Genomic DNA, 265,833 nt, shown 5'->3' on the forward strand with positions numbered 1-265,833 from the left:
GGGGTGCCGATTAACACTGGGACGACCTCTGACCTTCTCTTGTTCTTTTTCAGCGACCCTGTTGACAATGATGGCCACTTTCTTGTCTTCCTTCACTGTGATGTCTGGTGTATTATGTGCCAATACTTTGTCCATTTGGATTCAATAGTCCCACAGGATCTTGACCTTCTCATTTCCCGTGACTTTCTCTGGACAAAGTTCCCACCAGTTTTTAGCAGATCTTATGTTGTAATTCTTGCATAAATTCCAGTGGATCATCTTGGCCACTGAGTTGTGCTTCTGTTTGTACTCAGTCTCTGATTATTATTATTTTTTTTTGCAGCAGCAGCGAAGTACATGATCTACAGTTTCATCGGCTTCTTTGCCCAATCTGTACTTTGCATCATCCGAGGATTTTTCAATTCGGTCCGTTTATCATTTTTGTCCTAATTGCCAGCTCTTGAGCCCTTAAAATCAGGGATTCCGTTTCCTTTTTCAGAGTTCCAGTTGCCAACCACAGCCAGGTCTTTTCAATGTCCACCTTGTTCTTGATCTTCTCCAGAAATTGGCCCTGCGACGCTTTGTTGTGCCAGCTTTCAGCCCTCATTTTAATCACATTTTTTTCCTATACTTCTGCTTGGTTCTCTGGACTTTCAGTAAATTTCTGTCCTTCACTTCAATCAATGCCTTCCTTGACTTTCTTCCACATATATGGTCAGTGCATGTTTCTCCTCCTCCACTGTTGCTTTACTTGCAGTAAGCCTCTGCCACCAGATCTCCGGGGAAGGTACAGTCTATCAGTATCGTAAGGCATGCTACACTGTCATAAGTTTCTGAGTGTCCAGTTGATGATTCTTGCAGTGTACCAGATGACCGGTATGCCCCAGGTGTTGATGGCCTTGATGGTATTCCCACCATTTAATTTGGATTTCACTATTTTCAATAATTTGGATTTCAATATTTCCCTGATCCTCTGGGTGTATTCTCTGCTGACCACAGCCCTCACCTGCCTGTGCTTGTTATCCAGCTGAAAAATGCCCAGGTATTTATAGCCTTCCATTTGGTTGCACTTGATGAGTTGGCCCATCATTCCCGGTGATCTCGTCCCTCTTTATTGCCACAGTGGCACACTTTTCAGCCCAAACTCCATCGAAATGCCTGTTCTGAATATTCGGACTGTGTTCACTAGTGGCTGGATTTCTGTGTCTGATTTCCCACAGAGCTTCAAAGCATCCATGTACAGCAAATGTGAGATTTTTTCCCCCGAGTCTTTCATCATTTGATATCCCAACTTCGTTTCCTTCAAAATCACTGTTAAGGGGGTCATGGTGATGATAAACAATAAGGGTGACCAACCTTGGAAAATTCCTTGCTTGATGTTGACTATTCCATAGTTTTCATTTATGATTGTTAGCCAATATGCATCTAAAATTCTCATAAAATCCGAAAATATCCTATGTATTCAAATAAATATAGGAGTGTATCAATAAATACGGGAGTGTCAATTCTTGGAGACTCCTAGTTCCGCATGTCAGTTCTTCTGCCTCCAAAGGTACCCCTGGCTTGTGTCCAAGCATTGTCACTTACCCAGAGAACCCAAGCCAAATGTTTCAACTCCAGCCCAGTCCGAAATTCGCCTTTAGAAAGGGCACGCCACTCCTTCCCCAATTGTCTAAAAGAACTCTCTGGGTGCAGGGGAAGGAAAGCATCGTTCTCTTTGGGAGGGTGTTAGAAAACGAGGCTCATTTTCTGCAGGAGGCATTGGCCGTGCGTTGGTTGGCTTTTCATTCACCACCGTTCGCTCTACTTTTATATAATGCAGGTCCGTTTCTTTCCCCTATATATAAATCCATCAGGAAAAGCATGGAAACAGCCTCTCTATCGCCTGTTGACGATTACAGGGGGCTCTGGGAAACCCTGACACGCGAGGAAAGCGATGAGCAGTTACCTACACAGAGTGGGCTCATTGACATGAAAACGTGATTTTAATGATTCTTAAAACAAAGCCCCCTTAACCTGCCGTCCGATTGAGGATCTGAAGCGAACGGGGGCGGAGGGACCCTGCTGGGTTTAAGAAGCGTGGAGTGGAAGGAGGGGGTGATATTTTGCTGGCATGTTTTTGCTGAACACAGTTGAAAGGTGCATATTGAAAAAATGGATGATTCATTCTGGATTTTGCTCGCGGTGGGGAAATGGGGTTTTCAGAGCATCTTCCCAGCGCTGCTTTGATTGACAGGTGCCCGACGCGATCCAGCGTGGGCAAGGCGACACCTCGCGGCGGCGCTGAGAATTGCGCAGGGCTCGTTTATTGACCCAAACTAGGTTCATTATTTTAATTGTTATTCATTTGTTTGTTTATTTATTTTATTTATTCTTTACACTTCTATCCTGACAAATCTCCCACAGGACTCAGGGCGGCTCACAATAAAAGCATACAAAACCATCCATACCACAAATATAATAAATAGTATAAAAATAAACAATTAAAACATTATACATAACATAAGCTTAAAAACATAAGCTACACACACAAACAAAATACAAAACCCACAATGCAATATTGTCTCACGTGATGAACTGACTAAATTCAGATGCCACCACCGATCAGTTATGAAAGGGGCTTGGTCCTTTCTCATGGAGGCAGTAGCTGAAGAATGGGCAAATGAATAAATATCTGAGGGTGAAGATTGCTGCTGGAGGAAGAGTGCCTTTCTGGCAATTGAAGATAAAGTCAAGGCATGTCACTCTTTTAACAGGAAGCCCCCACTTCCCTTCACTATGCTGGGTGTGCTGAGCTTGCTGGCTGTTGCAGGCAACACAACCGACTTTCTTTGAGCAAGGGTGGAAAACCCGTTGCAAAAATGACAACTGCTTTTAAAGCACAGCAGTGTGCACAGTTCGAGCCGTTTCATTTTCCTTCCAGACAGTGCTACAATGGGGGGGGGGGGAATGCATTTTTATATTAGACAAGGGAAAGGGAGGATGCTAGAAACAAATCCCAAGATTCTTTCCAGTTTCTTCCAAGAAATCCTTTTGACCCCTCCCCTTTGCCTAGGTTTCCAGAAAGGGCTTTGCGAATTGTAAAAGAGGGGGAAGAGGGAACCGAATTCAAATCTGCCCCAGGATCCCCAAGAGGCAAACTTCCCTTCAGTTCGAATTACTGCTGCACCATTTACATTGGAGAAGAATGGGCTTCCGTTTGAGCAAGGGTGCAAATTGAGGGAAAAGACCCCAAACTCTTGGGGGCTTAATAGTAAACCCACTCCTGAGTGCTCAACATTAACCTCAAACCCCTGGGTGCTTAACAATGGGCTCAGACTGCAGTAACTCTGTTCTGGATTGCTTTGTAAATGGCATCCTATTCTTAAATCCTTTTATTTCCCACTTAAGAAATCCTTGGCTGGGCTAGCTGAAGAAGCTCAGAAGTGGCCCTGCCGTCCTAAACAGGTTTCTCTGAAAGCAATTCTTATGAAATTTAAGGGGACTTGCTTTTGAGCAAACATTCGCAGAACCCAGGCAAGTTATTTCCTGGTACTTAATTAAAAATAACAACCTATTATGTTGAAGTACTCTTTCCTTTAAAATCATCCAACTTCTCCTAGGAACTGAGCGGACATTTCAGACGAACAGCTGCCCCCCCTCTCTGGCTAGCAATGTATAGGGAGATTGTCTCCCCTGAGGACTTCTACAGAATTATTTCACACAGGAGTGCAACCCAAATCCTTTTGTCTGCCTGATTCGGAGCTTGCAGGGGCCTTGGGTAAGGGACACGGTTTACAGAAGGTTCCTTTCCAAGCTCCTTGCTTCCAAGGAGGTCCACTGACATCTACAGAACTGTCTTAAAATTCCATGCACTCTTCTGGACCCTGGGTATTTAGGAGTCTCCTTTCTGTGATGCAGAACTTTTGGTCAAAGGGGTATCTGAAGAAGCTACTAGAACTAGAAGAAGAAAACAGTCTTGCTCCCTGTTGCAGTGGGGGAGTAGTAGCCACACCTTTGGGGGGAAACTGATCCACCATTACTGAGGCCCCTTCTGCAGATGCAGAATAATGCACTTTCAATGCACTTTCACAATTGTTTGCAAGTGGATTTTGCTATTCCGCACAATAAAATCCAGCTGCATTGAAAGTGGATTGAAAGTGCCTTATTCTACATGTGCGAAAATGTGAATTGTAAGAACTTTCAGGTAGCTTAATGGCTTCCCCAAAATTGAGGCCTGGGTAACACACACCCTGATTCCCCCCCCCCCCCACACACACATTTTTCCCAATTAAAAAGTTAAGGGACTACTAAAAAAAACCCCTCTATTTTTCACCTGGAATATTGTGTTCAGTTCTGGGCACCGCAATTCAAGAAGGATATTGACAAGCTGGAACAGGTCCAGAGGAGGGCAACCAAAATGGAAAAAGGTCTGGAATCCATGCCCTAAAAGGAGAGACTTAGGGAGCTTGGGATGTTTAGTTTGGTGAAGAGAAGGTGAAGAGGTGACATGATAGCCATGTTTAGATATTTGAAGGGTTGTCCTGTTGGTGAAGGAGCAAGCTTGTTTTCTGCTGCTCCAGAGACAAGGACCAGGAGTCATGGGTTCAAGGTGAAGGAAAAGAGATTCCGTCTAAACATCAGGAAAAACTTCCTGACAGTAAGGACTGCTCAACAGTAGAATGCACTACCTCAGGGTGTGGTGGAGTCTCTTCCAACTATGATTCTATGATTCTCCCATTAGTAAAATGCTTCTTGCCATAAGGTGAGAAAATCTTACAGCAAGTTTTTTCACTGTCAAAATGAAAATGTCTTGAGGCATGAAAATGTCTTGAGGATTTCTTCAGTATTTGCAGTGGGAACAATACATTTTCCATAGATTTTTGTTTAAATAACTTCAGCCCCAGTTAATATGCTGTATCTATTTGTTATCGTATGGCTTGCTTCTTACATGTGGAGGTTTAAAAAGCATCTATGCAATAAATCTTCAAGCCAGTTCCCCAAAAACCACTGCATGACATTATTCAGAAAGATTTCATCAAATAAAATAATTAAAACCATTACACAGACAACATTGCTGGGACATAATAAATAAAATAGGAAAGAGAACGATAAATTTTAGTCTCACATCTAGATTAATTATCCATTCAATTGGTACATTTAATAGTTCTGGACTTCGCCCTTATAAGGACAAAGAGGGCATTCTCTGTGCTATAATGTAATACACTATAATGTGTTAATAAAGGACCATTAAAGAGTTCAATGCTTTCAGTGTTATTAAGCTTAGCTTACTATCCAGACATGCTGGGATGGGTTTAGAGTATGGGAACTAAAATGGTCAAAGGTCTGGAATCCGTGCCCTACGAAGAGAGGCTTAGGGTACGGTTAGTTTGGTGAAGAAAAGATTAAGAGGTGACATGATAGCCATGTTTAAATAGTTGAAGGGATGTCCTATTGGTGAGGGAGCAAACTCGTTTTCTGCTGCTCCAGAGACTAGGGCCAGGAGTCATGGGTTCAAGGTGAAGAAAAAGAGATTCCACCTATACATCAGGAAAAAAACTTTTTAACAGTAAGGGCTGCTCAACAGTGAAACACACTACCTCAGTGTGGTGGAGTCTCCTTCTGTGGAGGTGTTTAAACAGAGGCTGGATGGTCATCTGTCAGGAGTGCTTTGATTGTGTGCTCCTGCATTGCAGGGGGTTGGACTTGATGGCCCTTGGGGTCTCTTTCAACTCTATGATCCTGTGCTTGGTACTGTAATACCAGGAGCTAATGTCCAACTAAAGAAGTTGTTTTCTGCTTTCAACTTCTTACCTCTCGGATAGTGAAGAATTAAAGATTGCTTCCGTGGTGTTAACATTTCCAGATTTTTTTACATCTTTATGGCAAATGCAGTTTGAAAGCCACCCTAGATGGTCAGAAAGTAGAGATAAATATACACCTCTAAGATGCAGCAATACTGCCATCTGGAGGCCAATAGGGTAATACTTCATGATGGTATAAGATCTGCAATTCCTACTCCATTGTGTGTGTGTGTGTGCCCCCCCCCCCCCCAGCACTATTCTGTTTTCCATTTATCAGTCAGTGGTGGGATTCAGCAGGTTCACAACACTTCGGCAGAACCGGTTGTTAAAATCTGCCTAAAATGTTTATTTTTCCCAGAATAGTTATTGCCCAGTAAACTTTAAAAAGGACCAAACAATACTATGCATATTTATTTAGATCAATAACTTGTTTTAAAGACGGTCTACTTTAAAGGTAGTTTCTCAAATTAAACAGCCAGGATGGAGGAGGAGTCACTCAAATGACTAGGGTGTAATATGCAATTGAAACTCCAAAGTGATAAAATTGATAACCAGCACGAGTAAGAAGTCAGCCACTCGTTGGGGGGGGGGGGAGCAGGAGAGGGGGCAGAGCCAGAATGGTGCTGTGGTTAAGAGCAGGTAGATTCTAATCTGGATAACCAGGTTTGATTCTTCACTCCTCCACCTGAGTGGCAGAGGCTTATCTGGTGAACCAGATGTGTTTCCACACTCCTACATTCCTGCTGGGTGACCTTGGGCTAGACCCAGTTCTTTGGCACTCTCTCAACAGCACCTACCTCATAAGGTGTCTGTTGTGGGGAGAGGAAGGGAAAGGAGCTTTTAAGCCACCTTGAATCTCGTTACAGGAGAGAAAGGTGGGATATAAATCTGTCTTTTAGCATTTCTTAAATATTGTGCAAATGCATGTAAGCATAATAATGTCCATTTCCTTATGTACTTTTTTTTAAAAAAAGAAGCATTCAGTCATCAGACTTCCTCTTTCTTCACACTCAAAGGCAACTTCTCAGCAAAACCTGATCCACAACACACCTGTACTGACTCCACCCTACACACTTTTATATAGAGACTCCCCATGCAAAGAGGAGGAATGTCTACAGGAAAGCCCAAATGGCAATCCCATTTCAGTAGGATTATTCTTTTGGTGGGTAGGGTGTGGCTTAATTTAGGCCCCTTCTGCACATGCAGAATAATGCACTTTCAATCCACTTTCACAATTGTTTGCAAGTGGATTTTGCTTTTCCGCACAGCTGCAAAGTGCATTGAAAGTGGATTGAAAGTGCATTATTCCGGATGTGCGGAAGGGGCCTGAGTGGGGAGACAAAAATGAATGCCTGGATTGCCCACTGGAACCAAGGGAGGAATCTTGAAGCCAGGAGTGCCTATTGACTTGCATGGGCTCTGTTGAAATACATTACAGAATGCAAAAAGTTGCAAAGAAAACAAGGAACGGATTTTCAATTAAAGTCTCTGGGCCCAGATAAATGACTTTGGGGGAGGAATGGCACCTCCCTCCACCCCAATCCCTAGGAACTGACTTAGTCCTCTGGGACTGGAATGACAGGGCACAGAGTGGAATGACTGGGAATAGCGGAAGCATTTGGGAACTGCCACGACAGCTCCCAGTTTGGAATGACGATCCTTGGGTATCGAACCAGTGCTTTGGGGCTGGAGTAACAACCCCCATAGTAGAATGAAGGTCCCTGGGAATAGATTCAGTGTTCAGGGACTGCAAAGGTAATGCTGAACTCACCCAGGGTAACTCTACCACGTCCTGATGTTTCCACGTCCTGATGATTGTGAGTGACCTCTCTCCTGAAGCACAATCCAGCTGAACATCCGGCAACTGGGATCATTCTAACTTGTGATATTTTACTGAAGGGATATCATTTATACAGAGACTTGTAGTCCGTTGTGTATGTTGTGGGATCCCTTTGTATTTTTCTTTATTGTTGGTAATTGGGTTATTTGATACAGACATTAATTATTTCTATCAGATGTATAGTTTTAACGCTGTTCTTTGAGCCAGACAGAGGCATTCTTTTTGCAGCATCCATGTGCTGTTTCTGGCTCATCTTGTGTACTGACTGCAAAGATATCCCCCAGACTGGAATGATGGGCCCTAGGAACAGAATCGGAGTCCTGGCATTGGCACGATAGGAGGCAGAGTGGAATTAGGGCCTCTGGGAGTAGCATGAGTGTTCTGGGACTGGAAAGACAACCACCAGGTTGGAAAGACGGCCCCCAGGAACAGAACCCTTGCTCTGGGACTGGAACGGCAGGTTGCAGAGTGGAATGACGGGAATGACAGGGCGCAGAGTGGAATGACAGTCGTCGGGGATAGAACCAGTGCTTTGGGGCTGGGGCGACAGGGTGCAGAGTGGAATAGCAGGAATAGCAGAAGTGTTCTGAGAACGCCACCCCAGCCCCACATGATGGTCCCGAGAAATAGACTCAGCACTCTGGGTCTGGAATGGCAGGTTGCACAGAGGAATGATAGTCCTCTGGAAGGAAATCACGGCTGTATTTGGGGAAATGGCTGTTGGCTAAAAAAAATAGGGTCGCCCGGCTCTGGATGGGGGATGGCGATCTTCCAGAGTCGCACCTTCTCTGTCTGGCGTCTGCCTGAATCACTCCTTTTTTAAATCAGTGACTTCTTGAAAACACTTATTCCATTTCACCAGCAGAAAATGACCAGCCTGGCACTGTCCCATCTGAGCACCCTCCCCTCCATGAATTCCACCCGCCAGGCTCCACTCTCCAATCTCCAGGAACTTCTGAAGCCAGAGTTGGCAACCTGAACTAAAAGTCCTATTTTAACTGCTTAAAATAGCAGCCTGAGTTTCCACACTGGGTTTCTTTACCAAAGAGATAAGAGTGGCAGGGCCACAACCTCAACTTATGGTCTCACGCCGAAGGCGCTGCCTCCTCTTAGTGGTGTCCTGCCGGGCATCTGGCATCCACTCTCCACCCAGAGGGGAAATGAGGTCCTTGGAAACAGGAGATGTCATGATGTGTTCTTCTGGAGTCTCTCCCCTTATCTCTATACTCTTAACCTGGTTCTCTTTTTCCATTTTGGGTGGGGAGGGAGAGTAGAAGGTGACCCAGATGTGCTCTGTTTTGGAGGCATCGTCCTTTCCTATAGTCTGAATGCGGTTTCCAGGGATAAGATGCTTTTATATATCAGAGCCAGCTTTAGAAATGGCAAAATCATCACTTTATGCAGGGGTAAAGCAAGTTGCTATGAATGCATGGCTAGAGCTTCTAGTTGACAGGGAATACGGTTTATGATTCTTAATGGGGTGCAAACTGGAATGGGCATCAAACAAAAACAATACTGCAAAAAACAGTGGCCTGTGTTAAAGACACTCCAGAACAAAATTTTAGAAATCCAAATGCAGAAAGAGCCTGCATTTATTAGCTCTTTCCAGGTCAAAATGCCTCTGGAACCCCTGAAATGGGCATTGGATGAATGACAGTACCACAAAAAGTGGTTCTATAGAGGATCCTACCTTAGAGGATCATATCATTCCTGCCAGCATGGCTGCATGCTGGCAGGGGCTGATGGGAATTGTAGTCCATAACATCTGGAGTGCCAAAGGTTCGCCACCATGGTTCTAGAGGCATTTTGGCCCAGAAAGCATTAATGAATGTATGCTCTTTTTGCATTTGGATTACTAAAATGTTGCTCTGGAACTTATTTAACATATGTCTCTGTTTTTGTGGTACTATGATTTGTTTAATTTCCATTCTGGGCCACCCTGGCGTTTACCACCACCACCACCACCCCCGTCCCGTTCTTCACCTGCTTCTTCCTGCAGTTTGTTTAGATGGATGGCCCAGACAATCTGTAGTGTTCAGATCAAATGGGGAGTTTGGCAGCACCTGAAAAGCTTCCCTGTTGTATTGCAGTCCAAGGTTTTGTGTGTCCCAGCTCACTTTGCCAGACTCATGAAGACTCCCCGGCCGGAGAGCTGGTCAAGGCCAACAGTCTGAGGGCGGGCGCAGAACGTGGAAGGAGAATTTGGATTTGTATCTCACATTTCTCTCCTGTAAGGAGACTTAAGGTGGCCTACAAGCTCCTTTTCCTTCCTCTCCTCACAATAGACACCTTGTGAGGTAGGTGGGGCTGAGAGAGTTCAGAGAGAACTGTGACTAGCCCAAGGTCAACCAGCAGGAATGTAGGAGTGTGGAAACACATCTGGTTCACCAGAGAAGCCTCTGCCACTCAGGTGGAGGAGTGGGGAATCAAACCCAGTGCTCCAGATTAGAATCCACCTGCTCTTAACCACTACACAGAGACTCTTGGGTTATTATCAGGATCAGTACTGTCTATTCAGATTGGCCAGGTCTCTCCATAGTCTCGGGTGGGTCTTTTACATCACCCATTACCACTGGAGATGCCATGGTTCGAAACTGGTACATTGTGAGTGCCAAGAGGATTGCTGGTGAGTTCCCTCTTGCAGACAGTCTTCAAGCAGAGACTGGACAAACACTTATCACGATTAAACAAACCAGTTCACCTGGAGAAAATGGCCGCTTTGGAAGGTGGATTGTATGGCATGATATCGCACTGAAGTCACTCTTCTCTCCAAACCCCGCCCTTCTCAGACTCCGCCCCCTAAATCTCCAGGTATTTCCCAAATGCAGCTGGCAACCCAGGCCATCCAAGCAGTGGTGGGATCCAAAAAATTTAGTTCCCATGATGGTGGGATTCAAACAGTGGAGTAGCACCAATGGGGCTGGGCGGGGCACGGCGGGGGCGTGACTGGGCATTCTGGGGTGGGGCATTGCTGGGCGGGGCTGTGGCAAGGACGCAGCTGCTGCGCCGGTCCTTGGGTGGGAAACGAATGCACGCAGGCGCAGGCTGCCACGCACGCCAGTGCACCTCCTGCTAGACTGCTTCAAGTTCTGCGCGCTACTGCTGAGAGGAGGGGTGTAACTGAGACAAAAATCAGGTGGCAAAATCACCCATTAGTAACCCCCTCTCAGCACACACAAATAATTAGTAACCTACTCTCAGGAACCCGTGAGAACCTGCTGGATCCCACCTCTGCATCCAAGTCAGGACACCTCAAAGAAAACCCCCCCAAAAGGAGCCATTTTAAACAGTGGCCAGCAGATGGCGGTGTTGCCACGCACTATCAAACTCTGTCCCTTGGCAGGTTTCTCCAGGATTTAATAAACCTCTGCCTTTCTCCTCTTTCTTTGCTGATTCACAAGTTACGTCGCCTGGGTCGAAAGGAAGCACAAGAGTGTCAGTTGCTGCATTTAGATGCACTCGTGTTTGCACAGATCCTGGCCGTGTGAAAGAGGAGTTTGAAACTCAGAATAAATGAACGTACTTCTGCTGGGCTCCATGTCTGGGTTATGAGGAAAGGCACGCTGTAGGAACTGGCTCTATTTAGCGGGTTGTAGGAAAACATCTCAGGGGCTTTCAAGCACCCCGAATCATGACTTCATTTGCAACTTGCCGATTTGCTGGTGGGTTAAGTGTTAATGTTCTGAAGAGCGTAGATTTAAATTTCAGAGAAATCTAACATAGAATCATAGAGTTGGAAGAGACCCCAAGGGCCATCAAGTCCAACCCCCTGCAATGCAGGAACATATAATCAAAGCACGCCTACAGATGGCCATCCAGTCTCTCTCCATCACACTCTGAGGAAGTGCATTCCACTGTCAAACAGCCCTTACTGTCAGGAAGTTTTTCCTGATGTTTAGGTGGAATCTCTTTTCCTGCACCTTTACTCCTGGTCCTAGTCTCTGGAGCAGCAGAAAACAAGCTTGCTCCCTCACCAACATGACATCCCTTCAAATATCCAACCATGGCTATCATGTCACCTCTTAACGTTCTCTTCACCAAACTGAACATCCCCAGCTCCCTAAGTCTCTCCTCATAGGGCATGGATTCCAGACCTTTTACCATTTTGGTCGCCCTCCTCTGGACCCGTTGCAGGTTGTCAATGTCCTTCTTGAATTGCTGTGCCCAGAAACAGGCTTGTTTAGGATTCCCCCTCCCGTAATGCTCAGCTGGGTTTCGGAGAGAGTGAAATGAGAAGGTGTCCCATTATTGAGTTTGCTGGGGTTGGAATTTGTTTCTGAAGAAACCTCTTAATATAAGGCAAGCTGGGCCAGTTTACTGGTAACGCCTCAGGAGACGGGATAAACCATCAGCATATCTCAAGGGCTTTAGCCCTAATGGAGGAAACAGGTGGACTCCCAAGGACTGAAGAGTGATCGCTACATTTTGTGTACCTGTGAGGGATTCTGCAGCAAGAACGTAATATGGGTGGACCAGCGAGGGCTCTTGCCCTGGATGCCAGCCGTCTCGAGGGTGAACTGGCTACAACCCCTGCTGCAGTTAAAAGATTGCTGCATTAAACAGCTGGTGCCTTTAACTTTGTACCTGATGAGTGGCTGGGAAGGGACCAGGCACTGTGACAATGTCAGGGGAGGGGCGCTCCCACTCTTATCCTAGACCAGCCACTCTCCTTGTGGCATGAAGTTAAACGTAATTACTCTGAAAGGAAATGCTTGTGGCTTTTTATTCTGTGGTGGCAGATGTGGGGGTGGGGGGCGGTGAGAGGAGAGAAATGCAGGCAATTCCTCTTCCCTACACAACCTGGGGGGCACAATCTTTAGGGGGGGACAATTTTGGTGCTTGGTCCGGGCGTGATTTTCTTTAGATACGCACACCCCTGTTCTGTAGTGCCCTGACATAACTTTCGAGGCAGTGCTGTGGACCAGATTGGCCAAGCTCCGGTGAGTTCAGCATAAAACCTCCAGGGAGAAATGGCAGTAGCAAGAATATAAATATCCCCCTGGGGCTCCTTGGCCCCAGCCGTCTTGCCTCTTCACCAGTGCCAAACTCAGATCAAATGTATAGGTGGGGATTATTGGCAGAAGCCTCAAATACATGCAGCCAAACCTATTACAACATTAATTCTTGCCCCGCAGCTTCACGCTGAGCCTCTCGGCTTCCTAAGGAATCCCCAGCAGGCGTTCTTTTGTGCCGGGAGGTCAGCCGTTACAATCTCCTCTGGCCAGCGTGTGCAATAGAGTCTTCCAAGCCTGAAGATGTGTTAATAGAAAGAGACCTTTGGCTGTGCTCCACAGTATTTTCCTGCTGTTTAGAGCCTCTCTGGGAGGCTGACTCGGTCACTACCTCGGCTGCCTTCGAGAATGGGAAGGCTCGCGGTGGGGAAACACAGCTCAGCTCAGAGGAGAAGCAGAGCTGATAAATTGACCCGTGGAGTCAGTCAGCACCCCATTTCCATTTGGGATCTGTTTTGACTGTGGCCCTTGATACATGGAGTTTTAAGCTTGGCAGTTAAGGATTTTAAGATCAGACGTGTTCAGTTTGTATATTTACTCATTTATTTCATAGAACAGTGATGGCGAACCTATGGCACGGGTGCCAGAGGTGGCACTCGGAGCTCTTTCTTTAAGAATTAATAAACAGAGTTCATCATGGGGAAATCGCCCCCCCCAACACATCTAGGCTGGCCTGGGCCGCTGGGCTCGATTATTAGCATTAAACCTAAGACCTAGTTTTGGGGAAGCAGTGTAGGTAACCCTGTTAAGCGCTGTTAAACCCCACTGATTTTCATGCAAAGAACTAAAGTGCGATCCTTTATCTGGGAGTGAGCTCGGTTGCTGGCAATGGGGCTTGCTTCTGAGTAAACCCTCCTAGGGTCGTGATTCACCCGTTCGAACAGTTGCATGGTTGCTTCAAAGCATAGCCAATAACTATCAATTGCTTACTCCTCGAGTAACACACACCCTAGAGCTAACCTTTTTTTTTTTCTAAACTAAAACCTCAGTATTCAGGTTAAATTGCCATGTTGGCGCTTTGCAATAAATAAGTGGGTTTTGGGTTGCAGTTTGGGCACTTGGTCTCAAAAAGGTTCGCCATCACTGGTCTAGATAGATTCTGCATTGGTTAGACCTCACCTGGAATATTGTGTAAAGTTCTGGGCATCGCAATTCAAGAAGGATATTGACAAGCTGGAACGGGTCTAGAGGAGGGCAACCAAAATAGTGAACGGTCTAGAACGGCCTTACGAGGAGAGACTTAGGAAACTAGGTATATTTAGTTTAGCGAAGAGGAGGTGAAGAGGTGACATGATAGCCATGTTTAGATATCTGAAGGGATGTCGTGTTGGTGTGGGAGCAAGCTTGTTTTCTGCGGTTCCAGAGACTAGGACCAGGAGTCATGGGTTCAAGGTGTAGGAAAAGAGAGTCCACCTAATCATCAAGAAAAACTTCCTGACAGTCAGAGCTGTTCAACAGTGGAATGCACTATCCCTGAGAGTGGTGGAGCCTCTTTCTTTGGAGGTTTTTAAAGAGAGGCTGGATGGCCATCTGTCAGGAGTGCTTTGATTGTGTGTTCCTGCATTGCAGGGGGTTGGACTTGATGGCCCTTGGGGTCTCTTCCAACTCCATGATTCTATGACAGTGATGGCGAACCTTTTTGAGACCAAGTGCCCAAACTGCAACCCAAAACCCACTTATTTATCGCAAAGCGCCAACATGGCAATTTAACCTGAATACTGAGGTTTTAGTTTAGAAAAAAAAGTTGGCTCTGAGGCGTGTGTTACTCGGGAGTAAACTTGGTGGTAGTTATTGGCTATGCTTTGAAGCAACCATGCAACTGTTCGAACGGGTGAATCACGACCCTAGGAGGGTTTACTCAGAAGCAAGCCCCATTGCCAGCAACCGAGCTCACTCCCAGGTAAAGGATCGCACTTTAGTTCTTTGCATGAAAATCAGTGGGGTTTAACAGCGCTTAACAGGGTTACCTACACTGCTTCCCCAAAACTAGGTCTTAGGTTTAATGCTAATAATCGAGCCCAGCGGCCCAGGCCAGCCTAGATGTGTTGGGGGGGGCGATTCCCCCCCCATGATGAACTCTGTTTGTGCGTGCCCACAGAGAGGGCTCCGAGTGCCACCTCTGGCACCCGTGCCATAGGTTCGCCATCACTGATCTAGACACTATACTTCTATTGATACAGCCCAGAATTGCATTGGCTTTCTTGGCCGCTGCATCACACTGCTGACTCATGTCCAGTTTGTGGTCTTCTTGGACTTCTAATCTGCTCTCCCCTGTCATGACAGGCTCAGAGCAGCTAACATCAACATGATCAGTTCCAATAAAATAAAAAGAAATCGGCCTAACAATAAAAAACTGATGCCTTGAAAGGCAGTATCCTGTGAAGGAGGAACAGCTAACATTACAGCGTTCTCCCCACACTCTACATTAAACAGTGATCAGTAACAATAAAGCAGAAGCAGGAGAGTGCCCAGTTAAATCAGGAAAAACCATTTCTGCTCTCAATCATTGGCCTGGTGGAACAGCTCTGTTTTACTGGCCCTGTGAAACTGCGAAAAATCCTGAAGGTTCCACCAGAGCCTAGACTACTGCAAAAAGCGTAAGCGTCATTCTGTTGAATCGGTCGATCCTAGCGTTGCTGATCTCTCCCCCCTCCTCTGTAATCCAGTTTTACATCAGAACCATTGTGCTTTTCTCCCTTCCACCTGCTCTCCCAATGTCCTGCTGAAAGGCCAGGCTTTTCCATTTGCAGTCTCACCGACCACAGGTAGCAATCTGAGACGTCGGTTCCATCGCTTAGTGGGGGACTTTTTCCAAAGCATTTTCAGAAAAGAAATAGGTCGGGAACAGGATGCAAATAAATCATTTTAAGGCAGGAAATAAAATGTTTTGGGATAAAACTAAGCAGAACTCTCAAGAGGAAATGTTTTACTTGCTGCCTCAAGGCATTTTATTTTGGTTGTGTGGAAATGGCTCGCGAGCGCATTTCAAACCATGAATCTCAAGTACGAGGAAACTCTGGCCACGTGGGTGGCAAGTTCCCTCTCACCCATCCAAGTGGGCCTTTCCTTCTCCCGGTTTTGTGCTCAGGGAAACCTGCCCCTTGTGCTTATGGGTTTTTTTGTATCCGAATACCTTTAATGGCATATAAATAGTTCAACATCACAATGTCACGGCAGCCATTAGTTACAACTTCAGACAATAACACCATTAAAAAATTTGGCCACCGCTTCCAACAACTCGTAGCAGTAGTTATTTAAAAGATAGATGGCCTTCTGGTTATCCATATTACCTTCACTTCCACGCAGGAAGCGGGTTATGAACGTCTTCCTAGCTATCTCATAAAAGGGACAATTCAACATCATATGAGATACTGTTTCCACAGAGCCCAGGCCACACGGGCATTTCCTATCTTTTTGTGGAATTCCAAGGTGGCGACCAAGGCTAAGGGAAGAAGGCAGGGTGTTACACCTGGCTAGGGCGATTGCTCTACGCCACTGGACCTCAACCAGGAGATAAAGGAACCGGACTGCAGTTAACCTGTCCAAGGGTATTCCCAGGGAGATCGGGGAACAGGATTTATTAGCTTCCTCTAGCATCTGTTGGAACTCTCTATCAAAAAGTCTCTTCTTGGTAACCCCATAGACCTCCTGCTCTGTTAACATTAGCAGTCCTCCAAGGGGTTACCCAACTCATTAAGTCTGGCTTAGATTTGAACCCACCACTTAGTTGTGTGGAGGATGGTGAGTCCCTGGGATGTATAGTCCAGTTCCTCCCAATTAAATCAAATCCTGGCCTAAAACTTGAATGTGCAGCACCAGGCCAGAGTTTCCAGCCAATGCTGGCCTGTTTCCAAGCACAGGGCCGCATAGGTGGACTCACGATTTGAAATGCGCTTGTGAGCCATTTCCACACAACCAAAATAAAACGCCTTGAGGCAGGAAGTAAACCATTTCCTCTTAAGAGTTCTGCCTAGTTTTAGCCCAAAACGTTTTATCTCCAGTCTTAAAATGATCTATTTGCATCCTGTTCCCTAGCTATTCCTTTTCTGAAAATGCTTTGAAGAAGTTTTCACTTGCTGCATGTAAGTCTTTAAGATGTTTCCCATGCCTTCTGGGCTTTCTTGTTAATGCCGTTTTTTGAGCTCGTGTTGGCCCTAAATTTTCACCAGTTTTTTTTTAATTTGAAGGGGAAGTTGTGTCTCCACATCTCCAAAGACACAGCCCTTACAGAATTACAGCACGAAGCTTTGAAACTTCTTAGAATCAGATTCAAAGCTCTTAAAAAAAAAAAAACAGAATGACACAAAATGGCAACCAGGAATCATTTCAAAAGAGTGAGTGCGAACAAATGGCGTGGGGAGGATCAAAAACGTTGCGCAAACATTTGCAAAATGTTTTCAATGACTTGTGTGGAAAGGGAGTGGAAACTCAGTTTATAGTAAGGATGCGTAATGAGGAACTCGGACAAAGAGGCTGAGATCAGAGTTTGCATTTATGTGTCTGACTCCTGATTTCAAAACTGCAGTTCATAAGAAGGCGGAGCCATGTCCGCATTGGACTTCTGAGATCCAGTCCTGTGTGTGAGATGGGACCAGTTGCTTTTCAACCACAGATCAATTCACTCAATCCAAGCCATGATTGGGTCTCCAGCTCTGGGTTGGGAAATTACTGAAGATTTAGGGGTGGAGTCTTTGGAGGGTGGGGCTTAGGGAAGGGAGGGATCATTTTCACAGAGGCCACGCCCCAAAGCAAAACTTTTCTCCATGGGTGCTGATCTCTGTAACCTGGAAATCTTCAGGCCTCACCTGGAGATTGGCAACACTATGGCACCACGAGAGAACAGGTACTTTCCCCCCAGAAGCATAAGCCACACACGGCAGAGCTAAAAAGCCAGCCTGGTTAAAATCATTATGGAAAAATACATTTATTATTATCATTATTAATAAACATATTGAACCTTTTAAAATCTCCAGAACGGAATGATCTTTTTAATTTACAACTGGTTCAGTTATGCTTTGACTGGATATCTTGTGACATATTTCAGCCAGCACCAAAAGGAGAAAAAAACAAACAGAAATAATTACCAAGGCTACAATTCATATGTAAATTAACTATGAGGGAAAAATATGTACACGTTTCACTCTGTACTGAAAACATACACAGTATTATTGCCCTGTATTAGAATAAAACATGGATATTTGACTGCAGTGGAGCATTTTAGTTTCACCACCTAGGAAAGGGGGGGAAGATAGCACCATTTGATAGTGAGAATCGACACCCTGCATACAAAACATTGTGCAATCACAAATGTACAGTACTTTTAAAAACAGTACGCAGAACGTGGGTTTACACAACGGGAATGCTGCTGTCCGAACCTGCCAGTCTTCCAGGGAACAAGCAAAAGGCAGGACCATGTGCAATAAGTTGTTGATACAGCGTTGTTTTCGAACTGTGCTCTGGGGAACCCCAGGAACAAGTTGTCTGGTAGTGGTCCCCTAACTGAAAGGCCAGAAATTGGAAGTGGCCCCTCCCGGAAAGACAGTTTGCACCTCTTCAATTATCTAGGGCTTGAGGTTGTAGGGTATGGTCGTAAGTTGAACTCTAGATCCATAGTGAGGCTCAGCATGACTTCTGATGCCCCCACAGTATCAACAGAATGGGTGCAGTCAGTGGGACATACCAAGAAGAAGAAGAGTTTGGATTTATATCCCCCCTTTCTCTCCTGTAGGACTCAAAGGGGCTGACAATCTCCTTTCCCTTCCCCCCTCACAACAAACACCCTGTGAGGTAGGTGGGGCTGAGAGAGCTCCAAAGAACTGTGACCAGCCCAAGGTCAGCCAGCTGGCGTGTGTGGGAGTGTACAGGCTAATCTGAATTCCCCAGCTAAGCCTCCACAGCTCAAGCGGCAGAGCAACAAACCCGGTTCCTCCAGATTAGAATGCACCTGCTCTTAACCACTACGCCACTGCTAACTCTCATTGGCATCGTGTGCCCAGGTGACCATCCGAAGAACAACGGCCACAAGTAAGTCACAGTCACAGGTGAGTTGTCCCCCTCCCCCCCGCAGATGCTGATGTGGAAAAGGTTCCCTGAAGACCAAAGGCTTGATACCCACCGGGTCATAGCAATGGATTGTCATGAGTGTGAAAGCTGATACAAAACAGGTGCATTGAGAGGGATTTGGGGGACTGCTTTAGCAAAGGGACTGGCAGAGGAGACAGACGACATCACTTACGATTGCTGCAAGAAGCCGCATTTCCAAAGACCTTCGTTAGTGCAATTCTAAGCAGAGTCATACCTTTCTAAGTCTATAAGGCCAAACTAGATGAGATGAGGGACTCCGGTCGTGTTGAAAAGTGGGAGTCCCCTGACATACCTGCAGTCATTCCTAACACCAAAAAACGAAAGTTCTTAAAAGTGTCATCCAGTCCGGCCCTTAGAAGGCTGTAATTCTACAAAGGAAGGCATTGTAACTATGGCCCCTTCCGCACATGCAGAATAATGCACATTCAATCCACTTTCACAATTGTTTGAAAGTGGTTGTTGCTATTCCACACAGTAAAATTCAGCTTCAAAGTAGACTGAGAGAGCATTATTCTGCATGTGCCCAAGGGGTTTATGCTGAACTAAAGAAGAAGAGTTTGGATTTATACCCCCTCTTTCTCGCCTCTAAGGAGACTTAAAGGGGCTTACAATCTCCTTTCCCTCTCTCCCCCAACAACAAACACCCTGTGAGGTGGTTGGGGCTGAGAGAGCTCCAAAGAACTGTAACTAGCCCAAGGTCACTCAGCTGGCGTGTGTTGGAGTGCACAAGCTAATCTGGTTCCCCAGACAAACCTCCACAGATCAAGTGGCAGAGTGGGGAATCAAACCCGGTTCTCCAGATTAGAGTGCACCTGCTCTTAACAGCTACACCATGCAGAAAAAGGCATGTGCTGGACAGAAGACACTCATCTGGTCAGATTTTTTTCTCATTTGTTTCTCTGAACAGTAAACCCACTAATAGTTTTAGTAACTCCAGTCAGTTCCAACAGATATTTGTTTACAGTATGGTCAGTAACACCCAGTAAGAGGAGGTGAGGGAAAGTCTGATTTAAAACATAGTTCCAGATGCATTTTGAAATCCTCAGGGGAAATCTGCACAGATGTGCAATATTCAGTGAACTATTGGGGGGTAATGCTGTGGAAACCTAAAAAACAACATGTTATGCTAAAATGCATTTTTGGAAAAGGAGCAAACAACTCTGAACTTTAATGGAAATGATCATCATTTTTTAAAACAATGTGCGGGTTGACACTGTGCCTGCAGAAAAGCCAACATTCTTAGTGTAAAGGATTCAGTGGTGTTGATGGTGTTGATGGTGAAGTAACCTTGAGTGCATTCCACAGCCCGGGCGATGGGCCAGCTTCATCGGCGGAGACTTTATCTTTGCGCGGGAGATGAGGACTCCGTTCCCATGGGAAACAGGAAGGGGGATGGGGTGGATAGAGTTATAACCTGTGCTTCTGGCGGGAAGTGTCATTCCTGCCACTGCGTGTACTTGAGCTTTCTAAGATGTCTTAATAAACGGTCTTTTCACCAAAGAGCCTTTTATTTCTGCTTCTATGGAATTCCTTACATTGTGGCAGGAATGACACTTCCCACACTCACGTAAGTAGAGATGTCGCTGAATTGCATCTTTCTAAGTTCAAGACCACCAATTTCAAGAGAAATTGTTTGAAGTTTCCAGTTCTATCCTAAGCAGAGTTATACCTTTTGAAACTCTGTAGGTGTTGAATAGTTTCTCTAAAATTCCCCCAAACATCGGCCCAAAGTATATAACCCAAAAAAACTCGATCATAGGACAGCTTGTTTCTGGTGCGTTCAGATTCTGTTGCCTTCCCTCAAGTTTTGTGTCTGTGGGTGTTTTGAGAAACAATTCCGTATCTTCTCAACGAACAATAATTGCTGGAAATTATTTGGCCGCTATCAAAACAAAGGGCAAATTTGATACAATCATCTCTAAAAATCTACCCCAACATAATTTTTTCCTGTCCCAAAGTGAGAATGCATCATTCGGAGAAAACTGGGGCTGGCCCCAGGTCACCCAGCAGGAATGCAGGAGTGCGGAAACACATCTGGTTCACCAGATAAGCTTCTGCCACTCAGGTAAAGCAGTGGGGAACCAAGCCCAGTTTTCCAGATTAGAGTGCACCTGCTCTTAACCACTACGCCACTGCTTAAAAACAAACAAACCATCTTTTGCCCGAGAGGAAGAGGAAAGTTAGTCCTTGATCATTTTTTCCCTTTGTCTTCTTCTTTTAAAATTATTCTCAGTGGGACATCGACTGCAGCTATCCAGACCTTTCTACAAAGATTTCAGACACGCCTCCCCACTGCCGTTGCTTCGCATTTGCTTTTGCAGCACGGTCCCCCTCCCTCTTTTTAAACCAAGCATTTCGTTCGTGGTTCCCGCTTTCAAGCTGTCAGCCCTCCACGCACAGTTAGGGGCTGAGGAAAGAAAAGATGAAAGACGGCAAGGCCGAAGGATTAAGCAACGTCTCTATCTACGCTGAGTTGTTTGCCAGAGGCTTACCCTACTGAGGTACACGTAACTTTTTGTCATTTTTAATTGCTTTCCAAATCTTTTCCTTGAAAAAGAAAAATGGTAGTAAGCCATCCAGTGGCTGGAAATCATCTATATATTTACCGGGGGGGAAATGCTGCCAAAATATGACTCAGTTCTATATGATTGGCTTCAAGATGGTTTCCCCCTGTCGACGGTGGTTTGCTTTGGACCATCCATACTGGGGAATGCAGTTTCAAGTCTGGTAAAAGTAAAGCGCCGAAATCCACCAGGTTCAAGCAGTCCATTGAGGTGATGTAGACTTTGAAGTCTGCAGCTTATAAACAACGTAGAATTTGCCTTGTTGGATCAGGCCCAGTTTCCTCTAACCAAACATTCTGTTCTATTTTGTTTTTTTAAAAATGGTGGCCAGCCAGGCATACAGTGTTGGCAGCTACCCTTGGCCACTGGCACCAGGCATTTAGACCTATACTGCCTCCGAAAATGGCAGTTCCATTCAACTATCATTGTCAAAATCACAGATAAGTCTATCCCCCCATAACCCCTTTTTGTTCTTTAATTTTTTCCTTTTTATAAAAAAAAATCCCATTGCTACAAGCTCGTAGCGGTGAGGTCCATAAGTTAATTAGGCATTTTTTGTGTGGAAATACATATGAGCGGCAACGTCCTCTGAGGGAACAAAGCTCAGCTTCATTAACTCTCCTGTTACATCTTGTTCGCATAGAAGTCTCTGCAGGTCTGGCAACAGCGTTGGTACCACCTCATATCCTGACAAAGGTTCTTCTCGCGGATGACTCGACAGTAAACTATCCACTGATCTCCTGCGCACTTATAGGTCAGGGCGGCTTTTTAGAAAGCATTAAAAATTAAAAGAAAAAGGGAAGAGGTTAGAAAATGGATTTCCAGTGCTATCTTCCTGTGCTATCCAGTGCCTGTTAAAACTTTCCTCTCAAGTTTTCTTTAGAAGAAGAAGAGTTTGGATTTATACTCTCCTGTCTCTCCAGTAAGGAGACTCAAGGTGGCCTACAAGCCCCTGTCCCTTCCTCTCCCCACAACAGACACCTAGTGAGGCAGGTGGGACTGAGAGAGTCCTGAGAGAACTGTGACTAGCCCAAGGTCACCCAGCAGAAATGCAGGAGTGCGGAAACACATCTTTTTCACTAGATAAGCCTCTGCCACCCAGGTGGGGAATCAAACCTAGTTCTCCAGATTAGAATCCACCTGCTCTTAACCACTATACCATGCTGGCTCTCCATGGGATTACCATGGGATCCCTAGACACTAAGAATTCGCATGACGCAGATCTGCAGGTAGATGAACTTTTAGCCCCAACATGCAGATGCTATATGCGCAATTTAGAAGAAGAAGAAGAAGAAGAAGAAGAAGAAGAATTTGGATTGATATCCCCCCTTTCTCTCCTGTAGGAGACTCAAAGGGGCTTACAATCTCCTTGCCCTTCCCCCCTCACAACAAACACCCTGTGAGGTAGGTGGGGCTGAGAGAGCTCCGAGAAGCTGTGACTAGCCCAAGGTCACCCAGCTGGCATGTGTGGGAGTGTACAGGCTAACCTGAATTCCCCAGATAAGCCTCCACAGCTCAGGCGGCAGAGCGGAGAATCAAACCCGGTTCCTCCAGATTAGATATATGAGCTCTTAACCTCCTACGCCACTGCTGCTATGGCTTTGCTGGTCTTAAAGGAAAGGTCTTCTCCACCAGCATGGCATTTAAATATGTGTCTTCATCCACTCAGTGGGAGCTCTTGGTCTGCAGGGTTATTTTTCCAGGGTTTCCACACACCTGGCTTCTTGCTGCATGGCTTTCAAAACCTGTATGATCTCTCTAAGAACACAGTACTCAGTGGGTTTTGGATACATGTGGGTGGGAAGGTGTGGATGTCCACACTTCTCCGTCCACATCTGACACCATTTCTAACTAGGGTGAGCCCCCGTCCCCGGGTCCTGTCATTTGCTGCCACAGCAGAAGAAAAAATACAGCTGAACGAGGGTAGATCTAGGAAGTGTTCGAAACTCTATGGCTTTACCATGTGATTTTTCCATAGCGTTTCCAGCAATTCCTAGAGCAACACATAGGCCCCTTCCGCACAGGCAGAATAATGTGCTTTCAATCCACTTTCACAATTGTTTGTAAGTGGATGTTGCTACTCCACACAGGACAATCTAGCTGCAAAGTGCATTGAAAGTGGATTGAAAGTGTGTCATTCTGCCGGTGCGTAAGGGACCTCTGTCACTCAAAAAAAATGTAGGTAAGTACACGAGGCTGTGTTTTTTTTTTTAATTCTCCTGTGATGCTTCACAATCCTCTCACTGGTTGCAACCCAATTTCCACCCTCCCATGTCACCGGCTGTCTTTTTGCAGTTTTTTTTTCAAATTAGCAACTATTACCAATAAATAAATATATAAAAGTATTGGAGAGGAAGTGGCAGGTGTGAGCAGAAAGCCCTGCGTGGCTCTTAAGACATTTGCAAGAGCAGTGAAAGAACAATGGGGAATTGTCCCCGTGGAAATGCTAAGTGCCTCCCTCCCACAGAAGAGGAAGTGATTCAAGGCAAACAGCTGGAACCAGAGACCACAGCCACTAAGGGCAGCGTTTGTTTCTTCAGGGTGTGGGAGTGAGCAAGAGAAAATAAGAAGTCCCGAAGGCTCAGACTCCAACAAATCCATGCTTACCAAGCCTCGGAGAGGTAATAGTGTTGACGTTTATCTTCTCGTTGCAGGCCTCCTGGTGACACTGTCTGTAGGCAGCCGGCTTGGAGAGGGTGGGACACTCGTTCCCATGTCGGCCCGTGACCTTGTGCATGCACTGCACCACTCGTGACTGAAGGCCTTTCCCGCAAGTTGAGGAACACTGCAAAAGAGAAGTCGCTATTCATGAACAGGCTAGAGGAAGGGATGTGTAAAAGGTACCAGGAAAAGCAATTCTCTTAAGTCACAGTGACTCAGTGCAGGGCCGGAGCGAGGGGGAACGGCGCCCGGGGCACGCGTGTGGCCTGCGTCCCTGTCCATCCCCACCACACCCTTGAACCGGAGCACGCCCGGTGCATCGCGCACCCCCGCCCCTTGGCGCTACACCACTGACTCAGTGTCAGGATGTACTTGCGTCTCCTAAATGCTGGCACTGCGGTGATCAAGAGGCATATTATAGTCATATGTGGACGGAATGCATAGAAGTGAAAATTTTTTGGACAACTGTAATGTTATATATCGAGAAACTGGTGAAGATTAATATTGGGATAAATAATGACTTAATGTTCATGGGTGTAATGGAGGATAGGAGGGTAGATAAAAATATAGCTATATGTATAAAATAATGATCAAAGCAGCACATGCAACAATAGCTTTAGGCTGGAAAGAAAAGAAAAAATGGACAATCCAGAAATGGTTGGAATATATCTGGGAACAAGTGACACTGGACATTTTCGAAATAATAACAAAGAATAAACTGTGGCAAGATAAACAGAGCGAAATCTTGAAGATATGGACCATATACATGGACTGGATGAAAGAAGCTGGAGTCAATGAGGAGAAATGGGAGAAGAGATTACAAAGAATGAACTTACTGCTGTTTGTTTGATAAAACTATGAAAAAAATATAGGGGGGAGGGGAAAAGGGGGAAATGTATTGTTTGAAAACAAATGAAGAAAAGCATTTATATAAAATGTAATATTCAAATGAAACAATAAAAAATTATTTTAAAAAGGATGTACTTGCGTCTTTCATCAAACGAATGCCTTTGGGAGAGGGTTTTCACACCTGCTTCAGAAAAGGGGATAATGTTTGCTCCCCTCCCCTATGTTAATGGACCTTTCTCTTCCTTTCATTTCCTTTGATGCCTGCAACTACTGATAACTAGGAATGACCTTGGCGCCAACTCTAAAGGGGTGGCATCAAGTGGCTGGTCTATTGCTTCTTTGGCCTTGGGATGCTCACCTCCCTAATGGCTCTTTCTTTCCTCCCTCTGTCTTTCTCACATTCCCATGGAAAAGAGGGGGATTTATGGTTGCTGCGTGGGGATAAAGGTGGTGGTCATTACAAGTGTGGTCAGAACTGGCTGTTGCAAAGCCAGGTACATGCTGTTGTTATCAACAAAGACTTCTGATCAAGAATCCAGAGTCCCTTATTGACTTCAGTCGTAGAACCTGACATTAAGTCAGTTCTGACCACACTTGTAATGACCACCGCCTTTATCCCCACTTAGGGATAAATCCCTTCCCCTGACACTCAGAAATGAATAGCCCACGCGGGCAGCCATTTTGCCGCAGACATGCTCCTGTTGGGTGGGGAAAACGGCCTCTTCACTTGATAGGAAATCGTAGCTCACATGTAGGAAGAATTCACCTTGAGACAATCCAGTCCTCATTTGGGGCTCTAATGGAGGTAATGCAGCCACCTCAGAGGCTGATCATACACTGGTGCTCTGCCTGCGCTGAAGGGAGATTTTCTTCAAGGCAGAGCTTCTGTTACAGGCACTTTTACCCACCCCCTCTGCATGGCAAATCCCATCATCGCTGCTGTTTGTGACAGAGGGCGAAGAGTGAGCTTTTCTCCTGCTTTTCAGGGAAAATGAAAGAAATGGGCCTGCTTTATTCTTTGCTTTGGGTTTTCTGGCTCCACCCCACCTCCCCTGCTCCATTTCCACCCTCCCTGATAATACAGAGAAGTAGAATTAAAACTTTATTTCAACTTCAAGCATTTGTACCCTATTAGATCTACTGGAATAATGATAGGTCTAATACAGGAATATGAAAATAGCATGCCTATTTCTTCTTCTGCTTCTTGCTTGCCTTGAACACCCCTCGCTAGGTCACCGTAAAGGGAGACTACCAAGGAAGGCTCTGCAGAGGAAGGCCATGGCAAACCACCTCTGCTTTTCACGAACCTTGAAATCACTGTAAGTCAGCTGCAAGAACAGCTCTTTACACACACACCTCTCCTTTTCTTATCCAGCCAGCATTTTTTGCTCCACCTTGGCAATTTCCCCTTCCTTATTACAGACTTTGTCCCATCCGGCTCTTGAGCAAGGAGGGTCCGTGACCCCACCCACAGCTGCTTTAGTGGTCCTCCCTTTTCACCCGTAGAAAAGCTGGCTGTCTCCGACCTTCTGTTACGTGCTCCTACTTGCTTGTTTCTTCAAACATCCCCTCCTGTCCTGGACAGAGCTGGTTTCCCCGCTGTTTTGCTTTCAACCTAATACCAGCAGGCGCCCTGCTGTTGCTGTTTTCGATCTCTCCGCATTCTGAACACCATTCCTTAATCTGCAGCTTGGAAGCCCAGCATTGCTAAATGTAACCATATCCTCACACCTGAGGGGAGATCCAGATAGCTACAAGTGGGTGGTCTTTTCAACACACAAGCAGAGAAGCGCCGCACTCAACAAAGCTCAACCCCCGGCTGCTGTAGCAATGTCCACTTCTAAAACAGAAGAAGAAGAAGAAGAAGAAAGAGGAGGAGGAGGAGGAGGAGGAGGAGGAGTTTGGATTTATACCCCACCTTTCTCTGCTGTGAGGAGACTCAAGGTGGCTTACAAGCGCCTTTCCTTTCCTCTTCCCACAACAGACACCTTGGGAGGTAGGTGGGGCTAAGAGAGTTCTGAGAGAACTGTGGCTAGCCCAAAATCGTCCAGCAGGAATGTAGGAGTGCGGAAACACATCCGGTCCACCAGATAAGCCTCTGCCACTCAGGTGGAGGAGTGGGGAATCAAACCCAGTTCTCCACATTAGAATCCACCTGCTCTTAACCACTACACCATACTGGCTCACCCAGCTAGCCTCCTCCCTCCAGTAAATTACACAGAATATGGCTCCCTGTGACCCGTTCAGAATCCCAAACGTGCCCAAAGTCAGAAAAACAAGTCTAATATAGGATACAAGCTTGATTCTTTGGCTTTGCCACATTGCAAAATGTTACCACGCTTGTGGAGCACTGCGTCACAGCAAAAGGGGATATCCTTATGATGTCAGTAAACAGACAAGTAGTAATTGGAATTGCAAAAGTTACCTGCTGGTGAGCCTTATCCGAATAGCCCTGGCTAGCCTGATCTTGTCAGGTATCAGAAGCTAAGAGGGGTTAGCCCTAGCGTGGTGGTTAAGAATGGGGGACTCTAATCTGGAGAACTGGGATGGTTTCCCCGCTCTTCCATGTGCGGCCTGCTGGGTGACCTTGCGCTACTCAGTTTTCTCCAAACTCTCTCAGCCCCACCTACTGCACAAGGTATCTGAGGGGAAGGGAAGGAAAGCCAAGTGGAAGCAGCTTTGAGACTCTTTAAAGGTAGGAGAAACCAGGTTTATAAAAGTCAACTCTTCTTCTGTTTTCTTCCCTTCTTGCACTTGGCTGTCCAGGGTTGCTTTGAAGATACAGGCAATCACAACCACCTCTGTTTGCCTCTTGCCTTGATAACCCTATGAGGTTCGCCATAAATTGACTGCGACTTGATGCAACTTCCCACACGCTCGGGTCTTTGCATCTCTTATCCCATCGACGGGGGAAAACATCGTCTTTTCCCCACCCCCACCGCCAACTCGCCTTCTTAGCATGTCAAGAATCACCAAGTAGGCCTCCCCACCCCCACCCTCCAGCTCTGAGTGTAATTTGATTGCTTCTCCTGGGAAACCAAGAGCCACACTTAGGCTATGCAACCGGTCTTTTCAAGGCCAGGAAGGCAGACTTCACCATCTATCTTCAACTGCCTCGGCTTGGCAGCTAAAGGGACATCTGGCTTATTTTAGAGAGAGTGTTTCAGCTCTCCAGCAAGATAGACACAGAACAGTGTAAAGAAGAAAGTAGATCCAGGGCTGTTGTAGGAACCAGAGGGAATTGAGGTGGGTGGGGGTTATCCAACTTGGATTATGTGCAATCCTAAACCCATTTGCTGGGTTCAAAGGAAAGAGGGTTTCCAGTTTCTTAACGCAAAGTGAAATTGACCCTGGACTGCACCACTGCACACTGCAGGAGAGATACGAGAGATCCTCCTCCGGTTGAAGCTCAAAACCAGCTTGCCTGTCACAAGCAGGGATCACTGACTTCCCATGCTGACAGCTGTACACCATCCAGGGCCCTTGATGCCCAAGTCTGTTTGCTCTGTAGTGATGTTTTCTCCTGTTTTCCCATTTACACAGTACACCTCCCAATCTGAGCAGTCCTTTTGCCCAAGAACTACCAGAAGGAATTTGGCTTTGGGCTAGCATGGTGTAGTGGTTAAGAGCAGGTGCACTCTAATCTGGAGAACTGGGTTTGATTCCCTGCTCTGCCACTTCAGCTGGGGAGGCTTATCTGGTAAACCAGATTAGCTTGTGCACTCCAACACATGCCAGCTGTGTGACCTGTGGGGGAAGGGAAAGGAGATTGTAAGTCTCTTTGAGTCTCCTTACAGGAGAAAAAGGGGGGATATAAATCTAAACTCTACTTCTTCTTCACAGTGATAAAAATCGAAGTAGCCCATAGCAAACTGTAAATCACTTTTCATGGCTTAAAAAGGTAAAGAAGGGATTCACCAAAGCTACTGAGGGCAAATCCAGTCTTGCTAAGAAGTCATCTTTCATGCAAAGTCAGTGTGTCAAGTAGATGATTTGTCTAGTTCCAGTTGAGGAAAAAAATTGCATAAAAGCTTTCTGATTTCAGGAGTCTGACTCAACGTTAGGAAGAATAATAAATTATACTGGAGGAAAGGTTCTTTTTTGGCTTTTAGCGTCATAGAATATTTGCAGAGGGGCACCTAACCCAGATTTTCAAGTTGCCTTCAAGCTATACCCCAAGGCTGGAGAGTATTGGGAACAAGATGGGACCAGAATTTATTTCTGTGCATAATTAAAAATGACTTCATTTTCAAGGAGCTCGAGTTCAACATGACAAGCGTATAAAACAGAGAGCTTCCTGGAAATACTGTAATGCCAAAACTGGAAGAGAAAAGAGGAGGAAGAAAAGATTCAGTCAGGAGTGAGTATTGATAGAGTTTTCCTTTTTATCGACTTGAATGCCCTGTTTGGAAAGCTAAGAGAGAAGGGTCTGAAAATTCACATTTTACAGAAAAGAGTCGCTGTCTCAAATTCGCAGTGAGGTCTCGTGTTTTCATTGCAAGATGAATAAGTCTTTTTTGTAATGATGGAAGAGCATCCATAACTCAATGAGGTCCAACTGATATTTGGGAGCATTTGAGCCACCATTAAAGTTCATAACATTCTGTTGGCTTCAATTGAAGAAGAGTAGTAGTAGTAGTAGTAGTAGTTTGGATTTTGGATCCCAGTAGTGGGATCCAAAAATTTTAATAACAGGTTCCGATGATGGTGGGATTCAAACAGTGGCACCGCCACACACACGCACCTCCAATCCCTATTGGGGGGAGGTTGCTTTAGTAACCCCTTCTCAGCACTCAGAAAAAATTTGTAACCACTTCTAGAGAAGTGGTGAGAACTGGTTGGATCCCACTCTCTCCTGTAAGAAGACTCAAAGGGGCTTACAATCTCCTTTCCTTTCTCTTCCCACCCCACCCCACAACAAACACCCTGTGAGGTGGATGGGACTGAGAGAGCTCCAAAGAGCTGTGACTAGTCCAAGGTCACCCAGTTGGCATGTGTCGGAGTGCGCAAGCTAATCTCGATCACCAGATAAGCCTCCACAGCTCAAGTGACAGAGTGGGGAATCAAACCCAGTTCTCCAGATTAAAGTGCTCCTGCTCTTAACCACTATGCCATTGCTGCTCCTTAAGGGCCTTAATTTTCTCAGTGGAGCGTACAAAAATCCTACATCATGACAAAGGGTTGCCAATATCCAGCAGGTAGATGGATATATTCCGCTGTTACAACTGATCTCCAGGCAGCGGACCGTGGCTGCTTTGGACCCTTTGGCTTTATCCCCCACTGAAGTCCCTCCCCTCCACAAGCTCCGCCCTCCTCAGGCTACAGCCAGTGGCATAGCAGGGGGGAATGGGGTAGAGCCTTGGGTGCTGCTTCTTGAGGTCATTGTGGGAGATGCAACACATGGTCACCCCACCCCCTGCAGCTGCACCCTGAACTCCCTGTGGAGTTTGGGGCAGGGGCACAGTTGAACACCTGTCAGTTGGGTTTGCTCTGCCCCCAAACTCCATGGGGAACTCAGGAATGGTGCTGGGTAAGCCCAGCTGACTCTGCCGGCTGGCGTGCAACTGCACCCCTCACCCTGAACTCTATGTGAAGTTGGGGGGTGGGGCGCGGCACCCAGGGTAAGCCCTGGGCACTATTAAACACAGCTGTACCCCTGGCTACACCCTAAAAATCTCCAGGTATTTGCTACCCCATACCTGGCAAACCTGTGACCCAGGTATTCTGGAACACTTCAGAACGCTGAAGATGACTTGCAATGAAAATATGCCCTGCGAGGAGAGACTTAGGGAGCTGGAGATGTCTAGTCTGGAGAAGTGAAGGTTAAGAGGTGACATGATAGCCATGTTTAGATATCTGAAGGGATGTCATGTTGGTGTGGGAGCAAGCTTGTTTTCTGCTGCTCCAGAGACTAGGACCAGGAGTCATGGGTTCAAGGTGGAGGAAAAGAGATCCCACCTAAACATCAGGAAAAACCTCCTGACAGTCAGGGCTGTTGGACAGTAGAATTCACTGCCTTGGAGAGTTGTGGAGTCTCCTTCTTTGGAGGTTTTTAAAGAGAGGCTGGATGGCCACCTGCCAGGAGTGCTTTGATTGTGTGTTCCTGCATTGCAGGGGGTTGGACTTGATGACCCTTGGGGCCTCTTCCAACTCTATGACTCTATGAGGACTCCTCTCTTTGGTAATATACAACGGGACAGATGGGAATGCATGAACCAGGAAACGCAAGATCTTTATTTTCATCACGCACACCTGAAGCGACACCAAATAGAGATTCTAGCACCGTGAACCTGTGATCACATCTAACCCACAGATACTCAGTACTCCCCTAAGGTGTCCTAACAAACCTACTACCTTTGTTCCTTCCCCAGGCAATCATAAATCCTGAAAACAGCTGCAGGAAGGAATGCAAACTCAAAATGTTGCATCACCAGATGTTTCTGCAGGAGACATCTGTACGTGCAACTCTGTTCATGAAGCAGTACAGACGGTGAGGATTCTATCTGCATAATCCCTCTGACATAAGCCAAGGAATCGAATGCTCTAAGTGTCTGGCACTGCATCCCGTACTGAAATCCTCCTGAAACTCTCTGCAACCCCCCCCCCCCCCCCACCTTTAAGGTTTGTCCAAAAACAGAAATACTGGGTCAGAAAGAGTGAAGGGGAAGGATTCATAGCTTCAAAATCACCTGTATTCTATTGATGCAGCAATAGAAGAAATATTTTGCTAAACAAGTAATAGAAGAAATAGAAGAAATAGCAATAAAAGAAATAGAAGAAATAGAAGAAATAGAAGAAATATTTTGCCCTCTGGACCAGAGCTCGTACGTTACCCCAAAGTGGGGGACAAAACACTGTTCTAATTTCATGGGTGGTTTGCAACTGAAGGTTTCACTCAGGGATCCCTTACCTTTTTGAGCCAGTGGGCACCTTTGGAATTCCAGCCCAGTCTGGAGGGCAATGAAACAAAATGAGACCCAGTGTAGCATAGTGGTTAAGAGGTGGACTCTAATCTGGAGAACATAGTTTGATTCCCCCAGTCCTCCTCAGGAACAGCAGACTCTTATCTGGTGAACAGGATTTCTTTCCCCGCTCCTCCAACTGAAGCCTACTGGGTGAGCCAGCGTGATGTAGTGGTTAAGAGCAGGTGCATTCTAATCTGGAGAACTGGGTTTGATTCCCCACTCTGCCACTTGAGCTGGGGAGGCTTATCTGGTGAACCAGAGTAGCTTGTGTACTCCAGCACATGCCAGCTGTGTGACCTTGGGCTAGTCATAGTTCTTCGGAGTCTCTCAGCCCCACCCACCTCACGGGGTGTTTGTTTGGGGGGGGGGGGAAGAGAAAGGAGATTGTAAGTCCCTTTGAGTCTCCTTACAGGAGAGAAAGGGGGGGATATAAATTCAAATTCAGGTGCTGCAACTCTTCTTCTTCTTGGGCCAGTCACAGTTCTCTCCAAACTCTCTCAGCCCCACCTGCCTCACAAGGTGTCTGTTAGGAGGAGAGGAAAGGAAATGAGTTTGCAAGCCCCTTTGAGTCTCCTTACGACACAGAAAGGCGGGATATAAATCCAAACTCTTCTCCTCTTCTTATTCTAACAGGAAATTAGATTCCCCCCTCCCCTCCAAGCCAATGAATCCCACTCAGCCTGCAGCCAGGATCTTGTAAGCAGAGACAAGCACACAGAGGCCATTGGCAGCTTTTCACGCCAAAGGTGGGGCGGGGACAGGTGTCTGGAGGCAGGATTTCAAGAGCACTTCATCACCAATGGCAAGCTTTGGCAGCAGCGAGAGCCTTCTGGACACTAGGCCAAGTCCTTGCTGATGTTTCCAGATTTGTTCCAGGCAGGGATGGGACCCTAGAGACCCCTGGAGAGGGGTACTGCCAATCAGGTATTTGACATGGAAAATAAGACACATTTCCCAGCGAGTGGCAGGCAGGGGTGTCACAGAATGCAGGCACAGTGCCGGATTCCAACAACCTCCATTCACAAAGGGGAAAGGGGGAAGAGAGAGAGAGAGAGAGAGAGCCAGCGTGATGTGCTGGTTAAGAGCAGGCGCAGTCTAATCTGGAGAACTGGGTTTGATTCCCGCTCTGCCACATGAGCTTATCTGGTGAACCAGGTTAGCCTGTGCACTCCAACACATGCCAGTTGGGTGACCTTGGGCTAGCCACAGTTCTTCTGAGCTCTCTCAGCCCCACCCACCTCACAGGGTGTTTGTTGTGGGGGTGTGGAAAGGAAAGGAGATTGTAAGCCCATTTGAGTCTCCTTATAGGAGAGAAAGGAGGGATATAACTCCAAACTCCTCCTCCTTTTTCTCCTTCCTCCTCCTCTTCCTTTTCTTCTACTGTACGCCAGCTTGAAAGCTGTGGTTGTTTAATCTCCTACTTGGAAGCCCCCACCCGAATTAAATTTACACCGTGAAGCTGATTTCACCAGCCGGTTTCTGCTCCTTAGCTCAGAATGTCTTCAGATGGCAGCTACCCAGAATCAACATTGTGCTGGGCTAGAACCAGGAGGCTTCAGCAGGGCTGCCAACCTCCAGGTGAGGGCTGGAGCGCTGCCAGAATTATGACTTTTTTCCAGGCAACCGAGATCAATTCTCTTGCAGAAAATGGCTGCTTTGGAAGGTAAACTCTCATCCTCATCCTATTCATCATGCTAAGTAGCATATCAGGCGACAAGTGCAGTATTGATCACTTCCGGTCCTTTGCCAACCACAGAGACAGTGACTTCAAGGGGCAGAGTGACCAAAAAACCTGCACATTATCAAGACTGATACACATAGTTAGTAATAGATACCTAATATGGGACAGAATAATCCCCAGGTGCTATTGAGGTGTATAATAGTCTACTCATCACCTCAGATTAAGAAATAACCTGCATTTATGTATAGTGATTATTTACACTGATATTTGGATAACACTGTAATTTATGATATAGTCAAAAAGGGGGAAAGCGGTGATGGTATGCCTTTAAGAGTTTGAGTTGATGGGTGGAGTTAAGAGACCTGGGAAAAGCAATTGGAACTGAGACTTGGGAGAATTGAGACTGAGAACTTCTGTTAGCTGTTCTAACAGTTCACATTGTTAGCTGTAAACAAACCTATTTAAAACCACTTTGGTTGTCCCCCTATCCATTACGACACCCTCTTTGACAAACAGAGCCTACGGTCAATTCATAATCTGAAGTGGAAAGAGAGAGAGCGAGAGAGAGAGCGAGAGAGAGAGCGAGAGAGCGAGAGAGCGAGAGAGAGAGAGAGAGAGAGAGAGAGTCTAAAAATGTTATTCCACCTGTGAATGTACAGAGGCTGTTGACATTGGCTGGTCTCCTATTTCCATGTTCCAGGTTATGAATAATGTAACGTTCAATAGGCCAAACATTTGGTGGTAGAAATTCTTGGCCTGACCGAAATATAGGCTTATTTGAGGACAGACAGTAGAGGAGGGTTCCACCCTGATTTGAGCATTGCGTACATTCACTACTTAAAAGAATGTGTTTGCAAACACTTTTACGCAGAATAAAAAATCTGACCCTGATATTGAGTCTCAGGGTTTTTTTTTTAAAAAAAATATTGGTAACAAAAACTCAGCTCTGATTCTTGGAAAGCGACATGAACCAGAGTTTTTGTGCTTTTAATTTTTTTTTAAAGCTCACATTCTACGCATTCCTACAGCAAAAACAGTTGCTCTGGTTAAAGACTGTTGCACTCGTGAAGATATGATAAAACCAATCTGGAACATAACATTCCTGGGAAGTTTCATTTCCTTCTGCAAGAGGCTCCTGCTAGCAACAGGAAAGAGATTTAAAATACAATCCATCAGTCGGCCTGTCCACACTACTGATTTAAATTGTAGTACTGATGGTGGGGGGGGGGGGGGGGGACTGGGGATCTCTGACGCCTCAACATCTCACTAGCATATACAAAACAGAGAAAAATCTAGAGGACTTCTATTAATTAATTCTGTTCCTACTTTATCCCTCATGTTGCGCTTTTACCTGGCTGGCCAGACCTGAAATGTTGGCGACCAGGTAAAGACCAAAGGATATGCCTGCTCTCCAGGTGTCTTTGGAAGAAGAAGAAGGGTTTGGATTTATGCCCCACTTTTCTCTCATGAAAGGAGACTCAAGTTGACTTACAAGCTCCTTTCCCTTCCTCTCCCCACAACAGACCCCTTGTGAGGTAGGTGGGGCTGAGAGAGTGCTGAGAGAACTGAGACTAGCCCAAGGTCACCCAGCAGGAATTTAGGAGAGCGGAAACACACCTGGTTCACCAGATAAACCTCTGCCACTCAGGTGGAGGAGTGGGGAATCAAACCTGGTTCTCCAGATTAGAATCCACCTGTTCTTAGCCACTATACCACGCTGGCTCTCCAAAAGCATTGAGCATAGCTGGACTGCTTAGCCATAAGCTGCCAAGTGTACAAATTCTTCATCTCGTACAGGTGAGCCATGTCGTAAAGATCTGGTCATCTGACAAGACTGGATTTAGGGTGGTCAACCTCCAGGTAGTGACTGGAGGTGTCCTGGGATTACAACGGATCTCTGGGTGACAGAGACCACTTCCTAAGGAGAAAATGGCCACTTTGCAAGCTGGCATTATACCTCACTGAAGCCCCTCCCCTTTCCAAACCCAGCCCTTGCCAGGCCCCCCCTCAGATTCTTCAGGTATTTCCCAACCCAGAGCTGACAACCAATAGTCCCTCTGGATTGCCAAAGGCTTCATATCTTCAGATCCTCTGAAGATGCCAGCCACAGATGCAGGCAAAACGTCAGGAGAGAATGCTGCTAGAACACGGCCATACAGCCCGGAAACCACACAGCACCCCAATAGTCCCTCTAATCATTCCCTACCTCTGCATGAAGATTCCCTACCTCTGTGTGGAATGGAGCCACCTGTGACTTGGGTTCTGCCTCGCGATGAGCTTACCTTTCTTTCCCCATAGACTTTCCTTTATGCATTTTTTTTGCCCTTTCTGAAACCAGAGCAGGGCCAAGCAGAGAAGCCATGTGGTTTTCAAATGCTGGCCAAACACGACCGTTCCTATTGCTTCGCTTTTCCCCACCAAGTAAAACAGCTAAACAGGGAGCATAATTCTTTATTAGGGTTTTGTTGTTCCTTCCTGCCTTCCCCAGCTCAACCAATAGCAATTTTTCCTGCTCTTCTAGCCACCATTCAAAACGATCAGAAGGACTTTGGGGGGGGGGGGGGGTTTTTTTAAAAAAGAAAACACAGCAGGTTCAATATTGGAGTAAGGAACTCTGAGTGAAATTGACATAGTCCATTGAGCTATCAAGAGACCAAAGACACCAAGGGAAGAAACAGGGAGAAGGCAACCTCCCCAAATGAAGTTTGCAGGTGAACAATATGGCTTGCAGTGTGTAAACCTTTTCCTCTGTTGGATGAGCAAGAGTATTTTAGATGAGAAGAAAAGGACCCTTTCAAAATGCAAAGATAGGCAAAAGGACTCTGCTACGGTGGTACGTTTATTGTGTATATATGTGTATAATATGGAACAGTCTGCTCCTCCCCTGTTCTCTGTGTGGTTTAGTTTGGTCCTACTGGCTGGAGCCTTTGGTTTCAGGTTCTTGTTAGCTGATGCTTATGGTTATACGAGGTGCCTTCCTTGCAAAGAAAAGTTCTTTTGGACCAGCTTGACTCTACTGAAAGGACTTCAGAACAAGTGTCTGTGAATCCTCCAGCCTAATTTCTGTGTAAACAGAAAACTGCGGAAAACTCCACTGCAAGGCAAACATCCTCCAGGCTAAGAAAGAAGTGCACAAAAGCCCAAAGGCTTCATACTCACTCCTGCGCAGGGCTGGAGCATGAGGGAATTGCTCCTGGGGCACGTGTGCACCCTGCGCCCCTGCCATACCCCCACCCGCCCCCGCCTTATAATGCCCCGAAATGCCTCCGCCACGCCACCACACTGGCGCGCACCTGGTGAATCACACATCCCCCTGTCCCCTTGGCACTACGCCACTGCTTCTGTGATTTAGTGTGAATTTCCCTTGGCTCACACAACAGGAAATTCTACCAGTTTAAAATGATTTACATGACAAAGCAAAAGCTTTCTGCTCTCGATAGCAATTGTCATGCCTATTTAATGCAGGTGCTAGCAATGTCTAGAGATGTCATATGCATCCACTGGAAAACCTATCCGCTTAGTTCCCCTCTGCAGAATACACATGGTCCAGAGTATTGCCATACCTTTGACCAGTCCCCTGTCTTCCACTCGTAGCAGCCCGTGTGATCTTCACAATCTTCCTCATCCCTCGGCCTGGTGGCAGCATCGCACTTCCCTTGCGAATTGGTGCACGTGATCATTCTTTTCTGTATCCCGCGTCCACAGTCCGACGAACACTGTAAAGTGACAGAAGACACCAGTGGTTGCTGTTCATGGCTGGACAGAAGCATCTCTCTCCACCGGCATCCAAGGTTTCTGAAGCACTTTTTGATTTGTACAGGAACATGTGAAACTGTCTTATTCTGAGCCAGAACACTAGTCCTAGAACAGTGATGGCGAACCTTTTTGAGACCGAGTGCCCAAATTACAACCCAAAACCCACTTATTTATACAAAGTGCCAACACGGCAATTTAACCTGAATACTGAGGTTTTAATTTAGAAAAAACGGTTGGCTCTGAGGCGTGTGTTACTCAGGAGTAAGCTTGGTGGTAGTCGGTGGCTTTGCTTTGAAGCAACCGTGCAACTCTTCCTACAGGTAAATCACGACCCTAGGAGGGTTTGCTCAGAAGCAAGTCCCATTGCCAGCAACCGAGCTTACTCCCAGGTAAAGGATTGTGCTTTAGTTCTTCGCATGAAAATCAGTGGGGGCTTAACAGGGTTACCTACACTGCTTCCCCAAAACTAGGTCTTAGGTTTAATGCTAATAATTGAGCCCAGTGGCCCAGGCCAGCCTAGATGTGTGGGGGGGGGCAACTCTGTGCGTGCCCACAGAGAGGGCTCTGAGTGCCACCTCTGGCACCCGTGCCATAGGTTCGCCATCACTGTCCTAGAATAATACTATCCACTCAACCAGCTGCTTTCTAGCATCTCAGGCCAAGCAGGTTATTTTTCAGGACTTCTGACAGGAGATATTTTAACTGGAGATACCAATCATGAAATATCTGGGACCGTCTGCTGTACGAGCAACTGTCCTTTAACAGGGCTCCATTTTTCTATCTTTCTCAGATTTATGAGAAAATGGAAAAGTGCACAGCTTTTTGGCTAAGATCAAGTGTAGCAAAGCGCATTGATGTATGATATAAACTGGATTTGTTACTGTCATATAATACTGCTGGGTGTCAAATAGAATGGTACGGTATTTCATAGAATCAGAGTTGGGAGAGACCACAAGGGGCATTGAGTCCAACCCCCTGCCATGCAGGAACACACATTTATTTGCTTCATTTATACTCTGGCTTTCTCCTCAATAGCAATATAAATATGGCTTACATAGTTGTCCTCTTCCCCATGTTGTCCGCAAAACAATTTTGCAAGGTAAGCGAGGCTAAGAGTGCATGATTGGTCCATGGGTTACCCACGGCAGAGTGGGGATTAGGCTTGGTCAATACCCTAGAAATTTGGTAAAATTCAGGTTTGGATATATTTGGGCACAAAATTATCTGTATGCCCAAATAATACAAATAACATATTTGGATATACCTGAATATTTGGGTATTCCTGAAAAATTTGGGTCCATCTGATTTTTTTGGTATTTTGGGGGGCGGGGTTGCGCCTGCAGGGGGCACATTTTTAAAGCTAGCAGCACAAACATTTCAGGATATCATCCAGAGACTCTTCTGATGATACCAACCAAGTTTGGTGAAGTTTGGTTTAGGGAGTCCAAAGTTATGGACCCTCAAAGAGGACCCCATCTCCTGTTAGCTCCCATTGGAAACCATGGGGGATGGAGCACAAAACTTTGGACCCCCTGGACCAAAATTTACCAAACTTGGGTGAAATCATTAGGACAGTCTCCGGATGAGACCCTGAAATTGTGGTTTAGCTAGCTTTGAAAATGCGCCCCTGAAGGCCAAAACGCAAAAACCACCAAAAATACCACAAAAAGCATTCGGACTCGTTCATATTCGGGCAGGACATATTTGGACCAATTTTGGCCCGAATATGCCCAAATGCACCCAGATTTGGGCTGAATTGGGATTCAGGGCACCCGAATCTCCAAGCCTAGTGGGGATTCAGATTTGGGCCAACTTGGTTTAGCTTCTGATATCTGAGAAGATCAAGCTGGCCTCAGCCTCCCAGGTCAGGGTAATAATTAAATACCATAGAATCACAGCTGACTTATGGCCACCTATAGGTTTTTCAAGAGGGGCGGGTTTGCCTTTGCCTGTCTCTAAACTTCCTTGGTGGTCTCCTGTCCAAGTATTTATCTAGGCTGATCTGGCTCAGCTTCTGAGACTGGACAAGACAGAGCAAGTGGAGGTTATCCAGCCCCCTTCCAGCTAGCAAAAACTGTCCTGAGATCTTCAACTTTTCCACCCATCGAGGGATCACTGCAGACGAGGGAGGTGACTGGAAGCTGAATAAATAAGATGAGACACTCTGTGAAAACCTCTAAAAATTCTCCAAAGAAACCTGCCTATTTAGGGGGTGTCCAGAATGGAAACAAGCCCGGGCTTGATCCGAGTTACAACCGACAGGCGGATCACAGCATGCCTGTCAAACTGTCATTACAGAAGAAGAAGAAGAAAAAATTTCAGCCTCAGCAGTCATGGCCTCCTGACCCCGTTAAGGACATGAATGACAAGTGTTTATGAGCTGGCGGGGAACGGACGTGCCTTGAAATGCTTCATGGCAACTCCAAAGCGGCTTCTTTACACACATAAAGAATCCAGGAAGACGTCCACCCAATTTGCTGTTCCTGATCATGTGATTATCCCCCTTCAGGAAAGTAGAGGCTTTATCATGAAAGCGGGAATGATTTTCTGCAGGTTATGGGTAGGGAGTCCCTTCAAGCTGCAGGGAAGGTGGGATTCCACAGTTGTTTTCAAGACCGGGAAGTGGTTGCGCCTCTTCTCAAAAGGAGAGAGAAGATGGGAATACCATACAGTGTTAAAGCCCAAGGGGTGGGGTAACCATGTGGCTGGGAAAGTCTCTCAGGCTTTGCCTGTTATTTCAGCTCTCCCTTCTAAAACAGGACTGGAGATGCTCAATAAAGACGCCAGTAGCTAAGGGGAGAGCTAAAAAGACTGGTGGTGGTGGTGGTGGTGAAAAGCAGTGGACTAATGTGAAGAACATAGAGTCTGCTCTTCCAAGTAAAGGTTACTGGTCACCATAAGTCAGCCATGATTTGATGGCATTTCCCCCACCCCCAGGAAGGGTGGAGCAGGATACAGCTGAATGTCCCTTCAAGACACAGATCATGCTTCAAACTAGTAAAGTTAATGGATGATCAACATATCTAACTTGATACAACTAATTATTTATCTCTATCACTTGGCAACCAACCGTTAGAAGGGCACCATGCTTTGTGCCAGGGGGCCATTAGATTCCATTATTCCAAATACTGTATCAAAGGCTTTTAAAAATGTATTTATTTGATTTTATTTATACCCCACCTTTCTTTCCAATGGGGAAGCAAAGCAGCTGACTCTATTCCCATCTCCTCCTTCAAACACTGTGGCCAAAATTTTGTATTCACTGGATGGTATTATTTAAATTTATACCCCACTGATTTCTAGCAGAGGCTGGGCTCAGGGCAGCTCACAATAGGATTAAAACCATATATGTGCGTACAACATAAAACAGATTTAATTTTTAAAATCTAATATTTCAGAGGGTGCACTAAAATCTAGCCTAGGCCCTTTCCACACATGCAGAATAATGCACTTTCAATCCACTTTCACAATTGTCTGCAAGTGGATTTTGCTATTCCGCACAGCAAAATCCAGCTGCAAAGTGCATTGAAAGTGGATTGAATGTGCATTATTCTGCATGTGCAGAAGGGACCATAGAAAACAATTTCCTCCCCCCCAGCTTAACACAAGTCAAATTCTATTTGATGGTGAGGGGAGGGAAGGGGGTCACAAAGTTGGCCATGCGCCAAGTAAGGGAGGTTGGCTTATAGATATTTCAACAACTTGTAGGCGACCTCAACCAAAGACCCAGTGAAACATCTATCTCTTGCAAGCCGTGCAAAATTTACTAAGATTCCACAGGGCACTGGTGTCAGCTGACCAGGTTTAATTCCTCACTCCTCCACCTGAATGGGGGAGGCTTATTTGGTGAACCAGATGTGTTTCTGCACTCCTACATTCCTGCTGGGTGACCTTAGGCTAGTTTCAGTTCTTCAGAACTCTCTCAGCCCCACCTACCTCACAAGGTGTGTGTTATGGGGAGAGGAAGGGAAAGGAGCTTGTAAGCCACCTTGAGTCTCCTTACAGGAGAGAAAGGTGGAGTTTAAATCCAAACTCCTCTTCTTCTTTTCCATATCCTTTATCTCTGGGATCAGATTTTAGCAATCCATCCCTGGATCATACAAAGACATCTAATTCTCAGTAATCTACCGTAATTCTCACTAATTCCTGGCAAACAGATTAATCAGATATCGAGGTTATTTCTGCATCTATAATTACACCCATTTGTGGTAATTATTGTGCTGTTTCTGGCACATACAGATTTCTCTTCTCCTTCCCCTGAGCCTGCCCACCTTTGACCATTCTGATGCTTCCCAGATGGAAAGGCAATCGCGGCCTTCGCAGCCTTGTAGAGGCGCTGGCTTGGGACCGAGGCAGTAGAGGTCTCTTGTGCCCATGTAAGTGCCGTTCTGCAGTTGATAGACGCAAGTGACTTCTCGGATCTGGAGGCCTTGTGAGCAGGTGGCAGAGCAAGGGCTCCACTGGCCGGCCACCCACCTGTTAAGAGAAGATTCAACAAGTTTCATTTGGTGAGCCAGTCCTAGAGTTTGCAGGGACTGTACCCAAGCCAGGCACAAATGGCTTTACGTCACCCACCACCTTCCTGCTGATTGACAGGACTAAGGTTTAGCCATAATTGCAATTCTTGGCTGTGGCCAGAGAAGTGTAGCTTCTACATACGGCAAATAATAACCTGGAAGTCCCAAAATTTTGAATGTGGCTTCTGGGTCCACCTGAATGGCATTGCTCAGGGCACTTCTGCACATGCAGAAAAATGCACTTTCAATCCACTTTCACAATTGTTTGCAAGTGGATTTGCTATTCCACACAGTAAAATTCAGCTGCAAAGTGCATTGAAAGTGGATTGGAAGTGCATTATTCTGCATGTGTGGAAGTGCCCTCAGTGGTTAGAGGGTCAGACCAGGATCTGAGATAGTCTGGTTCAAAAAACCCCTTCATCAAGAAAGCTTGCCGAGTGACCTCAGGTAGTCACACGCTCCCAGGCTAGCATACCTCGCAGGCCTGTTGTGAGGGTAAAATGGAAGACATTGTAAGCTTTTTCTAGTACCCCTTGGAGCGAAAACGCAAGTTGCAAATCTCCAAATAAGAAACAAAGGTCGTTACTTGTTTGGTGAGCATCGAGGAGCAAAGGTGGAACGAGTAATCCTTGGCTGGGGACTGCGGGATGAAAACAGATGAATGCCTTTGAGACACACTGATCGCCTGTCTCTGCAAAGTACTTCCTACGAGCTGTCACAAAGGAAGATCCCCTCTATAATTACAGGAATTCCTGGTCAGAGTGCAGCCGCTGGAACAATACTCCTGTGTGAGCGCACCAAAGGGCTCAAGGAGACGGCAGCGATTGACTCGGCCTTTCAGGAAGCTGGAATTCCACCCTGTCATTTTAGACACGTCAACTTGATGAGCCTCCCAAACCAAACAAGCCTTCGCTTTTGCAACTCGATGCTGCGGAAACCGAGCAGGGCAGTAGCTAAAAGAGATGAAAGACGGCCACCGGAAAGAAGGCCTTTCTAAAAGTCTGTTCAATTTATAAGAAAAAGAAAGAATCTTTTTCTGTTGTTGTTTAAACAGAGGGACAACAATGACTTCTTATCCAAGTTATCATTTACTCAAAGTTTAGATCGGATGGGTGATGGCTGGGGTGTGTGTGTGTGTGTTCTGTATCCACAGTTTACTGTCAGAATCCCAGAGGTAAAAATAGTTCAGTGTCCAGAAACGGCTGAATCAAATCTAGCAACGGTATTGTAATCGCGCCATGATCTATAGCTTTTGGCAATGAAAGGAGAGAAAAGGACCCAGAGCAAAAAGGAGAACAGCGGAGATGAAAGGAGTGGAAATCTTGTGAGAATCCACCCTGGTGGTTTGCTTTCAAGATGGACAGCTTGGACCCCACGCCATTCTTCCCTGAGAAAAACCAGGTTGTGACCTCAGTTGATAAAGGGAAAGAATTGTCAGCCCCGACCCCTGTCTAAGATTCTGCCCTTCTTGAATGGAGGATCCCATGAGGCAGCAGGGAAAAGACAGCCTCCTGCTTTCTTTTCCAGATCACTGGTCTGTGAGCAAAGGAAAGGAATGGCCAGGAATTCTGGATGATTGACAAGGGTGGGCAAATGGATAGTCCGGAGCCCCGCTCTCATCCACCTCCAAGAGAGGAGTCTTTTCATGCTCTGGAGGCAAATTGCCAACAACTGCAAGGGGTGGGGAAAAAAGCACAACCCCTAACTTCAGTTCTGGCGTGGGAAGGCCAAATTTATAGGAGCGTCACGGATGTTAGCGGGGAAGTTTCTCAAGCAACGCTTGGTTGACAGAATGTGTTGGTGGGCCGCTGATTAAAACATCTTTATTACACTGATTTTCAACAGGGCCGGGGAGGATGAGAGCAGAAGTCATTGACTACAACTACTGGTGATTTCCAGGTGGGTTGTTGCGTTGGTCTGCAGTAGCCGAGCAAGATTTAAGCCTAGCAGCCCCTTTACAGACTCTTAAGGAGTTTAGGGTTTGGGCCTTCTACAGGCAAAGCCCCCTTCATCAGACACAAGTAGGAATGAAGATCTCTGAGTCTTTATCCCAGTCGGAAGACCCACCCACTTCTGACTGGGATATAAAGGCTCAGGGATTGCCACTCATACTTGGGGGATACATCTTCCAAAAGGTTCACAGCCCTCTGTTGATAAGAAAAGTAGGTATACTGGTTGTGGTGGGTTTTCCGGGCTGTATGGCCATGGTCTGGTGGATCTTGTTCCTAACGTTTCACCTGCATCTCTGGCTAGCATCTTCAGAGGTGGATCAGAGAGAGGAGTCAAACTTCTCTCTGTGATACACCTCTGAAGATGCCAGCCACAGATGTAGGCGAAACGTTAGGAACAAGATCCACCAGACCACGGCCACACAGCCCGGAAAACCCACCAGAACCAGTTGAATCTGGTTATGAAAGACTTCGACAATACAAAGTAGGTATACTTCCTAGTTTCAGGCACTTCTGTATCCGTATTGAATCCTAGAAAAAATGTCCCCTTCTTCAGTTCTCCATAAGGCAAGGCAGAGCGATCGCTAAATTTTACAGGCACAGGAAGAAGAAATGCAGAAGAAATGGCCCGCAGGGGAGCTGAACCCAGGTCTTTTGAAGCCTCAGTCCCTTGGCTGCCTCACTGACAGATGTCAACAAACGTTATGTATTCAGTAGTCCAAGAATTACCTTTGTGACTCTGGTGGAGCTAGCAGCCGACTTTTAAACAGGAAGTTCTTTATTAAACAGTCCGATATCCAGGCAGCCTTGGACAAAACAAGTCTTACAAATACCACCCTCTATCTCCATCCTTGCAGAGAAGCCGCTGTTGCCAGGAATTTAGGCACAGCCAAATACCAGGATCAGTATCAGCTAGCATGCAAGACACAGAAACAAGGGGAAACTTGGAGATTAGTGCCGGCTGCACCCGCAGATCTTTCAGAAGGGCGGTCAACACGCAAAGGAAATAGGGGATGAAATTTCAATTGCCCCAGACCCAGATGCACAGAATCCATCCAAGCAGGATAACTCCTTGAAATCTACCCACCAAAACAGAAGAGGTGAAAAGCATTTAGCTTGGCCAAAAGGGGCGTGACGCCGAAATGCAGCACATAGCTGTCCAAAGCCTCCAGTGCGCTGTCTGGGGATAGTCTAGCAGCCTGTAAGTCAACAGGAGAGTAAGAATGAAAAGGAACTGACGGGAAGTGTAAAAGGGTAGCCTCCGGTCCAGTCTCTCAAAATCACATACGACCAGAGGCTGAGCTTGACGTGGGGAAACGGGAGACGATACTGTAACGCTGCTACAATAGTTCTACTTGAACTCCAAAGGCGAGCCCAGAATTTATATATAAAAAAATAATAAACCATAGTCACGGTGAAAGAGAACGGTCTCTTTCAGATGTTCTCGGCCAGAGGCGGTGCCAAGCATGCCTTTCTAATATCTGGGTGGGCAAACAGAAGTGGAAATTTAAATTCTACGGAGACGCAGGGAATGTGCTTTGGGAAACGTTTCCAGTTGGCAACGTCTGAAGTGTGAATGTGTGGTCGACCCGGAGAGAGCAGAGGAACGTGGAGGGGAAAGAGAGGCGTGGATGTCTCGGAGGCAAAACGTTTTGGGGCTGCCGGTTGCTATGGCAGCCAAATGAACCAATGAGCGTCCCGTTCTCTGCTTGTCCAGTGGAGGAGAATGGTCCTTTATTGTGACTATAACTTTTTCTTGGAAATTCCACACCAGAAGCAGCAGTATGGAAAAGCCGCACAAAGGGAAAAGACTTTGGGCTATGCAGCTAGGCAATTTGGACTGTCTGCTGCTCGACAGAACCGGGTTGGGTCAGGACTGCCCTTCGGCTTACACTAGGAAATGGCTTGCAAGCTTTCTCAAAGCACAGCGCAAGAGGGGCTGGGAATGTGTGTGGAGAAACGGGACAGGCAGTTTCCCAAAATATTGAAATGTCCTGTTTGCAAGGGGCCTCAACTCCGCACAGCTGAAAAACAAGGTAGCTGTGCCAATCTGGGCGGAAACCAAAAGAAGACGAGCTATTAAAAATCCTATGCTTGTTTTCAGAAAATGGCCTGGTATGTTTCAAGGGAAGAACTTTCTTGGACCTGACTCCACCTTTTCCCAACTCTTTCCAAAAGACCAAGCTCTCTCATCTTCTGCCAGAGATCCTTTTGGGATACTTTGCCTCTCTCATTTGTGCATTGCACTCCACGCAGGCATGATGAGGTTTCCCAATTGCTCAGCTTCAATCTTGTGCCCTCGAGAAATTGAGGAGCAGGATGGGAGGTGAAACAGTCTTTATAGAGAAGATCTGGGAATGTCCTCTAGTCTCTATGGTCTTTACCAGAGAGCTCAGGGGAAATTCTCAGAGCGTTACTCAGAAGCGACATTACATCCTCCCCAAATTCCACACTCAAGCACACACACACAACCCACACCCATTTCACAGCATTTGCTTAGGCCAGGGGTAGGGAACCTGCGGCTCTCCAGATGTTCAGGAACTACAATTCCCATCAGCCTCTGTCAGCATGGCCAATTGGCCATGCTGGTAGGGGCTGATGGGAATTGTAGTTCCTGAACATCTGGAGAGCCGCAGGTTCCCTACCCCTGGCTTAGGCAATACTGATCCTCTGAAGGTGCCAGCCACAAATGCAGGTGAAACGTCAGGAGAAAATACTACTAGAACAAGGCCACACAGCAGAACACCCCAATTCTGAAAGCCCTGGTCATGACAGACTGGTGAAGAGCTTGGAGGAAGGCAGGCGAGGTGAAGAGCACAACCAACCTCTCCACACCAACCAAGCAGCTAAAATAAAACACAGCCAAGTTGTTTCACGCTGCTGTTAGACTGTGGCTGAGCTTTTAATGATTTTCACGGTTTTAATGCTTTTCACGTTTGATGATTTGATCATACTTTGTCTTGCACAGGTTCTCTGGAGAGGTGGCACCCATATTTTCCAAACCAACCAACACATAAACGAACAAACTGAAAGACCAAAGCCGATCCAAATGTAACTGCCCTTTGCCAGCACCAGCTAAATCAACTCCGTTAAACTGAGCCTCAGACCTATCTGAAAAATACCTGGAATTTAGTGAGTCTTCATGGGATTGGGGATGCATTTAAAAAGCACTCTGGACTGGATAGCCTCGGCTAGCCCAATCTGGTCAGATTTCAGAAACTAAACAGGGTCCGCCCTGGTTAGTATTTGGATGGGAGACCTCAAAGGAATACCAGGGTTGCCATGCAGAAACAGGCAAATCACCTCTGTTCATTTCTTGCTTTGAAAACTCTACAAGGTCATCAAAAGTCAGCTGCAAATGCCTCTCTCCTGCTTTCTCTTCCACGGGCACATATTTGTGTAAATGTACAGCAGTGGCGTAGTGGTTAAGAAGAGGTGAACTCTAAACTGGAGGAACCGGGTTTGATTCCCTGCTCTGTTGCCTGAGCTATGGAGGCAAATCTGGGGAATTCAGATTAGCCTGGGCACTCCAACACACGCCACCTGGGTGACCTTGGGCTAGTCACAGTTCTTCAGAGCTCTCTCAGCCCTACCTATCTCACAGGATGTTTGTTGTGAGGGGGGAAGGGAAAGGAGTTTGTAAGCCCCTTTGAGTCTCCTATAGGAGAGAAAGGGGGATATAAATCCTCCTCCTCCTCCTCCTCCTCCTCCTCCTCCTCCTCCTCCTTCATACCACATGAAAGATTCTAGGGTAATTCAAGATTACAAAAGGACAAAAAAATTTATGAAAGGCCGTAGCTAGGCCTGTACCTTGATTGGCAGGGATGGATGTTACATCTTCTAACCTGAGGATCCGGCCGGGTAACCCGCTGACAGGCGCTATCATTTACCAATGTCATGGTCTTGTTCACAATCCGTGTACAGGACACAATGGTCTTGCGTTCCCCTGAAAGCAAAACAAAGATGTATCCTTGCACTTGTCTATTAGTTAAATACTCTATGGCACTGTTATTTAAGCAAATTCAAAATCATTTAAGGCATCAATCTCTGTGGAGCTGTGAGAGTCAGCATGGTGTAGTGGTTAAGAGCAGGTGGATTCTAATCTGGAGAACTAGGTTTGATTCCCCACTCCTCCACCTGAGTGACAGAGGCTTATCTGGTGAACCAGATGTGTTTCCACACTTCTACATTCCTGCTGGGTAACCTTGGGCTAGTCACAGTTCTTTCCCAACTCTCTCAGCTCCCCCTACCTCACAAGGTGTCTGTTGTAGAGAGAGGAAGGGAAAGGAGCTTATAAGACATCTTGAGTCTCTTTACAGTTTACAGTTGCAAACTCTCAGCCCTGACCCTGCGGAGATGGGAGACCTCCAAGGAATACCAGGGGTGAGACGCAGAAGAAAGCAATGGCAAACCACCTCTGGAGTTTTCTTACCTTGAAAACCCCAGCAGGGGTTGCCGTCAGTCAGCTGTGACTTGATGGCAAAAAAGAGAGTGGGATATTTAATGTCTGCTAAATCCCAACGGGCTTCAGCAGATCCTTCTTTTGCAAATAGTGAAATTAGTGACATTCACAAGAAGGCAGATTCTGAGCACAAATGAGACACAGCTTTTTTAGAGAGTCAGGTTGAGGCATTATTTGTCCCAGTAAGGGGATGCACGCTGAATACCGTTTGCATACGAGTGGACCCCTGGGCTGTTTTGGCTGAGGAAAACTACAGGGGGAGGTTAAAGCGCCCCCACAAGTGCCACAATCCCCAGCTTGAAAAGAAAGCTCCCCAGAGTCAAGTCACATTGTGATACCCTGAGAGATAAATAAGGTGTATTTCCATTTCTTGTATGTGGGAGTAGCAAGCACAACCATCACCGGGCACTCCCTATACTACTTTAGAACCTCCATCAGCCATTAACAGAGAATGGGATTTGGATAAAGGTGCAGATTTTGTCACTCCCCGCTTCTCCCAGGATGGGTGGGTCTCAATGAGATGAAAGGCCTCCCTCTCTCTCCCTACTCTTCTCCCCACCTCCCATAACAGTCATGTTGGGTTTGGCTCCACCTCCCGAGGCAGCCATTTTGGGTTTGGCTCCACCTCCAAAGACAGCCATTTTGGCGTGGTGCTCCCCACCCCCTTTCAAAACTCCAAGATATGCCCACAGCCTCATAAAGATCAGGTATTATCGCCTGCCACCATCCTTATCTTCTCCCAAACCTTGACTGCCCGGTTCTCTTGAAAACTGTCACTCTGGCTCTTTTCACCTCCACCACACTGGACGCTACATCCTTCCCATCCGCTGTGTGTCCAGATGTACAAAGAGTCCTGCAGGTTTTCTGGTTCACTTCTGTTTTCAGCCGAGTAGTTCACAGGGATGGTATATTCATAGTGTATCCCATAGTTTTGGTCATGGAACAGAAGCACCTGACAAAGAGAGAGTGAGAGACAGGCCCGTTACTGGGGAGTGGAGAGGAGGGAAAATATCAAAAACAGTCTTGCAGAATCACCAAGACAACGACCAACCACAAGATTCAGGTTGAGTTTCGAGAGAACGCTAAACCAACTGCAATCTGTTTCTCATTCCCATCCTCACAGATTGATTCGGAGGGCTCTTCCCTGACACCCGAGAGGCAGCACTATTCAGCAGTTAGAATGATGGGTTAAGATCTGAGAAATCCGGGTTCAAATCCTCAGTCTGCCACCGAAGCTCAGCGGGGGCTTGAGCCAGTCACATGCGACGTGGTGTAGTCTCTAATCTGGAGAACCATGCTGTGAGAACCATCCTTAATATGAGTCTTAATACTGCATTTTGTGGTTCCTATGTAGACCTTTCCATAGCTGCAGGGTATGCAATAGCCCCGTGGTGGCGAACCTTTGGCACTCCAGATGTTATGGACTACAATTCCCATCAGCCCCTGCCAGCATGGTCAATTGGCCATGCTGGTAGGGGCTGATGGGAATTGTAGTCCATAACATCTGGAGTGCCAAAGGTTCGCCACCACTGCGATAGCCTCTCAGAAGTGAGGGGGTCTCTCTTGTCCTTTGCTGAGCATAGCATCTGCTGTATTTTCCTGGTAGGTTTGAAGATGGACATAACATTTTATTTGAAAACACTGAAATTCTGGACAATTCAGATGGTTACGATGTCAGACTGCACAGGGAGGCCATTGAAATTCACAAACATCAAGACAACTTCAACAAGAAAGAAGAGACTGAAAATTAACACATCTCGGCTATCAGTACTTAAAAAATGGACTGATAATCCCACCCGCAATACAATGCACTCAACCACACCTTTGCATCGCAAGTTCCATCCAAACACTTACTGATTGGTTCCCCACCCTGGGACATGGACAATATATACCCCACTAAACTTTCCCTTCTCACTAGACACAGTGTGAAACAGACTTTTCTCTCTGATACACCTCTGAAGATGCCAGCCACAGATGCAGGCGAAACGTTAGGAACAAGATCTACCAGACCACGGCCTCACAGGCCGGAAAACCCACCACAACCAACGCTTTCGACTGTTACGTCTTCTTCAGCCACTTCAGGCACAATCATTAAATATAAATATAAGGAACCAGAATAATCTGACTTACACATACAAAAAAATTATCTAGCTCTAAGGCAAGACATCGCCTACATGCATACAAGCATGTATTTATGTGTGAGCCAGAGCCTTGCTTTTTGCCTGGAACACCCAGGGGACGCAATTATTACTATCATCACCACTGAAAACTGCGACTTCTAAGGTCCCTTCCACACATGCAAAATAATGCACTTCCAATCCACTTTCAAAGCACTTTGCAGCTGTGCGGAATAGCAAAATCCACGTGCAAACAATTGTGAAAGTGGATTGAAAGTGCATTATTCTGCAGGTGTGGAAGGGGCCTCAATGTCTAAAAACAATGAAACAAAGAATGTACCTTTAGTACAAAACTTCAGGTCTCAGCCGTTTTCCCACCCATCTGTTTGCTTCTGGCTACTCAACCCAAAGTAATTACGGCTGCCGGAAGTGTGAAGCCAACCACTGCTTGCTCTCCCAGTAACTCATAAACTTTCTTGAATTTGTTGAATTAAGATGCTGTCGATTGTGCATGTTTAAATCTGTCTTGGGGGATTCAGGTGTGCTGGAAGGTATACCTGGCAGAGGCCGGGGTAGAAACGGGGAGGTGGGGTGTGGAAGCAGAAGGCGATACTGTATCTCATTGCGGCGAGAAGGTACATGAGCTTACTGAATTAGCCGGAGGTGTTCGGAGGCCTGCTGGCAAATTGAACCATAAACAAACCCCGTAATGGGTTGTCTGGGGTGGGGCAGGGAACAAAGCCAAGGAGAAATTGATCTGATCCTCTGATAGCCTCGGTCATCTCTCTGTGCTTCACAGAATGTGATGAAATAGATAAAAGTCCCCAGACAAGACTAAAGATGAAGAAGGAGAAGAAAAGGAGCTGGGATTTATACCCGTCTTTCTCTCCTGTCAAGCATCTCAAAGCAGCTTACAAACTCCTTTCCCTTCCTCTCCACACAACAGACACCTTGTGAGGTAGGTGGGGTCATTTTCACCTTGGGTAGATCCAGTCTCCATTGGGATAGTCGCCCAGATAACCCTTGAGACCCTTCTAGTCCTTTAACTCTATGAAAGAAGGCACTCTTTACTACGGTTGTTTTTTTCTTTTGGCTGATCAGTATGAAAACAGACAAATATCTTTTCCAAGGTGGGGAGGGGGGGGGAAATCAAAGACACATCTGTAGCTACACAGACAGCTTTATGGGTCTGTGTCGGAGGCCAGCGCTAAGACAGACCAGACAATCGGTTATAGTTTTTAAAGGTTTTCACAGGATCCAAAACGCTCGGTGTTCGCCAGGCCAAGAAGGGAGAGCCCCACCCTGCCCTTATTTAAGCAAACAAGATGGTAACAACTTCGCTATACTTTGCTCGAGGAAGCAGTCACATTGGGACGGATCTTGGGGGCTGGAATTGCCTTCGGTTGCCAAATGGAGGCCCGAATCAGACCTTAGCTACACAAACACTCATTTATCCAAGAAACATACTTACAGTAACACATTTGGAGAAATGCCTTGGATTTTTTTTTAAAGGCCAAACTACTTTTTAAAAAAAAGAGAGAGAGAGAGAGATCCTTATTATCTCAATCTGGGAACAAGGCTGGAGAAATCTTAAGTGCTCATATGAAATCAATTTCAAGCAATTGTGCAGCCACATATTGTAGGTATATATGCATGCAAGTACGTGTGTGCGTAATTGGTTTCAAATGGAGGCTGTGCTCCTTTCATCCAGGTGGGTTTGCACTCTGTCCGGCTGGGCTCTGCCATAGTTTAGACAAGTAGGTTTTACACGGAATCCTGGGAAATCCCAAGGAGTTCTTGGAAATGGATCAGATTCCTCAATCAGAAGGAGAGAAAGGATGAGTGAGCTACCCAACAAAGTCAGGTTGTTATTTTTTGCACTCCGAATCTTCCTCTGCAACGAGAATCTGCTGGATTGTCCAAGGTCCACCCTTGCCAGATGGTGATGAGGACAAGTCCTTGCTTGAATGGAAAACCCTTTTCGAAGTAGGAATAAAAATTGTCAGATCCAGGGTACACGTTTGAAGAAGAAGAGTCTGGATTTATACCCCACCTTTCTCTCCTTCCCCATCATCTCCCCACAACAGACACCTTGTGAGGTAGGTGTGGCTGAGAGAGTTGGGAGAGAACTGTGACTGGCCCAAGGTCACCCAGGCAATGAATCCAATAAAGCAGGGGTCGGCAACCTTTACCACCCAAAGAGCCATTTGGACCCGTTTTCCATGGCCCCAAAGATCTACCGAGCCGGAGAGGTGGCTCCATATGGAACCGGCTCCGGTTCGGCCCCTCCACTCACATTTCCATCCAGCGCTGGGAGGCGGAGGCACCTGGCAGGGAAACCCCTCCAGGGAAACCCCTAGCCGCCTGCTCCATGGGGCAGAGGGGGATGGCGGCCGTGGCCTGCCCGGTGCTGCAGGGATGGCAGAGGGGGAATGGTGGCTGCTCTGGGGGGACAGAGGGGGTTGCAGAGGGACAGAGGCGCTGTGGGGGGATGGCGGCCGCTGCGGGAGGCAGTGGTGCTGGGCAGGGAAACCCCCTCTGCTTGACAGAGCAGGCAGCTGCCTGCTCCGTGGGGCAGAGGAGGGATGGCAGCTGCAGGGATGGCAGCTGCTCTGGAGGGACACGCCCATGCTACCGTCTGACCTCCAGGGGTCAGAGGACAGCATGGGCATGTCCCTCCAACCCTCCAGAGCAGCGGCACCCTCATGCATGCAGCCGCCTCCGGTTCGGCCCCTCCACTCAACCTTTCCTTCCAGTGCTGCGCTGGAGGGACATGCCCATGCTACCCTCTGACCTCCAGGCCATACGAAGCCACAGTATAAGGCTGAAAGAGCCGCATGCGGCTTCAGAGCCACAGGTTGCAGACCCCTGCAATAAAGGGTATTAGAGTTCAGTTTCAGATCCACATCTGTATCTGCCCATATCCCAAGAGAGTTTGTGACATTTGATCATAATGTTTTCAGGGCCAGAGGATCTGAAATCAGGTGCTCCTAGTCCAAGGTCAATATTAAGTTGGTACGAAAGTTCAGCAATTGGGTCTCAAAAGCCAATCATGACAGGAACTAGATAAGGAAGTACACTGTTACTCTGGAATTCAGCAAAATCACCATAGAAACATGGTCAAAGCATCTCAAAATTTACCATCAAGTGGAGAGGTATTTTAGTAGGTCCTTTGGCTGAGATTTTCTCCCACAAGCCTCTTCGCACGTACCGGACAGTCGTTCCTGCGATCTGAAACTCCCCTGGAAGTTCTATTTTCCAGTCACTATTGATGGATTTTTTACTGGAATCTTTCAAAGCTGAAAAAAATCAACACAGCATAGAAAACAAATCCATCAAGGAAGACAGATCACTGTTTTTTAGTCATGAAGGTTGACAAATGTCCTTTTCTTGGGAGTCTACACCATGTTCTGTCCCCCCACCCACCCCATTTCATTCATTTATTTCATTTACTACCCTGCCATTCTCTCTAATGGATCCTTTCAAAGGGCCGCTATTAGTGAACTCCTTCAAATCAAAGATTCTGTGACTGTCAAATGAATGTACTCGATTAATTTGTGCATGCATCTTTTTGACTGTCTTAAATATGAAGCAGAAAGGAAAAAGTTCCTAACTAAATGGATAGTTAAATTTGCCCCTTTTCCTGATTCTATGAATTTACTATTATTTCCTTATAGTCTAAGTGAAAATTGTGTAGTAGTCGTGGCAAAAATTCTGTTTTGCAGTTTGTTGTCAAAGGTTTTAAAAAACGACAATGAGATGTATGGCCTAAACCGAAGTGAACAATAAAGTATGGATTTTAAATAATTTAAAATAGGCACACTTCACTGAAATCAATCCCAAGATTTTGCAAACAGTTTCAGAGAGGAGTTGTGTTGGTCAGCAGAAGAAAAATTAGATTTGAGTCCAGTGGCACCTTAAGAGACCAACAGGAATTCCAGGATATAAGTTTTCCAGAGTCCCTACTCATGTTTGGGAGCTTTGACTCTCAAAAGCTTATATCTTGAAACTCTTCTTGAACTCTAAGGTCCCTTCCGCACATGCAGAATAATGCACTTTCAATCCACTTTCAATCCACTTTGCAGCTGGCCCTAGATTCAAATCCAGTAGCACCGTCAGTTTCCAGGCAATCAGCTTTTGAGAGGCAAAGCTTTGACTTTCCAAAGCTTATATGCCAAAAAACCCTTGTTGGTCTCTGGGTGTTGCGGGGCTCTGATTCAGCTGTTTTAGATCTCTGGAGCTAGTACAAGGCAGCAAAACTGAAATCGACCCCAGGAATGGAGCCAAGGTCTCCTCAAATTAATTTTGCAATGAATATTGCATCATTCAACAGATTTGAAATAAAAGGGAGCGCGCTGCATAAGGCAAGCACACCAAGCCAATTTAGGTTATGCATGGTGCCCTCCCCTACGGAAGGAAAGCCTTTCACTCTTCCAAACATGTCTCAAGCCACAGTTTTTTTTAAAATACCACTTGCTCTCTTTAAACTCAGTTCTTTCCAGTTCACTTCCCAGCTCGTGAATATCGGCATTTCCCTGTTCAAGCCCGTTTACAATCAAACTAGGCAGTGTGGGATAAATGAAGGCGGAGGGGAACCGTTTGCAATAAGTGGAGCGTCCATTTCTTGGTAAGTTGGTTCTCTTCCAAAGCGCCCAACCCGGCCCACCGAGAAACCAAGACTTGCCTGGTTTAAATTCTGAAAGTGGCCGTAAGCTCCACTCATCTCTCCAAGGTTAAACACGGCTGTGTTTATCTAGACCTCAGGACTTATTAAAGTTACAGTGGCAGGAAATTGTAGCTCTTTGATTCCCCAATTATCCTGCTTACCTTCCTGGATCTTTGCCCATGTTTTGCTTGCAGGGCTTGTGTAACAAAGCCATTGATCTTTGAGCGGAGGAGCAGTGGGAATGTTTTTTGGGGGAAAGAGGGGCAGGACCCCACATGCATGAATTGCTCACCGGGCGAACAAAACTCTCCTCGTGTTTTATATTTAGAACCTAGGCTGGAATGGCCCAAGCTAGCTGGATCACATCAGATGCCGTGGGCTCAGAATCAGTCAGCCAGAATGACCCCACTGTGCGGGAACCCCAGTCGACTGAACCTCAAGCACAGCCAGAAGCCTCACAGGTTGCAGACAGAGCTGGCCGAAGTCAGGAACTGAAAGCCAAAGTGTTTGCAGAAGCACCTCAGCCACTGAGGGCCAGCCTAGCTAGCGCACGGTCACCCAACATGGTTCCGGTATAGGAGGAGCAGGGAAACTACTCCAGTTTACCAGATCAACCACTCATGTGGAGGAGTGGGGAATCAAACCTGGTTCTACAGATTAAGTCTACCGCTCTTAACCACTACACCACATGGGAGCAGGAAAGACAAAGTCTGTTCTTTTTTCACGCTACATTCCTGGTCCAAATGGGACACTTGAAAACATGGAAATTGATTTCCGGGCACAGCTTTGTAACATATGTGTGATTTTGTGGACCAGGGGAAAGAACAGAAGGTGTAGCTAGCTCCTTCTTCACATAAAGGGGTAAAGACAGGGGCAACTGTGTCGCAGCTGCTGCAGAGTTCTCCTCCCACTGTTCAGCCTAAATTCCTTTTCCTCTCTCCTTTTCAGCTGTGGAAAGAAATAGTTCTGCTGGGTTGAAATGTGTCAATTTGGCAGGTGCCCTGTTCTGCTACCAAACTCCCTAATCCCCAAACACATTTTTAAAAAAGTTTCCTATAAAAGCAGTTAATGGGGCGATGAATTAACAGATAAATCCACGAATATTTATGCTATATCCATAAATATAATGATAAAATAAGTGCACTAATATTCATGCTAAATCCATGAATATAAGGATAAAGTAAAAGTACTACTATTTATGCTATATCCATAAATATAATAATGGTAAAATAAATGCGCTAATATTCATGCTATATCCATAAATATAATAATGATAACGATGATGATGATAATAATAATGATAAATGGACTAATATTCATGCTATATCCTTAACTACAATAATGCTAAAGCAAATGGTCTCATATGCTTTATCCATAGATATACTACTACTACTACTACTACGACTACAACTACTACGACGACGACGACGACGACTACTACTACTACTACTAATAATAATAATGCGCTAGTATTCATGCTGTATCTCTCTATTTCAAAGGTAAACCATTGGAGTAGGGCAAAAGATTCCATGCTGAGTCAACGCCTGATTCACAGGAATGCTATTTCTGTCATTTCAAATCTGAGAGGTAGCCGGATTCAGAGCAAGACGAGGGAGAATGCTCTTTTTATATCACGTCTGTCTTCACCCTAAGTGACGTCTGATGAATCTCAACTGGCAAGCAAGCACCCAGCTCCGACCAAGGCAAACAAGACCGCTGGCTCCTAAACGGCACACAGCCCTCACAGTGCTCCGAGCACACTGGCACTCTTTGTTCTCCCAGAGTTGTGCTATGTCAAAGTCTTCTGTGGAGGCGTTAACTTTGCTCCCTCCACACACACACACCCCAACAGAACAAAACCCTCACAGCCCTGCCAGTTGAGAAGACAGCAGAAGCAGGCAAGAGATCAGAAGAGCAGCACGTTGTGATCTTGGATGCTTTTCGGCCTTTGGGAGGGACAAGTTCTGCAAAAATGTTGCCTGGGGCATAGAACACAACTTCCTGAACATCTGAAAATGCGTTTAACAAAAACCAGGCAAGTTCCTAGCCCTTACGCAGGTGAAGAGAGGCCTGAAAATGTGTGGGCCCAGTGACCCACAATGTTCCCTCCGGCTTAAATCCTCCACCCCGGACTATCATCTTTCCTCCTAAGCAAGTTCTCCACCTGTCCGAAGAGCTGAGCTCATACTGCAACGGTTATATTTTAAGGTGCCACTGGACATTTTTGTTTTCATGTTGGATACTGCAGAAGCCATTCCCAGGCAAGAGAACGTTAGCATAGCACCTGGCTACCGATGTGCTTCCTAGAACCCACCTCTTCCTCGAGTCATGTGCATGAAATCCAAAGGGTCTTAAATAGAAAAGAAATGTAAACACAGGAAACTTGCAGTTGCTACTGACCCTCTGACTGTCTAGCAAACTGCTAAGCTCATCCCAGGCTGGCGTGCCTCCTTGGTCCCTTCCGCACATGCAGAATAATGCAGTTTCAATCCACTTCCAATGCACTTTGCAGCTGGATTTGACTGTGCAGAATAGCAAAATCCACTAGCAAACCATTGTGAAAGTGGGCTGAAAGTGCATTATTCTGCATGTGCGGAAGGGGCCCTGGTGTTCAGAGGCAGACTGATTGGTTCCATTAGTTATCATGGCTAGCAGCCATGGCTCAATCTCTCTTACAGGAATGGCCCTTCCCTCACAACACAAATAAAACATTTTCAGGCAAGGAATGTTTCATCCATGAGTTCCGCACGGTTTTTAGCCCAAAACGTTTTATTTCTAGACTGAAAAGGTTTCATTTTGCATGCTGTTCCCTAATGATTCTTTTTGTAAAACATCTTGAAAACATTTCTGCTTGCTTGCAATGTCTTTAAAACGTTTCCCACGCCTCTCCGTAGTCCCCAGGCTTGGAAGGATATGGATTCCAAAGGAGTGGGATCGCCCAGAGGTGGGATCGAGCCGGTTCTCACAGGTTCCCGAGAGTAGGTTACTAATTATTTGTGTGTGCCGAGAGGGGGTTACTAATTGGTGATTTTGCCACGTGATTTTTGCCTTAGTTACACCCCTCCTCCGCTCCTCAGCAGTAGCACGCAGAACTTGAAGCAGTCTAGCAGGAGGTACACCAGCATGCGTGGCAGCCTGCGCCTGTGTGCATTTGTTTCCTGCCCAAGGACCGGCACAGCGGCTGCGTCCTTGCCACAACCCCGCCCAGCAATGCCCCGCCCCGGAATGCCCAGCCACGCCCCCGTCGTGCCCCGCCCAGCCCCATTGGCGCTACGCCACAGTTTGAATCCCACCACCACGGGAACCTGTTACTAAAATTTTTGGATCCCACTACTGGGATCGCCCATTCAATATAATTTCTTTCTCTAAGATTTTACTTTGCAGTAAAATGCAATCCTACCAAGACATAAACATTTAAGCATTCGTCTCTCCCTCTCCTTCTGATTTTTACCGAGAAAGCTGTGAGCAGGTTTGTCTTCCATGACACGGATTCGTCGCGCTCCAGCCGGGATCACGGTTGCTTCGATATAACCTGGGTAAATACAGCAAATGCGTGAATGGAATAATTTTTCAAGGTGTAGGAAACAGAGAATGACCCCTAGTAGTATATCAAAGGAACAGCACAATTAAAAGGTGGGGGAAAAAGCCAACTCCAATTGAGATTATGCATAGGAAATGAAGTCCCATTTCCACAGCTATGAGTCTGAAGAGCAAAGAAGAAAATGTCTCCGCGTGTGCATTTTATAAAACCTGAGGTGCCAAATTACGCCAGATTAACCTTCTGTTATGGTGTTCTGGGTTTGTTTACATGGAGCCTATAACTCTCTCCTGAAGCAACACCTACAGGCAAGGAATTGTGGCTTGTTTCAGTCACATATCCTTGCTCTGATAATTCAGTGTTCCTTTGTGTTTACACATAACGTTTCCTTCCTCACACCTTCACACCGATACAAGGGACTTCGCCTGAGGCAGAGCTAGGCCCCTTCCACACATGCAGAATAATGCACTTTCGATCCACTTTCACAATTGTTTGCAAGTGGATTTTGCTATTCCACACAGTCAAATCCAGCTGCAAAGTGAATTTAAAGTGGATTGGAAGTGCGTCATTCTGCATGTGCGGAAGGGACTTTTGTCTTGCGACCCCACTGCTTTTGACTTGGCATCAACTTTTGAAGGCAGGATTTACAAATCGTGTTCTACTTGTGTGAAAGGACGCACTTTTTAAAATTCAGAGAACACCGAGCAAGGGGGCACCGCCCTAAAAATGGCAGCCATGAGGTGTGGGGGCCAAGCATCATATGTTTGGGAGGTTCCAAGCCAAGCAGCTTAGCAGTCTCCTGCAGACTGAAAGGTGTGATGTTCTCCTGAGCCCTGCAGAAACATCAGTGAGGTGGAAGAAAGATACGACTGGCTCCTGGCTGTGGGGAAGGAGGAAATTGGGGCTGGGAAACATTTGTAGAAGAAGAAGAAGAGTTTGGGTTTATACCTCACCTTTCTCTCCTGTAAGGAGACTCAAGGTGCCTTACAAGCTCCTTTCCCTTCTTCTCCCCACAACAGACACCTTGTGAGACAGATGGGGCTGAGAGAGTTCAGGGAGAGAACTGTGACTAGTCCAAGGGCATCCAGCAGGAATGCAAGAGTGCGGAAACACATTTGGTTCACCAAATAAGTGGAGGAGTGTGGAATCAAACCCGGTTCTCCAGATTAGAATCCACCTGCTCTTAACCACTACACCACACTACCTTCTACTGAATCAGCCCATTGGTCCATCAGTGTCAGCAATGTCCACTCAGTCAAGCAGTGGCTCGGCAGGGTTTTTTTCCCCAGAAATCTTTCACATCATCTCTGACCCCCTCTTTTTGCCTGGATCCCTGGGAAATTGAACCTGGGACCTTCTGCATGACAAAGCAATGATCTGCCCCAGAGCCACAGTCCCTCTCTAACACCTTTCCCCTTGCAGCTGATTCTGGTCGATTTAGAAATATGATCCAAAATCAGCTGCCTCTAAAACAAACTGAGGGATGCAAATATACTGGCCAATTATGCACTGGTTCTCTGCCCTGCAGTGAGGGTGCATTTCCCTTAGGGCAGAGTTTTCACCGCAGATTTGCTCACACTCACAGCGCTGCAGATCCTGGAAGCCCCGTGATTCTCAAGAACAGGCGAAACCTGATGTTTTCCCTGGCTTCGAGGGTTTTGACTCCTTCTGGTATCTCTTTCCCCCCAAAACAAAAACTAACAACAAGCCATTGCAATAGCGATGTGAAGAATATCGCTATCATGGAAAATATAAATATAAAATTTAAAGGTGTTTTTTTAAAGCCGGCCATCTTGTGATTGATGGGGAATGACCTGGAAGTATAAAGTCTAAGCTTCTAAGGGGAGAGTGGTTTACACATTTAATAAACAAACAAATAATGGGCCACTTTCAAATGTGTAGCCCTGCTGGTCTGTAGCTGAATACCTAGATGCCAGTCCAGAAGCCAAAACAAGATTTTCAGGATATGAGCTTTCAAGAGTCAAATCCCCCTTCATTGCCACTGCTGATCTTTACAGTAATCCCGGGCATACCTCTGCTGTTCAGGCATCCCTAGCTCAGGTCTGCAGAGCTATTGCTACAAACCAGAGGTTTAAAACTACAACATCTCCAGCAACGGAGCCTGGGCAACCAGGCCATTGAAGAAGAAGAGTAGAAGAAGAGTTGGATTTATATACCCCCTTTCTCTCCTATAGGAGACTCAAAGGGGCTTACGAACTCCTTTCCCTTCCCCCCTCACAACAAACACCCTGTGAGGTAGGTGGGGCTGAGAGAGCTCCGTAGAACTGTGACAAGCCCAAGGTCACCCAGCTGGTATGTGTTGGAGAGTACAAACTAATCCGAATTCCCCAGATAAGCCTCCACAGCTCAAGCAGCAGAGTGGGGGATCAAACCCGGTTCCTCCAGATTAGCGTACACCTGCTCTTAACCACTACGCCACTGCTACTCTTAACCACTGCTGCTCTTATGATGCCATCTTTGCTTCCACCTTTCCACAACTCTTGTTCCTCCGCAGTTCAGCAAGAGTCAGCGTGTTGGAAGAGGATAGGACCCCAAGGGATAGGACCCCTTTGATGTGCATTATTATTTTTCCCTTTTGTTCTCCTCATCCCAATTTGCATTTCCATGTCATGGGATCTCCCCACCTGACCATCAATCCTTTTCATTTTCTTCTCTGCTCCTCAGATTACCGAAGAAACAACTCAACATACCAGGAGGGCAGAGGGTTGAGGCAGCAGGAATGAGAATCCAGACTCCTGTTGAGCGCAGTCTGACAGATTTGGCAATTCACTGATTAGAAAGTGTGTTGCAACCGAGTTTTACCTTCAGTAATGGAATCCGTAAGCATTAAAGCAAACACAAGTCTGACAGATAACTTGATGTTGGGGATTTTTCCCCCACCTGGACGTCCAAGTCGAGATACTAAATTACGTTCCGATCGGCATATTCTAACAAGGCAAGAATCTGCCGTCAAAACTTGCGGCACCCAACTGACAGGAACCACCAGACAGGAAAGGAGCGATTAACGAGAAGAAAAAGCAAAATAAACCAACACCTTGTAATCACACCCAGTCACCATTGTTAGGAAGTCACCTTGAAACGTGCCCAAAACCTACTGTGTGTTATATTAATTTATAATTTTTTTAAAGGGCAAGCATGTAATTAATGCTAGTCATGTCGTACCAGGACCGTTCTAAGTTTCCACAATGCAAAAAGCTCACTTTTTCAAGGATATTAAATCTAAAGATGGCGCCAGTGTGATGCAGGAGAAAGAAGAAGAGTTTGGATTTCTACCCAGCCTCTCTTTCCTGTGAGGAGACTCAAGGTGGCTTACAAACTCCTTTCCCTTCCTCTCCCCACAACCAATGCCTTGTGAGATAGGCAGCACTGAGAGAGTTCTGAGAGAACTGTGAATAGCCCAAGAAGGTCACCCAGCAAGAATGTAGGAGTGCAGAAACAAATCCAGTTCAGCAGATAAGAGTCTGCCACTCATGCGGAGGAGTGGGGAATCAAACCCAGTCCTCCAGATTGGAGCCCACCTGCTCTTAAGCAGTGGCGTAGTGGTTAAGAGCAGGTGCACTCTAATCTGGAGGAACCAGGTTTGATTCCTTGCTCTGCCGCTTGAGCTGTGGAGGCTTATCTGGGGAATTCAGATTAGTCTGTGCACTCCCACACATTGGGTGACCTTGGGCTAGTCACAGCTTTTCGGAGCTCTCTCAGCCCCACCCACCTCACAGGGTGTTTGTTGTGAGGGGGGAAGGGCAAGGAGATTGTAAGCCCCTTTGGGTCTCCTACAGGAGGGAAAGGGGGGATATAAATCCAAACTCTTCTTCTTAACCACTACACCCCGCTTGTTAAAGAGTCTGCTTAGGATCTGGGAAACTCAGGTTCAGATACCCACTCTGTTGTGAAAACTTGCTGGATGACCTTGGTTAAGCCACCCATTCTCAGCCTCAACTCTGGCAAGTACCTGGATGGGTGACCGCCAAGGAATACCAGGCTCATGACATAGAGGCAGGCAATGACAAACCACCTCCATATCTGAGGATTGGGCTCATGATCTGGAGATGTTTTGAACCCTGCTCCAATCCCTCACCTCCAACCTTTTTTTTAAAAAAAAAAAATCTGTTTTAAAACTAACTAAAAAAAAAAGATAAGGTGAACCACCATATAATTAATTTAATAAAAGTGTGTGTGTGTGTGTAAATCAGGTGCAGTATTGTGTGATTTGTTTGTACAACGGTGTGTCCATTCTCGATGAACCTTCCTTTTGAAAGAGCACACAGTACATTTCTTGGGCACGTTCCTTTGGAAGAAAGAGCGGCTGGGAGTTTGAAGCTCGCTTTCCAGCAGACGGCAAGTTATGGAAACCTGATCGCGTCAACCCGTTCCAGAAATGTCCTGCAGGTACATGCAAACTTGCAAACAAGCGTAAGATCAAGTTTCCAGAACTGCTTTCCTGGGCTTCAGAATTCATTTGTCTCTGCTTCCTGAGGGATTGATAAATTACGGGAAAGACGCTTGCCAACATTTGGAGAGAAGGTAGCTCTTAATAACCTTCTCCATTACGAGCGTTTGTAACCAGTTTCCTCACCAGAAAGAACATGAGTCTCAATTAATGGCAGTCCCGTTATCTAGACAGATTTTTTTTCACTCTAAAAGAGGACACTTCAAAAGCCCTGCCGGAGCACTTCATTATTTGGCATTTCAGAGAGCTTTCCACAAAAGTGGTGCTCAACTTTGGGACAGGCTCTCTTTTCCTGGTGCACAACCATACTTCTAGACCCGTGGTGGCGAACCTTTGGCACTCCAGGGGTTATGGACTACAATTCCTATCAGCCCCTGCCAGCATGGCCAATTGGCCATGCTGGCAGGGGCTGATGGGAATTGTAGTCCATAACCCCTGGAGTGCCAAAGGTTCACCACCACTGTTCTAGACTGTCTGGGTTACATCAGTGTCTCAAATGCCAAACTGGGTTGTGAATCCTGCATACAAAATTATAGGGTTGGACCCCAGAATTGCAGGAGACACCTGAACAAAGAGGGGGGGGGTGTGGGGGTGGCAGGAAGAAAGGCTTTTGAAGGGGGCTGCCCTGTCTTCATGGAGAAGACCAGAAAGAACCAGTTGATGAAAATAATAATCATACTAAACCAAACTTTCTGTGGGTTTCCATAATGAGGCAAGGTTATATTCCCCAGACAGTGAAAACAAATATTAGGCTCCTTCTGCACATGCAGAATAATGCACTATCAATGCACTTTCACAATTGTTTGCAAGTGGATTTTGCTATTCCGCGCAGTAAAATGCAGCTTCAAAGTGCCTTGAAAGAGAATTGAAAGTGCATTATTCCGCATGTGCGGAAGGGGCCTTAGTGTGATTTGCAGTGTGAAGGCTGGACTACTACATTGTTAGTAAGAATCCTATTGGATGATGATCTCTTGAATGGGGTAGATGTTATTGCACGGCATTCACTTGGCAAAAAAACCCACCCCAAAATACAAAAAAAATCCCAGCCTTTAAATGGGTGTTGTGGGTTTTCCAGTCTGTGTGGCCGTGGTCTGGTAGTTTTTGCTCCCAGCATTTCACCGGCATCTGAGCCACTGAGAGAAACACATTTTACCGCAGCATGCCTCTGAAGACCCCAGGGCAAAACTTTAGCAGCAAAAACTACCAAAAGATGGCTGCGCAGGAGGGGAAACCCACAACCCCCAGCTGATTTTGGTTGTGAAAACTTTCGTCAGTTGCCCTTCTGTCAGGAGCAGGTTGAGTGGAGCACAAGGAATGGCAAGTTCTAAACTGAAAGCCCTGGAGAAGTTAAGTCTTTTTGCAGTTGTGGGACTTGCTGGGTCTAGAGCAGGGGTAGGGAACCTGCGGCTCTCCAGATGTTCAGGAACTACAATTCCCATCAGCCTCTGTCAGCATGGCCAATTGGCCATGCTGGTAGGGGCTGATGGGAATTGTAGTTCCTGAACATCTGGAGAGCCGCAGGTTCCCTACCCCTGGTCTAGAGCAACAGCAAGAAACATGCATATAGCAAATTGACCAATGGCCCTGTTCAGTTTGCCAAACAACAGATGGGTGCTGGCATTCTCTCAGAATCACAGCTCATCTCCAGACTCCAGAATCACATCTCATCTTCTGGAGAGAACAGCCTAGCCAAAACAGTGTGGATTGGAGTTTTGCAACCACCAACTGTATAGTTGACATCCAAAGGAAATCCACATGGTGTCTTTTGGAAAGGACACAGGGTTTAGAGGAGTCCCAGAGAGTAGATGAACTCCATTATGATGATTTGATGCACGTAATTCTGCTCTTGCTAATTGTGAGCTAAGAATTCCTAGTATTTGGTCATTGACCGTAAATAAAGACTTTACTTTACTCCACACTGAATTTGGCTTATTACAGACCTGCATCAGACACTGCCTACCCTATTTGGAATGATTTCTGCAATTTTAAGAACTACGAACTTGTTGCCCCTTGGGAACTAAGCTAGTTTCTCCATGGCAACTTTTGACAGCTCTGCTGCCAGAGTCTACCATTCAGTGCCAATCAGGGATGGAGGAATGGCCCATTATGGATTTCTAAATGAACCTGGTCACAAAACATCTAACCAGAAACTGAACTGTGTTCACGGCTTATCCAATAGTGTTAAATTTCAATGAATGAAGTCCTCTGCAGGCAGAAGTCCTCTGCAATCTTCCCCTGTCCAAGTCTGGCAGCGATTTGATATTATCGTTATTGTCTGTGATGCTTCAAAACTGAGTTTTTTTATTTTAAAAAATAGTCTAACATTGGTGATTTTTTTTAAAAAAAGTTTTGTACATTGCAGTCCTAAGTAGGGTTATACCCTTCTATGCTCACTGACTTCAATGGATTCAGAAGGGTATAACTCTGTTCAAGACTGGACTGATAGCCAGTCTTCTCTCCTTCAGAATGGGAAAATCCATCCATTTTCTTGCAAATCAGCTACTACCTAATTTCTGTTCTAGTCATAGGATTGCTGATTTGAGAAGAGAACGCACACGTCATGAAGCCATGGACAAATTTCAAAGTTGCCAGCTGATCTCTGGATAGTAGCTTTGGAACTTTTCATCTGATGTGGCCTGCCACGGAAACCTGCTGGGTTACCATAGGTCAGTCACACAGTCTCCCACCTCACAGGGCTGTTGTGAAAAGAAAATGGGGGACAGAAGAACAAGGTAAGCCCATTTGGGTTCACAGTGAGGAGAAAGGTGGGATATAAATGAAGTAAAATAAAGATACTTCCTCCTGGACTTTTCTAATCAGCTTCAGCTGAGGTAGAGGAAAGGTGATATTGCCTCTTCACTTTGAAGAGGAAAAAGAAGAGTTTGGATTTATCTCCTTAAAACTGTAAGCCCCTTTCTCTCCTGTAAGGAGGCTCAAAGGGGCTTACAATCTCCTTTCCACCACCCCCCCCCCCACAACAAACACCCAGTGAGGTGGGTGGGGCTGAGAGAGCTCTGAAGAACTGTGACTAGCCCAAGGTCAACCAGCTGGCATGTGTTGGAGTGCACAAGCTAATCTGATTTGCCAAATAAGCCTCCACAGCTCAAGTGGCAGAGCAGGGAATCAAACCCAGTTCTCCAGAATAGAGTGCCCCTGCTCTTAACCACTACACCACGCTGGCTCTTTGGGAGACACGGAAGCGGAACTCTAGAAAAACAAAACTGGGCACCATGTTGGGGAAATGAATCCCAAAGACCTAATGCCAACAAAACAGCACACCAAGACGTGATTTCTTCTGAGAATGACTAAAGATAAAAAAGGCTTTATATATTCTTTTGGCAAGCCTCGCTGCCCAGCAAAAGGCTTTCAAATTTACTCACAGCTTCTTTAAAACAAAGAACTCCCCCACCAGGATGCAGCTTTCCGATTTGACCTGACCAGCAGGGAGACAGAGAAAGACCCAACACCAAAATGCTATCTACCCCCACAGCAGAGAGCCCCCGGGCATCTTACACGAGAAACACTTGGGTGTAGCCTTGGCTTTCGCCATCACACATGTGGAAACCTTCTTACATTGACTATGGGATACTGGGAAACAGAAAAGGAATTGGCAACAGGTTTAGTTCCATCAACAAAGTTTGCTTGCACACATCAGCTACTGTAAGGAAGGTCTAATGCGGCTCGTGCAAAAAAGATAAATATCATTTCATGACAATTGACATCCCAGTAATTCATTCACGGTCATTCCTGTCCGGAGCGGTCCACTTCCAACAAGAGAATGCAGGCGTTCCCAGAGACGTCTCTGGGTCTCTCCAGGTTCAGTTGGCACTTTTGAAGAACTTGAGATTCAGTTCACTATTGCAACATTCAGCTTATCTCCAAACAAAGCAAACTCCGTTCCAGCCCCTCTGTGAAAGTCAATTCAAGTTCTACATGGGAATTTGGCCGATGAATCAGAACGGTGGCTCACCAAATCGTCTCTGACCTTAGCAAGCAATAGGGGGGGGGGGGGACCAAAATGGCTGGACAGTTTAGGACCATCCTCATAGTCAAGTCAAGCTTTACTGGCATATCAGTAGATAAGACAGACAACCCCTCCCCCCTTATATAACATGATAAATCTTGAGAATCGGCTGTGGCACTATAAAAGTCTTACTCTACTTTTGTGGCTGCATCTCAACAGTGAGACACAGGAATTTGGCCATTGTCTCGGTTATATTATCAACCTCATTGTTGAACAGGTATAATTTTTTTTGTTGGTCCGATTGACTTTTTTTCTTTACCAGAACTGGTTGCAAAAGATATAGGTCAATTCCCCACTTGCGGAATCGTCCTAGGATTGACCTAGGTTCGACCTAGGAACTCCCCACATCCGCTGAGTTCAATCCGGGTCTGTTCCAACTCTGCCCCTTCTTACCGTTAAATTTCTGACTCCACCAGGGAGGTACAGTTTTTTCTGCCAACCTAGGTTGAACTCAGGTCGAAGCTGGTAAAGTGGGGAATCTTCCTTGCCGTGATTCTCCTGTTCATCCAATCACTGATAAGTGTTTTGGGCATGCGCAGAACGGGAGATTCACGGCACAGAAAAGCATGCCTTTTAAAAAAAAATCCTTCTTGTATATGAAGCGATGACCATACATATAAACGACACATGTTTACACACTGCTGGTAGCAACGAAGTTGCAACATTTTCCCCGCCTAGCAACGTAACGGCCAATCAATTACACACCCTCCCTCCTTTCTGGTGGCATGTTAAAAATGTTTGTCATTCTGAGGGATAGATCCCATTTTGATCTGATAGTTGAATAGAGCAGACAACAGTCAATCAGGAACGAAGAGAAGAAGAGGCGCCGAGGTGATCCCGCCCTCTGAGCACGGTTCCAGCATGACGACCTCGGCTGCTCTGGGGAGTGACTGTGGAATCGACCTAGGTCAGTACTTTCATGGACCAGATTGAACCTAGGTCGGTTCCGCAAGTGGGGGAATCAACCTTAATCTAGTTGTCTCATAGAGAGTGCATCACAAAAGCACACGCTCACACATTTCTACACAGTTCATGGTGCATCTGCAAATTTTCTCATGGTGGGGAATTTTCAACTGTCTGCATTGCAATAAAGCTGATAATAATATATTATATCCATTCTCAGCTGAGATGCCCAAAGGTCTTAAGATCCCCACCCCCTGAGATCTAAACAGGGAGGGCAAGATTTTGGGGACGGATATACTGGCATGTCCTGAAACTATGCAACCAAATAGAGGGAAGAGAACCTTCAAACAAGAAACAAATAACTTCTTAACAGAGAGCAAGCAGCCACAATATGAATAATTATCGTTAATTATGGATAAACTTATTTTCTGAAATGGCAGCATCTGAGCCAATGCAATAATTAAATGTTGTTCTTGGCCCTCCAGGAGGAGCTGAAATCTGGCCCCCCAGCATGGCCGAGGACTACATTTCCCAGAAGCCCTTGCTTTTCATGGTGTGTCGTCTGGAATGCACTATTGAATGATATGTATAGATGGTTGGGACTGTCACTCAACAATAATTAAATTATGAGCACCATCCTTCCGCACTTACATCAAATCAAGCACTGGACAATCAATGGTTGTCCAGTTGAACTTTAAAATTTTACCTTTCAATGTCCACATGCTTTACCCTCTGGAACTGCAGACATTCATTAACCACATGCCAGGCAGCTAAGACGGCGGGGTGGGCTACTTACCCATCCCTTTGGTATGGTTGAAGTCCCCTTTCACCACCTTGCACGTTTTGCCGTCTCCGTTGCAGACTCCACAGCGGTCTTCTTTGGCAGCTGAGCCGATGATTCCATCGCAGCCAATTTTCTAAAGATAATGAGAGGTTCTTCGTTACTTTGGCAGAAAGAAGTCCAGCAGAGGCGTAGCAAGGGGGGAATGCTACCAGTGCGTCCTCCGCTCCCGCCCCAGAATGCCCCCGCCATACCCACGGAACACCCTCGCCACACACCCCCAGGTGTGTGCCCCGTGCACCTCCCGCCCCCTTGGAGCCCAGAATACAACCTCAATGCAAAGAGAACATTGTAAGTTGGGGACAGTGCTGGGCCCTGCAAAAGAATAACTAATACATTAAAATAATTATAAAAAAGACACACTGGAATACTGACTTACTAAATGCTAACATGAGACAGGGAGATGTTTTTGATCCTGCTGAAAACAGTACAGTACACCTTTATTAGGCTTAAATAGTTCTACATACAGTATGTTCATATCATAAATAACAATGCAACTATAGAAACCCAATGCACAAAGTTAGGCTAAATTATACACAGACTTTCCAATTGGGTGGGCCAGTACGCCCTCTCATCTGCTGGGGGTGCAGATTTGGAAACTGAAAAGGATGTGGACGACATTTGGCTCAGCCAATGAGGTAAGCGCTGGGAGCCTCTGTTGCCCGCTATCCAGGAGGCCCTTTCAGAGGTTTGCTGCGCCTCCAGGGTTTGTCATCCACCTCTGTGAGGATGACCTCCCAGCTTTGAAAGGCCTGGAACTGTCCTTACGGATGGCGGCGGCTGTGAGGAACTTCTGCCGGGCGTTAAATTATTTTGGTCCCGCCTCTTCCCAAGGCTCCTGTGGATGGGTGCCAGGGAGATGAAAAAGTGGATGCGCCACGCCAAAAAGTGCAAGGCAGCAGTACAGGTGGTCTGGGAGCTTGGTGGTGATGGTATCCCGGACCCTGATATCACCACCCAAGAGCATGCGCTCTTTCGTTTGGACAGTGTGCACCTATCCGACTTTGGCACGGACGTTTGGCTGCATGCTGTGCAGCAGGCGTTCTTGCTGGAAAGGCTTGTGAAGCTGTGGCAGGAGCTGAAGGGTCAGCTCTGTGGTGGTTAGGCACAGGAGCGCATCCTTGTGGGGAGGCCGAGCTTCGCGCCGGGGGCCTCCTTAAGAGGCTTGGGGTGGGGCGGGCTCATGGCGCATGCTGTGGAGGCCTCTGCAATTTGAGCCTGACACCCCAGCAGTTAGAGGGCCACAAAGGGCGGACGCCCCAGGGGCCCACTACCTCTCTGTCCTGTCCAATAGGGATTGGGGTTGTTTGCCGGGGTCAGCCAGGGGTGCTGACCGGCTGCTGAATTAATGCGCTCCTCTTGCTTGCCCAGCTTCTGCCTCAATAAGGGGCTGCGGCCCAATTTAATTCCAAGATGTGTCCTGTGGTTAGTTCATCAGAAGGAACCTCTGCACATCTGGGCGCAAATAATGGCCCCAGAATCAACTGGGCTGTAATTGCGACAGGGAGCAGGGCACATGGTGAGCTCTGGAGCAGTGAGCATGTGTGCCCTGGGCCAGCTGGGCGGCCGAGCCACACCCAGCAGGATCGTGTGATGCGCACAAATTTAAGGGGTGGAGCACGCTCCCTATATATTAGGCAGCACGCGGTTGCTCCGGCCTTCTTCGACGCCTGGAGCAAACTGACCCACCCTTCCTCCCTATTTGGGCAGGGTTTTGGTGCTGCTCATTTGTCGCAGCCTTGGCAGTTTGGGCAAAGGAGCGCATCTTTAAGGGGAGGCCGAGCTTGCGCGCCAGACCTCCCCATAGTTGGGGACATCCATAAAAGGCTTGGGGTGAGGAAGGCTCATGGCACATGCCACGGAGGCCTCTGCAAGTTGAGCCTGACACTCCAGCAGAAAGGGGGCCACAGCGGGTGGGCGCCTAGGTGGCCCAGTACCTCCTGTCCTCCCCGATATGGATTGGGGTGTGGTGCTGGGGTCAGCCAGGGGTGCTGACCGGCCACAATATGGATGCACTCCTTTTGCTTGCCCAGCTTCTGCCTCAATAAAGGGCTGCAGCCCAATTTAATTCCAAGACGTGTCCTGTGGTTATTTCACCGGAAAGAACCTCTGCACATCTGGGCGCAAATGTCTTCCTCTGGAACCAGGTGACTTCCCCCAGCCATGGAGCACACACAACATCTGGCCTTGAAAGACAGAGATCTGACCTCCATTCACAAATATTCTGATTTCAATTCCTTTGTGGTGCAGTAAAAACTTTAAACTGGTCCATAACATCCCTTCAGATTTGGATTAGAAGCGAGTGCTTCCAAGGCACCAAGCCCACACAACATGGGATCCATCATCAAGCTGAATACGACTCACCAGCTGTTTACTGGCTACAGGCCAAGAACTTGATAATTGATTCTCCCTCTTCCTGCAACACCCCAGAAGGGGGGGGGGGGGCAGGAGGTTTAATGGGTCACTATGCATGGCTTCAGCTTGCTGCGTCACAAATTCTTCAGGAAATCTAAAAACCATATAATAATGGTCTCTTGGCTCTGGATATGACTCTCCACCCCCTTCTCATTTTATAGGAGGAAAGGAATGTTGTGATTCTCTAACTTCAAACCCTCCCTTCCTTCCTTCCTTCCTTCCTTCCTTCCTTCCTTCCTTCCTTCCTTCCTTCCTTCCTTCCTTCCTTCCTTCCTTCCTTCCTTCCTTCCTTCCTTCCTTCCTTCCGGAATGTAGGAGTGGGGAAACAAACCCAGTTCACCAGATAAGAGTCCGCCGCTCATGTGGAGGAGTGGGGAATTGAATCCTTGTTCTCTAGATTAGAGTCCACCTGCTCTGAAAACTACTCCACACTACAATATTCGACCAGGGACAATGGTCAACCGCTACGATTAACTGGGCTGCCAGCCCTAGCATACCTATAGAAATCAAATAGATTTCTGAAACAATACCGAACCAAATTTAAATTAAAAAACAGAGACAGAAATGGAAGGATGAATCCCTCTTCAAAACTGCCTCTCTCTTCGGGGTGGGGGGATCCTTTTGTCTGCCTGCAGCCGAACATGACAAAAAACATTGGAACTCATTCTTATGTAGCGCATTATACTGGGCAATACATGGCGTTTCCATTACCAGCTTGTTCACAAGTCTCTTAAAACAGTCTCATTTTGAACCCACTGCTCCTCACCTAATTTTTTTCTCACACCTCACTACAAAGTTTATGGAGGCTGTTCCCTAGTTTAAAGCCCAAGTCACTTTTCACAAGGTCCCTCCCAAGCTCGGGGGCTCGTAAAGAATCTCACTTGGCGGGGAGAGCAAGTCGCTGCTCGTCAGAAGGTGGAAGCATGCCTGTTGCAGACAGGTTAATTTACAGCCTACTGCTAATGAGGAGTAGTTTCGAATCAGTTTTGCAAAAGGATCAGATTCCAAAAAAAGCCATTCATGGTATTTGGTTGAGAAGAGGAAATAAGTAAAAAGTAAATAAGTAAATAAGTAAAAAGAACTAAATGAATCAGGCCTATCTTTATTACCATCAAAAAAGCACCATCAAAAAAGACTTTTAGACAAGAAGTAACTTTGGGTGGAACAGTTTAATTAAATTCTTAACCCTGCCTTTCCCCTCAATGGGTCTCCAAGTGACTGATGTAATGATGTAGAGGTTAAAAGTGGTGGACTCTGATCTGGAGAACCACATGAAGCCTGCTGGATGACTTATAAATCGCCTTCCCTTTCCCTCCTCATGACAGACACCTTGTGAGGTAGGTGGGGCTGAAAGAGTTGGAAAAGAACGGAGAGTGGCCCAGGCCACCCTGTAGGCTTCATGTGGAGGAGTGAGAACCCAGTTCTCCTGATTAGGATCCGCCATTTATATGAAGGAGTGGGGAATCGAACCTCGTTCTCCGGATTAGAGTCCACCGTTCTTAACCACTACACCAGGCGTAGCTAGGGAAAATGGAGCCCGGGGCAAAAGTCTGAGTTTTGCAGCCACTCTCCCCCACTACAACCAAAGAATGTTTTTTTGCCCCAGCTCATCTCAAAGCCACTATCACATTATAGAACATGTCTCAACTCACAAATCTGAACACAGCAATGTGTCATGGAGCACAGCAAAGATTAAAATTTTGACAACATTTTCAAAATGCCTTTAAAATGTTTAATAACTGTTATAACACTTAAAAGTATTTTAAGTGTCATATGACTTAAAATGCTTTCAAAATGTTTTATTATTGACCTTGCTATTCTCATTGTTACTCACATGCTAATGGGTGGATCCCACTCAACACATGTAAATCTAGCTTGCTAATTGCACCCTTTACTTGTTAACAGACAATGGTCCTTTCCCCCACCCTGGATACTCCAACAGGCATATATACACCACTTGCTTTCCTACTATCATATCCTCTGAAAATGCCAGCCACAGATGCAGGGGAAACGCCAGGAGAGAATGCTGCTAGAACACGGCCATACAGCCCAGAAACCACACAGCACCCCAGTGTTTTATTACTGCTGTGAATAATGTTTTATTACCCTTCACTCATTTCTTTGCATTTCTCCCAAGCATTGCCAGAAATAATAGCCAATTTGGATTAATATCAAACCTGCCCAAATTAGCCACAGTACAAGCAAGCCTGAATTTCTATCTCTTCCTCTGAATGCCTATTTCACACTTGTATCTACAAGAACTCCAAGCGCTGCAGATTCGTCCTCCAATTGCTAAGCCCAAAGTAACCCCTGGATGACCCAAAGGTTCTTCCCAGAGAAAAAGAGAGAGGGGGCTTATGTATTCTTCTGAATTTATATGGTGAGCATTCATCAGCCTGGGTAGCCAAGGCCAGAAGCTGCTGTGGCCTGCTTGGGCACAAACTCAGAATCTACTTTCTTGAATTGCTCTTGAAAAATCTGTCTTGAGTGAGTAGGAAACTGCCAGTAGGAACATTTTCACATTTCCAGAGGCTGAGTAGAAGCCTCTGAATACCTCAGTTGCCAAGAGGAAGCCAACTTATCAGACTTTGGCCTCTATGCCTTTTTGTTGAACAAAGAGTTTACTGTGGAGAGTTTACTCCAAGCAATCCAAAACATCTCTCTACAATCCCAGTTGCAGAGAAATTATGAACATCAAGTATGCAACACATACATGTATCTGCATAATTTTTTTAACTATATGGCTTATGCATACTAGTTTAAAAAAACCTACTAATTAAAACTTTGCAGTTTCTGCTGCCTGTGTTCTGTTTGCATAATGCAGTTTTATAGTGCTAAACCGTTCCTATAAAGGGATTATTTTCATATTCAATGCATTAAAGATCTTGTGCTAATGCAATTCACAGATATACTGTGTTTATGCTAGAATATAACAAGTTAAAAGCTTTTGTTCTTTTTTTAACATTAAACTGTTTTTATTAATAGTCTTGGCTAATGTCAGAGTATAGAAAAACAAAAATGTGTTAATATTTATACAAAAATTAGCCCTTTGAGTATTCAAATATAAAAAGTACAAGTGTTAACATACTCCTAAAATTATAACTGTGGTGGTATTTCTATTACAGAAAAGTGTTCTGAAAAAAGCTTTATAGATGCATGACAATCCTAAAAAAAGATCTGATAACTTTTTAATGCTAATTATCTGGCATTAAAGAGGATACTCTAGAAAGACAGGAGGACGCTCTAGAAAGAATAATTTCTGAATGCTCTTTCAAAATTATTAGGATAAAGCTATATAGGCAAGATAAAGAATGATGCTAGGCACAGAGTTGGTAAATCCCATAGAACCCATATTTCACTTGGTCGAAAAATGTTGAAAAAATTTAAAAATTGGATAAAATCCTAAAAATGCAATTTAGAACACTTATTAACTAATTAAAAGTAACAGCTTTGATAATTGTATGCAATCAAAATATGCCAAGACACTTCAGAATACAACTCCACAAGTAGACCAGACTACATAGCACAGTTCTAATCACAGCAACTAAAACATACATGCAGACAACAGAATTAATTCCAAGCACTTCAAAGATGTAATGATTGATGGTTACAAGAAAACAATATATATTATGTAGAGGATAGTGCCAGTATTTAGCACACATGAATTGTTCACATTTTTGTAATACACGTAAAATATTATTTCAGTGCTGTATTGTTTATTATAGCAACCACCTTATATATAAATTCAGAGAGGGTTGGATCCAAGCTTTCTGCAAACAATCTCAGTTCACTTGGAATGGAGCAAGTTTGTACAAAAGGTCTTTGCTATTTTTTTTTCTCTTTGCAGTTTGGCCTCTGCTCCCCCTTCCCCCCCCCACTCCAGAAGGTCAGAGGAATGCCAGGAATAGGATGAGATGTGGCATGGGGGATTGCTTCCACAAGAAAAAATCAGCAGTACTCTCCTCTTACAATGGGCTCTCAGGGTGGGGGAGGATTTCTGCCAACTCCCCCTCTTCATGCAGGAAGTCGCTACAAGATTGCTTCTGGAACTGAAGCACCCCACAAAGCACACAAAAGATTTTAGTTTTAACTTTCATGGAGGGAAAAAGACGCTGTAAACGATTTTCCTCCCTTGCAGCTCTACTGTATACCACAGCATTTGAATTTAAATTGTTCTGATTAGCTCACTCGTGAGGCAGAAGCCTTTCTTCAAAACTAAAAGTAGGAGGTCATCTTTTAAAACTTATCAGGGCAATTTTGAGAAGGGCATGCTGCAGGCAAGATCTGTCCTCCCAGCTAGTTCCATCCCAGCCCTTTCGCCAGTATTCTAGCCCATCCCCACCTGTGTGGGTGGGGGGAAGTTGGGAGGAGAAGCAAGGCTAATGGAAGCAAAATGCATATTGCTGTGCTCTGCTTTTTCTGCACAGGCAGGGGAAAAAATGGCTCTTCACTCACTCTTGGAAACCATGGGGTTTCTCCGATCTGTGACACAGTGAGCACTGAAGAGAGGCAAACACGTGCACAGTTGAGAATATGACACAAAGGCAATGCACGCTTGACCCAAAGAGACCAAACGTGTAAAAGGTCATTATGTGGGAAGAGACTTGATTTTCTTCTGGCCTCAAGGAATGTTCACAAGAAAGAATTCAGTCAGCCAAAGTAGCTTCAGCTACTAACCTGTGGTACAAGCACGTTGCCATTTGATGCTGACTGATCAGAGTTACACTCTTCTAAGTCCACTGGGACGTGTGCAACTCTTGCTTCAAGCTTTCATTATGGGTGACTTTTGCACATACAAATAAAAAATCTGTAACCATCCATCTATTGCCAAAAAAAAGTTGCTTTTGCTAAGTGCTTAGTTTTCAGAAACATTGATGCCACAGGGAAAAGGGCTTATATTTAGTAAGTTTTTAAAAATAAGTCCCACCAGGGCAAGTTTCCAAACCTCGGCAGGAGGCAGCCCCTTAGCTAAGAGGTGTTCTTATTAAAGACTGTTCAGTTATTCTAGCCTGATTCTCCTATCATGATCTTCTTTGGAAGCCTTCCAAGACTCACACGCTAAGTTTAGATTTTTTTTTTTTGTTCTTGAGTTCAGCAACCAGCTGGGATGTTACAAAGAGAGAATTATTGTATAAAGTTGGGAAGAGCGATCAGCGGCAGAAACACATGGGCCGAGAAAAGAATCGCTATTAAAAAGAAAGTGGAGACGGGAGAGAAATTCCAACTGGGTCAGATGCTCTGCTAGTAAAAACCACAGGTGGCTTTTGGAATTGAAGGCTGAAAAGTGGGGGGCGGGGAGAGTCCTGATTTCAAAATAACTTCCCACAGAATAACTTGCACCCGAAACCAAAGCAACTGATCACTTGAACGTGGAATGATGGCACAATATGTTCATCACTTAGACAACCCTTTGCACCGTAGAGCGTTTATGCGCACCAGATTTAATGCCTTCCCTTCTAAAGATTTGGTAGGAAGAGATCAAGGAATTCCAGCAGCAGTGCGGTACTGCCCATGTTCCAACTAGTCACGTGACACAACCCAGCATATTTTACTGGACGGCCATTTTCACACGAATGCTCGTAGATTACATCTCTCTCCCCTTCTTAAACCAAGGAACTTAACGTCTAATGAGAGCACTATACAACTCCTTCTAATCTAAGCGATCTTTCACCTGTAATAACTACCTCAGTTGCCTCCTTTTTAGCTGAAGTTGTTAAGGCTAGGCCTAATTTTAACTATTTGGATGTTTTGTGAGATTTAACCATTTATATAATTACGTTTGATATTGAACAGTTTTAGAGCTATTGTCTATTTGATAACTGTAATTGCATTATGCCTAATAAAGATAGGAGTGTGTGTGTGTGTGTGTGTGTGTGTGTGTGTGTGTGTGTGTGTGTGTGTGTGTGTGTGTGTGTAAACAGTGGTGTAATGCTAAGGGGGCAGGGAAGTGCGCGATGCACCAGGCGCATGCCAGTGCGGGGGCATGGCGGGGTGTTCCGGGGCGTGCCGGGGCACAGGGCGCATGCGTGCCCCTGGCACAACTCCCACTAACTCCTACCCTGTGTGCAAAGCAAGACAATTATTTGCAAGGACTCTACCACCCTGACCGGTGAACTCTGGAATCAGTCTGAGGGAAGAAGGGACTACTGCCCAGCACTGTGAACCTGAATATCCTTTGAATAGCTGTTCCGCTGCATACCTGCTCGTGACCCACCCAACCCCCTTTTTGAAGTTCAATAGAAAAGCTTCAACAGGGTGATTTTAGGAGAAGATAACAAAACCTTCCTTTACCTGGCATTTTCCATGAACGCAGAGCTCAGACTCATAAGGGCCGCAGGGAGTTCCGTCGACTACCCGGTCTGATACCAGCACGGGAGACTCCTTCCCGACAGGGGAGCAGTAGAGTTCACAAGGCTTATCTGGAAAATAAAGTTTAACAAGCAAATGCAGTTATGTAAATCAAATGCAACAGAAGGTCCGAGAGCTGCTTGAGCTGACCGGTACACACACCAGCAGAGACCTCACGGAGACCCACAGCCAAATGTCTGAATGGATGTCGCTGGAAAGGATGGCATTTGAGATCAAATGCCATCCTTTCCAGCGACATCCATTCAGACATTCATTCTACTGCCCTGCATGTGTGAAGCATCCATGAACAAACAGCTGTGGATTTAAATTGTCACTTTATGCTACAATAATGAAGAAGAAGAAGATGAAGAAGAAGAGGAGGAGGAGGAGGAATTTGGATTTATACCCCACCTTTCCCTTGTATATGGAGATTCAAGGTGGCTGTACTCTGGCCAGACCTGAAATGTTGGGTGACCGGTAAAGACCAAAGAATATGCCTGCTTTCCAGGTTTCTTTGGAAGAAGAAGAGTTTGGATTTATACCCCACCTTTCTCTCCTGTAAGGAGACTCATGGCTTAGAAGCTCCTTTCCCTTCCTCTGCCCACAACAGACACTTTGTGAGGAAGGTGTGGCTGAGAGAGTTCTGAGAGAACTGTGACTAGCCCAAGGTCATCCAGCAGGAATGTAGGAGAGCAGAAACACATCTAGTTCATCAGATAAGCCTCTACCGCTCAGGAGGAGGAGTGGGAAATCAAACCTAGTTCTCCAGATTAGAATCCACCTGCTCTTAACCACTATACCACGCTGAACCCTCATGTGTGAACCATGCTCTGTTTATGGAGCTAGCACCATGGATAGCTCCTGAGCCTGTGGACAGCTGTGGGGGACCCCCTCCAGGGCCAAACTACATGATATGCAAGACAGCAACCCATGACGTGACTTGCAACCAAGTGTCCAAACAGGGAACTCATCTTACACAACACGCTGTTGCTCAGTGAGACTTTGGGGTGCTGGGGCGGGGTGGGGGTTCAGCCTTGCCTTCTGAACCATTTTCAGAGCTGAAAACAGCCATGGGAAGAATCTGTTTACCCAGATCGAGGTTCATGTGTTCTCAATCACATTATCCCAGTACACGCAGGAAACAGGTCCCCACTTCTCAGTTGTTTCTGCTCAGGAAAACAGCATGGAAGGGAAGGCAACCGCTCTTCTTGTGCATTGCGTACCATCTAGTTTGGTCTTTAGACATTCTGTTTTTACATGCGTACAATGAACTTTACCTCTATCTTTCTTATGATCAAAGATCAGAGAACCAACACAGCAAAGTTATGCAGTCAACAACGATCTTATTAAGCAATACTTGGTATAGGTAATATAATGTTGTTGACAGGGGGACAAGGAAAACCTAACTCTACCTGAAAAGCTGGGCACATGCATGTTGCAAATTAATGTCTCTCTGTATCGTCAAGGGACAAGAATCAGTTTGCTTCCTGGTTGATGCTTTTTGCCATATGGTGTAGTGGTTAAGAGCAGGTGGATTCTACTCTGGAGAACTGGGTTTGATTCCCCACTCCTCCACCTGAGTGGTGGAGGCTTATCTGGTCAACCAGATGTGCTTCCACACTCCTACATTCCTGCTGGTAGGTGTCTGTTGTGGGGAGAGGAAGGGAAAGGAGCTTGTAAGCCCATTTGAATCTCCTTACAGGAAAGATAGGTGGGCTATAAATCCAAACTCTTCTTCTTCTTATGGAGGTATGTGAGCCGTCATGCCACCTGTGAAGGGGGATTGATTGAGAAGGGAAACTGACCGTCCATGACGACTGCCGTCCAAAGATTTTTCTTCTTGTTGTTGTATCGGTCATGGGACTGGCACTGCTGGTCTCGAAAGGTGGGCACCCCTTTAGGACATGGTAAGTTTTCGCAAACTGTGTGCTCGACATTTGCTCCACGGCAATTTTTGCCGCCGGGACCAGGGCTGTGAAGGGAGGAAAAATGGGCCACTGTTAGCAGGAGAAATGTAAATCCAAAGAAGGTCACAATCAATCAATCAATCAATCAATCAATCAATCAATCAATCAATCAATCAATCAATCAATCAATCAATCAATCAATCAATCAATCAATCAATCAATGGACTCTTCCTCCTCTAACAAAGGCCCCTTCCACACATGCAGAATAACGCACTTTCAATCCACTGTCACAATTGTTTGCAAGCGGATTTTGCTATTCCGCACAGCTTCATTGAAAGTGGATTGAAAGTGCATTATTCTGCATGTGCGGAAGGGATCAAACAAAGAAATAAAAAAAACCCCAGCTCCTTTTTTTCACAACCCAAATCTTGCTAGTGATTTTGGACTCAAAAAGCTGACTCTTGATAAAGAGGTCTTAAAGTTTTAGGCAAGAATGCGGGTGAGCACGACTCTAAAATAAGAACAGGCCCGGCTGTTTTCGCAACATCCTTCCCTGCAATCAAGCCTTAGGTAATTCATAGAGACAGTAATGCAAATCACAGTGTGGAAAAAGCCAAACCAAGCAAGGTTTGAAAATACTGATAGGCTTAAGTGTCAACCTGGCACAGAGCACAGATTCTGATTCTACTGCTAATAATAAAGAACTCCCAAACCAAATATATGTTTTTAAAAAATCCCCTAACCAATAGTTTTGGCCCGCGGACGAACCAGCTGCAGGAGAACAAGAGATGCAGAAAGGAATATAAAGTGAAGAGAGTGAAACGGGATTGTGTGCCAATTTCCAAGCCAAGAATTTACATGAGCAGAGGAATGTGAAAAATCAGCGCAAAAACCGTGCGAGCGAAAGAAGAAAGATGGAGTCAGCATTCGGGAGTGATTCACGAAGTGTGCTTCTGGTACACATTTTTCGTGAGCTTCATGACCAAGGGGTTGGAGACCCTCTCTTTTGAGGAAACGCAGAAAAGTCTGGGACTTTTTAGCTCAGGAAAAAGACAGTTAAGGGGAGATTATGAGGTTTATACACACATGGCGGGGGAGCAAAGTGGACAGAGAGGCCATTTTCTCCCATAATAATCAGGGGTACCCAATAAAGCTGATAGGCAATAGGTGCAAACAGAGAAACAACAAAATTGCTGAACAAACAATTAAATCATAGATTTCACAGCCAATGGAAGAACCAATAATCATAGGTATAGATGGCTTTAACAAGGGAAGGAGGAAGGAGGTGAGTTAGTGGCTACTAGCCCTAGTAGCTAGCAAGCAAGCAAGAGTTTTACTGTACTGGCCATTGGCCATCACATTCTTTCCCTATGAAGACAATTATATAGATCCAAAAAAGACAGAAAAAACAACAAATGGATCCAAATGGCTAAAATTCTATAAATTCAAAATTATATAAAATTCTATAAATGTTGGCAACCGAATAGGCTCAAATATACCTAAGTTGAACTTATAAAAATGATAAAACAGACAGCTGTAATAGCGAAATAATATCACATGCAGAATTTCGCAAAATTTAACCTAAAAGATCCTCAGTTGCATCATTACCACAAAAACACAGGCAATTGGATGTTGGGGTGCGCCTGAACCGGGTGCCGTGTGCCACTATGTCTATAACTTGGAATCTCAAATTTGTAAATGCCATTCTAAAGGTTTAAATTGTCATATTTACCAAACGCAGCGACCTGAAGTGGTCCCTCTTGAAAAATTTAAGAAGCAGACTACATTTATTGATTGAACCTCTGTTTCTTTGTGTGTCCATGTAGTAAATCCAATCCCTCAAATCGGTCCCCAAACCTCCACTACGAAGCATATTATCAGGAATGGAGTAATGTGTTTGGATTAATTTGAGATATTCTATGTGGGTTTTATCTTTTTTTGAAATTGACAGCAACCTCTAGGGAGGAGTGGGGAATGGTTCTCCCAATTAGAATCCACCTGCTCTTAACCACTACACCATGCTGGCTCTTCTGCTATGTTCTTTTGCTTTGAATTATGCTCACATGTCCAAATATCATGTACCACACAGTGATGTTTATATAAAACTTGGACTTCAGGTCTTCAGGCCTTGAGCATGCTGGGAATCTTGAACTGGTGACTTGAAGAGAGAAAGCTGGGAATTTGGTCCATGCCTCAGCTAGAATCTAAACCAACTAGCTACCACTGCACTCAACACCTCCCTTTAGGGTCTCAGTAGAGACTTACGGTGGATTGTCACATTTGCGTTGTCGGAATCTGGCGCCAGTCCCGCATGTCCGGCTGCACATACTCCACTGGCTCCAGATGCTCCAGTCTCCGTCGACATGTTCGGGGATGGGGGTTTTGCTGACACACTCGCCTGTTCGGCACCACTGGAATATGAGGCAATCAGAAGACAAAGGTTTTGCAGCGGGCAACACTCCGGAAAGGGGAATGAGAGCAAGATTTGCTCGTACACAACTTGAAGAGCTTTCAACGTAGGGATTGTTTTAGCCATGGGATTTAACAACTGAAAATACAACTTATTTACAAGCAATGACAGAGTCAATGACAATGCAAAAGACTCCAAAAATATGACTAAAAATGTGACACAGGTATCAAAATAACATGGAGGCCACAGGAAAAGTCCAGCTGGCTACCCTTGATGTTATTACTTTCTGTTTGCAAGTAAACATTCAATTTTTTTCTGATTAGGCCAATCAATCAGATCTTCCTGCTAATAGCCAAAGCATATGAAATCTCTGAATATCCTGGAAACCCAGGTTCAAACACCACTCTGCTTTGGAAGTTTACTGGGTGACACTGGGTCAGTCATGTGCCCTCAAGACTTACCTATCTCAGAAGGTTGTTGGGAGCATAACTTGGGCCCCTTTCACACATGCAGAATAATGCATTTTCAATCCACTTTCAATGGTTTTTGCAGCTGGATTTTACTGTGCAAAATAGCAAAATCCACTTGCAAACTATTGTGAAAGTGGATTGAAAGTGCATTATTCTGCATGTGCGGAAGGGGCCATGGAAGAGAGGAGAACAATGTAACCCACTTTGGGTCCTCATCTGGGAGATTGATGGGGCATAAATAAAACAACCTGCTCCTTTCTTCTTCGCTGGTCGACTTCTTGTGCCTTTAAGAAGCAGAGATTTCAGTAGGGCAACTTTCCCACTACATGGGTATGAAATGATGCCAAAATATTCCTCTGCAGACTTTCCACTAAACTATGAAATTGTACTCTGTCCTGAACATAGTTTCTAAGGAATCCATCAATCTCTGCATGCCTTTAAACAACCCAGGTCTGCCCTGCTTCCTAACTCTTGCAAAACTTTGGATCGGTTGGATAATGGACTTGTGTTTGCCCACTGAATTTAAACAATATTTAATGCCAGTCTGGGGGGATGGGAGGGGGTGGAAAATACCATCCCATTGCAGCTAATTTACAGCAACTCTGTATAGTTCTGGGCCTCCCATCCAAGTATTAACGAGGGCTGATCCTCCTTAGCGTCCAAGATCTGAGAAGATCAAGCTAGCCTAGGCCATCCAGCAGGGGCGTACCTAGGCAAACTGGCGCCCGGGGACAAAACCTGAGTTTGGCGCCCCCCTCCCGCCCAGCGTATGGGCGGCCACCCTCCCCACCATGACCAAACAATGATTTTTTGTACCAACTCACAAAACACCTTCCACTCCCATCAAAACATACATGGCTCTCTCCCTACCAACTCTTTTCCTAATTTCCTAATCACAACAACCCTATGAGGTAGGTAGTTAGCCTCAGAAACAACTCCAAGTCAGTGCAAGTGGGTATTAAGCAAGTAAATCTCTCACAAATCACCCCCAGAAAAACATTTACCAAACAAATGTCAGCATCATCTCTCACAAAACACCTCCAGTGGAATCCACCCCCAAACAGCATCACTTTCAACTAGGGAGCTCAGATTCTTCTTTTAAATCCACCTTAAAGGGAGAATCTGGGGTCCCAGGTGAAAACAAAATTGAAAGTGATGCTGTTTGGGGGTGGATTCTCCCCCACCCTGAAACAGCATCACTTTTGAGGGTTGGAGATTCAGATGAAACAAATAGCAGATTCAGCTGGAATCTGGGCAAATTTGGGCACATTCGGACAAAAATTGTCCGACATGTCCTGCCCAACATGAACAAATGCGAATGCAAGGTATTTGGGTTTCTTTGGGGTATTTTAGGTGTTTTTTCGGCCTGTAGGGAGCTGCGATTTTGGGAAGCTAGTGGTAACATGATTTTCAGGGGAAGACATTCAGAGATTGCCCTGATGATGTATACCAATGCCAGCCTACGACATTTGGTCCAGGGGCAGCAAAGCTTATGGATGCCCAAATGGAATGTGCTCCCATCCCCATTGTTTTCTAATGGGAGCCAACCTGAGATGGGGGCTACCGCATTTGAGGGACCATAACTTTGGTCCCCCTGAACATAACTTCACCAAACCTGGGTATAATTACAAGAATAGCTAACAGATGATACCCTTGAAATTTTGGTGTCACTAGCTTTAAAAAATATATCCCTTCCAGGCACCCCAAGAAATTTGCCAAAGATTCCTTTGGTTTGCAGTGACTTTGGTGCATTGTAGCCACGAGGAATTTCTGAGGCAGGTTGCACATTTTTTGACACAGGCACCAGACTTTCAAGGTGGCCAGTATTCCCAGAGGCCTTGAGTAATAGCATCCATGCTTGGTGAGCTTTGCTTCTGGAGTGGGGGGGGGAGTTGAGAGAGTTCTGAGAGAACTCCAGCCCAAGGCTTTCATGGGCGTGCAGGGAGCAGGGAAACAAAATAAGCCCTTTGGGGGCCCATAAAATTGTCCCCAGAAGCTGTGCTGTCTCCCAAACCTGGATGCTATTACCACAACGCCCTCCTGCAGCCCCCCTGAAAGTCTGGTGCCTCTATCTTCAAAAATGTGCAGCCTGCCTACACACTCAGAAATTCCCCATTGGCTACAATGGAGCAAAGTCACTGCAAAACAAAGAATCTTGGGAAAATTTCTTGGGGTGCCTGGAAGGGATATATTTTTAAAGCTAGTGACACCAAATTTTCAGGGTATCATCTGTTAACTATTCTTATGATGCCACCCAAGTTTGGTGAGGTTATGTTCAGGGGGACCAAAGTTATGGTCCCTCAAATGGGTAGCCCCCATCTCAGGTTAGCTCCCATTGAAAACAATGGGAATGGGGCACCCTCTTTGGGGGTCCATAACTTTGCTTCCCCTGAACCAAACATCACCAAATTTGGGTAGTATCATCAGGACAGTCTCTGGATGGTACCCTGAAATGTTGGTGCCACTAGCTTTAAAAATGTGCCCCCTGCAGGCCAGAACGTGAAAAAACACTTAAAACATTTAAAAACACACAAAAGACCCTGAAATGTTGGCGCCCCCCTACGTGACCAAATGGGGGGCGCTCGGGGACATAGGGTACCCCCTCTCCCTAGTCAGGAATGCCACTGCCATCCAGTGTAGGTGGGGGTGAGATGGGAGATTTAGCTGCACTGCCCCAGCTGTTTTTACAATGCCCACAATAAGCAAAACAGATAAAGACCCTCCAAAGAGTCCCTGTGGGCACACGGCGGGCACTGGGACAAAATGGCTACCACAAAATGGTGGCTGCAGGAGATGGAGCCAGCTAGTGGTGGGATCCAAAAAATTTAGTAACAGGTTCCCATGGTGGTGGGATTCAAACTGTGGCGTAGTGCCAATGGGGCTGGGTGGGGCATCATGGGGGCGTGGCTGGGCATGACGGGGCAGGGCATTCCTGGGCAGGGCTGTGGCAAGGACGCAGTCGCTGCGTTGGCCCTTGGCCGGGAAATGAATGCACGCAGGCGCAGGCTGCCACACACGCCGGTGCACCTCCTGCTGGACTGCTTCAAGTTCTGTGCGCTACTGCTGAGAGGAGGGGCGTAGCTAAGGCAAAAATCACGTGGCAAAATCACCAATTAGTTACCCCCTCTCGGCACACACAAATAATTAGTAACCTACTCTCGGGAACTTGTGAGAACCTGCTGGATCCCACCTCTGGAGCCAGCCGTAAAACACTGTGGTTGGTAGTGGCTGCCAAAGTAACGTTTTTAAAAATCTGCACGGCCAATTGAATCTCCAGTAGTCAATCAGAAGCCTTGCTGGGCAAAAGCCGCACCTGGCCCCACCTGCTTCCTAAAATCATCTGGTGGGCCCCAGAGAAGGTGTCCATTGGGGCCCCCTGCTCCAGAGAGTAAGATAACCCCTGATATCACAAAAAACAGGTGAGGGGAATGACAGAAGCCATTTTGGCTCTTCACTGGGGAGAAAGAAGGAATCTAACAAATTTGTCCCAAAAGTGAGTGCATTGCTGGGTTAGGGAACACCATCATTTCAGAAGAAGAATAACAGTTTGGATTTATATCCACCCTTCTTTCCTGTAAGGAGACTCAAAGGGGCTTTCAAACTCCTTTCCCTTCCCCCCTCACAACAAACACCCTGTGAGGTAGGTGGGGCTGAGAGAGCTCCAAAGAACTGTGACTAGCCCAAGGTCACCCCGCGGGCATGTGTTGGGAGTGCACAAATTAATCTGGTTCACCAGATAAGCCTCCATAGCTCAAGTGGCAGAGCAGGGAATCAAACCCAGTTCCCCAGATTAGAGTGCATCTACTCTGAACCACTACACCATTGGGAGCCTAATCGCTCATCATCGGAGATTACCTTGTCTGCTCCGCATTCCGTGCCGTCCAGAGGAGGGTCCAGTTTGGTTTTACAGGACGTGTCTCCTTCCACAAGACACCAGAGGCCGGCGCACATCAAATGCTGAGAATATAACAAGGGACAGAATTGTCCTTATTGCTTCAGGAGACATCTGCTGTCATTAGGGAGGGGAGGAAAGGAGCAGGCTGGCCTCTCTCATCTGAATCCAGCGGCATCGAGCCGATTTCTCTTTTTATCCTACCCTATTAATGTTTCCCGAGGAGAAATCGGTATTTAATGACAGAACTGGAAACACAGGGATTTAATGATTAATCTGGAAACACGCAAACACAAGATCAATGCTTAACTCCTGATGGGGGAAAATACATTTTATTTAAAGCAATTTCACTTTCTTTTCTTTAATCTCCATTCCCTCCATGACAGAAATCGGTTAAATCTGGATCTTCAACTGGGTCGGTTAAATCTGTGTTTCCTGCCCAATACATGCTTCTCTGCCATTGCTGATCTTCTCATCAGAGGAGACGCCAGATAAACTTTCAAAGAACTTCTGGACTTCCCAGAACCTACTATGAAAACCTTCAGACCAAAACGTGCTGTATTGCGTTTATGAGAGTTGCTACGGTGGCCTTCGACTGCATCCACATACCAATCATTCTGTCCCCACCTGCACCCCGCTTAAGTTACACTTCCCTCAAGGTCAAAGTGCATTCAATCAACTTATTTAATGAGATGCTGTAAATCTTTGGGAGAAAAAGCCCCAACAACCCAGCTGGCTCATCTTTTTGCCATTAGACTGAAATTTGAATACGAGAGAAAAAGAAATGTAGAAAATCCCCTTTCCCACCCTGCTCTACGCAGATAGAAAAATTCTTCTGAAACCATCCAGTTACATTGGATACAGAACACAGGAGAGGAATCTGGGGCATGCGGAAGATCTATGGGTTATAATTTAACCTTTTCTTTTCCGTAGTATGGGCTCTCTCTACTGGGCAATTGAAGGATCTAGTATCCCAGAATTTCCTTTTCCAAGGTTACTGGGCATGCATAAAAACAATCTGAAGGAGGCATGGCTTATCCCAATTTTGTTAGATCTTTATTTATTTATTTATATTTATTTTCACATATCTACCCCGCTCATTTCCCGTAGGGCTCACGGCGGCATACAACCATTAAATAGAAAACCACATTTAAAACACAATAAAAATGGAGTAAGTTCAATAAATACAATAAAAGACAATATATTAAAAGACAACCCAATAAAATGGTGCCAAATACTCTTGCCCAATAGGAGGCCAGATATCATGGAAAACTAAAAGTTTGTTGCGACTGGACGGCACTTAAATACATAGATACAGCCAATCTTCAAAAAACTGGCATAAGTAACATTCAGTAATATGGTAGGAAGCTCACAGACATCACAGTTGGGTTGCTCTTAACCATGGTTAACAGGTTACGCTTAACCACGGTTAACTAGTCTACACCTCCCAGGCCTTCTCTAGTCTGGACCAAATTTCTAGTTCCTGCCTTAACCACATATTAAATATTGTTTGGGCAGAGATGTTAATCATGACAAGGGAAAACTAGGGTTCTTGCCTGATAGGATTTTGAAATCTAGGGTTTCTGCTGGTTCAGAATTGTAGATATGTGCAAAAAGCCAACCATGTTGAAGGCCACTGCTGATGCTACCTTTAACCCCAATTGTGATGACCAGGGAAAATGAGCTGTTGAGAAGGGTCAGGTCAGGAGTACACAACCCAAATCTATAGCGAAATCCTAAGCAGAAGTGGTGGAAAATGTCATGAAGTCACAGCCAACCCTCTAGGGCAGTGGTGGCGAACCTATGGCACGCGTGCCAGAGGTGGCACTCAGAGTCCTCTCTGTGGGCACGTGTGCACGGCGTTCGTCATGTGGGGGGAGCAGAAAATCAGCCCCCCCCCACACACACATCCAGGCTGGTCTTCCTTCTGAGTAAACCCTCCTAGGATCATGATTCACCCGTTCAAAGCGTTGCACGGTTGCTCCACCAAGCTTACTCCCGAGTAATGCGCACCTCGGTGTGAACCGTTTTTTCTAAACTAAAACCTCAGTATTCAGATTAAATTGCCATGTTGGCACTTTGCGATAAATAAGTGGATTTTGGGTTGCAATTTGGGCACAGTCTCTAAAAGGTTAGCCATCACTGCTCTAGGGTTTTCAATGCAAGAGATGTTTAGAGGTGTTTTGCCACTGCCAGCATGATGTAGTGGTTAAGAGGGGGCAGGCGTGTAGCTGCAATGGGGACATCCTGGACGGCTTGTCCCGGGCGCTGCCATTGCAGTCATGTGGGGAGGTGGGGCTGGGGACGGAGCATGTTGGGGGCAGGGAGGGCACACGTGGGCAGTTCATGCCCCGAGCGCAGTTCTTTATCACTGAGAGGAGGTCCACTCTAATCTGGAGAACCAGGTTTGATTCCCTGCTCTGCAACTTGAGCTGTGGAGGCTTATCTGGTGAACCAGATTAGCTTGTGCACTCCAACACATGCCAGCTGGGTGACCTTGGGCTAGTCACAGTTCTTTGGAGCTCTCTCAGCCCCCCCCCCCCACCTCACAGGGTGTTTGTTGTGGGGGGGAGGGAAAGGAGATTGTAAGCTTACAGGAGAGAAAGGGGGGTATACATCTAAGCTCTTCTTCTTCTGTGTAGCAACCGTGGACTTCTTTGGTGGTCTCCCATCCAAATAGTAACCATGGCTGCCCCTGCTTAGCTTCCAACATCTGATAAGATCAGTCTAGCCTGGTCTATCTAGGACAGGGGTAGGGAACCTGCGGCTCTCCAGATGTTCAGGAACTACAATTCCCATCAGCCCCTACCAGCATGGCCAATTGGCCGTGACCCAAAACTGATAGGGAATTGCGGATCCCTGAACATCAGGCACCCGCAGGGGCCTGGAAATCTAGGACAAGGGATTTTTCAAATTCAGTGCACTATCAGACTGGTTGCCCAGGTGAAAACTTAAACATATGCAAAACTCCTTAGCATTTAGTGACACCCTTGGCTCATGCAAGAAATCTGATTTGACTGATAGGAATGGGGAGAGAATCATGTGTGCCTCAAATTTTTGGGAGCCACCTGGAAAAGATAAGAAATTAACATGAGAACACGTGCACTCCCAGCCTTCTTCCGGCTCCCAGCCAAATTGTACAGAATCCAGACAGGATCAGTTCTAAGCTATCATCTGAACAGCCAAGAATGGTGTTTATTTTTTCTCTCTGCAATAAAGCCATCTTGTGCGCTTCTTATGCAACCTCAAATCACTTAGCTGACAGGGTTGGTTTACTCAAAGCCATTTCCATTATGTAATAAACATACATTGTCAAACATTTGTCGCATTTACATTCTGTATTTTCATTACATTGCCTTTTGTCTAAAAACGTTGCATGCCAACCAGCTGCAAAACAAGCAAACAAAACCCAGACCGCTAAATATACTACCTGCTTTCTACAAGTCATTTACTCAACTCCTACTCTCTCATCCTACCTTGCTTATTTATTTTTTTTTGGGGGGGGGGGACTAAAGCCTAAGTATATCTACTTGAAAATTAAGAAGGATTTCAGCCAATCTTATGTACATGTGCTCTATTTTGTGCTCTATTTATATGTTCCGTTGTTCACCGCCCTGAGCCCTCCGGGGGAGGGCGGTATATAAATATAATAAATAAATAAATGAATGAATGAATGAATGAATGAATGAATGAATGAATGAATGAATGAATGAATGAATGAATGAATGTATGTATGTATGTATGTATGTATGTATGTATGTAATTCTGCCGAGGAACCACAGGACACTGCTTATAGCTCTCTACAGCGCTTAGGGGTTAAGGAGTTTCACCTTGCTGGAGTTTCCTGAAAGTCTGAAAAGCATAGCTAAGTGGTAAAAAGAAAAAGGAAGGTTCCCAGCTGAAGAAAGCCAATTTCTACAAAGCAAAGGCACTGAGAATATTCTTGATTTTAGCAGCTCTTCCTTGGCTGGCCTTCAAAGATGTACATATTGAGAGCTCATTTCAATAACAACAAGCTTGGTGGTCTATGCTTCCTGAAAGCACTTATTAACAAGGCTTTTATTAAGATAGTTTTTTTTTTTTGCTCATTTTTTTCCCATTGCGTTTGCAGCCCTCCCAGATCCAAAAAAAATGCCAGAACAATTCAGGCTCGAAGCTCATTCCTTGCGCTATGGTCCACAGTCAAAAGTTTTATTAATTTGGCAGAACTCATTTATGCGGCAGTGAAAAATATAAACGGGTCTCATTTTGTGTTTTATATTGGATTGGTTAAGTTCCTGAGATTTTTACTGAGGGAGAAGTGGGCGGGCAGGGGAGGCTGTTGAGGAGATTTACTGAAAAGAATTACTTAGCTATTAATTAAAAAAAAGCAAAATCTGAATTGTTTGCCTTCTTCTAAGCACAACCCTGGAGGATATTTGGCATATTCAGAGCTCACTTCACATCACAGTCTGATGATCTGAATTCTGCTCCTTCTCCCTATTCCTTCCTTCCTTCCTTCCTTCCTTCCTTCCTTCCTTCCTTCCTTCCTTCCTTCCTTCCTTCCTTCCTTCCTTCCTTCCTTCCTTCCTTCCTTCCTTCCTTCCTTCCTTCCTTCCTTCCTTCCTTCGCCTCCTCCCTCCCTCCCTCCCTCCCTCCCTCCCTCCCTCCCTCCCTCCTTCCTTTTTTTGAGGGTCAACTTACCTCCATATTCTTGCAGAAGGTCGCGTTTGTTCCAAAGAGGATTTGACACTGCTCGTCGGCACTGTAATGCATCCCAGGAAGTTTGTATGGGAGCCGCACGGCATATCGACTACGTGGGTCAGTTACCAGCAGACAGCTGCTGATCTTGGACCTGCCAAGTTAAACACATCCCTAAGAGAAGGAAACTCTGAATCTGAATCTACTGTCCAACCCAGGTGCTGTTAAGTGACATGCTCTGGACGCTCCTGCTGAAGCTTAAGGTGCTTCGGTGACTGGGGATCTATTTCAGACAAGGACAATATAGTCTAATACCCAGGCAGAACAAACCTCTTCTATATTTCATTGCTTCTCACTAACAGCTCCAATGAAACTACCCTTAAGGTAGTAAGATTCCAGGGCCCCTTCCCCACATGCAGAATTGTGCACATTCAATCCACGTTCACAATTGTTTGAAAGTGAATTTTGCTCTTCCGCACAGTCAAATCCAGCTTCAAAGTGGATTGTAAGTGGATTGAAAGTGCATCACTCTGCATGTGCGGAAGGGGCCTGGGTTCTGGCACGCTTCATAAGGCAGAAAAATGTGGTTGAGTTTTAACAACCCATCAGTTTATTTTATCATTTTAAACATTGCATATCGCCTGTTATCACATGATCCTTGTAGTTATATATAATTGTTATGTTTGTTCATTGATCTTGGATAATAAAGACTGTTGGATCGGCCTACACTGGCACTGGCAACAGAAATTTCTGTTTACAGTCACATCTTTTTATTCTTTTAATTAAATTTGTGGAATGTTATTAATAAACTGAGCTCTGTAAAGTAACCTGGTCAGCTGTGTACTAAAAGTATTCTTAGCTTCATCCTATACTCCTCAACATTCATTGCCTTAGTCCTTTTGGCTAAACAGTTAAAGAGTTGTGAGTGAACCCTGGAGTGGTTACTGGGCCAGAACTTGTAAGAATGGCTCCTTGATTCCCAAGATAGATCTCTTCAACTTGATCCATAAGAGTCCTATTGTTCTGTCAGTCGATTGTTAATGTTTCAATATGTATTTTTCAGTGACTTTAGTCTCAGTGGAAAAGCTAGCTGAACTGGGCTTTGGTGTGGGTTACCCAGAGGTGGGATCCAGCAGGTTCTCACAGGTTCCCGAGAGTAGGTTACTGATTATTTGTGTGTGCCGAGAGGGGGTTACTAATTGGTGATTTTGCCATGTGCTTTTTGCCTTAGTTACGCCCCTCCTCTCAGCAGTAGCACGAAGAACTTGAAGCAGTCTAGCAGGAGGTGCGTGGCAGCCTGCGCCTGCGTGCATTCGTTTCCCGACCAAGAATTGGCGCGGCGACTGCGATCCTTACCACAATATAGCAAGGAATGCTACCCCCCAGAATGCCACCAGCCCGCGACCCTATCGTGCCCCGTAAGCCCCACTGAAACTACATACAGTTTGAATCCCACCACCATGGGAACTTGTTACTAAAATTTTTGGATCCCACCACTGGGGTTACCTTTTGGTTTGGGGTACCACGTGACCCTAATGATAAGGGGGCAAGGGCTCTAATCTGGAGAACCAAGCTTGACACCCCATTTCCCACATGAGCAGTGGACTCAGTGAACTGGATTTGTTTCTCCACTCCTGCACATGAAGCCCACTGGGTGACCTTGGGTGACCAGTCTCTCCAAACGCTCTCAGCCCCACCTACCTTATGAGTTGCCTACTGTGGGGAGGGGAAGGCAAGATTAATGTCAGCCACTTTGAGACTCCTTAAAGGTGGAGAAAAGCAGGGTATAAAAAACAGCTCTTGTTCTTCTAGTGACCATCCAGAGAAGAACTAAAATCCCATAGCTCTCCTCAGACATAGACCTTATGAAGGAAAGGCAGAAAATAGACACCACTTCTCTTACGGCTACACTGATGGGGGAGAAAGTGAGATCTCCCGTGAAACTCGGGTTTCTCTGTGGTAATCAGACATCTCAAGGGCAGGGAACAAAACATTTCCTTCAAACAGAAAGAACTATTCAAAAGCATCCAGGCCTGTCTTCTATTGTCACAAACCGCTGACAGAGCTTGATGTGAAAAACAAAGAGGAACCGGGATTCTTTTCAAGAAGCTTATCGAGGTGCTGAAATTTGGGTATCACAAAGTTTCAGTTCTCTTGCCAGTGGATTCCCCCCCCCCCCCCCCCCAAGGCCCCAGATGCCAAAGGAGGTAGTTGCTACCTCCTAGCCCTGGCCGCTGAAGATCCCCAATTGTTTTGCCTAGGAAGAAAGAAGAGTTTGGATTTATACCCTCCCTTTTTCTCCTGTAAGGAGACTCAAGGGGCTTACAAGCTCCTTTCCCTTCCTTTCCAGGTGACTTTCCTTTCCCATCCCCACAAGAGACACTTTGTGAGGTTGGTGGGGCTGAGAAAAAGAAGAAGAGTTTGGATTTATATCCCCCATTTCTCTCCTGTAAGGGGCTGACAATCTCCTTTCCTTTCCCTTCCCCACCCCCACAACAAACACCCTTTGAGATGGGTGGGGCGGAGAGAGCATGAGGAGAACTGTGTAGGAATTCTGTGTAGGAACACAGCAGGAATGTAGGAGTGCGGAAACAAATCTGCTTCACCAGATAAGAGTCCACCACTCAGTTCTCCTGATTCAAGTCCACCTGCTCTTAACCATGAGACCAGGCTGGCTCCCAAGGAGACAACAAGGTGCCGTCTCCCAGGTCAAGATACGGCCCATGCAACCCATGCGTCCTTACTTGAAGGAACTTATAAAGGATAAATGCGACTTTGGAAGACCAGGACAGGTTAAGCTGGGGTTTGACTCCCTTCACCCATTCTCCAGACATGATGTGAGATCTCCCAGTACAGGACGGGTGGTCATCGTCATGGCTCATTCCCATGCTGTCGAAGGAGAAAGACACGCACATAGTGAACGCTGGAGGAGACCAGGCATTTGCAGGTTCCATCAGAGCTTTCCAAGAAGCTGCAAAACACGGCTTTCGCTTGAGGCTGCTAACAACAAGAACGTCCATGAAACGAGACACGGCTTGTGGTGAAAGAAGCACCAGGTGCAAACTTTCCCCCCCCTCCAGTAATACTCAACACCACTGAGAGAAACCGATAGGCAGTATAAGAAGAGAAGAAGAGTTTCTGAACTTTAAGGAGAAGTTTACAAGCTCCTTCCCTTCCTTTCCCCACAAGAGACATCTTGTGAGGTAGGTTTTCAAGGCAAGAGATGGGTCACGGGTGTTTTGCCATTGCCTGCCTCCGTGAAACATCCCTGGTATTTCTTGGAGATCTCCCATCCAAATACTTCAAGGGTTGAGGCTGACATGGGGTGACTGACCCAAGGCCACCCAGCATGTTTCCATGGCAAAGTGGGGATTCAGACCAGGCTTTCCACATCCCATAACTGCATAGAATCACAGAGTTGGAAGAGACCCCCGAGGGCCATCAAGTCCAACCCCCTGCAATGCAAGAACACATAATCAAAGAACTCCTGACAGATGGCCACCCAGTCTCTCTTAAAAAACCTCCAAAGGAGGAGATTCCACCAGACTGTGAGGTAGCACATTCTGCTGTCGAACAGCCCTGACTGTCAGGAAGTTTTTCCTGATGTTTAGGTGGAATCTCTTTCCCTTCACCTTGAACCCATCACTCCTGGTCCTAGTCTCTGGAGCAGCAGAAAACAAGCTTGCTCCCTCACCAAGAGGACATCCCTTCAAATATCCAAACATGGCTATCATGTCACCTCTTAACCTTCTCTTCACCAAACTAAACATCCCCAGCTCCCTAAGTCTCCCCTTGTAGGGCATGGATTCCAGACCTTTGACCATTTTGGTTGCCCTTCTCTGGACTTGTTCCAGCTTGTCAATATCCTTGTTAAATTGCAGTGCTCAGAACTACATCCCGGCTCTTGTGTATTTTTTAGGACCTTGATAATTGACACCAGCGGCTGAAACTTGCTGTTTTATTTCCAAAACATACACAAGGATTGGCTGTTCTGAGTTTTCTGGGATGTGTGGCCACGATCTGGTAGCTTTTGCTCCTAATGTTTCGCTCGCCTCGGTGGCTGGCATCTTCAGAAGCACGCCACGGGAAGAGGAGTTTCTCTCAGGGCACAGCACAGCATCTTACTGCGATACACCTCTGAAGATGCGAGCAAAACGTAGGAGCAAAAACTACTGAACCACGGCCATGCAGAAAACCCACAACTGCCAGTTGATTCCGGCCACGAAGGCCCTCAGCGATACATACACAAGGATTCCTTCATAAATATAGAAAGGTTCCCACTCAACTCCTCTTGGAACGTTTCCAAAAATGACATGCATGAATAGCTTTCCAGAGACCCTAGTTCTGACCTTTTTTCTGTTCAATGGACGCCCCTCCCTCCCCTCAACCCTTTTGGAGAGGTTAAGCTGAAATGTAATGTCTTCGATAGTCCCATCAAGAATTCCCCAGAACAGAACTTGGGGGTGGGATGGTTTAGGAAAAGCCTAGAAAAGGAAAACGGCAATGAATTCTTACTTCCTGCTGCCGGTGAGTTCTTCAGTGAGTCTGAACAGCAGGGGTAGCCAAAGGGCTGGAATGCTAGCCCAGGGTAGCTGCTAGTTACAATGTGTAGCATTCACACACAGTCGTCTCAAACTTTGTAATTAATGTTACTCTGGGGAACAAAATCTGCTGAGAAGCAGCCTTAAAATATGACGCTCATCCAAACACAGATTTTCCATTCAAACAGCAGGTGTTGGAAAATATAAACATGCCCAAACCATTCAGAAGAAGAGTTGGTTTTTATACCCCACTTTTCTCAACCGTAAGAAGTCTCAAGGCAGCTTAAAAACTCCTTCCTTTCCTCTCCTCAGCACATACACCTTGCAAGGTACGAGGGGCTGAGAGAGTTTGGAGAGAACTGTGACTAGTCCAAGGTCACCTAGCAGGAGTGCGGAAACACATCTGGTTCACCAGATTAGAATCCACCACTAATGTGGAGAAGAGAGGAATCAAACCCAGTTCTCCAGGTTAGAGTCCACTACTCATGTGGAGGAGAAAAGAATCGAACCTACCCTGTTTCCCTGAATATAAGACATCCCCTGAAAATAAGACGTAGTAGAGGTTTTGCTGAAGTGTGAAATATAAGGCATCCCCTGAAAGTAAGACGTAGCAAAGTTTTTGTTTGGAAGGATGCCCGACAAACAGAACACAGAAAAATAAGACATCCCCTGAAAATAAGACATAGCGTATCTTTGGGGGCAAAAATTAATATAAGACACTGTCTTATTTTCAGGGAAACACAGTAGTTCTCCAGAGAGTCTGGAGCCTGTGGGATGACCTTGGGATTGTCACAGTTCTCTGAGAGATACATTTGGAAAGGAAGGAGAGGAGAATGTCACAAGCCCTTGTAGTCCACATTAAGGAGAAACATGCTGCATAAATCAACAAAGTAGAGAAGTAAATAAACGTATCCAGCCACAGCTTTATGCCTTTATGCAGCACAGCATGCGGAGCTGGTTAAAGTAATTTAATATTTGCAGAAATCCAGCATCCATTCAAACGGTTGGCCCACGAACTATTTAAATCGGCCTTCCCAAAATTCATGATGAAGAACAACCTCCTTGATAAAATGTAAAAAACAGCAACAAACCATTAAACTCTCTCTCTCTTCTCTCTCTCTCTCTCTCTCACACACACACACACACACACCGGTCACCACCATTTTCCATCCAATCTCACAAGGCAATTGTCCCAACCCAATGAAAATTTTATGGGAAGCAGCGCTGAAACATTCACTTTTGCAGCCCCCGTGCCAAGAAAGTCTGCAGATTTTACCTTAAAGTAGCTTCTTGCAGAAAGGAAGAGAAAGATCTTCAGGCTCCACCTAGGAGACACCCTGCGGTCATCTCGGGAGCCAAATATGATGCAAATTTGAACCCGCCTTTTCATGGCAGGAAGTCCCACATAACCTTATCGTAATTCCCCCCCCCCCCCATTCTCCACTCCCCTGGGTAGATGAATGTTAGGAATTTTTATTGGTTTTTCATACTCAAACTGCATCACTGGAGGAGCGCCAGGCCCTGAACGGATTCAATATGTGAAAGTGTGTCGGCTCTGAAACTCCCATTCCTGCCAAATCTACAGGCACCTAAATGAGACAGAAGAAGCAACGGAGGCAAGAGATGATTCTGAGCTCGGAGCTTCCTGGTATCAGGCAGGGATCTAGTCCAACCAAGATTATGCACATTTAGGTATTCAGCCCCCCACCCCCCAGGTGTGGGACAGTACTACACTGTCCTCTCTTCTGAGGTTGGCTTGTAATCGACAACATCCTTTGCCTCCAGGAGTCTAAAACTGGTGGTGGTGGTGGCGGCGCATGCGACCAGGATGAAGTCAACTTATGATGACCCTATAGGGCTTTCCAGGCAAGGAGATGAACAGAGGTGGGTTTGCCATTGCCTGCCTCGGTGTAGCAACTCTGGATTTCCTTGTTGATCTCTTCATCCAAGTACTAACCACGAAAAGCCTTGCTTACCTTCTGAGATCTGATGAGATTGAGCTAGCCTGGACCGTGGACATCAGAAGCCAGGTCTAAAACTGTCGGGTATGAAATTTCAGTTGTGTTCATGTCCCAAAAAACTTTGTCCAACCATTGATAATATTTCAACTTTGACCTGAAGCAAAAAGAAGACTAGGCTCCGCTGACGGCTCCGTTTATTTCCCAGCTCTCCATTCTTGCTCATATTGGAGCAGATGTGAAAGATCATTCATTCATAATCTTTGAGCCACTTGGCTTGGGCATTCCAGAAACTATTTGGGACGGACGCGGCACAGTCTCCTATGTTTTGTCCACAAGGAGAAGATGACAGACAGAAATGGCAGATGACGGGCTTGGTATCAAAGCAACCCAGAAATCATGCGGACAAACTAATTCTGAAATGGAATTTTCAGCTGGGGAAGGGGGAGAAACTCCTGCTAAGGCCCAAACTAATGAATTCAAGTTATTAAGTTGTTACCTCTTGTTTAATGAAATAAGCCATTTGAAAATAGACATCTTTGATTCAAAAATATTTGGCTGAATATCTTATTAGAAGAAAAATCACGGTGAGGGGGAGGAATAAGGGGGAGCATCTAATTTTTTTTTTAACCCAGATACATTCCAAAAGGTATTAAGGAAGGAAGGAAGGAAGGAAGGAAGGAAGGAAGGAAGGAAGGAAGGAAGGAAGGAAGGAAGGAAGGAAGGAAGGAAGGAAGGAAGGAAGGAAGGAAGGGAGGAAGGAAGGAAGGAAGGAAGGAAGGAAGGAAGGAAGGAAGGAAGAAGGAAGGAAGGAAGGAAGGAAGGAAGGAAGGAAGGAAGGAAGGAAGGAAGGAAGGAAGGAAGGAGGTGTCTCCTGAGAGGGGAGGGGAGGGAATTAGCAGGGAGGTAGGAGAAAAAAAAAGAAACAAAACTTCACAAACACAGGCTTAGATTCAAACAGCTACATGACTCATATATCCCCAAGTTTGTTTGTTTGACAAAACCTCTTCAAATAGCTGATCTCGATGTGGTTATCATAAACTTCTGGAAGTCCCCACAGCTTCTCAAGTAGTTTTGCCACATGGCATGAGAGACTGCTGAGAAACAGTTTGGCCATGCAGAACTACCTGCAGAGTTTGGTGAATCCTGGACATTGGGTTCACTTCCTGTTTCCTGCCCTCCAAAACTGAGCTCATCACCCCCGTATGCCTATTCCCCGTATGCCTATTCCTGGGAGCGTCTGTTTTGGGGTTGCCTGCTTGAACACAAGATGTCTTCTGCTGTCAGACTGCTGGCCTCCTCAGGTTGGTCTTGTCTACTCCGGCCAGCAGCCGCTCACCAGTGTCTCAAAATGAGGCCTTTCACATCACCTCTCATCTGACCCTCGTAACTGTTCTGCCACTGAATCGCAAACCTCCCCCAAACTAGCAACCACTTCCCAGAGACGGAAGTAATGAAGAGAATATCCAAAGAATAGATCTGCAAGAGAACTGACATGTTCCTAGTATGCAGTTCCTGAGCAACAGAAGAAGCTGAACTGAACAGTATATCCACTTCTTATGTTATCAGCCAACTTTTTATTTTCATTCTATTCTGTAATCTTGCTATTCACATTGCTATTCATCATGTAAAACATTTTCAAGATGCAGGTGGAAAAGAGAGCCAGTGTGGTGTAGTGGTTCAGAGCAGGTGGATTCTAATATGGAAAACCGGGTTTGATTCCCCACTCCTCCACCTGAGTGGCAAAGGCTTATCTGGTGAACCAGATGTGTTTCCACACTCCTACATTACTGCTGGGTGACCTTGGGCTGGTCACAGTTCTTCGGAACTCTCTCAGCCCCCCCCCCTTCCTACCTCTCATGGTGTCTGTTGTGGGGAGAGGAAGGGAAAGGAGCTTGTAAGCTGCTTTGAGTCTCCTTATGGGAGAGAAAGGTGGGGTATAAATCCAAACTCTTCCTTCCTTCTTCTCCAGTAACAATCAGATCCATGAATAGATCTGCCTTGTGAATGAATGAGCCATCATTTGGATAATTTACTCAACATTAACTTGTTGAACTGGTGTAAATAGGCAATGAAACCCCATGGCGAAGTGGTAGAACTGCTTGTTTGGATGCAGAAGGTCCCAGGTTCGATCCCTAGCATCTCCAGTCAAAAGGATCAGTTAAGTAGCTGATGTGAAAGACCCCTCCCTCAGGCTCTGGAGAGCTGCTGCCGGTCAGAGTGGACGCTACTGACCTTAATAGACTCTGTATGGCAGTTTCATGCATTCAGATGGTTAAAGATGTGACCAAATTTTGCCTGAGAGGAGATTTCAAAGCCAAGTTGGAGCCTCCTTGGTCAGTCATAGAATCATAGAGTTGGAAGAGACCACTGAGGGCCATCTAGTCCAACCCCCTGCCATGCAGGAACACACAATCAAAGCACCTGTCAGGTGGCCATCCAGTCTCTCTTTAAAAACCTCCAAAGAAGGAGACTCCACCATACTCCGAGGTAGTGCATTCCACTGTCAAACATCCCTGACAGTCAGGAAGTTCTTCATAATGTTTAGGTGGAATCTCTTTTCCTTCACCTTGAACCCATTACTCCTGGTCCTAGTATCTGAAGCAGCAGAAAACAAGCTTGCTCCCTCACCAACGTGATATCCTTTCAAATATCTGAACATGGCTATCATGTCACCCCTTAACCTTCTCTTCACCAAACATACCCAACTCCCTAAGTCTCTCCTTGTAGGGCATGGATTCCAGACCTTTTACCATTTTGGCTGCCCTCCTCTGGACCTGTTCCAGTTTCACAGAATCCTGTGAGAAAATAATGGGTGAAGTAGAATTTAACAGATATCCATCTTATTCTGATCTTCAGCTATAGGACCTAGAACAAGGAGATCGTTCTAAACTGCTGAAAACACAGTGCTGGTATCCAGTTTTTTAAAAACCAAATAGATCCAGGAGATTTGCTGTCCTGATAAAACAAGACAAATGTTTCTTTACTCAACAGCACATGCAAATCAAACGCGTCCTTCATCACTAACATGTTCTGCAAAATACTGCATAGTAAGTATTTTTTAACACTTCCCGGGTTTGCGTCACTGGGCGAAGGCAGCTGCTGCCAGCAGAGGCCGTGATGGATTGAACCAGAACCGTCCTGGCACTCAACAGCCGCGAGGCTGCCAGCTCATTAAAGACTCGCGATTTAATGTGTCCTTGGCTTATTCAGCAGAAGTGGGGGCAGCCCATTAAGCCACAAGGCTGTTGATTAAACTCAAGTTATTTTGGCTGGCTTTCTCCAAATGTCTCAGCACTGGTTAGCGTTTTCCAGGCAATTCCCGGGCATCAAAGGAAAACTCTGCGAGATGCTTGTAAACAGGGCCCATTCTGCTGGTGCCGGATCAGTTCAGCATTTCACTGGGGATGTTGGTGAAAGGTTTAGGGCTATAGCGGGGAGAGAGGGCATCTCTCCCTGCAGAACCTACAGGACACTAAAGAAGAAGAAGAAGAGTTTGGATTTATATCCCCCCTTTCTCTCCTGCAGGAGACTCAAAGGGGCTTACAATCTCCTTGCCCTTCCCCCCTCACAACAAACACCCTGTGAGGTAGGTGGGGCTGAGAGAGCACCGAGAAGCTGTGACTAGCCCAAGGTCACCCAGCTGGAATGTGTTGCAATGCGGAAACTCATCTGGTTCACCAGATAAACCTCAACCACTCAGGTGGAGAAGTGGGGAATCAAACTTGGTTCTCCAGATTAGAATCCACGTGCTCTAACCACTACACCAGGGGTCTTCAAACTATGGCCCTCCAGATGTTCATAGACTACAATTCCCATGAGCCCTACCACTTGCACATGCTGGCAGGGGCTGATGGGAACTGTAGTCCATGAACATCTGGAGGGCTGTAGTTTGAAGACCCCTGCACTACACCAAGTAACTTGATTTTGACATACAAGAAATTTCTAAATAGGATTTTTTAAAAAACACCCTCCCTTGTGCACACATTAACACACCTTGAACCCTCAAAGAACAGCAGGTGAAGTATCTGTTCAAATAAGAACATTTAGGTCGATTCCACACTTGCGTTATCGACCTAAGTTCGAGCTGCGTTCAACCTAAGTGCTCCGCACAACCACTGGAATCGACGTGGTTTTGTACCAGCTTCGCCCCGTGTAATGGTCAAATTTCCGACTCCAGTTGGGAACTACTACTTTTTCAGGGAACCACCCTCAAACTCAGCTCGATTCCAGTAAAGTGCGGAATCTCTGGTGCCAGGAGTCCCCCATTCAGCCAATCACAGCTGAGTGTTTCGGGAATGCGCATTACAGCTGGCCAATCAAAAAAACGCCACCTTCGTCCCCTCCATTCCTGTGGCAGTATTTTTATAATGTGTGTGGGGATAGACGGAACATGGCTGTAGAACAGTAGCCAATCGGAACGGAGCGGCAAAGAGGCACAGGATGATTCCGCCCTCCGAGCTGGGATCAAGCTGGTTGCAGTGGGGAACAACAATGGCTTCGACCTAGGTTAGTGCCCTTCTCAGTGAACTGGGTCGAACCTATTTTACTCGTGTGCGGAATCGCCCTCAGAAGAAGGAGGGTTGGTTTTTATACCCCACTTTTCTCTATTTTTAAGAAGTCTCAAAGCGGCTTCCTTTTCCTCCCCCACAAAATACAATTTGTGAGAGAGGTAGAGCTGGAAGAGTTCAGAGAGAACTGTGATTGGGCCAGCAGGCGTCATGTGGAAGAGTGGGGAATCAGACCTGGTTCACTAGATTAGAGTCCACTGCAGAGGAGCAGGGAATTACATCCAGTGAGACACACTGGTTAATGCTGAAAACAGAACTCGAAAACTAATTGCTCCCCAAACGCACCTCGTCACGCCAGCCTTGTCCTCGTCACCAAAGGGGCGGTTTCTAGGGGGGTCTGCTGAAATTTCTCTGAAGCACGAAGTTGTGTTTAAAACACACACCCACACAGCCAAATATTTGCATTGTGACTATTGTCAATCTGAGCAAAAGGACACAAATGAGCTTGGGAAATGTGATTTTAATTATCTGTGCGTTGAATAATGAATAATTAAAAGAACAATACACACACACACACATTCCACACTAGATGTACAACAGAACAGCTGGACAATCAAAATAGCGGGGGGGGGGGGGGCACTGAAGGGCTTTCCTAGAGACAGTCCGCAGTGGCAAGAAATAGACTTTCAGCACCTCTGTCTTTTTACCCACTCTGACTTGGATACCGCAGGCTAGCCTCATCTCACCAGATCTCAGAAGCTAAGCAGGGTTGGGAATTGTGGCAATTAGCATGTTTCCATTATGCTTCAAGGACCACTAACAAAACCACAAGGGCCAGTTGATTCTGGCCATGGAAATCTTCGACAATACTTTTAGTATATATTGACCATAGAGTTTTGGTTCTATAGAGTTCTGAAAGACTGTTGTGATTGTCTGGGTTCCTACGGTCTTCCTTCAAAACCTCCTTCAGATAGTCAGGAATGACACAAGGGATACGAAACTCCAGAGCTCCAAAAGGGGAACGAGAACATACAGAGATGATTTTTTTCTTTCAGAAAAAGAAATCCTGTGCACAACGCAAGGTGTATCATTGTGGCAAGTACTCTTGTGAGACGTCACGTCACCAGCCAAGAATGTGGTAAGCTGGATCATGTAGACCAGGACTCAGTTATGACCTTCAGGCTACAGCAAAGGACTGACGTTTTCGGTAGCAAGTGGAACTGGCAAAATGCCCAGCTCTTGCCCTAAAGAAGTGACAAGACCCCACTCATAGCCTGTTTCTACTTCCCACATTTTATGCTTTAGGATTCCCTGAAAAGAAGGGTCTCCGAGAGCAACGGTTCTCAACCTTTTTTTTTCACTCATGTACCCCTTGGCAACCCAATTTCTGAAGTTGTACCCATATATTAGCAAAATGTTTGTAATTAATACAACTAGCTTACAGGACACTGCACCACGGCAACCTGAACTCAAATATTCATGAATAGAGGAGGAGGGAGGAGGAAGAGTTTATACCCCACCTTTCTCTACTGTAAGAAGACTCAAGGTGGCTTACAAGCTCCTTTCCCTTCCTCTCCCCACAACAGACACCTTGGGAGGCAGGTGGGGCTGAGAGAGTTCAGAGAGAACTGTGACTAGCCCAAGGTCACCCAGCAGGAATGCAGGAGTGTGGAAACACATCTGGTTCACCAGATAAGCCTCAGCCACTTAGGTGGAGGAGTAAGAATCAAACCTGGTTCTCCATATTAGAATCTACCTGCTCTTTACCACTATACCATGCTGGTGTGCACTGCATAGGCAAGCTTGCCAAAATAACAAAGTTAGGGAATGCAGGTTTTTCTTGAAGTTAAATAAAGAAGGAACCCTGAACTGCCACCTGTTGTAACACTGAATTAATTTCACAACTTTTGACTTATGTTTCGTGTTATGCTGCTGACATTAATGGACCATTTCCTTCCAATGTATAATTTTTGTGTGTCCCACCAAACATCCTGGAGTGTCCCCTTGGATACACGTACCCCAGGTTGGGAACCACTATCCCTGGGAACATCAGCAGAAGCCAACCCCATACAAAAAGGGGGACATTTTTCCTAAATCGAACACAACTCCGAATGGAACAGAAACCATTCTTCTGGTATGAAAAATCAAGGGGAAAGTAGAAGCTGAAATTCTATCCCAAATTGGACTACTGAGAAAATACAATGGATGCCAAAGAGCTTTGAGAGTGAAATTTCTAATGAGTTGAAGCTGGGATGGACACATGCTTTGATTTTGGTAGCAAGGGCTGTGAATCCAAGGAAGGCTGCTGGACCGGATGGTATTCCCGGTCGGGTGTTAAAGGAATGCGCTAACCAACTGGCTGGTGTTTTTACTGGGATCTTTAATCGATCTTTATCCCAGTCCACCATTCCATCTTGTTTGAAAGCTTCCACCATTGTTCCACTACCAAAGAGATTTCCTGCTGACAATCTTCAGGATTATAGACCAGTGGCACTCACCCCCATCATCATGTGAAGTAGTTTTGAAAAACTGGTCCATAGGCATATTAGTTCTTGCTCTTCCAGATACATTTTGATAAACATCATCAGTTCGCGATATCGGACTAATAGATCTACTGAGGAGGAGCGCCATTGCCATTAGCCTCCTACTAAAGCTTTGACGATCTGGAACAGCAGGGGAATTCATGTCACGGCGAAATATGCTCTTTGCAGGACTTTGGGTGAACCGCATTTAATACAATCTCGCCACAAAGACTGGTGACAAAACTTGTGGATCTTGGACTCCTCACATTCAATCTGTTTGTGGATTAGGGACTTCTTGTCTGGACGTTCCCAGAGGGTTAGGACTGGGAAATCGAGGGTTTCCTTCAGTTCTTACCTCTAAATATGGGAAGCGCCACAGGGCTGTGTGTTGAGCCCTTTACTGTTCACCCTTTATACATATGGATTGTACTCCTGTCTATCATAGTAACACCATTATCAAATTTATTTGATGACACAAGCGGGTGGTGGGGCTCATCTCTGGAGGGATGAGTCTGCTCTTATCGGAATAGAAGTGGACCGACTGCTCTCGGCAGATTTTGCAGGGAAAATAACCTTGGTTCTTGAACACTAAGAAGACAAAGGAGCGCATAGTGGACTATAGAAGGAATAGCTCAGGAAATTCAGCCCTTAGACTATATAAATGGAGATCAAGTGGAGCCGGGTGGCTAGGTTTTAAATTCCTGGAAGCTGTTATGATTAAAAAAGAGGATTTGACCTGGGGATTACAGACTACATCATGGTTGGTTAAGAAAGCCCAGCAAAGAGACTGTACTTTCTAGAGACTTTTAAGGAAGCAACAACTAGATGGAAAACTTCTGAGGTGTCCTTTTTACACGGCTGTGCTATAGAGAGTGTCCTAACCTACTGCATCTGTGTATTATGGTTCCCCCGTTGCACAGTGGCGAATAGGAAGGCCCTCCAACGGGTGATCCGTACTGCACAAAGCATTATCGGCCTGCCTCTCCCCGCCTTAGAAGAAATCTATCATGCCCGAAGTCTAAATACACCCCAAAATAGTCTAAGGGACCCGTCTCATCCAAAGCACACTCTCTTTTAAACTGCTACCATCTGGCAGACGATACAGGGCCCTCAGAACTAGGACAAAGAGGCTTAGAGACAGCTTCTACTCTAGAGCTGTGGCTATGCTAAACTCCGCTGCTTCATATTGATGTATTTGGGGCTATGTAGGGATGGGTGGAGGATGATGATGTATGAGTCTGAAATTGCATGAGTCTGAAATTGTATGAGTCTGAAATTGTGTGCATCGAGGAATGCTGCTGTAAATTTCGTTGTGCGTGCACAATGACAATAAAATGCTTATGCTTATGCTTATGCTTATGCTTATGCTTATGATTTCGTATTTTTAAAAAAATGCAAATCCACTTTGCATGTCCCTCTGCAGGAGAACAGAGTTTCAAGGAAGAACAGAGTTCAGACCAGCCTTTCCATGAGTGAAGGTGAGAATTCAAACTCAAGACCTGCAAATTATCCGCAACCTAGCTTATTATATGTTGCCATCAAAGGGCAGTTTAGGCCTCTTGTTAAGTCTTGGGCCACATTTAAGACTTTCTTCCGAGAGCCGGCCATAAAGCACTAGGGTTGACAGCCCTAGTTGGCATCCCAGTGGGATAATTTGGGGGGTGAGGACAAGCTGTTTGACACTGCACCTATGTATAACATCACTTTCAATGAGAAACTAGATATGCCGTCATTGTGCCAGGTGACACTCTAGGATTCACCCCAAACTCTATGGTTACAACCATAAAGTTTTTTGTGAATCCTATAGCATCATACTGATGCAATGATGTCACTTGGGTTTTGTACCAGAAGTGATGTTGTTCATTGGTGCAGTGCTGATTCGACACCCCTATTCCCCCGCTCACTGCCTGGTTAAGTGGCAGCGGGGGATGGGGCTGAGGCTAGGAGGTTTCCTACTACTGAGACCTGCCTCCTCCCCCATGAAAGTCTGGACCATCAAGTCCACCATGCTGAATTATAGGGGAAGGGCTTTTTTTTTAAAATGCAGGAAAGGCCACCTGCAAGTGCAAATTCAAACCAAATCTGTCCTATGCAGGAAACATCTCTAAGTGGTCATTATGACATTTCAAAAAATCTTCTCTCTGGCCCACTTCATTACTTGGCTTAGCATCTGCAATGTAGTCTGTGCAACTCTGAGCAAAACCAGTAACCATGAAAAGTGAGGGAAGGAAATGGCCACCAGCCAGATGGTTGTTTGCTGCAGCCAGGATACTGGAATCTCCCTCCCATTTATTCTGGGCTTTTAAAGGGGTCCCTTGTGAAATATTTCCATTTTTAATGTGTATTACAGGCAAATCTCTGTATTTCACACATCTGGATAATTGCTTGTTCCACTTCCTGCTCTGGGAATCGAGAAAGCTTGCATGCCCACGTTCTATCACCTCCTGCGCAACCAGGTTATGTAGTAGGAGGTATTTGGTGGAGGCCTCGTAACTGCTGGAGACAAGATTCCCTCAGGTGCGCAGTGGTATTCTCGTCTTGCCTCTAGAGTTTTCTGAGACTCAATAAACTTCCAATCTCCCCTAAATTCCAATCAGAAGACTGGGAAATAGTTTTTTTAAGAAAGCTATTTAAAAGCCTTTCACTACCCTAAACAAGAAGATATTTCTTGACCATATTAACCAACTCGCTCCTGGATTCTTTCATTAGAATTAAATGTGTCTCATTTTTTAAAAGAAAACAGCTGTCTGCCACAATGTTTTCAGTGTAAATCCAAGAAACACGAGTGGAAGATTTTAGAAATCCATCACATCAGTAAGCTCATTCACTTTTCTACCTTGTAATAGTGGAATCTCAATCTGAACAGACTTCATTTGTTTTTCCTTCTCTCCTGTCTATACCAGGAGAAATCCAAAGGTTTCTGCAGAAAAAGCTTGAATTGCTAGGTTGTCCATTTGACAAGGGCCCAAGGATGGGAAAAAAAACTATCAAGATTGGGAAAGACCACCATCGGGAAGTGACATCACAGCCAGCAGTCCTCCACTTGGAAGTGACACCACATTCTCCATAGTGCTATCAGGCCTTCTTTGATTGCTTGAGACAACAGAGATGGAGAGAATTCCTAGAGTGGCATGGAGGAAGTGATGTCACTATCTCCAACTCCACCCTCCTCAGACATCATCCTAAATATCTCCCAGTATTTGCTGGACACCAATTACTACCTGCAACCTGGGCAATAATTACTTTAAGTAACCTTGTGCCCTCTACGCCAGGTACCAAGAGATGTTGTTTTCTGCTTGCATATCTCACGTTCCTCATTAACTTTGTGGTCCTGTACACTCACCAGTACAGATGGGACCTTCCTTGGTAGAGTTGCCCAAGGGCCGCTCAACAGCTGGGACAAGCCATGATCTGTCCCTAGGGAACTATAACTCTAGGACAGGAAGCCAACCATCCTCAACAGAGGATACACAGCACCCTCATGAAATTTCAGCTCTCAAAACTGTTGGGGAAGATGGCAGAATGAGAGTCATGACAGTCAAAGTGATATGAACCCAATCTGCTTTGAGAACAACTGTATTCAAATGGAAGCCAGGAACCACTGCGTGGTTCAACATCTTTTCAACATGTAACAATGATTTCCTCCAACGGCAATCCACAGATTAATGCCTTGTTAGGGTTGAGAATAGATTTAACAGCCTGCCGTATGGTTTAAATTAAAAATAAAGGCCTCCCATCATTCAGTGCTGCTGAAACTGTTCTCAGTTTGGAGCGTCCACCTTTCAGCGTCAAAGGAAAGGGGGAGCGCAGAACATTCGTTTTCCTCTTGGCAAGTTTTGGCGGGAGCTGAAATTTCTTCTCTGCGCCCATCCTTGAGCGTTCAAGTTAAAAGTGAGAAGCCACGTATGTCTCTTGCACAGTGAACGCCGAGGGGCTCAAACCCCTGACAGCGGTTTATTGGATTCCCTTTAGCAAGCAAATATTTGTTATTAAAGGTAATGTATTATAATGGCCACGCAAACAGTAAGGAGCTATGTGTGTTTGTGGCCAGGAATTTCTCTGCAAGAAATGGTATTTTTTTTAAGTGATTTGATCAAGATGTTTCTGGGCTTCCCCCCCCCTTTTTTTGAAGTTCAGTTTATTGCAAGCACATGGGTCTGAGATATCATCTCAAGTCACGGCCTCTTGGGGTGACCTTTAAAGACTCTTCAGGTTGGGCACAGGACTTTCAAAGATAGAGAGAAATCTGCCTGAAGGAAGAAAGACCAACAGGCATAAGAAGTAGGGCAAACACTTCACCCCACCCTTCAAAAGCTCCTTTTTCCTTGAGAACTTCAGTCTAACCATTCTTGGTCTGCACACAAAGTTGTACATAATCCCACCTCTGCCAACAGTCCCCTCTCCCTGTTGTTTATATAATCGAACATACTGTTGCGGGCTTCCTCGCCTATGGCAGCCATTTGTTGCCAACTGTTCAGTGCCTGCACCCACCATACTGCGTCCCGATTCCAGTGGTGCCCGTGGGTTCAAAAGGCTTGGGGGGCCCTGCTCTAAGGCTCACCTACCTCACAAGGTAAAATGGAAAATGAGTAGAATCATGTAAGCTGTTTTGACTCCCCATTGGGAGTCACGCTGGAGAAGAAGAAGAAGAGTTTGGATTTTTACCCCACCTTTCTCTCCTGTAAGGAGACTCAAGGTGGCCTACAAGCTCCTTTCCCTTCCTCTCCCCACAATAGACACCTGGTGAGGTAGGTGGGGCTGAGAGAGTTCTGAGAGAACTGTGACTAGCCCAAGGTCACCCAGCAGGAATGTCGGAGTGCGGAAACACATCTGGTTCAACAGATAAGCCTCTGTCACTCAGGTGGAGGAGTGGGGAATCAAACCCAGTTCTCCACCTGCTCTTAACGCTGGCTCTAAAAGGGGCCACTGCTCAGTAGATGAGCCTCTGCTTTGTCGACAGAAGGTGCCCAGTTCAATCCCCATGTCAGGATGTGCTTACCTTTCCAACAAAGGAGCCAGGCTAGGGGCAGGGATTCACATCTCGGGGGGGGGGGGGGCGCAACTGCCTTTACCTTCTGATATGTTAGTGGATCTTTCCCTTTATTCTCTCTGTCCTTTGATGCTTACAACTGTAGCTAACTAGGAGCGACCCTGGCACCTTCCAAGAAGAAGGGGGTGGAAGGAGGCTGAGAGCTATAACTGCACTGGCCTTGAGAGGCTCATCTCCCAAACATCTCTCTTTCCACTGTATCATTCTCACATTCCGTGGGAATCCAGGAGGGAGGATTTATGGCGGGAGCTCTGAGGGGTTAAAGACAACTGTACTTTCATAGTCATTCTGAAATCCAGGCACTTGCAGGGATCAATAAAGACTTCTGGTTCAATATCCACTTATTGTCTCCAGTCCCAAGATCTGACACTCTGGCATCTCCAGTAAAAAGGACCGGGAAGCAGATAAGGGGAAGGGCTTCTGCCGCCCAGGGACTTCGGGGATGTGTGGGAAATAAATATACAGTACATAAATAAACAGTTGCCAACCTTCAGGCTGTGGCTGAAGATCTGCTATTACGACTGGTCTCCAGGAGACACAGATCAGTTTGCTTGGGAAAAACAGCCGCTGTGGAAAGCTGACTCTGTAGCATAATTCCCCTCTGAAGCCCTGCCCCCTCCAAACCCCGCCCTCCTTAGTCTCCACCCTCAAATTCCCAGGTATCTCCCAACCCAAAGCTGGCAACCTTGACCTGAAACCTGGAGAGCTGCCGCCAGTCTTGAGAAGACGACAGCGATGTCAATGGTCCCACTCAGAATAAGGCAGTTTCACGTGTGTGTTTGTGTGTGTGCGCGCATATGTGTGTGAATAAACAAACACTGAAAGCTTACTTGTGTCCCAGTTCGTGTGCAATGGTAAACGCCAAATTCAATCCGTTGTCTTCAGCAAGGACGCATTTCCTTTTTGCACTGCAGATCCCTCCAAGATAGGCAATTCCTGCCGAAAAAAAGAAAAGGGTTTTCATTGATACCAGCTGCTCAGATCTTCCAAACGCATGGAAAGCAACTTCACAGAAGAAACAAAACTCTCCAGTAATCTTGAAGTAGACAAGCCAACGCTTTGGCATAGCATGAGGAAGTTCCACATGAGGAGGGAGAGGAAAGGGGGTTGTAAAATCATGTCAAAAGAATGTTTAAAAATTACTTTTGGAATACAAGAACTCAAGGGTAGCATCATGCGGTGAGGATGATTGGAAACAGGCTCAGGACAAAGGGTCGGATCCAGCCAGCTGTTCTACTAGGGGAAAAGGAAAGAGGAAGTCCCTTTTGGCCACCAAAGAGGCTATGGTGGAGATCATGGGAGCTGAGCAAACAAACACCATGTGTGATGATAAACCAAGGAATTGGCCAAGATTTAGCAAAGGAGATCGCTGGATCGGACCCAAGGACATTCTTGGTACAATGTATAATTAAACTGCGGAATGAATAATCTTCAAGAAGAAGCAGTAGCTATTAGGTTAAGTGGTTTTTCCAAAGAGGAGCAAAGCGATGAAGTAGAGGTGCATCAGTAGTTATGATGCATGGTAAAAACAGAACTTCCACAATGAGATACAGGCTGATTCATAGATGCTGCATTTCTAGAACTGAAACATGGCCTGTCATGGTATGTCACCTGAAAGGTGAAACAGGGCAGGCTGACCATCAGTACAGTCTTTGGCATACTCGAGGCCCTTCCGCACATGCGGAACAATGCACTTTCAATCCACTTTCGATGCACTTTGCAGCTGGATTTTACTGTGGGGAATAGCCAAATCAACTGGCACGCAATTGTGAAAGTGGATTGAAAGTGCATTATTCTGCATGTGCGGAAGGGGCCTCAGAGGCTCAGGTCCATTTGCAGAGACGTATCCCCAGGGCAAGGGGACCCTTTCCCCCTGACCTGGATGATCCTGGCTAGTCCCATCAGATCTCATCAGATCTCAGAAGCAGGGCTGCCCCTGGTTATTACAGTTATCCCTTCCACACTGCGACTTCCCCGTTGGCATTAGAAATTAAATGAGAATTTGGGGGGAATTTTGCGGAAGCCACAGTTGACACGCGAAAGCCAGCATGCATCAGCTGCAAAGCCAGCAGATAAAAGAAAACTTTAGAAACTCGGAAGTGCACGAAATATATGTATAATATTGTGTAATATCAACTGTACTTGGGTGGGAAACCACCAAGGAAGTCCAGAGGCAGGCAATGGGAAATCACCTGTTTGCCTCCTGCCTGGACCTGGATGGTGTCGCCTAGGCCAGCGTCATCAGGTCTTGGGAGCGCCAGGATACAAAACAACCCCACAATTTGATCAACATTAAATAAGGAAAGGAACTCTCTCTGAGAAACTTTACCTCAGAAATTTCACCACAGACATCTCAGACTGAAATGGCGTCCCCACACAAAGCAAAAGAGATGCGCAAGGGGGCTGTCAAGGAGAGGAAGCCTCCTTTGAGGAAAATCCCCACCTTGAGTTAGAAAATGGCGGGTCCTGGTTAATATTGGGACAGGAGATCACTGAGGAAGGGAAGGGTTGCTGAAGGCAAAGGCAAGCCACTTATATTGGCCTCTTGCCTTGAAAACTCTGCGGGATCACCACACCACACATTTATCACCACCACCCAAAAAACAAAACCCCGTTTCCCTACAGGGGATAACTGCCAAAGTTCAGATCAGCTTCTATAAGGCTCAAACTAGTCAAACAACTGACCTCCAATGCCCACCTTACGCTGGTTAATCATGGTTAACCAAATTCTATCTGGATAACTACGGTCAGAGACGGATGAAAGCTCTTCATCGCCTCTTGATAATGTTGCCTATCATGGAGACTGGCAGATTTCTTCTCTGCATTGAGCGAATGATGAAAAGAGTCTCTGCAGTTTGAATTTTAGGGCAGGGGGTATACCCTTGCGTGTGCCATTTCCCCCATTCTTGTTTCCTAGGAGATCCTTTTCAGAAACAGTAGGCATTACATGCCAGGTACACATTTCAAGAGCGCACGGACGACCGGCACGATCTGTACCAACCTTGAGGCTGTTTTTCTAATTTTAATTAGGACTTTATTTAATTCAGTCTCTGGGGTGGGGGATGAGAACCCACAGACCCTCCAATAAGAGCTTTTTTAATTAATTCAAGCTTAGAATTTTTCTTTTTAAAGCTAAAAGACAAGGGATCTATTTTACTGGCAAGCAAAGTTGCTCCCACGCAGAGGAGGCCTGGGGTTCAGCTTGTAATAATTCGAGCGGGACAACGAACCCAGCTGAACTGTACAAGGACTGTTCCTTTCCCCCCACCCCGAAATCTTCAAAGCAGAAAACATCTTTGTTGATCAGGACCTTCAGGGCAAAGACTTGGGTTATATTTGGAAGGCAGGAATAGAACTATAATGGGGTTTTTTTTCTGATCAAGAGGAGTTAATTCCGCTGAAAAATCCGTGCTCTTCTCAAATGGCACCTGAGGGTAAAGACAAGGAGTTCTTCATCCCAATTTGCCTTATACAGCACAAAAGATACTGGATCTGACCTCTCCTGTTAAGTAAGGAGAGCCAGGCTAGAACGGTGGCGCTGCCAATGCTCTTTGTCTGAACATGAATCAGCCATCAGAGTCATCTGGGCATAATAAGCCACCCCAAACCTTAATTGGCTGGCTGGAAAGGGGGCAGATATTTTTGGGAGCGCCAATTAGGTAGAAAATCCTCCAGCTTTTGGCCATAAGCTAAACTTTAATTAGCAAGATAAACATAATGCGGGGGCCTCTCCATGTGGCCGCTTTCTGCAACGTCGGAAGGGCTGTTCTGTAGTTTCCAGGCCACAGTTGGGGAAATTTTGGCTCTCATTCAGTGGTGTGCTAAAGGAAAATGAGTGACCTGCCCATAATTAAGAAGCTGCTGCAGACAGATGACCAAAATACAAGCTTACATCAGAATTTTTAAGCTTATATGGGCAGGTCGGTTATATTCAGATCACAGCCACGGAGCACCGCTTCTGCACAGCAAAGATTCCATGTTTGTTATTGGGGAAACTGCCTTCAACGTGGCTGAATTGAGAGATGGCGAAAAGATTCAAACTGCAATAATTCTGTTATTGCCAGGGAATTTTCACGGCCACAGAAGCAGCACCATATATTTATTTATTATCCGATTGACATCCACCCCCGAAGGGCTCTGAGCGGCGTACAGGATAAAACAATTAAAGGTCATAAATAACAGTTAAAACAGAATTAATGTAAAATACAAACAATTAAGCAGCAAAAGCCTAACATTAGATGGCAACCCGGTAAAAAACTCTAAGCCCCTGGGAGGGGACCAGGCACAACAGATAGTGGCCCAAATAAGAGGGTACACATAGAGGGGGGGAGTGTGGGAGGCAATCAGAGACTGCTCCCTACCAAAAGCCTGGTGTAACAACTCTGTTTTACAGGCCCTGCAGAACTGTCCAAGGTCCTGCAGGGCCCTGATAGCTGTAGGGACAGTGTTCCACCAGGCAGGGGCCAAGGCTGTAAAGGCCCTGGCCCAGGGAGAGGCCAGCCGCATCACTGAGGGGCTGGGGATCACCTGCAAATTTGCCTCTGCAGATTGCAGAAGCCAAGAAGGGACATATAGGGAGAGACAGTCCCTAAGGTATTTTATTATTTTATTTTATTTCAGCTTTCAGGTCAAATGTGGTGCTGAGCACAGGGAAATATTTTCTCTCGTCTTCATCTGTCTGAATAACAGACTTGAGAAACTGCCAGAGATGCGGTGGCAGACCCTGGCGAGGGAGGGGTTTTCATGTAGGAAGGGACCTCCACATGGTATAATGCCATAGAATCACCCACCCAACCCCCAAAGGTTGGAATGGTTGGCAATTCTACCCAGGAATCAAGAATAAACCCCAGTCAATAGCCCCACCAGTTGTGGAAAATGGTTCAAATACATCATCAAGACAGTGGAGGAATAATATCTTAAGCCAGGAGGGCGGGGGGGGGGGGGGATCAGCTCCAACCAATCTATATCTATAGACACGAAATTCCACTCACTGACTGATTCATCAACAGAACTCAAAAACCACCGAAGCCGCACATATGAAATTTGGCACACCTGTTCCTTACGTACTCCAGGTGCTCACTAAGAAAGGATTTCCTAAAATATTCACTTCCACTCGATTTATTACCTATTTACTGTTTTCACAGCTCATCTCTGGCCATCTGCGTGAACAATCTAAGGGCAACCAACCCCTCAGTCCACAGACATGCTGCACGAACATTGTAAGGGTGACAGTTAAACACCACCAGGTTCATGTCCTTCACTGTGGTGCATCAACTGCACTCTAACACCGCCCTCCACAACGAATGCGAACCTATCCCTTCTGCTGAAACCACTACAGGGAGAAGAAGAATTAAACGCAGATAGCGCTTTACACACTGCATTAGAAAAATACAACTACAGGAAGCTGCTGCAACATATGAGCAAACCAACCCCTCAGTCCACAGACAGGCTGTGAGGAAATATGCTGCATGTCACCCCAACGTTCACAAACAGGCTGCAAAGAAGTATGCTGAATGTCACCCTGAAGTTAACAGAAAGGCTATGAAAAAGTACTCCTCCTCCCACCCTCACGTTAACAACACCACTACAGCCAAATACTATCAAAATAGATTACAAACCACACTACCACCTTGGACTATGAAACATTTGTTGGGTTTTGCATATGGACATCAGATTGATTACTGTGGAGACAAGTTTATTGCTCTCAGCCACCGATCACCCTGTGCTTGGTGTCATGCTCTGAAGTGGTGGGATGAGTCCCCAGGAATGTGCTGCAGTGGTGGTACAGTCCAGCTCCCTGCCCTTCAACCCTACCCTGAACCTTTTCACAGCCTTCTCGCTCATCAGCATCCAATGGCAGAACACTTCCTTTCTGCATCCCGAAAATAAAACGGTTGCTTCCAAATGACGTCTTCTGGAGCCAGAGAAGTGAAAGAGCAATAACACACTGCATTAGAAATAGACAGCTACAGGAAGCTGCTGCAAAATATGCGAAAACAAATCCATCAATCCACAGACAGGCTGTGAGGAAATATGCTGCATGCCACCCGAAAGTTCACAAACAGGCTGTAAAGAAGTATGCTGCATGTCCCCCCAAAATTCATAGAGAGGCTGTGATGAAGTATGCGTAGCGAAGCATGGGTGCCCTGCTAGTGAATTAATACACAAAACCTAAACAACATCCTTTTTCATAACTTCTGTCCTTCCTCTCTAAAAAGGGAGTGGATTTTGAACAGGTGAACCCAGGAGAAGCCAAAATATTTGGAGCTTCAGATTTTTTTCCCCAATTCGAAATGTACTGTTAGTCGCTGACCAAAGTCGTACAAGATTTAATGTGTGCAAAAGTCTCAAATGTCTTAAAGGTATGTCCAAACACACTCGTCCGACTGAGTCACTGTCCTAAACACAGACTAAACCAATCCACTCATCCAATCCACTATAACTTAATGTTCAAAAGCGCCTCTCGGCAAGAGCATCAAATGCCCAGCAGAAGCAACACCAGCGCTGGTTTTTAAAGAGCTGGATGGTTCCCCCTCAGAATTGTTCCCTGTAGGCAATTGCGTAATTGCAGCATGTAAATTCTGAGGCTGGGCTTGGACATATGGCGCTATCTCGCCTCGAACGGCAGAAACTGCACACAACTGTAAAATCTGGGTTTCTCCCAGCTGCCACATGTAAACACTTTGCAGATGCTGACTAGGTTGCCAGTTAATGAGGGCTCTGCTCAGAAACATCCTTGGTTTTCTGGAGGAGGTGTCGCACAGCGGCTCCGTCAACCCATTAATTGCGGAAGGGAACTATCAAAAAAATAAAATAAAATAAACAACCAGCCCGGAAAGATGTAAACCCTGATGTCGTTTCCCCTCAATTAATCCTCTAATGATACGAGTAGGCCGACAGCGCCGAAACTGTCATCTGTCCTGTTCACAAGTTAATGAATGAGTCACCGACAGGCTGCTGTTTTGAATCTGGCGAGGGAGATTCTCATTAGGCTGCAGGGCTTGGGAGGGAAAACCTTGTAAAAAATAAGCAGGAGTCTTGGGGTACCTTTGTCCCCTTCCGCACATGCAGACTAATGCACTTCCAATCCACTTTCAAGGCACTTTGCAGCTGTGTGAAATAGCCAAATCTACTTGCAAACAATTGTGAAAGTGGATTGAAAGTGAATTATTCAGCATCTGCAGAAGGGGCTTTCGACTTAACATTTTATTCCAGCAGATGCATTCGTGGTAGAAGAAGAAGAAGAAGAGTTTGGATTTATAGCCTTCCTCTTTCTCTCCTGAAGCCTGGAACTTTAGAGACCCGTATGCAAAACCAAGACAGGTAACATCTGCAGAGGCGGATTTTGTTTGTCCTAACTCTGGTTAGTCATAAGGAAGCCCGTTTCTGGTTTGGATTATGACTTCATATCCATGCAAGGAAACCAGGGACCCTAGCAACAACTGCATTTGTCACTGCCGCTAATTGAAACCACACTGTGAATAAACAAGTCCATTATAAATTCTGAACTACGTATACAAGCAGGCTTCCAAGACGTGGCCTGAAAACTGGGCCTTTAGCAACAGGACTTGTGTCGGGGAGTTTCATAAGAGGCCAAAAGTATCAAATGTCCTAATCCCAAAATCGATTTTGCAGCACGGAAATGCGTGGGATGGCGTACGCTCAGTTCTGGGCCAGTTTCTCTGCTGCAGATAGTGACAAAGGACCTACTCAGGAAGAGCAACCATCAGGTATGGCGGCCAGACAAGTAGGCCGACAGCGTGAGCCAGCGTGGTGCAGTGGTTAAGAGCAGGTGCACTCTAATCTGGAGAACCCAATTCGATTCCCCGGGTTCGATTCCTCGATTCCCCACATCTGGCACTTGAGTTGTGGAGGCTTATCTGGTGAACTAGATTAGCTTGTGCACTCCCAACACATGCCAGCTGGGTGACCTTGGGCTAATCACAGTTCTTCGGAACTCTCTCAGCTCCACCTACCTCACAGGATGTTTGTTGTGGGGGGGAAGGGAAAGGAGCTTGTAAGCCACCTTGAGTCTCCTTACAGGAGAGGAAGGCGGGGTATAAATTCAAACTTTTTCTTCTTCTTCTTCCCCAGGCTCTGCCCACAAACCTATGGGAGTTTCCCACCCTGGAACTGGGAGCTCTATCCCCCACCCCTCACTGGTGGCCAGGAGTATTTATTTAAATTATCTGCTCCCTGCTTTCCTGCAATGAAACCAACGCAGTTTTCAAAAATTAAAACCAAACAAAATACATAAGAAAAAAACCCCTCTTTAGACCACATTTGTAAAAAGTCCCTCTTTCAAAGTTCAACTTTCCATAAATTTGTGAAACTCCAACAAAGGTGGAAGCATTCCTGATTTTCTGGAAGGGTAGCCCACAACGGTGGAACAAACGTAGACCGTGTCTAGGATACAAGGACAGGTGTGCCAGCTTGTCTTGCAAAAGTCCTTCAAGGGCTTGCTCCCTCCATCATGCCTGGGGTTTGAGAACACCCACCGCTGCCTCTCCAGAATAGAGTCCATCTGCTCTTAACCCCTACACCACACTTATTCCACACAGCACAGACAAGATTTCTTAACCCGCCTAGTCTGGTTTATGGATGTGGTACCCCTTGGTGAGACAATTATTCTTCAGATAGAAACCCCACGGATCTCGAAGTTTTCAGGCTCTGAGCAGGCATGTTATTTTTAGAATCGCATGCATTGAGCCGCCGTGTTGGCAAAGGTTCGACTCGATTCTGTACTGGTCTGGAGGAAGCCAAGTTGGATTACCTCAGCGGAATGATTCAGAAGGCCTGAACTCTGACCTGATGCTGCGATGTGTGGTTTGAAGAAGAGAGGATGACTCTGGGTTTATAACTTACTTTTCTCTCCTGTAAGGAGGCTCAAGGTGGCTTACAAACTCCTTTTCCATTCCTTTCCCTACAACAGACACCTTGTGAGGTAGGTGAGGCTGAGAGGGTTCCAAAGAACTGTGACTAGCCCAAGGTCACCCAGGAGGCTTCATGTATAGGAGTAGGAAAATGAACCCAGTTCCCCAGATTGGAGTCTGCCATTCATATGGAGGAGTGGGAAATCAAACCGAGTTCACCAGATTAGAGTCCACCACTCTTAACCATGACATCATCCCTGTTGTCTCTTTGGTGAAGTTTCTCAAAGTAGTAGTTAACTCACAGGGGCAGGTATTCATCTGACTTCACTTTCTTGAGTGACCCGTCAATGCTGCTGCACACCGATAGTTCCAGCCATCAGTTCTTGGGTGGGTGGGGGTGGACTTTCTGTTGCATGTGTGTGTGTGTGTGGGGGGGGGGGGTTGTGTTGGTTTTACACCAAGTGCTGAAACATCCCTACCGCCCTATCAGATCTGGAAAGGAACTGCTGGCTAAGGATTCGACCTCATAAGCATTTCCCTCTGAACCCAGCAAAAAAGCTTCTACTGTGAGTCGGTAAATAATTCGAAGGCTTTAAAAAACCGAAATGGCTGTGTCAATGAAGGTTCTAAATTACATTCTGGCGACACACCAAAACCCGTGGAAGAAGGAGTAAAAGAACAATACTAAAACGGCTTATCTTGAGAATCTGCAACTCCGCAATCTTAATAGGCTTTGGAGACAAATGATTTGTGCTGTGTCTTGAGCCAACTTGTCTTCTGTTGGCAGAGCAGAGAGTTTGATCCATTTCCCCCAGAAGGGAGTTTGAACATGCTGTGTTGAACAGGCCAAGAGGTTATAGTTATATTGAGACTGCTGAGCGGTGCCAGGAATCGGAGATGTGCAGAGGTTTTACATTCGCTTTCCTGCTCATTGCAAATATTAAGAACCGTTTTGCTAGGTCAGTTCAAACTCAGTGTGATCTAGCACAGTTAAAAGAATTGCAGCCCTGGGGAGAAAGAGAAAGAATGTGCCATCGGGCAAATGCCTAGAGTGGCCAAGTTGCGGTAGGGGAAACCCCCCCCCCCCCACATGAGCTTCGGGTTCCAACCACTGTTTAGAGGGGGGGAAGGGATTAAAAAACATGCTGGCATCAACAACTCAATGTCACTTCTGGGGCAAATCCAGAAGCAACAGCGATAGATCTAAGAATCACTGGAAAAGTTATAGTTTTACTACAGAGTATATATATAAATTCCCAGAGCTACTGCCATCACTCCCAGAGTCTACCAGGAAGTTATATCATCACACATACAACACTGAAACCCTACAACTGACTAAAAGGGGACCGCTTTCTAAAAAGCTCGGGGTATGCTAAGGTAAGTACTGGCAAGCTGGGGTAACCTGGGTGATGAAGGAGGAGGAGGAGGAGGAGGAGGAGGAGGAGGAGAAGGAGAAGGAGAAGGAGAAGGAGAAGGAGAAGGAGAAGGAGAAGGAGAAGGAGAAGAAGGAGAAGGGAGGAAGAGGAGGAGGAGGAGGAGTTTGGATTTATACCCTACCTTTCTCTCCTGTAAGGAAACTCAAGGTGGCTTACAAGCTCCTTTCCCTTCCTCTCCCCACAACAGACACCTTGGGAGGTAGGTGGAGCTGAGAGAGTTTGGAGAGAACTGTGACTGGCCCAAGGTCACCCAGCAGGAATGTAGGAGTATGGAAACACATCTGGTTCACCAGATAAGCCTCTGCCACTCAGGTGGAGGAGTGGGGAATCAAACCAGGTTCTCCAGATCAGAACCCACCTACTCTCAAGACCTGTTTGAGAGCCCAGATAGCAGCTGCCAGTCAGAGTAGACAATACCAACCTTACCATTGGACTGATTCATTATAAGGCAGATTCACAGGTTGGACTGAACTGGGATTTTCTGCACACAAAGCAGTTCAGTCCAAGGCCCTCATGGCAACCCCTTACCTTTCATGTGCTATTTTCTTCCTGTCAAAAAGAATGGCACAAAGGGGGTGGGGGAACAGCTGCGAAGCAACAGTGATACCGAGCAAATATTTGGAGAGGCATTTCTTGGGAAATCTATGAAACCGGGTTGCATGCGCTGCTTCTGATGCGAGCAGGGAAACAAGAACGCATGTGCTGCCACCTCAGATTGAAGAGCAGGAATCCGGCAGGAACTTTGCTTGGCTGTGCCCAGCTACTGAAGGCGGCGCTTGGAATGCGGTGCAACCGAGTGCCGAACATTTCCCAACAAATCTCCGGGATTAAAGGCAATGTAAACAGCTCCTGGGCAGACACACCAAATTATGCTGAACACATATTGTCCCCGATGGTATACAACCAGTTGCTGCGACGGCTTTGCACCTGTCTGAGACCCGGCCAATCTGCATTCCTGATTCTTACAAAAACACCCTCACGCAAATAGCCTCCACGAGAAACAAACGTGCCCCACGATTCTCAGCTTAGCTGGTTCAGAATTTGCCCCTCCCCCGCAAAATCCTCGCCACCATCATCCAACTAAAGTTGGGAGTTCTAGAAAAAAGGATGCTTGATCCCACAAGAGTAATCGGCATCTTCACATCCTGGTACTACACTGTAGTACCAGAACATGTAATTCCAGTACCAGTACCAGAGAGTCGGCATTGTGTAGAGGTCAAGAGCAGGTGCACTCTAATCTGGAGAACAGGATTTGATTCCCCACTCTGCCACTCGACCTGTAGAGGCTTATCTGGTGAACCAGATTAGCTTGTGCACTCCAACATATGCCAGCTGGGTGACTTTGGGCTAGTCACAGTTCTTTGGAGCTCTCTCAGCCTCACCTACCTCACAGGGTGTTTGTTGGGGCGGGGAAAGAAAGGAGATTGTCAGCCCCTTTGAGTCTCCTTACAGGAGAGAAAGGGGAATATAAATCCAACCCTTCTTTTTGTGAAACAAATGCAAGGATATTTTGTTTTCTCGGAACTAGCTAGAACACAGTAGTTTGTTATACGCTGATTTTCTAAAACTGGCCAGCGATTATTGAAGCAAACGCTTCACGTGCCCTTCAATTTCCTAAGCTCTAGTTAGGGGCAGGGAGAGGGGTCCCGACCCAAACCAGACAAATTGCTCTGTTCAAAGCTTGGTGACGCCAGCAAGATCGCCGCACAAAAGTCAGCCCTTTCAGCCTGCTGACCCAGGAATAAAAGTACAAACATTCATACTAATTCCAAACTAAACAAATGGGAGGGGGAGGGGGGAGGAGAGCTTGAGAGAGAGAGAGAGAGAGTTCAGATCTCTAGTACTGTTTGTTGGTTTCTATCAAAAGCTGAAACGGCACGGATAATAAGTATGTCCCCAAGCTCAGCTGACGATTTGCCAGGTGTAAGTGGTTTGTTAGCGACAAAACACACTCCCTGCCTCAAAACACCCTTGTAAAACGTTGGCTGTACGCCAAAGAGCAAAATTCCACGACCATCCATATTTGACTAATGAATATGTCTGCGGAGGCTCTTAGAGGTACATCAAGAAACTGGCAAAAGACCAAAAAATGGGGGGAAACCCACTCCAAAAGAAAGAAATCAGTATTCAGATTTATCTCAGCGTTGTGATTATAAGGAGGATTTTATAGTTCTCCAACAGCAAAGCTTTTGGGTTTTTCACTAGACTCCTGTTTTATTCTGAACGACTACAGGCTATTAGCCAAAATGGTACCTGGGAAATAAAAGCGAATAAACACAATTTTCTGGTAGTCTGGTAGGTCAGCCCAAAGAATCCAGCTTCGCCTGATCTTGTCAGAGCTTGGGAACACTGCAGGGGTGGTGGTGGTCTGCTCTTGAATGGGGGATCTCTGGGATTCCTGTGCAGAGGAAGGCAATGGCAAAATGACCCCGGCTTGCCTCTTACCGGGGGTTGTCATGAGTCAGTTGCAACTTAACAGCACATTCTTCTTTTTAAAAATCTGCATTCGGGCCTCACTACAAACATGATAGATTTTAGCAATGCACCACTTCTAAATGTTTGAAGAGGAAGCAAAGACGTTTGGATTTGTACCCTGATTTTCTCTCCTGTAAGGAGTCTCAAAGTGGCTTACAAACTCCTTCCTCTCCCCACAATGAACACTTTGTGAGGTAGGTGGGAGTGGCACTCCAGAAGTTCCCGTATCTTTATGGTAAAGACCATAGAGACATGGGGAAAATTATACTGTCAATGCGAAGGCCATTTTTCTGGCCATATTTCTCCTCCACAACTTTTAGGGGGTGGGCAACCAAGGTCAAGAGTGGGGGTTAAACAGTTGTGAGTGGGGAAACAGCCAACCTAAATGAGGCAAACACAGAAGCATGGCAACCAGCAATATTTCTGCCTGTCGGTGATAATTCTCTATTTCTTACGATGCCTGAACGCAGCCTGTTTTGCAAAAGCCGGAATCTGACTATTGATTATGTGAATGTGATTCAAAATGGGATTTCTTGCAAGCTATATTATGTACTGTCCTGTATAATAAAGTTATTTACAATGCCAATAAATGGTATTTAGATTTGGTTTAGTCAGTGGTGGGATCCAAAAATTTTAATAACAGGTTCCAATGGTGGTGGGATTCAAACTGTGGCGTAGCACCAATGGGGCTGGGTGGGGCATGACGGAGGTGTGGCCGGGCATTCCGGGGCGGGGCATTCCTGGGCCGGGCTGTGGCAAGGATGCAGCCGCTGCGCCAGTCCTTGGGCGGGAAACGAATGCACACAGGCGCAGGCTGCCAATCACGCCTGTGCACCTCCTGCTAGACTGCTTCAAGTTCTGCGCGCTACTGCTGAGAGGAGGGGCGTAACTAAGGCAAAAATCACCAATTAGTAACCCCCTCTCGGCACACACAAATAATTAGTAACCTACTCTCGGGAACCGGTGAGAACCTGCTGGATCCCACCTCTGGATTTAGTGCAGCCCAATCTTACGTTTGTTCGGAAGTCAATTCTGCTGCATTCAGTGGGCTTGCCTTTCAGGGAAATACAGCTCTGAAATTCTTTTGGAAGGGACTATCTGCACCTTGACCCTTCAAGGGCTTTTCAGGCCTCCAAAGCAACCAGTAATTGTTTTCAGCCTACGCAAGCAACCTTTCATTTCTGCTAGATTTCTCCCACACTATACTTCGGTCCTCAGAGGACCTCTCTTTAAAAGCTCAGGCAACGTCCAAACGCGATATTCTCCAAGAGTTGCAAATCTCTCTGTGGGACATCCCGCCCCCAGATCTAACTAGCCTGTGCTATTCCGTCCACATCTGCCTTTGAACAGACTTCATGCCTCGCACGCCCAGTAGCGGGGAAGGATTCCAGAAGTCCTTGTTGACATTTGTTTGGCTTCAGGTCCTTCACTGGACATCGGTCAAGTGTGTGCCTTCAAGGCCTGTCCAACTGCATATAACATTGCCTACTTTCGGAGATATGCAAAGCGTTTAGCCGTACGGTAACAATGAATGGGAATTCAGCTCTCCGGCTGCTTAGACAATAATTTGTTTGTTGATGCTCTTTGAAGCAGCAGCTAAAAATGTTCAAAGATTCAACCAAAGCAACGAGGGCTGGGAGGGGACCCCAGATCACCTCAGCTGCTTGGCTGAGGATAAAAGAAATAATAAAATTTGCTAAGCCCTTTCTAGTCGTTACATTTTTTGGCCTCAGCTCACTGTTTGACGGCCTGCAGCGGGCATATCTCAACCCTCAGTCCAAATCCCCCACACCCAATAGACACTGTGAAGCGGTGCAAAGAACAGTCAGACCTTCATAATAAAGAGCGGCCATGCCTTAAAACACGGTCGCCATTGCGGGAGCTGGGAGCCCTACGAGGGCTGTCTGCCCAGTCGTGGGCAGGCAGCAAGGTTTCCCTGGCCCATTCGTGCATGCACAAGGGCTGGGGCAGCCTCAGGGCCCGCTCTGGGCATGCGCGGAGGCTGGGCCTTGGCGTGGCCTGGATCTGCGCATGCGCAGAGGCCTGTCGCCACCGAGCCTAGCTCTGCGCATGCTGACGTGCTCTCACAAGGCATGCAAGAGCACGTCATCGGAGTGGGCCAGGCAGGGCCTATAAAAGGGCCTTGTGGTCGGGGCCCACTCTGCTCCAGACAGCCAAACGTTGCCCACCCACCCATTCCCTTTTTAATTTGGTTGTTGTTGTCATAGCTGTTTGCGGGTTGCGCATGGGGGGTGATCCGCTAAAAGGGGGGAGCTGAGGGAGCTCCCCTGTTACTACACCTCCTTAAGAGATAGGGGTGGAGCCCCTCTGCATGCAATGGTCTGTGAATGTTCTCATGTGTTTATGAGGCCTTTCACGTTCTGGTACTACACTGTGGTGCAGGGGTGTAACGAGGCAGCCCTGGGCAAACTGTAGCCCTGGGCAAAACCTGAGTTGGATGCCCCCCCGTCCCGGGTGGCCACTCCACCATGACCAAATTTTTTTTGCACCAGGACATTGGTGCCTGCAGGGGGTGCATTTTTAGACATATCAGCACCACAATTTCAGCATATCATCAGGAGACTGTCCTTATGCTACTCCCCAGGTTTGGTGAGGTTTGGTTCAGGGAGTCCAAGGTTATGGACTCCCAAAGGGGGTGCCCAATCCCCCATTGTTTCCAATGGGAGCTAATAGGAGATGGGGGCTACAGTTTTGAGGGTCCATAACTTTGGCCCCCCTGAACCAAACTGCACCAAACCTGGGGGGTATCATTGGGGCAGTCTCCTGATGAGACCCTGAAAGTTTTGAGACTGTGCCTTCAGAAATGTCCCCCCCCCCCAGCCTGCAACCCCCATTGACAGCAATGCAGAAAACTCAATGCAGAACAAAGATTCTTGGGCAAATTTCTGGAATGTTCCTGCAGGGGGCGCATTTTGATGTATCGGCACCAAAATGTCAGGGTATCATCTGGAAACTGTCCTTATGGTACCCCCAAAGTTTGGTGCAGTTTGGTTCAGGGGGTCCAAAGTTATGGGCCCTCTTCTTTGCTAAGGAGATGGGGGCTACCCTTTTGAGGGTCCATAACTTTGGACCCCCTAAACCAAACTGCACCAAACTTTGGGGGTACCATAAGGACAGGTTCCAGATGATACCTTGACATTTTGGTGCCAATACATCAAAAATGCGCCCCCTGCAGGAACATTCCAGAAATTTGCCCAAGAATCTTTGTTCTGCATTGAGTTTTCTGCATTGCTGTCAATGGGGGTTGCAGGCTGGGAGGGCACATTTCTGAAGGCACAGTCTCAAAACTTTCAGGGTCTCGTCAGGAGACTGCCCTAATGATTCCCCCCAAGTTTGGTGCAGTTTGGTTCAGGGGGGCCAAAGTTATGGACCCTCAAAACTGTAGCCCCCATCTCCTATTAGCTCCCATTGGAAACAATGGGGGATAGGGGCACCCCCTTTGGGAGTCCATAACTTTGGACTCCCTGAACCAAACCTCACCAAACTCGGGGGGTCGCATAAGGACAGTCACTTGATGATACGCTGAAAATTTGGTGCCGCTAGCCTAAAACTTGCGCCCCCTGCAGGCCAAAAATGAAAAACCACTAAAAATACCCAAAAACGAACCCAGCATTTTGATGCCCCCCACAAGGTGATGCCCTGGGCAGCTGCCCACCTTGCCCAATGGGCATTACGCCAGTGCTGTGGTGTCTCTTACCCATTCTAGTGCTACCTATGGAGTCTGATACTACACTCCGTGTCTTTACCATGGAGATTAGGGAAAATTCCTAGAACGTCACCCAGTAAGGACATCACATCCTCCTCAGCTGGCACCCTCCAAATTGCCCTTTATAGGCTGAGGCATTAGTTTCAACCTTATTTTGTTATTTCTGTCTCACATACCAAGAAGGCATGTTCCCAGTGATTCTTCTTATACACACCACCACCATTTCGTGGGACACACTTTCAAGCTTCAGTGTGTGTGAATGTTGCCAGTCAGGTTTTGTGCAACACCACTTGGAATATGCCATAGGATGGTCCGGGCTATACATCAGACTTAATGAATTTGATGGTTATAGTCTCCTATTGCCAATTTCATTGTTCACTTACGCCTGCCCGTCTTCTAAGTTTTTAAGCTTTCTGTTTCCTTTTCATATCTTATCCCATTTCCATTTTGTCCCTACACCTTTCCTGGGTTTTCCATTTTTCCCCAGCAGATTCATTTAGATAAACATTTCTTGTTTTAATATATTTTGTATTTTAATTGGTTGGATTTTATCTACCTTTTGCTGGTGCAGCCGTTTTCTCTGAGGGAACTGAATTTGGTCACCTGGAGATCGATATAATTCTGGGACAGCCCCTTGGCAGCCCCCATTTAGAGCCCTTTTCCCAGAGAAGTGGAAACAAGGGGATACCTCTTGATGCTCATCCTTAAAACTGAGAAAGGGTAACATGCGAACTGGCCCTTATAAAAGGGAGCTCAGATTCCAACACTCCACGCAGCAGCAGCAGCAGCGGCGGCGGCGGCAGCGGCAGCTCATCTAGTCTTCTTCCACAGGATATTAAGAGCAAGATGCTGCACTCTCCCTGTTTGGCTGGCTTGGAGGTAGCGTGGCTGGAGCAGAGCTTTCAGCAGGAAACAGGAGACCTGATTCAAGTCACAACACGAGAGATACAGCCTGGGGGCTGTCGGGGGCAGACTGCAGACTGTTTAGCTAGCTTTTGGGGTGGGGGTGGAGGGGGCTCGGAGGACGATACTGGAGAAAAGCAACCCCTTCTGCTTTTCAATACCATGGAGGGGGAGAGCTGCCGGTTCTTTGCCTCCAATTCCAATGCCTTTCCCTTCAAATCCTTCCTTTTTTGAAAAAAAAAAGGGGGGAAGAGATCCAGTCGTCCTTTGGGGCTGGGTAATCAAATGAGCCAGGACACGGCGAACGCCAGCAAACTCTTTTCCAGCACCAATGTGGTTGTTCTGCTTCTTGGAGCAGCTGGCAAAGGTCTTATCCCGCAAATGCATACTTACATACTTTCCCCCCATTTTTGAGCTCCATTCAGCCATTATGTAACCTTCCGAGCTACCTTGGCAGTCAAATCCCACTCCCCCCACAAGCAGGCCATTCCAGCAATGACTCTCAGCCAAAATATAAATGCAAGCCTTCTGGTCCCGTCTCGCTCCAACAAGCAATAGGTTTTTTGGTCTTGTTTTTGTTTCCAAGCAAGTTATTTCAATTTCTGCAGAACCCAGATCTTCAGGGACGTCTGGGTTAACATGAGGTGAATGGAGAACGTGCATAAACACCGGCTACCATGGAGAATGGTAGAGCCACAAAAAGAGTGACCTGTGCGCATTCGCCAATCGACAAACGGTAGAATTCTATCTCTCTCTTGCATCATTTGGAGCCATGATGAAAATAAAGGGCCTGGGAAGTTCTGCCCGGATCTACTAAAAGGGCCAAAATGAGACAGGGGCCAGTGAAGGCACAACTTAACAGGCCTTCCGTGCTGCCAGCCCAATGCCAACATAACACCTGCTTTGTTTCCGGCATGCAGAGCTTCCTGTCAGTTGCCCTCCAAATCAGAATTTTCTACATTACAAGAGGTCCCTGGAGGTACTTTTTGCTCAAACCAGGAGTCAGCCAGGTTAAAAGCAGCAGGGACATCTGGAAGCTCACGTAGTTCCAGCCTAGTTGACGTGTTGAGAATGAACTATACCGGTGATGGCGAACCTTTTCGAGACCGTGCCCAAATTGCAACCCAAAACCCACTTATTTGTCGCAAAGGGCCAACACGGCAATTTAACCTGAATACTGAGGTTTTAGTTTAGAAAAAACGGTTGTGATATCAAACATAAATAACAGCACTAGATTCAAGTAGGCCGTAATTGCCGTAATTGCGACGGGGCGAGCTCTGGAGCAGTGAGCGGCAGTGCCACACCTGGCCTGATTGTGTGATGCGTGTAAATGAAGAGGGGGAGCATGCTCCCTATATATTAAGCAGCATGCAGTTGCCCCAGCCTTCTTCAACGCCTGGAGCAAACTGAGCTGGTGCTATCGCTTGTTCAGGAGAGTCAGGCCAAGGAGAGCACGAGAGGAGAATTGCTTGGTGGTGATACCTCTGAGATAGGGCATAGTAGCTCCCTCCTTAGCGGACTCGCTGGGGAGGATTGTTTGCTCCAGTTATGGCACTGAAAAAATGCAACAGGGGCCGTTTGGCAACCCAAGTGGCGCAGGTTCTAGCAAGGGAGGAAGCAGAGAGCAGATCTTTAGGGATATGGGCTGGTGGGGTATCTAGACCCTGGACTAGATGGTATGTTGCGGGGCATGGGGTACGGTCAATGCCAGACCCCTCCCTCACTATCCAACAGGATGCAACTCAGGCATCGGGGGGCTAGCACCAGGAAGGGGGAACCCCTGCTGCAGCTTCATCAACTCCCTTGCCTGTTACGGCCTTGCCATTGGCTGTAATGTGGACAGGTTGCAGTACACCTGTGCACTTGATGCAGGGCATGGGTAGCCAGGGTTCGGCCTTTGTGTGCCAACCTGCCCTAATGGGGGGGACCTTTCTCTTATTTTATTCCCTAGTCTGGGGCTTATGGTGGCGGGCCAGCAGTACCTGGGATTTCAGGGGTCCTGCCAGTCGCCCCTATACACCGGGGCTTGACGTACATTTTAGCATCCTTAGAACAGCCGGGGGTGGGGGGGGTGAGTTGATCTCCGGTCCCATTATGGCAATGCCCATAATGCCCTGGCTCGGAGAACATGATTCATATGAGCCGCCAAGTGCCAGCCCCGAGCGGGATAAGCCACCGCAATTAAGGCGAGATATTCCCCAAAACCCCTAAACTAGTTATTGGAGTGGTCTACACCATCCTTAATCCACTGTTTTTTCTCTTTACTAGAGTCCGTCACTCCCAGGTCACTTTCAGCCTCCACGCACCGAAAAACATCAGTAACATACTCATCTAGGGCCCTCTCCCTAATTTTCTTAGGGCATCGGCGGGCGCGTCCCATGAGAGCAGGTTTCGCTGGGACCTGATCCATAATCAAACATGGATGGTGATAGTTCACGCCTTAGCAAGGAACCCAGGAGAGAGTGGCTCCCAGACCGAAGGGGCTCCTGGCAAGTCTTTGGGCAAGTTAACTTGTTGGGATTTTAACAAAGGTGGTTGCTATAGGCCAAGATGTCCATACGACCATATGTGTAGTAGGTGCTTTGCTTCTCATCCGTGTACCCAGTGCTCCAAGGCCTCGGCTCAGCAGCCCTTTTGGGCTGGCCAGTCCCCTGGCGCAGAAGTACGCAAAAGGAGGCTGGCAGCCAGGGGGGATCAGGGTCGGCTCCGAAGCCCCAAACGTGCCTCCCCTCTTTTTATCCCTGGTCCCCATGCCGGTTCGGTTGTCGTCTCTGGAGCAGGCCTTGGCAGGCTACCCCCTCCATGTGGAGTGCCTCCAAAAAGATTTCACGGAGAGTTTTAGGATTCCTTATGTGGGTGACTGGCGGGCCACTACCGTGCCCAATCTAAAATCGGCCAGGAATTTTCCCAACGTAGTAAAAGAGAAGGAATGTGCAGCAGGCAGGATTGCAGGGCCTTTCCCAACGCCTCCGCTACCTTCCCTTTATGTGTCACCCATAGGAGTGGTCCCCAAAAAGTCCCTGGAGGAATTCCACATGATCCAGCACCTCTCTTACCCCAGATGGGGTTCAGTTAATGATTACATTGACCCTGCTTTATGCTTGGTTCGGTATGCAACACTGGCTCATGGTGCTTGCCGCAGAGGCCTCTGCAATTCAAGTCCGACACCCCAGCAGTTAGGGGGCCACAAAGGGCAGGTGCCCCGGTGGCCCATTACCTCTCCGTCCTCCCCAATAGGGATTGGGGTTGTTGCCGAGGTCAACCAGGGGTGCTAAATGGATGGCTCCTCTTGCTTGCCCAGCTTCTGCCTTAATAATAAAAAGGGCTCCGGCCCATTTTAATTCCAAGACGTGTCCTGTGGTTATTCACCAGATGAAACCTCTGCACATCTGGGCACAATATAAACAATGGTAGCAGCCAGAATAAGGAATGATCACATTTGAAGGTCTCCCTCAAAAAGCCCAGCAATCTTCAATCTTGCATTGGTCAGGGGAATGACCCAGAAGGAGCAAAACCCCAAAACAAGGGGGAAACAATGGGATTTCCCAGCTCTCACTAACCGTGGGGCTTGTGGAATCTTTGGGGCCACAATTGGGATCTCATCAGTACTGACATCTCTGTCTCAGAGGAAAGTTATCCTCGCTAAGGGGCAGGACACCAGTGCAGTTTTACAGCAGTTCTATCGTTCTGCTTTCTTTTGTTCTCTTTAGCGCCTAATAGAAGGAATGGCCCTGTTTTGTGTTTCCTCACCTAAACACCAAGTTCATGCTGAACAAATGCTGTGTTAACAAATAACAGAATATGAAGCACGGCTGGCTACTCATTTCCCCAGTTTTCACAATTTTCCAGTTGCATCAACTGAACAAGGTCTCCTAGACATTCCAGCCACCCCGTGTTCACAACCTGACTGTCCACAGAATAACAAAGTCAGAAAACATGTTGCAAGCTAAACTTTTTCTTAAAAAAAAGAAGAAGTTATGAACAGAGTTCCTAAAAGGTAGAATGTGTCTTCCATCAGGTTTATTTTAGCACACAGATTGCCCCAGCCAGGTGCTTTTCTGTAGCCACATCTGGACCCAGGTACACAGCTTAAATACTTCCTCTATGGAAATATGGTTTCTATTGGGTTTGAAGAGCACAAGATCCCTTGTTTTTGAAAAGCAGAGATTCAGTGGCAATCTTGGGAACACTGAAAACAGAGAAGATATCCTTCCTCTGCGATCATGTTTATATCCTTTATCTCCTGCAGTGGTGTAGTATAGTGGTTAAGAGTGGCAGACTCTAATCTGGAGAACTGGGTTCGATTCCCTGCTCTTCCACATGAAGCCTGTTGGGTGATCTTGGAACTGTCACCGTTCTCTTTAAACTCTCTCAGCCCCACCTATCTCACAAGGTGTTTGTAGTGGGGAGAGGATGCGAAGGAATTTGTAAGCTGCTTTGAATCTCCTTACAGGACAGAAAGGCGGGGTATAAATCCAAACGTTTCTTCGTCTTTTGTGAGCCTGTTGTAATTTGTGAATTATCTCTCTAGTTCCTCAGCGTGAACTCTTTTTCTTTCAAGCTCCCAGCCTGAAAATATGGAATGTGTTGTTTGTATCAATAACCAGTCCAGTTTTCAGGCCGTCTAACAGCTGGTTAACTTCTACTGAAGTAATTCCTCACCTTATGCATGAATATACTTGTTGAATGCTTAGGCATGACATGAGCCAAATGCCCAGCCTCAGAAACATATAGAGCATGGATGGGTTTTAAAACTTTTGCACCTGTCTAGAAATATAAAGCTCGTTTTTGCAAAGTAGCCATTTTTGTTGTTTCGTGGGAATTATGCACATCTGCAAGTGTGAAGCTAAGCCTGAATTTGAAGATCTCGAGTGGCAACAATGAAGGGCCCATTCCATCAATCACCAAAAGATGGCTGCATTATCACTAGCCTTAAGTGTAATGCACGGCTAGCGATAATAGATTCTGTTGGAGATTTTTACGGCATCTGAAATGAACCGTTACCATTGTATTGTATACTAGTTGCTTTACTGTTTTAGATAATGTTGAAGCCCCCTTGATTTCGCGAGGGGAAGAGTGGCCTAGAAGTCAAATAAAATAAATTAAATAGTCTTTGTTGAAAACTATGGTTTCTAAACTGGCCAAAAACTGAAGCTCGTTTGCAGTGCAGACCAACTCAGAATGTTTTAGCAAACAGTGGTCTGTGGGAACAATAAAAGAGGAATGGATGCAGGAGTCAAGTTCAGATCTCTAGGACTGTTTGTTGGTTTCTGTCATCATCCAGGGCAATTCTGCACGATTTACAATTCACCTAGATGTTCAGACCTGCTATGGAATAAAAACCTTTGTTGGCATTTGGATGCAGAACTACTGATTAGCTGTAAAACATCTCGCTTGTTACATCCGGCAAATTACCATGTACTTTTCATTCAAAACCTTCAGTTGTGTTACCTGGGCTCTTCGGCCCTAGGACATTCCACATTTACTAACTAATAAGCAAGATTTCAAGGCAGCAACAGGTATTAAGCATGCAAATTAATGTGAAGTTGCGACTGCTCTGAGTCACAGCATCAACCAAACCGAACGAAGATGCCCATTAGTCGCCAGGTCCCATATGAGGCACAGAAAAGGTTAAAACACAGAAAATGGACTCTAAGCCCCCTTCCACATGTGCAGAATAATGCACTTTCAATCCACTTTCACAATTGTTTGCAAGTAGATTTTGCTGTTCTGTACAGCTGCAAAGTGGATTGAAAGTGGATTGAAAGTGCATTATTCTGCATGTGCAGAAGGGGCCTGAGTCTGGAGAGACTCATTTTAAAGTAGAAAGGCGTACCAGTTACTTACCCACAGTATCACATGGCTCATCTTTGTGGACACAAAAATCTGTCCTAAAAATAAATTGAAAAAACCACCATTATAATAGAAATACAGGCTCAGAACGATCCAAGGGCTTTCCGTACATTATTTCAACATCCCTCCCCCATCTCTGTTGAATCCTAAAAAGCTGGAGAGTGGAAATTCACATACAAACTTGTACATTTAATTTTATGTGCCTACCACAAGCTTGGAAACCAGATACTTTTCTTTTTAGCCGTGTCACGTTGTGTGAACAAGGCAAAGGAGGAGTCGGCATTCCCTGAGCACCCAGATGGGAAAATAACAAAGATTTTCAGTGCCGCCTTAAACATCCATCCAAGCCCACTGGCAGCAATAGACTTGAATGAGTGTTAAGTGTTTAGGATCTCACATGTGTGGCAGAGAGCTCATCAAAGTTAAAAGCAGGTGGATTCTAATCTGGAGAACCAGCAGGTGGATTCTAATCTGGAGAACCAGGTTTGATTCCCCACTCCTCCACCTGAGTGGTGGAGGCTTATCTGGTGAACCAGATGTGTTTCCACACTCCTACATTCCTGCTGGGTGACCTTGGGCTAGTCACAGTTCTTTGGAACTCTCTCAGCCCCACCTACCTCCAAAGGTGTCTATTGTGGGGAGAGGAAGAAAAAGGAGCGTGTAAGCCACCTTGAGGTTTGATATAAATCCAAACACTTCGAAGTGCTATCTTCCCTGGAAGTCCTCCAATTGCCACAATTCTCAATGTTCACTTGCTCAGCCTAGCCTACCTCACCAAACTGTTGTGAGAACAAAACCCTCTCTGTTCGCTGCTTCAACCTCCGTGAGGAAAGGAGGGAAACAAGGATGAATAATACTGACCACAATAATTAAAGCACCCAAAGGTGCATGGGTGTGAGGAGATAAATCTTGTGACTTTTCCACTGGAAAGTTCTAAACCGGAGTAGCCCATTCTGATCCCCAAAGAACAGGTGAGAAATAAATCCCACCATTACGTGGACTTTACCAAAATTTAAGCAAGCAAAATTCAGCCCACGGGGCACTTCTGCACATTCAGAATAATGCACTTTCAATCCACTTTCAATGCACTTTGCAGCTGGATTTCACTGTGTCAAATTGCAAAATCCACTTGCAAGCAATTGCAAAAGTGGACTGAAAGTGCGCTATTCTGCATGTGCGGAAGTGCCCACAGAGTCGCTGTTGGCTGTTGGCTGCAGTTGCTCTGAAGATAGACATTCAGATTAAAGAAGAAACTATGGCAGGGTCTTCTGTCGGGCCACAAACTCAGCTTCCTCCTGGTCTAATAATATGCACACTGGACAACGATTCTATACCAAATCAAACAGGGTGCTGCCTCTCAATCTTGTCGCTTCAAATGAGCTTCCCACATTTTAATGTTAGCACTGCGTGTACATTAACTGCTTTAACCATTCCTCTCCTAGTTTTTTTAAAATCTCTGAGGATTTGGAGAGAGTTGCTATGGCTAGAGTCCTCCTGCCAATCACCCCCAGCCCTTGTGCCAGCACATTACTTCAGGGTTATACTTGGAATGAGTACAACGGTTACCATAGAGTTTCTAGCATTTCCTAGACTTACCCCTTGTCGCTTTTGTGCTGTACCCAGAGGTGACATAGTTACGTTGGCAATGTGACCAACCTGACATACCAACTTCTATGTCCCTTCCCCCAATGCTCCCACTGGTTTAGTTTAGTTTATTCAGTTTGTACGCCACCCATCCAATTATGGGCTCAGAGTGGCTTCCAACATAGAAAGTTATAAAACCACACTTTAAAAAATAATTTAAAACATAGATGGCGATTTAACAATCCACTCTTCAATATTAAAATACCAAAAACATTACATCTCTATCAATAAAGCCTAACCACAGAAAAAGGGAGGGGGAGAAGAGGGAGGGCAGCCCTCTCTGGAGATGGGGACAAATTCATAACACCACAGGTATTAGCCAATTGGTGCTGTTCCTGATAAGCTTTTGTTGTACGTTCGTAGCACCTTTGTTCTCCTCCCCACCCCCCACCCCCCACAACATGAAGAAAGATCATGGAGGAATAAAAGGTATGCATTGTGAGAGCATTTTTCCAAGACTGATCGTCCAATTGTTACCTCTTGGCCCTCAGTGACGAAATGCATGAGAATTGAGAACTGTGGGAGGCACTATGATGCTTTAATATCTTTTAGGAGCTCAGTTCTCACCATCCCCCCATGGCAGCCCTCTGAAACAATCCCACTCAGACAGAAACAAGACAAATGCAAAGTTCCTCGCAGCAAACCCAACAAATTCCGGGCTGCTCCGTCATGTCTGAGCGCTTGAAAGATCAGCCTTCCCACAAGGCACCTGATGACATTTCCCTCTCGTCCCAGCTGGCTCGGGCCCCCTTGCAAGAGTTCCCAGCGCCAGCTCGACAGAAGTTTATTTAAGGATTTATTATGTTATATAAACCGGTAAATCCTCCAGATGCTTTTTATTGTGAACTTTGGAGTAAGTGGCAGGCGGCACCAGCTGGGGGAAAATAAACTCTCCCCTAAGGGGTTCACGAGCATCAGGAGTTAAAGCACATTTCTGCCTCTTGCGCAGATCCAGAGGGACCCTGAAGATGGAAAGAGAAGAGCAGGGCAGCTCCAGGCATTCCTTTCAGCACAATGTCAATAATGGGACAAAAAAAATTAACCCGTCTGTGTTTAACCTCAGGGAGCGGGAAACAATTTCAAGCTTACAGACTACTGAGTTCCCCCAGAGAAAATGGCTGCCTTGCAGATTAGGCTTTATGGCATTATATCCCACTAAGGTCCCTCCCTCCCTCCCTCCCTCCTCCCTCCCTCCTTCCTCCCTCCCTCCCTCTTTCCTTCCTTCCTTCCTTCCTTCCTCCCTCCCTCCTTCCCTCCCTCCCTCCCTCCCTCCCTCTTTCCTCCCTCCCTCCCTCCTTCCTTCCTCCTTCCCTTTTCCCTCCCTCCCTCCTTCCTTCCTTCCTTCCCTCCTTCCTTCCTTCCCTCCCTCCTTCATTCCTTCCCCAAGCTTCACTCTCAAATCTCCAGGGAGTTCATGACTAGGAGCTAGCAACCTTATGGTTTAAGAAAGGAGAAACAGCATTTGGATTTATACCCCATTTTTCCCAGCCGTAAGGAGTCTCAAAGCAGTCTACAAGTTCCTTTCCCTCCCTCTACCCACAACAGACAGCTTGTGAGGAAGTGGAGTTGAGAGAGTTCCGAAGAACTGTGACTAGCCCAAGGTCATCCAGCAGGAATGTAGGAGTGTGGAAACACATCTGGTTCACCAGATAAGCCTCTGCCACTCAGGCGGAGGAGGGGGGAATCAAGCCCGGTTCCCCAGATTAGAATCCACCTGCTCTTAACCACCACACCATGCTGGCTTTTGACACTACATGACATTGCATGACACTATGCCCCTGAATCTACTACAGTGCGCAATATCATCTAGTTCGGACTTCAAACATGGCAGGTCTCATTCTAAAGAAGAGGAGGCATTGCAGGGAACGACTGGAACAATACCTTTGGCCTCAAGACAAATAGTTGAAGTGGGACAGCGTAAGCAAAGGTCTTTGGGTAAATGGAACCCGTTGCACAGAATCTGCTTTTAAGCTCTTTTTCAGAGGCCGAGCCGAGAAAAGATTCGGTCCTGGAGATAAAATCGAAAACAGCAAAAAGAAAAACTGACTCCAGCTGTTGGAAACCGAGGCCTTGCTTTTTCCTGGCGGAGTCCTTTCAGCTGGACACAGTCACTTCTCCACGACTGGCCTGTCTGTGCGTTCTGGGGAGTGTCCAAACACACAAACACACACAATTTAAAAAACACTCACACACACACACACAAACACGCACAAGACTTCCCACAGCCATGTGGAGTTTTGTGCCAACCAAACCGGCCAAGTCAAGAGGTCTTCCAACCAACTCACTGTCCTTTCCTCTATTCAGGGGAAAGTTCAAATAGTACAGAAAAAAAGAGAAATATACAGGAAGGGACGGGCCACAACAATAGACGGGCGGCTTATTTTGCTGGGGGAATGTGGTTTCGCTGAAGCCCAGTACTGGCCGGTGCCCAATTCTCTCGCAAAACCAGAGAACCGTCCTATCCCTTAACCAAAGCAGTGGTAGAAAGCGCGCTCCAGCAATTATTTTCAGTACAACTACAGCTCTCCAATACAGCTGATTCAAAAGGACCCTGACAGGTTCCCCCACCCGCTCTGCCAAATGACAGCTTGCAAAAATTTTTTTTAGCATTTTGGTTTGTTCTGTAAATCGGGGGTGGGGGTGGGGGGGTATGTGACTCCTTCATTCTCCAAGGAGGAGGAGGAGGCTTCATGGCTTTTTGGCCAATATAATGGGTAGAGCCCTCAGCCCTAATGTACTGGCGGGTTGAGTTCCTTGGAAGTAGAAGGAGCCTTGGTTGTAGCTGGATCAGCTGGTGCTCCTTGTTTTTGCATGGCTGGGTTCAGATCTTGTTCGATGGCGTGACACATTCGACCTTGGCGGCTTTACCAGTTTGCACCCCCCACTCTCTTTCAATGTTATGGGAGGTGGGTGGCTACCCCGTCGGTGGACTGGGTTTTTTTTCACGGGCAGGGGTCCTCAAGCATACGCTGGTACCCTTGGATGGACAGCCGTTTGGCTGGCACACCCGATTGGCACGCAGGCTACTGGCAATTGGCCCGGCCGCATACAGGCCTCGAAGCGGGAGTCTTTGCGGCGGTCTTTTCATTTAAATTCCCCGAACTTCCTGCTTGTTCTGCTATACCAAAGGTCTGCAACCTGCGTCTCCGGAGCAGCATGCAGCTCTTTCAGCTTATACTGCGGCTGCACGTGGCCTGGAGGTGGGAGGGTAGCGTGGGCGTGTCATCCTGCTAGCGCTTCCAGAGGAAGAGCCTGGAGAGGAAAGCGTGGAGATGGAAGGGCCAAACCAGAGCATGCGTCTCGCAATGCGTAGAGGGCTGCCTAATTTTCGTCATCCCCTCCACTCACCTCTCCTTCCAGCACTGTTCTGGAGGGCTGTAGGGACACGCCCACGCTGCCCTCGGACCCCAGGAGGTCGGAGGGTAGCGTGGGTGTGTCCCTCCAGAGCAGCCGCCATCCCCCCCTCTTCCCCACAGAGCAGGCGACTGCCTGCTCCATCAGGCAGAGGGGGTTTCCCTGCCCGGTGCCACTGCCTCCCAGCACTGGAAGGAAAGGTGAGTGGAGGGGCCAAACCAGAGGCGACTCCGTAGATCTTCGGGACTGTGGAAAACAGGTCCAAATGGCTCTTTGGGTGGTAAAGGTTGCTGACCCCTGTGCTATACGGAGGGTTTAGGCGAGCTGCAGGCTCGACACACTTTTACGGCGGGTATGCCAGGGGTGGAGGAGGGCTTCGGTTAAGCTTGCACTTACCGGATCAGTTAGGTAGGGAGTTTTAGTGGCATCCACCACTCTTGCTTGCGGGGTGGCTGGCAGTTTGTGTTACTGATTCAGAGGCCATATCTGATAGTTTGTGACATCAATTGGCGACCCGGGGATTGCACTGCCTGCATATGGCGCTGAGTTGTGCGGGGGTCCGGAGGGGTTCCCTCCCCCCCTCCCCAATTTTCCCGGAAGGAGTGTCTCCCAGTCCGGGGGTTGTGTGGGTTACCCCCCCCCTTGTGTGGGTTACTCCCCCCCCCTTTTTTGTTGCATGAAAAAAAGGGGGAAACTTTCGGTTGATATTCAGCAAGGTCGGGATCTCTGGTGCTTGTTTGCACAGTTTGTTTTCCTGGACAGGGGATTTAGCTGGAGCATTTGTTTAGCTTTCGCCCGCACCCCTCCCCCCTCTGTTTTCTCCTTCCCGCCTTGCGAATTGATAGTCAGCTGGCTGTTGGCAGGACTGGGAGTGCGGCTTTGCCCGGCTGTTAGCAGGGGAGTCCTTTTCTTTGACCCCGCCCCCTCTCGTGGGGATTTCATGTTTACTTGACTGAGGCGGGGGTCGGGGGGGTTTGTTTGTGGGGTTTCGGTTCACGGCACTGGACGCTAGGCTTTTGCCTGCTGGCTGGGGAGCAGTGGCCCTCGGGATAAGTTTACTTGCCGGCATTGTTTTGCTTGTCTTCCTGGAGAGCAGTTTTGCCCACGTGGATCGCCTCCGCGTCCAGGTCCCAGTGGGCGTGCGCCTGATGACCTGCCCGGGGCACCTGCAGAACCTTGGGAATGGTCCATAGTTGAGGGATTTTGGTGGTCCCTCAGCCTAGTCGCAGATGGACCATATGCAGGGGCGACTTCTTCCAATCGGGGCTTCGGCTCTCATGCGGTCCTGACCCCAGGAAGTATGCATATCGCAGGTTTCCTGATTTGCTGTTTGGGGACGCTTACCCTTACATCGGGCTTCGCCCACGGGATTTCAGTTAGCGGGGGTGCCTGGGATTTTGTTCCAATCCCATGATGGCCATCAAGGCACTTGGAACGCTGGCAGGCGGCAATGTGCCAGCTAGGTTGTGGGATGAAGAAGGGTGCACGTATCCCCAAGTCAAGGAGCTCGATTGACCCTGGGGGAGCGGAGGGCTTGTTTGGGCAACCCTCTCAATTTTCTTCAATGCCCCTCCCAATTTTCCACCCTGGTGTTTGTTGCATGCAGTGTTTGGGGGGGGGTGGAGCTAGGGGGTGGCTTGCCCCCCCCTTCCCTCTGCCCCTTATGGGCATCGACAGGGCTTATGGGGCCTATGGCCTTTGCTGCCACAGGTGAAACGGTGGTTCCCGTTGGCTGGCTTTATGGAGGCGAAGCAGTTTGCTGGGGGTCACCTGGGTTCCTCCCTCTTTGGGCCCATGTTGGGCGCCCGGTGGCTATGCTTCTGGCCTTTGGGTTTGAGGCTCCATTAGCACAAGGTCCGCCTGATGCAGCTAGGCCATAACCTATCGCACGATTGGGTGGCTTCAGTGTGGTAGGGGCATCAACGGATGGAGTCTTCCACGTGGGAGTTCGGATTCATTCGCCAGGATGGGAGTGGCCTCCTATGAAATCAGGGATTGGCTGTCCCCAAGCAAGGAGCCTGGTGGTGGGGTCATGGGTGTTGGTGGTGCCAAAACTGGATGTGGAATCTCACCTGTTGTTTTACTGTTTACACAGACCCGCAGGAAAGCCGGACCCAGATATGGATCATCGGGCATAGTAATGTCCACTGGGCCAGTGTTTACACACACTCATCTCCTTGGGGCGCAGATCTGGCCCTTGGCAAGGGTGTGGATGCCGTTTGGCTCAGCCAGCGGGGTATGCACTGGGAGGCCTTGTTGCCAGTCATACAAGAGGCACTTTGGAGGTTTGGTGCACCTCAGGGGCTTATCATTCACTTGGGCGAGAATGACCTCCCGGCTTTAAAGGGCTTGGAACTGTCCTTGCAGATGGCGGCTGGCCTCCGTGAAGTCCTGGAACTGCTCCCGGACATTCAACTGTTTTGGTCTCAACAGCTCCCACGTCTTCACTGGAGGTATGCTTGGGAGCTGAAGAAAGTGATGTGAACGCCGCAAGGTGCGTAAGGCAGCAGCACGGGTGGCCTGAGAGCTCTGTGGTAGCATCATCCCACACCCTGACATAACCACCAGGGAGTGTGCGCTCTTCTGTTCGGACAGTGTCCACCTATCTGAACGGGGACTGGACATTTGACTGCGTGCCTTGCGGCAGGCGCTCTTGGACTGGTTGGAAGGCTTGCGAAGCTGTGGCGGGAGCTGAATGCTCAGCTCGGTGGCGGTTTGGGCAGAGGAGCGCATCTTTAGCTTGCGCGCCAGTCCTCCCCGTGGTTGGGGGCCTCCATAAGAGGCTTGGGGTGGGGCGGGCTCATGGCGCATGCCGCAGAGGCCTCTGCAATTCAAGCCTGACACCCCAGCAAGAAGGAGGCCACAGCGGGCAGGTACCCAGGTGGCCCAGTACTGTCCTCCCCAATATGGACTGGGGTGTGGTGCTGGGGTCAGCCAGGGGTGCTGACCGGCCACAATATGGATGCGCTCCTCTTGCTTGCCCAGCTTCTGCCTCAATAAAAAGCTGCGGCCCAATTTAATTCCAAGACGTGTCCTGTGGTTATTCACTAGAAGGAACCTCTGCACATCTGGGCGCAATTAATATTTTAAATGTTTATATTTTTATACTTTTTAGTTTATTATATAGTTTTATTGTATGCATATATGTGAGCCACCTTGAGTCCCCTTGGGAGATTGGTGAAATAGAAATGTAACATATTAAATAAATAAGCAAATAACTAAACAAACACAAATAAATTGAAGGAGAGGAATGATTGAAGATATAGAAGGTGCAGAGAGTCAACACACAAAGCTGAAAAGCACAGAAGCAATCATTTGGACCTTGCAATCAAAAAACGAGGGAGAAATCACAAACGGCGGCCAGGGATTGTTTGGAAAGGTTGAGTGATTGAGTGCACAGTGCAGACATATATCATGGTAAAGGGAGGGTTGAAAATGTTTTACATATTTTGGGGGGGCGGGATTTGTGCAGAAAAGGTTTTGAGGATAAAATGGAGGACAATAATCCCCTTGAGGACCTGATCTGGATAGCCCCAAGAAGGGTCCTCCCGGGTTAATATATGAATGGGAGACCACCAGCGAATACCAGTGTCACCACACACAGGCAGGAAATGGCAAACCACCTCTGAATGTCTCTTGCCTTGAAAACCTGACTGGGTTGCAACTTGACGGTGATTTACATGCACATGCACAAGCCATTGGGAAGATGTCACTATGTAAGTGAAGCCAATCAAATAAATCAACTCCTCAAAACTAGACCAAGCCCTGCTATCAAGAAACAGTCAAATGGAGTTGGGGGAGGAACAACAGAAAATCAAAGAATTATAGAGTTGGAAGAGACCCTAAGAGCCATCAAGTCCAACCCCCCTGCAATGCAGGAACACACAATCAAAGCACTCCTGACAGATGGCCAGCCAGCCTCTTTTTGAAAACCTCCAAAGGAGGAGACTCCGCCCCACTCTGAGGTAGTGCATTCCACAGTCAAATAGCCCTTACTGTCAGGAAGTTTTTCCTGAAGTTTAGGTGGAATCTCTTTTCCTGCACCTTTACTCCTGGTCCTAATCTCTGGAGCAGCAGAAAACAAGCTTGCTCCCTCACCAACAGGACATCCCTTCAAATATCCAACCATGGCTATCATGTCACCTCTTAACCTTCTCTTCACCAAACTAAACATCTCCAGCTCCCTAAGTCTCTCTTCATAGGGCATGGATTCCAGACCTTTTACCATTTTGGTTGCCCTCCTCTGGACAAGTTCCAGCTTGTCAATATCCTTCTTGAAATCTTCAGAAAGATGGACTCACCTGGTGACGAAGACAGCCGCATCCACGGGAAGAGTGTCATCGCGTGCACCAGGAACTTGATTATTTCCAAGATACTTTGCTCCACCAAACTCTTCATTTTGCCAGTGGCAAAAGCTCTCCAGAGACCTTTCCCCATGGTGCCCTATGGACAACTCGGCCTTCAGAAAACAAACAGGAATTCGAGAGACAAAGTCAGAGTCAATTCATGCAGCAGATCAGAAGAAAAAGAGTTTGGGTTTATGCCCCGTTTTTCTCCACTATAAGGAGTCTCAAAGTGGTTTGAGAACTCTCCCCACAACAGACACCTTGTGAGGTAGGTGGGGCTGCAAGAGTCCTGAGAGAACTGTGACTAGCCCAAAGTCACCTAGAAGAAGAGTTTGGTTTTATACCCCACCTCTCTTTCCTGTAAGGAGACTCAAAGTGTCTTACAATCTCCTTTCCCTTTCTCTCCCCACAACAGACACCTTGTGCGGTAGGTGGGACTGAGAGAGCTCCAAAGAACTGTGACTAACCCAAGGTAACCCAGCAGGAATGTAGGAGTGTGGAAACACATCTGGTTCACCAGTTAAGCCTCAGCCACTCAGGTGGAGAAGTGGGAATCAAATCTGGTTCTCCAGATTAGAATCCACATGCTCTTAACCACAACACCACGCTGGTTTCATAAGGAGCAGTGGGGAATCAAACCCGGTTCTCCAAATTACGGTCTACCAATCTTAACCACTACACTATACTGGCTCTCAGCAAATCAAATAGCACACCTTCTGTCATCAACAGCATAGCAAAGGTATTTGCATCAAATCAATATGCAGAGACTACAACTCACAGTAATGGTTATAAATTACAGATGGAAATATATCAGCTACGCATTAGAAAACCTTTTTTTAAATAAGAGTAGTTCAGCAGTGGAATTGGCTGCCCAGGCAGGTAGTCCTCCTCAAGGAACAGCTGGACAACCACTTGTCAGAGATGTTTTAGGCTGATCTTGCAGTGAGCAGAGAGCTGGACTAGATGGCCTCTAGGGTAACTTCCAACTCTATGATTCTTGAGCTAACTCCACTAGGCCATGCTTTAACAGGAAGTAACCCTACACCGAAGGCTAGAGTGGCACTTCACTCATCAGATCTGGGAAGCTAAGCAGGGTTGGCCGTGGTTTGCACTTGAATGGGAGATCAACACAAAAGTTGGGGTCCCTGTTCTCAAAGTTGTTATTTTAAGTGTCTAATTTGCACCCAGACAACCCTGCAAAGCAGAGAAAAAGCTCGTCAAAACTTACAGGACGATTGTGAAGGAGGACAAGCTTGGTCACTCGAATGTTGACTTTCACTCCGAGGCTCTGGTGTTGAAACATGTTGTAGACCTGGGGCGGCAGGGAGGAGACAGAAAGGCACCATCAACTCAGAATCCAAATATCACAATTAGATCAGAACTAAAAGAAACAGCTTGTGCTTGTTTTTAAAAGTCAGAGCTTCTCAGCCTCTTTGCATTTTCTGCTTCATACAGCCCAGTCCCAGCTTAGAAGAATTTGAATTTATAACCCCCTTTCTCTCCTGTAAGGGGCTTACAATCTCCTTTCCTTCGCCCTGCCCACAACAAACACCCTGTGAGATAGGTGGGACTGAGAGAGCTCCAAAGAACTATGACTAGCCCAAGGTCACCCAGCTGGCAGGTGTTGGAGTGCACAAGCTAATCTGATTCACCAGAGAAGCCTCCACAGCTCAGGAGGCAGAGTGGGGAATCAAACCCGGTTTCCCAGATTAGAGTGCACCTGCTCTTAACCACTATACCACGCTGGCTCTCTTAGCAGTCCAGTCCTTAGCCCTGGGCAACCAGGGACAGTGCTGTTGTGGTACCACCCTGCAGCCTCCAGAGGGCAGTACAGGGAGGGTGAAAAACCCAACTCCCACCCTGCTACCAGAAAGCCCTCCATAGGGATTAATGGACTTATACCATGGCCCATCCGCAGCACAACTGGTTGTAAACCTGGAATGGAAGGCAACTAATGTTGGCTCCACCTATGGGAACACTTCCACCATGCCCCTGTTGCACCAACTCAGCTGGCGGGCATGAAGGAACCCTGACACAGAGCTGGCTGTCACATCTGGGCATCCTGGGATGTCATGGCAGCCGCCTGCTGGCAGATTTGCCCTGAGTAGGGCAGATCCGCTGCAGTAGGTCTGTGCTGCCTCCAGGAGGGGCCATAAAGCATTGGGAATGGGCTGTAAAGAATTGAACCATTTGCCCCAAATGTAACAAATGTACTAATAATAATGCCCTGATCTGGATAGTTCAGGCTAGATCAGGGGTAGGGAACTAAAAGCTCTTCCAGATACCAGGAATCTTCTATCAGCTCTACCCAGCATGGCCAATTGGCCATGCTGACAGAGGCTGATGGGAATTGTAGTTCCTGAACATCTGGAGAGCCGCAGGTTCCCTACCCCTGGGCTAGATCAATCTTGTCAGATCTCAGAAATTAAGCAGGGTCAGTCCTGGTGAGTATTTGGATGGAAGCCCACCAAGGAACGCCAAGGTCATGATGCAGAGCCAGGAAATGGAACCATTCCTGTGTCAGACTCTTGAATGTGGAAATAACAGAGACTGTAGGAAAGTCCAAAAGCAGTTTATTCCAGGTGATATGAAGAGTAACAATGTAAAGCAGGATCTGAGCTACAGAGCTCAGATCCAGGACTTATATCCTTTAACCCCCCCCCCCCAACCCCCCTGGTTTCGCCTCACACCAAATGTCCACTACAGTTCCTACTACAAAGCTACAAAGAACCTGGGAACCTTTCACACCTCTTTGAAGATGGGCACCAGGAGATTGCTAGGAAGGGAAGAGGGAAACAGGAAAACAATTGCAAATCACACACAGCAAGACATCAAGATACTGACAGGCATGGTCCCGACCTCCTAAACATCTCTTGCCTTGAAAACATTACAGATTGCCATTCAGTGGCTGCAACTCTACACATAACCTCCTCATCTTTGCATAATAGCAACCAATAGCCTTGGGGGACCACAACTTGGTTCTACCCACCAATCACATCAAACTTGAGTCATCTTGAAATATTCAGGACTCTCTGAGCTTCCCAAGAATCTAAACCCCGGTCCTTCAATCTAGAGCGGGTTTCAAACCCCTTCATTCTTTACTTGGAAGAAAGAGTACAAGTCCAGACTTCCAAGACAATGGAATAGCAACATCACAGGACTTTTCTCTCTATAATTTGCTGTTTGTTTGACCTAAATAATTACTTTTCAAAAACAGACATATGCTTTCTTTTTTCGGTTTGGGAAATGAACCTGCCCCCTATTTCAGGAAAGACCACAGGCTGCCTAAGTAATTGGGAATGTATATTCTTAGCCCAGCCGCAGCAGCTGTGAAACCGTGCAATTACTTTAAGAGCTTCCCAAAACGGCAAGCAGCAACATGAAATTAGTGATCCCTGGAACATTATTAAAAAGGAAAGTCTACATGCCGGGGTTTTGAAATTATGCTGTGTTTCCTCAAAGCAGCCTCTGAAACCCTGTCTTTCCGCTTGCAGCTGCTTCCTATTTTGGGGGGGGGGGGGCAGCTGGGGAAATAACAGTTATTTTCTAAGAATCATAGAATCATAGAGTTGGAAGAGACCCCCAAAGACCATCAAGTCCAACCCCCTGCAATGCAGGAACACATAATCAAAGCACTCCTGCCATTTTTGGTCAACATTAAGTCTTTTTGGTCAACGTTAATTTCTTCTCTCTTTCTGAACTGTACTTCTATTCATTAGGAATGAATTAGGCAATCCCAAATGGATTTTCACCCTTCTAAGTCAATTGAAATCGTTGAGCTCTGAACAGCTCACTTCTGGTTAGGATGAAACACCAAACCCTTTCTTCACACTTCTACTTTTCACAACCAAGTGGATGTTATTCAGTTCATTTTCTCTTTGACAGCCGAAAGAATATTGGTGATAGAAGGGCCCTTTCCACACAGCAAACATTTACAAAAAAACCCCCAAAACCGTTGGTACGCACTCACCCCAGCAAAAATGTTTCCCAGCCACCATTTTGTGGTCATTCAGGTTTTTAAACTTTATCTTAGGCCCCTTCCGCACATGCAAAATAATGCATTTTCAAACCACTTTCACAACTATTTGCAAGTGGATTTTGCCATTCCACACAGCTTCAAAGAGCACTGAAAGCAGTTTGAAAATGCATTATTCTGCATGTGCGGAATGAGCCTTGGATTCATGGCTATGAAACCTCAAAGCTTCATCCCGTCATTCTCTAGGGGTCCTGTCTGCGTGGCTAAATAGACACATCCCTCCAAAATAAAATAAAATAAACACCTGATGGAAATACAGTGCCAGATGGCCAGGGCTAGCTTAGAAAATGGTGCCCACCAGAAAGTTCGGGGACTGCGGAGAGGTGTGGGAAACATTTTACAGAGATCACACAGCAACTGAAAATGTGTTCAAAAAAATTACAAAAAGAATAATCTGGGAACAGAATGCAAATAAAACATGTTCGGGCAGGAAATAAAATGCTTTGAGCTAAAAACCATGCACAAGTCATGGCGGAAACGTTTTATTTCCTACCAGAAAAGGTTTTATTTAGTTTGTGCAGAAAGAGCCCGAGTGTTATTGCCGGAGTGTTATCAAATTGCAGCCAACTATTGGGTTTTTGAGGCAAGATCCGTGTGACTTCAAGGCCCCTTCCGCACATGCAAAATAATGCACATTCAATTCACCTTCACAACTGTTTGCAAGTGGATTTTGCTATTTTGCACAGTAAAATTCAGTTGCAAAGTGCACTGAAAGTGGATTGAAAGTGCATTATTCTGCAGGTGCGAAAGTGCCCAGAGACTCCAATGGGCTATGCACTATATTCAATGTAATAATTTTAACTATGCTATTAAAGGTTGTCTTGTCTTGTTCTCTGACATAATAGAGAAATTACTTACGAGATTCTTCACCTGCATTCTCCGCTAATATAGTCCAAGGAAGACAGTTCTCCCAATTTCCCAAAGATGGTGACTATATTCATTTCAGGGTTCATTCTTCCTGTAGATAACTCTCACCCCCACTAACATATGCCCCTCCTCCCCGCCCACCGCCCCCACCCCGCCAAGTCTCACATAAACCCGGATTTTGTATTAAAATATTCTCCTGGAACATCATTTAAGAATTTTAAATACTCTTCACTTAGTCATCAAGCTCATTTCTGGGCACAAGATAAAAGCTTTTTTCAGGTATTAAATACAGGGATTTGGCTTAGGGGCCATTATTCTTTGTACATCTTTTGAAAGGGAATTTATTCTATTTTATTTTGGGTTGCATCTTAAAAAAACAACAACCTCATATCTTCATTTGCCAGCTGCAAAAACAAAGCCATATTTCATAACGATGCCTCTTTTTCCCCTTTCAACCGACAGCTATTCCATTGCTTTAAGCAGTTGCCTACTTTATAACAACTGCGAGTATAATGTGTGTGCTAATAAGCCATTTTAAGTCTTCCTCTGTGGCTTGACAGTCAATGTAATGCCATACATCAAAAAGCCAAATTAAATTAATACATCCACCACCAACACCCCGGGTTCCAAGTAATGCTCCGTTTGCTGAAATCCTGGCACATGCGCCAAAATTAACAGTCTGGTTTCTTTGCAGGCAACCTTTCAACCTGCCATTCTAGCTGAAAGAGGAAAAAAGTCAAAGTCAAGGGGCCAAAATCTATAGGAATATGTGTATGTATGTATCTGTATATATGTCTGTACACACACACACACACACACACACATACACACACACACACACACACACACACACACACACACACACACACACACGAGAGTTGGAGCATGCCAGAGTTGTTAGGGGCAGAAATGAATCACAGCCCTCATTGACTATTGGTAACTTTTGAGTTCTGTTTCAATATTTAAAAATTTAAACACAAGCTAGTTGGCTGGAGTTGCAACACACAGCTGGTGGGGAGGTTTGTACAACACAGGAAGCTCCAATTGGAATTAAATTGTTACTTGCGGTGCCCTCTGTGACCCAAAGGAGAAAAGAATGGGTCTTCCCTCTGCCCCACACCTTCACTTGGCCCCATTTAAGCCCCTTCCACGCATGCAGAATAATGCACTTTCAATCCACTTTCATAACTGTTTGACAATTAATCGATTCCCCACTGGAAAAATGAATGTAGATACAAACCGGTTTGGGGGAAACCGTGACCTTTTGAGCACGGCTTCAGCGTCCCCACTGCAGCTTCTGCCCCACAAACGATCCTTGTTCCCAGAAACGCAGCAGCAACAAAGGATTCCCCACTGAGGTGATTGAACACGCGATCCGCTCAGGGGCTATCCTGATTGGCTGATGCTTTGTGTTGGGGCAGGATTTTTTTTAACCTTGTGGATCCACTTCTGCGCGAGCGTGCACAGAACAACTCTACGTGGAGACGAAGAAGTGGGCGATTAAAGCAAAGCCCTGTTTCCGTGTACCTCCATGTAGTCGGATCCACATGGATACGACGTGTAGCACTGCTTTGTATTGCCTTCTACTCAGGTCAATTCCCCGCTGAGGATTAGATTCGTGCTCGTCACACAAAATATCCAGGTTTCCAGCAGAACTTCCCACCGCACCAGCGCCGAACACACTTTCATTCCATTTCTGGCACACACACACACACACACACACACACCCCCGGGCATGTGTCATTTTAGAACCTGGAAAAAAGTAGACCTTTTCAAAAAACACGTGGGCAATCTGAAGCGGTGGGGAAGTTGTGGGGGTGAATCCCAATTCATTTTTCCTGCCACTGGTAGTGACGTGGAGCCTCCCATCCAATGAAAACACAGTGGGCTGTGCGCAACGCGTGTGCAGCCTTTTTTTTTATTTCGCAGACTGGAGATCCATGTGGATATGAAGCAACATGGGGCCAATTTTGACTGATTGACTGAGGCCCCTTCCACACATGCAGAATAACACACTTTCAATCCACTTTCAATGCACTTTGCAGCTGGATTTTACTGTGTGGAATAGCAAAATCCTCTGAAGATGCCAGCCACAGATCAAGGCAAAACGTCAGGAGAGAATTCTACTAGAACACTGCCATACAGCCCGGAAACCACACAGCACCCCATAGCAAAATCCACTTGCAAACAATTGCGAACGTGGATTGAAAGTGCATTATCCTGCATGTGCAGAAGGGGCCAGAGTGGTTACAAATCTTAGCAGGAATATTCAATTAGTCCAGGACCAAGGTGGTTAATGCAAGGAAGTACCCCAAGCTCCCAAAATGCACTTTGTCAAGGGGAACATTACAGTCCCGTCAAGGACCCTATTGCATGGTACACGCCCATTTCTTATGCAGTCCAAAAAACCAGGGAGTTCTTAAAAACATATCTGCCCCAAAATGGAAAAAGGTCTTCAAAGCCAAATGCCACACCGTCATGGTGTATCAATCCAGACCTTTGGCACCAGGAAGGAAAAAACCACCTACCATGTTCATGACAGTGAGGATGAACCTTTGGGCCGCATCTGCCCCATGGTACTGGACCATATCAGCATCTGCCACCACCAGTGTTTCCACCGTATACTCATTGGTGAGCCGAATTGCATTCCTGCGAGGTCTCCAGTCGCTCACCATCTTCTTCTGCTTCTGCTTCTTCTTTTCTAGAAAGCAAGGCATGTCTTCAACAAGAGCGTCTGCAGTCCACCATTGTTAAACCAGTCCCCTGACACTCTGGCTAGAGCAGTTGGGAGTTCTAGCTCCTCTGCCCCATCACGGCTCTTGCTGAGAGCTAGCCGCATGGACACTGCCTATCAGAAACTTCCTATTCCACCTTCATCTTGGGAGGAAGACTCCCAAGAGAGCCAGCGTGGTGTAGTGGTTAAGAACAGGTGCACTCAACCCATATGTGGTTAGAATGTCCAGAGGTAAAACACCTGTGGGAAAATGTTACAATGTATATGGAAAAATATGTGAATGTAAAAATAAAGATAAATATAGATCTATTATTTATAGGCATACTGGATTATACAATAATAGAACAAAGAAAGAGAAAGCTTATTTAAACTTATGATCAGAGCAGCCCATGCAGTAATAGCATTAGGGTGGAAGGACAAAAGAATCTGGACAATACAGAAATGGTTGGAATATATATGGGAACAAATACAATTAGAAATTTTTGGCATAAAGTCAAGAAACCAAATATGGCAAGAAAAACAAAAAGATGTGAAGTGGATCTGGACTGAATTCAAAGACTGGTTACACAAAATTGGAATCACAGAAGAAAACTGGAAAAGACGATTAGAAAGAATGGACCTGCTAAATAAGAAAAGAAGAAGGGGGGAGAGGAGAAAAGGGGGTAAAAGGATATGGAAGATGAAACATAAAGATGTATAATATAAATTTGTAACAATCCAAAATATCAATAATTTTTTTAAAAAAGAACAGGTGCACTCTAATCTGGAGATCCATGTTTGATTCCCTGCTCTGCCACTTGAGCTGTGGAGGCTTATCTGGTGAACTAGATTAGCTTGTGCACTCCAGCACATGCCAGCTGGGTGACTTCGGGCAAGTCACAGTTCTTCGGAGCTCTCTCAGCCCCACCTACATCACAAGGTGTTTGTTGTGGGGGCGGGAGGGAAAGGAGATTGTCAGCCCCTTTGAGTCTCCTTACAGGACAGAAAGGAGGGATATAAATCCAAACTCTTCGTTTTCTTCCTTTGAGGAAGACTCCAAGGAGGAGGGTGAAAGGCCCACCCTAGGACCGCCCATTCTGTACCAGCAAATGTTTGAGGAAGGCGGAGTTTCAGGACAATGTGACGTCACGTCTAGGTGACGTCTAGGAACGTAAGATGGGTATCGGAGAGAGAAACCATCTTATCATACCCTTGAAGATGCCAGCCACAGATGCAGGCAAAACATTAGGAGCAAAAACTACAGACCACAGCCACACAGCCTGGAAAACAGACAGCAGCTCATTCCTCTGCAGCTAACATATTGAGATTTGCGAGGTCATGTTATCGTGGTCCCAGTTTGGCTGTTTACCACCTCTCTTATGTAACACAGCCAGAGCTTCCCCTTCCTAAAAAACACTGGCAAAGCATTCCTGGACTGGAAACAAGCCAGCCTGTGCTTCCTGGAGAGCCAAGATGGTGTAGTGGTTAAGAGCAGGTGCATTCTGATCTGGAGAACTGGGTTTGATTCCTCGCTCTGCAGCTTGAGCTGTGCAGGCTCATCTGGTGAACTAGATTAGCTTGTGCACTCCAACACAAGCCAGCTGGCTGACCTTGAGCTAGTCACAGTTCTTTGGAGGTCTCTCAGCCCCACCCACCTCACAGGGTGTTTGTTGTGGGGGGGGGGAAGGGAAAGGATATTGTAAACCCCTTTGAGTCTCCTTACAGGACAGAAAGGGGGATATAAATCCAGCTCTTCTTCTTCTTGAGCAAGTCTCTCTTTTTAATTATATGATGGTCACACAGGGATACCACCAGCTTCCAGGACGGACCTGAGGATTTCTCATAATTACAGCTCATCTCCAGATTAGTTTCCTTGGAGGAAATGTGTGCTTTGGAGGTTGAACTCTATGGCATTCTACCCTAATGAGATCCCTTTCCTCTCCCAAATCCTCAGGAGTTTCCCAGTCTGGATCTGACAACCCTACCCCTTCCCCTGCTAGTAGCCAGAGGGTTCCTGGCAACCTCACGCTCATGGCTTCCAATAGTCCTACCAGGACCCTGGGAGCTCACTGGAAACCAAAATTGATCTTTCTGCCCATTCCTACACCCACTCCATCTCATCAGCACACAGACTGCCTCCCCTTCCTTGTTAAGCTGTCTGGCAGCCGTTCTGCTATATTGCTTTTCTGCCCGGGGCATCGACTATCACTGCTCAGCACAGTTCCTTCCCACCAACCCCCACCCGACCGAAACAACAGACAAGAAACCGGAGCCTTCCCCAAACTCTCCTTCAAGAAACAGATACAGAACAGGAGGGAGAGATACCCTCTGGATATGAAGATTGGATGAGAGTCTTAATTTGGAGACTTGTCAGGAACAACAACGATTTCCACGCGGGTGGCAAACGCCTCGCTCGGATTCGCCGGGCAAGCTGCCATCTGCGTGTGTGTTCAGAAACAAGATACAGATTACACCGGATGTACCGCCCACCTTATCCCTCAAGGGTAGGTATCAGCAACATCCCACAAAGTTGGAAGGTCTCCATCGAGACAGAGCTTGCTATTTAACACCATCAGATGCTATCATCAGGATAACTGATAAAACAGTTCAAAGTATCCCTGACACTTCTTGTGGGGTTCAGGGCGGGATGATGGAAAACATGGGGGTCTTGCGTTCAGTGAGGCCAGACTGATATGGAAGCTTTGGGGAGGTTGGAGAGCCAGATTCATTCTGGCTCAATGTAAACAATGATGTTTTGGTGGGTGTTCCTGTGTGTCGCTTATGGTGGGAGATTTCCAGGTAGCTGGGGCTCTTGCTTACCTGCTTGGCAGGTGGAAATTGGGGCTGGGGGTGTGGATGATCATCCTGGGAGAAAAATTAAAAAGAAAAAAACAGATCTACATCTACTTACAGGAAGATCTGCCACAGAGTTCCTGGTGATTCCTAGAGTTACCCATGTCACTAGTGGGTAACTCCAGCAATCATTAGGATCATTGCAGTCAGGACTTCCTTGTTTTTCTTTTTAATTTTTCTCCTGAGATGCTGCCACATTCAACCCTCCTGCTGGTTGCCCAGCGCTGCCTAGTATTGTCCCCAGAGCTTCTTCTATTTGCCGTAAATCGGTGGTGGCAGGCAAAATTCTCACCTGATGTTCACAGCAAGACCCGCAGCAGGTGCCAGCCTTGAAAAAGAATCATACGCAAGTTTTCCCTTTTCCAGAAGACGCTAAAAGCACAGATGATCCTTAGGAAAAACATGAAACACGTGTGCAAAGGGACTCCAATAAGGCAGCAATCCCAAAATGTGACTCATGATCAACTTCACAAGGCAGGAAGGATATACAGGTGGTCTGTATATCTTTCCTGTAAACTAGTCGATAATGGAGAGGAATGCCAGTCTTCAAATAACACAGGTAAAGGTGAGAGTCAGAGGATTCTTCTGCACATGTAGAATAATGCACTTTCAATCCACTTGCACAACTGTTTGCAAGTAGATTTTGCTATTCTGCACAACAAAACCTAGCAGCAAAGTGCATTGAAAGTGAATTGAAAGTGCCTCCTAGATCATAGCCTGACACGCTAGCCAGTACGCCATACTGGCACTCGTTGGGTCGCTGCTGCCCTTCAGATGAAGTGGTGTAGAAAGATGGAAATTTCACCCACCTCACCATGAGAGGGTTCTGAGCGAACGACAAACATAAAAAATAAAAGTTTATGCTCTGGCACAACCAGAATTATAAGACCGTGGTAAAGGGCGGGTAATAAATATAAATAAATACATGAATAATGACTTCCAGGGTCAAGAGCAGAGAACCCATCAATGGGTAGTCTCAATTGTACGTAAAATTAATGGACACTAAACTGTTCCACATAAAGATGGTCAGTTGAGGTGCAGTGGTTGAGAAAATGGTATGCTTCCATATTGGAATATAGTCCCGAATCAATATAATTATCATTCCTTTTTATACACTGCCTTTGTCAAAACCAATATTTTGTGCATTAGTGAATATATTACTTTGATACAAGAGCATTTATGCCAAAACATATTTTTACCCTCAAACCGATGGGAGGAGCAGGGCCAGGTAGAGCATTCTACAACAAAGAAGGTCCGGCATGCTTTGTTCTGTGGCGGTGGGATATACAATCTACTAACACCTTTATGTGAAATGGAGTATAGCTTAGGAAGTTCATGACCCCACTTGTCTGAGTCTCACATCATTCCCCATCACACAACTATCCTCCAAGTTTAATCTATTAATAACACAACTTTGTTTTTTAGCAGCTGCCTGCTGAACAGGAAACACAGCGCCGTCCGGCAGTCAAAAGATTCTCATTACAGTGAGGTGGGAGATGATTTTTGGGTTGGCAAACTTGAAGAGGACGAGAACAAAGGCACCCTGGGAGCTGGCAGTCGTGACAGCAGGTATTTGGAGCGCCTTTGCAGCCAATGCCTGCCTGTTCCACCCCGGATGATACAAGTGTGAAGAGAGCAGGGTGGAATTTTTCAAAACATCCCCTTTTTAATATCCCTCCACCCTCCCGAGTCTGTTCTCAACGGCAAAACTTTTCTCTCCTTCCCTTTTCTTGCTTTAAATAGAAACGAAGATGGTCATTCCTCATTTGCCCAAAAAGCAACTGCTATTACGTAAGGTTGGAACTGGACAGAGTCTTTTCTTTTTTAAAAAAAATCAGTTCCTGGCAACCAGCAAGCTGTGAAAAATACCAGAGCGAGAGAAAAATTAAAGCAGGAAAAGTCGCCTCCTCTTTCGCTTTATGGTGTCCAGAATGAAAGCTTAGCGAAGGGAAAGAAGAGGAAGTCACTGCGCAGGGCTTGGAAGGGAGAGAATACCGATTTAGTGTTAAGTATCGTAAATATGGCGGTCATAAAGAAAATATATAATAAACAAAAGCTGTATTTTAATCACAAAAAGTACATCGGGGCAAAAGCACCCAGAGTTGAACTGGCTGCTAGTATTCATTGGCTTCTTGTATAGTCAGTGGCATACCTAGGGGACCATGAGGGGGCTTGAGCCCCAGGCGCCATGTGCTGAGGACACGTCCCCCCAACTGTACCTGGTCCAGAACTCCATGTGGAGTTCGAGACAGTATGTAGTTGATCACCAGTGAGTGGGCCTGGCCCCACTCAAGTGTCCACATGGGGACTGGGGTCACCTGGGTGCACCCCGCAGGCCACACCCATCTCCCCATGAAGGTCAGAAGTGAGGCCAGGTGGAGATTGGAGCAGCAAGAGCCCGTTTGAGTCTGGACTCAGCCAGGCTTAGATCCAGCTTGAACTGCAGACTTCCAGCTTTATACTCTAGCTTTATACTGTTGGCTCCACCCCCAAGCAGCACCTCCAACCCAACCTGGCTTTGTGCAGAAAAGTGGGGAAACAAATCCAATTCACCAGATAAAAGTCCACCGCTCACGAAGAGGCACACAGAATCAAATCCAGCTAATTAAAGTCGGCTGCTCACATGGAGGAGAGAGGAATCACACCCGGTTTTCCAGATTAGAGTCCGCCACTTTTAACCACTACACCATGCTGCCTCTCTGGTTTGCCCGGGACAGATGTAAGGACACAAGCATACCCCCATTCATGGAAAACTCGGAGGGGCCTCAGATGACCCAGGGAAAAAAAATGGGAAGATCCACAAACTACAGGACTTCCGTGGCTTTCCTTTGTGCAGGACTAAAAACTGAAGACATTTGGCTCAGGACCGAGATCCAAATACTAAAACTGGCAGACCGAAGCAGCTCATCCTCCTACTGGCTGGCCTGCATGTGATTTATGAACCTTGGAGGAGTAAACCCGCAGCAGGTCAATGAAACTCCCAACTAAAACAAACAGCAGCCATTAAAAGACAGAATTACTTAAACAGCGGAACACCCCAGCATTACAACCTGTGCACTGCAGACATTAAAGACCACAGGAGGAACAACAATGAGCATAAACCGTGGCTTTCAGAGGAGTTCGTGCCGAAGAAAGGGTTTATAACCAACAGCCCCTTCATGTTAAGAATCCCTGGTCTGAATAATAGGGAAATGTTGCAAAAGATGGTGAGTGGCAAGATACTAGGGTTCATTTATTTCAGTTCCAGTCCAGTGCATCAATAAAAAAAGATAGAGCTTAGAACTTAAGTATGCCAAGACAGATATCTGGTCAGAAACGTCTACTCTGACTGTTGACCATTGTTCGGGAGGGTCTGCCCCAGTGCCATTACCTGGAAATCCATTAAATTGAGATATTATGGATTGCACGCCCGAGGTGCCAGAAGCAAAGCACAGAGAAATGGCCTGGAGAAGGGAGTGTCTATCGTACAGCAACTGGGACACTTCTTAACCTTTCTAAACACTAAGAATGCGGAGAATCCCGCTTTTTTCTCCTGTAAGAACTCTCAAAGCAGTTTGAAATTGAATTCTATTTCCCATCCCATAACAGGTACCTTGCGAGGTAAGAAGGACTGATAGAGCCGGGAGAGAACTGTGGCTGGCCCCAGGTCACCCAGCAGGCTTCACACGGAGGTGTGGGGAAAACAAACCCAGTTCACCAGATAAGAGTCTGTTGCTTATGAAGTGGAGTGGGGATTTTTTTTTTTTTTGCCGATGAGGGGATTTCAAGCAGATTTCCAGGCAAACGCTTTCGAAATGACCTTGGACAACCTCAAGAGGGGGAGCAAAATTAAATCCATTAGTGCCTGCTGAGGCGTGCTTAGCCTAATTTACTCCAATCGATCGTAGCCTTTAAGTTTTTCTAGCCGTAATGTTTAAGGAAGAGGAAGAAGAGAGACTAGAGGCCATTGGTCACCAGCCAACCAATGGCCAGCCGCAGGATAAAGTTGGGGAGCTCCAAACAGGGTCGCAAAATCCAGGTTGGGAAATACCTGGAGATTTTGGGGGTGGAGCCTGAGGGGGCGGGGTTTGGGGAAGGACTTCAATGCAGACAATTTTGTTCACTGACATTTAACCAGTGGTGGGATTCAAATGAATCAACCACCAGTTCAGTGCCCCCCTCGAGGCACCCCTACTGCTGCCCACTTACCTGGCTGCTGCACCCCTGCCTCCCCTTTCCAATGTTGGACGGGGGGAGATGAGGGAAGGCAGTGGCTTCGGGGGGCCAGCGAGAGGCCAGCCATGCAATGCGTCTCTTGGGCCCCATCGGCCCCAACGGCTGGTGGGATTCAGCCAATTAGCTACCAGTTCAGTAGAATTGGTGCGAACCGGCTGAATCCCACCGCTGCATTTAACCCTACTGGATAAGCCATGAACACTGTCCAGTTGGTGGCTGGATGCCCAAGATCTCTACCACCACCTGGAGGTTAGCAAGCCCAGCTCCAAATAGCCTTTTGCAATTGACACATCTCTCTGCAGGAAGCAATCAAACGGAATAAAATGCCAGGCAACTGCCATGCAGATGCCCTCACTAACTGATTATGCAACTTCAGTGTTACATACATATGCTAAAATGGGTGGATTCCACTTAACGCATGCAAATTACACTTGCAAATTGCACCCTTAACACTTTTAAGCGATGCAAATGGTTCTTTCTCGCACCCTGGACATCCCACAGGTATATATACTCCACCTGCTTTGCTACCATCAGATCCTCTGAAGACGCCAGCCACAGATGCAGGCGAAACATCAGGAGAAAATGCTACTGGAATACGGCCATACAACCTGGAAGACCCACAACACCCTAATTGACACGCCGTTTCTGAATGTGACCACTTTGACGGTGATGCGTGGCGGCCATTCATATGAAAGATGATCTGAAAATCCCCAAGTTCATATTGATTTAATTATCTACTTCATTATGCCTTTCTCCTTAATGGGGGGCCCAAAGCAGCTTAGCTGGCAGAGAGTAGGGATTTGATTCCACAACCAGATCACATCTTACATCAAAATGTCCAGCTGTACCTGCTGCCGACCCCTGGCCAGCTATCAGACCAATGGCACAATCTTCCACAGAAGACGGTGGACATCCAAAACTGGGCTGCAGCATGTCCATCTGTCAATCAATCAATAATCCTTTATTGGGCATAAATATAAGTCTCTCATGTCCATCTGTCAGAGATGGAGCACGCTTTTTTTAAAGAAAGTTATAAAGAAATAATTTGTGTCATTTTCAACAAATCAGAACAGGCAAAATTCAGCAGCGCACCCAAAATGACCGAACGCCACCTTCTGAAAGTTCACCACACTTCCAGCACAAACCATTATCTTAAAAATGCACTGGTTAATATTTTCAACAGATTCTTCCTAATATGGGATCCCAGAGGTTTTAGTACATTGCTCGTTGGCTATTTTTAGTGTGCCTGGTCTTTGGCTATGACAATCGGTTTTCCTGGCCAAGTTAAACCTACAGTGGGGAAAACTTGCAGGGTGGAGAGACGGCCATTGCAGACTTGGGGTGGAAGGGGAGGCCCAGCACGAATTAGATTTTGTAATTGTCTAAGCAAAATGACCCAAGGTGAAATATGAAACATGTATACCCAGCTCTCAGAAAAACAAAATCTTCTCAGGGATTTTAAATTCTATTTTCAAGATCTTCTTTCACACACAAAAAAAGAATTATTGTAACAGAATGACACTGACAAACCTTCATGACTTCATGACTTTTGAGCATACTGACATGAGAGAGTCATTCTGTATTACGGCCCCTTCCACACATGCAGAATAATGCACATCCAGTCCACTTCCACAATTGTTTGCAAGTGGATTATGCTATTCTGCCCAGTAAAATCCGGCTGCAAAGTGAATGGAAAGTGGATTGAAAGTGCATCATTCTGCATGTGGAGAAGGGACCTCAGTTTGTTTGCTGAGAAGCTGAAGGTAAAACCAGGTGGGAATAGGGCTGCTGAGAGCCAGCAAGGTGTCGTTGCTAAGAGCAGCAGACTCTGATCTGATGTTTTCCACATCTTCGACTGTCACATCCTTCAAATTGGAAATGCTGGGGATTGAACCTACGATCCTCTGCAAACGCTCTACCACGAAGCCATGCCCTCCCTCTCCCTCTCCAGTTGTGTGTACAAGGTCTGAATACTGCCAAAAAGATCACTAATAAAAGACTAGCTGTCTCTTAAGGAAGTCTATCGATCATCTCACACAAGACCCCATGATTAGCCAATAAAATAAATCCAGTGTTTCCTGTCACACTATTCAAAAACCATGGGCTGACAGAGAAGCACCCCCAGTGACGCACACCGCAATATGTCATTTTCACCAAGAAACCAGAGATGACATAGGGTATCTCTAGGAATCACTGGGAACTCTATGCATTTACCATAGAGTTTCTGGCAATTTTTATAACTACCTAAGTCACTTCCAGACTTTTACTGGGCATGACATGATGCTGCAGCTGCCGTTGCATCCCCCATTCTCATCCCATTTTTACCAGTTCCCACGCTGTCTTGCAATCCCAAGTGAAAAAGTCATGGCAAAAGAAAACCAAAAAAACCCATTTTTTAAAAATCACTTCTTTGTAATAAATTCCTATCTCTATGTGGAATATGACTGCAGACTTAAAAATAAAGACCGCAACTCAACTGAGCCAAATTTTCGGCAGATGCATTTTCGCCCCCAGAGTAATTTATGGGCTCCGTGTCATGAGCATTAAATAGTAATCTTTTCTTAGCAGATGACCTGCCCTGTTTTGCACTCCCAAGCTGTATTTTATGTCCCTTCCACAAAACGAGTCTAAATCACCACCTGTGGCCATTGGAAAAGCGATTAAGAAACTTCGCATCCAGAAAAAAAACAGAACATTTTTATGTATTGTCGAAGGCTTTCATCGGGTCGGATTCAATCTGAGTTAGGAGTTGGTTGTGTGGTTGAACAGGGATCTTGTTCCTAACATTTTGCCTGCATCTGTGACTGGCATCTTCAGTCTTCAGACTTCCCTCTGTGAAACACCTCTGTGTAACAGACTTCCCTCTGTGATACACCTCTGAAGATGCCAGCCACAGATGCAGGCGAAACATTAGGAACAAGATCCACCAGACCATGGCCACACAGCCCGGAAAACCCACCAGAACCAGCACATTTTTAGTCGATTTGTACCGACATGCTATGCTGTTGCAACGTGAGGTGATTCAGTTTTGACTTGCTGAATGTAAGGAGTGCATCCTTGACCCCAACCGTAAACTATTGTTCAACTTTATTTGAATTAATTTCAGTGAAAAAAATTAGGCATTTCCCATTGTGTTATTTATTACACGTTGCACTGTTTTAAGTGCATTTTTCCCACTTTGTAATCCAGTTTTCCTGAATGCACTCCGCTGTTTTTATACCATAAATTGCCAATTTTGTAACCTTGTTTTCATACTGTTGCTTTTACAATGAGAGCACTACGTTTTCAGGTGGGAAAGAAAACTTTGTTTCTGAAGAGTTCTGCCACTTTTTAGCCCCAAACGGTTTATTTCCAGGCTGAAAATGTTTTACATGCATTCTCTCTTCTAGAGATTCTTCTGATGAAACATTTTCAAAATATTTTCACTTGCTGCGCGCGTGTGTGTGTGTGTATATATATATATGTGTGTGTGTTAATGTATTTGTTATGATTTTTAAATAATTTCTTTTTACTTTTGTATGCATTACAAATATTTTTTTAATTAAAAACCAACTGTGGGTTGTACCAGTAATTCTCAAATATACCACCTTGCCGCCCTGAGCCCTTCGGGGATGGGAAGGGTAGAAAATAAACAAACAAACAAACAAATAAATAAATAAACATATTGCTCTTCTATAACCATATGTTAGAAAATATGTCCTTTTAGAATCACTAAGGCAGCATGGTGTAGCAAATGGCAGATCTAATCTGTGAAACCAGGTTTGATTCCCCACTCCTCCACAAGACCAGCAGACTCTTATTTGGTGAACTGAATTGGTTTCCCTGATCCTCCAACTGAAGCCTGCTGGGTGACCTTGGGTTAGTCACAGTTCTCTCCAAACTCTCTCGGCCCCACCTACCTCACAGGGTGTCTGCTGTGGGGAGAAGAAGGGAAAGGAGTTTGTTCAGTTTTTTGAGTCTCCTTACAGAAGCGAAAGGTGGGGTATAAATCCAAATTCCTCTTATTTTTTTTCTTCTGCACTGACAGGTTCCACCTTAATGAGGCCTTTAATGCTCACGGGAACCTCCAAAAAGATTCCATTTGTTCACTTGTCTATCCCAAGTCATAAGGGATGGAACCTGGTGTTTGCAACGGCTGATGAAGGATTCCCCATCCACTGTACTCTTATTCCAAAACCACTCGTGCAGAACAAAAAAAGTAAATCCAAAGAAGACAGGAACCACCTAAGCCTACTAGAAGCCAGGATTTCATCTCTCTCTTGGAATAAGGAGGTGTTGCAATCATGGATGGCTATTGGATAAACAAGTTACAAAAGGGCCTACGAGTAATCCATGCTAGAGTTTAATGCTCCTTGGGCTACCAATGAACACTTACTAAGGTGCAGCTGCAACTGCTGTGTGTTATGTGCCGTCAATTCATTTCCAACTATGAATTAATGACTTACAAAGGATCCTATTGTTAACAGTCTTGGCCAGGTCTTGCCAGATGAAGGCCGTGGCCCCCTTGATCAAGTCAACCCACGCAACTATAACACACAACAAATCTCTGCCCCCAATTGTTTGAACTGTTCCTTAGACCTTTCAGAGGGAGAAACAACACGAGTCTTTGCCTTTTTGCCTCCCAAACAGTTTCTTTGCTCAGCCCTGAGCTGCAGTTCTGCAGTCCCAGCTCTGCACACAACCTGAGTTTGATCCCAATAGAAGTCAGTTTCAGGTAGCCAGAACAAGCTTTACTGAGCCTCAGGGGTGGAGCGAGGGAGAACGGTGCCCGGGGCAAGCGTGCGCCCTGCATACCTGCCACGCCCTGGAAAGCCACGCCGCCATCCCCTTGGGCACTACGCCACTGCTTAGCTTCCATCCTTCTTGTGCTCAGCTTGCTGGGGGTAAAGACTGGGGAAGACAATGGCCAACTGCTCTGTAAACATGGTCTGCCTAGTAAATGTCATGATGTGATGTTAACCCATGCGTCACTAATGACCAGGTGATCGAACAGCGAACTCCCTAGACTTAACAATTCCTTCAGAGGTTTTGCATGAAACTTTGTGATTTTGCACCGAAACCAGTTGGAGCGACTTTGAAGACACTTTTAGATCCAGGGCATTGCAGGTCTCAAATCAAAGCCGCCAATGGCTTCACTGCTACAAACCTTGCTGATCGGACATCCCTGTGTCACAATCAACGGTGGCAGAAGGAGATTGATCGCGACGTCGATTTCCACACTCACCTGATACCACTCGGCAGTGTTCATTCGGGATGCCCGACTTGGCCGCCTGGGTCGGTCCGGGAGTGGCACGCTTACGTCTGATGAAATGTTCCTTCCCACTGAACGAAGGCTCAGAGGCATTCACGGGCTGTATCTGCACTAGCTCGGATCCCAGTTGGATGTAGCCCACCTGTCCAATCAAGACAAAAAGATTCCTATGACTTACAAATCACTTGGGGGAAACTTTAGATCCAGCACATTTAATAATCCCACTAATGGGGAAAACTGACATGCCCGCGCTTAAGCACGCATGTGCAAACATTTCTGTGACACGGGGCTTTATAATCAAGACTGGCACTCTAACCGCTACACTAATAGCCAGCGTGGTGTAGTTAGGAGCAGGTGGCCTTTAATCTGGAGAACTGGGTTCAATTCCCTTCTCCTCCACATGAAGCCTGCTGGATGACCTTGGGCCAGTCACAGTTCTCTCCAAACTCTTTCAGCCCCACCTTCCTCACAAAGTGTCTGTTGTGGGGAAAGGAAGGGAAGGATTTTGTAAGCCGCTTTTGATACTCCTTATCAAAACAGCAGTGGTGTAGTGGTTAGGAGCAGGTGTACTCTAATCTGGAGGAACTGGGTTTGATTCCCCGCTCTGCCGCTTGAGCTGTGGGGGCTTATCTGGGGAATTCAGATTAGCCTGTGCACTCCAACACACACTAGCTGGGTGACCTTGGACTAATAACCGTTCTTCTGAGCTCTCTCAGCCCCACCTACCTCACAGGGTGTTTGTTGTAAGGGGGAAGGGAAAGGAGTTTGTAAGCCCCTTTGAGTCTCCTTACAGGAGAGAAAGGGGGGATATAGATCCAAACTCTTCTTCTAGTTGAGAAATATGGAGTATAAATCCAAACTATTATATACTCTTCTATATCTGAACCTCAACACTACAGCACTTCCACTCCGGCATGCATCAAGCTGTCCTTACGTTTCATTTTTGTGCCCCTTAGGAAAACTAACAGAGGGGTCCCAACCAAGAACGAGACTGGAAATTTCAAGAGTTATTTATTTGGTAAAGAAATGAACGCCCTACACCAACCAGACAGCCTCCCAAAGATGAACTGTGCGTGTACATCTGAATGCTGGGCTGCACAACAGCTGACAACATTAATGCGATTTACAACCTACATTACATATGCACTATAAATTATATGGGCCCCACGCATACACACAACATGCCAGCCTTTGGCTAAGCTCACACCCAGGGGTTTCGCTGACAGAATGTCGCTGTGTTCCTTAGTAAGAAGAGCTCACACTCCAGACAAAGAGCATCCCTGCTTTTCTAGTCGAGTATAATCTTTATTAGGCATAAAATAAAAGATTAAACACACAAATAGATGAATATTAAAACAGGATCAAGTTCTCTTCTGTTGTTCTTACGTATGTGTGGCAATTGCTTGCAGAATAAATTTTGCGGTCTTTTCCAGTATCTGGTTTTTTTTTTAACTTTTAGAAGTAGGGCAAGTCCTGAATTGGCTGAGAAAATTAGTACTTCATTAAATGTAGCAAATATTTGTGGTAGCAAATATCTGATGCTTGCATACGTAGGACAGAAGTAGATCATATGAGTAAGAGTCTCCACTTGATTCAAGCAGTATGAACAGAATCTTTCATTGAATGGCTTTTCTAGTTAACAGTGTCAGGAAAATTCAGAAGTATGGAGCAATGAATTGAGATCCACAGCTATAAATGCTTTTCAAAAATGTGCCATGTCTCTTCCCACATCGAGAAAAATGATGAATGCCACAGTCATTGGCGCCAGCAGCCCCGTTCACACATTACAGCCAGGATGTATACATTCTGCAAGCACAGTCCTTCCGAATGCTCTCAGCCCCACCAACTTCACAATGGCCCCTCCCGCAATCCACTTTCACAATTGTCTGCAAGTGGATTTTGCTATTCCACACAGCTGCAGAGTACATTGAAAGTGGATTGAAAGTGCATTATTCTGTATGTGCAGAAGGGGCCACGGAGTCTGTTGTGGGGAGAGGAAGGGAAGCAGTTTGTAAAGGGGGTACCAGCAGTGAGGAGAGGTCTATGCCAGCGTTGCCAGCTGCGTAATAACATCACTTCCGACATGCAGCACAAATGACATCATCCGCAACGCTCTCAAATTTTAGTAAGCGTGCAAAAACTCTATGGTTGAGGGTCTCCGTTTGAATCCAACTGTGCCAATATATTTCCGATGCAGCCCTTCAAGCTTCCAACAGTGACTACATTTTTCTGGCAATTCCACCCCCAGTCGAAACATCTCTATTTGTTCTGGCTTCCCAGGTGTTCTTTCCCTCCTTGCTGGTTTAATATAGGTTTCAAATATTTAGCAGAAGCCCCGTAAATCTGGTCTTTAAAATACTCCTGGAAACCTGCCAGCCATTTTCTTTGGAGCCAAAGGCAGGGGTTGTGGGGAGAATTAGTTTAATCATTCCCCCAACTTGAATCCCAAACTGGCATCAAGCACAGAAAACAATTTAAGGAGCAACCAATTTTAACATTGCCTGCACAACCAATTTCCTTTTAGCCTGTGTAGTTGGGATGCAGCATAGTGTAGTGGTTAGAATATCAGAGACCCAGGTTCGAATCCCAACTCTGTCATGGAAGCTTGCTGGGAGATCTCTGGCCAATCACATTTTTTTCAGACTAAATTCCCTCACAGGGTTGTTGTGAGAACAAGACAGGGAAAGGAGAATGATGCAAGCCACTTTGGGCCAGTCAGGAAAGAAGGCAAGGGATAAATGAAGCAATTAGTCCAGTGAGAGGCAGGGTTGGCCTCTTGGCCAGCACAACAGCCAGCTGCTCGGCCGGGTACTCGGAATAGCAGCACTGATAAATCTGAAGCCACTGAAGCCCAGCACAGCTGGGGGGTGCAAAAATATGAGCATCGTCAAGCAGATGTCTGGCTAGCACACAGAGCCGGACAACTGCATTCACATTGAAGAATCCCAAATCACCGTCTGCTCTACAGACAAGGAAACTATTTGTGTTCAAATTCAAACGGCAAAGCCGCACAGAGCATTCAGCGGTCATTTCGACTGCAAACTGACGGCGCTACTGTTTTCCTTCAAGAAGCGTTTGGTCGCATTCCACTTAAAATGCTGTCTGTCCTTTTTAGACTGCTAGGGAGGAAAGCTCTGACCAGCATGGCCCAGGTAAGCCCACTCTCCTCAGCTCTCAGAAGCTAAGCAGGATCAGGCCTGGTTAGTATTTGGATGGGACACCACCAAGGAAGCCCGGGGGAGCTAAGCAGAGGTAAGCAATGGCAAACCACCCGTTCGTCTCTTGCTTTGAAGGCCCTGCCGGGTTTCCACTAATTCACCTGCAACTTGACAACTACAACAATAAATGAAGGAAAAGGGAGTATAATTACCCAGGTATATCTATGTTAATCACACATAGAATCATAAAGTTGGAAGAGACCCCAAGGGTCATCAAGTCAGACCCCCTGCAATGCAGGAACACATAATCAAAACACATATTTGGCTTTACATCATTAAATATCAAGGAAATCCTGGTCTAGATTTCAGAAGGTAACCTCCATTGGGACGGCACTTCCAGAGAACGTTGGCAAGGCTCACGACATGAAAAAAATCCCTAGCACAACAAGAAGATCTTGTTTCCCTGAAATGCTAGCTTTCTAAATGAAGGGCATTTTTTCCACTGAGGCTTATTCCAGAAGACGAGTTCTGACCTGCCGCCCATATCAGTGAGAGCCAGGCCGTCACACAGCATTAACCGCGGCGAGCGTTTCCAAGCCCTTCTGCTGCAGAATTTCCTTAATCCATTCCAATTAAAATTAAAACACATACTGTGGATTTGTCAAGTCGAATTTGGTGGCGGCGAAAAAGATGCCAACACCCAAAGGTCTTTCATGGCAGAATTTGAGGCCAAGATCCCTACACTGATGAAATTGGAAGTAAGATTTCATAAGAACTAAATTGGCTTGTAAAATGCCACCTGAACAGGCTTTCAGGATGGGGTAACATAAAAGCTAAAATTCAGGATGAGACAACAGAACTTGGGGGTTAAGCCATGAATCTTTCAAAACCCTGGGAGGAAAGACTTACCCTTCAGGCTGAACACTCCCCTGACCTCTACACAGCAATATAACACGTATTTGTAAAAGCTGGCATAGCATTTTTGATCAAGTGCTGCCGCTGGGACCCAAAATTGAGCGGAAAAGCAGAATAAAAGCATTTTAACCAAAAAATAAATGCAGCAAGGAGTCAATGCCACTGGGATAGGTCATATAGAGCAAAAACCACCACCACCACACACAGACACACACACACACACACACAAAGAAGGGAAATCATCTGACAGGAGTTCTAGTTCATGTTTTTCACACTACCAAAAGTCAGTTGAGGGTTTTGGCTTAGACTGACAAATGAGGATGTGGCTGTTAAAACCCCAAAGCTTGGCCAACAAAACCCACCGACTCTACTTCATCATAGGGCCCCCGGAACGGAGCTCAGTCTAAAGCAGTGATGGCGAACCTATGGCACGGGTGCCAGAGGTGGCACTCAGAGAGTGCACGCACAGAGTTCATCATGTGGGGGGAAATCACCCCCTCCACACACACATCTAGGCTGGCCTGGGCTGCTGGGCTCGATTATTAGCATTAAACCTAAGGCCTAGTTTTGGGGAAGCAGTATAGATAACCCTGTTAAGCACTGTTAAACCCCACTGATTTTCATGCAAAGAACTAAAGCATGATCCTTTACCTGGGAGTAAGCTGACAATGTGCTGGCAATGTGGCTTGCTTCTGAGTAAACCCTCCTAGGGTCATGATTCACTCGTTCAAAGAATTGCATGGTTGCTTCAAAGCAAAGCCAACAACTACCACCAAGCTTACTCCCAAGTAACACACGCCTCAGAGCCAACCATTTTTTCTTAACTAAAACCTCAGTATTCAGGATAAATTGCCGTGTTGGCACTTTGCGATAAATAAGTGGGTTTTGGGTTGCAGTTTGGGCACTCAGTCTCAAAAAGGTTTGCCATCACTGGTCTAAAGTAAACTGGGCCTTCCACCTACGAGTAGCGTCTCCTGTCATTAAGGCAACGGTGGTGAGCACACCCACTCGAACATCTGGCTCAGCTTCTTCAGCAGCTGGGCATAGTTAGACCACCATGTTTTCGGCTCCTCTCGCCCATATGTTTGGTTGCGCCTTTCAGGATGCGTAGCTCTTTCCCTCGATCCGTCCTCTGCCTACAATGACGCAGTTCGCGAGGCTGGAAAAAGACCAACGAGAGGAGATGGCCCGTGCTCCCATCTATTGCGCCGAGTTTACTGCCTTGCCTGTATTACTTCATGGATGCATGGCAGGCAGATGTCATGAACTTAACGGCTGTTCACAAACAATCCTTGGTTTATGCTCTCCCGCAGATGGTATTCCCATTTCGTTGCATCAACGGCTAGGAGCGCAGAGTCTTCCGAGCAACCCACTCATCCCAGGGGGAGATATTTTAAAACTTCAGATCAAGTGTGCAGAAGCGTGCGGGCACCCCACCCATTCTCTATCCAAAGCTCCGAGTGGAAAAAACAGGACGGGCGCATGACGCAGTGGTCAAGCCCAATATTCCCAGTTTGACCAACAACTGAAATCGAACCCAGGTCAAAGTATTGGGAAAGATCCCTCTCAGCTGGAAATCTCACCTAGAAAATAACTTAACCACGACACCCCACCCTTCACCTCTGCAAGTCAGTCATAAAGCCAAATGCCAAAGATTAATTAACCCTCCCAGAGGTCCCCCATCATGACCAAACAACCTTTTTTTTGCACCAGTATATGAAGTCAGCATATGGACCTGGGACGAAGGAGGAGAGGTGTGGTGGCGATTTTCCACCCCCACGTGACTGAATGGCCACAGCCCAGAGATATTTGACCCCATATGTCCCCCTGGGTGGTATGCCCCTTGGTTGGCCGGGTTTGTAGAGGGGATGGACCTTGGTGAGGCCTAGTGCCGTTATTTATCCTCCAAAGCACATTTTCTCCAGGGAAATGTAACTCTGTTGACTGGAAATGAGGTGTCATTCCAGGAGGTTGGCAAGTCTCCTGTAGCAGTCCTCCTGTAGAAAAACCCCCACAATGCGCTGATGCTTAAATTAGTAGCTCAACAACTCACACACCAAGCAAGCAAGTAGACCACATCAACCCATTCGGTCTCTCAGGCGCCTTTCGCTGCGACAACCCAAATTCGTACAGTGGAATCTCACATTTGCAAAGTCAGTGGGGAAAAGAGCACAGCTTGGCCCATTCAGTGTTTCCCACTGGAAGAATTGCCAGTTAGTGTGTTACTAATTCACCCTCCACCACCACACTATCTCGAACAACACATGTTGTCAGTACAAATGAATTCCTCCGATTTGTCTCCTCCCTCGCCCTTTTCGCAAGTCGCCTCCGTGGTCTGTTTGCGCACTTTTCAGCTGGCCCTGAAAAAGCAGGTTGAAGAGCTCAGCGATTCATGAATGAGATCAACCAAGACAGGCTTCCCAGCCAAAAGAGGGGGAGAAAAACCCGTCAGCGTTTCAGAAGTGGAAGCAGCTGAATCAGTTTGAAGCACTGAGACTTTCGGGGGCGTTCGGTTTGGCTTCCAACGTTCATCACAAAGGGGGCCGGGATTCCAGGACGCTGGCGCAGGTGTTCACCTGAGGCATTTTGCTCACACACAAATCTGCCTTCCCAGGGACCGCCTATTTCACGGCTTCCTAGGTTAAACCTCCTGTGTCTACCCTTAGGGTAAAGAGTCAAAAGTCAGAGGAGGGGGAGCACGGGAGTCAGGGGGTTCCAGCCACACTCACTTTCCCACACAGTCACAAAAACATGGCACACAGTAAGTTGACGCATCCCATATTCTAATCTAGATCAGGGGTAGGGAACCTTTAACACTCAAAGAGCCATTTGGACCTGTTTTCCATGGGAAAAGAAAACACTTGGAGCCGCAAATAATTTTTGACATTTAAAATAAAGGTAACACTCTATATATTGGGGGTTTTTACCTTTTACTCCGCTCATTCTGAGAAGTGCATGGATGAGTCCGCCCTGCTGCCTGCAGGGCGGGCAAGGATGGGGCCAGCGGCTCGGCCTCACCAGCCGCTGGGAAAGCACCTGCCCCACTCCAACGGGGCAGGTGAGAGGGGAAGCCCACGGCGCAGCCCAGCCGGCCGTGGGCAGTTGGTGTGCCCGCCCTGCTGCCTGTAGGGCGGGCAAAGATGGGGCCAGCGGCTCGGCTCGTGGAGCCGCAGTGCAAGGGCAGAAGAGCCGCATGCGGCTCTCGAGCCGCAGGTTCCCTACCCCTGTTCTAGATGAGCCGGAAGGAAGAGAAACACAGACAATCCCAATTTCTCATGGACCTTGGTAAACTGACTTAACCAAACCGAGGCAAAGGGCTCCTTGACAGGTAACACGTTAAGGCCATAATCTACAGTTTCCAAAACTGCAGAACACCTCTCAGAAAGTCAACAGGGGATCTCTCAGGGAGTTACAGCAAGTGGTTATGGCAGAGGAGCAGCTTGTGAGGCAAAAAGGTCACCCATCTCTAGGGCCCGTTCCACACATGCAGGATAATGCACTTTAAATCCACTTTCAGTGCACTTTGCAGCAGAGGTGTAGCAAGGGGGGGAAAGCACCCGGTGCACCACTATGTCCTCTGTCCCCGTCCGCCCCCACCACCCTTGCCACATAGCCACAGGGGCGCAAGCCCAGTGCATCACACACACACACCGCGCCTTGGAGCTACGCGTCTGCTTTGCAATTTGATTTAACTGTGTGGAAGAGCAAAATCCATTTGCAAACAATTGTGAAAGTGGATTGAAACTGCATTATTCTGCATGTGCGGAAGGGGCCTAGGTGTGGTTGCACAGGAGCAGCCAAGTGAAGGAGCAGAGAGAGCAAAAAATATGTGGTGGGAAGGTAACCAAAGATGGACCCTTCTGAGGAAGGTGAATCTTCTGGGGCAGCTCCATCAGGCCCCTGAAGCTGAAAGCTCAGAGTCTCTGTTACAGTGTTCCATTTTGCACACTTATACAACAGCCATTTCTTTTCCCTCAGGGAAGGAGAGATCAATGGGGAACCGTGAGACCCCCTCCAACATAGGGGAGGACCTTCATGAACCTACATTTCTCCAGAGTCTTTATGGAGAAAAGCAACACCTGATACATACTAACATAAGTCTGTGCTGAGGGTGCAAAGAGCCAAGTAGCAGCCAACTTGTGGGGACACCTATAGGGTTTTCAAGGCACAAGATAAACAGAGGTGGTCTGCCACAGCTTGCCACTACATAGCAACCTTGGACTTCCTTGGTGGTCTGCCATCAAAATTCTGACCAAGTCTGACCCTGCTTAGCTTCTGAGATCTGATTAGACTGGGCTTGCCAGGTGAGGCCACAACGATCTTTGGGAATGGAAAAAGGGTTGTTCTGTTTTGCCATCAAGTCACAGGTCACTTCTGGTGACCCCACAGGATTTCAAGGCCAGTGACTTCAAAGGTGGCTGGCCATTGCCTGCCTCCACATTGTGAGCTTGGTATTCCTTGGAGTTCTCCCATTCAAATAAAGGAATGCCATACAGATTTGTCCTGAAAACATTTGGAAGCCATTTTATTTTTCCTCAACACGCTTCATTCTGGAAACGCAAGCTAACGTTCCTTTTGCCCGAAGCCATTTTTAAAGCATTCTCTGTTTGTGGTGCAGAAAGCAGGAAACGATTTATTTTCTCCACCCTCCTTCCACGTTCATTTTCTGTGCCTCTCGTCGCGGCGATATTGACTGCTGCAGAGATTCCCTGTGCCGCCTACCATTTGCTGAAGTTTCCCCACAGAGGTTTCCTCTGCTAGCAGCTCATCCCCTTGCTATTTCCCAGTAAAAAGTTTTGAGGGAGGTGTCTTTGTAGCTATGACGATGTACAAGAATTGCAGCGGCTCAGCTGGTCTATCCCTATTAAGCGACTGTGGAGGTCAGGTCTACCACTTCTTCTTAACGGTGGGTAAAGGGTGATCTACCAAGAGAAACTGGTAAACCTAGCTGTCTACCTATTGCTGCTTACTGGGTGGTAGACCAGCCCTCAGAGTGTCCGCGATTCTCTAATGTCATTGTAGCTATGAAGATACCCCTCCTCAAAACAAAACAAAAAAGGAAAAAAATGATGCACGCATGGGATCACCAGGGCAAACTAACTTTGTTCATGAACTTTTTTACAAGGAAATAGCAAGCGGATGAGATACTAGCAGAAGAAACCTCCGTGGGACCCCTTCAGCTAACGGTGGGCGCCAAGGAGAATCTCTGCAGCAGCACAAAATGACGGCTGCGAGCTGCAAAGTAACTGGAAGAGCTCGAAGGAAAAAAGCAAAACAGAACAACCACCTTTCTCATGTTCTGCCACTCAGTTTTCTTAAACCCACCCCCCATCCAACAACCCATTCGCTGCCTTCACTGCAAGCAACCCTCCATTCCCAAATCTGCCACCCCACACCCCAAGACCACACCCCCACACCCCAAGACCACACCCATCTGGGCAGATTAGTACAAACAAGTACCAGCCCGGCGCAGGCGCTGATAGAAGCGAAGGAGTCGAAACTGCGGTTCAGCACGTGGCCAGTGTAGAAGCAGGAGAGATCGACATTTTCTCGGTGGCCGCTCACGTCCTCCCCAATCTCCTCCACCGAGAAACCTGGGGCCAAGAACTGCACATTTCGGCGAAGGTCTAAGTAGAGGTCGGAGCCTGCATTGGGACCAAGGCCCGACAGAAGGCGGATCACCAGGGCCGCTGCCTCCTCCTCCTCTTCCTCGGGTTGGAGAAATACAGAGCGGCGTCTCCGGGCCTCCTGCAAGGGGCTCTTTTTGGCCCACAGCAAACCGATCCCGTCCAGAGGCACTTTTTCCGGGATCACAACAGTCAGCTCAGCACCGGCTGTGAAGGACAGAGAGAGGAGGGTGTCAGCCTTTATATGTTGTTTTACTTTCTCTATTCGACCTGAGTTATTAGCCTTTATTCAACCTGAGTTATTACCCTTTCCATATAAAAACATATACAATTATACAATAAATATAAATATAACAAAACCATACAGAAGAATCAACTACATTTATCAACAGAAAGTGCCTATTGTGGAAGGAGGAAGGGAAAGGAGTTTGTAAACCATCTTGAGTCTCCTTAAAGGAGAGAAAGGTGGGATACAAATCCAAACTCTTCTTCTTTTTAAGTCATTCTCCAAGCCATCATTTTACACTCACAACCTCCCATTGAGGTAGGTCAGGCTGAGAAAGTGTAACCAGCCCAAGGGCACCCAACCAGTCTTCCATCAGGATTCGAACTTGGGTCTCCCAGATCCTGTTCCAACACTGTAACCGCTGGCTCTCAATAATACCCCAGCATACGCAAACAAAGAACCTCACTTAGCCCAACCATCAGAACAAGGTTTCCAAGCCAGAACCCCCAAGCATGTGCAAAAAAAGGATACCTCTGAACATGCACAAAAGACATTTTCCTCCCACCTGCATAAGCATAACTCAGGGTGGCCAATTCAGGATAAAATAGCAGAACCCCTAGAATGCATGTCCTGTTTCCTGTATGTCTCTTTTAGAATTCTGATCTTTAGCTAGTTCAGTTTTTCGTGAAACCTAAAAGCAGGTATGAAGTTTTAAACCTGCTGGTTAGTCACAGCCCTCTTTCCTGCTCTCGCCGTGTAACAGGAAGCACTCTGCACACGGTCAAAGACAAGCTCTTTATTGAAAGCACAGACAATTCTAAATGGAGGAACAGGTTGCTGTTGAAGGCAACGCGCTTTGAAGGGCGCAACTCGACTTCCAATGGCAATGCCAACAAGCCAGGACTGCATTCTGGCACCAAAAGTATGCCCTGGTGAGGAGTTAATGGCATCTGGTGCATCAAAAGAAGAGGAAAGCAGATTCCACAATCTGCCATGGAAGGGTACTGGGTGGACTGAGATCTGGCCTACCTCGCAGGGTTGCTGTGAGGATAAAGTGGAGGAATAAAATGCTGTAAGCCATTCCGGGTCTCTGCTGGGGAAGAAAGTGTGATATGAACGAAGTCAACCAAATAAAGACAGGCATTGGATGTTGGAAAAACTAGGTCTGAGAATTGATGCAGTTTGCAGGGAAATTAAGCCCAAATGTATTAAACACACACCCCTTCCGCAACCCACCTACCTTGGTGTATACTTTACAACATGCACTTTTAAACAATAAAGAACATCTTTTAAAGATTGTCCCTGGCTATAGAGGATCAGAAGTCCACAGACCCAAACAGATCTCTTGCAGCTCACCTAGACCCCAATCAGCTAGATCTTCAGCTCAAATCACACACATCCAAGAGCATATTTAGAGATATACCTCTGAATGCTAGAGGGGAACCAAGGAAAGGAGATAGATACAAGCTTCCCTGAGCTACTTGGCTGATCCTTGCAGGAAACAGGAAGATACGTTATGCTACATCTTCCTCAACCTGGTCCACCTTTTAGGATGCCTCGAAAACAGCAACCTGCACACTGGACCTGCCATCCAGATTCCTTATTCAGTCAACCTTTTCAACTCGCCCAATTCTAGAATGGCCAAACAACCGAGAAGATACTAGACAGCTATTCTGCACAGGTCTGCTAAAACACAGACCTGTTTAAAGAGCCATCTTTAGACAGCCAAACATCTTGCTTTCTCTAAATCCCTTCTCGTTCATCCAGATTTAGCCACCTTGCCGGCTGGCTGTCCCCAAGAGCGGTTTGCCTGCTTCTGAGCACTCGCAGGTAGACTTCTTTAGATCATGGAGGCTCTATTTTAGCAACTCGGTCCAATAGACACCCATCTTTCCAGGAATTGGCCAGATCCTACACCGACACTCCCAAGAATCACCAGACTGATGTTTTGAAATATCCATATAAAAGGCATTCCAGAGCGAGGTCTTGAAAAATCCTGCCAGATCAAATTGCCCCTTGCCCTACAGGGGGAAAAAATATCGCCTCGCCCTGCTCTTTAGAAGGACTTTGCAAAGCCAGAAGCAGAGAGGAAAGGAAGAGAGGAAAATCCAAAACAAATACTGGGCTTTTTTTCTGCCGCATCGTTAAATGAAACCCGTTTATGTTTATAAAACAACACAGATACCTCCGCACGGAGAGAGCGCGCTGGGCATCCTGTTCGAAAACTGGGCACGGAGCGAAAGGAAGGGGGGGAGGGCAAGGAGCTTTCCCCATCCAGAAACATTTTTTTGCAACAAGAACAGCTCCGGAAGATGCCAGGAATGAGGGATAGACAAGGCTGGAAACAGATACATCCTTTGCGGATCAGAAAAACTGGGAGATCGGCCATGAAAATGAAGGGGGGAAGAGAAGCAGCACAGTTTGGATTTGCGAGCTCTGGCTGGCTGGAGAAGGAGAGAGACAGAGTGAGAAAGAAGTGTGCATTTGGATCCCCCCCTTTCAATTCTGCGCCCCCCCCCCCCCACACCACCTTTGCTCCATGCACGTCCTTTGCAACCGAGTCCCAGGTGTCCAAACTCGCTCAGGTCCTGGGAGTGGGGAAGGGGAGGCAGGAGAGCAGCCCCCCCCCCCTAACCCTCAGCCCCTTACCTGTGTAGATGCTGGGTCCCCAAAGCAGCAACAGCAGCAGACTGGGCAGGCGAAGTGGGAGGAAAAAACCTGCACACATTTTATTGCAGTCCAGGGGCCGCGGCAGCTGGGCTGTGCGCTGCAGGAGGAGGAGGAGGAAGAGGAGGAGGCAGGCGCAGCGGCGGCGGCAACAGCTGGATCCCGGTTTGCAGCCTTTGGAAAATTAATTTGGGCTGCAGACAACCTCAACGTGGTTTGCAAAAAGGGGGGGAAAGGGGAGGGGGGAGGAGGGGGAGCCAGGGACCCTCCCCTCCCCGGGCCAGCGCAGGTGCTGATTGGAGCGTCACCTCCCCGGAGCTGCACCTCCTGCCCGCCGATTGGTCGTCGGGATTAACACACTCGGGGAAACACTGCGGTGGGGAAGGCAGGAGCGCTACACGTGGGTGGCGGGCGAGGGGAGAAGGCGGACGCCAGGTGGCGCTAGAGGGACAGGTGGGACGGCGCGGATGCGATTCTCATCCTCTGGGGGGCGTTCCAGGTGAGTTGGCGAGGCAGGTGAGCGGCACAGGTGTGGTCACCTCCTGCCCCCGCCAGATTCGGGCGACTTGAAGCCTCTTCGAAAATAATTGATGTGTTGTCGAAGGCTTTCACGTTTGGAATAGCTATGGCCATGAAAGTTAGCTTGAAGCAAGGAAAGTTGCATGATACCGATGTTTCAAGCCAGTTACTGTCAGGCTGGCATCTTCAGAGATCCTCTGAAGATGCCAGCCACAGATGCAGGCGAAACGTCAGGAGAGAATGTTGCTCGAACACGGCCATACAGCCCGGAAACCACACAGCACCCAAATTGATGTGTTAATATTGATATACATACATAGATGCTAATTATGAGAATATAATTGAAGAAGAAGAAGAAGAAGAAGAAGAAGAAGAAGAAGAAGAAGAAGAAGAAGAAGAAGAAGAAGAAGAAGAAGAAGAAGAAGAAGAAGAAGAAGAAGAAGAAGAAGAAGAAGAAGGCCCTTGGGGTCTCTTTCAGCTCTATGATTCTATGAAATGTGACCAGGGTCATTTTAACCCATAGCCAGGCCCCTAGGCTTTTCGGTACATCAGGAAGCAGAGCTTATTCTGATGCCTTCATTTACACATTCACACGGACACCAATACCTGGTTGAAATGAAGTCTGCTGATCTCTTTCCCCACAGCGCAAAGTAACATTCTTTCTTTTCTCTCTGGAAATCCTGACTTGTGCTTGTACATGTTGGCTGCCATTTGCTCTTTTTAAACATTCTTCAATAATAACTGCCTTGGCTGGTCCTGATGGCTCGTGGGAACGTCCGAGCATGTACAATCCAGGTCACAACCAGATTGTATTGCTCGTGGAGGAGTAATAAGGGAGGAGACAGCATGACATCACAACCTTGACACTGGCGCGCTATGGGCCCGCTGTCTCCCTCTCTCCACATTGACTCAAAACAGACCTCAACTGACTACGTGTACACCTTGCAACTTCTCAGTTTTTCAAACATAATGACTGCTTGCTCCACATATGGCTGTACGAAAAGGGATTGCAGGGGTTCAATAACATCCATTTAACAACAAACAAAAACCACCGCCAGTCCTACTATTTAAGAACAAACACACAAACTTCGACACTTATTACTAATTCACTAAGTGAATTGAAAAGTGAACAGAAGTGCCCTATTGTCTGTTGCCTAAAACAGCTATGAACCTACATAAATACAGAAAGTTACAAAAATACAACCACTAACAATACACATATCCAGAAAATACAACTGTATACACAGGAACAATTATAATCTATGAGTTCTTCTTGTTTTGCTGTGGAATGAAGCACAAATTGCATTTAAAGATGCAGTCCTTTACTGTCAGCATACATGAAGGCAGGGGCGTAATGCCCATTGGGCAAGGTGGGCGGCTGCCCAGGGCACCACCTTGTGGGGGGTAACAAAATGCAAAGTTCATTTTGGGGTATTTTTAGTGGTTTTCCATTTTTGGCCTGTAGGGAGCGCAGTTTTTAGGCTAGTGGCACCAAAATTTCAGCGTATCATCAGGAGACTGTCCTTATGCTACCCCCCAAGTTTGGTGAGGTTTGGTTCAGGGAGTCAAAAGTTATGGACTCCCAAAAGGGGTGCCTCCATCCCTCATGGTTTCCAATGGGAGCTAATAGGAGATGGGGGGTACAGTTTTGAGGGTCCATAACTTTGGCCCCCCTGAACCAAACTGAAACCAAACCTGGGGGGTATCCTTAGGGCAGTCTGCTGATGAGACCATGAACATTGGACTCCTTGAACCAAACCTCACCAAACGCATAAGGACAGTCTCCTGATGATACGCTGAAATTTTGGTGCTGATATGTCTAAAAATGCACCCCCTGCAGGTACCAATGTCCTGGTGCAAAAAAAATTTGGTCGTGGTGGAGTGGCCGCCCATGGGGGGGGCATCCAACTCAGGTTTTGCCCAGGGCTACAGTTTGCCTTGTTACGCCCCTGCATGAAGGACTTAGTTAGTGGTTACAATAGCTGTATACCTTGTTTAGGAGTGCAAAAACATCCAGAATGTGGCATTCTAAAACACCATTTGTGATAATATGTTTTTGTGAGCTCTTCCTCAATAGAACCCTGTGACCACTAGGTGCAGCAGTAGTTCTCTGCGATTAGGTAGTTCAGTGCCATAGCAACACAGCAACTTTCACAGTTCCTAAAGCACTGAATACAGGACATGATCAGTGTAGCATCATAACATTCCACAGGTAAGCGGAAAAGTTTTGAACAATAAACAGGACCCCTAGTCCCCGCGAGCCCTTAGGCTTCAGCCTAGTCAACCTTATGGGTAATAGGACCTTGTATGTGACATTAGGATTTGACTGAGTTTACTTCTGAATAAGCATGTGTAGGGTTGCAATCCACATTGGTGGTCAGTATACTGTTAGAACACAGCAGGGTCCCAGTTTCCTATTGCTGTTGGATGTTCCAACTGGCCATCCGGCCAACAACTTCTGGTCTTCTGCCTAGATATACTTCTGTTCGTTCCTTGGCTTCCTGTGTAACAGGGTTTCAGATGTATCCCTTAGAGAAATTCCTTCTTGGCCACGTTCCATTACTGACTCTTGTCTATTTATTTGTTTGTTTGTTCTAGAAAATTATATACACTTTCTTTCCGCCCTCAATGGGCCACCAAGTTAGCTAGCAAAGTATAGCGTATGTAAAATCACAATTGAGAACCATTAAAAAAAACCAACTGAAACAACAACCCGTCATTAAAACAATTAAAACCAGAGCTAAAACCCGTACAGAGAAAGAAAAACCAGAATCAAAACAATGCTTGGAACTTATTCATACCGTGCAATGGACAGAAACGCATCTTACGGCGATATGCCTGAGAAGATCCAGGCTGTAGATGCAGGCAAAATATTGGGAGCAAAAACTACCAGACCGTGGCCACACAGCCCAGAAAACCCACAAGAGCCACATCTTCATACTATTTAGCCACCAGCCTTATACACATGCAAAGTCAAGACTCCCTGCAAATGATCAGGAAAAGTTGAAGGCACTAAGAATAGAGGAAGACCTTACATGAGGTTGACTGACTCTATGGCCCTTTCTCCTCATGCAGAAGAATGCACTTTCAAGCCACTTTCACAATTGTTTGCAAGTGGATTTTGCTATTCCGCACAGTAAAATCCAGCTGCAAAGTACATTGAAGGTGATTGATTGATTGATTGATTGATTGATTATTCATTCATTCATTCATTCATTCATTCATTCATTCATTCATTCATTCATTCATTTATTTATTTATTTATTTATTTTGATAAACCGCCCACCCCCGAAGGGCTCTGGGCGGTGTACAGGAAAATCAACTAAAACAATGTGCACAATAAATAAGTGATAAATAGTTAAAATACGTAACAGAATAAGCAGCATTCTAAAACCCAGTAAAACAATATTAATAATACTAATGCTAATGATGGCTCCCAGTCCCAAGGCCGGGAGGGGACAGACAATACCGAAAGATGTCACACCGGTAGTGCCAATGATGGTACAGCACGCAACACAGGGACATCCAATCTGCGGCTGGCCTACCCAAAAGCCCGGTGGAACAATTCGGTCTTACAGGCCCTGCGGAAATCACTAAGATCCCGCAGGGCCCGCACCGCTGATGGAAGTGTGTTCCACCAGGCAGGGGCCTGGGCTGTAAAAGCCCTGGCCCGGGTGGAAGCCAGTTGAAACACAGATGGGGCCAGGGATCATCAGCAAGTTGGCCTCAGCAGAACGCAGAGGCCTACCTATGGGGTGAGACGGTCCCAAAGGTATGAGGGTCCCAAGCCACGAAAGGCCTTAAATTGAAAGTGTATTATTCTGCATTGAAAGTGTATTATTCTGCATGTGCGGAAGGGGCCATTAAGGGAAGTCACAGCCTTCACTTTGGCAGATTCGAATTCAGATCCACATACCTGCAGCAAAGCAACACTCCCATGCAGACTTTTGAAGGATACAAAATCCATGCCCCCGACGTTCCCTGAACGAACAATAATGTCCAGGTCACAAAAAAGTATAAAAGGTCCCTGTTTGATTCTCCAAGACCAGCATGTGGTCAATCGAGTAATAAGGAATCTTCCGTCTGCCTGTATATGTAAACAAGGAAGCGTCTCATCTTCAAACATCAAAGCTGACAAGTTCCTAACTGTCTAGTTATAGCTGAACTGTGGGATGTACAGCAGTTATTTAGTTTGGGATTAAAGGGAAATGTTTACAGTCACAGATTCTCAGCCCCCCTTTTTTTCCGGCTGACTCCCAGCCAGGTCAGGTCGGTGCCTGCGGTTAGACTTGCTCAAAGCAAGGAGCAAACATCCAGCCAGAACTCAGATGATGAAGGATTTTGCTCTCGTGGTTTGTGTGTATGTGTGTGTCTGATCATTTTCCCCAGGATGTTCCAATATTCCCTTTTTTCCCAGCACTCAGTCAGAGACATGATTCTAGATGTTCCTTCTTCATTCCCACATAAACGATTTTCTGGACATTATTTTTTTTAATGTTCTGTTATCAAACAGCCAGTGTGGTGTAATGGATAGGAGTGGCAGACTCTAATCTGGAGACCTGGGTTCAATTCCTCACTCTTATCTGACGAACTGATCTGATGAATTGGACTTTTATCAGGTAAACTGGATTTGTTTCCCCTCTCCTACACATGAAGCCTGCTGAGTGACTTTGGACCAGTCACAGTTCTCTCCAAACTCTCTCAGCCTCACCTGTCCACAAGATGTCTGTTGTGGGGAGAGGAAGGGAAGCTGCTTTGAGCGTCCTTACAGGAGAGAAAGGTGGGGTATAAATCCAAACTCTTCTTCGCCATAAGTATGCAATATGCCCCCAAATTTGCCCTAATCAGAGAAATGTGACTGTACTGCCATCTGCTGATCTAGTTGTGCTATGGCAGCACTTTAGAAGAATTAACGTTGTTTTAAAAATTATTCTTTTATCAAACAAATAATTAAGAATGGCCCGTAAATTCAAGCAAACCATTTCCAAACTAGTGGCTGGCATTACATTTTGCTATGGGGGAGTCCACAAGGTGCATGGTATGAAGAGGCATTTTCTTGTACTGTCAAAGGCTTTCAGGGCCTGAATTAACTGGCTATTGTGGGTTATCTGGGCTGTGTGGCTGCAGTCTGGTATTTTCAACTCCTAACATTTAACCTGCATCTGTGGCTGCCACCTTCAGAGGCAGGTCATGGTAATGTAGTGGTTAAGAGCAAGTGGATTCTAATCTGGAGAACCGGGTTGGTTCCCTACTCCTCCACCTGAGTGGTAGAGGCTTATCCGGTAAACCAGATGTGTTTCCGCACTCTTATATTCCTGCTGGGTGACCTTGGGCTAGTCACAGTTCTCTCTGAACTCTCTCAGCTTCTCCTCCTCCTCCTTCTTCGTCTGCCCTTTGGCGCTTGCTCAACAGCACTAGCCGACCAGGGCTGTAAGAGGCACCCACTTCTACAGTAGCGCAGAAGATGGCCTATTTAATGCATCAAAATTTGGGCAGCAGAAATCCTGTCATCGGGCCCTAGGGCTTGGTTTGCAGTCATGAGAAAGCGAAAGAGAGTTGGCCAGAAATCTAAGACACCTGCAAGGAAGTTGCAGCGAGGGACGGGGCTTTCTGCTTTCCACCCTGTTACCTAACCCACTCTAGATCTTAAGCAGCGGAGAGGAAGTAACGAACTTGACATTAATCCCTTGTCAAAGAGTGGGATTCCCAATCAAAGAGATGGGGGAGATCAAAGGGACCTAATCTGCCCCCTCCCTGACCATTCAGGGGTCCCCATAGGATTCGGAAAGTTTATTTAACTGAAGGTTCCCCTCCGTGGGGTTACTGGCAGTTGTGGGCTTATTAGAAAGCAAGGAAAATGAACCAGTTTGAGCTTCAACACCAGAATCATGACATGCCCTTCTAGGCGTAGCTTTGTTGACACTCGGCTGCTCCTAACTTTGGGGGAAACGACTTCTATTTACTCCGCCGAAAACCTTGTTGTGCTCCCTGTGACTTTCCAGCCTGTCTGTTGTTTGCTGGGTTGTCCTTATTGTTCATTTCATATCAAACCCAGAAAGGTATTCCACTGAGTAAGAGATGTCAAATCTAGGGAGTTTGGCTTTCAAGTTCAAGAAGCCTATACAGTTACCAGCTGGAGGAGGCAACAACTTCCACATCAGAATTTCTGGTGAAAGGGTAAAGATTATTTAATTTCTCCATTCCCTTTTTTTCCCCCTTTACAGCACCCATGGAGAGAAATGAAGAAGAAGAAGAAGAGTTTGGATCTACATCCCACCTTTCTCTCCTGTAAGGATGCTCAAGGTGGCTTACAAGCTTTCCTCACAACAGACACCCTGGGAGGTTGGTGGGACTGAGAGAGACCTGAGAGAACTGTGACTAGCCCAAGGTCACCCAGCAGGAATGTAGGAGTGCAGAAACACATCTGGTTCACCAGACAAGCCTCTGCCACTCAGGTGGAGGAGTGGGGAATCAAACCTGGTTCTCCAGATTAGAATCCACCTGCTCTTAACCACTACACCACGCTGGCTGTCTTACAGCCCTGGTCATCCGGTGCTTTTAAGCCAGGGTCGGAGGGCAGACAATATTGACCCATTCTCCTTAGATGGGGGCAAACCCTTGCTGGGTGACCAATGATTGTCTCGTGGTTTGGGTATGGGATGTAAGAACTGCAGAAGATAATAGGGCTGGATAATAGGGCTGGATAATAGGGCTGTTTCATACAGCAGCTAACCAGTTGTTCTGGTGGGCCAACAGGCAGAGCATAGCGGCAAGTGTTTAGGGTCACCAGGCACCTCCTGGCCACAAGCAGGAAATGGGAGGGTAGGGTTGCAAGATCCAGATTGGGAAACTCCTGGTGTTTTGAGGACGGAACCTGGAGAAGACAGGAATTTCAGTAGGATAGAATGTCATACAGCCCACATATAATCAGTGGTTTTTGGAGGACAGTGTTAGAGCGTCCCATGCAATGCCAACACTTTCAGGGTAAACCCAGATGAGGTATCATTGCACCGCGAACGTGGATCGGCAGCCCCAGCCCTGCGCCCATGAAAATTCCCGCCAAAGCTACTCTATGTCACTTCTGAAAGCAACGTTTATTTTATTATTATTTATGTATTATTTCATTTTTAGACCCCCCCCCCTCCCCCGGAGGGCTCAGGGTGGTGTACATCAACACATAATAGTATAAATCTCAGCAAAATCCACATAAAACAATGAGTTAAAACTTGCAACGCAACAGATTAATAATGTGTAATCTTTAGCTCTTTCTAATCTAACAGCTAGGTGGTAGAGAACTATTGTTAGTTTTTTTTTTCATTATCAGCACCATTTCCAGAGAGTTACTGAATCCATATCTGAGTAGGAACTTGTATCTGAAACTCAGTGTAGTGGTCATATGGGCTCACATCCAATGTAGCAAAAAATGAAGCTTACTGGGGTGAATCCTACCACTATCCTACCAGTCAAATGAGCAAAAATTAGAAACCTGCTTCCAGTTTAAAGCACCTTTCTTCAACCAAAGAGCTACTTAAATTGGAGGAAAACTTCTCTGAGGAAAGATGGCTCTAACCAGATGTTTGTATGACTCAAAAAAGGTCCACCTATCATTGTCTTGTCACTTTACCATGAAGAAGAAGAGTTTGGATTTATAGGGACTTACAATCTCCTTGCCCTTCCCCCCTCACAACAAACACCCTGTGAGGTGGGTGGGGCTGAGAGAGCCCCAAGAAGCTGTGACTAGCCCAAGGTCACCCAGCTGGCAGGTGTGGGAGTGCACAGGCTAATCTGAATTCCGCAGATAAGCCTCCACAGCTCAAGCGGAAGAGTGGGGAATCAAATCCAGTTCCTCCAGATTAGAATGCACCTGCTCTTAACTACTACACCACTGCTGCTGTCATTTGCAAGATATTTAATATTCTACTGAATCCGCAAAGTGAGACCCTAGCCAATCTAGAGAAAATATCAAGGTCTGTCTTTACTTATCTATATTTGAATGTGGATTATTCTAAATTTGATAGCGTTTATAGTTTTCCAGGCTCAAAAAGACTCAGGGCTAATTAAAAATGTAGCAAATAATGTCCCCCATTTCCTTTAATATTATTCCATCAGGTCTTTGGCTTCTTCAAATGATTTATTTGTATATTAAAGTCACTGGATTTATTTCATCAGATTTTACCCTTCAACTTCAGTATCATCTCCACAACTGCAGTCTGCATTTCAGTTAGTGCATGCCCCGTAGGACTTATTACCGTTTTCCCTCTTCCCTCCCCCTTTTCTTTCTTGCCTTTATTAGGCTTTTGTTAGCGTTTTAAACCTCTTCATTAATTTCTTCCCTTTGGTTGACTACTATTACCCCTATTTTTGAGACAGTGAGATGTCTGTATTGAAATTGCTGATTTTAACATGGTAAATTTTGATTGTTGTGAGTTGCTCTGCGACCATCCAATGGGGAAGGGCAGCCTAGAAATCTAGGAAATAAATACATTTTAAAAGCTGTTATATCCAAAAGCAGGGACTAGTCCCTCAAAATGTATTCATTTAAAAGGGCACAGGAAGCTATCGATAACTCTTTTAAAGTATAAAAGCAATCTGGTTTCACTTGATTGCTATATGTGAATAAGTATTTGGAACCATTTTTAAAAAGTTAAATGATTAATATTTTAATATATATAAGATCTATTCCTGTTTCTAGAAACTACAGTACATTGTGGCACAGACAACATTGGCTCCCCCCCCCCCCCCCACGTAGCGTTGAAAACATTTTGCAAACATTTTGAAAAGAATCGGTTTTTGTGGTTTGTCCTCACAGCACAGAAAAATGAAGGGTTTCAGCTGAAAACCGTTCTTTTTTAAAAAAAAACCCATGTCATTTTATCTTCGACCTACGGAGACTTGAAATCTGCAGCCTTGCCAATTTGGACATCGTATCTACGTAGCTTTGAATCTACCTCACACAAAACAAAAAGAAAAAATCAGCATGTTCATTTAATCAGCAGGCAAAAATGACTTTATTAATGCACAGCGGTGATGGAATAGGTGGGCAGCCGTGATGCCAGATGATAATACATCCGTAGGAAACTTCAGCAAATGGCAGACAGCATGAAGAATCACTGAAGGCAGACAATGGTGAGTGGCAGAGAAACGAAAGCGAGCTTCAAATCGGGCAGGAGAAATTGAATTCCCCAGTTGTTTGCAAGTGGATTTTACTATTCCGCACAGTGAAATCCAGCTGCAAAGTGCAGTGAAAGTGGATTGAAAGTGTGTTATTCTGCATGTGCGGAAGGGGCCTCAGTCTCACTTTTAACAATTCCCCAATACAGCGGCTATTGTAATTTACTTCGGGAACCTCTCCACTGTAAATGCGCAAGACCATTTGCCTCCGACGTCCTATGCCAATTCATAAGGGAGGCTTAGAGGTTTACATGTTTAGAGGTTTATAAACTGTTACTTCCGTAAAAAAAAAGTTTGCAGTTGATTTTGTAAGTGAATGGTTAAGTGATAGGCAGAGACTGTTATCTGGCAAAATATTTATGAATTAAGAATCATATATTATAATTGAATTCTGAGCCACTGAAGCAGTTATCATATCATATATCCCACATAACTTTGCATTTAGTGCCTGCCAGAATGCCAGACCTTGTGGGGTTTTTTTTTTCACACAGATGGCTTTCCTGCTCGATCGTGCATCCATTCCTCAGTGATTTCCCATTCCCACATCCTGCGATGCTTTCTTTTAAAATTTCTGATGTAGCTAATCATCGGTTCTTCTGAACGTCGGCATCTGAGAGAACAGGGTAAGAAGAAGGCCTGCAGAGACGGTATTTTTCTTCCTGGATCAGCAAAATGCAGGGTTTTCCCCTCTGCACAGTTTGTATCTTGCACAGTGCCAAAATCTGCAGGTTCCAATTTTGTTTTATTTTGGCCTCAACTCATTGATGAGATGAGTTCATCCCTTTTTAACAACAATATAAAGACAAGAGAAGCAATTCTGGAATAATCTGAATTAATTATCGGGATCATAGTGAACAATTTGATATTTGCTTTTGTAGGTCGGAAGTTCATTTATAAAGAGTCTGTGGTTTAAGAGAAGACGAAGAGTTTTGAATTTATACTCCACCTTTCTCTCCTGCAAAGAGACTCAAGGTGGCTTACAAGCTCCTTTCCCTTCCTCTCCCCACAACAAATGCCTTGTGAGGCAGGTGGGGCTGAGAGAGTTCAGAGAGGACTGTGACTAGCCCAAGGTCATCCAGCAGGAATGTAGGAGTGTGGAAACACATCTGGTTCACCAGATAAGCCTCTGCCACTCAGGTGGAGGAGTGGGAAATCAAACCTGATTCTCCAGATTAGAATCCACCTGCTCTTAACCACTATACCACACTGGAGGGCTACCACAGCATCCTAGCAACTTCATTCGATCAGCCTTCTGCACCATTGAACTGAGAAGTTCGTTGCACACCTCTTGGATTTGCCAACCTCCAGGTGGCTGGAGATCTCCTGTTATTGCAACTGACTTTCAGGCAACAAAGATAAATTCTCCTGGAGAAAAATGGTCTCTTTTGAAGGTAGACACTATGGCAGCAGTGGCGTAGTGGTTAAGAGCAGGTGTACTCTAATCTGGAAGAACCCGGTTTGATTCCCCGCTCTGCCGCTTGAGCTGTGGAGGCTTACCTGGGGAATTCCGATTAGCCTGTGCACTCCAACACACACTAGCTGAGTGACCTTGGGCTAGTCATAGTTCTTCAGAGCTTTGTCAGCCCCACCCACCTCACAGGGTGTTTGTTGTGAGGGGGGAAGGGAAATGAGTTTGTAATCCCCTTTGAGTCTCGTACAGGAAAGGGGAGATATAAATCCAAACTCCTCCCCCTCCCCTCCTCCTCCTCCTCCTCCTCCTCCTCCTCCTCCTCTTCTTCTTCTTCTTCTTCTTCTTCTTCTCCTCCTCCTCCTCCTCCTCCTCCTTCTCCTTTTTCTTCATGCCCCATTAAGCTCCTCCCCTCTCTAAACTGCGCCTTCCTCAACTCCACCCCCCCAAATCTCCAGGTCTTTCCCAACATGGAGCTTGCAAGTCAACTTCCTTTTGTGTCCCAGTGTGAATTATGATGGAAAATGAGGCACAGCATTGAGCAGAATGTCATATTCAATTATTGTGGCAATGCCTACTGATACATAAATGTTGGAAAGAGAAAGAACTTGAAATATGTAATAATATGAAATCATGCTCCGTTCTGTGCCACCGCAGAACTCCAAAAAGCCTGCAGGTTGGAACAGTAAGATTATGGGATTTGTAACTTTTAAAACCATGCACCATAATCAAATGTAGATGTTGTCGTTATGAACACACAGAGTTCTTTGATAATGGACGTGAAGAAGGTTGGAGAACACAGACAAGTGTCGAAGGACTCAAGTTTGTTGAAAAATTGTCACCTTTACTGGAAATTAAAGTACAACGATCAGAATTTGTAACTTTTATTTCCACCCCATTCCTGGTGTTGGAACTCTTAAAACATCAACAATAATGCCCCATCCACACACTTGTGCACTGGATCTTGGACAGCTTTGGAAACCTTGTTCTTCTCATTCACCCAGCTTCGGACCAATAGCTTTATCAAGTCCCGAGAAAGACCACTTCTGTTTCTGCATCCACACAAGACAGTGGTCGCAGGTGCACTTTCCCATTTCTTCCCAGACCCAAAGATCGGCTATTTACTGTGTCACAGGCCAAGACCCACCCTTGAGATAGCCAAAAGTCCTTACCAGCCTCTCCCCACCCCATGTTTCCCTTTTTCTCTTCCCTTCTTTCAATATTGCCAATATTCCTGAGCTAAAGAGAGACGCCATCAAGGCTGAGAGGGAAAATTCTCTTTCTTTCTTTCTTTCTTTCTTTCTTTCTTTCTTTCTTTCTTTCTTTCTTTCTTTCTTTCTTTCTTTCTTTCTTTCTTTCTTTCTTTCTTTCTTGTTAGGAACGGTGGACTCTATTCTGGTGAACCAAGTTTGTTTCTCTACTCCTCCATATGAAGCTCGCTGGATTACCTTCTCTCTGAACTCTCTCAGCCCCATCTACCTGACAAGGTGTCTGTTGTAGGGAGGGGAAAGAATTTGTAAGCCACTTTGTGACTCCATATGGTTGAGAAAAGTAAGATATAAATCCAGCCCTTCCTTCCTTCCTTCCTTCCTTCCTTCCTTCCTTCCTTCCTTCCTCTTTCTTTCTGTTTGCCTTTCCCTGGTACAGCTTTGGTATTTTACTCATTTAAACATAGTGGAAAAGCAACATATTTAAACATACACATATTTACATAACAGAGTCTTCAGTACAATGTCAAGAATGCTATTTTCCCAATTTTAAGAAAGCCACAGGAAACACAAGTTGAATCTTGGAAACCTGGACAGAGCTCTTTAAGCACAGTAGCTTGTAGTTTGTCCCTGGCATGACAGAATGTACAGATTCAGCTCTCATTTTACAAAAGACAAACTAGAAGCTCTACATTTAGGAGAAAACTCTTCTTCTTCTTCTTCTTCTTCTTCTTCTTCTTCTTCTTCTTCTTCTTCTTCTTCTTCTTCTTCTTCTACTTCTTCTTCTTCAATTGCTTTAAACTGGATAGTGCAGTTGGCATTGACTTCAACCCACCCCCGAAACCCCCCCTACATTTTAAACTTATTAATTTATTTGTATTAAAATATTTATACCTTGTGTTTCCCTCCTGGCTCCAGGTGACTGAATACAATTCCGATATTAACAAATATACAAAACACAACAACGCCCCAGTAACCCCTTCCAAGAAAATGTCAGCAAGCAAAAACCCCTCTAAAGCCCTTGCAAATTAAACAGCCTTATAGCGTCTCCTATGAACTCCTAAAGATGGCCTACCGGCTATGACGACTCGGGGCTTGCGCAACAATAAATGGTGGAAAAGTTGACTGGAAGAACATAGTATGGAGGACATAGTATGGAGAACCTGGACAGATCTTAGTCTACTTTGCCGGTTTCCCCTCAGGTCAAATTCAGTCACAGATGTTGCTGAAAATCCGCAGTGCGACAAGCGTGATGTTTGTTTAAAGAATTTCAGTGTCACAGACTTTCCCTCGCATAAAAACCATTTAGCTCTTCCGTGGAACGTGCACCAACCACACTTCTCGATTCACGTCAAAACACTACAAGGAGCTGAGGGAAACGGCTTAAACGGTGAACCAATTGTAAAGGTCGCTCGAAATTAGGACATTCCAAGACTATTCAGAGATCCGTGGGCACTTGAAGAGATGAAGATGTCGTGTTTGCTGCTTGAACCGACATGCTGAGTGTTAGAAAATAGGGCATGTTTAGTTAAGAAAATTATTAAAAGAGAAAATGGGGCTTTCTTTCAGCTTTAGTGGCCAGTGATAAAATCAGTCATGGACTCCAGGGAAGATGTTCATGGTCGTCCCTCTGCTTTAGGGTGGGATACGGGGCATGGCAACCAACGCCACAGAGCTTGACAACGGTCTAATAATTGTTGTTGTTCAGGAGCGCGTGGCTTGCCTCACAGCCGTTCTTGCTTCCATTTTTGATGGTCTTCTCTTCTGTGTCACTAAGGGAATCTTCCTCTTCTTCATCGCTCCTGTCGTCTTTCACTTTCTAGGAAAGAAAAGAGTAATTTGTTCAATAGATGCCAGTGAGTGTTATTTCTGGAGGCTGCGTTGTTGTATATAAATAAAATGTGGAAGATAGATGGTAGACTAACCCTTTCTGAGAGAATCCGATGTTCAAATTGATCCCGCAATCACCTAATCAACCCTATGCTAAATAATCCCCCCAATGAAACACAGTGTAACCAGGATATGTTGTACCAAAAGCTAGATGAAGGCGTACCAAAGGCATATTGCCAACATGGTGGTCATGACCACCTTATTAACACATTTGGACAATAACATTTGTAAGTTCAGGATTTTTTTTTTAAAGAATGTAACAGTAAACATACAATTTCATTTCCCTAAAAATTCCTGCTCATTCCACAAAATGTTTACAAAATTTGGTTATGGCAAAAGTGTTTCCCAGTATTAATTTTAACATTCATGCATCTCCCACCCCCCGCCCCCCAATCACTACAGTATTTAAACAATAACATCTTATGTCCTTTGGAGGAGGAATTGCAAATTGCGGAATTTTAAACGCTCGCCTTTATTCAATTTTGCTTAAAACACTCTTCCATCTTCCTCTAAGTGGGGGTTGGGGGGGTTGGGAGAGGCCTCACAAGTGGAATAGCCGAGGGTCCCTCTTCATTTAAATCTGGCACTGGTGGCCAACATCCAGGTGATGGATGGAGATCTGCTATTGTCTACTGGTCTCCAGGTGACACAGGATCAGTTCAACTAAGAAAATGTCTGCTTTGGAAGGTGGACTGTATGGCGTTATACTCCACTGAAGTCCCTCCCCCCCAAACCCCACCCTCCTGAGACCCAGCATGGAGTAGTGGTTAAGAGCAGGTGGATTCTAATCTGGAGAACTGAGTTTGATTCCCCACTCCTCCACTTGAGTGGCAGAGGCTTATCTGGTGAACCAGATGTGTTTCTGCATTCCTACATTCCTGCTGGGTGACCTTGGGCTAGTCACAATTCTTCGGAGCTCTCTCAGCCTCACCTGCCTCGCAAGGTGTCTGTTGTGGGGAGAGGAAGGGAAAGGAGCTTTTGAGTCTCCTTATCGATATAAATCCAAACTCTTCTTCTTTTCCTCAGGCTCCAGTCCCAAAATCTCCAGGTATTTTCCAAATCTGAGTGGGCAACTTTAGTACCAGTAACCACACTGGTGGAGAAAATTATGGGGGTTGTGTTTAGGGTTCTCCGGTCTGTCGACTATATTAGTTCTAAACCCATATACAGAAATAAAGCCTTTGTGTCAATAGCTGATCTAGCTGGAGTTTTGTGTAGCACATCAGACCCACTAAGTTTCAACACGAAAAACCAGAGCAGGAAGAAAGGAACTCTAAAGCATAACTTGTACCCGCTTGACCAGATGACATAAACTTCCTGGGGTTCTTTCTTTTGTCTTTTTCACAGCAATGTGCAGAAAGGGTATCCAAACAACCAAAGCTGACTGTAAATACTGCAGGATAAACTTGGCACATCTTCAGATAGAAGGAAGGAAAAGCAACTTTCCCCCCACAGACAATTGATGAGGTATCATTTAATTCAAATCGCCCACTGGCATCTCCTAAATAAAATTCCGCTGTACATTTTTTTTCAGTCAAGGGAAGCAACGTTTTGGAGAAGGACATGGTCATGATTAAATGCTTCGTGGGCACTTTGAACTTTAACTTTCTTTGCTAAACTTACACAGGCTCTTGTTTTTTTCAGTGTCCCAGTATATAGATTTCTCAGCCACTTTTGGATATGTATATCTACACAGATACCCAACCACCCAAATCACTCCACGCTGTGCCACAGAGAGAGACATATCTTATTGTGACACACCTCTAAAGACAAGCTGGAACGGGCCCAGAGGAGGGCAACCAAAATGGTAAAAGGTCTGGGATCCAGGCCCTATGAGGAGAGACTTAGGGAGCTGGGGATGTTTCGTTTGGTGAAGAGAAGGTGAAGAGGTGACATGATAGTCATATTTAGATATCTGAAGGGATGTCATATTGGTGACGGAGCAAGCTTGTTTTCTGCTGCTCCAGAGACTAGGACCAGGAGTAATGGGTTCAAGGTGAAGGAAAAGAGATCCCACCTAAACATCAGGAAAATCTTCCTGACAGTCATGGCTGTTTGACAGAGGAATGCACTACCTGAGAGTGTGGTGGAGTCTCCTTCTTTGGAGGTTTTTAAAGAGAGGCTGGATGGCCATCTGTCAGGGGTGCTTTGATTGTGTGTTTCTGCATTGCAGCATTGCAAGGGGTTGGACTTGATGGCCCTTGGGGGTCTCTTCCAATTCTATGATTCTATGTCAGCCACAGATGTGGGTGAAATGTTACTGACTGTTCTGACTGAGCAGAAGACAGCTTTGTATGTTCTAGAACCAAGGTATTTTCCCGATCCCATTATTATGTATCTCACTCCTCGTTTCTCATTTGAAAGAAGTCAGTAAACTTGGGCATTAGTCTTAGTTTTTACAGCCGAAGGATCTATTGACGCGTCTCCAGCCGTAAATGGAGGCCTGACCCTTTCCGTGGCCCCTGCAACTTCCAGGAAAGAACCAAGGAGGTGAGCATTTTGACTTTTCCAAGGCTGATCAGGTTAAACCTAGCAAATGAGCGCATGGTTTCAAAGTTCATGGGGAACTTACACCGGTGTGACTAAGCTTGTAAGGGGATCATCTGCTGGGAGGTCAGAATTTGACATTTTAATTATTGTTTCCTTCCGCGTAACCCTTCCCCTGTTAACCGTGCCTCGTCGAGTCCATTTTCCCAACACCAACTCATGCAAATTGCTATGCGCATGCTGCGTTTTTAATGTTGTGCTAACGGACGGTGCTCTGTGCTTCCCATATTGTGTAACCACATCGGTGGAGAAAGGATTTTCCATATTTAAGAAACATGTTCCTTAAGCAATTAGAATTCGGGCATGAATCGTCCTCGGCTTTCTCAAAAGGGCACATTCAAGCAAAAGGGCACATTCAAGCAAACACTGAGACAACTCAGCAATTGTCTTCAGCAATGCATACTAAAGTGTACATGTCGTTTTTTTTGTTAGTCATGGGCCCTACAAACAGCGTCTGCATGAATTACAAAGAAGATTAAAACCAGTAGTTATATAGCATAAGGCAAAATTAAAATCACAACAACGTGAGAACAGCATGTTTTTCACAAGTTTACACTCTTCTGACAATCTTTTGATATGCCAGTAAAGGTATAATGAGAAATGAGAACAGCATCTTATGATTGTCTACACACTAACACAATTGCTCTCCTTCCTTCTAAAGTTAATTGATAAGAATATAAAAGAGGCCACTTCCTGAACGATTTCTGTAACAACATTGGCCATAAGAAAACACAATTTATTTTCCTCACTTTTCTTTTGACTCCTCTAATATGTTTGTAAGATATTTATTTCTGATAGGGAGATATAGGCCGTTTCCGCACGGCCCCCGAGGCGCCCCCACGCCGGCAAGAATTCTGCCGGCGTGGGGGCGGAGGCCGTTCGCACGCAAGCTTGCGTGCGGCCTCAGGGGAGGCCGGCGGAGGACAGGCGGCTCCGCATGGAGCCGCCTCTGCCCCCTTCCCCGTCCCACTCACCTTGTCCCCGTTGTCGGCCTGCTGGCCTCTGAAGCCCCGCCCACGCTGCCCTCCGACCTCCAGGGGTCGGAGGACAGTGAGGGAGGGGCTGCAGAGGCCAGCAGGCCAACGACAGGGACAAGGTGAGTGGGACGGGGAAGGGAAACAGCGTGTTCCCGGCGGTGCGGTTCGCGGCAACACGCTGTTGCGGCAAAAACAACCCTTTAAAGGGTTGTTTTTTAGGGCGGCCTGACGCCGCTCTGGGGGAGGGGGAGCGCAGTCAGATCGGCGCTGCTGCGTTGCAGCAGCACCGCCTGTGCAAATGGCTCCCTGGGGACGGCATTTATCCCGTCCCCAGGGCTCCATAAAAAGGCCGTGTGGAAACGGCCATAGAGAGCAAGATATTACATCATGCAGAGCATCTTCTATCTGTCCGGAACCACAAACACGTTGGTAGATTGGCTTATTTGCGTATCTTCTATTTAAATAGTTAGAGGGAAAGGACTGGAATCTAAGGCTAGTAAAAACCTTTCTTAGGCCCAAAGAAGCGGCGGAGTCTTGGGACCACTTGCACGGAGGCCACTTTTTGAAGCCGCCACGGCTCATGGAGGCGCCTCTTTTTCGGCTTCCCCGCTTACCTTCCATCTCTGCGGAGGGAGGCACGCCCATGCTGCCTGCCAACCCCCAGGGGGCGAAGGGCAACAAGGGTGTGCCCCTTCATCCCTGCAGAACTCTGCAGGAACAGAAGGTGAGGGAAAAACCGGAGGTGCCTAAAAGTGGTCCCTCCACCCTCGGTGCCGTTTGCACGGTGCCGGCTGGGAAAAGCTGTTTCCCAAAAGAAACAGCATTTAAAACAGCATTTCCCTGCTGGTTGTGGGGGGAAAGCATGGCGCCGCCTTGCTGCAGAGGCGGCAGTCGTGCGAACTCTGCCCCAGGAACGGTGTTTTTACCGCCCCTGGGGCGCTGTTGTTGGCCCGTGCAGAACAGGCCTTAGATTTTCATTTGTGAAATTATTAAGATAGGGGGCCAGACATTTGTGTTTCTTTAACCTGAAAAACCAGGGAGTAAAATTTGAAGTTGCCGCACTTTCTTCATCTGTGAACCTAAATCTGCATCAGTGGTAATAGTTCCGGGAAAGTGCAATGTGGAATGTTGTTAAAACTTTCCATTCAGCCCATACAACTCAATCAGCATTATGTCAGTAGATAGATAGATAGATAGATAGATAGATAGATAGATAGATAGATAGATAGATAGATAGATAGATAGATAGATAGATAGATAGATAGATAGATAGATAGATAGATAGATAGATAGATAGATAGATAGATAGATAGATAGATTCCTTAGCACAGCTTCAGGCTATATACAAGAGATATAAAGAAAAAGCCCATTGCGGGGGAGGAAAACTCTTTAAAAAATCGGGCTTTGAGCAGAATCTACTCCACAGTTCCATTATGAATGCTTGCAATTAATTCTGACTTCTTGTTCTGCCTGACCCAGAGGTCTTTGCAAGCTTGCACGCTGGAAACCCAAATGTTACATCTTATCTGCCACTCTGGGGCATGCAACTTTGGGAGAATATCCAAACGCCATGCGGTACAGCATGAGTTATTAAGCGTCCTACTAGTTTCCAAGGGAGTCCAATTATAAATCCACTGTTGGCAGCAGCACAAAGGGGAATATCACAAGCATTCTGGTGGTGTTTTGAAATTCCTTTGTTAACCCTAAGAGAAAGCTTAAGAGTTGAGCTGAAGGGTTCCTTGTTATGAGACTTTTATTTCACATTATGAATGCTTGCTTAGCAGAAAAACAGATTATCGGGTTTGTTGTCTTTTGCTGAGCGCTCTAATTGTGGGTTGTCTGGGGCACTTCCAAGCGGCCCAGTTCGGTCGGCATCTTCAGAAGGGCCTACACCGGCTAGGAAGAGAGGTGCCTGCTTTGAACGCATGAGGTAAACTCGTCCTGTTTTGTTTGATACTTGCTCACTGGGGTAAAGTCATGTGTCACACCGAGCACTTTGATGATCCAAAGATTTCATGGGAAGCTGAACTCTCACAGAAGGGAACAGATGGAGATACCTTCCTCTGAGTCAGCCCACTGATCGACCAAAGTCAGTCTTTTCCACTCCAGCCCTTTCTGCACAGACATTTTAAAAACGTTTTCAGGCAGAAAATAAAACGTTTCCTCCGAGGAGTTCTGCAACGTTTTGTTTCCAGCCCCAAAACGTTTTAAAGGCATCCTCGATTTTAGCAATTCTTTCATTGAAAGCGTTTTTTGGTAGTTTTTGCTCCTAATGTTTTGCTCATAGCTTTTGTTCACGGTTTTTGCTCCTGTGTCTATGGCTGGCATCTTCAAAGGCATGTCTCTGATGTATTTCTCTCCATGCCAAACGGATGTTTTACCACTGAGCCATAACCTTCCAGTACTGTGTGGATGCTCTGAGAAAGAAAACACTCACTTTGGAAAGCAAAATGTCCAAGCATCCTTTAAAAAAAAATTAAATGTGCACAGTCTACCAATAGCCTGAAACAACCCAAGGGTTTAGAATACAGGCAGAGATGACATTTCCTGAAAGCCACTTGGCTGTGCAGACATCCTGTTGGTGCTGCACAGATTGGGTGGCTGCCAGCAGAGGGAGCTCTCGCAGAGCTCTCACGGGTGGCTCTGTGCCACTCAGTAGTAGGGATCTTCCACACTGTTCCCTATCGCAGTTAGAGGGACTATTGCAGTGGTGGCGAACCTTTTTGAGACCGAGTGCCCAAATAGCAACCCAAAACCCACTTATTTATCGCAAAGTGCCAACATGGCAATTTAACCTGAATACTGAGGTTTTAGTTTAGAAAAAGCGGTTGGCTCAGAGGTGTGTGTTACTCGTGAGTAAGCTTGGTGGTAGTCGGTGGCTTTGCTTTGAAGCATCTGTGCAACTCTTCCAACGGGTGAATCACAAGCCTTGGAGGGTTTACTCAGAAGCAAGCCCCATTGCCAGCAACCGAGCTTACTCCCAGGTGAAGGATCATGCTTCAGTTCTTTGCATGAAAATCAGTGAGGTTTAACAGTGCTTAACAGGGTTACCTACACTGCTTCCCCAAACTAGGTCTTAGGTTTAATGCTAATAACCGAGCCCAGCGGCCCAGGCCAGCCTAGATGTGTGTGGGGGGGACTCTTATTTGCGCATGCCCACAGAGAGGGCTCTGAGTGCCACCTCTGGCACCCATGCCATAGGTTCGCCACTACTGGACTATTGGGTAGAAAGGATCCGACTGGATTTTGTTAGGAAATTTTTTTACATTAAGAGTTGTGCAATAGGGTAATCGGCTACCCAGAGAGGTGGTGAGCTCCCTGTCACTGGCAGCCTTAAAGCACCTGGACAAACACTTGTCTGGGATGTTCTAGACTGAGCCTGCATTGGTGGTTGGATTAGATGGCCTGTATGGCCCCTTCCAATTCTATGATTCTATGACATTTTAAACATTTAATTTGAATGAGTACAGAAACCGGTAGACTGTAGGTGGGGAAGAAAATTAAGTCTGGCAAAGAACAAGATGAGGCAGATGGCTATCATATTGGTAAACGAACAGGAAAAACTTCAGTCTGGAAGAAGAAGGCCTCCAGAGACAGAGAAGACATGAGGTTGTGAGTTAATTAATCATTTGAGGTAAAAATAAAGTGCAACCAGCCAGTGAAGTTGAAATGCAGTCATGTTAAAACAAACAGAGCGGAGTGAGGAACGCACAAGCTTCCTGTGTATCTCGTTGTCATAGGATATCCTGGGGTCTGGCAGCATAACTGGATACAAACAAAATATTGACCGACTCAACAACTGTCAATTAAGGTGGATCGTTATAACCAAGTTTAACTGTTCCAAGTTTAAGTCCCAACTTTGCGGAAACTTGAACAACAGGAAATGGGGAATTCCAATACCTTTTGGGGCTACTGAACAGAACCACTGGCGTATCCAAAACTGGCTGTTGTTGAGGACAAGATGGTGTGTATGTTGAAGTCTACAAGATCTACATGAAATATGGAGCTGAGCTGAGAATGCTCTTTTGGGGTTTTATGAGAAGCTCAGCCAAAAGAATATCTTGAGCCAGCCCTACCTGGCAGAAGCGGTTTGAGGAAGCTTGTTGGACCAATCAGCAAGAGAGAAAAGCAGAGCAGAAATCAATCAATTTGTAGCCAATGCAGGGTGGAAAAATGCCTGCATTTCTGCAGCAATCTCTCAAGACGCTAGTCATGATTACATCTTTCCTGAGGCGGGTGGGGAAATTTCCATGCATGGGGGGGGTGGGGTCAAGAAAGAAGGATGATTCAGCAGATGTGAGATTTGTACAGACCTCCAGAGAATCAGCAAAATATCCCATTCACGGAACCAGTCAAAGTGCAAAACAGACGAGTCAAGAGTTTGAGATGGTCAAACAGTTTGGCTTGGTTCAAGGTACAAGCAGATTCCATGGGATACTGAACCAAGACTGACACCCTATGATTCGGGAGAGCATGCAGCGATCAAATCTGCTTACCTCGTCGTTGCCTGTTCTAGCCCAAGCTGGGATAGGAATCCTCAACACCTGGAAAGGGTAACCAGCTATAGGATGATCAATAACCAACATGGAAGTAGAAGCTTGGAAGGCGTTCTTTCCCGGCAGATTCTGGAGACACTTTTTTCCCCGTTTATGAAATTGCCACTGAAAGATTTCTCAGCAGCAGCATCAAGGGAAATTCCCAAAGATTTGAGGGTGGCACCTGGGTAGCGGAGAGGGCTCAGTGGGGTTAATAATGTCACTCTAGGACTTCCAGTTCTTCTAATCTCCAAAGCTGTAATTCTTCCCAGGGAACTGATGTTCCTGAGCCTAGAGATCATTGTACTTTCAGAGAACGGGCCTTCCTTGAAGTGGACAACGTGTGTTGTACTATTTTTGGTTTGCATTTTAAAAAATCTTGTAAACCTAATCCTATGGCCTTGTTTGGTTGCCTTACACTGTCTGAGAGCATTTTGATGTTTAGAATCCGCCTTGAGTCTTCATAAGTAAGGCAGGGTATAACTGGGCTTGAGGAAACAAACAACTTAAACGCTCCATGTCAAAAATGTTGGGGAGAAAGAATAATAAAATTTACCATGAACAGACATGATGGTCAAAGCCAAGTACTCTTCTTGGATTGTCATTTCACCCCGAAGGACTTTGTCTCTGCAGCCTCAGAATTTCTGCAAAGTTCTCATAATGTGTTAGGAACATCTTCTCCTTAAATGTGCCAGTGATATTGCAGGGGAGGAGAAGCTCGCTTGGACTGGGAACCCACCAAAGAAGTTGAGACAGCACCAAGCCAAGAACCTGTCTCCAAATGAATCACTTTTCATACTAAACCAGCTGCAAATGTTTTGCCGACAAACCCAGAAAGAAAGCAGACATTCTGGGGCAGGGAGCAAAGTAAATAGACTTATTATTATTAAAATAGTTTTTGTGTTTACAACCAATTAAAGCTACGTTTGAAACCAATGAAAGCAAATTACTCTTACAGAAATGTAGTAATTTCTTACAGAGGTTACTCTTAGAGAAGTAGTTTAATAAGGCAGTTTTAAAAACAGGGGGTTACTTCAACCCCCATTCTGAACTGGGCCATGACACACTCCCCACAGATATCTTATTTGCTTTCCCTCAGCTGAGGTGAGAAGATCAGCAGTGGGTTCTGAAGGCAATCAAAAAGCTGCAGGTTTGAAGGTCAGATATCACTGTGGGATTGTGGGACAATATCTGTTAGTCAAGGGCACAGCTGAGGAAAATGGTGCCCAGGGCTCAAAGCTCGGAGGCTTAGTTCAATCCTGGCCTCAGGGAGGCTAGGGTCAAACTTTAAACTGAGGCAAGAAACGGATCCTCCCTGCTCCCACACTCCCGGTTGGCCAGCTCCCAGTTCCACATAGAAATTGGGTGGGGGACAGCCCTATTGGTTGCATTCAACTGCACCCCTCCCCCAAACTCAGTGGGAGTTTAGGGAAGGGGTGCAGTTGTTGGGGGCATGCAGTGTGCCCCCCACCATGAGCATCGAGAGTGGCACCCAGGGCTCAAGCCCCTCAGGCTCCCCCTTAGCTACTCCACTGCTGTCAGTGCCAGAAAGCCTGGGAATTGTAGCTGCAGCATCTGCTGACATTTCAGAACTGCAAGAAATGAATTCCTTAGGATAGCAACCGCTAATAGATGCTGCTGAGTATGATCACAGGCACCCGCAGGTCTCGATTTTGACAACTACAGTAGTTGTAAGCCTCCCTTACCACAGTAAATTTGGGAAAGAGAGCAAGTGAGGCTCTCAACTGAAGTGAGTGTGTCGTAACAGACCAAAATGTAGAGTTGCATACTCCTAGTTGTGAAATTCTTGGAGATTTGGGAATTGAGGCTGGGGAAGGTGGGAGTGGGGGCAAAGAGGGACTCTCGTCGGGTCACAATGCCTCAGAGGTCACGCTCAGAAGCAGCCATTTTCTTTGGAGATGAATCACAATTCTGGGAGATCACAGGGCTTTACCTGGAGGTCGGCAACCCTAGTTGACCAAGACTTAGAGGGTTCTGGGCTTAAACCAAGTTATTTTGGACCCATGATAATCAATATCCAAATTTCTCTCTCTCTCTCTCTCTCTCTCTCTCTCTTTCAGCTCTATCATGTCATTAATTTACTGTAAATTGTAAACAATATCATGAATCCCAATAAAGGGGAACTGAAAAAATAGTTGCCATTTTGTGCGGCGGGCAGCTAGGTCTTTTTTTAATGACCCAGAGCCTGTCTTGCATGGTTCTCAAGTCAAAATTCAAAGCCTGTGTGTGTTCTTCACATTTTGACAACAACAGTGTCTTTGCCCGTACCCTTCCTACCACAGCACCATTTTAGTACTGCTTTCTGTTTAATTTTTCCTCAGTAGTCTAGGTAGATCCCACTGTACTTTGCACTCATTCATTCAGCTCTGAAAACATAACATCGAATCTCAATAGATTCCAAATTGGCAAGACACTTTAAATAAATGCATCCTTGTTTCACCATATGTTTTAAAGCTTCCCCCTAAAAAATCCTATGCGGCGACATAAACGTTTCAATGGAGCTAATATCCAAACTTAAGGGGAATTTTAGTGACAGAACTAGCGGACTTTACAGAAACAAAAGGGGTTTCTTAGCAACTCCAATCCTTAGATTACAGCTCACCTCAATCTTTAAAAAAAACCCAGAAAATCTATATTGCAATTTTTTTCGCCTAACCTAAAAAGAAATGTCAGCGTGAACAAAAACATCTCTTCAAAAAGCACATTTAAAGTGATTACTTAGAAACTCAGTCTTGAAAGTTCAGCCAGTGAAACAGTCCCTGAAATCAGTCTTTTGAAACAACTCCCAGTATTTCTGGATTATGCCATTTTCTCTGTTTTTCACTAGATAAGAGTCCGCTACTCATGTGGAGGAGTGGGGAATCAAGTCAGTTCTCCAGCAATTTAACTGCTATAGGTACTGGTTATTGGACTTTAAAAGAAATAATCTGGTTTCTGAATAAATTCCATTATTTTGGGGGGCAGAGGCTGGGGATTGCTAATACAAAGCTAATACTTGGCTCACTATTATAATAGCACCTGTTTTTTGCAGGGTGGGGAAGAAGAAGAGAAGAACAAATATGACTTCCTAGTACTTTTAAAAAGCATCAACTCCTGTGATAAACAGGCCTCTTCTTGTGATCTTGCCTGTCAAACAAGTTCCTGAACAAACAAACCACCCAAAAAACAAAAACGAGTATGTTTTCAAACGTTGGAGTAGCTAACCACCCCAATGGAAAACAGATAGAGCAGAAGAAGAAGAGGAGGAGGAGGAGGAGGAGGAAAAGGAGTTTGGATTTATCCACCACCCTTTCTTTCCTGTAAGGAGACTCAAAGAAGCTTACAATCTCCTTTCCCTTCCCCCCCCCCACAACAAACACCCTGTGAAGTAGGTGAAGCTGAGAGAGCTCCAAAGAGCTGTGACTAGCCTAAGGTCACCCAGCTGGCATGTGTTGGAGTGCACAAGCTAATCTGGTTCACCAGATAAGCCTCTACAGCTCAAGTGGTAGAGCGTGGAATCAAACCCGGTTCTCCAGATTAGAGTGCACCTGCTCTTAACCACTACACCACACAGAAGACATGGAATATTTTTTAAAATATATAAATGAATATATGAATGAATGGTTACCATTAACTCTAACGGGGGAAAATTAAAACACGACCATTGTTAACAAAGGCAAAAATGCCCTCCAACATTGTTACCAAGTGGCAAAATGTTGATTCATGAATTCCCAGTCCTACGTAACTCTGGGTACCAAATATTTTAATTTAACTAAATTTTAACATGCACAGAGATATGCTGCACCCACAGGATGATTTATGCATCACACAACATCTCTCAACATTCATATCCCACCTATGTGAGGGCCGAATTGCTCACCAAGATGGGCAATCTCCTTCTGACATGTTCTGGATTCCACTTGATGGACCAGTGGGAGCCAAAACGGGGAGGTGGCAGAGGTGTAGCTGAATCGGAGTGCGCCCGGGGCAACACACACACCCCTTGTCCCCTTGTAGCTATGCCACTGGGCGATGATAGCATGTGATCCATGACATCACATCTGGTTGCATATTCAATAGTAATGTCATGGCATTTCACAATGCTCTAGGAATTCCCAAATCCTCTATAGTGAAAACCATAGAGGTTTGGGACATTCATAGAGCATCGTGTGCCACCAATTTCCAGTGTCTCTGCTTTGATTGGAAGCCCAGCAGGTTCCTTACCTTTATGAAAATGAATTTCCTCAGGATTTTGAAAATTAAGTAGCTCCAGTAGATATGTAGACATTGCAGGACCAACAGCTGCCCATTGGACAAGAAATACGCTATGACGAACGTTTGTGAATAAAACACAGGATAATATGCAGTGGCACGAATAATCCTGAAATACAAAGACTGCCATCACAAAGTGCACATTTTGGGGGGAAAAAATCCCTGATAGATTTCTAAAAGGCGGGCAATGTATCCTGTGAAATCAGTTGAGTAACATAAGCCAATTGCACGCAGCGTTCATACTTTACCTACATTATGCTGACAATTCAACAACCACAACAACAAACAACAACAACAACCTTTGTTAGGCATATAAAATAAAATCTGATACATTACCAAAAAAACCTGTGTGATGTACTGAGCGAAAATATAATCGAGACAAAGACAGAAGAACTGTATCTAACATTAGACGGTCCTGGCAGAGTTCCATCACTTGTAAGATAAATTTTGCTATTTTTTCCAAGAGCACAATGTCTGAGTTATTTAACAGGAGTCCCTTGGCAAAACTGTCCCTTACAGCGTCACTTACAGATTTATCTAAGACCAGACAAGGAGAGAAATTTCTGATACCCACATATCTCAGGCAGTCAAGTATAATATGGGCAAGATTCTCCACTTGATTCTTACAATTTGGACAAATAACGGCACTAGAATCAACTAGGCCCGTAATTGTGACAGGGGGCAGGGCACACGGTAAGCGCTCCAAAAAGTGGAGGAGTGAGGAATCAAACCTGGTTCTCCAAGTCCACTGCTCTTAACCACTATACCCTGCTGGCTCATGATAGAAAGGACAGAGAGAGCAAGAAGTTGCCAGTCAAAGTTGACTTGAAGATACCCCCTTCCAAAAAAAACCTGTCAGCATTTGGGAGAAAGAAGAGGTGGATTTTGTGCCCCATTTTTCTCTACCTTAAGGACTGTTAAGTGGCTTTTCCTTCCCACCTCACAATAGGCATCTTATGAAACAGATGAGGCTGAGAGAGTCCTGAGAGAACTGTGACTAGCCCATGGTCGCTCAGCAGGCTTCAGGTGGAGGAGCAGGGAATTGAAACCATCAGATGAGAGTCTTTTGTTCATCAAGGCAAAACAGTGTGTAGCAGGGCCACAAACTCCACTCACCAGAAAGGGAAGACAATGAGTCTTGAGATGAAGAATATAAAGGCAAAGATGACAAAGAGGATGCTGCAGGTCCTCTCCCAGTGAGCATAGTTGAATATCTTCGCGGCCTAAATCCCAAACAAAATCTATTAGGAGTCTTAGGAAGCAGAGGGGTGGCCATTTTAGCTTCACTGAGGCAAAACCAAATGGGAGCCTTGTGACGCTTTGAGTATAAGCTGCCTTATCAGTGGCAAAATTTTTCTTACCAGTCTCTGATCAACGGTTAACTAGTCTTGCTAATAGCACCAAGTAAAGACTATGATTAATGTTTCGATGGGCTAAACCAGAGGTGTTCAACTCTGGGGCTTCAGATGTTCATGGACTACAATTCCCATCAGCTGGCATAGCCAATAGGTGATGCTCAAATACAGTTCTTTAGAACTGGCATCTTTGGCCAAGCCGATGTCTGTCAATAAAGGTTACTGATTCAAAATCTAGAGCCTGATATTTGTCTACAGAACTGGGGCTTGACACACACACACAACACAGCCTTAGTAACGGCAACCATTTTTACCTCAAGCCAGAAGTCTGCACAGTCATGGACGATCATCACCAGTGTACCAAGGCGGACATAATTGGCACAGTAGGAGAAAAACATCAAGCCGAGCGCCGCGAAGTGGTGAACAAGATGGGCTTTGAAGTCCTAGGAGAAAGAGGTCATTTTCCCCTTTAAACTGGTTTAATATAAAAAAGATGGGCATATCTACACTTGGGGGATTGTGGCGGGGAGGGGGGAGGAGGTAGGGGAGGAGGGAGAGGAAATGTCAAAAAGGCATCTAACATTCCATTGTTCTACTTAGGCTCTTCATGAACAAAGCAAAAGGTAGGTGTGAAGATTCACTTGCCTTCCTCTTGGTGTCCACTCCCAGGGTAAACACCAGCGACCAATAGAAACTCATCTCAGCCATGTAGTACCAATACTGGGATGGAAGCAAGGACTGCAGAGAAGGAAGGAAGGAAGGAAGGAAGGAAGGAAGGAAGGAAGGAAGGAAGGAAGGAAGGAAGGAAGGAAGGAAGGAAGGAAGGAAGGAAGGAAGGAAGGAAGGAAGGAAGGAAGGAAGGGGCACTGAGAGAAGGAAGGAAGAGGAACTAAGAGAGGAAGGAAGGAAGGAAGGAAGGAAGGAAGGAAGGAAGGAAGGAAGGAAGGAAGGAAGGAAGGAAGGAAGGAAGGAAGGAAGGAAGGAAGGGAGGGAGGGAGGGAGGGAGGGAGGGAGGGAGGGAGGGAGAAGGAAAGGAGAAAGGAGAGAGAAAGGGAGGGAAGGAGATAGAAAGGGAGGGAGAGAGAGGAAGGGAAGAAAAACAAAGTCATTACTTCTCTGGTCAAAAAGATAGTACTTTTAGAGGGGCAGGGAAATGCAGGCATTGATGCTTGCAGCTAGACATAGGTGCATCTAGGGCTGTTTACAGGTCAAGGAAATGACATGGTGGGTAGGGGTGTCTGGTCCAGATGGGGAGATACCTGGAAATTTTGAGGGAGGAGACTGATGGGGGTTGGGTTTGTGGATGGAAGGGAGGGACTTAAATGGGACACAATGCCAGAGAGCCCATCTTCCAAAGCTTCCATTTTGTCCCTGGAAACTGACCACTATCACCTGGGGATCAGTTGCACCTGGGAGATCTCAATCTACCCCCTGGCGATTGGTAATCATAACGGTGAGAGAGGCTGAGTCATCCTTTCCCCACGTGCTACAGTCCCACTCCAAATCAGCCTTCCGTGGGCCTGAGCATCAAAGTTTAAATCTGGGAACGTCTCGGGCCCATTTGCTTGACAGGACTTGGCAGTGGACCCAGGAACCGTTCCTAGAAGGTACTTCTTTTCACACAGAAAGAATCCCCAGATCATAGCTGTAGCAACGCTTACATGAAACGGGTAGCCGTCCCAAACATTCCAAATGTCATGAAACCAGGGTTTCTGGGAGAGAAAAAAGAATTGGGACAGCATGAATTTCTATTCACTGTGCTGCTAGCAAAACAGCTGAGATGTGCCCTGGGAAGTCCCCAATTAAAATCTCACATCCTAAGCAAGAGACTGGCCTTTTCCACACAACCAAAATAAAAAGTTTTGATGCAGGAAAGAAAACATTTCCTCTGAGGAGTCCCACAACATTTTTTAGCCCAAAATGTTCTATTTCCAGCCTGAAAATGTTTTAAACGCATCTTCGAGTTTAGTGATTCTTTTGTTGAAATTGTTTTCAAAACATTTTGGCTTGCTGAGCATATCTCTTTCAAACATTTCTCACACCTCCCAATGAAAGCCGCTTTGGGTCCCCACTGACGAGAGAGATGGGGGATAAACCAATAAATAACCCAACCCAACAAAAAGCCAAGTCACTGAGACACTAGGTCTTCTTTCACAACACTGCAAAAATCTCGTTGATCACCCTCCACCAGTTCAACTTACATCGTAGAGAATCGCGAATCCACCAATGCTCGAGAAGAGATAGAATGAAAATCGCCAGCTGCAGAAATAAAATGGCATAAAGACACAGCCATCATTGGCTCGCGGGACACAGAGGACCAATACAGATCAGTAGCCTAACCACGCTGTGAGCTCATCTTCCTCTTTCCTCCACTTCCCTTGTTAACCACAAGCACATTCATTTTCACAGCATTCATTTTCACAGCATAATTGTGGTTTAATGATAATTGGCACTTTGGTAATCCACGGTACACTCAGCAGAGTTCACAAACCTAACTGCAGTTGAGCTGTGCTTGGAAGCTAACCATGGTTAATGAAAAAACACCAATGTTGACAGAAAGCTAATGGAGCTCACTCAGACCATAACTTGGTCCCTTCCCCATGTTTTTGCCACAGCTTCATTGGCTCAAGAAGAATACAATGTAAAGTTATAAAACATCCTTAGCTTCTTAGAAATTGCTTGTCACCATAGGATTGGCCACTCTGGGTTGGGGAATTCTTGGAGCCTGGGTAAAATGGGTTTGGGAAGGGGAGGGGCGCAGAAAAAGAATAATACCATAGAGACCACCCTCCAAAGCCGCCATTTTCTCCAGGATCTCTATCATTTGGGGAACAACTTAAAATTCTGGGACATTTCCAGCCCACACTGGGAGGCTGGCAACTGGAGCCAAACTGCATGTTCTGCAGTACCATGGGTTGCCACCGGGGGCTTGCAGGAGTCTACAGTGCCAACTCTTGTGTGAAAGCACCATGGAGTAGGCCCAGTGGTGGTGAACCTTTGGCACTCCAGATGTTATGGACTACAATTGGCCATGCTGGCAGGGGCTGATGGGAATTGTAGTCCATAACATCTGGAGTGCCAAAGGTTCGCCACCACGGGAGCAGGCTCTCAGCATTGCCTACTCTGACCGGCAGCTTCTGTATAGGTCTTTGGTCAAGATTTTTCACATCACTTAGAACCTGAACCTTTCAAGGGGAGATGCTGGGAATTGAACCTGAGGCCTTTCGCATGGCAGTCAGACACTCTGCCGCTGAGCCACAGCTCTCCCTTACCAAGCTTCTTGAAATTTCTTAAGCATAGTTGGGATTTCTAGATTTCGCCGCCGTCGAAACCATTTCTCCACCAGGTGCACAGTCCAATTACACTTCTTGGCTAATCGACGTATCTCTGCCTGTGGGTAGAAAAAAAAGGCGGGGAGAAGAAAAGACGCTCAGGTTGCTGACCAAGGAAGGAAAACCTGAAAACAAGCCAAGATAGTCACTGTTCCCACTGGGTCTAACTGCTTCTTCCTGAAAACTGCTTCCCACATTCTTACAGGTCACTCTCAGTTTTGAACAGCAAGAATGATCAGTAGATTGAAGTACTGCCACCCCTGGGCTGGGAAATTCCTAGAGATTTGGGGAGGATGGGATTTGGGGAAGAGAGGAATCTCAGCAGAGATTTTGGGAAGCGAGGGATCTGAGAAATCTCCACCCCACCCCACAACAAACACCCTATGAGGTGGGTGGGGCTGAGAGAGCTCCAAAGAACTGTGACTAGCCCAAGGTCACCCAGCTGGCATGTGTGGGAGTGTACAGGCTAATCTGAATTCCCCAGATAAGCCTCCATAGCTCAAGTGGCAGAATGGGGAATCAAACCCTGTTCTCCAGATTAGAGTACACCTGCTGTTAACCACTACACCACACTGGCTTACATGCTGTATAATGCCATACAGCCCATAATCCCATAATCCAGAGCAGCTGTTTTCTCCAGGCAACTGATCTCTGGGGATCAGCGGTGATTCTGGCAGATCCCCAAGCCCCACTGGATGTTGGCAACGCTAACAGGTTCCTTGGGTTCACTGGAGCGGGCAAACTTGAACTTGAGCAAGAAGCAAGTTAAAGGCCCACACATGCAGAATAATGCACTTTCAATCCACTTTCAATGCACTTTGCAGCTGGATTTCAGAGTGCAGAATAGCAAAATCCACTTGCAAACAATTGTAAAAGTGGATTGAATGCGCATGATTCTGCATGTGGGGAAGGGGCCCTGGAATCTTACTACCTTAAAGGTACAACAAATCACATAAACAACCTTGGGGGGACAAATCTTGAAAAGTGGGGAATGCACGTGCTTGGGGGTTAGATCTGAAAGAATAACATCATCACAACCGGACACACAATATCAGACCACATAAGTGAAAGTTTTGCCGGCTGTTGGGGCCGTGGGCCAGTAGTTTCCACTCCTAATGTGTCACATGCACCTATGGCTGCCATCTTCAGAGACACGTCCTGTTAAGGCACATTTCTCTCCGTGGCCATTATGTACAAAGTTACATGCAAAGTTATGCACAAAGTTAATAAGGCACATAATCAATCGCTATTGCAAAACTGGGTTATTTGATGAGGGATATCATTTTTTAAAAAAAAACCTCAGAAGGATAGAAGGTGGAGTCAACCTTGAGCTGGCTACAGGAAACCTAGTAAATGTCATGAAGTGACATCACCCCATGGGTCATTAATGACTCGCTGCTGGCAGAGGGGACCACCTTTACCTTTTACCAAGGTTTACTGCTCTTCGGCTACTACCTGATTCTCTAACCAGGGATTGAATGGGGAGTTTTACATACCAAGCATTACCCCTGCTTAACCATTACACCCTGCCAGCTTAGCAAAACGTTGCACAGAATACTTTAATGTTGGAGGAAACTAAGTTATGTCATGGGAGGGAAAGGAAAGAAGAGTGTGGATTTATACCCCACCTTTCTCTGCTGCAAGGAGACTCAAGGTGGCCTACAAACTCCTTTCCCTTCCTCTCCACACACCAGACACCTTGGGAGGTGGGGGGGGGGGTGAGTGTTCAGAGAGAACTGTGACTAGCCCAAGGTCACCTAGCAGGAATGCAGGAGTGCGGAAACACATCTGGTTCACCGGATAAGCCTGTGCCACTCAGATGGAGGGGTGGGGAATCAAACCCAGTTCTCCAGATTAGAATCTACCTGCTCTTAACCACTACACTACACTGGTTCTCTGCAAGTGAGTTTTTTCAAACGAACAAAACCTTTATTGGCATAGATTGATCATACAACAGACATATAAAATAAGTCCCATCAATCCAGGATCTGTAACAAAAACTGAGCAATCTTCTCCAGAGTGAAAGAATCATCACTGCTAAGAAGCCACATGATAGTATGGCTTAAAGGACCAAGTGAGTTACAGCCCGTCCACCAATAATTACCGCTCCTGAATCTACCTTACATTGAGTCATGTGACATACTGCTTGATACTTGCTGCTGGAGACTCGGGGGATCGAACCCAGGACCTTTCACATGCAATTCAGATGTGCCACCACTGAGTCCCAGCCCCTCCCCTGTTTGGATACCTGTGATGGCTTTTTTGTGCATGCTTTGAAATAATCTTCTAGCGTGGGGTTGGGCTGGGGCTTGACGCGCTTCACTTCCTTGATGCCCAGAGCACTTGCCAGCGGAACAGCGATAAATCTGGAAAAAAGAGAACGGAAGAGAATTTGTTTGGGAGAGGCAAATGCTTCTAGAAGCAAGAACTGGAGGCTACCAAACACCAAAGGGTTAGGACATTTCCACAATTGTTGAAAAGTGGATTTTGCTAGACCGGACAGCTGCAAAGTGCATTGAAAGTGGATTGGAAGTGCATTATTCTGTGGCAGGGGGCAAATTTCTGTCCATCCTGCATTCCTGGAACTGAGAAAGTGAATCATCTGCCCCACCCCCACCCCTTACCTTTCAAGAAAGAACCTAAGAATCAACATCACAAAGGCAAAGGGGATTGTGGCATATAAATGGTATGGTTTGGGGAAGACGAGTCCATTGCGGTCTTCGAAGTCTGTCCATGAACAGTTCCTGGGCATCCAAACGTCCTCCCACCAAAACCAGCTGTTCAAAGTTTTCACTATGTGTGTCATTCTGGGGGGACAAAAAAAAAAGAATATCACAAATTTCTCCTGGAGAAACTCGTTTGCTTATCAAGCACAAAGGAACACCGAGCACACACCCATATTGTTGCGTTTCATAGAATCAAAGAGTTGGAAGGGTTCCCAAAGGCGATCAAGTCCAACCCCCTGCAATGCAGGAACACCCAATCAAAGCACTCCTGACAGATGGCCATCCAGCCTCTCTTTAAAAACCTCCAAAGAAGGAGACTCCACCACACTGCGAAGTAGTGCATTCCACTGTCGAACAGCCCTGACAGTCAGGAGGTTTTTCGTGATGTTTAGGTGGAATCTCTTTTCCTTCACCTTGAACCCATTACTCCTGTTCCTAGTCTCTGGAGCAGCAGAAAACAAGCTTGCTCCCTCACCAACATGACATCCCTTCAAATATCTGAACATGGCTATCATGTCACCTCTTAACCTTCTCTTTGTGAAACTAAACATCCCCAGCTCCCTAAGTCTCTTTGTCAGTCAAGTATTTATTGTTTGAGCCATTGGCTATAACAATTCAGAGATACATGCAGTTAAAACATTTAAATTAAAACAATAACTTAGTTTTACATTAAAATATAAATTATTTGTATTCGCAATCTCTAAATTAAAATGCCCCATCAAATACTTTCCACATCAGATGTTTTTGCAGCTTCTTCAGCTAGTCTAAGTTAACCTCCAGTACTTTGGAACATCAGTTCAAACAGCGCTTTAAATACTTTGCTCGTAATTTCCTAGCCGCCAGGGCAAAGAGAGCCATCTTGTAAGAAACATAGGAATCAATATCAGATAGTAAGAAAATCAGTTTCTCATCATCGGACAAAAAAGCTGTCCTAGGTAGTATTGGCTCCAAAAACCTTTTCCTTATTTCTGAATATAAAGGACAGGAGAGTATGTAGTGGAAGAGATCCTCAGGCTCTTGTTTTCCACAGATACAAAAGCGCTGAGAAAATGGTACTCGTGTGTATCTACCACTAAGCACTGCTGAAGGCATTGATTGAAATCTAATAGAAGTATAAGCTATTCTTAGGTTTCTTGTTAGTGTGGTGGTCAGATATGCAGCTCTAATATGATCTCTTTTAAATAGTTTATACCATGGAGCAGTTTTTGTCTGGACTATTAATTGTCTGTTTATTCTGGCATCTTCTCTGTACACCCAGTCTCGGAGTTCAGCATTGGATGTTGAAACTCTTAATAGATCATCTGGAATAGTGTACCGAGATCGATTTTTTTTCAAAAAAGGTAGAGCGGTTTTTATTTTTTGTCATCAGGAGAGTAAAAGACTGAGGACCAAAGGATTCCTCGTTATCTGAGCTGTTTTTTTTCCAGGCCTTCAAGATTGCAAGATGGGCCCGTGATTCAATTGATGGTAAACCCAACTCTGCCCTCATTGGTGTTCCCTTGGGCAGCATCAAAATCCGTCTTTAAAAAAGGTTCTGAACGGGTTCCAGTGTAGTACCCTAAGTCTCTCCTCATAGGGCATGGATTTCAACTGGAGATGACTGGAGATGCAAAGATTTGCAGCTTTTGAGAATCAGCAGAGCTCAGCCATCCATGTGTTCTCACATGTTAGTTACAGAAACAATTCCTTGTTCAACACCAGGCCGAAGATCAGAGGCGTATCTAGGCAAACTGGAACTTGGGAACAAAATCTGAGTTTGGCACACACACACACAGACACCCCCATATGGACGCCACCCTCCCCCACCATGACCAAACAATGATTTTTTTGCACCAGTTCACAAAACACCTCCCACCCCCAGCAAAACATACATGGCTCTCTCCCTACCAACTCTGTTTCCTAATTTTGTCCTTACACCAACCCTATGAGGCAGGTTATTAGCCTGAGAAACAGCTCCAAGCCAGTGCAAGTGGGTATTATGCATTTAAATCTCTCACAAATCACCCCAGCAAAACATTTACCAAACAAATGTCAGCATCATCTCTCACAAAACACCCCCAGTGGAATCCACCCCAAAACAGCATCACTTTCAATGTTTAAACTGGGGATCTCACATTCTCCCTTTAAGTCCATGCCAAAGGGGGTGGATTTAAAGGGAAATCTGGAAATTTGGAGGGTGCCTGCTGTCAGGGGTGCAATTGTTAAGCTAACAGCACCAAAACTCCAGGGTATCTTTAGGAGACTCTCCTGATGATACCACCCAGGTTTGGTGAAGTTTGGTTTAGGGGGTCCAAAGTTATGGACCCTCAAAGGTGTAGCCCCCATCTCATATTATCTCCCATTGGAAACAATGGGGGATGGGGCACCCCTTTTGGGAGTCCATAACTTTTGACCCCCTGAACCAAACCTCACCTAACTTTGGTGATATCATCAGGAGGGTTTCTTTAAAAATCCATGCAATTTTGGTGCTGCTAGCCTAAAAACTGTGCCCCCTGCAGGCCAAAAACTGAAAAACACAAAAAAATTCAAAAACCACACAAATGAACCTGAAATTTTTGCGACATAGGGTACCCCATGTTCCCTAGGTAAATACACCACTGCCGAAGATTAACCTTCCCACTGTCAAGCTGTGAGTCTCAGTTCATGAAATTCCCTCATGGCTATTACTGTCACCTATATGTCATATGGAAACATGAAACCTCTGAATTCTGATTCAGACCATTTGGGGCAGCTCTCCAAAGTTTTAAGTAAAGATCCCTTTCAGCTGTCCTGGAAGGCCCGTAGAGAAAGACTCCTTATCAAGAGAGAAAATGACCCTGTGGATTTTGGCCGACTGAAACAATAGAACATGTTTTTTTCCCACTGTCAGCATCACAAAAATACACGTGTTAGATTTATTTTGCTGCTGCTATACAGATTTCCAGGTCACACAGAGCAATTGTATATTTCCTTGCTGATAGCAGATTCCAATCCTGACATAACACACAATGCTGCCAGATGTTGTGTAGCAGCTACTGAGATTCATTCGCAGGATGGTTTGTGTAATTAAGTGAGCTTAATCTGATAGTTGTAGCCTTTTGTTCCCCTATGCCTATCCCTGCTATTTATAACCCTTTTAATAGTTGTTAAAGCTTTCGTTCCCTTTTAATACTTACGTTTTTATCCTATTGTTTTATGTTTCCCTAATTTTTTATGCTTCTAATTTCTTATTATCAGTAGATCCTTTTACATAGATATCTACAATTTCAACACATTTCATCCTTTAGTTATATTTTATTTGCCTTATGCTGGAGTATGCTGGTCCATGACCATAATAAAGATTGACTGACAGGTGGAGATCATACACATCACTTGCTAAAGATTGGCGATGAGGGATTGAACCTGGCACCTTGTGCACACCCAACAGAGGCTCTTCCACAAAGCCACAAACCTTGCCCCACAACAGACACCTTGTGAGATGGGTGGGGCTGAGAGAGTACTGAGAGAACTGTGACTAGCCAAAGGTCACCCAGCAGAAATGTAGGAGTACGGAAACACATCTGGTTCACCAGACAAGCCTCTGCCACTCAGGTGGTCAAACCTGGTTCTCCAGATTAGAATCTACCTGCTCTTAACCACTGTACCACACTGGCTGATCTTTTTTTTTTAAAAGCAAGCCTTTATAGACAGCAGTACAACAATAATAAAAACAGATTAAAAAGCATATACAATACAGGATATACATGTTAGGACGAAGGAAATTACTGGCATTTAGTAATTTCCAGGAGAAAGTCTGCCACTATCATACAGAGAGAAGGATCAGGGTTGTTCAACAAGTAGTGTAATCTAATTAAATCGGGGAGATCGGGTAAATGTAAAGGATCTGATTTCCTTGAATCTGAGACAGTGAAGTAATTGGTGGGCCAGAGATTCAACTGAGCCATCGTTACATGGGCACAATCTTTTAGCCTTTTCTTGCTTTTTAAATCTGCCATGTAACAAGGCAGAAGGCATAACATTAAACCTGGCGAGCATTATGGCTCTCCTTTGAACAGGGTTTATTAAGCAATGCAGGTAGTGTGCCAAGTGGCCCCGTTCAAATGGGAGAGAGAAATACACGCTGGCTGATCTCTGTCATTTGCAGATGACTTGAATTCCTGGAGATCTCTGGGGCCTACATGAAGGTTAGGCAAACCTACTTGTGATATTGGATCCATGGGACAGAATCGGAGAAATGATGGTTCAGCCCTAGCAGCAGCAGCAGTACAGCCTGGTACATTTCAGACGCCGCAAACAGCCGTACTGCAGTCAGCAATGCCCTGAAGCATGAACTCTCTCCATATTTAACAAACTACCCAGCAGATTTATTTGGGTCCCTGCCTGTTTCTCACCATGACTCAGAAAGGGAAAAGACAAACAGAGGATTACAGTCAATGCCATCGCCGTCCCAGCCTCCAGGGCGGAGATGATAAAGAACAGCACAACCAAGCAGATTAACCTGAGAAGTCTCGGCCCCCCAGGACAGATCCACCTCCTCCTTTTCCAGCACCCTAGAAAGGCATGCTGTTTTAGTCCTCACTGAGCTGGGGTTTCACAATAGAAGGAGGAGGTGGAGGAGGAGGAGAGGAGGAGGAGGAGTTTGGATTTATACCCCGCCCCTTTTCTCTCCTGTAAGGAGACTCAAAGGGGCTTACAACCTCCTTTCCTTTCCCCTCCTCACAACAAACACCCTGTGAGGTGGGTGGGGCTGAGAGAGCTCCGAAGAACTGTGACTAGCCCAAGGCCACCCAGCTGGCACGTGTTGGAGTGCACAAGCTAATCTGGTTTATTACCAGATAAGGTAAGCGGCAGAGAAAGGAATCAAATCCAGTTCTCCAGATTAGAACGCACTGGCTCTTAAACCACTACACCACCCTGGCTCTCAATAGGAGTAAACTTTTTTTAAAAAAAAATGGAACAATACAGGTGCGAAGAAGAAGAAGGAGGAGGAGGAGGAGGAGGAGCAGGAGCAGGAGCAGGAGCAGGAGGAGTTTGGATTTATATCCCCCCTTTCTCTCCTGCAGGAGACTCAAAGGGGCTTACAATCTCCTTGCCCTTCCCCCCTCACAACAAACACCCTGTGAGGTGGGTGGGGCTGAGAGAGCTCCGAGAAGCTGTGACTAGCCCAAGGCCACCCAGCTGGCATGTGTGGGAGTGTACAGGCTAATCTGAATTCCCCAGATAAGCCTCCACAGCTCAGGCGGCAGAGCTGGGAATCAAACCTGGTTCCTCCAGATTAGATACATGAGCTCTTAACCTCCTACGCCACTGCTGCTCCCTAGAGAATTCCACTTAGTTCCTACTGATGCTAGTTCCTCTTGAATTGCACCAAGACAGCAAAAATGAAAGAAAAAATGTTCATTGGATCTCTTTGTCCCGAGCAACCCATTGGGTCCATGACTATCAGCAGGAAGCCGCAGGCCCTTTCCACACAAACCTTTTCACAAAGCCAGGAAATAGCAACCCTTTGTATGGCATTTACCCAACTAGGTTTCCAAACGAATGCCAACAGCCTTCCTTGCCAGCAAATTTGCTTGAGTTCCAAAGGTATTTGTACCCATTGTGAACCGGTAGTAGAAGATTTGCCCTGTTATATCTGATCCTGCTCTTTGAATTTTGGAGCCGAGGCATCGGTTCTTAGATAAACTATTTATAGGTCAAAATCTCCAATCTGATACAGACAAATTGGTCAATTTGTTATCAGATACAAATCCTTCGATTGCTTGCAATGTGGCGCCAGTTGCCCTGGCTGCTAGGGAAATCCGGGTCAGTTTAACTCCAGTAGTATGTTCACGGCATGTTTGGAGGTTAGTATTTGTTGGGTAAGAATGCTCATTTGAACACAAGTTATATACCATCGTGTCTGTTGTATTTATTATTCGATTTTGCACTGTATTGATTTGCTTCTGTTTTTGCTTACAATATAAAAATCTTCTTGCTCTGATTGTGTGTTCCTGCATCGCAGGGGGTTGGACTTGGTAGCATCTGGGGTCTCTTCCAATTCTATGATTCTAATGGCCTTTGGCTATAAGCAACAAAGGTTTTGACTGATGGCTACACAGAGCCGGGGAATTTACGTCTCTGGCCTTAAAAGCCCTATGGGATTTCCGTCAGTCAGCTGCAACTTGATAGCACTTAATTATTGCCATGACCGGGATCAGGCTAGCCTGATCTGATTAGATCTTGGAAGTTAAGCTAAGCAGAGTCAGCCCTGGTGGACACTTGCATGGGAGACCAACAAGGAAGTCAGGGTTGCAAGAGGCAGGCAATGGCAAAACAGACCTCTGAACACCTCTTGCCATGAAAACCTGTGGGTTTTCCCTTAAACTGGATGTGACAGAACTTTAAACACATGCATCCGTTGAGTCAAACCAAGAGTTCAGTAACAATAAGGAGAAGAACAACTTGGATTTATACCCCACCTTTCTCACCTGTAAGGTGTGTCCAGATTTTCACCTTTTTAAAGCGGGACATCATTGGGGGGTGAGCACGCGCCCACATGTGCGCACACAGCCGCAGGAGCGCACTGCCTTCTGGGGCGCTCTCCTGTTTCCCGCCAAAACGGGAGGGCCCCAGAAGGCAGTGCGGCAGCACGGGAGGCTGCCACACTGCCAAACCCTTGTTTCCTGTCCTGTCACAGGGGAGCGCCCCAGAAGGCAGTGCGGCAGCCTTCCAAAAATTGGGACATTTTAAAAACCCTGCGGGACGCGGGACAAATTAGTCAAAAGCAGGAGTGTCCCACCAAAAGTCTGGTCACACTACTTACTGTAAGGAGACTCAAGGGAGCCTACAAGGTCCTTCCCTTCTCTTCCCCACAACAGACATTTTGTGAGGTGGGTGGGGCTGAGAGAGTTCAGAGAGAACTGTGACTAGCCCAAGGTCACCCAGCAGGCTTTGTGTGGAGACAAATCTAGTTCTCCAGGTTAGAATCCACCGCTCATGGGGAGGAGTGGGGCATCAAACCCAGTTCCTCAGCTTATTTTTATTTATTTATTTTATTTATTATTAAACCTATATACTGCCCTCCCCCGAAGAGTCCACCACTCTTAACCACTACACCACATTGGCTCTCCAGATATGTATGCGCTAATAAAATAAACAAACTCACAGGAAGGATGCATTCATGTGTTAATTAATTAATTTTGTTAATTAATTAAAATGTGTTAATTAATCACAAAAACAGCTACAGAATGGAGTGGTGTGTCTACTGGACATTGGGGCTGGCCGACAGCAATTTCGGGACAGCTGTGCACTGCTTATCTGTCTGATTTTGGGGCCAGTTCAAGGTGTTGATGCTCACTTCTACAGCCCTTCATAGTCTGAGTTCACTGTACTGGAAAGACTATAAGCCAGGTATGATGCTCTTGAGCCATGGTGGCAAACCCATGGCCCTCCAGAGGTTCATGGACTCCAGACATTCATGGCGAATTGGCCATGCTGGCAGGGGCTGATGGGAATTGTAGTCCATGAACCTCTGGAGTGCCATAGGTTCGCCACCACGGCTCTAGAATACATGTCTTCTCTAAGAAACTGTGTATGCCAACCCTTCCTTTGAGGGCCCGCTCCAAATAAGGTTGCTAAGGAGGATTACCAATGATAAATTGGACTATGCCGAAAATTCGGTTGCATGCCGAATGGTGTTTATCTTTGGCCCTTTCCGCAGAAGCCCCTGAAAACATTTTGCAATAAAAAAAAACATTTTTCAAAAAAACCCTTACAAAAAAACTCATCCCCTCAAAGATGCCTCCTGGCCTCCATTTTGTGGTAGTTCTGTTTTTACAAGTTTGTTTTTAGATTCATAGCTATAAAACTTCAAAGCCTCATGGCCAACCACCTCTGCTTCCCAATTGTCTTGGAAGATTATGTTGTGGTCGCCAAGTCGGCTGCGACTGGACCACTGTACACTCACACAACTCTTTAAAATTGAAATATCTACTCAATTAAGGGGGTGAAAACCAAGAGAAGGTTAAATTGATGCCTGGGGCAGACTACTGCTAGGATAGGCTTCCAAGTGTAAATGAAAGAATTCTGCTTCCCCGTCTAAGCAGTACCAGTTATCCAAGATCATTCTCTTCCAGAATGGCACCTCTCTTCCAGTGCTCTTTGATATTAGTCTTCTACTTGCTTACACAGAACTTCAAAGAAATTTCCATGCATTTGATCTGCTCCCATTAAGGCCTCTTCCGCACATGCAGAATAATGCACTTTCAATCCACTTTCCATGCGCAGCTGGATTTTACTGTGTGGAATAGCAAAATCCACTTGCAAACAATTGCGAGAGTGGATTGAAAGTACATTATTCTGCATGTGTGGAAGGGGCCTAAGACTGCTAGAGGGAGTTTGAGGGGGGCAAGGACATGAATGAATGGCATCAGCACATTTCAATATTTGACAATATTTGAAGCAATTAAATAGAAAGCAGAAGAATGCCCCAATCTACAAAACTGAGAAAATAAATTAAGAGAATGTGCTACAACAGCAAAATTAATGAACTCTGCAAAGAGGAAACCGAATCAAGCATCCCAAAAGCAACAGACGTATTTTGGGTCCTATTCTTGAAAACAAGAACAAGTGATATTGCTTTTTTAAAAATATTAGTAAGTAGACTGGCCAAGAGGTTACCCAGATCGAGGTTTAGTGTTGAAGTTTAGAAATAATAGTAGAATTGTTATACTAATATCCCTCTTGGTTAATATGTATCCTAGATAATAGTTAATTCTTAAAATCATCAATTTAGTCAAATGTCTAAGGATTTTGAGGAAAATTATCAGGAAACTTTAAAGGCTCTCTTAAGTACAGAATATTACTAAAGTTAAGATCCATTTTACTTAATAATGCATGTGTGTATTTTTTCTGGTTTTGTTAATGATGAGAAATAGTCAAATTGATAAGGAAGGAAGGAAGGAAGGAAGGAAGGAAGGAAGGAAGGAAGGAAGGAAGGAAGGAAGGAAGGAAGGAAGGAAGGAAGGAAGGAAGGAAGGAAGGAAGGAAGGAAGGAAGGAAGGAAGGAAGGAAGGAAGGGAAGCAAGCAAGCAAGCAAGCAAGCAAGCAAGCAAGCAAGCAAGCAAGCCATCAGTATAATACTGTTGTAACTTTTGGGCAAATCCTGGAAGTGGTATCATGCCCCTCTAAGAATAACTAGAAACTTTATGGGAAAAACTATCAAGTTTCTAGCAATTCCTAGAGCACAGAAATGTCTCTTCCAGGAAAAACCACCAATCACATAATACTATCAGACCAACAGCAATTTTGAAAGTTTATTTTTAGTTTGTTTTTCTCCTAACGGCGACTTGGGCAGTAGCAGTTGCCAGCAGGAGGTTCACTGCCATTGTGGGAAACTAGGCAACCATAGCACCTGTATGTTCTCTACCCACAATAAGATAAAGCCTAATAATGTTAGCCATACCATTGGGATTCGTCCAGTGCTTCACACTGTCATCTTCCAACAATGTCCTTGAACCATTTCCATCAGAAAACAAAGTCGGTCATTTCACAACAAAATAATTGGACATGACTGCCATAAAGAAGGGCAACTCTCAAAAACTTGTGGCAGAAAATTTCCAGGGCACACACAAGGGAATCCAGTTTGATTACTCCAGTCTAAACTGGGTTTACCATCGGCCTGGTGGAGCTTAACGTTCTCCCACAATCACAATTGATTTTCAGACCACAGAAGTCAGAGAAACTGATCTCCGTACAGGGCCATATTATCTAAATCTGAAGCCTAGGGGTCCCGCAGAGACTAGGGGCCAGTCACTTTTTACTGGTTACATACAGGGCCATATTATCTATAGCTGGAGCCTGAAGTCCCACAGGGACTTGGGGTCCATCAATTAATTTTTTGCACCCTAGGGTTCTTTTTGCACTCTTATATAACCTCTAGTAATAAGATAATTGACTGCTTCCTTACTGCTGTGAAACAAACTGTCTCTTATATTTAAATGATTTTCCATAAATTATATATAATTAACTATTAAAAATGATTCATTTCATACTATTGCAGTATTTAACAACTATGCTCCCAGAATGTGCTTCCCTGAGGAATTTTACTCGTCCAATAAAAAAATATAAAAATAATCAGCAAAATTCTCCAGGAGTCCCTCAAAATGGATATGGGGCTATGTAATGCAGTCTAGTATTTACGGTAGCGGGGTCAGGTTGTCAGCAGTAGTGCGGTAAAAGATTGAAGTGTCGGAGGGGGCTCAAAATACCTGAAGTATCTCAGCCACGGTTAATACAGACCTGTCTCTGTAGTCTGGAAATGAGTAGTTACTCTAGGCAGTGGTGTAGCGCCAACAGGGCAGGGGGAGCACAATGTTCCAGATGGAGCAGCAGTGGAGGTGTGGCTGGGCTGTGGAGGGGACACGGTGGGGGCATTCCAAAGGCATTCCGGGGCAAGGCGGGGCGGGAGCAGGCGGTGCCGTGGCAGGGTTACAGGGCACATGTGCGCCCCGGGAGCAGTTTCACCTCACCCTGCCCCTGACTCTAGGGGGTCCATAGGACTCCGCCTGGAAGCTGACATCCCTTCATCATTATCCTGATAGCTAGCTCAGTCCAGAATTTTAAGCCTTCCTTTGGGAAGACAGCATTTACTCTCTGCTGTTTTCAAGCGGGCACAAGCTGAGTCATTCTTGGTAGGCGCTCAGAATTAATTAATTGCTGCAGATCGAGCTGTAACAGTCCCACAGTTCATCACCCCAGCTGGAGAATCTTTTGGAAGCATTACAAGTGCTTCATCTTTCAACCAGGGTTATGCTGGAATTTGGATTTTGTTGAGACACTTTGTCACTTTGCACCTGATGACAAACCATCTAAAAACTCACATAAGCACGGCATTGCCACCGGAGGCTTTGGGCTGAGAAGAAGAAGAAGAAGAAGAAGAAGAAGAAGAAGAAGAAGAAGAAGAAGAAGAAGAAGAAGAAGAAGAAGAAGAAGAAGAAGAAGAAGAAGAAGAAGAAGAAGAAGAAGAAGAAGAAGAAGAAGAAGAAGAAGAAGAAGAAGGTGTCCCTTGTAGCATCATGCTGGCAGGGGATGATGGGAACTGTAGTCCATAACATCTGGAGGGCCACGAGTTTCACACCTATGCCCTAAGGAGTCTCAAAGCAGCTTACAAACTCTTTCTCTTCCTCTCCCCACAAGAGGCACCTTGTGAGGCAGGTGGGGATGAGAGAGTCCGGAGAGAACCGTGATTAGCCCAAGTTCACCCAGTATGCCTCAAGTGGAGGAGCGGGGAAACAAATCCAGCTCACCAGATACGAGTCTGCTGCTCATACAGAGGCATGGGGAAATCAAAGAGTCTTCCACTCTTAAATGCTACACTTTTGCTAAAAGGAAGCACAACACCACCAAGAGGATACTTGGGCAGCTCTTCAGACTAAAAACAGAGAATAATCGCAGATAGGTTTCAATTTAGACATCAGTACTAAAAAGGTTAGATCTAGCCTTTTCCCCCTTTTTACCCACCACCATACTACGGCCCTTGTTCGACATGGCTTTTGTCCATAGAAGTCCCATGATTCCCAGCATTTCTGGAGTGCAAAAGAGTTTCCCGTTTTTCCCAGTTGAAAAGCCCGTTGTAAATCCGTTTGGATGCAACTCAAGGCACACAAAGCAACACACTGTGTAAACTACAAGATGTGCCCAAAGCCAAGTTCATTCTTCTTTGTCTGGGCTAATTAAAAAAATTAACAGAGCTGTAGAATAACAGCATGTTTTGGGTGCTGTGTGGTTTCCGGGCTGTATGGCCGTGTTCTAGCAGCATTCTCTCCTGACGTTTCACCTGCATCTGTGGCTGGCATCTTCAGAGGATCCTCTGAAGATGCCAGCCAACTATATGACCATACAAGCTTCAGGAGAGAATGCTCCCCACAAACACGGGCCATTACAACAGCTCTGAAACCACAGCACTCCAAGGATCTCCGCCGTGAAAGCCTTCGACAATACAATAACAGCATGGTTTAGTGGTTAAGAGCAGGTGGATTCTAATCTGGAGAACCGGTGGAGTCTCCTTCTTTGGAGGTTTTTGAAGAGAGGCTGATTCCCCCCTCCTCCACCTGAGTGGCAGAGGCTTATCTGGTGAACCAGATGTGTTTCCGCACTCCTACATTCCTGCTGGGTGACCTTGAGCCCCTCACAGATCTTTGGAGCTCTCTCAGCTCCACTGACTTCACAAGGTGTCTGTTGTGGGGAGAGGAAGGAAAAGGAGCTTGTAGGCCACCACGAGCCTCCTTACAGGAGAGAAAGAGGGGGTATAAATCCAACATCTTTTTCTTCTTCTCCTCATGAAATCATATTTTGTCTGCTGCAGCTCTTACGTCTGTTCCCATCGACACCTTTTATCATTAATAGCAGTTTGATGGACATAAGAAAATAAGAACAGAAGAAATAGTCTGCTGGATCAGACCGGAGTCCATCTAGTCCAGCATTCTGCTACTCGCAATGGCCCACCAGGTGCCTTTGGGAGCTCACCTGCAGGATGTGACAGCAATGGCCTTCTGCTGCTGCTGCTCCTGAGCACCTGGTCTGCTAAGGCATTTGCAATCTGAGATCAAGGAGGATCAAGATTGGTAGCCATAGATTGACTTCTCCTCCATAAATCTATCCAAGCCCCTTTTAAAGCTATCCAGGTTAGTGGCCATCACCACCTCCTGTGGCAGCATATCCCAAACACCAATCACACGTTGCGTGAAGAAGTGTTTCCTTTTATTAGAGAGGACCCTCCTGGAGATGAACCTCCTGGATTTCCTTTTATTAGAGGACCCTCCTGGACCAAAGCCAATATTCTTTTGAACATCTGCTGCTGCGGAAGAGCAATACAGACAGCTTCATAGCATGTATCCAGAGACCTTTAGCTGGCCCTTTTGGAAACAGAATGCTGCACTAGATAAGGAGAACCCTGTTGGATCCGATCAACTTCTTATCTTTATAACCTGCATTGTTCCGTGATTGATCAATACATGGTCAGATTCGAAAGACCACATTGGAAAATGTTACGCATATGAAACCTTTGGGGTTACTGGAGATAACATTTAGGGTCTTGCTCCATGTGACCAGTTGGATTTGGTCTGGACTCCATGCCCTACAAGGAGAGACTTAGGGAGCTGGAGATGTTTACTTTGGCGAAGAGAAAGTTAAGAGGTGACATGATAGCCAGGTTTAGATATTTGAAGGGATGTCCTGTTGGTGAGGGAGCAAGCTTGTTTTCTGCTGCTCCAGAGACAAGGACCAGGAGTCATGGGTTCAAGGTGAAGGAAAAGAGATTCCACCTAAACATCTGGAAAAACTTCCTGACTCTAAGGACGGTTCGACAGTGGAATGTGCTACCTCGGAGAGTGGTGGAGTCTCCTTCTTTGGAGGTTTTTAAAGAGAGGCTGGATCTGTCAGGGGTGCTTTGTGTGTTCCTGCATTGCAGGGGGTTGGACTTGATGGCCCTTGGGGTCTCTTCCAACTCTATGATTCTATGATTTGTTCGGTTTGATTTCCCCCAAATTCCTTCACCCAAAAGGCTCAAACAAAGTCTCCACAATAAAAAACTGAACAACTCTGAAGTTATCTGACAGCTGCTTAATCCTGAATTTTGACCTGCGGCTGAAATAGGCAGCTGAAGCTTCTTGCTAAATTAATTCAGCCTCAAGCCTTTGGAGAAGGGGAGCAATCAGCAAAATTCTGGGACACCAAGGCAATCACAGAGCGTATGAGCCAGACAAAACCAAAGGACTGTGTGTTCATACAGTGAAACAATATAATGAGGAATAAAGTAACATATCACACTGAAAGCTGAAAAGAGGGGGGGGGGAGAGATATTGACCAATTTCCACAGCTCTAGAAGAAGAAGAGAAGGGTTTGGATTTATACCCAACCTTTCTCTCCTGTAAGGAGACTCAAGGTGGCTTACAAGCTCCTTTCCCTTCCTCCATCCACAACTGACACCTTGGGAGGTAGGTGGGGCTAAGAGAGTTCTGAGAGAACTGTGACTAGCCCAAAGTCGCCCAGCAGGAATGTAGGAGTGCGGAAACACATCTGGTCCACCAGATAAGCCTCTGCCATTCAGGTGGAGGAGTGGGGAATCAAACCCGGTTCTCCAGATTAGAATCGACCTGCTCTTAACCACTATACCACGCTGGCTCTCGAAAGAGTTCCCAGAGCTTGGCTTGTTTTGTATGAAGAACTTCTCAACAGATCCTTGCTCAGATGAGTCATTCCAGTTTAGGCAATCCAGATTTGCAAACTGAGATTGCGGGACGGATGCCGCTCATTGACAATCCGCAAGACCAGTTGCTAAATCTTGAAGCACATATTACAAGTTCTCTCTCTACAAGAAGGAATAGCTCATATGGACATGGATATCAGAAGAATTTCTTCATACAAAACTAGTCACCAGCACAGGAAACACGTCAGAGTTGTAAATTGTTCAATCATCTTTAGATCCAGTGTTCAGAGTGACATAATTTGTTCTACAGTGTAATGTTCATGTATTATTATTATTATTTAATTTGATTTTTATCCTGCCCTTTCCTGACCAGAGTTAGATTGTGGTGGCTAACGACACACATCATTTACAACAATCGAGTCCATGTATATTTAAACAGTACATTTTCCCTAGATACGTCTCTGCCTCTCTCTCTTACAGACAGACAGACTGACTGAGTGACAGATAGACAGACACTATGCAGTTACATTAAGGTGACCAGATTTTTACTCCTGTAATGCGGGGCGTTTCAACTGGGGAGCGCCGCAAAAGGCAGTGCGCTCCTGCGGCCGCGTGCGCCTCCTGCGCTGCTGCACTGCCTTCTGTGACAGGGCGGGAAACAGGGAAGCACCCCAGAAGGCAGTGCGGCAGCACAGGAGGCGCACGCGGCCGCAGTAGCGCATTGCCTAATCGGGACAATTAAAAAACCCTGCGGGACGCGGGACACATTGCGGAAAAGCGTGAGTGTCCCGCCAAAAGCGGGATGGCTGGTCACCTTAAGTTACATGGATCACAGTGATGCTTTAGGACTGGATATCCCCATCATGAGTTGAGCACGCCCACCTTCCTGACAAGGTCTTCCTGCCATCTCAAGGGATGCAGTTCTGTGCACTTTCACACATGCAGAATAATGCACTATCAATCCACTTGCACCTACTGTCTGCTGGTGGGAGCAGAGAGGCACAAGGACATCCTCGCACACGATAGGGCATTTGAAATATTACAGTGGCGGATGGGGTGGGGGAATATGACCCCTTCCGCACATGCAGATTTTTGCTATTCCGCACAGCTGAAAAGTGCATTGAAAGTGCATTATTCTGCATATGTGGAAGGGACCTACGAGCATCTTCACTGGAAATGAAAGGCATGCTCCAGAACTTAAACGGAAGAATGTGGATTTATAACCCGCTTTTCTCTATTTTTAAGAAGTTTCAAAGCAGCTCACAAACTCCTTTCCCTTCCTCTCCCCGCAACAGACACCTTGTGAGGTAGGTGGGGCTGAGAGAGTTCTGAGAGAACTGTGACTAGCCTAAAGTCACCCAACAGGCTTCACATGGAGGAGTGGGGAAACAAATCTGGTTCACTGGATTAGAGTCCACCGCTCAAGAGGAGTCGTGGTGAATCAAACCTGGTTCTCCAGATCAGAGTCCACCACTCTTAACCGCTATACCATGTTAGCTCTCCATGATCCTCTGCATTCTGTACGTCAGTTCTAAAGAAGGAGAAGGAGAAGGAGGGGGAGGAGGAGGAGGAGGAGGAGGAGGAGGAGGAGGAGGAGGAGGAGGAGGAGGAGGAGGAGGAGGAGAAGAAGAAGAAGAAGAAGAAGAAGAAGAAGAAGAAGAAGAAGAAGAAGAAGAAGAAGAAAGTTGGATTTATAGGAGACTCAAAGGAGCTTACAAACTCCTTTCCCTTCCCCCCCTCACAACAAACACCCTGTGAGATAGGTGGGGCTGAGAGAGCTCCGAAGAACTGTGACTAGCCCAAGGTCACCCAGCTGGTGTGGGTGGGGGGTGTACAGGCTAATCTGAATTCCCCAGATAAGCCTCCACAGCTCAGGCAGCAGGATGGGGAATCAAGCCCGGTTTCTCCAGATAAGAGTACACCTGCTCTTAACCACTACGCTACTGCTGCTAGGAGTGTTCTGAATCAAGATGTAAAAAGGAAAAAGGCAATGAATATACAGACCCAGAATCTCCTTGCAGCTTTGTGCATGCAAACAGTTCAGTGTCATTTTCATCGCAACTCTGAACAATCTCCCAGAACACAGATAGTCCACTGTTAAAATAAAGCGTTTTCTTAAAGGAGGCATTTTAACGGTTGTGTTGAAATATTTTTAGCAGCTGTCCCACAGACAAATAAGCGTGTCGAGAGTCGAGAGGGAACAAAAGAAGTCAGATGAACTTTTCAAAGAATGTTAGCATTTCAACTCGATGGCTACACCTGACATTTGAATGGAAAGTCATTCATACCCTCCCTGAATGTCGATTCCAGTCTACAAAAATTAGATTTTTTAAAAACTGCCCATTATGCTCAAGTTGAACAGCTATATCCACAAAAAGGAACCTGATAATCAAAGTCCTACCTGGATGTTCCTCTCCCAAGACTAAGTGACAACTGAAACAGAACGCGAGTGTGCACCCGGCGACTTTCTCAAAAGGTAAACGCCTCATCTGTAGGTGCTTCCAAGTTCTCCAGGGACCCGCCCTTAAAAGTTGCCATTCAGGATCTTTGACTCATGGGCAATGCCGTTGGATGTAATTCCTGTAGAGCAATGCTGACTAGTCTCCTCTGCCACTGGTTTCGACACTGAAAAAGGGGAAGATTTTGGAACTGTATGGGATGTTTCATCATAAGGGTAAAATACAGGAGCCCAGGAAGGAATCCTTCAGATTAGAATAGAGTTGCTTTTAAAAAAGTTTATGGTAGAAGGAGGAGGAGGAGGAGGAGGAGGAGGAGGAGGAGGAGGAGGAGAAGGAGAAGGAGAAGGAGAAGAAGAAGAAGAAGAAGAAGAAGAAGAAGAAGAAGAAGAAGAAGAAGAAGAAGAAGAAGAAGAAGAAGAAGAAGAAGAATAATTTGGATTTATACCCCACCTTTCTCTCTCAAGGAAGCTTACAAAGCCTTTCCCTTCCCCTCCCTGCAACAGACACTCCGTGAGGTGGGTAGGGCTGAGAGAGTTCAGAGAGAACTGTTACTAGGTTGAGGTCACGTAGCAGGCTTCATGTGTAGGAGCAGGGAAACAAATACAGTTCACCAGATAAGAGGCCAACACTCATGTGGAGAAACGGGGAATCAAACCCGATTCTCCAGATTAGAGTCCACCGCTCTTAACCTCTACACCACACTGGCTCTTTGGATATGTATGCGCTAATAAAATAAAATAAACAAGCATGATTTTGTGTTGTGCTCCAAATACTTTACAGGGAGGATGCACAGATTATAAAAAGATCACTCAAGAAAGAAGAAAAAGCCCTTCAGGAGATTCGCATCCCTATGTTTTTGGCTTAGGGAGGCAAGCGCTACTAGAAAATCCTTTTTCCATACTGACTTCCTCAGATTTCCTTTAGGGAAGAGACGGGTGAAGAGAAGATTGGCAGGGAACACAGTGATCTCGGGGGCCAAATGTTTTATCACTTCACCGTTTCAAGTAGTCCTGATGGTTCATTATTACGCTTATCTGGAATCAACCCAGGGAACATTAACTTTGCGGCCATCCTGCAAGCTCTGTGCTTGGTGTTAACAACCTTGGCTAACATGCATGCTCGACTTAAAAGGAATGCTGGAGGCATTTCCCTCAAATGCCAACAGGTCCGTGGCCTACTTAGAGTAATGCTTCCTCAAGTCCTGCCATATTGCTTCATTACTCGAATTGAGAATCACTGAAGGACAGGTGTGTTATCCAAATTCTCTTGTATGGAGACTCCAGGCAGCTTATAAAGTCCTTCCCTTCCCTTCTAAGAGAGCTGTGACTGGCCCAAAGTCACCTAGCAGGCTTCGCATGGAGGAGTCGGGAACCAAATCCACTTCACCAGATAAGAGTCCGCTGCTCGTGAGGAGCAGAGGGGAATCAAACCCGGTTCTCCAGATTAGAGTTCACTGCCCATAACCACTACACCACGCTGGCTCTAGGCTGAGTCAAGTTGAGTCAAAGACCCATTTCGATGATGTATCCAAGATGAAAAGAAAAAGTAAAATGTGCTTCAAATATTACCACTCCAGAAAATACACAACTCTGGCTTGCAGTACGTGGAAAACATAACAACAATCAATCTTTATTACTGTCATAGACCAGCATAAGGTACAAAAGATACTTAAAAGGATAAAATACTTAAGTTGTAAATATATGGTTGGCATCCTCTGAAGATGCCAGCCACAGATGCAGACGAAACGTCAGGAGAAAATGTTACTGGAGCAGGGCCATACAGCCTGGAATCCCCAGAACACTCCTGTAAATATATATCTACAGAATCTTCTGTCAGAAACGAAAATTGGGAGCACAAAAAGATACAGGATCATATGGGAAACAGGAATAACAGCGAAAACATTAAAAGGAAATCTACCAGCAGAATTGGAACACAAGAGGAAGAGGAGGAGTCTCAAAGGTCACACAGTAGGCTTCATCTGGAGGAACGGAAAAGCAAACCCAGTTCACCAGATAGGAGTCTGCCACTCATGCGGAGGAGTAGAGAATCAAAGCTAGTCCATTGAAAGTCTGCTGCTCTTAACCACTACACCACACTGGCTCTCGTAAAAAGGTACAGGAACATAAAGAGGATGGGATAAGTGCATAAGCATTAAGAGGGAACACAATCTATGCTGGGGATAATTAGGAAAGGAATTGATAATAAAGCTGCAAAGATTGTCATGCCCTTATATAAAGCAGTGGGGTGACTGCACTTGGAGTACTGTGTTCAGTTCTGGTCGCCACATCTCAAAAAGGATATCGAAGAGATAGAAAAAGTGCAGAGAAGGGCAACAAGGATGATTGAGGGACTAGAGCACCTTCCTTATGAGGAGAGGCTGCAGCGTTTGGGACTCTTTAGTTTGGAGAGGAGACGTCTGAGGGTGGGTATGATTGAAGTCTATAAAATTATGCATGGGGTAGAAAATGTTGACAGAGAGAATTTTTTCTCTCTTTCTCACAATACTAGAACCAGGGGGCAGACATTGAAAATGCTGGGGGAAAGAATTAGGACTAATAAAAGGAAACACTTCTTCACGCAACGTGTGATTGGTGTTTGGAATATGCTGCTACAGGAGGTGGTGATGGCCACTAACCTGGATAGCTTTAAAAGGGGCTTGGACAGATTTATGGAGAAGTCGATTTATGGCTACCAATCTTGATCCTCTTTGATCTGAGATTGCAAATGCCTTAACAGTCCAGGTGCTCGGGAGCAACAGCCGCAGAAGGCCATTGCTTTCACATCCTGCCTGTGAGCTCCCAAAGGCACCTGGTGGGCCACTGCGAGTAGCAGAGAGCTGGACTAGATGGACTCTGGTCTGATCCAGCTGGCTTGTTCTTATGTTCTTAATTTACGGGAACAGTACTCTGGACTACTGAGCTTTTAGGGTTGCTAAGTCCAGGTTGGGAAATTCCTGGAGCTTTTAGAGGGCCCTCAGCGGGGGTATAATACCATAGAGTCCACCAATATAGTTTTCTTCCAGGGAACTTAACTCTGTCATCTGGAGATGTGTTGTAATTCCAGGAGCTCTTCAGCCTCACTGGGCGTCTGGCAACTCTATTGGCACTGAGGGCTATCCATCAAAACCTTGCTTATCAGAAACTGGAGGCTACGTTCACTACCTTTCTTGCAGACTGAAGCTTCAGCTGAGTTTTAGGAAAAGAAAAAGTTATTGCTCCAATGGAAAAGGAGGAGAGCTATTCTTTCTCCCTTTCCTGTGGGAAAAAACCCCAAACCACGAAAAGAGTAACATAAGGTGGATACAGTGGAGGCCATGTTGCTTGGTCAACTCGGTGCTGTGAAAAAGGTCTTGTCCCCACATTATAGAATCATAGAGTTGGAAGAGACCCCAAGGGCCATCAAGTCCAACCCCCTGCTATGCAGGAACACACAATCAGAGCTCTCCTATGTTCATCCATCCAACCTCTGTTTAAAAAACCTCCAAAGGAGACTCCACCACTCTCCAAAGCAGTGAGTTTCCCTGTCGAACAGCTCTGACAGTCAGAAAGTTCTTCCTAATGTTTAGGTAGAATCTCTTTTCCTGCACCTTGAATCCATTACTCCGTGCCCTAGTCTCTGAGGCAGCAGAAAACAAGCTTGCTCCCCCTTCGACATGACATCCCTTCAAATATTTAAACATAGCTATCATGTCCCCCCTTAACCTTCACTTCTCCAGACTAAACATCCCCAGCTCCCTAAGTCTCTCCTCATTGGACATAGATTCCAGATCTTTTACCATTTTAATCACCCTCCTCTGGACATGTTCCAGTTTGTCAATATCCTTCTCAAATTGCAGTACTCAGAACTGAACACATTGCTCTAGGTGAGGTCTGACCAATGCAGAGTACAGTGCTACAATTACTTCCCTCTGTCTAGACACTATATTGTACTCCTATTGATTCAGCCCAGAATTGCATTGGCTTTTTTGGCTGCCATATCACACTGCTGACTCATGTTCAGTTTGTGGTCTACTAAGACCCCTAGATCCCTTCCACACGAAAAATTAGATGAGGAAGCTTTGTTTTTGGTGAAAGTTTGGGAGTACCCTCTCAGACCCGGGTTTCTTGTTAGATTGGCAGCTCAGCAGCACCGATGTCACATTAGTTTGTCCTCTACCATTAGCTTGTAAGATGTCTTCTTATGGACTCAGCTGATCGGGCCTTATTAACCCACTCCATGGCAATGCTTCCCAGGCTGGAGGAGCCCAATGTGCTTTCTGCAGAGGCGTGGGGAATTGGGGGGAATGGTGCCCGGGGCAATGTCCTCATTTGAAAAGGGAGTTGGAGTTGCTTATTACAAATTCACAGCTGCCATTAAAAAAACCTAGTTATTTCAATTTCTTCTGCCCAGGAAAATTGGGCAACCAAAATCCCAAAGTTTTCCTTCGAATACAGCCATTTTGGATTATTTGAAGAGTCTGTGGGGATCAAATGTGTTATGAGATGAAGTGCAATAAAACCAGTCACAATAAAAGGTAGAACTGAGTGTCTTATCAGGGATTGCACCTAGTTGATTGAGATGCACTCCTAGCCCAATGTAGTTGTTACAATATATATTGATGGTGATTGTATCTAATTGATTGAGATGCCTTCCTCCCTCAGTGCAATCACTACAAGATATATGTAAACAGGCTGCTCTATGTTACCACTTCTGTAATGGGACATCCTTTCCTAATCTTTATTTTATGGCTTCACATACTGAGTAGATAACTAGGCTTAACCCTGACACTTCTGGTCCCATGGGAAACGGGATGTTTCCATTGGCCTGTGGGAGCAGGAGGCCAGGTGGCTTTGTTTCTACCTGTTGCCGACCTTGGGGCATCTAAGCTCTGCAATAACTCTTTCTCACATTCTTTGGGGAAACGGGAGGGGGAATCAATTTCTGGATAAAGGGGATAGCAAAAGCCAGGTTCGGCAGAACTGGCTTTAACCAGCTGGGTGCTTCGTTGCCTTCCCATAAATGCCGCTGATCCATAATACAGAGTTTATTCATTGATTCGAGGTCTGAGACCTAACACATCTTCAGTAAAACAGAGGTCAGCCTTTCAGTATGAAAACCTTCCCTTGTCAGAAATCAAGGGTAATTACAGGTTGGATTACCTTTTGGTTGGAAGGCCCGTTGGACTGATGAAGGGCAACAGGGCCAACATTTTGTTTCGAAGGGAATTTAAAATAAAGAGAAGGCGACCACAAGGTGGTTCGATTCCCCGACCCCCCCTCCCAATTACCTTTTGCCTGCATGGAACACCTCTCGCTCTTTCCCACAGGAGCTGTTGTTTATTAATGTCTCAATGTCATTTCCCAATTTCAGGAAAGGTACGGCAAGTTGCTTCATGTCTTAGGTGAGACACTAAACTTCATGCATAACATGATGGACGGGAGAAACGCCCACACCGGCTGTCTTGCTTCATTACCCCGTTCCCTCCTGCCTTTGTCTGTCAAACAAGTTCAAATTATTCGGGGCGGGGGAGTTAAATCTTGCCAGGCACGTTTGAATGGAAGAGACTGACCAGGAAGTGAATCGCTTTATACACAACAGGTGTCAGACCGAAGCAGTGCAAAATTCGTCAAATTCCCTACAACTTCGTTTCGATGAGTCTTGAGTGAGCCGTTGCTTACTCCCGTTTTATGTTGTTATGTGTTGATGTCTATGAACTGTTGTGTTCAACACTGTTTTTTGGTGTTCTCTTTATTATATTTTTGCCTTGTACTTCAAGAATGGCAGTACCGTTGTTTTCAGCCTCCTCACCTAAAACAATTTCTTAAAAACAATGAACTGCCTGACAGAGACACAAACTCAAGAACCGGACCTTACAATAAAACTTCATGTCAACATTGTTCTCATGTGCATTCAAGCAGTATGATCACAGGACATGATACAGTATCAATTATATCATTCTGAGCTTTTCCTGCTGCTCATCTTCTGTTGTAACAACAACATCATGTGTACAGCCTTCTACTATACTCTCCACATAAAAGAATACAGGGGCACAAATCTGTCCTGAACATAATATTCAGAAACCAGGTCATTCTGTTGCTGATGTAAAAGTCACTGCTCTCCTCAAAGGGAGAATCCAATGTGAAACCAATGAATTAGGATTCATCTAGAAACTCAGTAACATCCCCTCTTTCAGTCAAAATAAGGATTTGCTATTACTTACTCACCAAGGACTTCAACATAGTAGTATATCCCATTCTTTACAGAAGTTAATTAGTTAATTGGTTCAGCTAAACCTCTGAATTGTTCTAATTGGCTCTGCCAATCGTGTTTCACGCTGCACCTTCCTAGATTAGATCTGATTTTATGTTAATCCTACTTAACCTATCTATCAAAACTTGGGATTGGCCTTCTTTGAATGGCTGTTTCAAACCAGCCTTACTTTGTAACATCAACTTTCCCTGCCACATACACATATACCCACCTTTGCGTTGTCGGCAATTTTTACTATAACATTTCATGCACCTGATGAGGCAGGTTTCGACTCCTGAAAATGTCTGCCGGAATACATTCTGATCATCTTTCTTTCTTGACTTCTTTTCTTCCGTTCCTAATGCCTCGAGTCCTTCGGGAGACTGGTGAGGTATAAATGTAGATAAACAAACCCAAAGTGGCTTGCTCTGTTGGCCTTGCCTCCATTTTATCCCCATGACAACCCCGCAAAGTGGTTTGGGGTCAGAGTTCCACACCAGGGTGTGGTTCTAAACACAGAGTTTGCTAGATCTCAAAGTTGCCATCTGACTTGAACCAGATTCAAATCCTTACTGCCGGGAATCCTTCTGGGTGAACTGGGGCCGGTCATTCTTGCTCAGCCCAACCTCAGGCAGGTTGTAAGGACAAAACAGGAAAGGGAGAGCTATGTACTTACTCGCTGTGTAGTGGATGAGGAGCGTTTTTAATGAATTGTACTAATACAGTTTTATGAGCTATGGCTTCCTTTTATTGGCGTGTTCCTTCATTGACTTAGTTCATTCAGTAGTTGGACTGTTTTACATCTGTGCTTTCATTAGCATGCTCTGATTTTTATTGTCCGTTTGCTTGGATCCGTTAGCTTGGAGACTATCAAGAAGAAGAAGAGTTTGGATTTATATCCCCCCCTTTCTTTCCTGCAAGGAGACTCAAAGGGGCTTACAATCTCATTTCCCCTCCCCCTTCACAACGAACACCCTGTGAGGTGGGTGGGGCTGAGAGAGCTCAGAAGAAGTGCGACTAGCCCAAGGTCACCCAGCTGGCGTGTGTGGGAGTGCACAGGCTAATCTGAATTCCTCAGATAAACCTCCACAGCTCAAGCAGCAGAGCAGGGAATCAAACCCGGTTCCTTCAGATTAGAATGCACCTGCTCTTAACCACTACGCCACTGCTGCTCTCTGGATGGATCTGGATGGATCTGAATGAGCAGCATACTCATTTTCTAAAGAAATGCACCAGACTGAAATCTGTGACGCCATTGCAAAGAACTCCTGGGGTTCGGTCCTGTTTTGCACCGATCAAACAGCTTTGACCTGAAACCACTTCTCCAGAAGAGAATGGCAGCTTTGGAAGGTGAACACCATGGTATACCAGAACCTGGGAGAAACTGAAGTTTTAGAATGACCACAGATCATCCTTCAACTCAACTCCCTAAATTCCACCCTGCTCCCCCAGGCACTGCTCCCAGATTTGCAGGAATTTTACCAAGCCAGAGGGAGCAACCTTCGGGCCAGATCAAAAGGAGCATGCAGGAAAATTGTAACTTGCATATTATCCCCAGAGATGTGAATAAGTTCCAGGCTCTTTTGAGACAATCCAACCGACCCTTGTCCCACTATCCCTTACTTCCCCTATCTGCAACTCCACTACCTCTTTGAGGAGAGTGGATACTGGATAGCAAGGTATAGTGGTTAAGAGCAGGTCAATTCTAATCTGGAGATCCAGGTTTGATTCCCCACTCCTGCACCTGAGCGGCAGAGCCTTATCTGGTGAACCAGACCAGAGGCGTAGCTGGACCAGAGTGCACCCGGTGCGCACTCTGGCTTTTTCGGGCCCCCTCCGCGGCGCCCCCTCCCCACCACCACCCCTTACTTTAGGAAACCGAGCAGGGTTCTTCTTTCCGAACTCTCTCAGTTCCACCCTTCCTCCTTTCCCTCGGGTCCATACACTGATGTCAAGCTGGTGAGGACAGCAATCCATATGGGGAGGGGGGAGGGGGAGACAGAAAACTCAGATTTTGAGTCTCCTTACAGGAAAGAAAGGGGGGATATAAATCTTCTTCTTTGCTCTAAAGAATTCACACCAGATAGCAAGATTGATTGCACAGAAGACAAAACTCGAATTGCTGACTGAGATGTTTCGAGGGCGTCTGATGGAGGTCATCGTAACCTACCCCCAAACTGTGAAAGCAACCTCCTCATGGAACCCCGAGCAAGTTTCATTCCTCCATTTCAAGAGCCCGCATCGGCTGGGAAGGTTGCAATTCTCATATATTTGTAAATTGGGTTCACCCGGGGCAAACATCTAGCTCCTCGGGTCATTCCACACCATACCAAAAGAGACAAGCAAAGATTACTGTCCCTGATTAATGTGTTCTTCTAAAAGATGCTAATTTTTTTTAAAAAAATGAGTCTCCCGCTCAGCAGAAACCATTTGAGCCTGAAGTTATTTGCCAAAGGAACATAAATGGATATCGGAGCCAAAGGTAAATGCTGAGGAGGATGAGTTTGAAAAAGAAACTGTGGTGTGTCGGTTCCAAGAAACCAGACTCTCAAAGTTCCCAGTGTAGGTACACAAGAAATTAAAATGCCACACTGAAGTCCCCGGGGGATCATGTTTTTTCTTCCATCGCTTTTGGTTGAAAGGAAATATGTGGAACTCTTCTCTACCCTCGGCTAATTTCTACACCTGTTCCAATTGGTTTGATCGCTCGCCAAGTTGGCTGCCGTCCTCTCTGTGAGCAGCGCTCGTGGAAGCCAACTGTCTGACACACCGTGCGGCTGCATCCGTCAGCTCGAATTTGCCCGGTCGTGGGGAAGAAAAGGATGACTCTGCATGGAAGATACGATATTGCTAGGCTGCAGCTGCCACTTGTCGCCCCCCCCCCCCGCCCCCATCAGTGAGCCAGCTACTGGCACCGTCTCCAAAGATATGTTTTAACAGATGGGGGGAACTGCTGTTCCCAGTTGAGCTTGAGACTTCCCAATTTTGATATTTCTGAGCGAGGGCACTTCCGCACATGCAGAATAATGCACTTTCAATGCACTTTCACAATTGTTTGCAAGTGGGTTTTGCTATTTTGCACAGTAAAATCCAGCTGCAAAGTGCATTGGAAGTGGATTGAAAGTGCACTATTCTGCATGTGCCGAGGTGCCCTTGGCATATGGCAGTATAATGGGAGCAACTTCTATAAGGTATAAAATATTGTAGTCCATCGCCATGTTTATTGCTTGCATCAACACCCTTGCTTTACTAACAATCTCCTGGGGTTTGATTCCCCATTCCTCCAACTGAGTGGCAGAGGCTTATCTGGTGAACCAGATGTGTTTCCGCACTCCTACATTCGTGCTGGGTGACCCTGGGCTAGTCACAGTTCTTCAAAACTCTCTCAGCCCCACCTACCTCACAAGTTGTCTGTTGTGGGGAGAGGAGGGGAAAGGAGTTTATAAGCCCCCTTGAGTCTCCTTACAGGAGAGAAAGGTGGGATGTAAATCCAAACACCACCACCACCACCACCACTACTTCTCCTCCTCCTGCTGTTTTTTTTAACCTCTTTCTTCCTTACAGTTCAACATGGCTTAGTCTAGGGGTCCCCAAACTTTTTGAACCTGAGGGTGCTTTTGGAGTTCTGACACAGCATGGTGGGTGGAGCAACAAAATGGCTGCCACCAGTGGCGTGCTGTGGGGGTGGCTGCAGCTCGCACAGCCAATCAAATTTCCAATAGTCAGAAGCCTTATGGGAAAAAAACCCCATTCGCTTCCCAAAAACACTTGGTGGGCACCAGAAATTCAGAAATCCATGAGCACCACATTGGAGTCCTCTGCCTTATCCAGTTACTGTTGCTGTGATCTGAGTCTTCTTGCATTACTGAATATGCTTGCTGTCTTGCTGAATTGTTTTTCATATTTTGTAACTCACCCAGAGTCTCGTTGAGAAAGGTAAGCTCTATATAATAATAATAGTTTTTAAGTACCGGTATATGGTTACAGCAGCTAGAATTCCATTTGCAGCAAGATGGAAATCAAAGCAATCTCCAGGTCAAATACGCAACAGAGGGAAAGCAGAAATCTTTGATACATAACAAGTCAACTGCAGAATACAGAAAGAAATGGAACCTTTTCTGGGAATGCATTTCAAGGTCGGGGATAACAAGAAGCTAAACCTAAAAAATTAGAGAAGAACAAATACTATATTTAAAACTTTTCCTTTCATTTTGGGGCAGGGGACTTAAAAGTTAATTGGAATGTTTGATGATGAAAGTTTAAGACGTTGATAGAGAAGTATCAACAAGTAAATATCAACAGGTCACTCTCCTATAAGAGCCAGTGTGGTGTAGTGGTTAAGAGCAGGTGCACTCTAATCTGGAGAACCAGGATTCCCCGCTCCTCCACCTGAGTGGCAGAGGCTTACCTGGTGAACCAGATGTGTTTATGCACATCTACATGCCAGCTGGGTGACCTTGGGCTAGTCACAGTTCTTTGGAGCTCTCTCAGCCCCACACACTTTACAGGATGTTTGTTGTGAGAGGAGAAGGGAAAGGAGATTGTAAGTCTCTTTGAGTCTCCCTACAGGAGAGAAAGGGGGCATATAAATCCAAACTCCTCCTCCTCCTCCCCTTCTTGTTCTTCTTCTGTGTAGCAAGGTTTTCTTTCAAATTTTTTTTTTAATTGTAAAAAAGAATCCCCATTGCTGAGCTCATATCGGTACTACAGTCCCCATGGGTCAGCGCGAAAACACGTGTATGCAGATCAATCTCGCGCTGACCCATGGGCACTGTAGTCATCCCCCCATCACAGAAAGTGGCTTTTAAACCTTTCATACAACTAAAAGACAAGCAAACTGAGGCTCGTTCCAACACAGGGTTGGATCTGGGCTTCATCTCCCCAGGCGCAAGCAGAAGCAGAGCTGGTTTTCACTGATCCTCCCCCTCCTGTAATAGTCCTAAATGCTCCCTGAAAGGCTGCTCCCCGGGAATAGCTTGCAGGTGAAATGGTCAAAAAATGAACTCCCTCCTGTCTCTGAATATCTGGATGGGGTCCCAGTCATCGAACGTCCACTGAATGGCACCACAGCGGCAAACAATCTGGATCGGGTTTTCAGTACTGTCCCAATGCCAGTCATTTACAGGATGCTTCTGGTTCTGTAGATGCAAATAAGGGTTTAACTGCAGTTGAGAGCCCACATGGTGTAGTGGTTAAGAGTATGTGGGTTCTAATCTGGAGAACCGGGTTTGATTCCCCACTCCTCCACCTGAGTGGCAGAGGCTTATCTGGTGAACCAGATGTGTTTCTGCACTCCTACATTCCTGCTGGATGACCTTGGGCTAGTCACAGTTCTCTCAGGTTTAATTTCCTTGGCCGCAAAGAAAGCAGCTGGTTAGCAGAAAAGCATTTTATGTGGCAACCAACAGTCATCTAGGAGCAGCGTTAACTGCAAGGATATAACGGAATGGAACATTCTGGGCTTTATCCGAGTAGAAAAAAAGCCAATTAGTGTGTAACGTATATGACAGAGAAACAAGACAGCGCGTCACACACTGAAGACGGAGGATCAATAAATGTATTTATATATATTATTATAATTGTCCAGTTACTGAATCCAATGAGTGTACATCCCATTTTTTGAAAAACAAGTAAAATATTTTTTCAACAACAAAAGTTCATTTTTGAGATATATAATCCATATCTTCAATATCTATTGAATGAAAATAGTTCATTGTTTCAATATCTTTAGGATAATTATATTCCATATAGAAAGTACTTCCCAAACGACTTGCACGTTTTAAAGTACGTTTTCACTGTAATCTTCCTCAGGAGAAGCAATTCTTTCAGGAAAAATTATTCATTCATTTGCCATACACAGGTCTTTCTGCAAATAAATAAACAACATAGTATAATTTGTACATTAGATTCTAGTAATATCCAACACCATTTAAGTATTTCTAGCCTTTATCTGAGTAGGACATCTTTCCCAAGAGAAAGAGTAGCCATCCTAAAATAATATTCAGCTACTGAAAAGAGCAAGAGTCCAGTAGCACCTGAAAGGCTAACCACATTTCTGGCAGGGGATAAAGCTTTTGAGAGCCAACATGGTGTAGTGGTTAAGAACCAGTGGATTCTAATATGAAGAACCAGTTTAATTTCCCACTCCTCCACCTGAGCAGTGGACTCTTATCTGGTGAATTAGATATGTTTCCACGCTCCTACGTTCCTGCTGGGTGACCTTGGGTTAGTCACAGTTCTCTCAGCCCCTCCTACCTCACAAAGTGTCTGTTGTGGGAAGAGGAAGGGCCCTTGTAGGTCACCTTGAGTCTCCTTACAGGAGAGAAAGGTGGGGAATAAGTCCAAACTCCTCCTCTTCTTCTCCTGCAAGTCTCACAGCTCGGTTCCCTTGCCAGTCACCACTCCCACAGGAATTTGGATCTGTGCAGAGCATCATAAAAGGACGAATGAAACCATGCACAAGAGGGGCTGCATTTTTGTGGAAATGCAACCCTTTACTAATCCCGAATTGCACAGTGTGGTTACATTGATTGACAATGCTTTGGTGGTTCACATGAGTTTACCAAAAGAACGCCTCATTGTTTAGCTCTTGAGTCGTGTGCGTTTTAAAGAACTCGCCCTCCTTGCTGGAAGCGGCAGGCTCAGGACTACCAGCCATCACCCAAGCCTCCCGCATTTCGTCGTAGTGTCATGGCCGGCCCGCCACACTTGGCTTTCCCTGGAAAACTGCACGTGCTTTGAAGAACTCCTTCTTCAGGACCTTCTATTTATTTTGGACCTGCGTGGGAGTTCTTATAAACCCTCTTTGTAGTCTTACACCAGCGGAGACAGCGTGTCGTTTCGGCAAGTGAGAGATGCAGGGGCAACTCTGCTGTCCCGTTTCTCCCCAAGCCCTTTTATTGACAGTTTACAAGAGGAGAAACAAACAAGGCAGGCAGGGGTTTGCAGCACCTGGATACAAGACTATGAACAGGGCAAAGGGCGCAGGGGGATTTGGGCAGGGGATTTGGCAAGTGCACGTACACATTGGAGCCAGGAGGTCTTGCAACCTCAGCGGTTTCTCCAAATCCACATTTTGGAAGGAGAGATCAGTTGGGGGAGTGTGAGATACCCTTTTCCAGAGGTGTGCCCACCGTACTCAAGCGTCTCCCAGGCACTCATACCCTCCAACACTCTCCTTGCTCACCTCTGCATACAGCTTCCTATTGGGTGTCTTTCCGCTGCCCATGAGAATGGGTGCTGCCCCCCAGGCCATTACAGCCTGGAGCATTGCCTCCACCTCCTCAGTTGACCAGTTAACCCCCCCGAGTGGACGACATGACAGTCAGGAGGGGGCACGCAGTAAACGCTCGGGCTAGTAGCACGAGGAGCGGAGGCAGGCAGTCTGGAATGGCAAAACCGCGTGCGCGTTGACTACTGAGTTTTCCGAGCTAACCGCACAGCGGGGCAGTGAAGTAACGTGATACTGTTACACCGGAACTTCCTGATCCGCATGCCACCACCTCCTCGCATCGGTACTGCGTGTCAACCACACCACTGTACACTCTCATTTCCATGCGCACAGCTGCTATTGGACCTAAGGGGAAATCTCGGCGAGGAAGTGTCTCTTCCGCTCTCATTTTCTATCATTCACAGCCAAAGGCGGGAGGACCTAAATGGGTCAGGTTTTCCCTAAAACTATAAACAATAATGAAAGCAAGTTTGACTAATGTGGCCCCGGATTCAAACTATAAATTATAATGAACACAAGTTTGGCCAGTGCCTGGCAGCTTCATCAGTACCATAGATGTCTTCTGAGACTGCCTTAAGGAGCAGTCTCAGGGCGGCGCCATCATGCGATGCATGGACTGCCGCTGTTTGGGAGGGTGCCCCGGTTAATGTGTCTTGCAGGTCACGGTGAGCACAGCCTGGAACCACTCTAACCATTTCTCCTTGCCTCAATATATGGCGCGGCTAGGGGTGCCGATGCCCGCTAAATGAAAATGTTATTATGCTTCTCACATACGATTTGTTTTGTTTCAGAACTTGTGCAAACTAGGTATGCGTACCCAAAATTCCCGCGAGCCAGCCCACAATGCTTCACCCTCATGTTTCTAGCCGCCTCTTGGTGCTCTCTCCTGCGCAACCGCAGGAAGCGGAAAGCAACAAATTTCACTTGGAAGAATAGATGGCCACTTTACAAGGCTGCCTTCAGGATTCAGCAGCAAGATGTGAAAAGAAACCTGGCAAAACCAGCGCTGGCCTGCAGACAGAACTTTATTTCCTCAGCTGTGTCCTTTTTTTTCAAAAAAAACCCCTGAGACTTGGAGAACTCTTGATGGGATTGAAGGGGCGTGCGATGCTCATGGAATTGTAGTAATGGGGCGTGTTTTGGCATGCACATCTCTCAGTGTCATGTCAGTAGCAAACCAATGAGGGAGGGGAGTGCACTTGATGTCAGCTGGCAAGTTTTGGCAACAGAACTTTGCCAGACACATTGAGAGAGTTAGGGCAGAAAACGAAGGAGACAGCTGGAGACATGGTTGCAGTTTATTAACATGGGAAGAAAAGAGCACTGCAGTTTTTGAAAAGTACAAAGAAATGGAAATTTTGCAAATGGGGAACAAAGGCAGTGGGCAAGCCTTGCACGAACTAATCGAGTCACGGACGATTACAGTACAGGTAAGTTGCTAGGGCCGTTCTCACGGCCTTACCCTGCATACAGCTTCCTATTGGGTGTCTTTCCGCTGCCCATGAGGTTACGCTCCTCAGCACGGCAGCCCCTCGTCCTGTGCAATAATAATTGGCTGCTGCTCCTCCATCTCAGTAAGGAGGCACCCCACCCTGCTCTCACTCTCTGGAGCATCACGTCCCTCAGCCTCACACAGGTTGTGAAGAACAACGCAGGTAGCCACCATGGCATTGGCCCTTTCTACCTGATTGGGCAATGTATGCATGAGGCATCTGCAACCGGTCTTTAAACACCCAAATGCCTGCTCAACAATGCTCCTGGCCTTGCAATTTTCCTGTTGAAAAACCGCTCTATCGCATTGTGCGCAGGTACATATGGCTTAACAAGCCAACTGCGCAAGGGGAAGGTGCCATCCGCTGGAATTAGTGGGGGGACGGCCACCCCATCCACTGTCAGTACGGGATTCACAGGGAAGACCCCTGTCCATGGCCTGTGTGATGTGGCACCCACAGAATATGTGCACGTCATGACTCCTTCCTAGGTGACCAATGTCCACCTCAAAGAAGCGACCCTTGTTGTCACACACAGCCATGAGGACAATGGAGGACACCCTTTTCCTGTTGATGAAAGTCCGCGGGGATGTCCGATGGGTTTTGTATCTTGATGTGGCATCCATCTATTGCTCCAACGCACTGCGGGAAACCCAGGCGTGCGAATCCGCGCATGACCTGCGGGTTGTGCGGAAACAGAGTAACCGTAGTTAGGATAACAAATCGGAGAAATCTAAGAACACATAACATGGCATTGTTAGAAGGCTGTGTGCGTTACAGCTCATGGGTGGACTGTCTGGCCATTGCTATCATGGCCCCACTATCTTTGCGCTCACGGGCCATGCAGGCCTGGGTCTCAGGACAATTATGTGGGAGGGAACAGACACCCAGACAGGCCATGCCACCCTACATGGGCAGTGTAGTTGTGCCCCCTTCCCCCCAACGAGACATGGCCATTTTTGCTGTTGGCTGAGTGTCCAAACCCTGCGTCATGGCAGCCTTGTGTAGCACTCCCCTCCAACAGGATTCCCCCCACCAACAAAACCATTAAAATAAATCCATAGCTCTTAGCGTTTAGCTGTTCTGGAATAACATGACTGTGAGTGGAAGCTTACCTTTTCCACAGGATCTGCAAAACAGACAACCCTCTCGAAGAGTATGTCTCTCACAGCCTCGCAGAAATCATGGACGGCCTCAAAAACCATTGTTGTCCCCACTCCAAATTGTTGCCTCACCTCTCGGAAAGAGTTTGGACTGGCCAGGTACCATATTGCCATGGCCACCCTCATTTCAACAGGCAATGCAGGACGCATGCGAGTGTCCTGCCGGTGGAGTCTGGGCGCAAGGCTCTGTGTTATTCTCAGGAATGTTCTTCTGGTCATCCGGAAATTCTTTACCCACACCTCATCACTCCAGGAGGACCACACACAGTTTTGCCACCAATCTCTGCTCCGATGGGGGTACACCCAGAAGCAGCATGGTGTAGGCTACTGCTAGCCATCTCCGACATGCGCGTGACCTGCGTCTGGAGTCAGATCCCTCTGGCAAATTGCCATGGGCAGTCATCTGCTGCATCACAACTTGTGCCGCAGGCCTAAGTTGGGACCATTGAGCGAGGAGCAGCAGAATCATGAGCAGCAGCTCTTCCTCATCTGGCTGCAAAGGCATGTCTAAGTCTGCAATATGCTCACCGCCCGCAAGGAAGCAAACCGGGTGCGGGAAACCAGGCAACCACACTGCTAAAGGAAGCGATCTTGCGAGAACACAGGAAGTTGATCTTGTGATAACACATCCGCGCGATGGATAGCCAATGGGAGGAAACCGTAAAGAGACCTCGGCACACTCAACGCGAGATATCTCGAGGTAACGTCAGCCAATGGGAAGATTGGCATGTCATCACAAATGACACGCCCAGTAACGGCCAAGCAGCCAATCAGAACTCTCGTTTGCATTGCATTCCTCGACAATGCAAACTATCGGGGTTTCTGGATTCAGATGCGGTTCCAGAACAACCGGCTGAAGTGCGAATGATGTCAAGCGACGAACCGGCAACAAAAAGATTGGGATGTTGATGCGCGTTGCAGTCATTCCAGAGCAAACCTTGTGTGCGAAAAGGCCCTAATGCGCCCTCTGCTGGATTTGACGGCTCTCCCGTAGACCGACAAACCCTGAAAATCTTCCATCACTGCCCAGAATCCCCAGCTCTTAGCAAACAAAAATCTCCCTTACACCTCTAACTTGAGAGCGTTCAGCTTTAATGCACTTGACAAACAAGATATTCGTGTGCCGTAGCGTCCCCTACCCTCCCTCCTTACATCACACGGGTTTTTAATGGTGTTGCCCAACGGTGACTCACAAGGTTGCAATTCAGACTAGTCGCAGCACTTGAGCAGTACAACCTGCAAGAAAATTCAGAAAAAGACACCTGAGGTGCCAGAGAATAATAAACTAAGAAGTACTTGAGGAGAAAATAGACTACAAAATTAATAGCAAATTGCAAATATCATGCAAATGAATGCAGGGAAAATAGGTGAAATACTCTTATTTTTGTACAAAATATGATTCCAATTTTTATCTTTTTTTTAACATACAAGAGCATCAAGAGTTGCAGGGTCAGGACCTACATTAGAAGACTATTTCAGCAAATTAGTTTAATATGACTTCTTTAATTGTGTGTTGTGCTTATAAACAGGCTTGTGTGGATTTTTTTTCCTGTGGAATATTTTTGAGGAGCCGGTGGTGATTTCCTCACTGGCGATTAATCCTGGGATAGTCACCGGAAATATCCAGGTTCCCTCAAGATCTCCTCACAGCTGAACCGTGGAACACAGATCGGTCTAGTTTCTGGCCCCCCCCCCCCCCCCGCACCACCACCTTAACACAGGATTTTCCTGGACCTGCTTGTATATGCACCTTTTTGAAAAAACACTCGAATGGGAGCTAATAGGAGATAGGGGCTACACATTTGAGGGTCCATAACTTTGGCCCCCATAAACCAAACTTCACCAAACCTGGGTGGTATCATCAAGAGTGTCTCCTACTGATACCACCCAGGTTTTGTGAAGTTTGGTCCAGGGAGTCCAAAGCTATGGACTCCCAAAGGGGGTGCCCCATCCCCCATTGTTTCCAATGGCAGCTAATAGGAGATAGGGGCTACAAATTTGAGGGTCCATAACTTTGGCCCCCATGAACCAAACTTTACCAAACCTGGGTGGTATCATCAGGAGGGTATCCTAAAGATACTCTGAATTTTTGGTGCTGCTAGCTTAACAATTGCACCCCTGACAGCAGGTACCCCCCCACCAAGGGGCAGGCCTAGATGTCTTCACTAGAAACATGCTGCAGTGAGGATGTTGGAACCTGGATGAAAAGGTGCCGATTCTTTTGAAACTTGGTTGTATCTAGATTAAATTTTCAGTGGGAATTCCACAAGTGTCTTTTTGTGTACATTTGTGAGTCTGTCATATCCAAAGAATCCATTCATCTTTTTTGGCCAAAGATATGTCATGGACCCATATCACCATTACTTATTCACAGAAATGCAAATCACAAATAATATTCTGGGTCATTGATGGACATGGGAGACTACTAAGACAACTAAGGTTGGTGGATGAGTGTTATACTACACCGGCTATACTTCTTGTTTCTTTCGTCTTCACCCAGGAAATATAGAATGGACCAAGGAGCTTTTTCTTATGGCAGCGATGCCCCTTCAAATGAGGCAATGAATTGCATAATTTGTTCTATTGGCTGGGGAGAATTTTAACACGCACCTTTCCACCTTTCTCTCTGGGAACCCTGGAACAGTTCTTCCCGTTTCCTCCCCTGTATTTTCCCTCCTGGACAGCCAGTGTGGTGTATTGTCAGCAATGGCATATCTACAGAAAATGGAGCCCAGGACAGGAACTGATTTTGCACTCCCCCACATGCATGCGCATCTGTGGAGGCAGCAGTGATTCTGGAAGGTTCCTTTCACTCCCAGAGCAATCTACATCTACTCAGGCCCCTTCGGCACATGCAGAATAATGCACTTTCAATCCACTTCCAATGCACTTTGCAGCTGGATTTTACTGTGCGGAATAGCAAAAGCCACTTGCAAACAACTGTGAAAATGGATTGAAAGTGCATTATTCTGCATGTGCGGAAGGGGCCTTAGAGAAACTACAGTCAATTAGGGGGAGTCCAGAGATCTGTTACCCTGGAGAAAATGATTGCTTTGGAGGGTTAACTCTATGGCAATGTTTTCCTGCTGAGCTTCCTTTCATCCTCAACATGCCTCCCCCCCTGCCCCCCCCCCTTCGTTTGACATCTGAATCATCAGGAATTTCCCAACCCACCTTTCTCCCCAATAGGAACCAAAGTGACTACCATCATGCTCTATTCCTCCATTTTACCTTCACAATAGCCCTGCAAGGTAGGTTAGTCAGGGAGTGACTGCCCCAAAGTCACCCGCCAGCCATGTGCTCTTTTGTCTTCGAGGTGCAGAACACGCCTTCCTGGTTTTGAACTGCCAGGTGGGCAGATTTTAATCAAAGGGTACGGTGGCTTGCTAGGGAACAAATGCTATACGGGTTTGCCTTAGGGCACAAATGCTTTCAGGCTGCGCCCCGCCGGCACAAACGCACTCATCCAGGCCTTGTGAAAAGTGCACCGTCAGAAATGAACCGGCCAGCCCTAGCTTTTAAAATCAATTTAGTTCTTGGAGGTCTGTGTGGATTTCCTTCTCCACACCCACCTCAATTTCACCTTTCAAAAAAAAGGCTGAATAATAATTTCCAATCAGGAAAGCTACCCTTCATACGAGTACGAAATAACGTTGAATAATTACCCTCACAGAATTAAACATTCAAGGCTTAAAAAAAAAAAAAAAACTCCCCAAGGCTGCAGTGAGAGATCCCTATGGGCAAAACTGTATCCTGCAGGCAAAATTGTCTTGTCATTAAACAAATAGTTGAGCTACAATTAGTGTCAGCTTTCCACGGCAGGTCTGACCTGCTTCCTACTACATATAAAAGCCCTAAAGGATGCACCTTGGCAAGAGGTTTCGGTACAAATTAATCATGTGGAAAGATTCTTCTAACACTATTATGGGGCGAGGGAGACGAGACACTCTAGACTCGGAGGGCTAGGAGCCGATCTGCCCGCTCCACTAATAATGTCGATGCGAGTCAACAGTTTCAGAAGAGCAGCTGGGTTGTACGGGAAGAGATTTCTTCTGTGCAGACGAGAAATAGATTTGTGCAGTTCTTGCAAGCACTTCACCGACTTCCAGAGAGTTCCTTCGGCTAATGTGGGCTCATTTGGGGACCCCTGGTGCCAAGATGGGGGCAAAACAGTCAAATCATCGTCTGGAGGCGATGCATCATGTTCCAAGATGGCCGTGTCTGAGCAGGCTTGATTATTCAACAGTGTCTGCGGCCTGTCTGCCAAACACTCCTCTTCTCCATCAGAGTCTTCTGAACTTTCATAATCAACCAGCCTTGGAACGCTCCCTAGTGAAGACATGTTATCGGACCCTCTTAGACAGCCGGACCTGTTGGGTTTGACAACTCGGTTGTCAAACTGCAGGACGACAGAGTAACTCTGGGAAGAGGTCAGGAAGGGGACGGTACAGTACTGTGGATCACACAAGGTTCTTTCTGCGTGTGCGTGCAACTGGCAGCCATTCTTCTCTTGATTGGATGGGCCCTTCAAAGAAAAGCTGTGAACTCCACTCGCCATGGGCTCGAAGCCTTCGGAGACGCAGGCAAAACGGGGCCAGTCTTCTACCAGAAGTTTTAAGTACCTAACCAGGTATTCCAGGAAACAGGTTTCTGACGATATCAAAAAGTCAAGGAGAACAGTGGGGTCAAATGCCACGCTTTGCAACAGAAACAGGAAGACACAGTGGGGATTGCAGCCATTCCTGTGTGTCAGCGTGCCCTGAGTTTGGTCATCGGAGAGGCACGAGGGAAACGCATCTTCGAGCCAGAACCTGGGAAATTAGCAGTGACACAAAGAGAAAGCAGATTGAGGCTTCTGAGCCGGAAGTTTGAAATGATACAGTTCACTCGATTTCCAGCAGACTGGTCCCTACCCCATCATTTGATTCCATGTGTAGACCAGGCCCGTGATCATGTTCGCGGTATGCCAATTCACCGTTTATTATAACCTCCTTTAAAAGCCTTCTCTCTTGACCAAAGTAGAGTTAGGAACCCTTGAAAAAATCCCTGTGCTTCCCTCACCATTTGTTGGCATTTTTGCTACTTTATTTTACAATGTTATAATTGCTCAAATGTTTTAATGTTTTATGCGCCCCACCTCGGGGACCCTGATCAAGTGGAAACAAGGCATTAAAAAAGTTTTAAATACAATAGATGATGAAGAAGAAGAGTTTGGATTTATACCCCACCTTTCTCTCCTATGAGGAGACTCAAGGTGGCTTACAAGCTCCTTTCCCTTCCTCTCCCCACAACAGACACCTTGTGAGGTAGGTGGGGCTAAGGGAGTTCAGAGAGACAATGTAGGACTCACATCCAAGCATGTTTTTAGATGTTCACATACTTGAAATTTCACACCTGGCCCAGATAAAACGTCTTTTTTAAAAAAACCACCAGCACCACGTGCTGGACAGTGACGCAACTCGCGCTGCGTGGCCATTAACGCAATGCACACTGCTGATGGTACTGCAACGCGACCCACGCTGTGATGCGTCTTGGACAATTTGGTCTTCAACCCCCCACAGATGAAGTTGCCACTTCAAAATAACAATGTCAAAAGAGCTGTGTGCTTAAACTAGGGATGGTCCTTTGGTGGGCTGCACAATGGAATTGCCTCCAAGCAGTGCCGAATTAACCTGGTAGCAACAGTACCATATGCTACCAGCTGAAGCACTCTGGCTGGCAGGCGTCAGGAGCCCGGGGAGACAGCAGGAAAGGCCGCCTGAGGCCTTCTGGGGGAAAAGGAGGGAAGGCGACTGTGAGAGAGAGAGCCCAGTGAGCGGGAGGGATGTCTGCAGACGCACCGGGCAGCGCCGTGTCGGACCTGCAGCATCCGTCTCGGCTCCTGCGGGCACTCACCTCCTTCCGCAAGGAGGGCCGAGGTCCCCGTGCACACCAACATCTTGGCCGCCGCCAGCCCCTACATCAGGTGAGCCCCCCTTCCCTCAGCCCAAGGCGGGGTGGGGTAGGTCAGGCCTTAACTCAGCCTCGGGGCCCGCTGCCAGCGGGGAGCTCTTCTGCCAAGAAGCTCAGCACGTTTGGGGAGCCTGGCTGCCTCTAGGCTGCAACACCATCTGCTCGCAGCGAGGCTTACTCTGGAGCAAGGTAGGGGTATGGTTGACCCGCTGCTAGAGTGCCAACTCCGAAACAGAGCTGGGCAGGTAGTTCTAATCTGAGATCTCTGAAGTAACCCAACCTGCGGTACGTGCTTACTACGGAGCAACGTTGGGTTTGAGGTTTGTAAGTGCTTACTCCGAAGTAACGTTGGGTTTGCCCTGACCTTTGAGGAGTGGTTAGACAACGGCTGCTGCCACCAGGCTCTGCCATTGCATACTCCAAGGTAAATTAGGTCTGAACTGTCAGTGCCAGCCTGTGTGGGACCATCCCTGAATTCTACTAAACAAACTACAAACCATAATACAACATTGTGAATCCAATCTGCTGTTGAAAAGGGAAAGGGGGGTTCTATTTGACCAGCCCAAAAGGCTATGCTGGGGATCACTGGACCTGCATGGACATCTGTGTGAGTTGCGGACTGTGATGAGGAGGAAATTTGCCACAGCAACACGTGGCCGGGTACCGCTAGTTTAGTATATAAAATATAAACCTATTCCCGCCATCTTGTCGGACAGTTTCATTCAAACACTACGTTACAAGAAATGCTCTCAAACCTCCCTCTGTCCCTGGTGGGGAAAGAATTATATTTTTGTACTCTGGAGAAAATTCAGCTCCCTTACATCCCAACGATTCTGCCTGTACACTGTTCGGATCTCTCTTTCACAAGATAACAGGAGCCCTTCTCCCATTCAAACCGCACAAACAATGTAAACAAACACCTCCACTGCTTCGGGAGAATGCGTGTGCTCCCCAAAGTCCCTTGGCAAATGAACAAGAAGTGGAGCTCAGGAAGGAATTGTTTCCTAAATGAGAAGGCTGTTAACCCCCCTCAAAAGGGGTTTGAAAAACAAAAACGCTATTCTTATCAGAAGTTATTTCAACTGACGTGACAGCAGAGTCGTAGCAGATCTGGAGATGTCTCAGATTAAAGGGCTACCCACCAAGGTGTCAGGTGAACTTTGCCCGGGAGGTGTTAAGCCGCCAATGACCTTCCGTAGCCCCAAGGAAGCAAAAAGCTGGGATGTTTTTCAGCCAAATTGCTGGAGGGCCACCATCCAGAACTGACAGACTGGGCTCAGTGTGACAGACAGCAAACAGTGACATGGTCTTCCTGGAGTCCATTCTTTATTCCTCAGTTCCTCTATCCTTTACAAAGGCTAGATACATAACTTCATACAGTTCATACAGCCACTTACCTCCTCAAATGCGAATGAACACTTAATAAGGCTTTGGAGGCTTCAAACATATCGTCATCTTGTTCTATGAAGAGCTCGGAAAGCCACAAGCAGGGGTGTTGAAATGGGTGGACGCAGCGAGAAGTTCTCAGACAGTTCTTTAAGAAGGACAACAAGGGGCACATGATGCTCTCTAAAAGAACTAGAGAAACAGAGAGAGAGAATATTGAAACAGACCCGGAAGGAACCTCAAGGGGCATCTAGAAGAAGAATAAGAATTGGATTTATACCCCCTTCCCCTTTCTCTCCTGTAAGAAGACTCAAAGGGGCTTACAAACTCCTTTCCCTTCCCCCCTCACAACAAACACCTTGTGAGGCAGGTGGGGCTGAGAGAGCTCTGAAAAGCTGTGACTAGCCCAAGGTCACCCAGCTGGCATGTGTTGGGAGTGCACAGGCTAACCTGAATTCCCCAGATAAGCTTCCACAGCTCAAGTGGCAGAGTGGGGAATCAAACCCGGTTCCTCCAGATTAGAGTGCACCTACTCTTAACCACTACGCCACTGCTGCTCCAACCTCTTGTCCAACCTCCTGCACAAACAGGAATGTCCGGGCGCGGGTCCCAGCGCGGCACCTGGACTTGCCGCAGCGCCGAAGGCGGCAGCGGCAATGTCCAATTCCTGGGGGAAGGCGAGGCTGAGCCGGGCAGCCGAGATGGGCGGTGTGCCGCGCGGCCTCATCGATCCACCGCCCCGCTGACCAACGCCAGAGGCTTGCCTTGCAAGGAGGCGACGCAGGCCCATCCAAGCGGCAAAGAGGCTGGGAGGTTGGCGGAGTCATGAGCCAGGCCGGACTCGCCCAGGCCCAGCTCAAGGGAATGCAGAGGGGCGTGCAGGGCAACAGCTGGGGCACGGAAGGGGAATGAGGGGTGGAAAAGGATATAAGGGGGTGGGAGAGAGTGCTGGGGGAGGGCGTTGGCTGTGTGAGGGAGGCGGGAGTGAGAGTTGGTGAGGGGGAGAAGGGAAAGAGAGCGTGTACGGAGAGGCAGGGAAAGAGGAAAGGACCCAGGGGGTTGCTGCCCAGCTGTTCAGTGAAACAGGGTGGTGGACCCATGGTGTAAGGGTGGGGGCTAGAGCGCTCTCCCGGCCGACTCGTCCTTGGTACGTTTCTCGAGCTGGGCTTGCTGCCCGGAGTTTTGACCTCGCTACGCTTATCCTTATCATGTATGTTTGAACCTTACTGTCTGCTTTCCTGTGTGAAACTATGCCTGAGAACTATACAAGGGGGGAAGGGCTCTTTTGTTCTCGTCTGTAAAAACGACGACTCTAGCCAAGGGAAGCCAGTTCTCGCATGGCGTGTACTGAGACCGTTGAAGCTTTGGAATAAACGAACCTTTGATGTTGCTTTGTTTCAAGTTTTGAAGTTCCTTACATTATGCGAGAACTCTAAAATCATCACCTAAGTGTGGTATGAGTTTGAGCCTCTACACTCAACCACTCTCTGAATCTCTGGTGTTCTTCGACATGCAGAGATTGTCATTCAAGGGTCCGTTGAACGATGAGTACGAGGAGACTGCGGTAGCCCCCATAGAGGGCTCCCTTTCTGCCGCTCATTCGTCGATCCCTGTGGAGGAGCCAACGGAACCAGCTTCCCTGGTGACCCTCTCAAGGCCTCGGCTCAGCCGAAGCGTAGCCTTCCTCCAACTACAAGAACAGATGGAGGAAGCCCCACTGATGGCTCGACACACGGTTTCGGCCGGACGTCTCGAGGTGCGTCAGGAGTTTTTCGATCCTGGTGGAGGAATGTCGATGGATTGTGCTCCCATAGAGAGACACATCACCACCCGCCACCATGTGGATTACAAACCAGTAATGCGCACTGTTAGGGAGGAAATCGGAGTATCAGCCATCCACGGAGACACCCAAGAATCGTTGGAGAAATATATGGATCGATACTTCGAGGACCCCCCACCCGCACACCACTGGCAAAGTACGGGTGCACGTCCGAAGACCGCTTCGGGGTCCCGACAGTCCGTAGAAAGTATCTTGGACCTACCCGGAGGGTCCCAACGCAGACTAACTTTTGCGGAGGATGCCCGTGCCCACGACCCTCCCGACCTACGTAACCTAGGGGCGACTGCCGGACCCACCAAGGATTCGCAGCGGGGTTCGGATTTAGACCCAGATGATTGGGAAGATCAGCGCGCAGCTCTTGCCAGAGCCAAACAGGACTGGGAGCTGGAACGCGAGACTCTTGAAAGGGAGCGTGAGGCTTTGGAATTGGAACGAGAACAGTTTCGCCGTGAACGCGACGCTGAAATAGCACAAGAGAAAGAAATGCTCCGAGAACAATTCCTGAAAGAGCTCGAACGCTCCCGCATGGTTTTGGACCACACCAAACAGAACCTTGAGCGCCAACGCGAATGTGTTAAGGCACTTCAGACCCAGGGGGAAGTCGAAGCGGCCTTACAACGTCAGGAGCGCGAGAGACTCCGACAAGAACGAGAAACCCTCGCGCGCCGAGAGAGAGATTTGGCAAACAGGGAAGACGCTACTCGACGTGATGTCAGAGCACCGCCAGTAACCGTCACCAGGGCCGACGGAGCTGCTCGCCCACACTCACCCCTGCCTCGCCCGTCAGTTGGGGCACAAAGGGGAGCCCCCGTGCCTCAGCGAGGAATTCTTCCCCCGCCACAGCCTCCGCTACCAGCCCAACTGCCTCCCGCACCTGCCCCAGTGCCTGCGCCCCAAGCAGCCCCGATTGGTGGTAGAGGCCATCCTAGACCCCACATCCCCGCACGTTTCGATGGCACTGCTTCCCGGTTGCCCTACTTCATACTGCAACTGGATGCGCACATGCACGAGTTTGACGATCTTTACCGGTCCGAGGCGGAAAAAGTGCGGGACATCGGATCAGTATTAGATGGAGATGCTGCTGAATGGTTTGTAGAACTCCATGAAATGGAGGGGGCTCCTGAACTTCAAACTGTAGCCGCCCTACTTCAAAGCCTCAGACTACGTTTTCAGGACCCCGAAGAAACAAACAAGGCCAGCAGAACCATTAAAACCATCAAACAAGGAAACAGACCCTTTGCCGACTTCGCCCGTGAGTTCCGTTTAACGGCAAATAAGCTTCCAGACTGGCCTGAACGTATGAAATGCGAATACTTTCATGATGCAATTGATCCTGAGATCCGCACCTGGGCAGACATGGTGCGCCAACCCCAAACCATCGCCGAATGGATTACAACTGGTAATTTCATTGCATCCCGACTTAACCGATCCAAGAAGGGGAAAGCCCCACCAACCAAGGCAACGGAAAAACCTGCAGTAGTCGCCGCTCCGACAAGAAAGACCACAACGGGACCTCCACCCACCGAAGCCACATCTGACCGGCGTCGGCGTCTTGGCTTATGCTTGTATTGTGGAGGCCAGGGCCACTTCGCAGCCAACTGTCCAAAAAAACCTAAGGCTCCCGCCCCTGCACCACGAAAATCCACAGCCAGAACCCCCCGTAAACCGGGTCCGAAGGAGCCTCAGGGAGCTGCCCGCAGCCTGGCCGATGATGACCAAGATGACAGCGAAGAGACCGACTTTGGTGGAGTAAGCCTGTCATCAGGCCCAGCAGACGAGAGGGAGACGCCTGACGCGGTGAGTGAAGGGGGAGCCCCCATAACGCTTATGGCCACTTTGACTAATGCAGCGAAGCATACCCACATCTTAGCCCGGGCGCTAGTGGACTCAGGTTGCTCTCATTGTCTAATGAAACCCCAGATAGCTGAACAATTAGGACTCGAGCGAATAGCGCTAGCCAAGCCCATCCCCTTTACTCAAATGGATGGCAGTCCCTTGGGAAATGAGGGGCCGGCTCGTTTCAAAACCCAGCCAGTGCTTTTACGTGTTGCCGAGCACTGGGAGAGGCGCAGCTTCATATTAGCTCCGGTCGCCAAACACCCCATCGTGTTGGGAATGCCTTGGCTCCTGTCCCATGAACCCACCATCTTCTGGGGGCAACGCATTGTTCGATTCACGGATCCACCTTGTGGGGGTCATATGCATGAGGGAGATCCACCTGACGAACCCTTAGAAGCCCCAAGCTCACCAAGTTCGCTTGCCCTCGAACTTGCTCCGAGCCCTGAATTGGCTGGGATCCCAAAACAATACTGGGATCTAGCAAAGGTTTTTGAAGAGCGGGAGTGCGATCAGCTTCCCCCCATAGAGACACAGATTGCAAGATCCTCCTGGTGCCAGGAGCGCAATTGCCAAAAGGAAGAATATATCGAATGAGTCCCGCCGAACAAAAGGAGCTCCGGGCTTTCCTTGATAAAAATCTTGAAAGGGGTTTCATTCGGCGGGCAACCAAAAGCACCCATGCTGCCCCGGTCCTATTTGTAAAAAAGAAGGACGGGTCCCTGCGCCTTTGCACCGATTATCGGGGTTTAAACGCCGTCTCGCTCTCCAACAAGTACCCCTTGCCATTAATCAAAGATTTGCTCGACGCTTTGGGTACAGGACGTATTTTCACCAAATTGGACTTACGTGAGGCTTACTACCGTGTAAGAATTGCTGAAGGTTACGAACATTTAACAGCGTTTAACACTAAATTCGGACAATATGAATACTGTGTAATGCCATTCGGGTTAGCCGGAGCCCCAGGGGCTTTCATGTCTTTAATCAATGATGTCTTGCAAGATTTTTTATTCAAGGGAGTAGTGGTATATTTAGATGATGTTCTGATATACTCGCAAACAGTGGAAGAACATGAAAGATTGGTCAGAGCTGTGTTGCAGCGTCTGCTCGACAATTCTCTATTTGTCAAGTTGTCAAAATGTGCGTTTCATCAAACGTCCCTGGATTATTTGGGTTATCGGATATCGCCCGAAGGGTTAGGAATGGACCCTGCTAAAGTAGCAGCAGTCGTAGACTGGCCCGTCCCCACCACTCGTAAGGAACTCCAATCTTTCCTGGGTTTTGCCAATTTCTATCGAGACTTTATTCCCCAGTTTGCTCAGCTTGCCCTGCCATTGACAGATCTGCTACGCACCAAAGGAAAAGGTCCTCAGGCATCTAAGCCTGGAGCTCCTCTTCTCTGGACGGAGGAGTGTCAAGCTGCTTTTCAATCTCTTAAGATTGCATTTACCACTGAGCCCATTTTAAAACACCCGGATCCTGACTTGCCTTTCATCGTTCATGTCGATGCTTCGGACAAAGCGTTGGGAGCCGCCCTCTTGCAGAGAAATAAAGATGATAAACTTGTCCCGTGTGCTTACTTGTCTAAGAAACTTTCTGGTCCTGAACTAAATTGGACGGTGGGGGACAAGGAGACGGCCGCCATTAAAGAAGCTCTTTCTACGTGGCGGCACTGGCTGGAGGGGGCGGCCACCCCGTTCCAGGTATGGTCCGACCATAAGAACCTAGTTGCCTTGTCCACCCCTCTCAAAATGTCGGCTAAACAGCTGCGATGGGCTGATTTCTTCTCTAGATTTGCTTTTACAGTCCATTTTTTCCCAGGCAACAGCAACAAGTTAGCCGATGCCTTGTCCCGCCAGCCAAAAGGGGTGGACACCTCCCTGCGTAACACCCCTTGGACTATCCTTTCGCCCGCCCAATTGGGGCTGGTGGTCACTCGATCTCAAACGACTGCCTCTCCGCCCACCCTCCCATCAGGTATTCCGGACGTAGTTTCGCCTTTACTCCGTCAGCTAGAGGAGGCGAGACAACAGGACATCCCGGAAGGGGAGATGGACCCTCTTTTGCAGTTACGAGACGGGGTTTGGAGGCGGGGTGACTGTTGGTACGTGCCGCCTTCTCTACGTAAGCAGGTTCTGCTGGCGGGTCATGATGCTCGCCAAGCGGGGCACTTTGGATTTTTGAAAACCCTACACCTCCTTAGACGGCAATTCTGGTGGCGCTCTATGCGCAAGGATATTGACTCTTACATCAAGGGGTGTCCTACGTGTGCAGAAGCCAAGGGAATCCCTGGAAAGCCCCATGGACTGTTACATCCCATCCCCCCGGCGGCCAAACCCTGGCAGATCATATCCATGGATTTTATAACAGATTTGCCTGAGAGCCATGGGAACACGGCGCTGTGGGTTGTGGTAGACCTTTTTTCCAAACAGGCTCACTTCGTTCCGTGCCCCACCATCCCGTCAGCGCCTAAGCTAGCCAAGTTGTTTATTCAACATGTGTACCGTCTGCACTCAGCTCCAGAGAAAGTAATTTCCGATAGGGGCCCCCAATTCATCTCAAAGTTTTGGAAGGCGTTCCTGAACATTCTGGGAACCACCTCGGCTGTCGCCGCCCCCTACCACGTTCAAAGTGACGGCCAGACCGAACGGACCAACAGAACGTTGGAACAATATCTACGTTGTTACACCAACTATCATCAAAACAACTGGGTCGAACTGCTCCCCTTCGCTGAATACGCTTACAATAATGCGGTGCACAGTAGCACCAACAAAACGCCCTTTGAAATAGTGTCTGGTCGCTCGTTTCCCCCCCTACCTGACCTCCCCGAATCTGCGTTGCAACCCCCAGAATTTGGAGATTGGATTAAGTCCCTAGCGGAGGGGTGGAAGTCCGTTTCTACCTCCCTTTCTCAAGCGCAAGAGGCCCAAAAGTTCCAAGCAGACAAACATAGAACTGATTTTCCTCTACGTGTGGGCGCTTGGGTGTACCTTTCTACTAGAAACTTGAGAGACGTGCATAAGTATTCCAAGCTGGGCAAGAAATTCATAGGGCCATTCAGGATCTCTCAAGTAATTAATGGGGTGACTGCACGTTTGGAACTACCTAACTCATTAAGTAACATTCATCCTGTCTTTCACTCTAGTTTGCTCAAACAGGCTCCCGCTTCCGATGCCTGGCACGACCCAACGGAGGTTCCCCCGCCGGTGATCGTTGATGGCCAAAAGCATTATGAAATCGACGCTATTCTGGACTCTCGTTATGTTCGCAAGCGGCTACAATATTTAGTCTCCTGGGTGGGGTACCCCTCGGGTCATAATCAATGGGTTTATGTGGAAAATATCGATGCCCCTCCCCTGATTTCGGCTTTCCATAAAGCCTTCCCTGACAAGCCGGGAGGGGAGGGAGTTTTCTTAGGGGAGGCGGAATGTAAGGGTGGGGGCTAGAGCGCTCTCCCGGCCGACTCGTCCTTGGTACGTTTCTCGAGCTGGGCTTGCTGCCCGGAGTTTTGACCTCGCTACGCTTATCCTTATCATGTATGTTTGAACCTTACTGTCTGCTTTCCTGTGTGAAACTATGCCTGAGAACTATACAAGGGGGGAAGGGCTCTTTTGTTCTCGTCTGTAAAAACGACGACTCTAGCCAAGGGAAGCCAGTTCTCGCATGGCGTGTACTGAGACCGTTGAAGCTCTGGAATAAACGAACCTTTGATGTTGCTTTGTTTCAAGTTTTGAAGTTCCTTACACATGGCTCCCTACCTGCCAGTAGTGAACCCCATCCCTGTGAGGGTATAACAGGAAAGGGGGGAGAGAGCCCTGGTGGCCCAAGGGCCCACGCTCTGTGAAGCAACAGAGCAAGGGGGAACCTGGAGAGCCCGAAGCGCTGCCAGACAGGCACCCCGCCAGTGAGGACAGGGTGCAGGGAGAGTGTCAGGGGCGCGCCCTTACCTAGGCGCCCTGTGGGCGAGGCTGTTTCTTGGCCCTCCAGGCCAAGTGGAAGGAACATCGGCTGGGGAAGTCAACCCCCAGGTCAGGGAAGGAGGGACGGCGGCTGGGGGAAACGCCACAAGGAAATTCATAACTACCTTCCCCCACACTCCCCCAGTGACCCCTGCTCTATGTCCAGAGGAAGAGAAAAAACCTCCAAGGTTCCTGGCCAATCTAGCCTGGATGAAAATTCCTTCCTGATCCCAAAGTGGTGAAGGGCACTGCCCTGGGCATGTAAGAAAAGGCCCCAACAGATGAAAGGCTCATCTCTTCCTGTCCTCCTTCTCATGATCTGCCTAAGTTCACAGAATCACCCTTGCTGTCCGATGGCCATCTTGCCTCTGCTTCAAAACCTTCCAAGAAGGAGAGCCAGTTACACCAAGGAACTGGTGTTTCCAGAAGTTCTCCCTAATGTTTCACGTGGAGGAGTGAGGAAACAAATCCAGGTCACCAGACAACAGTCCACCCCTCATGTGGAGGAGCAGGGAATCAAGACCGGTTCTCCAGATTAGAGCCCACTGCTCTAAGTCACTACACCACGCTGAAGTTAGAAATCGGAGATTGGGAGGGGCCCAGATGGTTATCTGAAGTTGCCTCAACCTTTGGACAACCACACATTTGCAGCAGAAAAACTAAAAACTTAGAGAGTGCATTTTGCTGTGCTACAAAAAGGATCGATTAGCATTTATTTGTGCCAATAGAAGGATTGATTACCTAGAGGGATTACCTAGATAATTGATTACCTGGAGGGAGCAGCAGGATAGAAAGTTGCTTCTCTTAGGCCCCTTCCGCACATGCACTTTCAATCAGCTTTCAAGGCACTTTGGAGCTGTTCGGAATAGTAAAATCCACTTGCAAACAATTGTGAAAGTGGGTTGAAAGTGTATTATTCTCCATGTGTGGAAGGGACCATAGTTCCTGCTGATCGAGAGTACTGAGGGTGGGGTGCGGTTCAGAATTGAGAGGTTCTTCTGCCGATTGCAAGGCGAACACCCCATCTGCAGAACGCTGCTAAAAATTTGGGGTGTGCAGCTCATCGCTCACAATTAAAGGAAAACTGGTAATTTGCCAATTTATGTAGAAGAAGAGTTTGATTTATACCCCCCTTTCTGTCCTGTAAGGTGACTCAAAGGGCTTACAATCTCCGCCCCCCCCCCACACACACAACAGACACCTGTGAGGTAGGTGGGGCTGAGAGAGCTCTGAAGAACTGTGACTAACCCAAGGTCACCCAGCTGGCACGTGTTGGAGTGCACAAGCTAATCTGGTTCACCAGATAAGCCTCCACAGTTCAAGTGGCAGAGCAGGGAATCTAACTCAGTTCTCCAGAATAGAATCCATGTGCTCTTAACCCCTACCCTGCACTGGCTCCCAGGAATATTTGTTCCGGCTGGCATATTGGTTTGGGATTCTGGTATTCCTTTGTCAAGCCAGCACAGCAATAACAGTTGTTGAAGCCCATTTCAGAGAGACAGTCATGTCCTCCAACCCAGTCAGGCCTTTAAAATAAGATTACCTTGGGCTTCACATTCAGAAGTGCAGCTCTGGACCCTGATTTCCAAAGCTTTAAGCAGAACCAAGCTTAAGGCTCTGAGGAACACTCTGTCAGGACCATTACAGATATCCAGTTCGGGCCTAACTTGACTGCCTCCAAAGTGAGCAACCTTTTCACCGACAGACAACCGGTACAGCCATCCAGAATTGACAAACTGCAGAACGGTGCTTGAGAAGACGTCTCTGTCCTCATTGAAATGGGGGTCTCGGAGGAACGGAGGGGACGCTTTCTTGACTAGGTCTTCCCCAGCTTTGCAAAGAACACCTCTTTTCAGCAGCACAACAGACTTCCTTTTGATGAAACTGTGCACGGGGCAGGTGACGAGACCCAACAGGTAAGCGGAGTTAGAAAAGAGCATCCTTTGGCAGGCAAAGGGTACCGCCGTTCGGCTCCTCGAGGCTGCGAGCAGTTCGAGGAGGTCAAGAAGACCGTTCAGGTCGTTTGTGCGTTTCGCCGAAGCTGGAAGACTCTTGTCGAGATCAGGCACCTGAGATAAGACACGGTGGTAAAAGCCTTCCAGGATACCATCGAGTGGAGAGAGAAGCTTATCGAGTCCACCTGTAACAAAAGCACAACCAGTTTTAAAGTGAGGTGCGAACAGGGCCTAACCAAGAATATGCAACTCATTTATGACTGTTTCAGGACGACAGGATTTTTGAGGTGAGAAATCTTCAGAATGGCAGATAAGGAGAAGAGTTGGATTTATATCCCCCCCCCCTTTCTCTCCTGTAAGGAGACTCAAGGGCCTTACAATCTCCTTTCCCTCCCCCCCCCCCACCAACAAACACCCTGTGAGGTGGGTGGGGCTGAGAGAGCTCCGAAGAACTAGCCCAAGGTCACCCAACTGGCATGTGTTGGGAGTGGACAAGCTAATCCGGTTTACCAGATAAGCCTCCACAGCTCAAGCGTCAGAGCGGGGAATCAAACCTGGTTCTCCAGATTAGAGTACACCTGCTCTTAACCACTACACCACGCTGGCTCTGCGTCTTTCTCCCCCCTCTAGCGCGCATTTGCAAAATCCATCCCAATTTCAAAAGCGGGTACCTGTTGTGCCTGAACTTTCTTCCTTCAAAATTTCTCGGATTATGTTTGTAAGAGTCCACAGGCATTCTGCTATCCAGCAGCTGCTGGGGAAGCCCGACAAAGTCTCTGAGCAAAACGTGAGCCAGGAGTCGTTCAACAAACCCTGGAGAAAGAGAGAGAGGGGACGGGTCTGTATGTGATGGCAAGCGAGATCTCTCAGACCAAATTAGGATATTGGAATGACGCTGTCTGCTCTCATCTTCAGCTGTTTACTCGAATGAAAACAGAAATGGGCAAAGAGCACTGGTAATGGGTAACTTCCTGACTTTAGAAGGGGAATTGGGGTTGTGCCCTTTAACTCTTTCTAGCCAGCAAAAGTCCAGCTAGGGCTCTACAGGCTTCAATTAAGGGCCTATCAATTTACTTAGAACATTTTATGTTGCCTCTTCAGTAAGTTGCCCTGATTTGGATGGCCCTGGCTATCCCAATCTTGCCAGATAGGTGGGGCTGAGAGAGTTTGGAGAGGACTTGTTCACCAGATTAGAGTTTGCCAGTCATGTGAAGGAGTGGTGAATCAAACCCAGATGTGTTTCCACACTCTTACATTCCTGCTGGGTGATCTTGGGCTAGTAACAGTTCTCTCTGAACTCTCTCAGTCCAGGAAGGGAAAGGAGCTTGTAAGCGACCTTGAGTCTCCTTACAGGAGAGAAAGGCACAGTATAAATCCAAACTCTTCTTCTTCTTCTGAGATTGGGTTATCTTAGCCTATCCTGGTTAGAGAACTGAGAAGTCCTACACGATGCAAATTAAGTGATCCTCAGGCCAGAAGCAGATTATAAAACCTTGGGTAAAAAGAAAAGTTTTCGTCTGGTACCTAAAATAAAGTAAAGCAGGTACAGGGTGATCCTCAAGGGAGCGGGCATTCAAAAGGAAAGTCCCCACCATTAAAAAAATGTGACCCTCTCTGGTCACACCTGCCTCACCTCTGAAGGCGGGGGGCACAGAGAGCAGGGCTTGGCAGAGCTTAACTGGGGGGCTGGATAGTTTGGGAGGAGGTGGTCCTTCGATCTACAACCTACACATCACCAAGCCTTCACATTTGCGGAGGAACAACATGGCAATTCTGTAGGCCACATGCGCTGGGAGTTTTATGCCTCCCAGATATAACAGGTCATTTCTGGGTTTCCTTAAAACGATACCTCACTGCGCTCAATACATGCAGTTTTTTTCTTCTTCTGTTGCTGCTCAGATGGCCAAATCAATGGCAGGAGGGCTCCCATCCCGGAGGAGACCTGGCAACATGTGCCCTGGGTCATCTTGACCCTCAAGTAATCACAAGGATCCTTTTGGGGGAGGGGGCCCTCATAAAATCCTTGCTACATGATCAAAATCCAGAAGACGGAACGCCCCATTTGTCCTTGCGACATAAAGCAGGACGGGAAGTTCCATTATAAAACACCCGTTTACCTTTACATTCACAGCACCCTCCAAGAGTTGAGAAATCTCATAAAACAGTGTTCCCTGTCATCAAACAACAGAAAGTTAACCCAAACCACACGTTCGTCCTCAACATTATATGTATCATAAATGTACCATCATTATATATATCATAAATGTAATGTGTCTTTTTCATTTCATTGAAACCTTGACAACGAAGAGAAGCAGGGTAGCTCCGTTGCTTGGAACGGTACAAGAATAATGGAACATTTGGAACCCACGTAGATTCTGGAGAGAAGAACGAATGCGATCTGGCTGCTCCAAAATCGGGCCAGAGGTTTCGCACTCCCAACTTTCAGACTGCGCCTCACAGGGGTAATACGTGACAGTTGCATATATAGTTTGTCTCAGTCAGTCCACTGAGTCTGTCCCTTCAGAAGCGAAATCAACACAAATGAAATTTATCTTGTGCTATGAAGCCCTCTATCCAATGAGTGTGGTACTGCAGTATAAAGGAAGTCGTATGCGACCCAAAATACATCTGCTACCGGTGGAAACCCTGTGCTATGCTCTCAAAATGACCTCAGCATACTTGGGAACATGAGAAACTCTATGTCACATTTGACTGTAAAAATAAAGCAACAGGATCTGAGCAACCCTGCCCATTCTTGCATTAGACGCAACACCTTATTTATAAGGCTAAACAGCAAGCCACTAGATTTAATGAAAAAGAAGAAGAGTTTGGATTTATACCCCAGCTTTCTCTCCTGTAAGGAGACTCAAGGTGGCTTACGAGCTCCTTTCCCTTCCTCTCCTCACAACAGATACCTTGTGAGGCAGGTGGGGCTGAGAAAGTCCAGAGAGAACCGTGACTAGCCCAGGTCACCCAGCAGAAATGTAGGAGTGTGGAAACACATCTGGTTCACCAGATAAGCCTCTGCCACTTAGGTGGAGGAGTGGGGAATCAAACCCGGTTCTCCAGATTAGAATCCACCTGTTCTTAACCACTGCACCACCCTGGCTTATTATGAGCAAAGTTGCAGTGCTTTGAAGATCCACATTTATGTCCTCCACCACTGCTGGAAAGCACTGGACAATTTTAAAGTGCTTCACCTTCCTGCCTCACAGTGTAAAGTGGTAAACCTGTGACGTAGTGATGGGTCTAAGAGGAAAATGACTAAAGAAAAAGAACTTCATTTTTCTTAAGCAGGAACTGTCCCCAAATGTTTGACACATACTGTCGGCTTCATGGCTGAAACAACTGGCTCTTGTGGGTTTTCCGGGCTGTGTGGCTGTGGTCTGGTAGTTTTTGCTCCTAACATTTCGTCCCCGTCTATGGCATCTTCAGAGGCATGTCACAGTGCAGTTTTTTGATACACTGTGTTTCTTTCCACACTGTGCTACGGAGAAAAACACGTCTCATTGTGACATGCCTCTGAAAATGCCAGCCGTGGATGTCAGCAAAAGGTTAGGAGCAAAAGGTTAGGAGCAAAAGACTACAGCCACACAGCCCAGAAAACCTACAACAGTCAGTTGCTTCTTGAGACTTTGCACACCACACTGGTTCGGCCACATCTGGAGTACTGTGTGAAGTTCTGGAAAAAGGATGTAGACAAAATGGAACAGGTGCAGAGGAGAGTGACGAGGCTGATCCAGTTGGATGTAGAGGACAGGACTCGCAGTAATGGTTACAGATTACAGGCACAAAGGTTCCGACTAGATATTGGGGGTGGGGGGGGGATTTTTAGAGTGAAGCCTCTTCCGAACATGCACAATAATGCACTTTCAATCCACTTTCACAATTGTTTGCAAGTGGATTTTGCTATTCTGCACAGTAAAATCAAGCTGCAAAGTGCATTGAAAGTGGATTGAAAGTGCATTATTCTGCATGTGCAGAAAGGGCCTAAGAGTTGTACAACAGTGGAACTGTCTGCTTAGGGAAAGGGTGAGCTTCAAGCAGCAGGTGGAAGACACTTGTCAGGGATGCTCTAGCCTGATCCTGAAATTTGCAGCGGGGTTGAACTAGATGGCCTGTATGGCCCTTTCCAACTCTACGATCCTACTCACCTCTTCTCTTAACTGAAAATGCACAAGCGAGACCAAACTTTTACAAGCGACATGAGACATCAGTCGATCAGAAGAGCGTAACGCAAAAATCTGCAACAAGTGGAAAAGGGGGTGGAGAAATTCCAGATGAAAGCTACCGACAAACCACCCAACACTCAAAATATTATCCGATGCTTAAAACAAAAACTTACTAATTTTGAGTCAATGCTTGCGTCTTTCACAAGAATTCTAATAATGTCAAGATATTTCTGTTTTGTCCCATCTTCTAGACCTGGGTTCTGCACTTTGGTGATCAGCATGTCAATCAAGGTTAACTGAAGCAAGGTTGTTTCTCGTTGATGGTTCCCATTTTCAGTCGTATCAGGTACAGAATTAATATTGAGCGATAGACACACCAGGCCGGTAGAATCCCCTGCACACTGATCACTGAAAGAAAATGGACACTTTTCTGGGTATGACTCAGCGCTCTCTACTGACAGGCATTGAAATGGAACTAGAAGATTGAGAAGAGCTGTGTAACCATGACCATCTTTTGTTAATGGAAGACCTGCCAGTATCTTATCGTACAACTCCTTTAGCAAATGAAAACGTTTCTCCATGGCGACAAATTAAATATTTTCAATAATTCTGGATGCTTTCATGTTAGATGGATTTGGTCATGTCTCAGGTAAATAATGTTATCCATTAAAAGAGAAGTTTTCATAACTTGGCATGCTGTTTCCTTCGTGTACCTGGAAGGGGAGGAAGACATTGCAAAAGATCAACAGCATGAACGACTCTGGTGCAGAGCATAGCCTTTCGAGCTGCAGAAAGCAAGCTTGCTCCCTCACCAACATGACATCCTTTCACATATCTAAACATGGCTGTCATGTCACCTCTTAACCTTCTCTTCACCAAACTAAACATACCTAGAGACTCCCTAAGTCTCTCCTCGTAGGGCATGGATTCCAGACCTTTTACCATTTTGTTGACTTTTTCTGGACCTGTTCCACCTTGTCAATATCCTTCTTGAATTGCAGTGCCCAGAACTGTAAACAATATTCCAGGTGAGGTCTAACCACTGCAGAATAGAGAGGTACAATTACATCCCTCGATATAAACACTATACTCCTATTGATACAGCCCCAAATCGCATTGGCTTTCTTGGCTGCCGCATCACACTGCTGACTCATGTTCAGTTTGTGGTCTACTAAGACTCCAAGATCCCTTTTGAATGTAGTGTTGTCAAGCCAGGTGTCACCCATCCTATATCTGTGCATTTCATTTTTCCTACCTAAGTGCAGTATCTCACATTTATCTCTGTTGAAATTCATTTTGTTTGTTTTGGCCCAGCTCTCTAATCTGTCCAGGTCATTTTGAATTCTGACTCTGTCCTCTGGGGTATTAGCTACCCCTCCTATTTTGGAAATAAATTAATAAATTAATATTTATTATTGTGGGGGGTGCTTGCCTGGATTCATTTGAAAAGTGGTGTTGGAGAAGAGTTTTACGAACACCGTGGAACATCACAAAGACAAATAAGTGGCAGTTGTGGGTTTTGTGGGCTGCATCTATGGAGCAAAAATCACCAGACTGCGGCCACACGCCCACAAAAACCAGTTGCTTCCAGCCTTTGACAACACACAAATAAGTGGGTTCTGGATCAATCAAGTCTGAACTCTGCCTGTGGGCGTGACCCCATCGGAAAACGGTCTTTTTATATTTTATATATACCAATTTTATGGTTGGGGGTCACCACAACATGAGCAACTGTATTAAAGGGTCGCGGCATCAGGAAGGTTGAGAACCACTGGAAGCTAAAACAACTGAACTGAGGCTAACGTACTTTGGTTAGATTATGAGGAAGCAAGAGTCGCTGGAAAAGACAATCGTGCTAGGAAAAGCTGAAGACAGAAGGAAAAGGGGTAGACCCAACAAGAGATGCAGCCATGCAGCAGAGGAAGCAATAGAACTCAGTTTGTAAAGCTGTTGATAATAGGACTTTCTGGCAATCATTAATATATATATAGTTGTTATATATTAATATATGTGATATATATTAATATATCATGAATATATAGGGTGGTAAGTCTGAAGCAACTTGACTGCAATTAACACCCGCCTCACACACCCTTGTTTTTAAGGCCAAACACTCTAAATAATTGGAACAGATCAAAATCAAAAGCACAAGGCTTTGTGTTTGCCCCTTCCCCACTTACTCCCCACCTGACTCTGTCAAAATGCTTCCCCATTCTCCTCTCTTCCCCCATCTTCTTAGCTTTCTCCATGTTGTAAAATAAAGTCACAGAATCCAGAGAAGACTGTACTACAGATGACTTGAAAGGGGTGTGTGAATAACATTTTTGCAACCTCTCCCATAAAAAACCCAAACCCCTACAAGTTCTAAACTAAGACCTGAGAGAGGGAGAGGTTATAAATCAGTCTGCTCCCTACTTGCTGCCTTTCTGCTTGCAGAGACCTGTTCCTTGTTTGCTTGTTTTTTGCTTGCAGAGACCTGCTCCCTGCTTGCTATCTGCTTGCTGAGACCTACTCCCTGCTTGCTAGTTTTTTGCTTTCAGAGACCTGCTTTCTGCTTGCAGAGACATGCCCCCGCTTGCTAGCTTTCTGTTTGCAGAGACCTGCAGTGGTAGTCTGCTCAACCAAGTCAGAACTGTAATCACATCATTTCTGTTCAGTCCAGAGCCTCTAAAACACCATTCCAACCCGCAGCAGCATTGCTAGGCGACTAGACCCAGGCTCACCTGGAAGCCCACAGCATCACTGAAAAGGATCATCTCCCCAGCCTTCTGTCGCAAAGTTCTGGTCCGCGCTTTACGGAAGCGAAGAAGGCGGCTGCTTTCGGCCTCCCGATCGACTGAGATGCAAGGCGGGACCTAGAGACGGCATAGAATAGGCCAGGGCGTCGAGTCTCAGCCCGAACTTCCGGCTTGACTGTGAGAGTGGAACTTCCGGTATTGAAGAAAGCTATCGTTTCTATGGCTGCAAAGTGGGATTGCTTCTTCTCCGGCATGTCTATGGGAAAGGCTTAATACATATGCGTATTAACACTGTAGATTGTATATAGAGTATATATGTGTAAATGTATGGTATTTATGTGTGTGTGGCCTCGAGGTGTAATTTTAATATGTTTGTGCGTATGTTTGTGTGTATGCAAATTTTTAAAATTACACTATGCCTCATTTATTTGTTTGTTTGTTTGTTTATTTATTTATTCAATTTATATACCACTCTCACCAAAAGGGCTCAGGGCGGTTCACATCAATAAATACATTAAAACAACTACCAGAGTCACTAAAACATTCGCACAAAAAATTAAAACATATTTCATTTATCTTTATATATATATATATATATATATATATATATAAATTCAAAAATTGAATGTTATATGTGTGTATGAAACATATAATGCATATATACGTGTGTGCGTGTGCAATATGTTATGTGTGTGTATGAAACACTGAATATATGCATATATGTGTGTGTTGTACTGCTGTCTATGCCAATAAAAGCTTGCTTCGCATATATGTGTGTGTTTGAAACACATAGTGAATATATACATATGTGAGTG

At 46.3% G+C, this 265,833-nt stretch overlaps 3 protein-coding genes across 4 annotated transcripts; all 3 read right to left on the minus strand.

Annotated features, from left to right (window-relative positions):
* Window positions 1-21,580: 21,580 nt before the first annotated feature.
* ADAMTS17 (ADAM metallopeptidase with thrombospondin type 1 motif 17) lies at window positions 21,581-174,721 on the minus strand. The gene is made up of 23 exons (XM_048482169.1): window positions 174,485-174,721; window positions 171,443-171,816; window positions 161,883-162,051; window positions 149,406-149,578; window positions 143,203-143,286; window positions 141,930-142,087; window positions 132,625-132,668; window positions 110,194-110,299; window positions 93,512-93,670; window positions 90,785-90,935; window positions 86,065-86,166; window positions 81,595-81,740; window positions 79,228-79,394; window positions 77,366-77,493; window positions 68,615-68,735; window positions 58,337-58,417; window positions 53,361-53,518; window positions 48,895-49,054; window positions 47,451-47,586; window positions 41,446-41,650; window positions 36,982-37,134; window positions 23,870-24,047; window positions 21,581-22,026 (listed from the first exon to the last, which is right to left on the minus strand). Exons 1-23 carry the CDS (start codon window positions 174,561-174,563, stop codon window positions 21,887-21,889), a joined length of 3,372 nt encoding a protein of 1,123 aa, XP_048338126.1. The 5' UTR covers window positions 174,564-174,721; the 3' UTR covers window positions 21,581-21,886.
* A 12,454-nt stretch (window positions 174,722-187,175) lies between these two features.
* CERS3 (ceramide synthase 3) lies at window positions 187,176-230,356 on the minus strand. Of its 2 annotated transcripts, none has more exons than XM_048481910.1 (11): window positions 230,335-230,356; window positions 208,341-208,523; window positions 207,965-208,082; window positions 205,657-205,775; window positions 204,586-204,643; window positions 204,046-204,096; window positions 203,030-203,122; window positions 202,699-202,827; window positions 202,146-202,252; window positions 200,982-201,138; window positions 187,176-188,627 (listed from the first exon to the last, which is right to left on the minus strand). In XM_048481910.1, the coding sequence occupies exons 2-11, from the start codon at window positions 208,520-208,522 to the stop codon at window positions 188,496-188,498; spliced, it is 1,146 nt and encodes a 381-aa protein (XP_048337867.1). In that variant the 5' UTR covers window position 208,523; window positions 230,335-230,356; the 3' UTR covers window positions 187,176-188,495. The 2 variants fall into 2 exon arrangements, with proteins under 2 accessions (XP_048337867.1, XP_048337865.1); XM_048481908.1 differs by lacking the exon at window positions 230,335-230,356 and adding an exon at window positions 225,011-225,059.
* A 9,451-nt stretch (window positions 230,357-239,807) lies between these two features.
* LINS1 (lines homolog 1) lies at window positions 239,808-265,135 on the minus strand. The gene is made up of 9 exons (XM_048482097.1): window positions 265,004-265,135; window positions 262,454-262,993; window positions 262,263-262,352; window positions 258,780-258,921; window positions 257,697-258,293; window positions 248,530-248,710; window positions 245,048-245,991; window positions 241,133-242,416; window positions 239,808-240,695 (listed from the first exon to the last, which is right to left on the minus strand). The coding sequence occupies exons 2-7, from the start codon at window positions 262,859-262,861 to the stop codon at window positions 245,103-245,105; spliced, it is 2,307 nt and encodes a 768-aa protein (XP_048338054.1). The 5' UTR covers window positions 262,862-262,993; window positions 265,004-265,135; the 3' UTR covers window positions 239,808-240,695; window positions 241,133-242,416; window positions 245,048-245,102.
* Window positions 265,136-265,833: the final 698 nt, after the last annotated feature.

The sequence above is a fragment of the Sphaerodactylus townsendi genome, linkage group LG17, assembly GCF_021028975.2.
Source record: "Sphaerodactylus townsendi isolate TG3544 linkage group LG17, MPM_Stown_v2.3, whole genome shotgun sequence".
In the NCBI taxonomy this organism is placed as follows: Eukaryota; Metazoa; Chordata; class Lepidosauria; order Squamata; family Sphaerodactylidae; genus Sphaerodactylus; species Sphaerodactylus townsendi.

Bases quoted from the DNA above. Each gene is read 5' to 3' on its own strand.
- ADAMTS17 (XM_048482169.1), bottom strand. From the start codon at position 174,563: ATGTGTGCAGGTTTTTTCCTCCCACTTCGCCTGCCCAGTCTGCTGCTG. The intron at 149,579-161,882 runs GTGAGTGTGGAA...CTTGCTTTCTAG, and splicing joins ACACTGCCGAGTGGTATCAG to AAAAGAAGAAGCAGAAGCAG. The intron at 132,669-141,929 runs GTGAGTCCATCT...ATTTATTTTTAG, and splicing joins GCGGCTGTCTTCGTCACCAG to GACAGATTTTTGTGTCCACA.
- CERS3 (XM_048481910.1), bottom strand. From the start codon at position 208,522: ATGACACACATAGTGAAAACTTTGAACAGCTGGTTTTGGTGGGAGGAC. The intron at 203,123-204,045 runs GTAAGCGTTGCT...CCTTCTCTGCAG, and splicing joins GGGACGGCTACCCGTTTCAT to TCCTTGCTTCCATCCCAGTA. The intron at 202,253-202,698 runs GTAAAAATGGTT...TTTGGGATTTAG, and splicing joins GTGCAGACTTCTGGCTTGAG to GCCGCGAAGATATTCAACTA.
- LINS1 (XM_048482097.1), bottom strand. From the start codon at position 262,861: ATGGAGAAACGTTTTCATTTGCTAAAGGAGTTGTACGATAAGATACTG. The intron at 262,353-262,453 runs GTAAGTTTTTGT...CACTTGTTGCAG, and splicing joins CAAGCATTGACTCAAAATTA to ATTTTTGCGTTACGCTCTTC. The intron at 258,294-258,779 runs GTACCCGCTTTT...CTTTTGTTACAG, and splicing joins AGAAAGTTCAGGCACAACAG to GTGGACTCGATAAGCTTCTC.